General features: G+C 39.8%; 2 protein-coding genes and 1 non-coding gene across 3 annotated transcripts; 2 read left to right on the top strand and 1 right to left on the bottom strand.

Moving 5' to 3' along the window:
- The first annotated feature begins 17,838 nt into the window (after window positions 1-17,838).
- Window positions 17,839-17,968, top strand: LOC149300017 (small nucleolar RNA SNORA35). Its single transcript, XR_016272342.1, has one exon. It is a non-coding gene; the product is annotated as a small nucleolar RNA SNORA35 (small nucleolar RNA).
- Window positions 17,969-25,094: 7,126 nt separating this feature from the next.
- LOC149300016 (kelch-like protein 25) lies at window positions 25,095-26,864 on the bottom strand. The gene has a single exon (XM_089485767.1). It carries the CDS (start codon window positions 26,862-26,864, stop codon window positions 25,095-25,097), a length of 1,770 nt encoding a protein of 589 aa, XP_089341893.1.
- Window positions 26,865-124,320: 97,456 nt separating this feature from the next.
- On the top strand, window positions 124,321-276,337 carry LOC149300015 (cytosolic carboxypeptidase 4-like). Its single transcript, XM_089485504.1, has 23 exons — window positions 124,321-124,378; window positions 126,129-126,275; window positions 126,768-126,899; window positions 130,213-130,306; window positions 136,020-136,057; window positions 159,095-159,303; window positions 160,803-160,974; window positions 161,497-161,651; window positions 162,724-162,840; window positions 165,672-166,243; window positions 169,624-169,711; window positions 169,983-170,053; window positions 170,630-170,778; window positions 173,834-173,921; window positions 176,713-176,851; window positions 177,661-177,814; window positions 187,905-187,915; window positions 208,739-208,908; window positions 242,208-242,337; window positions 250,461-250,592; window positions 252,020-252,196; window positions 274,289-274,449; window positions 276,175-276,337. The coding sequence occupies exons 2-23, from the start codon at window positions 126,152-126,154 to the stop codon at window positions 276,335-276,337; spliced, it is 3,246 nt and encodes a 1,081-aa protein (XP_089341630.1). The 5' UTR covers window positions 124,321-124,378; window positions 126,129-126,151.
- The last annotated feature ends 5,708 nt before the right edge of the window (window positions 276,338-282,045 follow it).

The following is a 282,045-nucleotide window of genomic DNA, read 5'->3' as shown; positions in this document are numbered from 1 at the left end:
ACTTCTCTGAACTTAAGGTTTGGCTCCTAACCGAAGGCCCTGCGATGATGACGGATCCAGCCATGCAGAAATTTTCACCCAGCTGTCGTCATTTATTAAAGAAAGCTCAAAAGCTTTTAAAAAAATATCTTTCTAATATAACTTAACTCTTTTACATATATGGGCTGTAACCACTTTAATCTGCAGCATTAACTGTGGAGTAAATGGGGGGGATAGCTTCCTTTACATCACAGACACGCGTTAACCTGTTCATGGTTTTCTGCTCATTAACACCTTGTGGTATGTACACAATGAATGTCTTTTCTCCCTGGATTGGGTAGTATCTTGAGCGCTCTGCCAACAAAGATCAGCTTCTTTAATAAACTGGCATATATAATCAGGGAAGATGGGTTTCTTTCATTGAGTGCTACATGTACGTGTGAGGATGGCCTACTATTCTGGTACATAAGTGATTTTCCATGGGCCACTTCATTTATTGACCACTTTCTTGGCTATTTCAAATGATCTGGCTTCGCATCAATGGCTGTGGCCAATATAGTTCTATGTCTGTCTTGCATACAATAAATGGTTTCAATCGCCCGGGAGGTATCGTTTAGTTGAAAATGTAAAATTCAATGGCTGCTTCAAGGAAGGAAGTTCTGTAGATTTGATTAAATCGTAATGATTAGCGGATTTTCAGGCATTTGGAGATTAGCATGAATTGTTACGAGACAATCTTACTCATGTAACTGTAACATCTTGTCCGTCACATGCTTGCTTTTTTAGAGTCTGTATCCCCTTCTTGATAGCCAGTTCAGGTTGAGATGATTTTGGGATCCCTCATTGACTGTATAAGTATCTTCAGACCTTCTGCAACAATAGCGAAAACCTTTCAGTGTAAAAGTGACATAAGTTAAGGAGGTGGGATCTTAAGGTACACCATTAGGTCGGAGTCTAGTATAAGGTTGGATAATGTGTGATCTTCCTGCCATTTGGTCAAAAACATCATCCCCATCCAATCGTCTCTGCATTGGACACGTGACAGCTGTAAGGACCACGCTGTTCCCAGCCTTGCTCTAGAATGGAACACGCAATCTGTGTTCTTATATCCATCGATCTACGATAACTATGCACTTTACAAATGGCCATTGTAATCATTTTGCTCAAGTTTACAAGAAAACAAGACAATCACCATTCTATAAATTAATTTCCCATTTCTCTACTGATACATTATCTGTGTGACTTAATCCAAATGGCAGAAGGTCATGTTACTGCTTTGTTTGTTTAAGTATATATGTTTTTTTTATTTTTTTTTTTAATTGATGGTGCTTTTTTATAGCCCAAACTGTTAAGGAGCATATATGCTGCATCCAGTGGTCTAGAAATTGAACAGAAGTAGAAACTGAAAAGCCAAATCTTACAAACCACTGACAAATGGTCACACACTCTTTTGTTGTTTTTATGATAGTTGAGCTGTTGTTAACCTATGTGTTTTATGTTTGAAATGTAGTTTGGATTTCCACAGTATTTCTGTGTTAAATGGGGCAGGGATGATGTCCTTTCTCCCATGAATGGTAAACTCTGGGGACCAGAGTGGGTAGAATCAGGGTTTAGCTCCAAACCTGATGGTAATGTAGTGTCTGGGGGATGATGTTGGGTTAAGCACCTTCCTTGAAGCTTTAAATGAATTTTTACTTAATGCTGCTTGTGACCTCACCCAACACTTTGCTTTGTAGGGAGTAAAAGCACTTACATTTGTGTTGAGTGTGGTCTAATCTTCCATTGTTCACAGTAACTGTGGTCGGTGTCCTGTGTAAAAGCAGGCAGTGCCAGCCTGTAACATTTTCCTTGACTGCCAAGGTAACTGCAATGCAAATCTAGAACATATTTAGTAAGGAAACCTGTCTTTTATTTTTTATTTGGGGGGGGGGGGGACACCTTTTTGGGTCCATGTAACAATCCTATTTGGGGTCATGAATGTCCTTCCCTTTACTGCCCTTCACCAGTATGAGAGTAAAGGGATTTAAAGAGACTTTATTATATATAAAGCCATAACATTCCGCGTACACCCAAACTCTAGAGAACATTTACCTGCTGGTCAGGTTGTACAAAAAAGTCAATGGAAGCCAACTTTCCAATATAGTGATTTCTCAAAGTAAGCTGTTATTTTTGTCTATATATATATATATATATATATATATATATATATATAATTTTGTAAGATAGACAAGTTGAAATGGTTTGTGATGTGATATAATTGGAAGAATTATATCATTAAAAAATAAGCTGACAAGATCTGGTATCTTGGGTATCTATAAATATTATGGGTTGTGTGGCCTACAACCTACGATTTCAAATTAGTTGGACACAAAATCGTAGTGTTCGCTTTCCATTATAAGGTCTTCAGGGCGACTTCCAGAAACTCTGGCACTTCAATAAACTCTGTAAGCCTTAGTTTTAAGAGTATCTATATCTGTTACTCTTAATGGTTGTGATAAGCGCAGCACATGAAGGTCAGCATAGAACCAAAAAATGGTTTGGCTGAATCCCCTTGGTTTGTTACTAAAAACAAACCCTTTTTCCGTATTAGATCTAAATCAATGTTGTGGAATTCCAATCTACAGCACGGATCGCAGGGAAGTGTCCAAGACGGAATAGTTAGAATTCCAATAAGAAATGCAGCATATTCTTTATGCACATTAAGGGTAGCAATCCTTTTTTTTTGTTAAATGATAAAGCGATTCTCATGCCATTTCATCGGGTCTGTGCTATAAAATTAGCTCGTTGGTTTCACGTATTATCTCTTACTAACATGGACTGCACTAGAATAATCTACAAAGCGCTCAGGAGGTTTATAACACAAGGTATACCTCTGCTTTATGTTTTCTAATTACCTGTACTTAAGTACATGTACGAGTCATTTAAAGATCTCAGCACGGGCCCTTTGTCAACAGAGCATATCGTAGCTGTAAAGCAGTGCCAACGCGGTTTGCACAACGGCACCTGCAGGGTTTGAATGACCCGATCCCTTCTGCTAAATGCCATTGTATTTTTTTTCTAAAGGCTGTAAAGAAATGAAAAACAAAACTTAATTATTTTATGTTGATGTGTAATTATGTAAAAAGCAAGTTGTAACTGTAAGTCTTCATTGTGTTCTGTATTATGTCAGTTTATTTTGTAACTAGCTTTAATTTATCTTTATTCTTTTTCTTAGTTATATCTACAGAATTCTTGTAAAGTAATTTTCTCTAAATAAATATCTTTCTTTCTGTATGTTGTTGGTCTGGTTTTTATTGATTTATTGTGTATGAAACCTGGAAGAGTGCAGGTTTCATAGACAAAGGAAGGGATTCTTCACAGTGAGGACAATTAAGGTATGGAATTCACTTCCAAGGGAGGTAGTGTTATCCAATACATTAGATACCTTCAAAAGGGGCCTCGATATTTTCTTAGAAAGGCACGATATACAGGGATATAAACAGAGTAACATTCATATTTTAGAGCTTCTTGATCCAAGGAGAAATCCGATTGCCTCTTGGGAGTCAAGAAGGAATGATTTTTTCCCCTGATGGCAGAATTCGAAGTAGCTTAATTAGGGTTTTTTTGCCTTCTTTTGGATCAAGAATAGGAAGGTTAGGTAGAAGAGTTGAACTTGATGGACTTAGGTCTTTTTTTAAACCTTATGAACCATGTATCAAGGGGCTTTTCTGCCCAGGGGAGTATTAAGACGTGCGTTGGGGCAACACTGTCACAAACGGCCCTTTCCTTTCTTTATAATTTAGGGCCCCCTTGTGACCATGTATCTGAAGCAGGGACGGGCCCTAAATGTTAATAAAATGGCCGGCTGTGTGGCCGATGCGGCCGCACGACCGCCATGGCCGTCTTTAATGCGGGACAAAAGCCCACATTAACCGTGATCGCAGGGCCCCGCCACTTACCTGTGCATAGCTCGCTCTGCGAGCAGCGTCTCTTGTTCCACCCAGGACAAGCAGAAGTCCAGCGGAGTCAAGTGATTTCACGTCACATGACTCCGCTCCGTTACTGCTTTCCCGGGCGGTAGAAGAGAAGAACGCAGAGGGATGCAGCGGTTCCTGCAGAAGTCTATGAGTGGCACAGAGTGATCTGCAGTTCAGGTAAGGGGGTGGGGAGGTTGTATGAATGAGTATGCATGATTGAGGGAATTAATTAGTATCTGTCAATTGAGTGAATGAATTGAGTAAATTTTTTAGTATCTGAATGGATGTTTGTGAATAATGAATGAATATGTGTGTGGTTGCATGGATATTTAAGTGAGAGGAAAACATTGCACAGGGAGGCTGTTTGAGGATACCACAGGCATGTTGTTTGGGGGCAAAGGTGGGAAGTCCTATGCTTCCATTCTGGGTGTAAGACAGAACCTGTGAGTGAAATCTGGGTGCTAAGGGGGGGGGCATTAATTCACAAGAGGGTGGTGAGGGCATCACATAAATCAATACTTAAAGGGGGGGCTACATATACAATAAATATACAATGTGGGGCTAGCTGGTGGCAATACACAAGGGTGTGGGCGCATTAGGGTAACTGTATTGGCCATGTTTTCCAGGACACATAGCTTTTACATTCTGCTGACCAGCCCAGATAAAATGCTGTCCAGCAGTATGGGGGATGTATATACTCATGGAAGGAACAAACTAGTCAGATATACACCCCCCCATGCTGCAGGGCAGCATTTTATCTATGCTGGCAGAATCAATACACAAGGGTAGCAACGGTGGCCATTACACAAAAGGGGGCAAAAACACTAAAAGAGGGGGTTAACGTCAAAGCAGTGTGGAAAATACTTTGTTGGTTTTTTTTATTATTATTGTAGCTGAGCCTGTCTGGTGGGTGTCAGAGCATGTCCCGGTGTGTGTATCTGGGTGTCTGTGTGGCAGAGCCTGTCCTGGTATGTGTGTGTTTGGGTGTCTGTGTGGCAGAGCCTGTCCTGGTGTGTGTGTTTGGGTGTCGGTGTGGCAGAGCCTGTCCCGGTGTATGTGTTTGGGTGTCGGTGTGGCAGAGCCTGTCCTGGTGTGTGTGTTTGGGCGTCTGTGTGGCAGAGCCTGTCCTGGTGTATGTGTGTGTTTGGGCGTCTGTGTGGCAGAGCCTGTCCTGGTGTGTGTGTTTGGGTGTCGGTGTGGCAGAGCCTGTCCCGGTGTATGTGTTTGGGTGTCGGTGTGGCAGAGCCTGTCCTGATGTGTGTGTGTGTTTGGGTGTCGGTGTGGCAGAGCCTGTCCTGGTGTGTGTGTGTGTGTGTGTGTTTGGGTGTCGGTGTGGCAGAGCCTTTCCTGGTGTGTGTGTGTTTGGGTACCGGTGTGGCAGAGCCTGTCCTGGTGTGTGTGTTTGGGTGTCGGTGTGGCAGAGCCTGTCCTGGTGTGTGTGTTTGGGTGTCGGTGTGGCAGAGCCTGTCCTGGTGTGTGTGTTTGGGTGTCGGTGTGGCAGAGCCTGTCCTGGTGTGTGTGTGTTTGGGTGTCTGTGTGTCTGTGTGGCAGAGCCTGTCCTGGTTTGGGTGTCTGTGTGGCAGAGCCTGTCCTAGTGTGCATTAGATTATGTTTCTTGGCACTTTAGTTCCTGTAGGAATAAATTGAACTATAGTCACTTTAGAGGACAAAACTTTCTAGGTCCAGAAAACAGTGAGCAGAAAAGTGAAGGTTTTGTGTTATTTAATCTATTGCAATCTGCATATTTTATTAAAAAAGGATTAGTCGTGTTAAATTGTGGCTTCAGGCATCCCTTGTATGACTTTTTTTTTTTTAGTGTACTGATGTACTCCCAATCCCATCACATTACATGTGTTAGAAAATCAGGAAAAGATGAGCGTGGATGGTGGGCCGATTCGGTGGTGCAATGGGCCACTTGACTAGACTTGCCCCCCACACCGTAGGCTCCCAGCCCTCCCCTGAGCTGAGGGACACTTTTCTTTTGTCTTTAGAGGTATGCCTATAGAGCCGGACGTTTTATGATACTGTGACCTATTGATATCGATACGAGCGCTTTCTGCTCATCCATGTGGACAATCTCATTAGACCTAGACCCCCCCGAAACTCTTGCAGCTCAGAAGTTGGCTGATGGTAAGACTATTAAGCAGGAGAGGTGTTCAGCTGAATGCTTGGGGGGTGAGGAAAGAATACAGTCTAATAATTTTAGTGCCTTTAAGTGTATATGATGGCTGGCACGATTTCTAGTTTTCTATACTATTCTATACTATTATTGGGACTTTTAAGGCTGGATAACACTATGGCAGCAACCAGTCATTCTGAGCTCCTAGAAAAGAGGGACAGGAGGATTTGGGTTTTAAAGGTGGACTTTTGGACACTTGGGAAGTATGCAGGAGACGGTCACAAAGCAATTATGTGAGTAGGAAGCCCCAGTCAAGTTGCATCCCAGAACTAGCGAGACCATCATGCAAAGCAAGTTCTTCTGTTAAAGCGCTAACTGAATGTGGAGACATAACTGTTTATCAGACAAGAAATCTCTATATGTTACAGTCATGGAATCAGATGTTTTTTTTCTGCAATAACTGATACACACCAATGTGCACAAACACATCCAGATATGCAGCTGCTTAAGAAGCACAACCACCAATCTTCCTCCCCAAAATGTTTGGTTCACTAAACGTCAACTTGATGCCAACCAACAGGGCCATTGGTTGCCATGGAAACACGACTACTTTATCATCTTTGCATACATATTTTTTATATTTATCCACACTGATTCGGCAACAAACTTCTGGCATCTTGTTTCTGAGTTCATCTGACATGCATGTGACGCGTCCACGTTTAAGCAATGTAACTGCGCTTTGTAAAATTAGCCCAGCATTAAAGGAATTCTAATGCTTAAAACAAAGCATAATAAGGCTAGCATTTTCCAAGGTCGCTTTCTTACCAAAGATATTGCCTTTTATTTTTTTAAGGAAAAGAAATTAAAACATTTTGATAGCACCACCATTATTTGGGTCGAATGTCATGTATCACATATTTTACATCGTGTTCATTACAGATGCATGCCCCCTTTCCTGGCTTGAGTTTGGTACGAGGCTGGGCTGACATTACCACAAATACATGGCTTGCGCGAGGATGCTTTACACCGTTTATAACATATTTATTTGAAATACAAAATAAATAATTGGCATTTAACCCACACCAGCTGCACTGACTCCCTTATCAAAGAAAAAAGTGTTTACACATTAAAGCAAAAGCTGGGTGGAAGCCCAGCAGGGGAAGAATGTAAAAAGTTTAATTTGAGCTGCAACATTTTTGCATATTTTGGATTTCTGTGTCTGGGACTTTGCTTGTGGATGCAGGATGCTGAAAACTCTAATGGAACATATTTTATGTTTAAAAAAGTTGATTATATTTGATGGTGAGAGTCACCTTTTAAGGCCCATTTAATGGCATGTAATGCCAACAATAACAGGCCTTGAAGAGACTGATTATACACACTTTTTTTGGTCTTGAAATGATGCGTTAACTCAGCTCATATTTACTGACACTATTGAGAGTAATCACCAGCTAAATATTTATACTATTAGATAATTGAAGACCATCAGATGACAAAGTTATTGTTATGATTAGAAAGATGATTTAAATACACTATCAAATATAGATGGTCTAAAATCTAAAGTGGGTACACTACAAAATTATCTGTGGACGCCAGTATTGGTATACAAAACAGATTTTTGTTTGGGGGTGGGGGAGGCATATGAGACGTTTGTCTTGGTCTGTCAATTCAAATTTTGTCATATCCCTTGAATATAAGTATTGTAAGGAGCTCTGCGTAAACTGTTTGTGCTATATAAATAAAAGATAATAATTATAATGATAATAGTGAGTGCAGAATCTGGTGGGCCAATTTCTCCACAGGCAGAACCAAGCACGATTCTGACCCAGGGCAGTGCCCCTAGCAGCCCCCTCCAAGGCCACCATCTTCAGTGAATTAAGGCGCTGTGTCCCTTTAAGACATGGAGCACCAGGATACGAAATCATGACATCACGTTCTGTTTCTCAAAGGCACAGTACTTTTCCATGCAGTCCACTGAGACTGCGGTGAGTTGGCACATCCTCCATAATGTAAATAGGCCAGTTGGGGAGAGCAGAGATCATCCATGTCACTGATCCATTGAGCATAAGCCCAACAGGTTGATCAACCCCCTTAATTTGCAACAGAGGGATTGTTGGCCCTGGAGCTCCTGCCTAGGCCAGGCTACACCACTGCTCACAGCCATCAGAACTTTTGGGTGATGTACACGATCACCAATGGCAGCAGATTGAAAAATGACCATTGGTTGCAACCCCTTCAACTTCCTGTTTGGGGAAAAAAAAAAAAAAAAAACCTAAAAAAAAGTAAAAAGTAAAAAAAAAAAACCCCAAAAACAATTGCCACTATGCAAGATCACTGTTTATGCAGTGATCACCGCAGTCTCAGTGGACTGCATGGAAAAGTACTGTGCCTTTGAGAAACAGAACGTGATTGATCACTGCATAAACAGTGATCTTGCATAGTGGCAATTGTTTTTGGGTTTTGTTTTTTTTACTTTTTACTTTTTTTTTTGTTTTTTTTTTTATTAGAGCCATTAACCCTTTCCTTCCCCACTATTTTTGCTGCAATTGTAACCATGCAGCGGTATACGGCTGAGGAGGCGTATGCCTTTTTGGCCACAGATTCTGAGGCCACTGATACAGCGTCAGATTTTGACGTTGGTCAGTTCACAGATACTTCTAGTGATGTATCTGTGGCTGTTAGGACGCCTGCCACACGTAGTCGTGGCAGTGCACCAGAGGCATGGGTAGCGCCTAATAGGTACAAGCCAGCTATCCCTCCTTTTTCTGGAATTCCTGGCATCAATATTGATGTTACAGGATTCACTCCACTGCAATTTGTGCAGGTTTTTTTGGAGATGATGTCCTGGGAGACATTGTCGCACAAACTAACCTTTAGCCCTAATTCTTTTTGGGCAAAACAGCCATGGACTCCCATTTAAGAATTTCTTAAATTCTGGGCACTCACAATGTTAATGGGCATTATAAAAAAGCCCTCCATCCGCTCCTACTGGAGCACCAGCCCCATCTGTAGTACCCCCATTTATGCCCAGACTATAATTAGGCAAAGGTATGAAATGATTCTTCATTTCATGCATTTTAATGACAACAGCCTGTGCCCCCCTAAGGAGCACCCCCAGTTTGATAGGCTCTACAAAATCCTCCCCCTGATTACCCATCTCGCTGCCAGGTTTCCAGAGGTTTATACACCTGGAAAGAATATCTGCATGGATGAATCCCTGATGAAATATAAAGGAAGGCTCAGATTCAAGCAGTATATTCGGGGCGTGTCCGGCTGCCGCCTAAGATGGCCGCATGAGCTAGTTGCTCCGCTGCCGCCCGCGCAATTCTACAGCTCCATCACAGCCTTTCCGCCATGAGACGCTCCAAGAAGACGGGTACCGACCCCTCAACTCCAAGGGATCATTCCAGGCCGTCCTCTTCATCCCTTCGGGAGTATTTTCGTACCCCGGCAGACCTGGCTTCACAGGCCTCAGACGACCACGAGGCCGCCTCTCCTGCCAGCACATCCTCTGCGGATGACCCGACAGCGCCAACACACTTACCCTCGGGGCCACATCCACCTGAGGTTCTGCAACTTTTCTCCTCGGCTCCCTGGAAGACGGATTTCTCTCTGCTCATTACTGAGCTTAAGCAGGTTGTCCGGGATGAGGTGTCAGCGCTTCGCAGTGACTTGTCCTCCTTGGAAACGAGGGTGCAGGCCCTGGAAGAGGGGAAGGCCCATCAGCACGCTACTAACGCTGCTCTTCAACATGTGAGTGACCGTCATACACACTATTTGCGGGAACTGCGTCGCCGGATTGAGGACTTAGATAACCGGGGCCGGAGACGGAACATACGAGTGAGAGGAGTGCCTGAGTCTGATGCCCCTGAGGATGTCTTTACCCTCCTTACAGGTCTGTTCAATGGCCTTCTCGGACGTGCTTCTGATGCCCCTGTGCCCATGGATCGTGCCCACCGGGCCCTTCGCCCTCGTGGTGGCCCGGGGACCCCCCCGAGAGACATCATCTGCCACCTGTCAGACTTCCGTCTGAAAGAAGCCATCATGACTCGCGCGAGGGAGGTGGGGACCTGGCCGCTGCAGGACCACCAGGTGTCGTTCTATCACGACCTGTCTGACCTGACCCTACAAGCGAGACGGGCTCTTCGCCCCCTGACGGCGGAATTGCAGAGGCTGCGCATCCCGTACCGCTGGGGTCACCCCTTCGCTTTGGTGATCAGACACGACAACCAGTCTCTTACCAGGTTTCGGACTGGGCAGATATGGATGCTGCCCCGGCTCCTCTGCCCCGCAGACGCGACCGGCCTGCGTCCTCCCGGCGCCGCACCCCCACTGATCATCCGGCACACCTGTCGAGTGTTCTGGCTTCTCGCCGCCTGGGGGACATTAAGGAATGAGTGCCTCTCTCCCTCATCACTACTGAGTGTCTGCCTGGAGTGTGGGGTTTTTTTTTTTATTTTTTTTTTATTTTTTTTTAATTTTATATATATAGGTCTACGTGGCTCTTCGCTGGTCCTGGGCTCCCAGCCCCCATGTAGTTTTGCTTTGGCTCCCTTTCTCCACTCGCCCTGCGGGAACTACTGCCGGCTTGGTGTTGCGCTGCACTGAGGTGGCGGAGGGGATCATCCTTCGGCTCGCGGCTCCCTGTGATGTCTGCGCTGAGACTCTGTGCTTCCCAACCTTTGCGGCTTCTTCGCCTGCTCCACCACACCTCGGAGGGATTTCCCGGGTCCCTTTACCTCTGCGGACTCCATCACCCTGCTCAGTCTCCTGGACTCATTGCTCCGCTCTCCGGCTCGGTATTTATCTTGTTCCCCATGCCCTGTCTATGGTTCGGCATCTCATTTTTCTGCCTGGGTTGTGTTTACCATGTTGTTGTTTTCACTGTATTACATGTTTACCCGTGCTAAGGTATATACGTTTGCACTTTTGCCTTTACTAATAGTTGGTAACACGCTCCCGGGTGCACTGCCTTACCTACATATCACATTGCTTTTGGGCCCCTTCTCCCCTTTTTTTTTTTTAATTATCTTTCGCTCCTCTGAGAGGTGTTTACTGTGCTACGGTATCCACTTTTGCACTTGTACCTTTCCTGGGGAAAACGGGTGCGCATGTTGCACACACTGCACCCACATACATATCACACTACTATTGGGCCTTTTTCTTATTTATGTTATGTTTATTTTAACTCGCCTTCCTGGGTACCGTTTACTGTGCCATGGTATCCGCTTTTGCACTTGTGCCTTTACTATAAGTTGATTATACTCTCCCAGGTGCGCATGTTGCGCGCACTGCACTTACATACATACCACACTGCTATTGGGCCCTTTTCTTATTTCTTATTTACATTGTGTACTTTTCTTTTTATATATATATATATATATATGTATATTATTTTTTTATTTTTATTTTTTATTTTTTTATTTTTTTTTAAATTTATTTATTTATTTATTTATTTATTATTTAATTTTTTCCCCCCTCTTCTTCGCTCCCTGGAGAGGTGTTTTCTGTGCTACGGTATCCACTTTTGCACCTGTGCCTTTACTAAAAATTGATAACACTCCCCGGGTGCACATGTTGCACGCACTGCACCCGCATACATATCACACTACTCTTGGGCCTTTTTCTTTTTTATGTTGTGTTTATTTTATCTCGCCTCCCTGGGTAGCGTTTCCTGTGCCATGGTATTCGCATTCGCACTTGTGCCTTTACTTAACAGAGAAAGGGATGGAAAACGGAAAGTGGATAGCACTCTCCCAGATGCGTATGTTGCATGCACTGCACTCGCATATTTATCACACTATTGTTGGGCCCTTTTTTTTTATTTTTTTATTTTTTATGTTGTGTTTATTTTATCTTGCCTCCCTGGGTAGTGTTTACTGTGCCCTGATATTCGCTTTTGCACTTGTGCCTTTAATATACGTTGCCCACACTCTCCCAGGTGCGCATGTTGCACGCACTGCACTTACATACTTTTCACACTACTATTGCCCCCCCCCCCTTTTTTTTTTCTTTTTTTTCTCTCGCTCCCCTGGGTGGTGTTTACTGTGTTATGGTACCCACATACACTTGTGCCTTTCCTAAAGCTGATAACACGCTCTCAGGTGCGCCTGTTGCGCGCGTTACACCCGCATACCAATCCCGCTACTATTGGACCTTTCTTTTACTTATGTTGTGTTTTTATTTACTTATGTTGTGCTGTGTTTTTTAGTTTTATATATTATTTGTTGCGCATGTTACGCACGCTAGGACCCACACTGCTGTCTTTGCAGTGCATGTCGCATCTCCTCCTTCCATTGTGATGTGCACACACCATCAGATCTCTTATATGTGCCTTTATTCCGAATACATGTTTATCTTCTGTCCCCCTCATATTCTCTCTCTCTCTGGCGTTTTGACGCATGCTATTTAATGTTGCGGGCGGCGGTCCGCTTCTGGTTCCCGAGTTCATTGATTTAGTTTCTTCCTGTGTTCTGCCCTTCTTACTATGGTAGACTCACCCCCTACACTGTGACGCCCTGGTGTTGACGGGTTGATAGAATCCGCTTGGCGTAGTTAGTGTCTTTTTTTTTTTTTTTTTTTTGTCCCCCCCCCTCTGTTCCTCTCCCCGCCCTACTTCCTTATCCGACCCCCCCTTTTTTTTTTTTTTTTTTCTTTCTCTCCCCTCTTGCTGTTCTTTTCTCTCTGTCCCTCCTTTACCTTCTCCTGCCCGATGCCCTCTCCTGCCCGGGCCGAGATGAACCTGCTGTCTATCAATGCCCGCGGTTTGAACACCCCAGAAAAACGCTCCACCCTTTTCCGAGAATTACGGAGGGGCCATGTTGATGTTGCTTTCATTCAGGAGACTCATTTCCATGGAGACAGGGCTCCTAGGTTGTCATGTCGCTCATACCCCACTGGTTTCTTTAGCAACAACCCGATGGCTAAGACCAAGGGGGTAGCACTGCTCTTTTCCACCAGGCTGTCTTTCCGGGTTATGGATACGCGGGTGGACCCAGAGGGGCGGTTTCTGTTTGTTAAGGGGAAACTTTTGGAACAGGTGTATACGTTTGCGAATGTTTATTTGCCCAACCGGGGCCAGCATGTTGTCCTCCGTGCCATTCTATGTGCTCTCGCTGACTTCCAAGAGGGTGTTTTGGTGTTGGGCGGCGATTTTAACGTGGCCATGTACCCTGAGCTTGACACCTCGACTGGGACTACGCGGACTCCCCGCCACGTCCTGCGGAAGATCACCTCCCTTCTTGCGTCTCACAGGCTGGTTGACTGTTGGAGGGCCATGCACCCCACTGGTAGGGACTATACATTTTATTCCACAGCGCACGGTTCCTATTCCCGCATAGATTATTTCTTTCTCCCTTGCCGTTTTGCCACGCTCCTGCGTGGTTCTGCCATTGGGTCGGCCACATGGTCAGACCACGCTCCTGTCTCTGTCTCCATGGCCTCCCCAGTGCCTCGCTCCTCGGGGGGATCCTGGCGACTCAATGAATCTTTGTTGTCTGACGAGCCGTCCTGTGCGGAGGCGTCTCAGGTTCTTCGATGTTATTTTGAGGACAATCTCAACTCTGAGACACCGCTGTTGACAGTTTGGGAGGCCCACAAGTGTGTAGTTAGGGGCCACTTCATTAGCGTTTGTTCTCAACGTAAGCGGCTCGAGGCCGAACGGGTCGATCGGCTTTATTCTCAGATAGCATTGGCGGAACAGGCGCACAAGACTTCTTTATCGGGGGGTGGCCTGCAGCTCCTCCTAGCTCTCCGTGGTGAATTGGCCTCAATTCTTAACAACAAACTACAACGCTCCTTTTTGAAAACCAAGGCCCTGTTTTATGAGCACGGTGACAAGCCCGGCAGGTACTTGGCCAGGGCTCTTCGCGCGGTAAGGAAGCCTACGTATGTCTCCAGGGTGCGCTCCTCCAGGGGCCGCATTCATTCTCACCCCCTTGATGTTTCCCGTTGCTTTCAGGACTATTACGAAGCACTGTACAATCTCCATCCGAACCCACACGGCAGCTCCCCCTCCGGTAGGGCAGCTGCTGTCGAGGCATATCTGTCTAAGACAATTCGCCGGTCGCTCAAAGCGGATGAGGCGGCTCTCATTGATTCTCCGATCACTTTACCAGAATTCTTACTGGCCCTGAAGTCCTCCCCTTCTGGAAAATGTCCCGGCCCTGACGGGTTGCCGCTACGTTACTACTCTGCGTTCCGGGATATCTTGGCCCCTCGCTTCGTGGATGCCTTCAATTCTATCTTAGAGGGCGGTCGTATCCGTTCCCATACCTTATCGGCCTCCATCACTCTGATCCCTAAGGAGGGCAAGGATCCCGAGCAATGCGGTATATCCTTACTGAACTCTGATTTAAAACGATTTGCCAAGATACTTGCTTATAGAATAAAACCTTTCCTGCCCTTTTTGGTACACCCTGACCAGACGGGCTTCGTCCCGGGTCGTGAGGCCAGGGACAGCACTATTAGGGCTCTTTCCCTTATGCACTTTGCAAAACACACAGTACTCCTCTCTACTGATGCCGAAAAGGCTTTTGACAGGGTGGATTGGTCTTTTATGCTTTCCACCCTGAATCACATGGGATTTGGTCCGGGTTTACTCACCTGGAGTTCGGATCAATGGCTCCTTTTCTGACCCTTTCCCTATACGGAATGGGACTAGGCAGGGCTGTCCCTTATCTCCACTGCTCTTTGTGCTCTCCCTAGAGCCCCTCCTTCATGAACCCTGATATCTGTGGACTCCAAGTCGGTTCCACGCACCATAAAATCCTGGGCTACGCCGACGACCTCTTATTCGCTGTCACCCGCCCGGGGATTTCCCTCCCTAATATTCTTAAAGAGCTTTCCCTGTACGGTGCCCTTACCAATTTTAAAATTAATTCATCTAAGTCGGGTTGATACTCCCCAAGTCTAAAGGTGGTCTTGCTTTGCCCTGCCCCCGCTCTTATTATAGGGCGTGCCACCTGCTCCGTGTTCTGGAGTGGGCACATAGTCCGCTCCATAAGCAATGGGTGGGCGTCGAGGCGGCCTTGCTGGATCTACCCATGAAGGTCTTACCTTGGTTGTCGATTCCGACGGCTCGCGTGATCACTTCGCCTCACCCTTTTATCCAGGCCACTTATATGACTTGGCTTCAGATCCTTCGGAAGACGCAACTTTCTTCTATCCCCTCCCCATTGACCTCGGTCAGGGATAATCCTGACTTTCCTGCCGGGATGGGCCGCGACCTTTTCCCGGCTTCTCCTGCTGTGGTGGGACAGGGGATTGGTTCCTTTCTGACCTCTGAAGGCCTTAAGCCCTTGGCCGTACTGTCCTCCCGCTCACCCCCCTCTTTCTTCGATTCCTTCCGTTACGCACAATTGTGCAGTTTCTTCCGGTCCTTGCCTCGGAAACATGCTGTGTTGCGAGATCGCACACAGTTTGAGGAGCTCTGTGTGGCCTCCACGCTCCCGCCCCATGGCATCTCTAGGCTATACGGCCTTTTACTTGTGTCCTTTTACCCGATATCACCGCCGTTCATGGGGGGCTGGGAATCTGAGCTGCAGGTCATCTTCTCCGAGGCACAATGGGAGAAGATATGTGTCATCACCCACAGCTGCTCTAGGAGTAACAGAGACCGGGAAATGGCATACAAATTGTTGTCCCGCTGGTATCGACCCCCGGCCTTGACTTCCACTTACCGCCCAGATGTGCCTAACAGATGTTGGAGATGTGACGCCTCTCCTGGCTCTCTTCTCCACCTCTGGTGGCACTGCCCACGGCTCGCTCCTTTTTGGACCTCGGTCCATCAGCACTTGCAGCGCTTCACGGACAGGACCATCCCTTTTACGCCAGAATTCCTCCTCCTTCATCATCTGCCCTACCCTGTGCGCTGGTTCCGGAGATCGGTGATCCGTCACCTCTTGACGGCAGCTAAGGCGCTAATTCCTCAACGCTGGGGCAGCCCTGCCCCACCCACCCTTAAAGACTGGGTTCTACGGGTGGAACAGATACGCGTCTTTGATGAGTTGCAACTCCTGTCCGATGAGTCCATTGAGCGTTATAGGTCCACTTGGTTCCACTGGCTGGAATTTGTGTCGGGGCCTGATATTCGTCCTTTATTGGACTAGCGGCATAGACATGTTCCCCCTGGGTTGGGCAGCTGGGTCGCTGGGCTTTCTTCCCTTCTTTCATTCTTCCTCTCTTTCATTCTCTCAGTTTTCTATTTCTTTCATTCTTCATTTTTTTTTTTTTTTCTCTTTGTTTTCTCCCATTAGTTTTCTTTCCCTCCTCCTCCTCCCACTGGGCTCGCAGCTCGTTTCCTTGAGACGGTTCTGTACTATGCCACGTCTCACTGTGCTGCCCGCGTGTGCCTGCTCCAGTTCATCTGTGGTCATGATGTTTCTCATTTCGTTATCACACTACTGTCTGGGGCTTTTCGACTAGCGCCCGAGGCTACTGTCATGACTTCCCCCCCCACTAATTTGGTTGCTTTGTTGTTCCCTGTTTGTTTACCTCCCTCGTCTCTCCGAGTGGGCTCACAGCAAATTTTTCTGAGAGTGATGTGTACTTTACCATGTCTCACTGTGTACCTTGCTCATGATTGCTCATGCTCTCCTGCTCAACTGTCATGATGTTTCTCATTATGTTACCACAATGCTGTCTGGTGCCTCTTCGCTGGCACCTTGTGTTGCTGTTCTGACTCCCCCTCCCCCCCTAATTTTTCCTTCTGTACCCTCCATCCACAAAAACCGATTTAAAATAAAGAAAAACTGATTTACCCTCAAGCAGTATATTCCTTCCAAGCGCTCTAGGTACGGAGTGAAGGTGTATAAGCTCTGCGAGAGCGAGACAGGGTATACTCATGCCTTCCGGGTATACGAGGGTAAGGATAGCTACCTTGACCCTCCAGGTTGCCCAGAACATCTGTGCACCAGTGCCAAGATTGTTTGGGACCTAATATTCCCCCTTATGAACAAAGGCTACCACTTGTATGTAGATAACTTCTATACAAGCGTCCCTTTGTTCAAGCTGCTGTATTGTTTCGATACGGTAGCTTGCGGTACTATAAAAAAGAACCGCTTGGGTTTCCCACAACACCTGGCACAAACCCGGCTAGGAAAGGGGGAGACCTCAGCTCTACGTCAAGAGGAGCTTTTGGCATTGAAGTTCAGGGACAGAAAAGAGGTGTGCATGCTGAGCACCATCCACGATGAGAGAACCGTGGAGGTTTCTGTCCGTGGCAGAGCTAGAAAGCCAGTGTGCATCAGGGCCTATAATAAGAACATGGGTGGAGTTGATCTGTCAGATCATCTCCTACAGCCCTACCTCATTATGAGGAAGACAAAGGCCTGGTACAAGAAGGTTGCAATTTATCTAATGCAAATTGCAACCTACAACGCTTTTTTGTTGCACAAAAAAGCAGACACTGGGCTGAAACTGTCTTTTTTGCAGTTTCAGCTCCAAGTAATTTAAAGTATCTTGTAATGCACCTGGTCCCCAAGTGGTGATGGGAGCCAGCAGAATTGGGGCTACCCATTTTATTTTTAAAATCCCCCCTACAGCAAAGAAGCAGAATCCCCAAAAGAGATACAGGGTGCAAAGAAGGACACCACATTTTATGTCCAGATTGCCCTGGAAAACCTGCACTCTGTGTCGGTAACTGCTTCAAGTTGTATCACACAGTTTCCCATTTTTAATTATTTTTTTTTGTTGTTCCTGCTCCATTTTGGTATTTTTTTATTTTTTGTTACATTTACTGTTTTTTAGATTTTATTTGCTCCACCATTTTTTAAGCGTTTTTATTTGCACTGACAAGTGAACCCTGTGTCTATTCCGTGGCATGAGGGACCGCTTAAGGTGCTAGATCAAATCCCTTCTTGGAGATAGGCCAAGCTTTCTTGTAACCTGTCCCTACTGATAGTTGGGTACAAGCATTTTTCTTTACCCAGATGTAAAACTTCCTAGTTGAAAAACTGAATTGCTCATGGTCCAAATGTGGCCCTTTTGCCCCCAACCTGACAAACCCATGCATGTGGGGTATCAATGTTGCTGAACACATATCGGGGTGTTGTGTGACAGCAACATATACCAGGAGCTGTAATTTCACACCTGAAGTACAAAGTGTGTGAAAAAAACACCAAAAACAATTACTATCAGAAACTTTGACAAGGGTTGGTGGTAGGATTACTGCATGGAAAGGGTTAAACTATCAGCATCTAAAATACCCTGGGGTGTCTAGTTTTCAAAAATATATGGTTTGGTGGAGTAAATTTAATTTGCTGGCTTCAAAGATGCCCCAAATACCACCTGGAGACAGAATTACCAGATTCAGAGAAAAATGGTTTTGAATTAGCAAAACACTACTTGTACTTATTTCCACCTAACGTGTAGAAGAAAGCAAAAAAACATTGGGTATTTCTAAACTCGGGACAAATGGTAGAATCTATTTAGCAGGTTTTTTCAGTAGTTTTTTATGATGAATAAAAGATTTTTCAAACAAAAGTGAGAAAGTGGGTTTTTCTATTATAGGAAATTACATCATATGAAAAAAATTATGGTGTCCTGAAAAAAACAATATATAACTTGTGTGGGTTTAGTAAATGGGTTAAGAGAAAATTACAGCTAAACACAAACACCGCAGAAACGATAAAACAGCCATTGTCACGAAGGGTACAAAAAATAGAATCAGCCTTTGTCACGAAGGGGTTAATAAGTTATTATTCTTTAACCATACAAAGCATTTTTTGTTTAATCATGGTTTACCAGTTTCGCATGGAGTTCTGATGGAGAAAACAGTTCGGATGCAGAAAGAATTGAGAGCTTTTGCTAATAAAACATCTGATATTTTTAGGGCTGTTTTAAGACACTGGTGTTCTATGGCCAGAGCTTTTTATAACATCTGCCAGCTATGTACTGTTGCAAAATTAACCGACAAAAGAAGGATGACAAAGTCCACATACTGTCTGGCCCATCATTACTAGCTGGCGTCTGTTTGTTCTTTGATAGTGGTCTCTGGGCAAAAGCCCAGATTCTCCATTAGATAGAGCAGCGCTGGATCTGGATCTACTTCCTATCAGCAAAGCAGGAGCGCTGGAGCCCATATTGAGCATGAATGTAGCAGACTGAAGCATTTGAATTCACTTGTATATTATTTTAATAGCCCAACAAGCAGCAGATAATCTTTTAGGAAGCCTCCTGCACGGTGTGTGTACTCAGATCAAGGATTTCTCAATCCATTGAAGCAATTGCAAGGCAGGCAACAATCTAGGCGCATAATAATTAAACACAAGCTCAGCAGATCTAACATTTTTCTGAGCTATGCAAAGGCTCCCCCACCAAGTTCTAAGCTGAATGTGGAAAATGTTTCTTTGACTTAATAGATTTCTAAGGACAGCTGTGAATTAAATAGATGAAGGTTTATAACAAAAACTACCACCTTAGTTAGATTTGATCCATTGATTTATTATTTATTGTATTATGTCAAATGTGACATTTTCCTAATGTTGCACACAAAGGAATACCTGGTGCTCAAGGCTTCCATTACGCACAGCTCACTTACCCACGATATCATATATGGTTATTGCTATTGAACAAAAAAAAAATAAAATAAAAAAAAAACCTCCCATTTAACCTGTAAGGGCCCTCTCCTCCCTAAAAGTAAAACCCCCCCCCAAAAAAACATCCCGTTTCCTCTGCAGACAGACTATATTACATCACGTCCAGCACATCACAATTAACGTTCATTATATCCTCAGAAAGACATATTTACCTAAAAATGTAAAGGTTCTGGTTAGCCACTTAATTTTTCTCAGTGGCTGGAACAGTTTTATTGATGTAAATAGTGATCTATGGCTAATCTAGAATTTTCCTGTATTGAGGTTATCTGCCTCACCCGCCTTTACAAAGGAACTAGGGCTGAAACAACTAATCGATAAAATCGATAGTGAAAATCGTTGTTGTTATAAAAAGAGGTTTTGCTCTGAAAAACTCCTCTCCTTTATATAATCACTAGAATCCAGATCCCCCGCAACGCTGCAGGGGACCTGGATTCCCCTCACTGTCGGCCGGTCTCTCACTTCCGTTTTTTTTAAATATGAAAAATAGTTAACATATGAATTAATATTTACTAATAACTTTGTATTAAGACCTGGGTTCTTGTAGCTCTTATTATTATGTCAGTAAAATAAGAAGGTGAATAGAGAGAGGCCATTGCAATAAAGAGATGAAAGTGTAAATTGTACGTTTTTTATTACATTATTTTAAATTGAAACAAATTTGCATTTTTTATCCGATTAATCGAAAAAATAATCGGCCAACTAATCGATTATTAAAATAATCGTTAGTTGCAGCCCTATAATTAACAATAGGGAAGGGACATTTTGGCAATAAATACTAGTGGAGTTTGGCGCACACAGAGAGGTAGCCATATTGAAAAGTACCTCGTATCCTGGACATTTTGTTAGGATACATGGCCTTTATCAAACATCAACAGAGTATTTTCTGAAGAAAAGATCAAATGGTTTTGCAGCATTATTTGCTCATATTTACCAAGGGTGCTAATAGAAGCTGAGGGCGATGTATATGTTGCTTTTGTTGAAGACACCACTACTTCGGTTTTAGATGCCTTCGGTGAAATGGTACCCTGCTATGTGATTCCGCATCACAAACAGAATATGATCGGATCTTGGAAAATCTAAGGGCTTTACACACTTGAACAAAATGAATTGCTTCCTACCTATTCTTCCATTCTGTCAGCTGCTATTAAGGTTTAAAGTGGATCTGTCACCACTGATTTCGCCTCATGAATTTACTTGCAGACACTGGCTACAACTTCACCTTTGTTTTTAATTCCCACTCCTTCTGAAACTTAATGTGTAAGCTTGAAAGAAAAAATAGAAGGAAGGAAACGTTAAAAAAAAAAACAAAACAAAAAAATAAAGTGAGGTGACAATTATTTTAAAGGAAATGCATCATTAGCTTAATCTCTCAAAAACATTTACATGCATGAGGTCATTGTTACATTCAAACTACACTCTCAGAGGTCCTGATTCAAATAACTTTAGAGAACCTAAATAAGTGTACACACACATGTATGTATGTATGTGATATATATCTCATACATACACACAAAGTTATATTTACATAGACATATATATACACACAAACAATACTAACTGCTTATTCACACACAGTCTCACAAGGGTTCAGAGAAGGGCTACTAAGATGGTGAATAGTTTGCTGCATTAAATTATCAGGAAAGATAAGTGGAACAGCCTCCCAGCAGAGTTTTAGAGTTTTACAGTGAGGGAACTTAAACACCCATGAGATACGCAAGGCTATCCTGATAAAATGAGGCAAGGACCAAAAAGGTTTGATTTTTTTTTTCTTTTCTTAAAAAGCAGGATAAGAGACATACCAGATGGACTAAAATTTGTTTATTTCAGCTCCCACACTCCACTATTCATAATGTTGGGCCAACACCGGCAAGCTTCTCCAGCAAGATGGACTACATTAAAAAAACAAAACTGCTTCTAACAAACGCAGAAATACACAACAGTACAAATATAACGTCACACTAAGCACACCATTTGCACATTTATAACAAATAACTAAGATGAACAATTAATCACTTCCAGGAGACGTAGTTTATTATTTCTATTCATATATCAGCAGATGCAACATACATGTTTTGTAATAATCACAGTCATCGATGTCAAAGACGCAAGACACAATTTAAACCAGAACCCATAGAGGAGCCAATTCATTTTTACGCAAAATTATCTTTTATAATAAAAAAAAACAAAACAAAAAAAAAAAAACACTTGGCGAGTAGCATGTATTCTTCTCTTTACCCTTAAGAACCTGAAGAAAACAGGGGAGGATTTATTATAATGTGCACTACATTAAATTAACATACCGCCAGCAGATTCGGTAGCGCTGTTACAATCATAGGAATAAATTCAAATCACACACAATAACAAACTGATACAAAAGGAGAAGAGGGCCCTGCTCTTGTGAGCTTACAATCTAGTCTGAAGCTGGGGGGGGGGGGGGGAGTAGGAGAAGCCGGCTTGAATGGGGATGATCTGTAGAGGTTGTTGGTCATTCGAAAGGTTTGATTAGGATGATGGCTGCTGATTGTATGGGGAGATGGTGTTGCAGTCCCTGCAGTTTCCATTCCAGTCTAACTCCAATCTGTCCACTTATGACAGCGACCATTCACTTCCAGCTTTCTTCTAGTTGGCTTTAACCACTGTGACCAAATTTCAGCTTTGATTTTAAAAAAGGTTTCTTTGTAAGGCTGATAAACATTTGTTTAAATCCTCATAGCACGGCAGGCCATTTTAAGGCCACATGTAACGTATTTACCTTCAGTAGACTCTGCAGAAGTTACATTTTATGCACATGCCGCATTCATGCATTAGATCTATAATGTTTGCCTTGCGATGGCAGGCAGTAAGCGGTAAGGAGTATTTTAAATAGAAAGCGTGATAACTATCTGATCGAACCAGTCATTTAATAACAAAAAGGTTTTTTTTTTTACCAAATATATAACGCGTACACCGTAGTCCGTTTTCCAAGGACTCAAGCATTTTGCTACAAACCTACAAAATTTTTATTTTTCTTTCTGCTCTGGTTGCTTCTACTCGACATGAACTGTCGTTCAAGACACAAACCTGCCCTACCACACATGCGTAAAAGGTACTGCTCCACTCGCACTAAACATTGAGCATGTTAAGCAAAGAAACCTTAGCAGGTATGGCCACAGCCCATTATGCTTTTTGAGGTACAGGATAAGCAATGTTTCTCACCAAAGAAGAATGCTTCTTTGGTTAACATGAAGAAAAAAAAACAAAAAAAAAAAACCCTTAGGGAGAAGCTGCAGCAAAGCACCTTCTCGCTGCTCTGACAGTTCTCCCTCTGTAAGGCTGTTTGAAGCAGCCAGTCAGCAGCAGGAAAGTTTTCTTTTTAGACCCTCTCTGAGCCAACGCTGGAGCCGACTGGAAGTGAGTATCACGTCAGAAGATGCATTTGACAGAACAAAGTAACCACGTAATGGTAGCCGTCAGATATCATATTTTTAATGTGCACATGATGGCTGAAGTATTTTTTAAAAATGCATTTGACTATAGTCATACATACTAGGGGACAATGTTTTTTTGTCAAAATATGGCTGATATATTTCTTTCAAAAGCGAGAAGCAGTAAATTAATCAGTGCCAGACATCGTTCACATGATGCTGAAGTTAGAGCACCTTAGACATATTAAATTAAGTCATCTGTAAAAGGGCATCTGCTCACCTAGCCATGAGTTAAAACGAAGTATCTCATCAGTTTGAAAAGATGCTGTTCTACCTTCTCTCCTCATCGTAACACTCCTAATACAGCATGAATGCACAAACCTTTCCCAGAAATATTTACTATTTTCCCTTATTACTTTCAGGGAATGTTAAACTGTCATCCAGCATAAAAGAAGGGATTGGTTGGCTGGGCATTGTTCCTAAAAAATAATCATTACAGATCCCTAACTGTGCGCTCAGTAAAATAGTCTAACATATATGTCTAAGCTATATGTTCTTCCTGACACTATTATATTCTCCTGCATTCACAATACAGAGCACAAAACTGTTTAATCCAAAAGGCTTTGTCACAGGGTGCTGCATCATACATCTTGGGTACACCACCTCTGAACGGTACAACATTGCACACGGTTTACAAATCATGTTGGAAAAAAAGTGTTCACATTTTCCTGAAAGATGTACAAAAATCCACTTCAAAAGTTCTTATAGTTCTTGTTCTGTTTTTGTGTTCCAGAACAATCGGAATGAAACGTTTTTGGACTCTAACAGGCATCTCTAATGTGTGAGAACGATTTTCCCGCATGGCTAAAACAGATACCAGGACCGGGTGGATTTCAAAGACCCAGCAGCAACTATGGAAGAAGAAAGAAATAATGAAGCATTAAAACAATAGTACTGTTACTGGTGTTATGTGCTTGGAACACCGTAAACACCTCTATCCAAAAATACTACATTTTTGGATCTATAGAGCTTATGATACTAATGTATTTAGGCGACATATAGGATGCACATTTTACAGCTTCTTGCTGGTAGTAATTCTTTTAGATTTTATGTAAAACTGCGTCATAACATTTCACCAAATTTGCGTCTAATTTTCAATTGTTAGTGGACCGTACAGATATTAAAAATGACGTTGTCGCCTGCTGAATTCTTTTATAACTAACTGAAACATCAATCTTTATAGAAATAATTCTATCATGTTAAAGTTTGACATTAATGAAACGGTTGCTACAGTTGTCACGGGCTGTGTTCATTTTACTGGTATGAAGCTCGTTACGATGTTGGGAATACAGCAGAAGATCATGGCTTTACAGGAAGATGGTTCAATGTTAATCAGTTCCTAAGAGGAAGGGGTGAGGGAGAACTGCTGCCTCAGCTAAGATCTTCGCTTTTCCTACACATCGTACGCGAGTCTTATTTCAGATTCGATTAATTGGGATAATGAAAAGATCAGTTCTCTTCAAATAATGTCTTCTCTATAATGTTTTTGGCAGGCAATCTCATGTAGTGATGAAGTTTGCTTGGAAGTTCTGCAGGTGGCGCACAATATAATCAGACTGATGTGACCTTCTGCATCAGCTTCTCTTTATGTATTCTATCCCCAATGAAAAGCACCGTGGTGCAAGAACTAAATATCACATCTGTGTTTTTTGCTATGTCTACGTGACCCAACTTGGAACACAGAAGGAAGCTTACCTTCCGAAAGCTTAGTGACAATACTATTTGGCCAGAATGAGGGTCACGGAAAAACACGTGAGGGTTATGGCGTGTTTGTCCGTCAGGACGATGACCAAGGTATCAGTGCACGGTCATTTATCAGAACCATCCTTGTGCAAATTAGAAATAAAAAAGCTCCATGTGGAGGAAGGGTTGGGGGGGGGATAAAAAAAAAATATAAAAAATTTATATTAAAAGTTAAACCAAAAAAGTTCACTAACCTTTGTGGCTCGAGCTGTGATCATTTCTTAAGCTAGTGCCTTCATGTTGGTAAGTGTTTCCAAGTGCTTACAAAAGCAGTAGGTATTAGAGAATAAGGCACTGTTGTAATACTAGTCCAGGAATCAGATATTGGATCATAACAGTCTAGTGTTTTACACCTTTGTGTCCCAAAATAACCCCCAACAACATACAGTTTATTGCCAGATGCCAAAGCATGACATGACATACGTTTAGCAGTCATATCTCCAATTCTAGTCCATTGGTTTGTCTCACAGTCATAGCGATACGCAGAGGCAGCCGTGAATTCTGTGTCACCTCCCATAATAAAGATCTGACTGCCCAAGACTGCAGCGGCAGTGTAGCGCCATGGCTGAGGGCATTCTTCTTTTATGGTCCACCGGTTTTCAACAGGGTCATAACACTGCACTTTGGACACTCTATCGCGATGCATGCTTGTGCCCCCAAAAACAAACAGCTTCAGCTTGGCACTGACCACAGCTGCGTTGCTTACACCGTCTCTCAGTGGTGCCATCATTGTCCATTTATTTAACAACGGATCATACTTTTCCACCTGCTTCAACGAAACAGAAGGAGAAGCAGGAAATATTCCGGCAATGGCCGTGTGTCCTCCAACTACGTAGAGACAGTTTTCCAATTCTGCAGAGCCATGCCCAAACCGAGCAATGAGCATCGGAGCTGCTTTTGACCATTCTTCATACATTGTATCATAGACCCAGACATCCTTAGACACCCCGTTTTCAGAACCCCTTCCCCCAGTTACATACACCTTGCAGCCAATAGCACAAGCACTGAATTCTTTTCTTGGACTTGGAAGATCAGCTTTAGGGATGATCTCTTTTGCTTTGTGGTCAACTTGGTAAATCTTATCACACATAAATGTTTGTCCACCCAAGATCAGCAAGGTATGGCCGGCTCTCCGCGGTTTAGCACATGGGCTAGTCACTACTCCATAATTCTGAAGAATCTTTTTCTTGCAACGTACAGCCTCGTCCATAATTAACTTGCTTCTTTCGTCTGCCATTATCAAGTCCTCACAAGCCATAGCCTCTTTGAGTGATTCAGAAGTCAACAACGCCAGTCTAATATGTTTTAACAGTTCAGGAAAATGCCTTTTCCTTTTGTCCAAGTCATACTTTACCCACTGAACTACAGCATTAAAAACTATCTGTTCATCCTCAGTCTCAAGCTCATCACTCGAGATCAAGTCAAGAAGCATTTCCTTTGAGAGGCTGTAGAAGTCTTCTGTGTCATGTATGGTTTCAAAATTGACTAGGCACATCCTCAGAGAGAGTTCATACAAGCGACCACACTGATGAGCATCTGAAAGCAGCATCATTCCCAAACAGTTCGAGGGATAAAGATTTTTTTCTAAGAACTCCGCTGCAGCATCACGTATATCATGAAACTGGAGCATGTCCCCGGCTTCTAAAAGGGATTCTGCATTTTCCTCGTTAATGATGATCTTTGAAGAGTATGCAAAGTCTAGTAAAAGTTCCAGCACCTCAGGATGAATGCTGTCGTGGAAGTTCACAGCGTTATCTAAGCTCTCTTTCAAGCCATTGCTAAACATGGCCTCAAAGTACTGACTACAGGCAGCTAGGACAACACGATGACACGGGAAAGTGCGATTTCCAGCCCACAGGGTCACATCGGTGAAGAGGTGCTGTTTTCGCATAGCATTTAGATGGTTCAAAACACAATCTGGGTGGCTGAGTTTATGGTATAAAGATATATTCATAGATCCCGTGCTAGTGCGGGATTTTCGATTCTCATGGACAATGACCGACATGATGACATCTAAAGATGGCAAGAAAAAAGAAATGAAAAAAAAATTACCACTTATTTTATTAAAGACACACCAAATATATAGAAAACCAATTATTGTTACGGGTTATAATTATTACAGTGTTATATGTACATATATTAATGTTTATTTAATCTTGGTTTAGCGTAACTTATTATAACATACTCAACGTATTTTTACTGTGAAGGTTAGAACGGCCTCACATTGTAGCGTAGCGGTGTGTAATCCCTAAATATTTCAAACATGTTTAAACTAGCAGAACAACAAATCTTTCTGCATATGCATGTTAGTATTCTTCCAAAATTGCATCCATGGGATAAAGTGATTAAATCTTCTTGCTTCTATGCTCACTTGCAATACATTTTCGGTCATCTTTCCCACACAACGTTATAAAACTTGTGTGCATTATGGGTCACATCATTGGGAGATATGCATCATTGGGAGGCATTTTTATATATCAAACTCAAACGTAACTGCAACACCATTTACTGCTCCTGTTGAGTAGGCTATAATATATATATATATATATATATATATATATATATATATATATATATATATATATATATATATATTGTGATCCTGCATCCACACAGGGTACCAAACAGCACGGTCCTCTAGGGTATTAAAGCCACAGTCTCGGTGAGGTAATCAACCACAATTTATTTGTAATCCACGTATGCAGATATTAACAGAATTATACAGAACACAAATTCCCTATAAACAAAAGCCTAGCTCGTCTGAGCACTTACTAACATAGAAGTCCCTCACTACTAATTAACTATACAGACTGTAAAACCCTACTATGAAACAGACACATCAGCAGCTGCCATATGAAGTCTATAATGCTTCACAAAATATACTGCTGCTTATGGCTCAGCCTAATATGGAGTGAGACAAACAAATGTTCAAATCCAGCAGTGATATTAGCCACCGGCACCGGTGCCATTGAAGTAAAGCCGTTTGGTCTAGTCATTCGTAGGAGCAAGACAGGGCAAAGCAATGTCCTGTTTGACATGAGAAAACTTCTTGGGTACAGCCTGGCTGAACAGTTAAAGACACCTGGGCCTACAGATCAGAAGCCAGGTCACATCAGCATATCTCTTCCTGATCATTAAGTTTCCCACTAATCTTGGAGAAGTTCCTCAGCCAAGCAGGAAAGCCTGTCCCACCTTCATGCAGTCATATAAATTAAATCTGGCTATATTATATTATGAGCGCAGACATAATATATCAATACACTGATTTTTTTTTCCCCCCATTCATTATACTATATATAATTATATAGTTATAGAAAACACACGCACCATTTATAAACCAAGCATTAATATTAATATTCTGTACTATTCACTAGCTGCTGAGAACCGAGTCTTCATGTCATGTCTCTGGGGGAATACATTCATGGGTCTTTCATTACCACAATGGTGTTTGTTCAGTGAAGTCACACAGAAAATAGATATAAATTAAAGCAAACCTCAGAAATTGTGCTTACTCTGTAGAAGTCCACGCAGGGTATGAGTCACTGGAGCACGCAGATAAATCAATGTGATGAGGATGATGTATCCCCAGTGTAATGACATACTTTGGACCTTACACGAGCAGCTTGAAAAAGCTGATCACAGGCAAAATGCACAATCACTACCAATTAACTGAACAAGATTTAACATGCAGACAACAGGAAAGAAATGATACTACGCCTCACAGAAGGTGCTTGAATAAAACACATGTACCCGACAGGTATAGGAGACAAAAGCTGATGAATGTTCGTATTGAGCATAGGAACAATGGAAAAGGCATTTCACTAAATTACTATATGAAAACACTTCATTTTAGTAAAAGCAGCTTTTTTTTTTTTTTTTAACCATATTGAGTGGGTGGCAAACATAGCATGTTAATTTAAACATGTGTGGAATAGGCATGAATCTGAAACAAGACCAAGGACTGATTAAGATTTGAGTCTTTATTAGAGGGAAACACCGGCAGACTAATTGCGCCGAAAGGTTCTGATCTGCCATCAGTTCTATGCACCTGTGTAGCAGACATACGTGCTCGGATCCTCAGACACAACATTGTGTTCTGTTTTCTTGGAGAAGGATGTAACACTGGGTGTAACTTGCATTCTACATGAATCAGAGTTACAATATGACAAGCGCAGATACATTTTGTGGACATCCTTTGTTCCTTCAGGCTAAGGGGGGGGATTATTTTCTTCAAATACACGCAATGGAAAGAAATTAAAAGGCCCATTCCAGTGTCCCACAGACCCCCTGAACAATGAATACATATGAGCATATGTAAGTAACTTCATATACGTTAATTCAACCGGGAAAAAAAACACTTTAGGGAGAAACTGTGGCAGAACGCCCCCTCCTTTCTACTGAAAGTAACGGGAGCACAAAGCAGTATGCCTTTAAGAAACGTGCTCAGCACTTTTCTGGCTTATAAAATACATTGAATTCCTTCAGCTCAGAAACAGGGCTAACCATGGTGGATGTTCTTCATGAGTACGGAGGTTATTAATCTGTGCAAAGGTTATAGACGGGTACAAACAAATATTGTCCTCCAACATTCCTGAAATTACAGTCTGTTAATCGAATTAAGCCGGAGCAAAGGATCACCCTTTAGACATGGAGCCAGAATTAAGGCATAACTACCATTTACAATTCCTATATTTGCGGAGAAAAGGATGATAGTGAACACTGCATGTATACCTCTGCCACCAAATGCCAAGGTGTTCCAGCCCTGTTCCATTGGACTTGGAGATACATCTGCAGAACTCTACGTGTAGAACATATACAGTAAAAGAACCATTAATTCTTCGCAGGGAATGAAGAGAGCCAGAAAGAGCTGAAACTTAGTCAGATGATGGACAAAAACTTCCATGTGTCATTTCGATTGCAAGGAGATGTAAAATAACTGCTCAATTTAATGAAGGACATGAAGTGGGGGTAGAGGTGAACGGCCCCTGGGTTGCTCGGATTTGAATATTCTGGGCCAATATCAGAAGTCTTTCTGTGTGTTTTACATGCATTCCAACACAAGAGCGTCTAGATGTTTCTGCGCTACTATAACAGGACCTCTATTAAATGCAGCCTCCTTTTAGGGAATTTATATTGGCCAAAACCAGACAAAGTCTCTTACTTCCAGATACTTTCCGATTTGCTTTGTTAATGGGCCACTTGGAATGATATTCCCCTACCCAAATGATGGCAGGTCTCCCCTGGCTAAGGACATATCTTAAACATCAGCAGTACCTGTGCCCCTCACAATTCAGAGTAGCCTTGAATATGACTGAAGGACAAAAATATGACATTGTCCATATGACAAAGCTTCAGTAAATACCAGACCAAACCCTGCACCTGAACATGGTTGAACCAATATTGGGCATTTTTAGTTCAGTTTGAACACCTCCATGCTGTTCTGTTTCTCTTAAAAACACAAGCTGAATGTGAAAGTTGATCATGAGTTATAATGTATGAATACACCAAATACTTTCCAATATAACAGGGGGCTAATATTGGATCCATTCTAAAAGCCTGATAAGAAAAAGCCATAGATGAGGAGTATTATCCGAAACAAATCTCACAGAGAAATAATATGTGGAACATTCTCAGAGACGAAACCAGCAGCACATTCCTGGAGTTCCACGAAGCCATGTACTGTACAGAATTTGCTTGTTGCTACAGTTTATACCCTGTGTAAACAGCCTTGGGCAGAGGTGGCAAAAATGCAATGTTTGTGGCGCAAACTGTAATAAAAGCGATGCCTAATATATAGTAGAATATACTCGTAAGGGTGATTGGATTAGGTACAGATCAAACCACAGAACGGGAGAGTAGGTGGTGCTAGGAATGCATTTTTAATTTTATAGGTGCTTAAACCCCTCGGTAAGACAGCCCTGTCTTCATATTGTCCTAGCTGTGTAAAGATGGCAGGGTTCTGGAGATTTGAACCGTAAGAGCAGAAGGCTGCACACCTGGTCTTATCCTGAGCTACCTTCAGGATGGACGAGATCATAGTTACCCCTGATAAGCAATGCCCAACCCGATCTCATTATATGCAGATCTCATACAGAAACGATTCATTGCACTTACAAAGCCAAGCTTTTCGGACATTTTTTTTTTTGTTAGCATGCACCTGCCATACACAGATGCGTGGAACAGTGATTTATGAATAGAATTACATTTGATCTAGTGTTCACCAATATATAGCTCAAGATGTATTTTTATTTAAAAACATAGTAACCATCACAGAGTGACCATTAGAAATTAGAACGGCTATTAGAAAAAGAAAACAAAAAAATTATATTGTCAAACCTACGATTAAGTATTCACCCATTCCACTCTACTTTGTAGCCCAAATACTTATATTTAGAAAGTCGGTAAAATGTTTCAATGATCTGTCTAGACAGAGAACAGAACTATAAAACTGTACTTAATTATCAGGACTTTCATTGCTGAAATCACTTTCATCCAGCCGTTTACATAACAGGGGTTTATATATCAGAGAGTAGACTGGCGAGGCAGCCAGGACAGAGGGAACGAGGAGTCAATAGCATGAGGCAGCGGCCGGCGGACCTCCAAAGTATCCTGAAACAGGGTAGAGCCCATACCGGGAACTGTCAGGGTTTTATCCCCAATATCAGAGACACACAGTCTGGAACGGACTCTTTCCTTCTACGCTGCCGTCATAGATAACTCACAAAAAGCTGCTTGAACGCAGGTGACTAAATTACGTTTAAAATTTAATAATGATAAGTCACAGTTTCCATGAGTACCATGATTAGAGACATTTGGGTAACACATTTGGCAAGTCACCACATAGAAGCTTCACTATGGGCTAATGGGTTAATATTTTAAGAATCTCAGTGTCATAGGTACAGTGGGGACATAAGGAGTCACCATTTACAGCCCAAATCCGGACATTCCTCCCGGTAACCAAATAACATGTATGCTAAAAAAATGGTAATATACACGTGATTTGCTGCTGCTGCTTCTTCCATAGATTTCACCGGAAGCTCTTGGGGTTTTAAACAAATATTTCCTCGACCTGCTGTCACAATTCCTGTACTTCCAATTTTGCAGACAAAACAAAATTGTTTTTTCTTTCAATGTTTTGTTTTTTCCAGGAAACAGTGTTCAGATTCTTTGGGTTATCGGACCTGACACCTAAACATGTCTGTTTTGGTCCTTTTTGCCAGATCACTGCCTTATACTTCAAACTTGACACCGAGGCCTTATTATAAGTTACCTGATAGATGGATATTAATAATCCATTAGAATGCCTTATAATGCTTAAGTGCGAGAACCCATCCATATATACCACGGCGGTGATACTGTACGTGATTTTACTAACCCCCCAACCATAGTTCACAGAATTAAAGGGAAGATCTGCTAAACGTCGTCATCCCTGGAGCATACAAACAATTACTCTGTTCTTTTGGCCATTAGGTTCCTCAGGATGGAGCTCCTTGGTCACACGTGTTCAAACCACTCAGAGCCGCACTACGAGAAATGTTTAAAACAAAAATAACGACTTTATACATAAATACGGATTTTACTTTTTGCAAAGGTACTCAAAGATAAAAATGTCACGTACGCGTAAGTAGCATACAGAGAATTTGAAAAGAACTAGAAGATGCATGTTTAATTCCCTCATTGTATAAGCCTCTGCCACTTCTGATGGGAGGCTGTTCCGTTTATCTACCACCCTCTCAGTAAAAGACTTCCTTGCATTACATCTAAACATATGAGCATTTAGTTTTTGTTTACAGCCTCTTGTCCTAACATTTCTCCTCATTATACTTGTACTTTGTCAAGCGGCTTTAAGTATTTACCGTATATTCCGGCGTATAAGACGACTGGGCGTATAAGACGACCCCCAACTTTTCCAGTTCAAATATAGAGTTTGGACTATACTCGCCGTATAAGACTACCCCTCTACCCAGCGTACAACAACCAGCCAATCACGACAAGCGATGTACCTTACCGGTGATTGGCTGGTTGTTATACAGACATATACATACATACACTGCCCTTACACACACACACATATATATATATATATATATATATATATATATACACACACACACACACGTGTGTGCATATATACAATATATATATATATATATATATATATATACACACACACACACAGCAGCTTACAAACACACTGACCATCTCACACCAACATACATACACTGCACTCACACCCCTTTCTCATCTTCTATCTTCTTTCTTCCATCCAGTCGTGGGAGCGGGAGGTCTGTCATGTCAGACCTCTGTTTACTGCTCCCTCATCGCTACGCGCCGGCAATTGATGCCGAGCGCCGGGACATGACGTCATCACCGCGCTCGGCATCAATAGCCGGCGCGTAGTGATGAGGGAGCAGGGAAGCCGTGGTCTGAAGTGCCAGACCTCGAGCTCCCTAATGTCGGGCTAGTTAGAGGGAGGTCGTGATCTCCCAACCAGCCCTGCTGATCAGGGCTAGTTAGTTGGGGAGATCACGATCTTGCACCTACCTCGGCGTGGCCCTGAAGACCGGCCCAAAGGGAGGCGGCTTCTCCACTCACCCCTCCCCTAGAGATTCGTGGGACTCTCCGACTCGGTTAGTATCCGGCGTATAAGACGACCCCCGACTTTTAAGAAGATTTTCTGGGGTTAAAAAGTCGTCTTATACACCGGAATATACGGTAAATGTTTCTATCACATCTTCTCCCCTCTCTTCGTTCTTCCAGGCTACACGTATTGAGCCCCCCTGTCTTTCCTGATCATTTTTTTATAATTCAAACCAAGTTTGAAGTACCGACCGGGACACGAAGTTGAGTTACTTAGGACGTAGCGGAGCTTCGACAGGGCAGATAAAGCAAGGGTGCTTTTTATTTATTCCTGAAGAGTCATAGTGGGGGCCAGGATAATGAACAATAATGTCACCCACAGGATCCAATTGTACAATAAGAGTGTAATGACATACGGGTAGAGGACCCTGCTTTTGAGGGCGTAAAGTGAATGAATGGGAATTATTCTTATTTTCAGGGCATCTAACAGGACAAATAATAATCCCCTGGATTTAAGGCCACGTATGTAATTATGTGCTATACTTCAGTATGCGCGTCCGGGGGGAATCCTACAAAGCAGGCTTGTTTGCTTAATCATCAAATTGGCTGCCATTATTAGATCTGCTATCCGAACTGGCAGAGCACAAAGAGGTAATGTGTTTATTAATCATTTTGATTTTGCAGACATTAATACTCTGTTGCAATTGAAAATATGATGATAAAACAAATAAAATTATGCACTGAAAGAGTTAAATCTGGATGTCCTCCTCAGCATCAAATATCCCTGCGTACTGCATAAATCAATAAAGCATCCTCAGGCAGGGGGCAGCTTTTAGAGGATGCTGAAGTCCCATGCTAGGGCAGATTTCGGGACTGCGCTAATTCCATAGGCAGACACACAGCTATTTATATTTAACCCTTTCTATGATGAGTTTGCCTGACCTCGCCATAAAAGAAATTCCACGTCCAAATGACTACAAAGAGTCACCTACAATAAAGAGTAATATAGAAGTGAAAGAGAGTGCATAGGTTTAAAACGCGCTACTTGGAAGCGAATGTAACACCAATGCCCCACCGCTCTACAACTTCCTAATAGCCTCTACGGTTATAGTATATATCGCTTACCTAGTTACATGAGTGACCAGTGGCCCCAGGATACACTCGCCCACCATGCCAGAACAGCACCGTCCGACTCCCAGGTGAACGCGACACAATGTAACAAACCTGCAAACAAACTAGTGCCCAAGGCTGGAGGACCGGAACGACTGACATGACAGTGTAGCCAATCAGAGGCTAGCGGGAAGGTGTAGCTTTATTTCAAAGAGCCAATGAGAATCGAGGAGTGGGGCCGTCTTTGGTAGCATGAGGAGAAGCCATCCCGCCCTCTCCCAGTAGGAGAGTTAGTCCCAGGACAGAGGATTCGGGAGGGCTCACTAAACAGAGGCAGAGCCCCTAAGGATTCTGGGAAACGGTGCCAGTTTGGCTTCATGGGGCAGCACATTCGCGATAAATAATAATCAGAGATTCGGTATTTTGTAATTTCCTATGTTTTAAATAAAGTAAAAAAAAATGCTCGAAGAAGACAGGTAGATTTACCACAGGAGTGCAAAACGCACTGAGCATCCCTTTTGCTCCTTCAAATAAATACACACCTGCTTTATTAGTAACATAAAATAATAACTTGGACTTGGATAAACAATTATTATTTTGTCTCTTAACCCCTTCGTGACAAAGGCTGATTTTAGTTAACATTTCTGCGCTGCTTGTGTTTAGCTGAAATTGTCTTCTTTCCCGTTTACTGAACCCACACAAGTTATACCGTATTGGCTCGGATATAGGCCGCCCCCGTATATAGGCCGCACCCTAAAAGTTTGGTGCTTTTTTAAATAAAAAGTTTTTTTCTTTAAAAAAGCACCAAAAAAACATGCTGCCACTCTGTCTCCCCCCCCCCCGAGATATGCTGCCACTCTGTCTCTCCCCCCCCCGAGATATGCTGCCACTGTCCTCCTCCTTCCCCCCCCCGAGATATGCTGCCACTCTGCCCCCCCCCGACTTACCAGAGGAGACTCCCGGGTGTCTTGCGGGGCTGGCGAGGGACATCTACGCAATACGCGTACACAACTTCCGGTGCCGGCACTCAGCTGATGTGCCGGCACCGGAAGTTGTGTACGCGTATTGCGTAGATGTCCCCCGCCGGCCCCGCAAGACACCCGGGAGTCTCCTCTGGTAAGTCTTGGGGGCAGAGGTAAAACGCACGATGCGCTTAGACAACCTCCCGTGCCGGCACCCCCCCCCCGTGGAAAGTGCTGGCAGGGGAGGCTGTCTGAGCGTATCGGGGAGTAGGATGCAGGTCCCCTGCACCGCTGCGGGGGATCTGTATCCTAACCCTGCTCGGTGCCCGGGACTGCATGTCCTGGGCGTCGGGCGCTAGACCCCGAATATAGGCCGCACCCCCACTTTAAAGACTTAAAGTGGGGGGAAAAAGTGCGGCCTATATTCGAGCCAATACGGTATATTGTTTTTTTCAGGACAAGAAGGCCTTTCTTTTGTTTTGATTGTATCATATTATTTACTATTAAAAAACTATAAAATATGGCGAAAAATTTAGAAAAAAAATGACTTTTTCTATTTTTTAGTTGAAAAAATATTTTACTCATCGATAGAAGGTAATGAAAAAACCTGCTAAATAAATTCTACTATTCGTCCTGAGTTTAGAAACTATTGCTATTTCAAAACCATTTTTTCCAAATCTGGTAATTCTTCCCCTCGTGTGCCATTTCGGGTATCTTTGAAGCTGGCCTATGCGATATACCCCATCAAATCATAGATTTTTGAAAACTATGGTATTTCAAATGCTGATATTTTAACTTTTTCCATGCACTCATTCTACCACCAGTCTTTGTTAAACTTTGTGGTAGTCATTTTTTTTTCACAAACATTTTACTTCAGGTATGAATTAACAGATTTTGGTATATATCATAAAACACCCAATATGTGTTCAGCAACATCTCCTGAGTACAGTGATACCCCACATGAATGGGTTTGCCTGGCTGTTTGGGGGGAAAAGGGACACATTTGGGGCATGCACTTTTTTCAATGTTGAACTTTGGCATTTGGTGATCCACTGGCCATGCCCTATTTGGTACATCTTTGAGCCCGGCCATTTCAGTGTGCCCAATAAAACCATATAATTTTGAAAACTAGACACCCCAGGGTATTTTAAATGCTGGTATTTTAACTCTTTGAATGCACACATTTTACCACCAGCATTTTTTTCAAAGTTTGCAGTAGTATTTTGTGTGTGTAATTTTTTCCCCACACACCTACTTTAGGTGTGAATTTACAGCTCCTGGTATTTGTCGCTGTCACACGACACCGTATTATGTGTTCAGCAACATCTCCTGAGTACAGTAATACCTCACATGCATGGGTTTTTTTGGGAACTAAAAGGCCACATTTGGGTCATGTGCAATTTTCTAATTGGAAATTAGATGTGTGGCCATCCTTCCCCCAGTGTTAATTTGGACATTGTTGAACCCGGCCAATTCAATTTACCCAATCAAATCATATATTTTTTTAAAGTAGACCCCATGGGCATTTAATATGCCAGTATTTTAACTCTTTCCATGCGAGAATAATGTGCTATTTTTAGGACTTGCTCACAAAATATTTTTATATATATATTTTAATTATTTTTGCCTTTACATTTTTTGGAACTTGAAGCTTCGCCTGTGGGAAATTATTTTTTCATTTTACTGTTTGTTTTTTTAACAATTTTTTTTCTGGCAATTGGCGAAATCACTCGCAGTGGCGGTTGTGACCGCTCTCTGGAGCAGTCACAGTGCGTCCTGGGGTGAGTGTTTGGTGTTTAGGAGGTGAACGTTGATCGCCTCCTAAACACTTTTAAAACGGGCGTCTGTCGCCATACAATGTGTGGCCCCTAATGCCGATCTTGGTGTTGCTGAATGCCTCGACATCGAGGCATTACAGCAACACTGTTTGGGTACAGAAAGCGAATGTAGATCGCTTTCTGGACCCGTTTAAAGTCATGACGGTCCTGGTACGTCAATTGTCATTTACCCTTTGTTTTCGAGTGACGTGTCCGGGCTGTCAATTGTCATTAAGGGGTTAATCACGTATCCCGACAGTTGTTACAGATAAGGAGAAACACATTAAGGGTTTGAGGCCTGGTGAAGAGCTTTACTAAGAATGTGATCTTTGTGAGAGGTTGACAGCTATTAATATGAACGAGTAAGGCTTTTAAAGAATAATTTATTTTATAAGTACATATCCTGTTTAGGAAATGGTGTGATTTTAGGGCTGTGACACACCGTAGTACCCACAAAACATTCTGAACTTTAAAAAAAAAAATAGGACATGAGGGGAAGAAAAAGGGACAGAAGGTATGGGTACCAAAGAAAGGCTGTTCTGTGCATGGTATGCCTCAGACAAGCCCTATTTTGGATATGTTTAAAAATGGGCAATAAAAAATGAAAATATTATCAAACGTGCTCTGTGTGAAATGTGAATAAACTCATGAGCTTCATCTAAGTTTGATTTATATTTTCAATTTTTATTTCCCATTTTAAGAAAAATCCAATAAAACCTTTTTTTATTTTTTATTTTATTATTCAGCAAAAGTGAGACCTGTTCCACCGCTTAGAGGATTGTATGATTTAAATAAAATATAATTTAATGGTGGTCTGTGGATCTCATATTTAACCCCTTCAATCCCAGGGGTTTCTGGTACCTCAAGTCCCGGAGCAATTTTGCCATTTTTGCGGTATGTCGGTTCAGCGATTATTCTCTTTTCCTATGAATAGTGTACCCATGTAAACTATATATTGTATAAGGAGAGATAGAGCTTTCTTTTGATACCATAGTTAGATGATTAGCTGAAAATTTAGAATGAGAAATTTAGTAAAAAACTAGCGAAAATTTGAAAAAAACACCTACTTTTTTATAAATTTTCCCTCTGAATCCTCGCAAAATTAGGTAAAGTGATAGAAAATCCCCTCCAAGTTTATCAATTCAGGTGTCCTGATTTAAGAAATACCTAATTTATTTAGATTTTCCATACTTTCCCAGCGCTTATATGGAACATACTATAAGGCAGGGGCGTCCAACATGCGGCCCGCGGAACCTCGAGGTGCGGCCCGCGTGAGATCGGCAGCCAGGATCACAAGAGCCCTGCTGCTAACTTGTGGGAGGGTCTATTCTCTGCTCCAGTCCTGCCTCCTCTGTGGGGAGAACGAGGGAGGCTGCGCCCCCCTGCTGAAGTCTGTGAGCGGCATCGAGAGCTGTAGAGCAGGTAAGGGGGTGGGGGAGGTTGTGTGAATGAGTATGTCTGATTGAGGGAATGATTCTGTGAATGAATTCATTTGTGTGTGTGTGTGATAGCATGGATGTGTAAGTGCTGGAACCTAGGCATGATGGGACTGTGATTGCTGTTAGCAATCACACTCCTATCATGCCAAGTCAGCCAGTACATGCTGAAACCTGGCTAGCTGCCCCCCTTGTGTATTGATGCTGCCAGCAGTATGGGGTCTGCACATCACTTACAGCCACCCTGTACCAGCATGTATTGGCTGACTTGGGATGATAGGAGTGTGATAGCTAACAGCAATCACAGTCCCATCATGCCTAGGTTCCAGCATTCACTGGTTGCCTGAGTATAAAAAGAGTGTGTTTGCTGTTAGCAATCACACTCCTATCATGCCAAGTCATATTGTTGAATTTTTTTGTCCAATTGTGGTGTGTTACTTTTAATAAAAGTGTGGTTACACACTAAAATTGGACAAAAAATACAATGCCCAGCCAACCAGTACATGCTTGAATCTGGGTATGCCTGAGATTGGTGTGTAACTTACTTTTATTAAAAGTGTGTGGAGGGGTCACTTTCAGTTTCGGCTAAGTGAACTCTGAATTTTCGATTTTGGTCCAGAATTTTCATTTTAGTGCATCCCTAAAATAAATAAAACTATTTTTTTTACTTATCCAGAATCCTGAATTTGTAGGCCCAGAAATCCCAGAAATCAGTGAGAGGAAAAGTAAAGGTTTTGTGTCATTTACTTTATTTTTAATCTGCATATCTTATTAAAGGCCATATTTTCTCTCCGTGAAAAATTAGTGCGGCCCTCGCACGTATACAATTCTGATGAAGTGGCCCACTGCAGAAAAAACTTGGACGCCCCTTCTATAAGGTGTACATTATTGGTATAATTTTTATGCTGATGGCTTAATGGGTTTGGGGGTTGTGAACGGGGGCAGGGGGTTATACTGGGTAGATGTTGTGTTAGGGCAATGGGATGTAAGGGTTTATTTTCTTTTTATTATTATTATCTTTTTTATATATTTCTTTTTATTTTATTTTTGTATTTTGTATTTTTATATATATATATATATTTTATTTTTTTTTAATGGTTAGAGGTCCTCTTGGGGACCTCTTGAACATGTTATTAATGCCAGTGATGTCACAATGACATCACTTAGCTTACTTTATTGTTTTTTTTTAAAATTATTATTTATAGTATTATTTTAGTGATTTTTTTAAATGTATTTTTTTAAAATCACTAACCCTTTTTTTCCGTTGCGTTTTTCAGCATGGCAGAAGGGTGAGAAACCTGTGATTCCCCTGCACCGATCACACCTGCATAGAGATCACAGTGTCTGTGCCTCATCGGAGCGATCGGATTTTCCAGGCAGGAATGCTCGATTGCGCGATTGGCATTTAAAAATGTAACAGTTTTCCGGATTTCGTGCCGAAAGCTGTTATATCAGATCGGGCAGCAGAAAGCCAGCGATGCTGGCTTCTGCTGTCAGTGGGGAGTCCAGCCTGATCTCCCGTGCAGCGGCAGGGATGTGTCCAAGGGCAGGACGTACCGGTACGTCCATAGGGGATTCTTGGGATGCATTTTTCGGACGTACCGGTTGCTCATGATGCACATTGCATGTATATTATGTTAACATATGTGGCACTGTAGGGGATACAAAACAAAAACAAAAAACTAAAAGTAAGAGAGCAGGTAGTTATGCAAGATTTTAGATGTTAGAGTGTGAGCTTTATTGGCAAAATGAATTACATTAGAGTGTGAGGTTTATTTGAGAACTGCTATCAGATCTGTTATGGGCTCTAACCCTGGATCTTTTGGAGACCTAGCAGCCTGCATAACATTTTACTTCCCAGTTCGAAACTTTCCATTCACATCCCTCTTTAAGACTTCCAGACACTATTGGAGTGGGAGATTCTGATGTTGCCTGGTGTTTGAGTTGCCAGTAGCAACAACAGCATTCAGCTGGACTTGTTAAGAACTTTGTGACCCTTAATGACTAATGAAGCAGAGCCATACTAAAAGACGCCCTGCTGTTGGAAACAGCTTCCTAAACATGTTTGCGAAGCAACCAATGATTGATTTCTAAGCTTCTTTTAACCGCATGTGCCCGGCACGTCATTGGTCCTTAACTGTATGTTTTCTGTGGCATTCCTGCTTCTGTCTCTCTGGGAGTGTTGCTGCATCAGCAAGATCCAATTAGGAAAATCCAATGATGTTCCTTGGCACATTCATTGGCAAGGAAGGGGACTTAACCAACTAGCTTTCCAAAAGATACAACAACTCTATTGGTTTTGGATAGACCAAATTTTGCAGTGCATAAAGCAGACAATCAGTGGCAGGAAAGCGATCTCACTGAAATAAATAGCATATTGTGGATTGGGGGTGACATTAGACCCTCTAGAACTCCCACTTGAGCCAGTGCTAAATGGCTGGTGGTGTGAGCAAATGTTTTGGCAAACAGATGTGTTGGGCTGAACCCAGCTGCAAACCAATGAGTCGGGGGGGATGAGACAGAAGCAATTGCATAGAGGGGTTCTCAAAGAACACCTACATGCATTTGTAAGGGGGACCATATGACAGTTTAAAGGGGACGGACATAGCATATGCACTGGCTGGAGAATCCCTTTAACAATATAGGGACAGCTCACTGATTAGCTTTTTGTTCAAAGTGGCTATAATCTATCTGCCAGATTGAGGAAGTAGTATATTAAGATTAAACCTTTAAATATACATTTTTTACTTATAAGCAATATGTGTGATGTCATTGAAAAAAATGGGTTTTCGTGGCAGATGTTCTGATTTGAGTCACTTTACATTATTTACATTATTATCTAAGAAACCTCCAATCTCTAACTCCACAGAGATACAATATAGCAACAGCAAGATAACTTGTTGTATTGCTGCTTCTTTTAATTGACTGGCGTATGCTAGCATTTTCCTGGGTTTGACAACTCTCCTGCTAAAAAAATACTTCATTTAAGTTACGTAACATCTGCCGAGTACAGCTATGTGTCTTTGGTGTTTTGCTATTTTTGGGGTTGTAGGCAGCAAGGTTTTCATTTCATGCTTCTACTGGGGGGGTGGGGTTTGAGGGATTTTTCACTTTTCATTTTTTTATTATACTTTTTTCATTGACTCTTCAGAGCAGTCCAACAGGACTATATTCTCTTGGAGAATTTGTAGACCCCAGCGATCTCTCTTGTACCTAGGAGAGCACCGAAAGATGTTATAGTGACATTGCAGGAGTCCTATATTTTTTCATTTAATTGATTAATTATTTATTCAATTATTGTATTCTTTTAAGTGGTACCTCTGTGCTGTTACACTGTCTTTGTCAGCTCAGAGCAAGTGATGCTGGCTCAAAGATTGATGACAGCCTTATCTCCCATGGATTAGATTGATGGCATTAGAATGTAGGACTTTCCATGCCATCCTCTATCACAGTACCATAGTACAAAGGACAGCATAGAACATCCATTGTCACAAGGTGATTCATAAACTTTAGCATGCCCATCTGATTATGCTACAGGTCAAAAACTGTGTTGTGCTCAGTACTGCCTCACATTTGAGGTAGTCTGTGGAAACCATCGCTAAAGTACTTGGGTCAGAAGTCTTATGTAATTGCTAACACTACACACTATACTTTCTGTAAGCAATAAAGGCAGAGTTTGGTGTCTGAAAATCAAAGGTAATAATTAAAAAACATTGGTGCCACAATCAGTGCACGGAGCAGGCAGTTTATTATGGCTGCTTGATACCATGCCATCAATAGTGAAGAAAAAACATGCCTGCAAAGTTTTGCAAATAATAAACCGCCTTCCCCTTAAAGAAATAAAATTTAAAAAAAATCCCACAATAACACATTAATATAAATGTATTTCTTTACAAGATGGGCAGATGAATGTGGACTACAACTGCTACCTCCCTCTGCTACATTGATGGTGGAGGTTAAGGCAGTTGCAGTCCACCCTTTCAGTGAAGCATGGTAATCATATTCAGGATTGCTACCTGTTTGGAGGCCATATACCAGGGCTGGAGCTCTGTCCTTAGTAGGCGCTCAGGTTTTTAGAATGGAACATATCTTCTTAAAATGTGCATCATCATTAGCTATTGCCTGAAGCTTTATTATGGTCAATAGGGTTAAAATAATGACTAATAAAGTAAAAACTCAGAGTGCACATTGCAAAGCTCTTCTGAAATATGATGGTGCTATATCAATCAATACATATAATATTAATGCTTATGGCATTGTTTGGACAAGAAATTGTTTATAAGCTAGTTTTTTGTGGTCACATTGCCCTCTGCTGGACATTTGTATTGAATTTAAAATTTTAAAAATGTCATAATATTTGTATTTTCTTATCTTTAACTTCTTAAAGGGACAACACTATAGAAGAATGAATATTAATGTACCAGGCATATTGTTTGGCCAGCTGCCTACTGCCTCACTTCATTGATCAATCAACATTAAATGCTTAGAAGGACTGATAAAGATAAGCGCAGGCACGAGCAAAGCCCTTGGCACTCCCTCTGAATGCTAAGTAATTTTTCAGCGCTCGGGCAAAGACAGCGCATGAGGACCACAAGGGGACAGCAAAACACGTGTGACAGGCCGCTGGGCCACCGAGCATGAGCCCCAAACTGGACTAAAGATGCATTTGTGTATGCATAGATGTGTGTAGAAATATTACCGTATGTGTATATTTGTTGTAAGTGAGGCTGTAAACCCCAGGGAGATGATTAGTTTAGCATTAGGGTACAGGTACTATGTTGATCAGATCATACATATGGGTCCCTGGGGTGGAGCAATTAGAGAGCATGGTGGGCTAATGCTCCATTCCCCCATCGTGTGGAAAATCCATGCCAGCTTTTCCAAGTCTGCAGGATCTGGTCCGGGATTCCTGTAGGCCCTGTATCAGGCACAGGGGCTGGGTATTATAAAAAAGCTTGATGAGCAGAGAAACTGTTGGGGGAAGAGGAAGTTTCCCTATGCTCCCAGGCAGTGGCGTTGCTAAGGGGGGGCAATTGCCCCCCCTAGGTTAATCCTTGCCCCCCCTGTTGCCCCCCTGCCGAATTTGGAAAAAAAGTCGCAATGCGACTTTAAATCCCGTCGGCGCCCCCCATTCTCCTCCACGAGGCCTCTACCTCCGTCGCGGTGCCGGCATTTCATCCTGTACGCCGAAATATGACGTCATATTTCGGAGCTCAGCAGTGAAGCAGCGGCCACCGCAGCAGAGAACGAAGACAGAAGCCTCGTGCTCCCGTCGCTGGACCTAAAGGTGAGAGAACTACAAAGGGGGAGGGTAGATAGTGAGTAGGGAGAGGGGTTAGAAAGTGATAAGGGAGGGAGAGGGGGTTAGAAAGTGATAAGGGAGGGAGAGGGGGTTAGAAAGTGATAAGGGAGGGAGAGGGGGCTAGAAAGTGATAAAGGAGGGAGAGGGGGTTAGAAAGTAATAAGGCAGGGGCGTCCAACATGTGGCCCGCTGGCCAAATGCGGCCCGCGAGACCTCGAGGTGCGGCCCGCGTAAGATCGCCAGCCAGTGCAACCGATCTTACGCGGGCCGCACCTCGAGCATGTACTGGTTAACTTGGCATGATAGGAGTGTGATTGCTAACAGCAATCAAAGTCCCATCATGCCTAGGTTCCAGCACTTACACATCCGACCAGTAAATGCTGGAACCTAGGCATGATGGGACTGTGATTGCTGTTAGCAATCACACTCCTATCATTCCAAGTCAGCCAGTACATGCTGAAACCTAGCTGCCCCCCTTGTGTATTGATGCTGCCAGTAGTATGGGGTCTGCACATCACTTACAGCCACCCTGTACCAGCATGTACTGGCTGACTTGGCATGATAGGAGTGTGATTGCTAACCGCAATCACAGTCCCATCATGCCTAGGTTCCAGCATTTACTGGTTGGATGTGTAAGTGCTGGAACCTAGGCATGATGGGACTTTGATTGCTAACAGCAATCACACTCCTATCATGTCAAGTCAGCCAGTACATGCTGAAACCTAGCTGCCCCCCTTGTGTATTAGTAACATAGTAACATAGTAACATAGTTCATAAGGTTGAAAAAAGACCAAAGTCCATCAAGTTCAACCTATATACATATTGTGTCCCTACTGTGTTGATCCAGAGGAAGGCAAAAAAACCCTTATGAAGCAGATGCCAATTGCCCCATACCAGGGGGAAAATTCCTTCCCGACTCCAAATATGGCAATCAGAATAAATCCCTGGATCAACGTTCTGTCCCTATTAATCTAATATCCATAACTTGTAATATTATTGCTTTCAAGAAACACGTCCAGGCTCCTTTTGAACTCTTTTATTGAGATTGCCATAACCACTTCCTCTGGCAGAGAGTTCCATAATCTCACCGCTCTTACTGTAAAGAACCCCCGTCTGTGCTGGTGTAGAAACCTTCTTTCCTCCAACCGTAGAGGATGTCCCCTTGTTATAGATACAGTCCTGGGGAGGCATTTGCCCGGTGGGCCGGACCACGGCAAGGCCGCATTGACTTAGGGGCTGATGGAGCTGCAGCTCCAGGCCCCTACCCTACCTACGATGTTTTAATTTAAACCCTGTGCGGCCGCAGACCCCTAAGGCCGGCCATGGTGGGGGCTTCCCGGCCCCTTAGAGCAGGGCCGGCCTTTGGGGTGTGCGACCGCACAGGGCGCCACACTCCAGGGGGCGGCGGCGGGGGGGGTCCGCACCGGGTGCCGCTCATCAGGGGGTGGCACCCGGCACCCCTCCAGAGACGGACAGTAATGTCCGCCGCTGGAGGAGTAGGCTCGCAAGGGAGCGGTATCGGAGGTCTTTAACAGACCTCCGGTTCCCTTGAGTGATTTTAAGCCGGGTTCAACCCGGCTTAAAATCACTCAAGGGAGCCGGAGGTCTGCTAAAGACCTCCGATACCGCTCCCTTGTGATCCGCGCGGCAACAGCTGCTGTGCGCCGGGATTTGTTGTCAGATCCCGGCGCACAACACTGAAGCCGCGCCCACCGCTGTTCGTGCCCTCTGACCCGGAAGAAGACAGAGAAGACAGAAGAACTGAAGAAGAGGAGGAAAAGGAGCTGTAAGGAGAAAAAAAGGAAAGGTAGGAAAACATTCAGTGAGAGTGGATTGGTATATGTGTGGCTTAGTGTATATGTGTGGATTTGTATATATGTGTGGATTGGTGTATGTGTGTATTGGTATATATGTGTGTATTGGTATATATGTGTGTGGATTAGTATATGTGTGGATTGGTATATGTGTGGATTGGTATGTGTGTGGATTGGTGTATATGTGTGGATTGGTGTATATGTGTGGATTGGTGTATATGTGTGGATTGGTGTATATGTGTGGATTGGTATATATGTGTGTGGATTGGTGTATATGTGTGGATTGGTATATATGTGTGTGGATTGGTATATATGTGTGTGGATTGGTGTATATGTGTGGATTGGTGTATATATACGTGTGGATTGGTATATATATGTGTGGATTGGTATATATGTGTGTGGATTGGTATATGTGTGGATTGGTATGTGTGTGGATTGGTATGTGTGTGGATTGGTATGTGTGTGGATTGGTATATATGTGTGGATTAGTGTATATGTGTGGATTGGTATATATGTGTGGATTGGTGTATATATATGTGTGGATTGGTGTATATATATATGTGTGGATTGGTGTATATATATGTGTGGATTGGTATATATATATGTGTGGATTGGTGTATACGTGTGGATTGGTGTATACGTGTGGATTGGTGTATACGTGTGGATTGGTATATGTGTGGATTGGTATGTGTGTGGATTGGTATGTGTGTGGATTAGTGTATATGTGTGGATTGGTGTATATGTGTGGATTGGTGTATGTATATGTGTGGATTGGTGTATGTATATGTGTGGATTGGTGTATATATATGTGTGGATTGGTATATATATATGTGTGGATTGGTGTATACGTGTGGATTGGTGTATACGTGTGGATTGGTGTATACGTGTGGATTGGTGTATATGTGTGGATTGGTAGGTGTGTGGATTGGTAAGTGTGTGAGAGTGATGGGTGTTATGCTGTACCATTTCCAATGTCTTTTTCGTGATCTAATTATGCTCTAAAAGTACATCATAACTCCCATCACTCTATACTGTTCCATACAGTGGCAGAGCTGGGAGGCAGAGGCCTTGCACCCCCACCGCAGGACTCCTGAAAGGTAAGTGAACTTCAAAGAGGGAGAGGGTAGATAGTTAGGAGGGGGTAGTTGCGGCGGGCTTAAGGGGCTCTGCGTTAATGCGGCCATAGAGGACCAGTCAGTCCGGTCCTGACTGGGCTTATTTTAAGGTGGGGGCCTGGAGCTGCAGCTGCAGCTCCATCAGCCCCTAAGTCAATCCTCCCCTTCCACAGGTGTGGTCGCAGTTGCTGCTTGTTCCGGCAACAAGGTAAGTAGGGTGAGGTGCAGTGAGAAGAGGCAGAGGGGGGTTAGATAGTGAGAAAGGGGGAGAGGGGATAGATAGAGGCGGTACATATTGAGAAGTGGGGAAGGGGGTTACATAGTGAAAAGGGGCAGATAAGATGAAGAGAGGAGGTAGTGTGAATGCGTATGAGAATGAATGAATAAATGTGTGGATGAATTGTGTGAATGCGTATGACAATTAATGAATTCATGTGAGGATGAATTGTGTGAATGATTTGTGAGACTGCATTAATGAATGTGTTAATGATTTGTGTGAATCATTAAATGCAAAGATGGTACATGAAGGGTGGGCTTTAACAATAAATAAATAAATAAATATGGGCTGCTCAGGCTTAAATGCCCGGGCCTATTTTTTGTCCCAGTCCGGGCCTGGTCCTGGGTATAAATAGGTCCTGGGAGTGATCTCTGTACTGTCCCCTTATATATTTATACATAGTTATTAAATCCCCCCTAAACCGTCTTTTTTCCAAACTAAATAACCCTAATTCTGATAATCTTTCTGGGTACTGTAGTCCTCCCATTCCCCTTATTACTCTGGTTGCCCGTCTTTGAACCCTCTCCAGCTCCACTATATCTTTCTTGTACACTGGTGCCCAGTACTGTACACAGTATTCCATGTGTGGTCTGACTAGTGACTTGTACAGTGGTAGAATTATTTCCTTGTCGTGGGCATCTATGCCCCTTTTGATGCACCCCATGATTTTATTTGCCTTAGCAACAGCTGCCTGACACTGGTCGCTACAGGTAAATTTACTGTTAACTAAAACTCCTAAGTCCTTTTCCATGTCAGTCGTCCCCAGTGTTTTCCCATTTAATACATATTCCCAGCCTGGATTTTTCTTCCCCATGTGCATAACCTTACATTTATCTGTGTTGAACCTCATCTGCCACATCCCAGCCCAAGCCTCCAACCTATGCAGATCCATTTGTAATCGTGCACTGTCCTCTATTGTGTTAACCACGTTACAGAGCTTAGTATCGTCTGCAAAGATTGATACTTTACTATACAATCCCTCTACAAGGTCATTAATAAATATATTAAAAAGAATAGGACCCAAAACTGACCCCTGTGGTACCCCACTAGCAACAGTAACCCACTCAGAGTATGTACCATTAATAACCACCCTCTGTTTCCTATGACTGAGCCAGTTACTTACCCACATACACACATTCTCCCCCAGCCCAAGCATTCTCATTTTATGTACCAGCCTTTTATGTGGCACCGTATCAAATGCTTTGGAAAAATCAAGATATACGACATCCAGCGATTCACCCCGATCCAGTCTTGAGCTCACCTCCTCATAAAAGCTGATCAGGTTAGTTTGACAGGACCGATCCCTTGTAAACCCATGCTGATATGGAGTCATACATTTATTTTCATTGAGATACTCCAAAATAGCATCTCTTAGGAAACCCTCAAACAGTTTACACACAACAGAAGTTAAACTAACAGGCCTATAATTCCCCGGGTCACTTTTTGTCCCCTTTTTTAATATTGGCACAACATTTGCTATGCGCCAGTCCTGGGGAACAGACCCTGTCACTATAGAGTCCTTGAATATTAGAAATAGGGGTCTGTCTATTACATTACTTAACTCCCTTAGAACGCGGGGGTGAATGCCGTCTGGACCTGGTGATTTGTCTATTTTGATTTTTTTTAGGCGGCACTGCACTTCTTCCTGGGTTAGACAGGCGACATGTACTGGGGCAGTTATCTCATCCTGCTGTATATTACCTGGCATTTCATTTTCCTCTGTGAATACAGCAGAGAAGAATATATTTAATAGATTAGCTTTTTCCTGATCCCCGTCTATAACTTCTCCCTCATTACTTTTTAAGGGGCCAACGCTTTCATTTTTAACCTTTTTACTATTTATATAGTTAAACAACATTTTGGGGTTTTTCTTACTCTCTTTGGCAATGAGTCTTTCTGTCTCCACTTTTGCTGCTTTTATCTGATTTTTACATATTTTATTTTTTTCCCGATAGCTTTTTAGTGCTTCCTCACTGCCTTCCTGTTTTAGTAGCTTAAATGCCTTTTTTTTGCCATTTATTACCCCCTTTACATTTTTATTTATCCACATTGGTTTTCTCTTGTTCCTGACTCTTTTATTCCCATACGGTATGTACCTTTCACAGTGAGAATTTAAGATATCCTTAAAAATCTCCCATTGAGTGTCTGTACTCTTGTTTTTGAGGACATTTTCCCAATTTACAGTGTTAAGGGCTTCTCTTAGTTGATCAAACTTTGCCTTCCTAAAGTTCATGGTTCTTGTGGCTCCTCTAAGAGTTCCCTTATTGAAGGACAAGTTATAATGTATCATATTGTGATCACTATTTCCTAGATGCCCCCTGACCTGCACATTAGTTACTCTGTCAGGTCTGTTGGTTAATATTAAGTCCAGTAGGGCGCCCCCTCTGGTCGGGTCCTGTACCATTTGGGACAGATAATTATCCTTACTTATAGTCAGAAACCGGTTTCCTTTATGAGATTCACAGGTCTCTGTTTCCCAGTTTATGTCGGGATAGTTAAAGTCCCCCATAATAACCACCTCATTGTGATTTGCTGCCTTGTTTATTTGCTTTAATAATTGATCTTCTGCTGCTTCCATTATATTTGGTGGCTTATAGCAAACCCCGATCAGTATTTTATTATTTTTTTTTCCATATATTTCTACCCATAATGACTCCACATTATCATTTCCCTCACATATATTCTCCCGCAGTGTGGCCTTTAGGCTGGACTTTACATAAAGGCAAACTCCTCCCCCTTTTCATTTTTTTCGATCCTTCCTGAATAGACTATAACCCTGTATGTTAACCGCCCAGTCATAGCTATCATCCAACCATGTCTCTGTTATACCCACTATGTCATAGTTTTCTTCAGACATTATTAACTCCAGTTCGTCAGTTTTATTGGTCAGACTTCTGGCATTAGTAAGCATACAATTTAGAGGTGTATGGTTTTTTTCCCTATGAAGCCTATCCCTATTGACTATTCTAACCCCTCCCTCCGCTCCACCCCCAGGTACATTTATAAGCCCCAGCTTTCTATCTACACTATCTTCCCCTTCTATATTGTAGTTTCCCTCCCCCCCTTTACCTAGTTTAAACACTCCTCCACCCTTCTGGCCATCTTCTCCCCGAGCACAGCTGCACCCTCCCCATTGAGGTGCAGCCCGTCCCTACCGTAGAGCCTGTATCCGACAGAGAAGTCGGCCCAGTTCTCCATGAACCCAAACCCCTCCTCCTATTGATGCTGCCAGCAGTATGGGGTGTACACATCACTTACAGCCACCCTGTACCAGCATGTACTGGCTGACTTGGCATGATAGGAGTGTGATTGCTAACAGCAACCACAGCAAGCACAGTCCCATCATGCCTAGGTACCAGCATTTACTGGTTGCCTGGGTATGATAGGAGTGTGATTGCAGTGTGGACGCCAGGGCTGGCTTTGGGGTATGCAACCTGTGATCTATGAGTGTAATTTAGGGGGTTTTAAATATACCTTTTAATGACGTGTTTTTTTGTGAATTCCAATTGATCTATACCTGCAAAGCTGGGGTTGTTTGTTATTCTGTAGATCCATATCTGCTATGCTATGTTTCCATACATTATTTATGTATACCTGCAAATACAGGGTTAATATGTTTATATGTCTTATTCAGTTGATTAATACCTGCAATGCTGTTTCCATGTATTTATTTGATCTATACCTGCAATGCTACGTTTCATATACTATTGTATACCTGCAAATACAGGATTTGTATGTCTGATTCTGTTTATTTGAGATCAATTGATCTATGAATTTCAGTTGATCTATACATGCAAAGCTTGGTTTGTGTGTTAATGTATTGATCAATACCTGCTATCGGCAACTGGGGCTAATGTTAATATAAATGGGCAGCAGGGGCATCAATACACAAGGGGCAAAACCACTAAGGGGGGTATAAACGACAATGCAGTGTGAAAAATCCATCCTGATGTAGACGTCTGTGACGTAGATTGTGTCCTGCTGTTTGTGTGTTTTTGGTTATCAGTGTAGCAGAGCCTGTCCTCGGTGTGTGTATAGGTGTTGGTGTGGCAGAGCCTGTCCTGGTGTGTGTTTGGGTGTTGGTGTGGCAGAGCCTGTCCTGCTGTGTGTGTTCGGTTGTCAGTGTGGCAGAGCCTGTCCTGGTATGTGTGTGTTTGGATGTGGAGGAACCAAGGAACCAAGATCTTGGTTCCTCTCTCCTCTCCCCATGTCCCAGTTAAGATATCCTATCCTTGCTTAAAGGAAAAGCGTCCGAGGATCCCGGCTCCTCACTCCATCCCCTGTGTTCCTTGTTCCCTGTCTTATGTTGTGCCCTGTATCATGTATGTCTTGTCTGGTTATGTTTCTTGCTCTGTCTCTCTGTCCCTGGCTCGCTCTGTCCCCCTTGCTTGCTATGTTTCTGCTGTTACTCTGCTTAGCTTCTATACTCCCAGCCTGCAGCATCCTGCACAGGATTCTAGTGCTATGTCTCATGCCTGCTCCAGGGTGCCTGCAGGATATCTCAGAGTTCTGCTTTGTTCTGGACTACATCCGCTGCTATGTCAGGGTGCTGATATGTGGCTGCACAACCCTAGATGCCCACCTGGGAGAGTGCAGTCGCCCTGCACCAGGCCCTTTCCATCTCCTCTACTGCACAATAACTCCTGAACGCCATCTTTGGGCGCTCTGGGTCATTTCAGTGGTCTGTATAGACCCAGTTCCTGACAAGGACAATTTACTAAGAGGTTAAGTCCAGTCATTTAAAATCTGTTACCAAAAGGCTATCAAACTAATTTTCATGTTTTAAATCGAAAATAATGCATAATGACCAGTTTTGAAATGGCAATATGCTACTTGTACTTATTGCCCTATAACTAAAAAGCAAAAAACATACGAAAGTTTTATATTTCTAAACTCAGGACAAATATTAGAATCTATTTAACAGGTTTTGTAGATGAGTATAGGATTTTTTCAAATGAAAGTCAGAAAAGGTGCTTTCTTCATTTTTTCACCACATTTTATATATATATATATATATATATATATATATATATATATCTTTTATAGCAAATTAGATGATATGATAATATGATATCTAAAGAAAGCCCTTGTCCTGAAAAATAAATATATACTTTGTGTGGGTACAGTAAATGAGAGAGAAGAAAATTACAGCTAAACATGATCACTGCAAAAACAGCCATTGTCACAAAGGGTACAAAAAAACCCAGTACTGTCCTTAAGGGATTAAAACCCCTGGTGTGCTCTTTTCCTTAATTGTATGTTACTATAATATGCTATGCCATTAACCCTGGTATTTGGGGAACCAAGTGGAAATTCGTGACCAAATTCTCTACTTGGCTTGGCTAAACCCAAAACACATAAATGGATTACATATGTTATCCCCATATGATTTCCACATATGCTGTGCAGGAGCAAAAACCTTACATTTTTTTGCAAAGCAACATCTCATTTATTGGGAGAGTTTTTATGTCTTAAAAGTAAATAGGGTTAAACGTTTTATATTGTTTTATTTGATGTAAACCATGATTGTTTTCCAACGATGCATGAAGTAATCCAAGCCAGTTCTCCATAAAATACTAATCATAATAGTAATGGTTGCTTCTCTTTGGCAGTTAAATATTGACATATAGACATCCAAATAAAGCTTTTATGTATGCTATAACATATGTTGTCTTGTCATTTTTGTCATGTCCGCAGAAGAGAAGTATAATTTTATTTGCTTTGCTGAGCTGACAATATCAAACTGTAATACTGTTTATGAATGTTACTCATATACAATTTTGTCTTATCCTGTATTTTTTCTAGTTAAGCCATTTCCTTTAGCTTTTTTATTGATATAGATTTGTTTTAAATTATTTAATGGCTCATTCTATTTGCTGAATAATGTCTACTTTGCTTTTTCCTGTTTGTCAATGTTTTTACAGGAAAAGAAAATCTCTTTATATCTGGGAAATACAATCACATTATATTACTAGGTTAGTGGATTTGACAGTGTTTTCATAGGATTTAATTAGTTTAAATTATATTATCAGATGACATTTCTTGCAGCATAAATTGCACAAACCAAGTAGAATGAACCTGTCAGTGAAATGAACATAGAAATGGTTTTATATGGTCTGTTAAATAAGTTTTTTTGAGTGACAGGTTTCAGCTGCCCTTCAAATTCAAGGTAATTTGTGCTATAAGCATTCAAGGTAACTTGTGCTATAACATTTAACAAAGTAAAAGAAACGTGGAAAGCCAATTCAAATTAATATACAAAGTAAGTCTACTGCGTCCTGGCATATCAACTTCCTGACGAACAGAGGGCAAGACTACAAATATATCATGTTGTATTCGACATGGTAGAGGATGAAGTGGTAGACTGCTATAGGCTTTGAACTCCCCAACCAACCTATTTACTATGGATTTTCCTGGCCTAACAAAGACTTCATAGACTGCCTTAAAGGGCATATCCAGACTCTTCATTTCTTAAAGGTGCTGCGTGTCTTCTAATGGATTTACGATGTCAACCACGGAGGGGGGTGACCCTATACTGAAAGTTTTAATTTTGGATGAAGGTAGAAAACAAGTCAGGTGTCTTTATTTAAAAATCCTTTAAATTTTCCTTTAAATATTGTTAAGAAAACAAGTCAGGATGAAGAGTTGGATATAAGGAGGTCAGTGTGTTATCAGGTGTTCAGTGAACTAGGTAAGGATCTGTAGCAGGTTGCATCCACAGTATCTTTTTTGAAAGATTTACTTGTGTATGAGGGACAGGATGGTAATATGCTGCAAATTAGAGATTTTAATCTATGACTCTGGAAATTATGCCATGGTATTACAAACAAAAGTAAAAAAAAGTAAATTATAAAAATGGCAAGAATGTGGCAGCTACAGTTTAATGTTGATAAATATAAAATAATGCACTTGGGACATAAAAATCCAAAGTCAAAATATAACATTTGGAGCACTGTTCTGTCTGATCCCAGACATATCGTAGGGAGTTCTAGAGAGTTCAGAGGAGGGTTACCAAAATGGAAAGACTAACGCATATCTCAGTATGTACAGATGTTATTGTTTTTTGCCCTCTCCTGCTATTATACCAGAGGTACAAAATCTACTGGTGCTCTATTAACTAAATGTAATGTAAAGAAACTTTACTTGGACCAATCTTGTCAGTAGTACACCAGCCTGCTAGTTGCTTACATCTGAACAGATTGCAAGAGGCAGAGCCAAAGGCTTTGCAGAGTGTTTCGCACAACACAATGTCTGCAGAATGCAAAGAGCACAATGAACTTGTTTCATTTATGCATTTTTGATGGGCACAAGCAGAACATACAGATGGTGAAACCTATGCCAATATTCTACTATACAAGAAAACAAGTCTTCAGGTTCATTGGCTTGATGTTTTCAAAGTGTCACATTTCATACTGCATGTTTCCGGTGATTCCTAAGAGTTTCTGACAACCATCTGATGTTTGATTGTTAAAAAGGGCAATGAGATTTTCTTCTGTCTCCAGGCAGCATGACTAATACATTTATCGAACAAATCATTTCTCTGGTTTCTTTTTATTTCACTTTCAAAGTCATTCATGTCTCTGGTGGTAGATGCAGAGGCAGCTACACAAAGACAGTAATTTGACAATATTTTCAAATCTATGACATCTGGGAGTTCCACATTAACTTACACTGCATGTTGGGAAAAAAGGTAAGCCTTTGTTGTCAGGGATTAGTGTGGCATTTGGAATGAGTAATAGTATTCCTTTACTGAATACAGCAAAGCATGAAAACACTAGATGTCACTGCTGTCACAAATATTCAAAGATATGACACACATTTACTGATCTTGTAACATCGCTGCGCACGGTATCGCGCTCACCTGCTGCTGGATCTCTTGTTCTTTCTGCCCCAGTGTAGCTTTTCCGATAATGCAAAGGATATTACAAAGGTCAGTGCACACACGGTGTTCACAGTTTTATACATATTCAATATTATATTCTTGGAGGGAATGACACAGACAAGGTGAGTACATGGTCTGGAAGTCAGGAACAGCTGAGGAGCTTTGCAGTCAGGGCAGCATGCAAACCATTTAAGACCGAAAGATAATCAGCAGTCATAACTAGAAAATAACAATAAAACAAGATGGCATCGGAAGATCTGAGAACTAAACTACACATAATACATGCCGGGATTTGTTTTTAACCCCTTAAGAACAATGGGTTGTCCTTAAACCCATTAAAAACAATGCATTGTGAGCCCATACATGAACGGGCTTTGTCATGAAGGTGTTAAAAAAAATCCCCAACCCAGTATGACTAGTAAAATATCTTTCCAGGTTGGTACTCGTAACACCAGTTCTTTACTACCAGGTACTACGCATTTACAAATCCACTAAATTGCCCCATTCTCTGACAGAATATGAAAATGTACAACAAGCAGAGATGCTCTGATGCTTGTATTGTACATATTACACATCTTGGTGATGTATTATTACTCTGTGTGGCTCTGTATGCACTTGCACATACCTTCTTGTGCTTCCAAAGGGCCCAAAAACAAAACAGATGCACGTGATCTCGACAATAGTGTAGTAGTGTAGTGATTTGCTTGCATTGTTAACCGTGTTGCCAGCCTGACTCTTTAGCTTGGATTGGAGTATATCAGCTGTTGTTTCTACTCATCTTTGATCCAGAATTGAGTTTTAGTACACAGTTCAGACTGTAAGGACCTTGCAGATTTTTAGTTTAAAACCAAAAGATTGAATAGAAACACAATATGGATATAAAGGAGATCGTGGATGTATGCCTCATTTATAAAGAGATAAATACAAAATGTCTTAACCAATCTAAAAATACTACAGAAGTATCAAATATTAAGTAGCAAGTATGTTAATTCTAAACCAGTCTTCTAGATACAATACATTTAAATGTATAATACACATCAATTTGTGTATCCTCACTATTAATATATAGCTATATCCAGATGTAATAAAATTATCATGAGCTCATGGTCTATATAATGTAAAAAAAATTAAAAACTTGCATCCTGAATTATGATGAAGTACGTGTCCTTAACACAGAAATAGTTAATGCACATATGGACTGAAATGACATATTGGCCAGTGTACAGAACACTCTAACACTTTCTGTTACAATTTCTGCATATCTTTATATATTTAATATAGTTATCTTTTTTTCTCAATGATTTTAGCACAGTTATGAAGTTGTATCTTAGGACTATTTTTGATCAGATAAAAAGTCGCTATTAACCACCACATAGATCAAAACAACCAACATTTGATTCAAACATTTTGGCATGAACCAAAAAACATAAAAGGACAATGTGTCATCAAGATAAGGGAACAAGATTCTTACACACAGAACTCCTACATGCAAATAGCTGAGTGCAGGCAAAGGGGTAAATGCATATGGAGCAGAATCCCACCCCCTATGCATTTGCAAGGGGGACAACACATTTGCTTAACACCTTCAGTTTAAGGGGTTTTTGGTACCTCAAGTCCCGGGGCAATTAGTTAGTTGATTAGCTGAAAATGTAGGATGAGAATTTTTTTGTATATTTTCCCTCTGAATCGTCACAAAATTAGGCAAAGTGATGGAAAATTCCCAGCACTTATAGGGAACATAATATAAGGTGTTATATTATGCTTATAATTTTTATGCTTATGGCTTAACGGGTTTGGGGGTTGTGAACGGGGGCAGGAGGGTTATACTGGGTAGATGTTGTGTTAGGGCAATGGGATGTAAGGTTTTTTTTTATAACCTTTTTTATATATAAATATATATTTTTTTATTTTATTTTTAAAAATGGTTAGAGGTCTTGCATATAGATCACAGTGTCTGTGCCTCATCGGAGCGATCAGATATCTGCAGGGGATATCCTGTCCTCCGATGAGCATCCGGGTGTACCAGTTTTCCTGCGTTCGTGCCGGAAGCTCTTACATGGGATCGGGCAGCAAAAAGCTGGCTGGCTTCTGCTGTCAGGGGGGAGACAGCCTGATCTCCTGTGTAGGGACAGGGATGTGTCCCTGACGCTGCAAGAAGGGCAGGACGTACCTGTATGTGTATAGGGGACTGAAAGGGTTAAAGGGGCAAGCAATCACACCCTTAACTCATCCTGTATAACATTTGGGATTCAGTTTTCTTTCAAGTAGGTTAAAAACAAAGACCAAGTTTAAATAGGGACACATTAAATCCCCCTGTACAGGCCAGCATTAATAATAATGCATCCCAGTGGTACATGTTTCTGAACAAGCCATAGTGCTTGAGTGCAGAACCATTTTTTCTTTTTTTCTGAACAAGCCATAGTCAGAGACGATCTGACACAGACCAGCCCATTCACAGATGCAGAACATGGTGGGTCTCCTAACATAATGTTAGGTGACTGCGGTAAAAATGCTTCTACTTGCACAGTGTGCGAACAGCTATTATTTAAAGGCCCTGAGCAAGGTAATGGGGTAAGGAAAGATAGGTGGCTATATTATGTATTATTAGCACTGCACATTCCCTGTTTGAGCTATAGCTTATGGTTCAGTTCTTCAAAACATACTGAAGGGCAGAGACCTCTATACTTTCCTTATCTATGAAGAGACCCCTCGATGCTTTTTCTATGTGCTACAGCTCCTTTATCGGCTGCTTACTGGCATAGACAGCCAATTATAGAGCGGATACAGTACTTTCCCTGAAAGCTTGCAATGATTTTGACGCTACAGTTAACCTTGGGATTAAGGTTCAAGTCAAATGTACCCCTATCTCTCGAAGCCCTTCAACTGACTCACCCTTCTTAAATGAGGAACAGGTGATTGATTACCGTATTTGCTCGATTATAAGACGAGGTTTTTTTCAGAGCAAATGCTCTGAAAAATACCCCTCGTCTTCTAATCGGGGTCGTCTTCTAATCAGACCTCAAATAGAGTCTGATTAGGAGACTAAGATCCAGATCCCCCGCACCGCTGCAGGGGACCTGGATCCTCCTGTCTCACCCCCCCCCCCCATCATACACACACTTACCGGTGCTTCCTGCTGTATTGCCGGGGCAGCGGGTTGACGTCTACGCGATCCGCGTAGACAACGTCCGCTGCAGCCGGAAGGAGGTGTGGCTAGCAGCGGGGGTTGTCTGCGTCCGTCGCGCAAACCTTCCCCGACTGTCAGAGATCAGAGTTCCCCGCACCGGTGCGGGGAACTCTGATCTCTGACAGCCGGGGAAAGTATACGCGACGGACGCAGACAAACCCCCGCTGCCAACTCCACCTCCTTCCGGCTGCAGCAGAAGGCGACGTCAACCCGCTGCCCCGGCTGGAAGCACCGGTAAGAGAGGGCTGAGAGGGGAGGGGAGGGGAGAGTGTGTGTGTGTGTGTGTGTTAGTTAAATGGGGGTATAGGGTGTGTGTGTGTGTGTGTGTGTGTTAAATGGGGGCATAGGGCATTTCTGGAGTGGCGTTAAGGGGGCATTTAATAGAGCACTCTGCCTCCTGAAATGCCTTATACACCTATATGCCACTCTGCCCCATAATATGCATTTTAACCCCCTAAATGCCAGAGTGGCATATAGGGGTATAAGGCATTTCTGGAGGCAGAGTGCTCTATACAATGCCTTTTAACTCCCTTAATGCCACTCTGCCTCCTGAAATGCCTTATACCTCCCTATATGCCACTCTGCCCCATAATATGCATTTTAACCCCCTAAATGCCAGAATGGGATATAGGGGTATAAGGCATTTCTGGAGGCAGAGTGGCATATAGGGGTATAAGGCATTTCTGGAGGCAGAGTGGCACATAGGGGGTCAAAAGGCATACCATGGGGCACAGTGGCATATAGAGGGTTAAAAGGCATATCATGGGCCACAGTGCCATATTGGAGTGGCAAGCCTGGGGGCAGATGTGCGTAACTGGGGGACAGGTTGGAAAATACAAGAAATAAAAACAAAAAAAATATTTTTCTCAATCATAGCTTTTATTAAAAAAAATAGTTTACATGAATTAACATTTACTGGTAAAACTTTTTTCCTTTAGGGTCGTCTTATATTCAGGCTTTTTCTTTTTTTCCTAAGTTAATATTCAGATTTTGGGGGGTCGTCTTATAATCAGGGTCGTCTTATAATCGAGCAAATACGGTATTTTTAAACTCATTCTTAATGCAATTCCCCGCTATTATTATTTGAATGAAAACAACCTTTCCACCACCATATTAAAAACAAGATTTGAAAAGAATAAATAATAGGTTTTAATGAACATAAGATAAGAGATGCAATGAATGCCTGGTGCCTGGTGACTAACAGAATATAAATAAGCAGTAAACCATGCTTAGTTTAAATTCTGTCCTTGTAGTCGTCTTGTCTCCTATGCATAATGCAACATGATTTTTAATCTTTTTGTTTTACAAATTAATTCTGTTAATATCATGTACTCAGGCACCCTGACATGTTCTATGTATGTTAATTACACAGCCAACAGAGTCGATCTGTAACTTAGAAACGTGTTTAACAGAGTGGTACTCTTTGATACACAATATTGCTGTTTGAAATGACGCATTATTTCTGTCACTATTTGGGATTGGGTTTGAAGGCTTTTCGTTTATCACATAGCTATTTGCAGAGGTATAATTATGTTTTTAGCACATCAGGCCAGAGGTCTAATAGAAACTCAGTCCTGATGTAAACCAGTAATGGACCATCTAAAATGTTTTCTCAATAATATAGGTTCCTTAAGTTGGTTGATCAATGAAGCTCATGTTTGTATAACAACTGCATCAGCCTGCTCTTTCAGCATGGAGGCTTTTAGTATATTGTTCTTTTCCTCTACCCAGTTCTGTCCAACCCGATTGTGACACCTTCAGTCTGTGCTACCACGTAGTTACAGCTTGGCTTGTTCCTTCATCTTAGCTCTCAAACTCTACTGTTTGAACTTTGACCTTGGACTGTTGACCTCTACTACAAACCTTTGCCTTTTAGATTAGTCTTTTTTGCCAGGTACTGACTACTATTTACTTGTGTGTCTGCAGTGGCGTCGCTACGGGGGGGCAAGGGGGGGCAATTGCCCCCCCTAGGTTATTCCTTGCCCCCCCTGTTGCCCCCCCGCCGAATTTGTAACCACCCAGGACAGTCCTTGACTGCTAACGACGGCATGGTGCCGTTGCTAGCAGTCCCAGTCAGGTGCTAACGACGGCACCATGCCATCACTAGCACTATCTTACCTTGATGGAGGTCTGTGGACCTCCATCACCACCTACCCCGGCGATCTGCCCCTCACACTGAAGGGCATCACCGGGGCCACCCGATCTGCCCGGTGACGTGTCGCGCAATAACGCGATGACGTCACCGTGCAACTTTATTAACAACTGACAATTGTCAGTTAAAGAGGTATGTGGGAATGCTGCTTAGATGCCTGTATCTCAGGCATCTAAGCAGCTACATACCCCGAACATATACCATTGGAAAGGTAATCGCCTCACCTTTCCAATGGTATATAGATTGTAAAAAAAAGAATACAAAATATTAAGTTAAAAAAAATTAAAAATGTAAAAAAAATGATTTGGGGGTCTCTAAAGGCAGATAAAAAAAGATCAAAATTGCCTAGAGACCCCCAAATTAAATTATTTAAACATAAAGTAGTTTAAAAAAAAAAAAAAAGTTTAAGTATTCTAGCTAAATGATCACTGTGGTAGCCAATGTTACCACAGCGATCATATAGCTATAAAAAGTCACATTCCCTTTTTAAAAATGGCCGATACTAATTTTTAATCCTATGACCCCTTTGATCATGGGGTTAAATTTAGCCAACGGTAGAGGGAGGCAATTTTTTAAATCCTGATGAACTGCAAATATTATTAAAATCAGCCATTTAGCCTGTGCGGTACGTGAGTAACCATATCATCCCTGGAGCGCCTTGCATTTTTACTGCAAAACTTATTTTTGCTGTAAAAGTGATTTTTTTCTTCTCCCTTTACCATCATTTCTTTGGGATTGTAAGGGGAAAGAATGGTGTGTGCTACTGTGAGTAAATGTATGGAAAGAATGGCGTGTGCTTCTGTGAGTGAATGGAGATATGAAAGGCGTGTGAATGGTCAGTAATTAGGGTTGAAGCCTTGACGTGGCATTACTGCTCACGTAGGAAGTTAAATTATGGCACAAAAAGTACACATTTGCAAAAACGACATCCCTTGGCGCATCAAATGAGGGGCTGCATGTGTTTCTAGTACAAACCTGGAGTGCGCAAGACACAAATGAACATGTCGTTATGGTTAGAAAAAACATATTTTCAAGCCAAAGCGACATATTCCATCATTATTTGTGCACTCAACTTTTGTCCTGGAAATACATGTAGCCCCTCATTTGAAGCTCCAAGGGGTGTAGTTTCTTAAAATGGATGAATTGTCTGAATGAGGGAGAGCATGAGTTAATATGTGGATGATTTGTCTGAATGAGGGAGAGCATGAGTTAATGTGATTGTGTGTATCATAGATGTATAATTGTGGAAGGGCAAAGATGGCACTAGCAGGATGTTTGAGCCTTGGGGAACATGATGGCACAGGCAGGGTGTATATGGGACAAAGATGGCAAATCTTATGTGTGTTATCTGGGTGCTGGCCAGGTTCTATGTGGGCAGCGTGGTTGGGGTGTGCAACCTGTGATCTATCCCTGTAATTTAGGGGGTTTTAAATATACCTTTAATGCCGTGTTTTTATGTGAATTCCAATTGATCTGTACCTGCAAAGCTTGGTTTGTGTGTTCTTCTGTAGATCCATATCTGCTATGCTATGTTTCCATACATTATTTATGTATACCTGCAAATACAGGGTTTGTATGTCTTGTTCAGTTGATTAATACCTGCAATGCTGTTTCCATGTATTGATTTGATCTATACCTGCAATGCTACATTTCATATATTATTATTGTATACTTGCAAATACAGGATTTGTATGTCTGATTCTGTTTATTTGATATATACCTTCAGTGCTGATATCACAAGTGAATTTCAATTGATCTATACATGCAAAGCTGGGTTTGTGTGTTAATGTGTTGATCTATACCTGCTATCGGCAGCAGGGTCTAATATTTATATATATATTTATATATATATATCGGCAGCAGGGACTAATATTAGGCCCTGAAATCATTTAGTGGAAAAGTTAAGGAATTGTGTTTAAAGGATTTCAAGGATTAGTCGTACTAAATTGTGGCTTCAGGCTTCCCATGTTGAATGATCAAGTATTGATACAAAAGTATCATTCCATAGCACATTACTTTTGGCAATATATATATATATATATATATATATATATATATATATATATATATGTGTGTGTGTTTTTTCAGTGGTATGATTTAATGGTGGAAATTATTAATGCCCCCCCAGTTTGACTGTGGTATCTTGTGTGCCCCCCTATATATTGTTTCTAGAGTCACCACTGTGTGTCTGGAACTGGACAATAGCTATATATTGGCGGTTTCGAAAACATAGCTATTCACAGCTTAGGACTCAACCTCAGAGGAACATTGGCTATCCTGCACAGACTACTCACCACAGAGACTATTCAGGAATGTTGTTCTTTCTATACACCTAGCAGTATTACAGCCAAAAGACAAGGTCACAGGCATATTATATTATACCAGCTAGGATAAGAAAGTGTTGGAAAGGATTGTACTCACACCACATAAAGTTAGTGTCATAATGTCTCCACAAGATTACAGGTAATTATGGATAACCCGAGGGGTAATGAAGGCTAGGGACACCAAATTGTATGCACTATTGATCTTCTACCTGGATTTAGAGAAGTATACTAATGCAAACTTCATTCAAAGGAATCTGCATAAAATGCATTGAATAGGTCTGTGTGAGATATACCAGTTTCCCCTACACCATACTACCCCCTTTTATCATGCCCTCAGAGGGCATAGAAACACTCTACAAGGTGCTGGAAGGCTGAGGGACAATAAATTCACACGGAAAGAGACAACTAGTTGAACTGACATGTTTAAAATTCTATAATACAGTTTCTCAATGCCAAACCTTAAAGACCCCCAACAGTGCAGGTTTTATAAATTCTATTCCAGATAACACATGTGTAGAAATGGTACAGAAAGAGAGAGAGGATTGACAATAAAGAAAAGAGACCATTGGCATAGCAAGGCCAGGGCAGAGTTTCTCATTCTCTTCCAGGGAACACAATTGTCTGTTGGAATGGTACAGATTTTAAGAAAATGCATTGATTAATACATCTGAGGACATTATTAAAACATACAATTTTGAGGGGTTTTGTGATGTTAGAAAAGTTGGAGTCAATGTCAAAAAACACCTTTATATGCTTTATATGTCTAGTAGCCATTACCATCAGATCTCAGTAGTATTATTGTACTAACAAATCTCTTTTAAAATACGTTTTAACAATTCTATCCATTAGGGGGCAATGGCTACAAAGATCATGGAAATACCTAGATAATATGACAATATGAAATATAACAATAGTTAAATAAAACATAAGAAAAGGTAGCTTAATTTTGAATGGAGCACATTTTGTATGGAGCTTGCATTTGCAGACTAACAAGACACCCTTTGTAGTAGTTTATTCAGTAGTGTTTTAAGTAATGAAATGTTTTATTAAGGTCTAGAAATTTTGAATTTCTGATTCTAAAGAACATTATTTCTTGTGAGAAGAAGGTTATGTAGTCCCAGCTATTATTTGGAAATTGTATTTTTCTGTATGGTTTCACAAAATATGAGAACAGTATTATGGGCTTTAAATGGGTTGTTATATGTATAACAGTACATAGGAACCTATGTAAAATTAAATATACATTTTATGAGTACCCACATAATTTATATCTGAGTTATCTCTGTATTGCAACAAGCAGGGCCGTCCCAAGGCAAAATGCCGCCTGGGGCAAATTTTAAAATGCCGCCCCCCCTTATCTACCCTTTCTCTTCCTCCGTCCCTGCTGCCCCCCCTTATCTACCCTTCCTCTCCCTCCGTCCCTGCTGCCCCCCCCTCCTCCCTTGTACTTACCTTTCAGCAGTCCTGCAGCGAGTCTCCCTGTTCGGTCTCGGTGCCGGCTTGTAATGCTGAGTGCCGGAAATCTTCCAAACAGGAAGATTGGCCGCAGAGGAGAGAGAGAGGGACGCCGAGCGGGTACTGACAGCTTGGTAAGTGAAAACCACTCGGCGCCCCTTTCTCTCTCTTTCGCTTTAAAAAAAAAAAAGGGCTTTGGGCGGCAAAGTGCCGCCCCTTCAAAAGTGCCGCCTGGAGCGGTTGCCCCACTCGGCTCCATTGTCGGGCCGGCCCTGGCAACAAGAGTGACAATTGGGTATGAGGGGTAGGTGAAAAGCGGAGAAGGGGAAATGGATTAGGACAAAAGACCAAGTATTATTCTTCCAGTACAAACAGCAATACAAAACTGTTTTATTTAAAAAAAAATCACAGATCTGGTTATTATACATCCTTAAGTATGCAAAGTAAACACGTTAGAGTTCATGTAAAGGGGACTGATGTGGGCTAAAGTAGCTGTTTAGCTTAACTATTTCATCCCTGCTATTAAAAATACTGCTAATGAGCATTCTTACATAGGCTTTGCATCATTTTTTCCCCAGGAACTCACATGAAGGGTGCCATTGAAGCAGGGGCAGGCTTGGCCGGAGGGGGGCAATTGCCCCCCAGGCCGCCCTAAATCTAAACTCACGAGTATGTGTGATTCAGGGAATGAATGAGTATCTGTGAATGAGGGAATGAGTATCCGTAAATGAATGACTGAATGAATGAGTATCTATGAATACGGGAATGAGTATCTGTAAATGAGTGAATCAATGAGTATATGTGAATGAGTATATGAATGAGTAAATGCATGTTTCTGAATGAGTAAATTAATGAATATGTGTGTGTGATAGCATGGATGTGTAAGTGGGGGAAAGCATGGCACAGGGAGGCTGTTTCAGGCTAGGATTCCACAGGCAGGTTGTTTTGGGGCAAAGGTGGCAAATCCTATGCTTCCAATCTGGGTGTTGGGCAGATCCTGTGGGTGCAAGAACTGACATGATACTAAGGGGGGGCATTAATTCACAAGGGGGTGCTGGCTGTGGGCATCACATAAATCAATACTAAAGGGGGGCTGGGTGGTGGGATAAATATACACTGTGGGACTAGCTGGGGCAATACACAAGGGTGTGGGGGCATTAGGGTGACCGCATTGGCCATTTTTTCAAGGACACTGCCCTGCAGTATGGGGAATGTATAACTCACGGAAGGAACCAACTAGTCAGATATACATCCCTCATACTGCATGACAACAATTTATCTGTGCTGGTGGCATCAATACACTAGAGGGGCTGCTGGGGCCATTACATAGAAACATAGAAAGTGATGGCAGATAAGAACCATTCGGCCCATCCAGTCTGCCCAACCTCTGAGTGTGTTTGCATGTCGGTGTGGCAGAGCCAGTCCTGGTGTGTGTGTGTGTGTGTGTGTGTGTGTGTGTGTTTGGGTGTCGGTGTGGCAGAGCCTGTCCTGGTGTGTGTATGTGTTTGGCCATCTGTTTCCTGGCACTTTACTTACTGTAGCAATAAATTGAACAAATTTAATTTTTAGTTATCCAGAGATAAAATGCCCTCCTAAATTTGTAGTCACTTTAGAGGACTACAAAAAGTAAAGGTTTTGTGTTATTTCAATCTGCATATTTTATTATAAAGGATTAGTGGCAGTAGATTGTGGCTTCAGGCGTCGTGTGTATGATGACTTTTTTTAGTGTGATGCACGCCCAATCCTATCATATTATATCAATATGTGTTAGAAAATTAGAAAAATATGGGCATGAATTGTGGGCTGATTTGGTGGCGCAATGGGCCACTTGACTAGACTTGTCACCCAGGCCTTAGGCTGCCAGCCCTCCCCTGCATTGAAAAAGCGTGGAACTAAGGACACTTGAGGTCTCCTATGACCCACCTTATCCCTAGAAAGGAATAGGTCACTGTAGGAGACTTAAAGACTGATCCCTAGCTTGCTTAAAGCTTGCTTTTATCATTGACAGTCTGACGGAAGAGAACTCACGGAAACGAAGTAAGATAAAGAAGTAACTTCAAGCAGGACATAGGAGCAGAGGTTGTAGGACAAAGTGAGAGAATAAGGCTTAAAGGAATGACCTACAGGCTAACAGAGCTCTGAACTCCAAAAAAACAAGCCTTAATTATGTTTGAGTGATCTCCCTGAAGCTGAGGGGAGCCAGGGAAAACATTGCAGCTTTACAGTCTGTCTACGGAAGCCCCATGCACCGGGCTTCTGGAGGGGCCAGCTTCTTCCCCACAAACTATGGGACCTGTTTTTGGGGACGTGGGTGCAAAAGGACAATTGGGAAGACTTCTTCCCTCTGGTACAGAGTGCCATGTTTTCCCAATTATCAGGGACTCTGAAGTCTGTGGAGCTTGGATGCAGACTTGGGGTACCTGTATTTGGAAGGGGTTTTATGTGTGGTGTTTAATTATCCATTAGGTCATGACTTACAGGACAGAGGGCTCTATGGCTAAGAACTGAAATCCAGCCAGGTTTCAGCCAGAAGTCAGGGAACTACCTGTGTTTACCATCTTCCCCACACACTATATTAACAACCTTTACTGGGTTGAGGTGGGCTGAGTGCAAATGCTGAGGAAGCAGTGTCTGACAGAGATACCCCCACTCGGGTACCAGCGAGTCAGTCATCCAGTCCTATACACCCCTACTTACCAGCAAAGTGAGTACTGTGTTTAGTGAATGCTAACCACTGCTGAAGAGCAGATAATGCCTCTGATGTTGAGTCAGAAGGAAGCTGCTGATGAGCTGTCCGACAGAGAAGAGTCCCTGAGTGGAAAACATGGAACTCTTAGATCAGCCATTGCACTTATACATTCCTTGTCCCAAGCACTAAAAAGTAAATGTATATGTTGCTATACTTACATTTGAAGGGGTAGTGTACCCCCACCAAATGCACCACCATTTCCTAGAATTGCTGGAGGAAGGGTGGGGATTGATTTGTAGAGGTATTCAAGGGCCAGGTAATCAGAGAGCGTATAGCCATCTATTGCGGCTTTTATTGGTGTTCACCTTATAGCTCTGGCAATACTGCTGATATGAACATTTGCTGTGTATCTAAACTATTTTCACTTGCATTGCATTTTAGTTTCAACTCTAGGTGCCTAAAATAACTCAGAACTAAGAAGTTAATAAGACGAATGAAGACTGGAGGTGTAGATAAGTCTCTTCCAAAAGTAGCTTTTGTTTATGGGTCCACTTCACAAAACAGAAAATGTGACACTAGTTTAGTGAAATGTTTTTATGCATTTGTGTAACTAAACTAATTTATATTAATTTTCATTGATTGTGAATACTACAATCACTCAGATTAAAGATGACTAAGGATTAAGATCAATGATGGTGTATCTTTAAATCTCTCACTTTAGATCTTGTCATATACTTAATGGTCATTAAAAAGAGGTGTTATAAATTGTATGTTGCTGTGCATTCCACAATGAAAACCAAAACCCATTTTATTCATGATGACAAGATAAGGTTAACATTAAAGGCACACAAAAAAAGTAACTTCACCTTTTGCTAACTTGACATATCTCAGGAAGAGATCTGCAAAATGTGATCATTTAATGTGCGGAAAAAGGCTACTCACTGTTGAAGCCTGGACTTATGTTCATTTTTTTGTACTCAAAAGAAAGCTCTTTCATGTCCTTTTCATATAGGACCTGGCTTTCACAACCATATTAAAAAAATGAAATGTAATTTTTAAAAGTGAGGGGAATGGAATATCTGTTGTACAGTAGAATGGGTCACTTAAGATGTGTTTTTAGATAGATTCTTGAAGACTAAGGGAGAAGAGTAAGCCCTCTGTAAAAGTGGCAAAGATGAACTGACTGTAAAATTTCCACTCACCTTTTCTTTGCTTAAGATATGTTACTAAAGCTAGATTTGAGGCCACCTTTTGCCGATCTGTTTCCTGGACACATTTTCAGGGGTTGTGGCTGGGGCATGGTTAAGGGTTTTGCCATATGTGAAGTTTTACCAATGTCAGACCCGGCGGGGACCACCTACCTCGCTGCGGGGTCCTTCCGCCCGGCCGCACACGCGCCGCGCTCTCGGAGAGGAGGGGGCGGGGCTTTGCCCCGTGATGCAACCTCCCTCTCCACAGCCACCAGAGGGAGGGGGAGGAGATAGACACGGCTCTGTCTACCTCCCCTCAGGTGTAGCACTTAGGGTGGGAGGGGATCAGGTGACAGGGGTGGATAACTCATTACCTGCCCCTATATAATCCCCACAAGCCTCTGCACCAATGCTTCTTTGTTAAGCTTCCTCATAGCGTATGACCTCCCTGTATTCTTTGAATCCCTGGTATCTTGACTATTTGGCTTTCGTCCCACGTTTATGCCGTCTGCTGCCTGCCTTGACCTTTGGACCGTGACCCCGACTCTTCTATTGGATTTGCCCCTCTTTGTACTGCGTACTGGACTTTGTGTAGTGGTGCCTGCGCCACGCTCCGCACCCCCCCACCTGACAACCAACGGCAGTTAAAATGTTGGATTTAACAGGCATGAGAGAGAGGAGTAGATAAAAATTATAATTTTAATTTATAAAAGAAAGGCAAACTTGTTGTCCTCTGTTGTTGATGTTACAGAGTCCAGGCTTCAAACTTTGTAGCAGCATTACTACAAAGAGAATCCGTCTTAGTCTGATCCACTTCTGTAATTCTACGCGTTTCGCTTATCGCTTCATCTGGTGCATGCTCTTCACGCTCTGCCTACTGGTTTATAAAGCAGCCGGTCTGTCCTAACTGGTGTAAGGCCGCTGAAGAAATCAAACAGCTGATGTCAATAATTCGTTTCAGGTGAGTATTCACTATGATTTCTTTCATTTAACCCCTATGTATGTGTCCTGTATACATTTACAAATTATCTTAATGAAAACATATATATAAAAATTACATACAAAGAATGCATATAAAGCCCCCCACATAGGTAAATCCGTATATCTATATATACAGGGTACTCAGGAATCATAAAATAAATGTAACTATAAAATAGATATAAGTATACTATTTTAAGTATTTAAGAATACATATGAAAATGCGACTCTCCATATTAAAAAATTCCTCCTCTCATCTCCACAATGTTCTGAATAAATATATTCACTGGGAGAAAAGCAGTATATAAATGCCTCAAATTTCTAGTCTCGTGGTGTCCCTGCCATTTGAAAGATCAAAATGATATCAATCAAGGATATCACTTGACCTTAGTATCGTCAACTTCGGCCCCATTCCCCAAATAAGACACATAGACAATGTATGTAATTAAAATTGCTTTATTGTTCGATTTTGGATAAATTTGGCCACGGTCAAAATCCCGGTATTATCCCCAACCGTGACACTCATTATCATATTTCTTAAACGTTATAAACCACAAATTCTTGGCTACAAGCCAACCATATAACACCGTATATCTATAGGGCTGGTAAGGGCGTAACAAACCACGTCACCTGTAGAGGCTTCCGGCGTCCAAAGCCCAGCAACCACACGTCACCCAACGTATCACCTGAGCAAGGCGCCCAGGGAGTGTTCTGCACTTCCGCCCTGAGGCATGTGCACCACGAGTACAACCATACCTTAGATAGTTGTCTCAAGCACCGAACCAGCCAACCACATATTAACAATGACCAAAATGTAAACACCAACCGCCACACAAGACGATATAACAAAAGAAAAAGAGGGAAGGGAGGGTGGGAATTTCGCCTACTTAAAAAACCTACAAGCTCATCTGTGAGCAGGTTCCCAAATTTATTTAGTTGATGACACCCAGTGCCCTCCCCTTCTTCCTGTTCCTGAACATTCAGAGTGTGGGGGCAAAAGTTCACACAGGGGCCAAGCAGTCACAGAGGATGTATGTATCTAACCAATATTTTAACCCCTTGTTAGGTCATGGGGTGCTCCTCGTTCCTTCCCCGGTCATGGTGCCCCTACACCTATTTCTTGCTCCGGGGCTGGTCTTGACCTTAGTATCGTCAACTTCGGCCCCATTCCCCAAATAAGACACATAGACAATGTATGTAATTAAAATTGCTTTATTGTTCGATTTTGGATAAATTTGGCCACGGTCAAAATCCCGGTATTATCCCCAACCGTGACACTCATTATCATATTTCTTAAACGTTATAAACCACAAATTCTTGGCTACAAGCCAACCATATAACACCGTATATCTATAGGGCTGGTAAGGGCGTAACAAACCACGTCACCTGTAGAGGCTGCCGGCGTCCAAAGCCCAGCAACCACACGTCACCCAACGTATCACCTGAGCAAGGCGCCCAGGGAGTGTTCTGCACTTCCGCCCTGAGGCATGTGCACCACGAGTACAACCATACCTTAGATAGTTGTCTCAAGCACCGAACCAGCCAACCACATATTAACAATGACCAAAATGTAAACACCAACCGCCACAGCCTGTAACGTGCGACCCCTTGCACCGTTACTGGCCCCCCAAAACCTCCAAGGCCCGCTCTATCCCTGACTGAACAGCCAGATTCCATAAATCTAAACCCACCTCCGATAAGTGGACGCCATCACAACGAAAGAGACCCGACAAATCGCCCTCCAAATCAACATGCCTCACCACGAGACCCCCTTGAAAAACAACAAAACGTGAGATAGTCTTATTAACTTGCCGCCTGGCCCTCTCGATTCCCTCCCGGGAATTGGCACCCCTCCAAACCTTCCTCGTGACAATATGAGACCACACAAAAATCGTATGCGGGTAGGCGGCCCAAAATTGCCGAAGAGCGGCCTTAATATTACACACCAATTCACGCAGCGGCACATAACACAGATCATTTCCCCCAACATGCAAAACTACGATATGGGGCACACCATGCACTTGAACGTGCCGAGACAATTCCCGGGAAACCCTATCCCAGCGCATACCTCTGAATCCGAGCCATCTGATAGCAACCGTATCTCTATCGAAACCCAGCTGCCGCCCAGAAGGCCGAACCGACGCCCGTCTGGCCGCCCAATACACATACGAGTGCCCCAAAATCCACACTTCCCGGCGGATGGAGTCTGTAAAAGAGAAAAACAAACAACATAGCACAGCACAAACAAACCGCCGCAAAACCGACAGAAACAATTATAAAAGCAAATGAGGGCGAATGTAGGACCTAAACCTAGTGGATTCCCACCGGCCTATTCTCTTAATTAAGTCCCTACTCAACCCCCACCTCGAAGCCTCGGTGGCCGCACCTATGCGAAAGGAGTGCGTGCCAAATTCAGCCTCAGCCAGACCCAACGTACGCAAAACATGCTTAAAAACCGAATGAAATTGGAAACGGGACAGCGCGGAACCGTCCGCATGTACCAAAAAAGAAGACGGGCCATCCGGCCTCACAGCCCCATAGGCACGCAAACCGGCAACCGGACAAACCGGGCTGCCTGGACACTCCACGAGCTCCACATACAGCCCCTTACCACCCTGATCAGTCTTGGAACGCCTAATCAGAATACTAACCGTATTGCCACGGCAAACCACATCCGCAGCCTGAATCCCACCCTGAACGGACTTTGAGGGGCTCACTAATTCCCCAATCCGAAATGCACCGAAAAAGGCCAATGAAAATGCACAACGAAAGAGCAAAACTTCAAACGACGATGAACAAACACCTTGCAGCTTGCCCACGAGACCCACCAACATCCCATACGACACGGGACGCCTGGAATCCGCCACCTTGGGGCCCTTTTTAAACCCTTTAACCGCCAGTCGCACCGAAAAAACTTTAGTCACATCAGGAACACCTTTCTCCTTAAAGACAAAAGCCAGGGCCGCCATACGGCGATCCAAACCTGACACGGATACTTTTTTGCTAAACAAGTACCCAATAAACCACGATAATACCTCAGCCCTGTCCACCTCCCCGTCAGCTTCCTTTGCGATCCGCTCAAAGCACTCCCACTCCTGCCATGTTCTGTCATAAAAGGCCCGCGTGGAAGGAACCAGCGACCGCGATCGAAGCTGTTCAGCCATCACTCTGCCAGCGTCCACATCCAATCTGGAAACCGACAGCCTTCGCGGGCAGCCTGAGGCGCCAGCCGGAAAAACCTGTCCCACTGTGAACGAGACAAGGAATCAGCTACACCGTTATCAACCCCCGGCACGTGAATAGCCCGAAAACATATATTCAGCTGAAGGCAACGTAACACTAACCAACGCAATAGCTTCAAAACCGGCAAAGAAGAAGAGGAGATATTATTCACAGCATGAACAACGGATAAATTATCGCACCAAAACCTAACATGTTTGTTGGCCAAGTGGTCCCCCCACAGCTCCAAGGACACCAAGATCGGAAAGAGTTCTAAAAACGTCAGGTTCCTAGTCAAACCTCTAGATTCCCAACCCGTAGGCCAATGTCGAGCACACCAAGAACCCTTAAAATAAGCGCCAAAACCCAAGGAACCCGAGGCATCGGTCCACAGTTCCAATTCCGAACTGGAAACCGGAGGCGCAAGCCACAATGAACAACCGTTATATTCGCAAAGAAAAGTATCCCAAACTTTCAGATCCTCCTTCAAAGCCACGGTAAGCCTAATAAAATGATGGGGGGCCTTAACCCCGGCTGTAGCCAAGGACAGCCGTCGTAAGAAAACCCTCCCCATGGGCATGATCCGGCACGCGAAATTAAGTGTGCCAATCAATGACTGTAATTGCTTCAAGGTAACCTTAGAAACCTGCAGAAAACTTGCAACCATGAAACGCATATCATGCACCTTATCCAACGGCAACCGACAAACCATCTCCTCTGAATCCAACTCGATACCCAGAAAACTCAAACATGTACAAGGGGACACCGTCTTGTCCGGTGCCAAAGGTATTCCGAAATCCCGAGAAACCTGAATCACCGTAGCCAATAAAACACTACAATGAGACGCAGAAGGAGGGCCAATACATAGAAAATCGTCGAGATAATGAATGACGGACGGTAAACCCGACACCTCCCGCACAACCCATTCGACAAATGAACTAAAAACCTCGAAATATTTACAAGAGATCGAGCAACCCATCGGGAGGCATTTATCCACAAAATATTGCCCGTCCCATTTGCACCCCAGCAAATGGAAACACTCCGGATGTACCGGCAACAACCGGAAAGCCGCCTCCACATCAGTCTTGGCCATCAATGCCCCTCGTCCAAAAGAACGCACCCACTCTACAGCCCGGTCAAAGGAAGTATACGACACCGTACTCAAATCTGGGTCAATTCCATCATTGACCGATTGCCCTTTCGGGTAAGACAGATGGTGGATGAGCCGGAATTTACCCGGCTCCTTCTTGGGAACAACCCCCAAAGGGGATAAACGTAAATTAGGCAAAGGACAAGACAGGAAAGGGCCTTCCATCCTCCCCAAAGCCACTTCCTTACTCAATTTATCGGACACAACATTAGGAAAGGACAAGGCGGAGCGTAAATTCCGAACAACAGTAGTAACCGCGCATTCCTTAAAAGGAATCCGAAAACCGTCCCTGAACCCACAAAGTAACAAAGCAGCCGCCTCTTGATCAGGATAGTTAGTCAGCCACGGTACCATCCTCTCTACCAGTACCGGAGTCACCCCCTTTTGCTCCAGCCGCCCCTTTAACCTTCTTTTGCTTCTTAAAGCACTTGGAGAAGGGGTGGGACCCATTGCATCCTGAGCACTCGTGCTTGAATCTGCACAAGGACCCCCATTTACACAACCCCTCATTATATTTCCAGCAATAGCCCTTTTGCATGCCGGCCGATGAGCCAGAACTGGAATTGTCACCGGCCGCTGGTAATCGCGGCTCCCTGGAACGTCCGGTCCTCGCTGATGCCCTGCTCCGTTTAGCGGACGAACGGCCAGCACGCCTGGCCTCAACCGAAGCGGGTCGTGAGCGCCCAGACGCCTCGGGACTAAGGCGCGACGGGGGGCGAGTCACCCGGGTCCTCGTGGAGCGTAGGGCCCTAGCCGGTTCGGGTGACACCGGCACATCAGGTTGTTGAGACTCGGACAACAGCTCAGCCACTCGATCACGCAGCAAACCCGTCCCTTCGGATGTAAGCCTGGAACGAAGCTCCCGCAACAATTCTTCCATGATCACAGCAGAAATATTTACGTGGACCAACAAGAATTTCGCCTACTTAAAAAACCTACAAGCTCATCTGTGAGCAGGTTCCCAAAATTATTTAGTTGATGACACCCAGTGCCCTCCCCTTCTTCCTGTTCCTGAACATTCAGAGTGTGGGGGCAAAAGTTCACACAGGGGCCAAGCAGTCACAGAGGATGTATGTATCTAACCAATATTTTAACCCCTTGTTAGGTCATGGGGTGCTCCTCGTTCCTTCCCCGGTCATGGTGCCCCTACACCTATTTCTTGCTCCGGGGCTGGTCTACAAATGTGCTAGAGATGTGGCTAGGTTATATACATTTATTCTACCTAAAGATGGTCTGGCTGCTGTTAGGGAAGCCTTAGGTAAGGAGCCATTGGGTGATTTTTTTTATTGACTTCACTATGAAGCTACCAGAGATAGGACTGACCAAAAATTATTTTCAATGAGATATTTTTTTCCAACAAATTCAAGGAATGGCAATGGGGGCTAATATAACCCCATCATATGTTACCTTCTTCATGGATTAATTTGAGAAAAAAATATTCTTAATTCCAATCACTTTAAGCGCTGTGTAGATTGTTGGCGCTAAATAAATAAAATATAATAATAATAATAATGAAATTCTCACCATAAACAGATCACTACTAAATGCAATGAGAAAAATGTTGATTTCCTTCATATTTGGGTTTACACAGTAGGGACAAAATTGGGGACTGATCTTTGTCATCAAACCTATGGATGCTTATAGCTTACTTAATGCCCATATATACAAAACAAAAACCAAAATACCACGTGCAAATTAAATGCAAAAATATAAATATAAATACTTCCCACAATGAGAGCAGCTACCAACAAACACTCTTCCTCAAAGTGTATATAACAGCAAACCAGGAATAATGGAGCGATTTTTGATTTTATGCTGCTGTTTGATCCTGATTGCAGTTTTATTGTTATTATTTTATTTTCCTCCTGATGAAGCCGACGACCCATCGGCGAAACGCGTAGAGAGAATAAATTTGATATTTTTCACCATACACCGGATGTTTGATTTCCATTCGCTTTTGCACAATACTCGCTGAGTTGTGCTTCTTCTGAATCGTAAGTGCATTTTGATCTTTTAAGATCAGTTGACAGAAGATATTGCACCATCCCGGTTTATGTTTGTTTTTATAGAACACTGCACCCAACTTTTGGAAGCCTGACATTTTGATGAGCCTGCTTTATTCAGTCCTTTTGTAAGTGCAACTTACACACTAAAATTTACTATTTTCATTTATAATACTACACCATTAGATTTGTCTTTTCTCCCCACATGTGTATGCGCTCCATTATTCCTGGTTTTAATGCCCATATAGCCAGATGTTGAGAGTTAGGCGGATAGTCAGTAATGAGGAGGTTGTATCTGATCAAACGGACACCATGTCTTAGAAATGAAAGGAAAAACATTTCAAGGACTCCACACTATGATGGTCTAGAATAGGGCTGCAACTAACGATTATTTTAATAATCGATTAGTTGGCCGATTATTTTGTCGATTAATCGATTAATCGGATAAAAAAATACATTATTTTAAATTGAAGAAAAATTGCAATAAAAAAAACGTACAATTTACACTTTCATCTCTTTATTGCAATGGCCTCTCTCTCTCTCTATTCATCTTCTTATTTTACTGACATAATAATAAAAGCTACAAGAACCCAAACACAGTGCGTCTCAAGCTAGGTTTTAATACAAAGTTATTAGTAAATATTAATTCATATGTTAACTATTTTTCATATTTAATAAAAACTGAGAAAAAAGCCTTGTTTACATTTTTTTATTTACCAAACTGCCCCCAGTTATGCACATCTGACCCCCAGCTTGCCACTCTGCCCCCATATATGCCTTATACCTCTTATATGCCAGATTCCACTGTGCCCCTGATATGCCTTATACTCCTTATATGCCAGTGATATGCAACTGAGCCCCCTGATATACCTTTTAGCCCCAGATTTGTTTTATGCCCCCCTGATATGCCTAATATCCATATGCCTTATACCCCCTATATGCCCTAAAAATTCATAATACCCCCCATACACCACTATAACTCACCCATACACCACTCTGGCTCCTCCCCCTCCCATACACCACTCTGGCTCCTCCCCCTCCCATACACCACTCTGGCTCCTCCCCTCTCTCATACTCCACTCTGCCTCCTCCCCCCTCCCATACACCACTCTGCCTCCTCCCCCGCCCATACATCACTTTGGCTCCTCCCCTCCCACACATCACTTTGCCTCCTCCCCCTCCCATATACCACTCTGCCTCCTCCCCTCCCATACATCACTTTGGCTCCTCCCCCCTCCCATACTCCACTCTGCTTCCTCCCATACACCACTCTGGCTCCTCCCCCTCCCATACTCCACTCTGGCTCCTCCCATACTCCACTCTGCCTCCTCCCATACATCACGTTGGCTCCTCCCCCTCCCATACATCACTTTGCCTCCTCCCCCCTCCCATACTCCACTCTGCCTCCTGTGAACCTCCGTTTCTGACAAGACACCAGGGAGCCGGGTAGAGAGGCAGTGGCGTATGAGAGGGGGAGGAGCCAGTGTGGTGTATTGGAGGGGGGCTCCCATACACCCCTCTGACTCCTCCCCCCTCCCATACACCGCTCTGCCTCTCTACCCGGCTCCGTTACTGAAGGCACTTTCACTGCAGCTTCATAGAAGCCACAGTGTAAGTGAAGGGCAGTAACGGAGGCTGTCTGTGCGATGCAGACCCTCACCGGCTATCAGAGAGGATGATCCTCTGTCAGCCGGTGGGGGTCTGCATCGCACAGACAGACTCCGTTACTGCCCTTCACTTACACTGTGGCTTCTATGAAGCTGCAGGGAAAGTGCCTGTCAGTAACGGTGCCGGGTAGAGAGGCAGAGTGATGTATGGGAGGGGGGAGGAGGCAGATGGGAGGGGGAGAGAGACGGAAGTGAGAGACCGGCCGACAGTGAGGGGAATCCAGGTCCCCTGCAGCGTTGCGGGGGATCTGGATTCCGGTGTTATAATCCGATCTCTGTTTGAGGTCGGATTATATAAGGAGAGGAGTTTTTCAGAGCATTTGCTCTGAAAAAAACCTCTTTTTATAATCGATAAAAATCGATCCGATTAATCGATGATGAAATTCGTTGACAACGATTTTCATTATCGATTATTATCGATTTTATCGATTAGTTGTTTCAGCCCTAGTCTAGAATGACGTCTCTGACTGAGAAAATAAATTAGTTATGGATGGATATCCCTCCTTAACAGACAGATAGAATAACCTTCGTAAATACCTTCTCTATCTTTTCTAATAAGATTTGGGACGTTATCTTTAGGAACTGGAAGATACTATAATGTGATAGGGAGGTAGGCTATCTGTTTTGGTCAAAACCAATATTAGTGTATGAACACGCATGGAGTATCGGGGACACTCTGGTTCTGGCAGAACCAAAACCTATGACCCTTGCCAGAAATCCCTTTTCAAAGCAGAATTTGGCACTTATCCCTGTCTAGTTTTCAATCACTGTAAAGGGGTCATTAAAGAGGAATACTGCTACCATCCAAAAACAGGCAAAGTGATTAAAAAAATGACTTTGGGGTTTGGGGTATGTGGGGAAAAAATAATAAAATGTCTCAAAGACTGTGTAACTCAAAACAAGACTGATTTTACAAATCTAAAACGGACACCTCTGTAGCAGGGCATCTTATGGAATATAGTCACAACTCCGGTACCATTATGTTCTACCACTATCTAGGAGGGGGGCAGAGAACACATGCTATTGCAAATGGAAGTACGATGGATGTATCTGCTTGATAGGATATAACATAGTGGCCTTAATGAGAATCTTTATTGGCACTGGTTTCTTTAATACAGGGTCCCCAACAGTGGATGAGTATGTTTCCATTGAGTTTTTATTACTGCTGGATTCATTTTCATTAAAATATGCTCTGTAATTTTACATGATGATACATTATTGTGATATATGTATGAGGTGAATAGTTTATATTGTGTATTCAAAGTTACCTCCAGTTAATACTACCCATAATTAGGCTCCCCTCGCTTATCTTTGCCATATACTCCCATGTACTGTAGCTTCAAGTGTCTCTAATAGAACAGAGAATCTCCTCCACTGACATTACTGAACTTGCCACTGTGCTTTTTCATATGTTTGTTTTACTCAAGCCTGTTCAATAGAACGTTACAACGTACCGGTATCTGCTCTGGTTCAGACTGCATGGAGATTAAAGCGTTGCTGAAGATACACGGAAGAAGTCGTTGTTACAATATTTTAATGCACTGATCATGCACTGTTATTCATTACAGGAGTCTATGGAAGGTACCCGTGTGTTTTGGAGGAGTGTTTTCAGAGGTCAGAGTTTAACGTTAAGGTTAATCTGAGCACTGTTTAAATGTTTGTGCTGTGTTTGGGTTGTCGGAGGGGCTGCACAGATTGAGAAACCCTTAACCCCTAAAGGTTGAGTGTCTCACCACCGCATATCCTGTTTGCGCTTGGATTCTTTTGTTTTCTCTTTACGGCATAACAAATAGCATTTCTTTGTCTCAGATTGTGTACTGCTTGAAACTCTATTATACTCCTCCAAAAAATTCTCCAATCGTTTTCCATAGTGAATGTTCGCCAAAGGCAACCATTCAGTTTGTCATTAGCTGACTTGTAGGGCATTTGCCGTAAGTGATGTGGCCAGGTCCAGGTACTAACATTTTACCTCCTTTAAAATTAAGTTCCTATCACATCTCATCTCTTTCTTCTTTCTTTCAAGTTTTACATACTGTGACAAAAGTATTCCTTTCTTTTGGTACCTTGTCCTGGCACCGGGGTTTTACACATAGTCTTTCAAGTTTCAGAAACACACAGAAGTACACATCCATGCTCAAACACAAACACGTACACACACACATAAATATATAACGGTATATATATATATACAAACACATATGGATACATCCCACTAGAGCCCTGGGCAGGATGGCTTTTTTAATCCTTCCCGCTCCCGCAGATTTTTTGCCCGCTCCCGCCATTTGTGGCCAATCACGCCCACCTCCTTACCTGAACTGCAGATTTCCTGCGCAGTCCCGCAAGGCTGCCTTCTCACTGCTCCCTCACAGCGTCTCTTCTCTTGCTCCGCCCAGGAACAAGGCAGAGTCATGGGAAGTGACATCACGTGACTCCGTTTTGTTCCTGGGCGGAGCAAGAGAGGAGACATCGTAAGGGAGCAGCGAGAAGGCAGCCTTGCGGGACTGCGCGGGATTACCGGGACCCGCAGGTACAGTGCCTAACCGCCCGCAGCACCAGCAGGCCACCCCCGCCCGCAAGTTTTCCCGCGGGACCCGCCTCCCAATGCAGTCCTCTACATCCCACCTCCGGTCCCCGCTTACCTCTCACCACTCCTGTAGCTTTCCCTCTGGCTCAGATGACCCCGATACGTTCCTGCCTCCCCGTGCTGGTTCAAAATAGTTAAGAAAGGACCCTTTCAACCTGGAACGGTGCGGTCCAGGTCGGAAGGGCCCTTTCTAAGCTATTTTGAGCCGGCACAGGAGACAGGAAGAAGGGGTTGCAGGCTGTAGTTACGTCAATACATAATTTCCCCAATTACCAGAGACTCAGCCAGGTTTCAGCCAAGATCAGGGAGCTGCCTGTGTTTACCATCCTCCTCACATCATCAGAAAAACAACTTACCTTACCTCTGTTCTGGTGTAGTGACTGCTACTTACCAGAACCTCCCTCCGTCTTGGCACATTTTCTGTCCAGAAAAAAAAACATCGACGCAGTAAGGCTTTACATTCCTTCACTGCAGAAAACATTGTAAATAATCAACACTGACATTTTCCTTAAGCGTGAATTCATTAGAATTGTTAATCTTGAGTGGGTTAAATACTTACACTAATTACATTGTAAGGTTAGCAGTTGGAAAAGCCTGACTTCTACTCAAATTTATGATTTTTCTTAGTACGATATTTTATTGTGCCCGCGCTAATGGCATTGTATTGGTAATAATTTTTACATTATAACAAAATACTACTGCAAACATTTTTTTCATGCTGGGTAATAAATTGTAGCAGGCATAACTCTAATATAAATTCAGTAAGACAGGTACAATGAGGTAAAATTGTGTTGCTGCAACATTTTTATGTGTTTTATACACATTATAGAAGTGTATTACAGAGCAAGTACAAATCTGGGGAGGGCTGTCCATTTAACCAGACAGGCCAAGTGAGTTATAAATTCCATAATATACACAACATGAAGAGCCCAAACAATCTGATAAATCTGCTAGGCAGCCTGAATGTTACTTGATGGCTGTTGTAAAGAAGACTCAAGATAAAAAATATGGTGTATCTTTATCTTAGCAAAATGTAAACATCCTGGTTGGCAGTATGGCAACAGGTTTGTGGTGCTGTGCTTACTGGATCCTCGAGAAGGAAATAATAAGATTAGATATTGATATTGAAATATTCTGGTATCCAAAGCCAGGCATGGAAATAATTAAACAGTTCATAGTGTGGGGAACTATATTTTGTTAATTTTAGGCCACCATTATTAAAAACCCACCACAATCATACCCTACCTTAATTATACAAACACTCGTAGTAACTAAGAGATTTTATATACTCATTCTATGTTGTATAAAGGTTCCATAGATTTATTTATGGGCAGTGAAAGGTTTGTATTTCAACATTGAAGGGGATAAATAATTACACTCACACAACATTTTGCATTCCAGCATTAAAGTATGTGGTATGTCTCAAAGTAACATCCATATGACTGGCAGGATCCAAGGTTTGCCAGCAGAACATTGCCGAAAGCATCACACTGCCTCCACCGAGTTGCCTTTTTTCCCATAGTGCATCCAGGTGCAATGTGTTCTCCAGGTAAGCGATGCACAGGCACCCGGCCATCCACGTGATGTAAAAGACAATGTGATTCATCAGACCAGGTGTCGCCCCCATTATGGATACATAAACACACAGACTATCTATAAAGAAATGTGTCTGTGTTCCAAAGCATCAAAAATGTAATGTGAATCTAATGTGGTTTACAATAAAAACTAAGGTTAAATCTGATTTTTCTTGAAATCATTGTATAATGGCTCAGTGACCCATACAGATAGTCTAAAACCTGAGACACAAGTAATTCTCTGCCTGTTTAGACTTCTCATAGTCTAGGGACTTGCCTAATGCGCCACTTTTTGGAAAGCGGCACAGGTAAAAACAATAAAATGGTTAAATTATATACCTGGATCTGCTTTTTCCCAGTCCTTATAGTGTGACCATATTGGAACCTGACAACAATGATCATAAAACCTCTTTCAGCTTTCATACATTGCTATACTTTGAACAGCTGCTTTATCCATCGGATGTAGTAATGTGCTTACAGCCCGCTCTGGGTGAATAATATCTGTAAACCTGCTCATATCACATTTATTTTTGTTTTCAGTTTTAAGTTTAATGCAAAGGCTGAAATATAAAATTATTTTGCAAAGTACTTATACTATATAGCAAAAATAATATCTTTTGTTTTTGGAATTCTAGTATAAAATGTATAGTACATATGTATAGTGAAAAGTTTTCTAAAAAAAAACCCATGAAAATATGACATAGTAATATAAAATGTTGCAAGGTGTTTTAGTACTAATAGTACTAATGTCTATTCAGTATTGCTCTTATCTTATTTTTATTGGCAATATCTGTCAAGATAATTACTGTTCGAAAATGCAGGTTGTTCATGTTGAATATGCATGCATTTAATTCTGAGATGCACACATTTTATCTTTAAATGATAAAACTGCAAGTAAAAAATGTGAAATCATATGCAGGATATATAATATCATGTCCAATTACCGGTAAGTACTTTTTAAGCATTCTTCAGTTAATTTATTGTTAAGTAGTGCATCTGATTTAATCTGAAATGTAATCTGAAATCTGAAAGGGAAAAAAATTAAACATTTTACAGAAGGTTTTAAAAAAATGAGAATACCATAGGTTTGATGATTAATGTAACATTTTTAATAATTTGCATTGAGTTACTGTTATATACCATGGCTTAACATGGCTTTTTTTTTTGGGGGGGGGAGTTATGCTTTTTAATTAAAAGAATGCTGTATGTCTATTATAAAGAAATTCACAATATTCCACTGACGCTTGAATCTTCTATAAAATAACCTATGACACTATGTACTAGTAAAAAAACAAAACAAAATACTTGCAGCACTTAATGAAGTGTAAAAAAACTGTCACTCTAGACCGTAGTGGAAATTCAACATAAAAGACAAAATCCAGCTACAATTGTCGTAGAAACAGTAAAAAATAGACAGAGGAAATTGCGATCTCTTTCTTATATTTCCTTTTTACTGTTGAAATTGTGTTAATAAAGAGTTTTGCTTAATTTATATAAATATGACAACGATTTACAGTAGAACCAATTTTCACGATAATGGCATAAAAATATATAATTTTTTCTTATACAAAACAAAGTGTTGTGTTTTCATGCCACCAGATGAACATAACCATTCATCCATATGTTTGGTTATTATGTTCTAAGCAAAACTAGTCTCAAAGAACTTGACAGATGCTTTTGAATTATTCAAACATTATGTTCTAAAAATTATAAACAAAAGAGCTAAAACACATAAAACACTAGTTAAATGGTCATACTCTGAAATATTATTTTATATGATATCATATTTTTAATAAGACAAACTTGGGTAAGGCAATATGTTAACGCATTGTTTTCAAATGGAAGAGCTCAGTAATGGCTTAAGCGGCTTTTTAAAGGTAAGTTAAAGGCAAAATGCCCACTTACCTTTAAAGTAATATAATTATATGCATAATTCAACTTCAAATCAACAGCTACATTAACTCATAATTATTTTGATAGTAATTCTCAGGGGCACTGAGATATACTGTACTGTATAAATACATGCAACAGATGTCATATAGGACAGAGAAAACAACAGGTTTGGTAACACTGTTGATATATTATGATTAAGAAACAGAAGAAATGGCTTCTAGCACATATTGTGTCTGGTGATGTACATTAATATTAATATTTATTTTGCTGCCATATTAGTGAGTGAGACAATGCTCTCTGTGTTCAGAGATTTGGTTTCACTGAGCCATTTCTTTGTTCAGGATTCTCCTCTTATATCTTTTACAACTGGTTTGCTGGCTCAGAAAAATGAAGAATAGAATGCTTTAAAACAATTAAATAAAATATTAAATGCTTTTACTCTGACAAAAAGAGTTTGTTGATTTCATTAGATGTAGTTTTAAAAATGTTACTGTTTTGTATAAGAATGGGCAAATTATATGAATTATAATAATTTACCTAAACTTAATTCAATCTATCTCAACTTTTAAAATCCAATGGCGTATTTTAGCCTAAGCTGGCTAGGCCAATCACAGCTTGCCCAGGGGGACGGTAACCCCCTGTTGAAAAAAACGGTGGTGATCATTACAAGATACGCTGCTGTTTGATAAGTTGGTTACAAGGGAGATTTATAATATTCCCAACCAGCCCATTTACACCAAAGAGCGCAGTACCTAGGTGCTACAGCCCCCATTGCACATAGTTGCTGGTGCAGAGTATAGGTATATCTGGGAACTCTCAGGATTTCACCAGGAGACTCTGGGCGAAGCGATGTTTCTCCAGGTGTCTAGGCCCTACAGGGAATTCCCTGGTCACTGGAGCTGCGTTGTGGCGCAACACCAGCGGGACTGCTCACTGAAATCAACTGGACTGAGTGCAATGGGCAGGCTCGTTGATGTCACACATTATTGCTAGAGGGGAAGTGGGCAGGGAGTGGGGTAACCAGGTGGATTTCCGAACCCTTCTGGGCTGTCATCAATATCTTTCCCTCTTTAATACCAGGTTAGGCTCCACTAATTAATGGTCCTAAGTAGATATTTTAGTGAAAAATTAGACAATACCTTTTTGGATTTATTTCATGTTTTGTGTATTTCTGTAAATGCTATTTTTTCAGAGAAGATTTTCTTCCTCTAGCTTGTTTTCATAAGAATCATTGATACCCGGAGATTATAAAAGATGTGAAATAGAATTCTTTTCTGTGTAACTAAGGAAACAGCAGCCCTTACAGCTTTATGGGCAATCATCATCTTCTATAAAAAAGAGAGTGCTGAGATGCCCTGAATACCAAAAAAATGCTTTTAGCTTGTCTCCTGGAAGAGAATGAGAAAAATGTTACACATCATCAAAGAATATTGATAAGTGTGACCTGGTCAACAGTATACACTTTCCCTACTGGTCTCATATTACGTGCTATTGTTTTTTTAACTAAAATTATGTGGAATTTCATATATAATGCAGTCTTAGTGTTGGTTCTAGCTGTGTAAAGAGGGCTGTGTCAGGCTAACAGGTGGCCGTATCTGGGTCACTCAGGTTAAAAAGCGTAGTAGGTGGAACAATAAACTGCAGTCATTATTTGCTTTGTTGTTCTGTGTGTTTAATTATTGCATTTTTACACCTACCTACACTTATATATACTACCGTAATATCAACTTTATTATTGTCATTCATTTTATTATTTTGCCTTCATACTGCTGTAGTTTGGGGTAGCTGTATTAGTCCAGTGTATAAGAATGCAAAACAACAGAATGTTGCAGAATCTTGTAATACCTTTTTTATTGGACTAACAGTATTTAAAATAATAGACGAGCTTTCGGGAGTCCTCCCTTTATCAAGTCAAAAGCATTTCTGACCAAGCAAGTGAAAAACACAGTTTAAAACTAACCAGTACATGTTCTGATACAGGGTTAAAACAGGGGTTAAAACAAGGTAGAGAATTTGCAGACAAAAAACTAAGAGTGTCGTAAATAGTGGCATATACTGCACAGATAAGGCTAGCCCCCCCTGTTTTTTTGCCTTCATACTGGTAATATGCATACCTGGGAACTCTCCGGGTTTGACCCAGAGATTGCCAGGTGAGCTCTGCTCCTCTGGTTCTCCGGGTCAAGACGCAAATCTTCCAGGTCGCGGGAGCGGGGTCTTGAACACCCCGTTCCCCACCCATTTTTCCTTGTGCAGTCTTGGCTGCATCCCGCAAGGGAAGGCTCTGGGTAGCCGGAGCCCAGAAGTTCCCAGTTATGGTAATATGTGATGTTAAAATAAAAAAAATAAGAGAAGGGATTATAAGTCCTTGAGGTTCTCCCGTATTATTCTCCTTTGTCACTGCTTATTCTATTTTAATTGTTGTTTTTCATGTAAAGCTATTTATAAAATGGAGTTTTGTTGGGGGGTTTTGTTAAATAATCTACGAGGCTATTTCTCATTACCGGAGACTGTGTTCAAAATAAAATAACTAATAAAACTGTCCAAGTTCATTGGCATTTCTGTGGTCTCTAACACTTCAAGGGTGATCACATTGTCCATTTTCTCCAGGGCAAATATACATTTCACATGTTGTTGACCACCAGAATGCGGGATGTACAAAATTGCAGAAGGAAATCAATTGTTCAATTAAACATCCCACACACTGCATGGCAATACTTTATATGTGCCGGGTAAATGTAAATATAGTTTAGAAATTGTGGTCTTCCTGTGCTCACACTAGAACTTGATATGCTCTGTTATATTTTACTATTGTGCAGTCTGCAGGAAAGCTGAACGTTTCAGCTCCCTGATATCAGTATGCATTATCTAAGGCAAACCCGGAGAAGCTTATCCTGGAAGAAGGTGTGAGTTGTATCCACAAGTGCTTCTCGTAGGAATAACTTACTGAAGTTTTCGCTTGAAAATGCATAATGATAACAGGGAGTTGAATACTGATCTGCCCTGTGTTGGCTGCCTATACAGTGCTGTTTCATTCATTTCTTGCTGACCCTAGTAACAAATCCTCGGGTTCCCAAACAGTGGAGAGTAAGGATGACAAAGGGCTGCGTGGAATGTCAGAAAGACGGCAAACTGCCTTTTATTACTTATCAACATTGAAGGTAGCTGAATGTGGTTGGGACATTGGGAAACATGGCTAAGAATCATGGTAGTTGGATTTCAGCAACAGGTCTTCACTATTTTTCATCTAGACATTAAAAAGCAAGGAGGAATAAAAATAAAAATTAAGTTAACCTATATGTAAAAATAGATAAATATAGACATTTTTTGGAAGGCTATGTTCAGTTAGTACAACAAAAGTTAAGGTTGGCTTTATTTATCTCTCCATAAAGAGGAATAAAGAGGTGAAAGGTAGTTATTCAAGTAAAATCATATGTCTGTAGCACAACTGAGTGGTGCAGGTTATCTTTTTGCATATGACAGTAGATCCCAAACAGCCTACTAATCAGAAATACGTGCTTGTTTCAGCAGCAAGTAAAATCATTTGGAGACATACAACAGTTCTTCACTTTCTCCTGTTTCTGGTATCTTGCTTGAGAAGGTGCCACTGAAAATCAAGACGATGAGAGCTATAAAGTTCATCTGGGGAACTGTTCTAGGAGAACATGTCCTCATTGAGAATTTTCATAGAAGCCAATGATCTGGAAAGATTATATGATCCAGCAATGTGAAATCTAAACAAGACTGGAAGATTAATGAGCCCACGTAAAATACAGCTGTATCGTATGCCAATATATTTGGCAAATTTATAGGCTTATCTAAAGCCTGTCACATAATACCTTTGCACAGGGTGTATATTGATAGAAGCAGTATAGCCTCAGACGGGTAATGGAGCCATTAATTAACTTCACGGACCAATATTATGTAATAGGAAACAGTTATGCAGAACAGCAATTTGCCTGTAAAAATACTGCTGGAGGTCAAGCTGTAGACCTTTGCTGGCAGAAGATATACCGATGAGGCTTATGTTTGGAACGTTGTGACTCCAGATATAATGTCATCTTTCGTTTCACCTACCAATGATCAGGCAGAGTGTTTCTATGTCATTGGTTCAAATCTCCTTTGAAAATAGAAGATGCACAATTTCCATTAGCATTGAGTTACTTACCGTTGTCACGTTTCACCATGCGCTAGCTGGACTTGTTCAAACTTTGTTTTTCCATTTTCATTTGCCGACCACTAGTGGCCGCCCTGGCCATTCAGGACCTCTCAGACCAATTATCAGGCCCAGCTGCAGTGGCTTACCTGATCAAGTCAGCCTTGATAAACCTGCCCAGCCCTGCAGTCTGGGCCTTGACATTGAAGTTGGAGGACTACCTGTTTGGTTCCTGCCTTGTTCCTGTACCTGCCTTGTTCCTGTACCTGCCTTGTTCCTGTACCTGCCTTGTTCCTGTACCTGCCTTGTTCCTGTACCTGCCTTGTTCCTGTACCTGCCTTGTTCCTGTACCTGCCTTGTTCCTGTACCTGCCTTGTTCCAGTACCTGCCTTGTTCCTGTACCTGCCTTGTTCCTGTACCTGCCTTGTTCCTGTACCTGCCTTGTTCCTGTACCTGCCTTGTTCCAGTACCTGCCTTGTTCCTGTACCTGCCTTGTTTCAGAACCTGTCAGTACCTGCCTTGTTCCAGTACCTGCCGTGTTCCAGTACCTGCCGTGTTCCTGAGTTGCGGCCTGCGCCCCACTAAGTGGACTCCCAATAGGAGTGCCCTGCATCGCGACTCCCAGGATGACTGCCCACTAGCGGACTACCCTGGTTGAGTGCCCTGCAAGTGGGCAACCTGCCGTGTGCCCTGCAAGTGGGCAACCTGCCGTGTGCCCTGCAAGTGGGCAACCTGCCGTGTGCCCTGCAAGTGGGCAACCTGCCGTGTGCCCTGGAAGAGGGCTACAAGCCGTGTGCCCCGCAAGTGGGCTTATCTGCCATGTGCCTTGTTCCAGTACCTGCCTTGTTCCATTACCTGCCGTGTTCCTGAGTTGCGGCCTGCGCCCCACTAAGTGGACTCCCAAGAGGAGTGCTCTGCATCGCGACTCCCAGGATGACTGCCCACTAGCGGACTACCCTGGTTGAGTGCCCTGCAAGTGGGCAACCTGCCGTGTGCCCTGCAAGTGGACAACCTGCCGTGTGCCCTGCAAGTGGGCAACCTGCCGTGTGCCCTGCAAGTGGGCAACCTGCCGTGTGCCCCGCAAGTGGGCTTATCTGCCGTGTGCCCCGCAAGTGGGCTTATCTGCCGTGTGCCCCGCAAGTGGGCTTATCTGCCGTGTGCCCCGCAAGTGGGCTTATCTGCCGTGTGCCCCGCAAGTGGGCTTATCTGCCGTGTGCCCCGCAAGCGGGCTTATCTGCCGTGTGCCCCGCAAGTGGGCTTCCTGCCAAGTCGCGTGACTCTTTATATATATTGTTGTACCACCTCATTCAATACAACTCTTGATCCAGATCTGTTGTCTGTGGTTTATTCCTGCGCCTGTCTGTAACAACCCCAGACCATAAATCATCGTGGGGTACAGACAGAGCCCCTCGTATCCCCTGCACCTGGGCTCCTTATCAACCTGTGTCCTCGGTTCGTGACAACCGTCTAGTGGAGATAGAAGGAGGATTACTGGGATGTAATACAATATAACTATGGAGGTTCCAAGCCCTAGTATAAATGCTCCTTTTGAATGTAGTTAGACTAGGGTTATCAGTCTTTGATGCTTTCAGTACCTGAGAGGATATCCTGTTAAATGTGTTCAGCGTTTGTTTGTCAGAGGGGGAGAATCCCTTAGGTAGGGCACACCAAGAACCTGTGCTTCTAGGAGAACTTCACCACAATTTAAGATTTTTCTTAAAAATGAACATTAAAAACCTACAGCTTTGTCCAAACAGTTCTGCCTAAACATGGAAATTTCCTCCTGTCCTTGAACAAACTAAATGGTAAAGCATAATATTGAGTCATCTGTATGTAAAAAGTCTGCTTTGTGCTCCTTGCTCCTGATTTCCACTTATTGGAAAATATGCGGTAATGGTGTCTGAATTTGAACTAACATTTGTTATTTGTACAATGCTTTTTCTGAATAGTATAAATCACATCCCTGACTCTTCTTCTCTAGAGCAGAAATAATGCGTATATTTAAACGTCGCACGTACAGACAGAAAATATGGGTCTTTTCTGGGTCATGTTTTTTTGACCATGCAATCAGGCTTCAGACAATATGTAGAAATGGGTCTCTGTTTATTCAATGTACATCATTTAAAAAGTTAGCCAGAAAATGCTTAGAACACAGAAATCAAATGCAGAAGCAACTTCCTATATTACACAGCATAATTTACAATCTAGGCCAGCAAACAGAATTTCATTATATTAGAGAAAAGAGAAAAAAAATATATTCTACATCTCATAAACCTGTCCTCAAGAATGCATATCAGGACAAATACACACAGGGAGGGTAATCTTGGAAATTACATGTCACTATGCATAAGGGAATGGACCATTAAAAAAAACAAAACAAGAGCACGTATGGGAGAGCGAGGCCATAGACGTGGTCACGGAATAACCATGTATTACTATCCCTGTTGTCATTTGTCTACCTCTCTCTCTGAGTAGCGATTCATTGGAAGGATTGCTATTATTCTTGGTGGTCTAAAGGTTGTCAGAGTTATCTGTACATCTATATACAATGACCTTGAGTGACCACTGACACTCAAGGTGCTTCATTCATTTTTCAGAGACCAACATGTACATTTGTCCAGGAAAACACATGATTAGACACATCATATATATGTGTAATATTCACTGTTAGTGGAGATGTCTTGTGTGTTTGATTTCAAGAGAGATCCATGAGGCCTACAAGGGGATCTCTAGTCATGTTGCACTGCTCTGTTGTAAAGAACCATGGAAAAAAAGAGGTTAAAATGTAAACAAAAATATAAAAAATGCACACAAGTTTTCAAAAAGTTCATAAAATAAAACCAATAGTTCAGTCTGTAAGGGAGTGTTTTGGCCCTCCAAACAAAAAAATACATGCATAAATTTGTAATTTTGTGGGTATATTGAATGGCAAAGAAGGAAAAAAGGATTGAGTAATGACATAGCAAAACATTAATGTTGTCTATAAAACCAGGTTTGCCCTTTGGGCGTGATGTTAAATGTGTGATCTAATGGGATACATAGATTAAAACCTCCTTTCATTGGCTGCCCCAGTTTGACCTTCTCTATGCAAACGATTTTCACGACATGTATGTGTGTTTCCGGGAAAACAACGGTTCCTTCTCTGAGTTGTTACTATTTTAAAATCCTAAACTGTTCAGGTTCTCCTAACAAGTCAAGCCTTCTATTGCCTTTCTTACAGATGTTCCTTTCAAATGCAAAAAGTGCCCCATTTGGTCCATGCTCCTACAAAGCAGGTGTGAACTCTGAAGACCTATCTTAATACAAATGGAAAGCAGCTGTCTCTGAGCGCTTCCAAGGTCACTAAACCATACCATCTCCTTAAACACCGCTGAGTTTGGGTCTGGCTGTTGCAGCAAAAGAACAGAGCCATTCCTTGCAATACAATGAATACTCTACTGGCAGAGGGAAATTAAAAAAGCAGTATGGCCCACTGTACATTATATTCTTAAACAGGTGCCTAGAGGATGCAAAACTAGTTGACCTGTTATGTGATTATTTGTTTCACTAGCTATGGCAAACGTATCACAAACATTAAAATTATATAAACAGGGAAAAGAAAAATGACGGTACTCTAAGCTAGTTCCAGGCTCAAATAATACGAATGTGTAAAATGAAGCCTACCAAACAGGTGTGAGCGTGCTGCAAATACTGTATGTGAGAACCCTATTGAGAGTGTGCCTTGAAAGGGCGGTTGAGCTTAATTACCGGCAGGGCCGGCCCAAGGCAAAATGCCGCCTGGGGCGAATTTTAAAATGCCGCCCCCCCCTTATCTACCCTTCCTCTCCCTCCGTCCCTGCCACCCCCCCCCCATTATCTACCCTTCCCCCCCCCCCCTTGTACTTACCTTTCAGCAGTCCTGCGGCGAGTCTCCCTGTTTGGTCTCGGTGCCGGCTTGTAATGCTGAGCTCCGGAAATCTTCCTGCACTCACCATTACAAGCCGGCACCGAGACCGAACAGGAAGACTCGCCGCAGAGGAGAGAGAGAGGGGCGCTGAGCGGGTACTGACAGCTTGGTAAGCGAAAACCACTCGGCCCCCCTTTCTCTCTCTTTCGCTTTTTAAAAAAAAAAAAAAAAAAAAAAAAAAGGGCTTGGGGCGGCCCCACCCGGCCCTGATTACCGGCATGCTTTGGTCCATTCATTGAACCAAAACCTGTCATTTAGATTATGTTTATTTTTTTGTTGCCACCTTTATTAGGATAAGAAACACAGACAGTTGTTTTTTTTTGTATTAAAATTATATAGTTTATATAGTATATTTCAAACCAAAACAACAATTTTCTCTGTACTGGTACTACAGTACAATATGGGAAAAGGGTAATGGGCTCGAGAGGATTCCCCACAAGAATATCTGAATTTCACTGCAAAACCAGTTATTGGGCAGTTGCAATAATCCAGATGGGATATCACAAGTGAATGAATTAATATTTTAGTTGTGTGAGGCTAATTAGAGAGATACTTTTCAGGTGAAGTTAGCAGAATGTGGGGTGAGTGACATATATCCTTAAATATTAACAATATGGTAGGCTAATATTTAATTCATTTATTTACCAAAAGGGACATTTTTAAAAGGGTAAATATTGATCACATAATTACAATAATAAAAAAAAAAAAAAAAAGAATGTATCATACTATATATTTTGAATGCCCTTGTTAATGTGTAAACCTGAAATGTGGGAAACCAAGCTTACCATGACTTCTGGTATTAGCACTCACGTATCGGGAAGAACTTCATTATAATTGAAAGATGGCCTCCCCTACAGACGAATTCAATAGATGGTATCTAGTTTGTTTGACGTAAAGGACTATCTGAGGTGTACACGAAAATGAAATACAAAGATAAGATCCACATTTGTTGTTTACAAAAGTGAAGAAATTCATTGACCTTTTAAATTAATATGAGAACACAGATCACAAAAAACGTAATAATAATTTTGTTCAATTTCATACAATTCATCACCCACTTTTTGACTGATGAAAGGCAAATATACAGTCCAAGAGAATACAAGGAAAAAGGGGAAATATGTATTTTGAAGTCATGACAAAATCTTCATATTATGTAATAGATTGCTTGTAGTCATCATGCAGCCTCACAAACTAGAGGTACAATTGATGTATGTAGGTTTCTTCTATAAGAAACAAAAAAATCAGCTTCTTGTATACTTTCATGATGTTCTGGTAACTGGCAAGTTAAATTTACATCTGGTGGGACTCTCAACAGTAATGATGGGCTTGTCCTGCTACATATTGGAATTGTCTGGATTTACTGGTGTTAATAATCTCTTTGTCTCCAACCAGTGAACTTTTTAAAACATTTTAGGTACTGTGGTTAGCTTGTTGCTCTTGTAGAATAAACTTGAATTTTACCCTAGTCTTATTGTTTTGTAACATTTTTCAAGATATAATTTATTTTATTTATTCTCTATATCGACAACCATTTCAACCTTCCTTTACATAGTACATATGGTTTGACAAATTTAACCAACAGAGAAAACATCTACATGGACACTTTTCACAAGATTGCAATCTAGAGGAACAAGTTTTATTTTTGTATATTGTTTTGACCTGCATGGTCTACTGACAAATTTAGAGACACGAGTAGTAATAAACACCTTCTAAACACCAATTATTCATTTTGTCCCATAAAGGAAGTAGGCAAGTAAAAAAGAATATTCTGAAAAGTTCCTCCATGAATGCTTTGTTTTGTTTCATCTGGACATGCCAGCTAATCGACCTTCATGGGTAACCCACAAGGTGTGAGGTCACATTCTGCAAGATATTAGAGAAGCAGTTGGTAATTATCTAGAATGTCCTTGAAGGGCTGAGCTTTTCGATAATGAGACAGCCTGGAATTTTTATTGAAGATATGTCTTCCTCGTGAAAGATATACACTTTCTCTGAGACATCTGAAAACAGATAACCTTAACCTTAATTTACAATGCCGACTGCAAAGCAGTGAATAAAATTTACATGTGTTTTATAACTTTAAGGAAACGTCTTTTTGTGAGATTGTTATATATGAAAAGGAACACTGATTAAGGCCCCTGTATTTGAGCAAAAGAAAACAACAGGGTGTCTCAATGAGTGAGGGGGTTTAGACACATAAGAATAATTGGTTAGGCACCGAGGTGTGGACAAAATGGTGCTGGATTGGAGGGCATCACATAACTGAAATCTATTATTGCCATAAAATGCCATAAACTGGGAAACTAATGGCCTACTCAGAATTTTATCACATAAGGGGTGCATGTAACCAGTCTGGGCATGTTTACAACCGCTGTGAGTTTCTAAGGGAAAGTGTCCTGTGTGCCGATAAACATACCTGGGATCTTACTGGCATAGGCTACCTATAGCTGTCCTTTTACTGGGGGACTAGCTTCCTTTAGGGACACAGCTTCCAATATTAGGCAGCTTTTAGTTGGTGGGGAGTAAGCGGGAAATCGGCTAAGAGTGGGCATTGTCAAACCCTGCTTCCCTGCCTGCAGAAAAGAGAAACTGACTCAGAGATCCAGAAAAGTGTGGCTTCATCCAGAGACTCAATGTCAAACCCAGAGTGTTCCCAGGCATTCCGATAAACATGAGACAGGTGTCCTGTTGTGCTACATATAGCTGTATTTTGTCTGCAGAAGAGGAAGTCAGGTTCCCTAGGTGAATTAGTACCAGAATCCTATTAGCAGTTGATAGTATTAGTGTACTGTGTAATGTTTGGCAGAAACATCTGCTTATATTCTAAATAGTGGAAAATGACACAATCTGCCCCAAAGAAATTTTTCAAGTAAAAAAAAAGTGTCTTCATCCAGGTTTTACATGATCAGTGATGTCACCTGAAAATATATATTTTGGCCAAGGCATACAATCTCATCTGCCACGTTAGGCAACCCGGATGAGAAAAAAAACTGCTAACATAAAATGCCTGGAATTCCAGACCAAATGAATTATAACCAGGGGTAGCCTTTATATGTCTTACCCAATTAACCCTCAATATATCCCTTACGAAAAATTACTGCAGTTTTTTGGACATGAAAAAACTGCAATACTGCACTTTTACTGCAGTATTCCTGCACATTTACTGCAGTTTTACTGCATTTGTACTTCACTGTACTGCAGTTTTACTGCAGTTATTTTTGTAAGGAAGTACAAATGCAATAAAGCTGCAGTACATTGAAGTCGGTAGGTGAAGTAGGAACTGAAGGTTTGCAATATAAAAAAAAAAAGTGCAGTAAATGTGCAGTACAGTGAAGTACAAATGCAGTAAAACTGCAGTAAATGTGCAGTAATACTGCAGTAAAGGTGCAGTATTGCAGTTTTTTCATGTCCAAAAAATTATAAATAATCATCAGGCCTCTACAATATATTCCTAAACCATATGTTAGACTCCTATATATACATTTTACATTAATGTGTGTACTGCTACCGCTTAAGCAGTGAGCACCTGATTTAGTTTTCCACTTGTTCGACTATATTACCACAAACAAAATGCTTGCCAGACAAATCAAATGAAGTTAGGAATCTCCAAGATGCTTTGCCGGAAATAGAATTGTTGCAGCTGTTTTAACATATAGCTTGTTAGAGAAAATGGGCCTTAAAATAGCATCGGCCTTAGGACTTCCACCCACATAATACGTAAACACGTAAATGCCGTTCATTATCTAGTTATTTTTATGCAAATAAAATATTATATTACGCCTCTTCTACCCTTCACCATCATTTATGCTTTTTTACTGACGCATACTTGCCAGCATATATGTTTGTGTATTTAGATATACGTAATGCTTCAGCTACTTTATTATTTTTGTTATGTTGCCAACAGAGATATTCATTTGGCAAGAAATTCCACTGGTATCTTGTTTTATAATAAGTAATAACCTCCTATGTTTCAAGATGTGTTGTTACTAATAAATCATTCCCTCTATTAACTGTTTGGTTATCTTTTTACACTGTCTGGAATAAAGTCTGGCCTTAAATTCCTTGGGAGGTACAACATGGACCTATAGATGTCTAAGAACAAATTAAATAGAATGAAGTAACCAGAAGTGCAAAATAAATGTGAATGTATACAGTAAATAGTATCTATGGTGATTTACATACTATTCCAGGGGAGATCTCAAGGTTTATGAAGCCTGTCCCATCTTTACTATCTCTCTTAAAGTTTATATCTTGATATGGTCTGTTTATGACTTAGCAGAACAGGGTAGATCAATATTTCAGCCTGAGTGAGGAGTTCAAAACATGTTCATAAAAACTGAATTAGGACCGTAAAAAAAAATATTGTTTGAACTTTTTTTTTGCTGTGGAATTTTATTTTAATATCAAGCAAAATGTGCTGCTTATTCTTCTTAAATGATACACTGGGAAATTGGTCAGTTTCTCTTGGCTAAGATTTTAACAATTTTTTGACAGACATGCTCTGTTTATTCAAAAGTACGTTTATATATATATATATATATATATATATGTATATATATATACTAGTGTGTAGTAGTTTTAGGCAGATGCCTGAGATTGCTTTTAGGCTAAGTGAACCCTGAATTTTCGGTTTCTGTCCCGAATTTTCATTTAGAATAAATAGAACTATTTCATTTTTACTCCTGAATTTGTAGTCACAAAACTTTCTAGGCCCAAAAATCAGTGAGAGAAAAAGTAAAGGTTTTGTGTAATTTACTTTATTTTAATCTGCATATTTTATTAAAGGTATAGTTTCTCACAAGGAAAAATTAGTGCGGCCCTCACACGTATACAATTCTGATGAACTGCCCCACTGCATTTAGTAATCCATATGGGTTTTGTTCCAATTATTATTATTATTAATATTATTATTATTATTATCATCGTTTATTTATTAAGCGCCAACAAATATGCAGCCCTGTGCAATTTAAATGGGGCAGTTAACACATACATACCAAATATACATTAACCCCATACAGATACATTGGGTGTTAAGAACCCATCATATATCGTTTCTCTTCTATAAAGAGGCATGTGACTTTTGAAAATATAGAGAGATGTAACCTTTATGTCAGGGATAAGTCATTACTTAGAACCCTAAATTGTAACTGAAACGATCTGAAAGGCTATGTAATAATTTGGTATTTGAGTAAAAAATGTTACCACTCTCAAATCAAAACTATATGAAAATGGCTGCGGATTTTAAAATGTATCTAATCTCTCAATCCCCAGTAATATAATCATCCATCAGTGATGCCACTTAGCCAGTGAAAATGGAGCTTGAGTTAATAGTTTTCATTACAATTACATTTATTTCTATGGATATATAGATTCCCCAGCACTGTTAAAATAGGATAGCGTGAAAATATTTTATAAAAACCGACGTTAACACACGTTAAGAAAAGTTGGTAAAGAAAGAGAGGAGGACACTGCTCTTGCAAGCTTACAATTTATTGGGTAGTTGAGGGAGAAATTAGATGGTAGGACTGCTTGTAGCGAAGGCATTTCTGAAATGGTATTGACTTGTTTAGGATTCAGGTAGAGGGTATGGGGGGGTAAAATAAATTGCACTTTGAAATGTTTAAAGTTAGAGAAAGTAGGAGAGAGTCCGAAAGAACTTGGTAGTTCTGCAAATTGGTGTCTTCTGTCACTATGTTCTAGTGATTGTAAAACCAACAGGTTTACGCTCAAAGCAATTAGGCGATGATAGTTTTCTATTTCATGTCCTTGTAATACTGACTAAAACTCATATATATACTGGTGTTTAATGCCCACCTGGCAAAATTCAATAACATCACTAAAAAGGAATAGAAGACCTTTAAAGAAGATTCTCTGAAGTACTTCCAGCTTACTGAGCTACCTCATAACTGATGGTCTGCATCAAATGTTTCACTAAAAAAAATAAGAAAATAGATAAGAAAACACTGGCTTATATTAAGGAGCATGTGGCATAGTCTATGAACTATCCTACCCCATATCTGCTTAGGGTAGAAGTAGGACCATGAAAAATAATTGGTGTGGGTAAAATGTTACTTGGCATGGTATGCTGGTATCAGGGGTTAAATTCTAGATTTGTTGTTCAGCACTACAGACATTCAAATCTAAAATGATTCATGTTGAGTTAAAAATGCTTTTTTTTCTTCTTCCCCTCTCTCCACTGGATTTTGTTTATATCTGTTTCTGTTTGCATTTATTTATATATATTTTTTTGGGGTTTTTTTAACTTTTATTCCATATTTTTGTTGTTTGATTTGTGCTACACGTATAGCGGTTTATTTATACTATGTGATGGTTCATTGGTTCCTGTAGTGATATAACATAATCAGTTTACTGGGTTCTTTTTCCACTTTAACTGAATGATCTGAGTCTGATTTATATTGTAGTAAAAGCACTGCCTAGCTCCCGACAACTGTTTTTTACCCGCATGTCACTACATAGTTGTTCTAATATTGTGGGTAAATTGTATCTTTTTTCAGCCACTTTGATTTTATTACATTTTTTCTTATGCATTTTTTTCCTATGCCATAGTGTGCCTATTGATACATTTTTATTCAGCCGTTGTTCACAGCCTTGCTGCCTAATTTAGGATGTCAGGTGTAAATTGTTTGCTCACTGGTACACTATTTAAATGGATGCAACGTCATTAATATGCAGGACAGTCTAAGATTAAGTACCACCATGTTGGGTGCGAAACTGGCTACCTAGCGTTCACTTTTCATTATTTTGTTACTGTCAAGAAATGTTTTTATATTTAGCGGAAAAGCTAAATTATAAGGCCATATTAGTTTATTTAAAGAACAATGGTTATACATGTTTAAACATAGACACATCTTTCACAGGCTCACGCTTTACAATGATGGCTATCCACCTATGTAAAATTGCATGGAAAGTTTTCAAAATCACAAACGGTAGTTTTCCTCATATTTTTGAATATGCCTTCTGGAAAGCAGCGGAAAATTAATTCTCTGCCGTTTCACATTGTTTCATAATATATTGGACTTGGAAATAAATCCATAACATTTCCGCGGTTCTTCCATTTTTTTCTTTGCGAGCATTAAATTTGTAGTTTAGGACAGCCGCCTTTTCCTTTTTGTATTAACATCAGAATAGTGAAATAATCTTCAGGAATGATTAAAAAGGAGGTCCATAAAGTAAGTCTGTAGTTAGGAGGTGCCCACTTTGGGAGCATATGCATTTATCATAATGATAGGTTGCCCATAATATTATCCATTTAGGATTATATTTTCACCATTATAAACTCTGATTACTTTGTTCAGAGTAAATGGAAGTCTATTACAAGAAATAAATAGCAACCCATCTACTTTTATTACCCCAAGTAGTATAATAAAATATTTTGTATGTTTTGTAAAAATATGAAGGCTAGTTTACAGAATGAAAAATGATACCTGCCTGCATTCTTCCATGTTTTATGGAAGAGACAAGTCCCTGGGCAAAAAGTGAAGATAAAATAAAAATAATAATAAATAAATAATAATAAAACAAAGTTTGCTACGTGAACAGGCAAAATTAGTTAAAAAATAATGAGGATACTACCACCAAAAAATAGGTGGGTTAAGGTGACATTTTCTATATGTGACAAGTTGATAATGGTTCTTTTCTTGACATTGATTTAGACAGTGGCTTTTTTTGCTTTTTACACATGACTTGGCTAGTTAAGAGATGCCGTGTCTAGTGGATATGGATGCCATCACCAACAAAATATGGTGGCCTGACACTAGAACACAGATGGTGTCTTGATAACACTGCAATATATAAACGTCTTGCAAGTCATAGCCTTCCGTGACTTCCTTAAAGTTTACTCCCTCTAGTCCTGTATACCAGCTGCACAAATTGCATTTATGTAGCTATTTTATTAACCTTAATTTATTATTTATTAAGCGCTAACATAATACACAGCACTGTAAAATGTAAATATGGAAACCTAGTGAAAACAAATACATTCCTATACATTTATTACATTTTAATAGACCCAAATCTCCAAAGCAGTCGCAAGGAACAGCCAGTGGGCAACCAGAATATATGGTGATCCCGCTGTCAAGAACATGTATGCTTAAATTCCTTCACTATATCAACCTCTACAACCTCTGCTGAAAGGCTGTTCCACACATCTACCACCTTCTCTAACGTGTAATCTGTTGGCCAGAAGGAGAACTAAAAATCCTAATATGGTCCCCAGTGGAAACAACATAATTTCCCCTTGGTAGGTCAGTGACCGATTTCTTGGACAGCTTGTGACCACAGCACTGATGTAATTGACCTTGTGATATTATCATATACGCAGTGATTAAGGTAAGCCAAATATGCATTTACACTTAATCCATGATGTAGGAAGGAGGGCCAGCAGTTGTTCAGTCTGGCATTCTTGTCTGATACCGATAGCTAAGGGATTAATAAATATTGTCCTCTAAATTGTCTGTGTAGCCTGTAGCCACTCTTGACAGTGCACTTTGACAAGAGATTAAATATGAAAGACATAGCTATTTGCTGATCAGTTAATTGAAACATCTATTAAACCGTGTGCAGGTTGAAATACCCATAATATGATGCCATATATAAAAAAGAGAGACAGAGGATTGAAATAATCCTATTGTTAAAATTTAAATTTACAGATTAGAACCGTTTTTACATTCTGAATATTAAGACAAACTGTAAGGGACTATATGTCAGCTCACTGAAATATTCATGTCAATGAATATTTAACAAAAATACGATTTTCAAGTATATTAATTATTTCCAAATAACTATATTAAGTGGAGCAAATTAGTTACCAGTGTAGAACATCATGGTTCTGCTTTTCTGAGAACATATTTTTGTTATTACATTTTATTTATAGAGTACCAGCAGATTTGGTAGCATTATTATAATGATGGAAGAATGCAAAATTAACAACATTATAATGAGCAATAGAAAAAAATCACAATGAAATTTAAGGGAAAAAATGAATATTGCAGTGTGAAAAAATACCTTTTTGTTGAACTAACATTCCATTTTAAGGACAAACTTTAGAGAGGATCAACCTACCTTTATCAAGTCAAAAGCTATACTTAAAGTCGATACTCTTGAAAGCTCGTCCTTAAAATGGAATGTTAATCCAATAAGGAGGTATTATTTCTTACTGCAACACTCATTTCTTTTACATTTACACTTAAACAGCTATTGCAAGCTACAATAATATTAACATGAGACGAGAGTCCTGAAGTTGATATCTATGTAACCATTGCTTGATCTACACCATCTAAATTACCTGCTAAGACTTCTTCAAGCAGAACCATACATTATGCATTACAAACTTGACCCTCCTTTTTCTTCTCACTTCAAATGATCAAAAACTCATAGTTTCATCAATCAAAACCAATGTGGTACCTGGACACCAGGTGTTATCATTTACACTATGTCTGCACTTGTTCTGCACTTCTCACGGAGTGTAAGAAACAATCAGCTACAGAAGAGCCATGCAGCTACTGCTAATGAGGATCTAATTTAGTTGTTCGCTTATGATATTCCCAGCTTATCTGGATCCACATTTCCATTTCAGAAACATATGTATTAAGAACTTTCAGGGGATATCAGAAAATCCCACTCTTTGTTTTGCAGTATCTATAAAAATATATATGTCACATTCAATAGATTTTTTTTCAATTTTCCAATCAAACTGGACCCAAGGTTATTTAGTGCTAGTTATTTATAAATTAATGCAAATCACCATCTGTAATAAAAATAGTAATAAAAAATAGTTTATTACCTAGATTCATGTCAAACTACTGATGTATCAAATGTTGAGTCATTGTGCTAATTACTTTCTTTTTTTTTTTTCTTTATACATTTTCTTTATGTTGCCTTTATGGTTGATGATTATGGCAGCTGTTCCACCAGTGAACATCTGACATTCTGCAACCTTAAGGTTTTGATATCATGCTCTTTGCCAAACTTGACAGCTGAAGCTCATGGGACTGAGGTTAAAGATCATGGAGGAGGGGTTGCCTAACTTACTGAATGAGTGATATACAGAGCAGTGTGGTATTACACATCTTTCAAGATACACTAATAAATAAGCAATGCGCCATGGTGTGTTATACATAGATTGCTTTGATGCGTTTCTCTTTAAATATTTTTTTCTCTACAAGATTCAATAACAACCCCATGAATGTACAAGGACAGTATATTTTCTTTTCAGAAATCCTGTAATTCTAACGAGGGAGTTTTGGTTATTCTGTAATTCTAACAAGAGGGAGTCATGGTGACAATTTACATGGTGACAAGTAAATCATTTCTATAGTTTTGTCTAGTTAAGTAAGCAAAAAATGCACTTTAATTCAATGAAATAACTTATTTTTTTGGTGGAAGGGATCAAAATATATTAATTCATGTTCCACTACCTCTAGAGGTAATAGGGCTCTGGGAAAACATCTCCTAGTAGCTCCCACTAGATCCCACCTCTGATGTTCAACTGGCTGCTGCATACAATGTTACCTGCTGACACATCAAGTGAATATTTACAGCTCGGCTATTGAGGGAGTCCAAGGGGTAGCAGATACTTTCCCGTAAGGTAAGGCTTGACCCAGGGCAATTGTACCTTTTGCCTTGTGTAAAAGTGAGCCATAAGCCTACTACTAGATTTGAGGTCACTGCTACACTGAGTTGATTTGCATGTAACAGGTGACTGTAGCTCCAGTTGAGGGGAGGTTCACACATATGAGGAAAACTAGGCTATCAATCATGCTTAGGTCAAGCAAGCCTCATGGAAGGTGATCTCAGTGACAAGTTTATATGAGAGAGGAATTCACTGTATCAGGTGTGATCTAGAACATGGAATATGCCAGATGAATATGCCTCTGGCATAACTTGCAGGATCAACTTAGTAATATAGATATTAAGGGGTACAGATAACTACACAAAACTGTATAAATCTCTGATTTTGGGCTAATGAGATAAAAAAGATGGGGTGGATGGTGTGGCCTATATGCAATAATACATAATACATTCTATATTCATGAAATTGAAATTCATTTCATCTTATATTTTAGAATATATGTTATTCAAAGACTCCAATTAAATTTATGTTGATTTGTCGAAGGGCAGTTTTCCTAATCAGAATATAGCAAGCAGGGATGTATTTATGGAAATTATACCCCATTCCTGGACAATGGCAGACCCTTGTCACCACTAATTAAAAGACACATGGATAAATAAATAAACTGTACTTCTTAAACTCAATTTACCAAGCACCAATATAGTAATCTAGTGGAAAGAGATCTGCGATCCAAACACACAGTGCTCTGTGAACTGCTGTCTTACACAGGTGATATGACATCATATCTCAGTTTTGTCCAGACCAGGGTCAATTGCCAGTTAATAATAAGATCAGAGAAAGCAACCAATAGGTAAAAGAAAAGCAAAGTCAGAGTTTAAACATGTAACTGCAAATTTAAAAGACTGAAACAAGAATACAAGATGCTAAACCAACAGGGGTCAAACGATGCCAGGATACAATGCTCCAGCAAAGAAGAATGGGAGCAACCCTGCAGGGCCGGCCCTATAATGGGGCAGACTGGGGCAATTGCCCCAGGCGGCACTTTAGAAGGGGCGGCACTTTGCCGCCCCAAGCGCTTTTTTTTTTTTGAAGCGGAGGAGAGAGAGAGGGGCACCGAGTGGTTTTAGCTTACCCGCTCGGCGCCCCTCTCTCTCTCTCCTCTGCGGCGAGTCTCCCTGTTCGGTCCCGGTGCCGGCTTGTAATGCAGAGCGCCGGAAGTGACGTCAATTTCCGGCGCTCAGCATTACAAGCCGGCACCGTGGCAGAGCAGGGAGACTCGCCGCAGGACTGTTTAAAGGTAAGTACCGGGGGGGGGTCGTAGATTATGCCGTCGGCGAAGTTTAAAATGCCGCCCCCCCCCCCCCCCCCCCCGGCGTCGGCGGGGGGGGGGGGGCGGCGTTTTAAACTTCGCCCCAGGCGGCGTTAAGTCTTCGGCCGGCCCTGCAACCCTGTTATCTACAGGTCACTGATAGCTATAGGCCATAGGTGAGTCAGGAGCTTTGTGGTGGTAACATAGGCAGATACACAACTCCCCATGCTCAGGTTCACTGGCTCAAATTCTGTGGTTTCACTAATCACTAAACCACAACACCCTTGCTAATAGAGCTAACTTGTATGTGTCACACAACCTTCCACGACCAGAGAGGTCTCTTGAAGGTCTTGAAGAAGAGTTATCTGAGGTGCCCAATCTACTCTTCTAATCTCCAGATGAGAGTGGAATTTAGCCTACTACTTGACCTATATCTGACTGGTAGACATGTGGGGACACCCCCATAGGGAAAGACAGGAACAGACCTCCAGGACAGCTTACCTAAGAAACTTGGTTGTGTTTCTTATTTGTGCTAGGCATAACCACACAAATATTTGTTTAAGTGAAAACTCAATGGATTTTTATATAAATATCAAGATGAATGATCAGATCCTTAGAACCTGGGCTTCTTCATTTTCAGTTCTGATTTAATGATATCTGAGCATTCTCAGTTGGTGTGGTTATATATCACAGTTGACTATTTCATATGGACTGTTATTACAACTATGTGGTTGTTGTCGTTAGTATGTTTCTACAATGGAATCTAAGTGCTGGGCTATTTCAGGGTTAATATTCGTAAAAGCCTCTGGTTGAAAACATTTGGAAAGTTCCCAGGTATACTTAGTTGCCATGATTTTTTGCTGTCTGGCAGTTCTGTTAAATTTGTTTTCTGGGTTTCAAGCAATTACTGTTTAAGCTAACAGGTTTGCCAGCTGTGTAATTGTGTATGTGTAACTATATGCCACCATATACATATGGATCATTAGTAAATATGATATATTGTGATGACATAGAAAGATTTAATAATTTATCTGTGAATCCTTGCACTCTCCCCGTACTTCATTCTTATTGAAACGTATCATTGTAAAAGTACATAAATATGATACTGTTACATAAAAGAGTTTTTGGATGCTCAATCTAAACACCAAAATGCTGTTTGTCTAATGAAAGGTCAGGTAGTTTATTACTCAGCAATGTTCTGCAGGGAAACTTGTCAACAGCCATGAGATTAAAGTAGCAGTAGATGTTCTACTGAGCAAATTCCACTCCCATGTGAGAATGAAATATGTGCAATGAAAAATGACAAGTATCTATCTCCATCTGGACTCCTAAAGACCCTTCCACTTGGAGAAATGTAACTGTACACTGGTAACCATTCACACAACCATGTCAGAACTGATGTGAATTTCTAGCGCTGTTCTAAATGACCTCCAACCGATGCCAATAACCATTAGAAGAATCCAAACCCCACTGATGCCTCTGAAATCATAGTAACCATTATTATTATTGATTTATATAGCGCCATCAGCAGCTGGTTTAAACAGGAAATAACAAGTAATGCATCACATAACATTTTGGATTCACAGAGACAAAAGAAGAGGAGACCTCTGCTCTGGCAAGCTTAAGATCTGGAGGACTATACATCCATAGCTAGAACGTATGGCCTGTAGCATACATTTTCCAAAGGTGTCCCTTACAACCTATAATGTACAAGTAAGAATAAAGCTTTGTTTTTTGCACATCTAAGCTCAAGTTTTAACAATAAACACATTTTTTTTACTTATTGGCTCATCTAGATTCTAAACATGTGAGCCAGACCCTCTTTACTTAACATACTGGGTTGCCTTAGTCAATTCTAGTTTTTGTCATTCCTTTTGAATGTTTGTACTGTGAGAAGCGCTACATAAGTTGTTGCAGCTAAAGAACTAAAAAAAGTTATAAGCTGCAACCATAATTGAATCCAGCGCCTTAAACCGTCTAAAACTTATTTAATTTTAATGTTCTTTTTTTAGGTTGAGTTAATATATTTTCAGCTCTGATATCTATCATGCATATATTATTTAGTGTCACATGATTTATCAGAGAAACAGACGCACAAACTTTTGGATTAACCAGAGATTACAGAAATGTTTATTTTACTAGACTCCTTGCTGATCTAAACCACACCTCGACATTTCTGGAGTCTGAAGCGGAGACCTGTGTTGCCAGCCCTGGAAGCTGGTGGGGTGGGAGGCATTATCACGGGCCCACCTTACCCAAATAGCCACCTCGGAACTACAATGTTACAGCACAGATCTCTATTGATTTTAAAGCTCCCTTTTATGATCCCCACTGCCCGAAAATGCAGGACATTGGGGCTGCTACATGGGACAGCAGGACAGTGCCTAAAAATCAGGACTTCCCCACTAAAAGAGGGACTGTTGAGAGGTATGCTATACAGACTGAAATATGCTGAATCAATCGCTAAAAAAATAAATGAGAAAAACAACAAAATAATATTGATTTAGTGAGCATTTTTCGGGGTCTTTTTGTGCAGTTTGATGAAATGAAATCTATTTTTAAAACATACAGAAAATAGACTGGTATAACATAAATGAAATTCAAAATCAAGAAAAACATAAATGTAAATTGATTTATGTGAAAATTTGTTGATACCCGGCAAGCTGAAAAGTAACAAACACAGAATGACACAAAAATGGTACAATTTTATAGTGATTAATTGTCCATGCTGATGAATTGTCCATGAAGACCCCCCCCCCCAGATGCAATAATGAAATGGTCCAGGCATGCAGCAATGATTAAAGAAATAAACTTTAAATGGGTGAAAACTAAATATTCACTCTTTTCAGAAAACTCAAATATAAAGGCATATTGCTAATATGCCCGCTGTTATTTTTTGACTTTATTAAAATCAATTGGAAACCCAATTAAAGAATTTTGTTTTCAGTTTTGTTCCTATTATTGCTCCACGCAGGCTTGCATTCACAGAAAGTGTTTGTTAAGTCTTATAAGGGTGTAAGCTTGTGAGCAACGTCCTCTTTACCTAATGTATGAGTTAGCCTTAGTCTGTCTATTCTAGTTTATGTCATACCCTTTGAATGTATGTATTGTAAGAAGCGCTGCGTAAACTGTAGGCGCAATATATACGCCAAATATAATAGTAATAATAATAATACAATTCTGCAGAGGATTTTTTTGCCCTTTAAATGCACTTTAATTGTCTGGGCTACAGGGACTAACGAACTAAAGCTGGTGTCTGGTGTCATGTGTGCAGGAATCGTGGAAAGCCTGGCCAGTGGCCACCTCTCTGGGTCTCTTACAGTACACACAGGCTGCCAGCGTCTGTCACCTTCTTTCCGTGTCTGTTCCTTCAGTCCACTGTTTGTTTCTCCACTTGAGGAATACCTCCCTCCTCTTCCTAACATGGAGCTGTCCCACAAGCCTCAACATAACCGAAAACTCTAAACCTCTGCTTAATCCCTCAGACTCTTTATATAGGAAATTACTGTAATGGTCACAGAGACTGGCTGGCATTAATTCCACAGCTGTGCTCTAAAGTTGCATGGCTGTGAGTGGAAGTAGTAACATGCATGTGTGTGTATGTGTGACTTGATCTGTCTGCGGGAGATAGATAGAGAAAGAGAGAGAGAGAGAGAGAGAGAGAGAGAGAGAGAGAGAGAGGAGCAGGGACTTGGCAGATCAGTGTTAGACAGCATTGTCCCTGCAGGCTTGTCTGTTTGAACATAGTGTAAGTGAGAGACAGCTGGTATTGGCACAGAGATGGCAACTGAAGGGGCTAGTGGCTTGCAAGTTCTGCTGTCTACGCTACAGGTAAGAATGTAACACCAAATTCATTCAAATTATTGCTTTCTTGTTGTCCTGTATAAAGAAGTTGAAAGTTGTACAGAATTCTGTTTGTATACTGATAATTTTTTAATACGTTACTATTCATTTGTTTGTTTGTTTTAAAATGTTATAAGCGCTGAATGAAATTCAGTATACTATAACATCACTTTATGTATGTATAGAGTTTATGCAGGGAACATTCACGCTTCAGTGTGATGCTTGGTATTTGTTGACAGTGGCCAGTCAGGTGAGCACCCTTTGCCATTAATTCAGGATGCTTATAAGAAACTTTTTGTCAAGGATTTTTAAGGACCAGGCCATTGAGGGGAATGAAAATAGTCAAAGATTTTCAGCAGACTTGGCTTTATGTGTCAGGGGGTGGGGGGTTCAGTTTATTCTGGTACTTCTATTTTGGACTCTTAGTACCTACTGTAGTGTGATGGTGGATAGGGTGCTTGGGGATGCCTGGAGTACATCTCTGTCGGTGGCCACCACATTTACGTTAGAAGAGGTTACACTCACTTGGGCAATTGACTCCTTACATACTATAGTATGCAGAGTACCTCAACCCAGTTTTATTTGTTTTATGTAGACAGAGATACTATTCCAGCCTCCTAGGTATCATGTTTTAAAAAGGATGACTGCCAAGCTTTACTTTGCAATTGACTTGGAACTGGAAATGGTAATGGTCACCCGTAATAATGTAAGAAGGGTGGTATGGAAGGCTTGTAATGATTTATGTGTAAAAGATGATGGCTCTTGGACCTAATGCAAAGGTGATCAAGGGTGTTTTCATTTCATAAGGTAAGGGATAGCACGCAGTCAATTGACCAGCTGTTATAGAACAACTCACGTGTTGGAAAGCCACCTGTTGGCTTCTTCTTTTTTAAAACTGGATGACTAAATTAATTTTGAAATACAGTCTTTATAGCCGCAAAGGGAATGCACATCCATGTTGGAACCAGAAATACACTCTGAATCTCATACGTAGGAAATCAAGCCTTCTTCTTGATTAGAATTGCCGCATAGCCCCTATTTTGATGGTTAGTAATAACATATTGAAATAATAACCCCGTGGAAGCACTAAAATGGCCAACAAACACCTACAAATACATACAAAATTTATGTTTTTTTTGAGTACAAGAATGCAAAAACAACTTTCACAAAATTTTAATAATCTTGAATCTAGAATCTAGACTGGTAAAAAAAAGCCTCTCAATGCCAAATACATGCTATTTTCCCTCGTTCTGCATTACCTGCAATTCTAATTATCACAATGGTGTATATGAGCTTTTACTAGAAAAAACATTTAATCTGTTCAGTTGTGGTTATCGTGGTTTCCAGTGGATGCTGTGCTGTAAATGTCTTCACCTGATAACATGCAATTTAGTGACTTAATGCCAGGATTATGGTCGATGAAGGAAATGTTTGCGTACCTTCACCTTGCTTAATAATACATCATCAGTATTATGTCAATCATCATGATGAGGGACTTATCCCGAGGGCCATCTTTCATGCGGGGCAAAAGGGGCAGCTGACCTGAGCCCAGGATTACCTTAGGGGCCCATGGCAGATGTCCCTTAGACCCATACCTGGAACCTATCCAGGTTTCATCCATAGACTCAGCGTGAAGCACCGTTTCTCCGGGTCACTGTGTTGCAACACACCCCACTGCCTGCTCACTTCTCCTCCAAAAAGCGCTTTTATGCCACAACATCAGCGGGACCACCCACCGACATTGCGGGATCGCCTACTGCGCAACCTGAAAGAGGGGGGCTCAGGGTAGCCAGAGCCGGTGAGTTCCCAGGTATGTTTAGGCCTCTTCAACAGCTGCCTGAATGGAGGTCTGTGGAATTCTCACCACAAAACTTTCTTAATGCTTTCAGCCTTAGAATACTCTAAAATTAGGTTTGTTAGTTAAAAGGTATCAGTAATAAGGGCTTTTGGAATTTTACAATTTTTATAACAGAATGCACCATTACAAACATAATTCCTAGGACTGCTTAAACTCTTCCTAGAAACAATTCTTTAATCAAGTGAAAATCTGACTTCATGATTTTTCAGGGAATTCTTAATTATCACTCGCAACAAAAGCAAGCACTGATAGGCTGTTGCCATAGAAACTGAAGGGCTAAGTGTTTAACATGCAGAAGAGCTCAGTTGATAGAACAGCTTTGTCACGTTATCCTTGGCCTCATCCAGGTTGGTTGTCAGGAGCACTCCGTGTACCCGACATGCAATCTGTTGTGCGCTACAACATCTGGCCAGCATCTAAACGGAACTGCTTAACCGCTGTGCTGGTAGCTTTACAGGCTGAGATGTTGGAGTGAGTACTACAGGACGCTTCCTTTAAAGTTTGATTGGAAACACCTAGTACACTTGATTGCTACTAAATAGACATTTAGAGAGTTTACTGCTGGACATGCATGCTGAAAAGAGAAAGTGAGTCTCCAAAATATTTGTGTTACTTCTTCTTGTGTTGTGATGGCGGTCCATGAAAAATGCTGCCTATGTGAGTCCATTTGATTAAATGAGCTTTATAATTAGTGCAATCATTTCGCTTACAAAAAAACACAATTGATAATGATTGTCAGGTCGCCCCAAGGTCAGCCAGCTGCCGCTATGTAATCATATGGACACACAGTCCCCACGTACATACATATCTACAGTGAAAGCTAGCCCGTTGCAGCTGAATGTCTAACTTTGTGTGTATGGGTTACAATTCATTAACAAAGGTAGGGATATCAGCATACCTGGGAACTCTCCGGGTTTGACCGGGTGAGTACTGCTTCTCCGGTTCTCCAGGTCAAGACCCGAATCCTCTGGGTTGCGGGAGCGGGGTCTTGACACGTCCACTCCCCGCCCATTTTCCTTTCAAATGGGGGTTTTTCCTGCTGCCGTCGGCAGGAAGTCCCCCGACGTCAGTGGGGACTCCCACCGACGTCACAGCACCGTCTGCTGAAGTCAGTGGGCAGTCTTGGCTGCGACCCGCAAGGGAAGGCTCCGGGTAGCCGGAGCCCAGAAGTTCCCAGGTATGGATATTGGACAATAACAAACGTGATTTCTTTTACAAAAGAGCTAAAGCATTTTATGACACCCTAAAATAGGTGAGATTCAAAATAGAACAAAAATATTATCGCTAAACTAACATAGAAACTTAGAAGGCGTTTTCTACAAAAAAGTATGAGGCCTGCAAGTACCCTAACTTTGGTAATTTTTAATACACGTCATGCAACGTCAACTCTGTATTCAGGGTAGCAGTCCAGAGGATGACCTGGGGTATTAACACTACAATCTCGTTTTACCATTTACCATTCACCTATAAAGCCTACCAGCTGCAACATAGTCTTTGGGGTGTATTCACTAAGTGAAGAGTTAGCTGAAAGTTTTCATTTTTAGCTGCTTGACTTTACTATACATAATGAAGAGCCAAGCTAAGTGAGCTTCTGCTGCAGGAAGAGCTTGACTAACCCTGGGCAATGAATAATTAAATCAAAGAGATTTCAAAGTCTCTTCAACCATTGATTTATACATTATACAGGGCCAATGCAGACCTTCTTACTGGAGAAACCTGTCAGTGAATAGTGAAGTGAGAGAGTTAAAATGTCAAGTCACCCTTTAGTGAATAAACCCCTTTGACAAACACTTCCTGGCACTGATTCCTTTACCAGATGAATTTAATGAAACCAATATATTTGGTGGTCTTATAATAATCTGCATACATAATGTGTTTTAAAGGTGCTGTTCCACTTAACATATTAGCATGTTAAGCGAATTGACCTTAGCAGATCTGTATTTATAGCCTTTTGAAGCTTTCATCACGTGCAAACAACATAGAAGCTCCGTTTCTGTGGCAACAACCTATGAATGCCTGCCTTTGTGTCACGTGACAATTAAGTGTTCCCGAATGAGAGTAATGATCAAATAATCATGCCTGGAAAAGGGTCGTGAATTCAACAGTACGAGGACTGTTGTTTCTAATGCTGACTACAGTTGGAAAACTGTTATAGTCCACAGAGTAGGCAGCAGCACCTTTAATGTGTTTTGTGTTTATAGCAATTACAAGGTTATGCGTCACTGCTTTGTATTGTTTGGTTTGTTCTTCTCTGATCGTTTGTGCTTGGCTCTGACAGATATGTATAGACACAAGCGGTCATGTTACGATAAATGGTCAGGACTAAATTATCATGCCGAGCAAGACAACTTCAAATAGATCAACTGCTTTGATTGAATCAGCCTGACTTCAAAAGGGCTTCTTGGAAATGTTTGCATCCTTGGTGATTTCTTTTTCTTTTAAGGGGCACTGTGATTTAAAATAGAACAGTACGGCACTGGTAGGGTTGCATGGGATCAGTAGCTCCTTCTAAATGTGCTCTTCATTTAGTGCTGACTTGAGGGAAGCGGACACAACGTTGCTGAATGTGCATTAACTTATTTACTGCCAGGGTCCACAATGCGTATCACGATTGGCCCTTATTGCCCGCTGTACTCGGACAGTGGCTCTCAAACTCTGGTCAGCTGACCATTAGTAGTCCACTGGAACTTTCATGGTGGTTAGGATGAAGATTATACAAGTGATATAAAGGACCAGATAAGGGCTTTCAAAAAAGATGCGCTAACTAGACCTTTTTTTAAAATGTATATTAGTTTTAAGAATTTGGTATATATATATTTTATTATAGGAAAGAGAGATATTCACCATGTTTCCCTAAATTAGTTGGAACACATGGGCATTTTTTTCCAAGACAAAAAGTATTGAGGAGCTCATTCCATTCTTTGAGTTGATATATTCTTCATACTACATGGCCCCACTTTTTATGTGCTGGTCAGCAGCATGCAAATGTTTGTCCTAACAATGGCTGATGTGGTCACCCTATACTTAATGGCACTTACTTCTATGGATTGGCAAGGTGTCCGTACACGGACACACGTATCCATGATATAGCATGGAGACGTTCATTGTGTCTATGGAGCATTTAATCAAATCTCCTTCATAAAGTCCAATAACTTTGGTAAATGTCCATCATATGACATGTTAGCACCTACCCCTGCTTACTACACGGCAGAGTGCTTTCTAGTTGATTTATAAACATCTACTTTAATGTACACTGGGTTATTTTAGGGTCTGTAATTCTGTTTGATATTTACTACATATTTGACACTGAATAAGCTGTATGCCCTTCTTCTTCACAGAGCAAAAGTCTATGTACTCATGGCTAGAAAGGCGATAACATTTCTGTCAGTTGATTTAACTTTTGCACTGGCCCTAAAATGTCCCTGTGGTCTCGTAAAATACTTGGAATGTTTTAGATGCAATGAAATTTGATTTGTGTTCATGCTGTTAACAGCTTTAACATTTTACCTCCTACTTCAGCTCTGAAAGCCAGAATGCTACCTGCATTTTGTGTTAATATTCTGCTTGTGTCATTAGCATTTTATCGCCTTACTGTAACAAGTCCATTTATGTAATATAAAGCAGACGCTATTTCTTCTGTATCTTCATAACAGTAGTTGCCCAGCTGTTATGCTTTCTTGTCACGTATGTCATATGTCAATTTATGATGCAGTTTAAGCTACGAGTTAAATTAAATGGTGCATAGTTAATATATTTTTAGTCAAAAACATTTTTTTATGAAAAATGTCCAATTAAAGATTATCACTGATCGTTAAATATTTCACCTATATAGAACTTTTTTTTAATGTTCACTTATTTAATAAAATATAATTCTTAGTAATTTACTTGAAACCTGCCATTTGTTGCTTAATCACATTGCTATTTCACTCTAAGAAGCACAGACCTGATTTTCCTAGAGCTGGTTCCTGGTTCCCTGTCCTGTTTTAGTTGCAAACGCTGTTTAGTTTTAAATTGTTATTGACCCAACCTTGGCAAGTGAAGATGCTTGACCTCAGCCACCTGAAATGATGTGATAATTCAATCTGCCCTGAGGAATAATTTATTAGAAATTCCCTGGCTAAGCTTTTGGTGTGGGTAGATGGGATGGACAACATAAATCTTAGTAACCCAAAACCTGCTTCTGGGCACTTATGGACACTGCCCCTCTATCCTGGGTAGCTCCCCAATTGTCCACAGCTGCCAACACAGGTGTCCCGGTTTGGCCACATGCCCCTGTGGCACGTCACTTAGGTACATACCTGGGAACTTGTGGGCTCCGGCTACCCAAAGCCTACCCATGTGGGACGCAGCCAGGACTACCCACTGACGTCAGTGGGTAGTCCTGTTGACATCCTGGCATGCCCGCTAGCGCCGGGGCGCGTTCCCGCTGATGTCAGTGGGCGTCCCCCCACCCTTTGAAAGGGGAGATGGGCGAGGAGTGGGGCATGTCAAGATGGGTTATTTCATTTAGGACTTAGTTGTCCAATACATCAGCTGTATTGTTTGAAGCAGTGATGATTATTTTAAAATTTACATTATTGGTAGATTAAATTAAAAATTTAAATTTTAATCCCATTTCACCATTTTCTGAACAGTGTAGGGTAGATTACTGCATATATTATTATTATTAATATTATTATTATTATTACATTGAATTGAGGAGTGCCAACAGATTCCATATTCCTCTTACAGAGCAAAATTAACAATAACATTAGCATTAATAATAGCATGAACAAATATAAGGCCCAATGGTAAAAAGAGAAGAGAGCCCTGCTCTTTCGAGTTTATAATCTATTAGTAGATAGAAGTGGAATGAGACAGAAGATCTAGCGGGGTTAGGTAATCCAGTAATAACATGCAAAAACATTGCCTAACAACTTTATTATATTGTCCATAAATATGTTAATATGATATATTTGATCTGCCATAGTCTCAATTCCCAGCTCTAATTCTTAAGAGTAAAAAAAAAATATGCGTACACCAATATATAGAACTCTGTAGGAAGAATATATTGGTCCCTATAAAACCTTCACAATGTAGCTGGAGCACGGGGGATTTTCTAATCTGAAATTTCATCAGTTTCCATCCCTGCACCTGTTTCTTAGGTGCTTTATATGTCCCAGGTGTAAAATACCTTCTTCTCATAAAGAACTTTCATGAAAGGGTAATACTGATGCTTCCAAGCATGGAAACCAACATACTGCTTCTCTGAAACTTATTTAGAGCCCACCACTCTTATTCTCATCGTCATCAGTGTTCTTGTTTATATTATGTAGTACAAATAATTCATAATATATCATAGCAGCAGATTCGGATTCTGTTGCCAATCCGACAAACTAAATGAAACTTCATTTGAGGGCACGTTCAACCTTCACTATTCAATAATTAATTATGCACGGAAATGCCTGAATATATACATTTTATTCTATTTTATTTTTGAGAACCCGCCTAGTTATTCAGCTTAAGGTTATGAAGCAAACAGCTTGATGTATTCATTTACCTAACATTTTTTGTAGTAATAGATACATTAATGCTGTGTATATTGTTGGTGCTATATAAATAAAAGATAACAAAAATAATAATAATAAAATAAAAATTCCAACACAATTCCAACTCAATAGTTTTTATTTAAAATATGAATTTTGTAAAATAAAATATAAAATATGAATTTGGTTACGCATGAATGAATTAGCGTGAAAACATACTGGTTTTATGTGTAGCGCTAAGCTAATGATTTTTCCCTTAATTGCTCTAATTAGAATAATGTTTGCTTTGCACCATTCTGTCACACTGCAGGGAGGTCGCAAAAACACTTGACAGCTTTTACAAATAGTGACCTCTGTCATAGATATATGATTTCTTTGTCGCAGAAGAACAATGTTTTCTTTATGTTCAATTAGTGCAAGTATTTTTATAAATGTTATCTCAAATATAGCGATAATAACTAGGTTTGTTATGATATGTTATATAGGGTGATAATTAGGATCAAAATGTTAAGTAGTTGTAAAATAAGTGTACAGTTATCATTTAATATTACTAGTGTATATGTTCACAGGTAAGTTCTAAGGTAAGGTATGATACCCATAGGCTAAGCATTGCAGTATTTCCGCTGTGGAGCAGGTAAAAGTAAATTTGGTCCTGTATAGAATTTGATCAATAACTTACGTAAAAGATGGTGCCTGTAAACACACTAGTGATATTGACTGATAGCATAAAAAATGTATGCATAAAAGTATGTAGAGGGTATGGTCACTTTTCAGGACTATAGACTCCGTGCAGAGGAATCCGACCTGTTTTTTTAAATAAAATTGAGACTCTAATTTTTTTTTTAAAACTTTGATATGACTCCATAAAGTTACATTCACAGAAGCAGGAATAGTATGCCAATTTGCTCATTGTTAATAAATTAGCCAGACACTCTGACTAATGACTAGAGGAAATAATTAAGCAGGACATCATTAGCATTACCATAAAGCATCATCTCAATATTGCCTGATATTGCAGGATAAGTCACTCAAGACATCACATGACTGACAACAATGGCAGCCTCCAGGTCTGCAGATAATGAACTTGTTATGGAACCAGAATAAATATATATATATCAGCAAGAAACGCTTATGGCTTAGAATGAATATAAGCTGGCTCTGACCAGTATAAAGGGTCAAACCTCACGCAAGTATGCGAGAGACGCAAGTAGCAGTACGTAAGGACATTCAGTGTCAGTTAAACAAATAAGTACTCTATGTTTTACTAACCACAAAGATATCCGGCTAGCCTTATGTTCTAGTTACAGGGAAATTGCCTAACATTGTGTAAGACGTCCTTCTTTTGGTCACTATATAACCTATGGTATCGACGTAATAAAGCAGAGTGATTTCGGACCTGACCCAGAGTGTGTTGTGTGTCTTATTTCTCTCTCCGTGCACGTACATCTATATTCATATAATTTGGAGCAGTTCAACAATTGAAGAAAGGCTTTATTGGAAAGCATCCAAAACAAACTTTATTGGAAGTAAATTAAATAAAACCAAATTGTATTCAATGCTGAACTATATTACTATATGCAGTGCTCTCTTTAAGGCTCAATGGAAAAATAATTCCTCCCTTTAAACTCCCAGTATTCCATGGAGTGACACTGTTGTTCATAATACTCCATGAAGTATAAGGGAGTGATGCAAAATTCTGGCGCATGGTGCCATTCTCTGAAATCAGCACTGGCTGAAACTCTTAAAAGAGAGGGTAATCCCGTGGAACTCTATAAATATTCCCCTTGAAACAGTAGAAGGACGGCTATATTTCTTCTTATTTTTCCTTTGGTTGGTGTTGATTTTTTATGCAGGGCCAATGACTCAGACAGCCATCACGCAGTCTAAGGATCTTTCTTTCCATAGACACACATTGCTTGACTCATGGATTCTCAATGTGCACCTGTTTACATGAAGCCTTTCTGAATCCCAAACAGCAGAATCAGTTTTGCTTTGATTGGCTTGTGCCCAAAAGACATTTGTTCTGAGACATTGATTTTACGTCTAAATTGTCTTATGGAAGATTTTGTAACATGTTTTTGAAGTGTACTTGTGGTTTAGTTTTAACATTAAAATATAATATCTGGTAACCACTTACAACACTGGCTATGATACCTATAGCCATCCCACATTCTGTACAAAACATTACATTTCTGTTTTTCTGGGAAAACCCAATGGAGACCATCCAGAAAACACTTGCTCCTATTATTGACAGTGGCGTTAAAAGCCACTCTCAACAAGAAAAACAATATTTGTGGATTATTAATGATATGTATTTGTGTTATTTTTTCTTTTTTTCCTTGAGATCCAGACATAGCACTACTAGCAGAGAATAAACGACTTATTGGTTTATGTAATGGGAAATGTCTACTGTTTATGGAACCTATGGTTAGATTCAAATTACCTGACACAATAAATCTTCCATTGCACCCCATAGGAGAATTGTTACCTAATTACCAGATAAAGTACCTCAGGTAATTGAATGTCTTAGTTTGAAGAAAGTAGGAAAAGGGGTCTTGGTTTTCAGTGCACATTTTATTAAAGAGCGCACAGAAATGTTTTGCATGTGTCCATACACATTCCCATAGAACAAATCGACGTGTTTAGATTTAAATATTTGCCACCGTGGATCCCCAAAGAGCTCAAATTTCTTCTTTACAACAACAGTTGGTATTTTTATATACTTGCGCTATTCATATCCACTTAGAGCAAAAACTAAAAATGACAACAAAGAAGCTGATACATTTCAACTATAAGATTGGATAGAGTACAGAGAAAGTTATGAGGCCTAGAACTTCTTTGCAGGGGTACCAATGTGTCTTATACATTTTCTTTAGGACTGTGCTAAATACGTACTAACATTTTGTCGGAAATACTCTTCTAGGCCACAGAGTTACTCTGTAGAGAGTCAGGTTTAAGCTTTGGTGAAACAAAGGCCTTCTAATTGTTGGACAATTCTCATTATCCCAAAGACGACACTATAATACAAAAAAGAAAGGAGCAATTCACAAAGTCATAATATCGGTATTAATTATAAAAATCAATTACATGTTGATAGTGATTAGGAACAGTATCTTGTACTGTAGAAAGTTGTGCACTCACAAGCATAGAGAGCATTGCTGGTCCGCACTGTAGACCATAGACACAGTATACATTTGATGAACAGACAACCTGAGGTGATGATGGTGCTTTAAAACTCTGTAAGATGTATAGCAATTTTAAAAAAATCTCATCATTTGATGCACAAAATGGTGTTACTGGTTTTCTGGGCAGTATATATCTAGGTTGGATTAATGTAGTCAAAGACACTTTGTGGGGTCATACACACCGCATAAGTTGGTTAGGCAGAGCTCCACTTCTAAAGATGGCAGTGATGCCACTGGTAACACAATTCAGCAGTTAGAATACCTTTTCATGAAACATTCAGTATACTGCCCTAAATGCAGCACCGACTGTTCATCATTGTATAATTTTATACAAGTTGTCCTTTGAGTACTTTGGATAATGTGTCTTTTCTCAACGGCTTCATTCCAGGACAGATCTCTTTTTTGACCAAGGTGACGGTAGCTGTTGCCAGCAGGCTGCAGTTAGCCAGCTCATGAGTGGAGGTTACCATGATTTTGCTTTGGAGCCACAAATAGCTTTTTATTTCTCTACAATCTGACCTCACCATGGAATGTAACATGAAACACATTGTTAGACTGTATAAACATCTCTCAAACTGCCCTGTCTAATTATACTTCTTTACATCACCCTGCTCTTATCTGCATGACAATAAAATATTAACAGTGGCCAAAATTACAAAAAAACTCCAAATTCAAATTTTCTGTAATCTGAGTTTACCTTGGAACCTCATTTAACATTTGGCATAACACGCAGTATCGTGTAGTAATACTACCCAAACTTACTATATCTTTCATATCACATGCAGGAGTATAACATAGGCCCCTGAAGCCCTTGCACTATAGGGCACCCTCAGACCTTAAGGTCTGCAATATGTATTCCAAAACAAAGGAGAGGGATTTGTACAATGCACTTAAAGGGAGGCAGGCGATGTAAGTTGTGCAAAATGCAAGTAGGGTGCTGAGTTGTTTAGCAGGGGGCATTAGTAGTAGAAAGGGGTGGTTATGCCGCTTTACATATTGCAATTACAGTACTGTGCAAATTTGTGTAGCATTCCATATTTTCTCCAGGTCTGCTACCCCAGCCTCAGCAAGTTGGGGGAAATACCCTTGGCGTTTTTCTAAAGCATTCAGGGGAAGGGGCTGTGTTCTTTTGTGTTCCATAGGGTGTACTTCCTTGCCGTTGTGTCCCGTTCAAACACTACCTGGAGACAAGTGCTTGACGGTAGATGTGTTCAACCAAACGCATTACCGCGCAGTAGATGTGTTCAACCAAACGCATCTCCTGGCATGTAATATACTTACTGCCAGTCAGCTCCAGCTGTGGCTCAGCAAATGTTGTGGGGTGGTTGTATAATAAGACTCTCCCATTGATTTCTGTAATGTCTGACCACGGATGGGGCGGGGGAGCAACTGTGGAGCTGCAGCTTCTTCCTTAGGTAAGTAAGGGTGAATGAAAGGGGGCCCCCTGGACCTATAGGAAAGGGGGATCATGACTGCTGGCCCATGCATGGTGGTTAGTAAGCTTCTTTTCATTGGTGGGTAGCTGCAACAATGTTGCAGCTATTAGGGTTTATAGGAAGGTGAAGAGGTGACTCTTACCTCTTTTTCCTGTACCAACAGCAGCTTCCAGACGTTCCCCTCCCGCCCGCCCCCTTTTTTGGTCGTGTATAATTTTGTTGTATTATGTATATTGCTTTGTTTTTCTTTCCTGTTTGTTTTCTTCATTGTCACAGCAGCGGTCTGGGTCCCCTGGCCAGCGCGGTAATTTCAGGCAACCTGGATCATTTGCCCATAGCGGGCTTGGGGAGGCGTGTCCTGCGGGCGGCTCATGGCACCCGCAGGGCTGGGACTCTTGGTACAATCGGTGGTAATTTAACTGCCTGTTGGGCCTAGCGCTCAGCAGCTGGCAGGTTGTTTTCAGATGTGTAATGTTTGGTTTCCGCTGGCCTGGGGAATGGTTTAATAAAAGCTGTGGCCAAATGCCCTATCCCACTCAATGGTGTCTAATGTCTTTATTTCTGGGGTTTGGGTGGGGTATTTGGTTCTTCTTGTTTGTTCACCTTGCTATGGGTTTAAGCAGTCATGCATATTTTGCATTCATCATTTATGGGGAAACAAAAAAAAGAATTGTATGTAAGTGCGCTTCGGTGCAAAATCTTAATACCAAAAATTTGATTTACCCTTACTTTTTCTTGGAATGCAACATGCCTCTTAAGAATAATATCCAGCAATGTGGAATAAAAAGAAAAGAGAATACAATAGTATAATATCACAGCTCAGAAATTGTTACTAGTGCACTTATTATGTATTAGCATATTCACCAAGGGTTGCAGTCGTGTCACAAGGATGAGAATATTTAAATATCATTCATCAGTAGTGGATATCTTTTTTTTATGGAGGTTTCTTCAAAACCAACCCAAAATCTGCCTGCGGCCTGTGACACCACCTGGTCGAAGTGAAAATACTATATCTATTTATTCTCTACATCCTTTCGATTTAACCTGAAGCGATTTATTTTAGGTTGAGTTGGTTTTAAAGAAACTTCCCTTCTTATTCCTGTGATACGACTGCAACCATGGATTCTATTTTATTTTTATTCCATACTGCTGAATATTAATTTTTCCAATTTTCGTACTGAAGCACACTTTCTTTCTAGGACATAATCACCTGTTTTCAGGCCCGGACTGGGACTGAGCAGCCCATATTTATTTATTGTTAAAGCCCACCTTCATGTAGCATCTTTGCATTTACTCATTCACACAAATCATTAACACATTCATTAATGCAGTCTCACAAATCATTCAAGCAATTCATCCACACATGAATTCATTAATTGTCATACGCATTCACACAATTCATCCACACATTTATTCATTCATTCTCATACGCATTCACACTACCCCCTCTCTCATCTTATCTGCCCCTTCTCACTATGTTCCCCCTTTTCACTATGTACCCCTTTTCACTATGTACCCCCTCTCACTATCTATCCCCTCTCCCCATTTCTCACTATCTAACCCCCCTCTGCCCCTTCTCACTGCACCCCCCTCCCTCACCCTACTTACCTTGTTGCCGGAGCAAGCAGCAACTGCGGCCGGGCCCACGGCAGGACCGGACTGACTGGGCCTATGCGGCCTCTACGGCCGCATTAATGCAGGGCATAAGGGGCACCTGCCCCTTAAGCCCGCCGCAACTGCGACCGGGTCCGCCACTCTAAGGGGCCGGGAAACCCCCACCAGGGCCGGCCTTAGTGGTCTCCGGCCGCACAGGGCTTACATTAAAATCCGCCACTCTAAGGGGTCGGGAAGGCCCCACCAGGGCCGGCCTTACGGGTGTGCGGCTGCACAGGGTTTAAATTAAAACATCGGGGTTTTTTTTTTTTTACTTAACATCCTCCATGTTAAATAAAGTAAAAAAAAAAAAACCCCGATGTTTTAATTTAAACCCTGTGCGGCCGCACACCCGTAAGGCCGGCCCTGGTGGGGGCTTCCCGACCCCTTAGAGTGGCGGACCCGGTCGCAGTTGCAGCGGGCTTAAGGGGCAGGAGCCCCTTATGCCCTGCGTTAATGCGGCCGTAGAGGCCGCATAGGCCCAGTCAGTTCGGTCCTGACTGGGCCTATTTTAAGGTAGGGGCCTGGAGCCGCAGCTCCATCAGCCCCTAAGTCAATCCGGCCTGGCCTTCTCTTTAAGGGGAAAGCCGCTTTTGTGAAAGGGTCGAAGGAGTTCATTGTTACCACTTTAATTCATCTGGATTAAAGAATCACATAGCGATAAATAGACTAAAATTTGCAAATGGAAGATAGATGTGAAAGGTACTCAAACAAGAGGCAGAGAAGAAAAAAAAACTCCCATAAAGCCATGGAAAGGGAAATAGATGAAAAACATAATAAAGACATGTCAAATTTCATAATAAAAGTAATAAAATGATAATGAAAAACAATAAAAACAATAAAGAATGTCAGTGAAAGTCAACTGATTGATGATGAAATATAGAAGAAGTTATACTGTTGGTTGCAGAAAAATCCACTGCAGTAGTTAAAAGGGTGATGGATGAACAAGTACTAACTTGAAGCTTTTAAGATAAAGGGGCACTCAGGAGGAATATAACACACTGCCGATGAATAGAAGAGCATTAAAAGCAAACTACTATAACTATTATACTGCTTAATATTAAATCTACCACAAGCTATAGGTATGACACATTCACAACCTGACACCGAGTGCATTGCTTTCAGAAACAGAACTTGACAGCAGAACCATTTAGAGTCCCTCTACTCTGCCCATTGTTTTTATCCGTTGTAGGACCTTAGTCTCTGTCCTATATTCGGAAAAAGCTTTATGCCAAAAAGCTTTATGCCAAAGTGCATTTAGTAGGCAACACGTGCAATGTGCGTTAACAACTACTCCAGGAGTTCAAAAATGATCCAGTTGTTGTGTTGCCTATATGTGGAATTGTGTCCAAAATGTATGAAAATGTTTCAGACAATGACCCAACATCTTTGCATTAGGGTAGAACAAGGGATATTTGACAACTAGTGCCTCCTGGCTAGTCATCCCCTGAATCTAGCAACCTTAGTAGTTTGTAGTTTCTGGATTAAAAAAAAGAAATTAAAAAGGCAACAAGCCTTGGTGGTTTTTGTAACAAGTTAAATGTGTTGTTCAGCTGTCGGATTCATTGGAAAAGATCAAAAATGAACACAAAATGAATATGACTCTGTTAAAGTTTACCTTGAGAGATTTTTAGACAATACTGCAAATCACTTTCTAGCTGTTTCTCCTTTTCCAAGTAAATTAACTGACAAAATAGAGGTAAATATTGTATTATTATTATTATTGTTTATTATTATTATTATTGTATTATTATTATTTACAAAGTGACATTATATTCTGAAGGGCTGTACAATGGGTAAACAGAACATAACAAAATGTACATAACAATTTTCTCTTACAGAAACAATAGGTAGGGAGGGCCGTGCTTAAACAAGTTTACAATCTAGAAGGAGTTAGGGAATTTTATACTTAAGGTAAAAGCGCCCTTCATTGTGATAGACCAGCCACGTTAGTGTAAACACTGTGTACACACTGGATAAATAGGTAATAATTTAGCTGGACATAAGTACAGTCTTATTGCAGGACAGGGGTTAGGAAAGGTGAGCTAGAGGTGGTGGGAGGAAAGGACTCATCCTATCCGTTGATATTCTTCGTAAGTCATCATCGAACATTTAATGTTTACATTTAACTGTACTATTCAGAAGATTTGTGTACATTTTTGTTCCTATATTTGCCTATATTTGATTCCTATATTCTTGGAATCAAGTTCTCTGTATGGAGTATAGATAAACCCATTAATTCTCCTAATCATAGGGGATTCATGGGGATTCTGTACTATAGACCTAGGAGCCTAGGATATTTCAATGGGCTCACAGGTGAAAAACATGTGACAAAAAAACCATGGCCCCTGCCGAGTGGGCTGAAGAAAAGCAAAGTGTTTTGTACTGCAAGTACTGTCTCGTTAAAACCAGAAAAGCTTAGTTTGGAAAACAAGCAACTGCAGGGAAGAAACCGTGACCTTTATCATGCAAAGGCGATTATTAGGAGATTTCTTGGAAAACTGTACGCAAACTATATTGGATATAGGGAATTTGTCCAATTTTCTTCTTCGGGTGGCAATTGTTCTTGAGTTGAAAGATGATGACATACTCGTGTGTCATGGATCATTTGAAGCAGCTGTATAATGATATGGAAGTTTGTTTCCGTGACCTGATGGATATGGATATTCCAGCCCCTATAGTGGATAGATTTGTTGTGAATGCTGCTGAACAATGCATTGCAAGAACTACAGAGAGATACAGATGCCCGAGCAAGTTTTAAAACGAGAGAAACATTATTTTTGGGTAAACGCCGAAATTCCCAAAAGATTTTACAGCTTTTGAAGAAGGGAAAACTGTTTTTTATGGCATTTTCCCACATCATACTTGGTAAAATCAGGTTTCAGTCGGGTGAGTTATTTGGACAAAGTGAACAGTGGTGATCTTCGCTTATCACTTATCTTATCTTATTTTATGATTGTCATCATGTGTCCAGGAAGTTCTTCAAAGTTAGCAGATACCTTTTGGCTTTGCATGATGCGAAAAGTTTTTTGAAGGCTTTCCCCATATTGGCCCTTTTAAAATGTATGGCTAATGTAAGGACTAAATGTTTTAGCTCATTGCAATCCACCTACAAACCCATACTTTAGTTCATATATTGACTCCTACGGATTTTGGGATACAAAATAAATGATCTTTGATCAGGAGGTTTCTTTACTTTTTCATCAAAACAATAGCTGAGCATAAAGACTTTACCGAGAGGGTGAAGAGGGCCCTGCTTGCAAGTTTATAATCTCGAGGGAATGTGGTTTGGGCCAAATCGTTCTTATTTGATGTTAAATTCTGTATTTGGTTGTTTCTATTCATCGAAATCTCACAGGTGCCAGGGGTTAAAACTTAATTTAAAGCTTTGTGATGGAAATAATGTTAAAATATGTACTGCGTATTTCCCAATTGGCAATATTATTATTATTATTTATTGTTTTGGGATTACCGTATATTGGAAGATGAATTGCTGGCGATAGCAGTGATTTAATAGTATTTAAAGTATTGCAGACTGTATGTGCCATGTGTTCCCAGACAGTAAATGTAATGTTTCTATTTTCTACTTATGACAGAGTTCATATGACAAAGACGTTATCCTGAATATCATCAGTGTGTTAAGTGAATTGCTGTCTGCTGGTAAGTGACCATATTGCATTAGTCTTATTGCAGCTGTTAGTTTTGCGATCATATGAAACCACTGGTGACATGAGAAACCCAAACTAACTGTACTGTATATAATAAGACCAGATGATGTTTTTTTTTCTGCTTTCCAAATGCTTTCAAAGGGACAAAAATGTAATATAGGTCAAGCTGCTAAACTAGAGGGTGGAAAAATAAGAAAAAAGTGAAATATAGAAGAGCGGATAATGGCTTGGTATTTCTTTGATCTATGTACAGCCAATAAACTACTTTAAGGGCAACACAAGAAGCTTGATTCACTGTTTTAGTAAGACTAATCGTAAAATGCGATCAGAGTTAAGTTGGACAGTTCCATTTAACAGAACAGAGTAGCTCGATACTTATTTAAGCAGTTAAAAGCAAAAAATAGACATGTTGCTGATCCATGGTAAATATTGTGCTTAAAGACAAAACATTAAGTACACCCTCTGCTATGTTAAGCATATGAATCTTTAGAGATGTGTCGTTTTATCCTTTTCTATGAGGGTTTAATAACATAAAAAGAACAAAGAACATTTTCAGAAGATTTTTCTGTTTCTAAGGCAACAGTGAATGATTTTGTGCCACATGATAATTAAGCATTCCCTGAAAAATTAGGAACAAGGAACACATTTATGTGATCAAAGAACTATTTCCAGCAAGAGTTTGATTATTGGAACTATTTTTGTAATGCTGTATTAAATATTTAAAGATGGAACGGTACCTTTACAACATTGTAATTAAATAGGATACTGTATTAGTGGTACTGGTATATCCCACACTAAAATATCCTTAGTGTTCCCTTTTGCTTTATGTATACCTTCTAATCAAAACCAAAATAGGGCCTGGCACTTAAAGCACAGCAGTCTGAAAAAGGCTCAATGGCCCACTGGCCATTTGCTCTATATGCTTTGGGTGCCTATGGCTTGCTCAGCTCTGTCAGATTCCCAAAATCGAGGTATTCTTAATAAAAGCGTATGTCGTTGAGGTAGAAAAAGCTAAATTTAATTCCCAGGTCCCGATTATCATGAACCACAATGTCACAATATAATTATTATTTTTATTATTACTATTACTATTATCCTTTATTTATGAAATGCCAACAGATTATGCAGCATGGGTACAAATGGGCTGGTTAAAAACATACATAACAAATATACATTAACACACACAGACAGGAAATAAATTGATATATATATATATATGTATATATACACACAACTATGACTGCTCTGGGACATATAGTCATGTATATATCATGTATATATCAGGGCTGAATCATAAATTCCTGTTTATACTGTAAGGTCTCGCATGTAGAGCTTTCTTCGTTCTTAGTTGTTTTCTCTTACCTCTTGCATTTTCACTTGATGCAACACATTTTTCTCAAATAAACTAGAGAATGAAACTTCTGCCAGCAAACTGTATAATGTGCATATGCTGAAGTGTTACTGCATGTTTGATCTTGGGCCAGGATGTCGTTTGCAAACACTAGTCTTGACAAGTGTTAAAAATGCAAAGCTGAATCTTTCTTTACATTGGTATTCTACAAAGCATTGTTCTTGTTACCTTTAAACTGTTACAGAACCAGGTATCACATGTTTCTCTATAAATGGACTTTATAATGTTATTTTCAATCTCCTAAATCATGTCTTTTGACATATTTTATTATTATTATTATTTTATTTGATAATAACAGTCACTAAGTAATGATAATGTATTATTTCATCAGGAACACACCGGAGGATTCATTACATGATCTCTAAGGGTGGAACTGAAGCACTGCTCCAAACCTTCGTGAATATGGCAAGATCGGACCCTGTTGACTACAAAGTTATAGTTCCCCTTCTCCAACTGTTGGTCAAGGTGGGACAGAGAGGTACTTCTACAAAGATCTATAAATTGAAAATATTTCAATGTATGTATTACAAACAGTTCTCATGCCAGCAGCAGCTGTGAACATATATAGGGTAAGGTCTCAGACTTTTGAAGTCTGCTCATTCTTGCTGGTAATCTTTTCATGTGATGCCGAAAATAAAAATGGATGCTATGGTTAGAAAGCCTAGGTCGCTGCAAACCAGAGGTGCGCTCTCAACACAGGTTCCACAGTGATAGAGCTGAATACCTGCAACTAAAAAGAGGGCATCACAGGACGCTATTGTATAAATTTACTACTAGATCTATGTTAAAAAAAAAAAAAAGTTAGACTCCTTAATTGCTAACGAACCTCGGCATCAAGAAAGTTGACATACCACTATTTTGGAATATGATATAATGTTGTAGAGGTTTGATGTGTCCGTGCTACTATGATGGTAGTTTTACGGCATAAATTACACCCATTTCTAATATATTTTTTTTATTTTCTTTACAGATGAAAAAGTTGGAGAGAAGGCACAGAAATTGGAAGCTACAGATGTTATTCTAAGTCTGACAAGGAAGAACATTTCCAAATATGAGAATCTCACTCCTTGTCTTAGTGCTCTTCAGGTTTTTGCATCTAATGGTATGTGTCTGGGATGGGCAAAGTTTAAGCGTTATGTGAAAAAAACTGAATAGTTTCAGGGACTCTGGGGTTTATTCTATAAATTGCGAGCTTGCAGGACAGCTTCAGTTACATCTTACACCTCACAAATTAAACCATGCACTATGCACGATCAAGGTACGCCTTGCAGGAGAAAGTTGCTAAAGCTGAGCTATCATAGCGCATAATGAAACTGGTGAATTAAAACGTGTTAAGGCTCAATGGACTTGTTATAAGGGAGAGCTTTGATCTCCCCAGGTGGCACAGCTGCACTCCTTTAGGACGCAGAGCGCCAGGATATTACATCATATCCCGGGGTCCTGTAGTGAAGATAGCGGCCGTGCATGGAGCCTGTTTACCTTTGGCCTGATGTACGTGCAGACACACACTCTTACGCTTTTGCTCCGCGTGCATGAATCTATCCAGGTTGTGTACATTAAATATTTATTCCGATGGACGTACATTTATGTCCACCAAAATAGGTGCCAGGTTGCCCTTTAAGACATACCTGTACGTCCTGACTGATTGTGTAATGGGGGATTCCCTTCCGGGACATACCTTCCAGACCGACTGGAAGGTTACTGGAGGACAGGAGAGACACAGCAGATTCTGTCTAGACCCTGATGGAATCTCCAATTGCTTTTCCTGCTGGCTGAGCACAGTGTGAATGGCACAGGGATATTTCCCCCCCAGAAATAAATATATAAAATTAAAATTAAATGAAAAACATAAATAACAATTTATTAGGTGGCCAGTGATGTCCCAGTTACATGACTCATATACAAAATGTATAAGAGACATCACCAAAGGGATATTAATCCATAATGCACTAGGAGCATTACAAAAAAATAAAAAAATAATAATATTTGAAAAGTGCCGCTAAACTAGAGCACTGCTTTAGGGCAACTGATACATCTACCCAATGTTTCTGTTAACCCTTGCATGCTCAGAGGGACATTACATCTCTGTCACACAAGCGTAGCAAAAGCATACAAAAAAATCTCACAACCCTCACATTAGCTAGTCATATATTACTCAAACAGAATTCATTGCCTACAGCTTTGACACAGACATGTTTAAATGTAGATGTAATGTTCATATCCACAGGAATTAAAATTATTATTATTAATTATTATTAAGTATAGACATCTTTGGATATGCCATTCACCACAAAGGGTTAACGTTCAATACTACTAAACAATTAATAAATTGCAAAACACCTTGGTTTGCCTACCATAAAAGAAGACAAATAAATTAATGATTTTTGCTGCTGGCCTTCATCGGTTCTCCTATCCAAAGAGCACTCTGTTCAGACTTGGGCCGTTTCCAGGGTCTGTTTCAGATTCTTTCTAGGCGAATTAATGTGGTGTTGCCAGCATCTCATTATCTCCCTTAGTTCCTGCCAAATAATTTTGCTGATGGTAACATTTGGAAATCTAGTATGAGCTTACTTTAACACAAGCAAATGGTATCAAAACAATCATTGATGGGAGCTGGGATAACAGTTGTTTAAACTGAGCTTCTTTTAAGTGAGGTGCATATGCCATGAGGCATCATGGACAAGGCAGTGTGACACCGCCAGCTGACAAACATTATTATTTCTGGGACATCATTCTTTAAATAACCAGTCTAACCCCTCTTTTTATCAACTGCACCGGTCAACAGTTGATCGTTAATATTTTTTATAGACATTAAAAGTTACACAATGTTTACGCTTGGAGCTCTGTGATTTCTATGCATTTATCAGACACAGCTAATTAAGTATAGGTTATGTCACAGATTGCCATGCACATGTGTAGGCAGAAGCACAGATATGACTACTTCACTCTGGACCTCCAGTCCAGGGGTCTAAGTCTTTGCAGTACTGCTGGGCCTTGGGGCAGTGCCCTAGATGCAACCCCTGCAACCACACTAGAGTCACATTAACAAATGGGTGACTTAGAAATGGATCGTATATCTGAAAATAAAACTATTGACCAGATCTACCAGCCCTAAAAATGTTTTCCTTTTGGTCCCTGTGGTATGTAAACCTACTCACGTTACATAGCAGCCTGTTACCTTTACTGCTGCTTGTGTGGCAGATCTGGTCCCCAAGTGTGTGGCCACCAGCTAGGCACACACAGCCGCATGAGTGTAAGAGCCCAGTGGGAGGCATCATTTGTCCATTAGCCGGTCATGTAATTTATCGGCTACTGGCTATAAGTTGCCAGGGCCCATTTCCCTGGGCGTGGTCCTGGTACTTAGCATGGTTTGAAAGAGACAATAGTCCATTGTGTTAAACATATCCAAAGGTATATTAATTGCATGCATTTGATACAGACATAACAATGATACTGTTTATTTTCTGTGGTTAAACCATCAAATTTTACTACTACACTTAGCTTGCACTATAGGGCGGGCTGTACGTGTAGATACACCACAAGTTTGTGCTTATACCTCTGGTTCTCTGAAAAGCGGAACTGTTGACTTCAAACATCAAACATTTAAGCCTTAGGAAAAAAAATGTATCCTTTTAACTATTTGCCTATCTAATTATATTGCTAAAAATAAAAATGTAAGCATATTTCATAAATTGAAAATGTATACGTATATACATGTAGATTGCCTTTATATACTTAAGCTGGGAAGGTCCCCAATATAATGTGATTCCTTACCGCTAAAAATATAAAAAAATATATATAAATATAAAGTGAAATGTAAAATAATCTAATAATGCTAATAAATTAAGACACAAAATATCACTGGTGATAACTGGTATATATAGAAATGTGTCAGTATATTTTTATCAATTTCTTCCTGACTCCAACGGCAGTCAGAATAAACCCTGGACCAATGATTTTTACATTAAAATATATACCCTTGAATATCCTTTCTTACCACAAGGTAATCCATTCTGTTCTTAAAAGCCTCCACATTGCAGGCATCCTTGGGTAGTGCATTGTATAATTTTACAACCCTTACTGTGAAGAACATCATTCCTTACCTCTTGTAAGGTGATATATAAGGATGATCTATACGGATAAGCATATTTCAGATGTTTGTGATGAATTACTTTTTAAAACAAGTCTTCTGTACATATTATACATTCTAACTTCTGAGTGATAGATGTTACTCTATAAAAAAACAAAAGAAGAAAAAAGATTTATTGTTGTTTCAAATTCATTGATATACGATGTTTCAAGAAACACGATGTATTTTTTTGCAATGTGTTGGTATTTCATAAACATCGACAAAGGTCAGAATTTCCTAATCTAAGCAGATTTTGATATATTGAATCTTATTATTTCTTGTTTAGTTCCCACCGGATACATGCTGGGTATCAATGGAGCCTTGGAGTTGCTTTTTAAGGTCATTACCCCTTACACCAAGAGGCATACACAAACAATCAAGTAGGTGTCTGATTTTGTATGATTTGTGTGCCCTAAGTTTCACTCTTTTTTCCCTTACAAGATAAATTGCACTGTAACTTGCTTAAAGTGACTATACATCTTCATGAAATAGGTTTTATTAAAGTTGCAGCAACTTTTTATGCAAGCAGAATGTCTTAGCAGAATTATGTCAGTACATAATATTCTGTTAGAATCAGCACATCAACACTTTTCCCTGAGTAAACAGTTAACCTGTCTAACTGAGAAGTCTTTCTCCAGGGAACAGAGAAGCAAAATCATTTGTACTGTTAACAATTTCATGGACTTCTTTTTCTGTTATTATTTATTTATGTATTTTATTTTTATATTGTAAATCTTAAATTTATTTTCCGGTGTCTTGGTGTATTAGACTAGATACTTAAGTATTGCATCAAAAATACATGCTTACAAGATATCTCAGCTAACAAGGACACAACTTTTGAGAGTTTCATTTCGGGGTGATATGTACTCTATTGTGTTGTTCTGGTATAGACTTACTAAGGCTAGCCCTAGAGAGCCAGGTCCAAGGGGCAGCATTGCCTCTGCTGCAAAGCGAAGGACAGATCATCTTGCTGGCAGTAAGGCTCTTTGGTGCACTGCTGGTCAATTGGCATCATATGACATCAATAGAGTGAAAGGGGTGAGCCTAAGGTTAGTGGAGCCTGGGTATAGTAAGTCTTTGGAACTCCACATAACTAAAACAAATTATAGCATGCAAACTCACTCTAACACCATATGCTGACACACACTCATGCTAACACTATAAACTGACATACTGTACGCAACCTCTATCACCATACTGTAATATGCACACATGCATTAACAGCATACTTTTACATACCATAAAGTAACTCACCTTCTTCCATCATCACTGCAGTTTCCTAGCCCACCTCTCCCCTCTTTCTTACCTCTTGGCTGCAGCTGCGGTACTGATTCCATCCTACTACTGTGGGATCATGTAAAACATGTTAAATGGCCTTGCTAGTTGCCTTGGTCCTGAGTAGGTGGGTGCTTTGTACTCGTGGTACCCATCTTAGCACGTCCCTGGCATGTTTTATCCATGTGGGGTGAAATTTAGTGTTTCACTGTAGGAGTGGTGAGTGAACTTTGGTGATCAGATCACTGTCTGAATGCGCACAGTGCTGGTTAGCATGGAGAAACAGCCTATAACTCTAAAAGTGAATACTTCTTTCAGTATATTGTGCAAAAGTATTTTGTTTCTTCAATCAAAGTCAATGTTATTTCTAAAGTTAACTAGAATACTTCATTTCTATGGATAACATTCCTCTTGTCTTGACTATAAAAAGCCCCCCAAAAACAGCTTTCCAGACTGTATTCGGATATAAAACCATATTAGAACATTGTAATTACACACATCAAGGGGTTGGTGTCAGGAAACATGCTTTAAGAGGGGAATGTATGTAATTAAGTTTTTAGTGTAGTTCAGTTGTAAAAACACATGGCTGTAATGATTCTAATATGAATGCATTGTTGATATTCCTATTGTCATCAGCTTAATATATTTGTGCAGAGCGATACCAACCCATAATAGCACACGTGGTATTTGTTTGGTAGCCTTGTCTCCACAGAGATGACAACTGGTATTTCTGTGTTCATTTTCTTGGCCAGATGATATGGGCAGCTGCTGAAAACAGAAGACAGTGCTGACTTGTCTACTGACATATTGCTTGATAAGAGGAAATGAGCCGATATAATAAGCACCTTTACACAAGTGTCAAATAACAAAGTTTCTTCCAAAATTACCCAATGCATGAATTTAATGTACTCAGAATAGGACCATTTATCAATTCTGGGTATGCATTCTTAGATTCCTATAAATAATGCAGGAATAATTGCGTGCAGACACAAACAGTGTTGGGAAAAGCCCCATAGAGAGCGCACAGAAAAATTCCAGTCAGGTTAAACATGCTCCCACTTACCTAGGTGGTCAAATTTGTAATGATTCTTCAAATCACTCAACCCTGTTGCCCATGTGCGCTTTCCACGGTGGTCAAAACAGTTTTCTTAACATGATGTATTATAATACATATACCTTTCTGAAGACATGTTAAATGTTAGCGGGGGTAAGCTGCAGCCCTTCCCAGGTTGTACCTAAGAAGAAATGGACTGTTCACCATATGTGATATTGATGAAAGCCATTTCTGTCTTGCTCTGTTACTGTATTTGTATGCGTGCCTCTTTTTTTGACATTCCTTGTTACTAAAAAGAGATAACACTGAGTTTTCAAATGAAAAAAAACCAACATTTTATATCGATAATACTGATAAAAAATATCTAAAAAAAAAAACATTTAAAAAGACAAAGTGTAAATCTGTACAAATCAAATTAAAAAGATAAATAATGTAATTTAAATTAGAAATAATTTATCATTGGTTGCTTCTACACACCGGTACAGATTTTACAGGGTTTGTTGTGTTATCTGGCGCAGGGTTTTTAATTTGGTTATTATTAGCAGTAGATGTTGTGCGCTATTGTTACCTTAGCAGCAGAATTTCACAACTCTCTTTTTTGGCAACTCCTTATTTTTTTATTTTATTACTATAAAGAGACACTAAAGTTTTTTTTATTATTATTAAATAATGTCAGACCTTAGTGCCTTTATAATATGTGCTCCCAATATAGGTAACACAATTATGGCAGTATATTATCCATTTGGCTTTATTCTATGGCTATCTGTTTTTTTCCTATATATAGAACCTCTTTGGCAAGAATTATTATTTATTTATGTAGCGTCTTCATATTCCACGGTGATGTACAATGGACAACAGGACATAACAAATAGTACATCACATAAAAAGTTGGACTCACAAATAGTAAAAATAGTAATAGATTATTCCATGACACAGGACAAAAAACAAAAGAAAAAAACCTCAATAGTGTAGTGGTCGCTGACGAATTTCGTCCACAAAAAAGGCTAGGATGGCTCTGCTCCAACAACCTTACAATGTAGATACCATATTGTTATTTGTGAGCCAAATGGTTTACAGCCTACTACCTTACAAAGGCTCAAGGTTTCAAAGATACCAGCCTGCATCTATTTTCTACGTGTCTCCCACAAGAAGTTATAGATCTGTTTGAACGACTCTGGAAGCTTTCTGACATGGACCAGGAAAATAACCTGATAAGGTTGCCATTTCCTCTTAGTAACATTTCAACATTGTTGTTTGGAATGACAGCTAAATGTGCAAGATCACAGTAAACAAACTTGTCTACTGTGACTTTGCCAATGATTAAAATAAAATACACGCTGCTATCTGGTTGCTTTGTATGCCATGCCTTGTTTTCAAATGTCACACTTACAAGAGCCATTAGCTGATATAGGAGTATCAAGGGCATTGTCTTCTTAAGTAATGGAAGTCCATTCTTTTAAGAAAAATGTATAAAACAATGACCCATCTTAACCTTAATTGGTTTCTAAAATCAATTCTCATGCATAGAAACTAGACAATGACCACTAAAAATTATAGCCACCTGCACTTAAGCTGTCCAATTAGGTTTACAAAACAATAATGCACTTCAGATGTAAAAATCATGAGGTATGAGGAAAGCTTTCCTAGAAGAGTGGAGGTCAACTCCACATTAATGCCCATGATTTTGAAATGAGATGTCCAACAAGCTTATAAATATATAGGTGTGATGGTTGGGTGTCCACGTATATTTGATCATATAGTATATGTATATACTATATACATAAAATACAGCCAAGGGGCAGCGATGTGTGAATTTCATATGTGCATTACCCTTGTGAATACAAAAGTTAAGGAATATCAACCACTGTTTGTAGATCTTCTGTTAGAGTAACACCTTAATTGTTGCTAGTCATCATCAATGCAAAATGTGCAATATAGGTTTACAGCTGGATCTATAGCCCCCCAAAAATGCATTTTTCACTTTTCAAAATCGATCTAAAATATTATTTTAAAATGCGTGAATTCTGCTCGAATAGACCCTTAAGTGTTGGGCTGATGGATCTATTCCATTGGCCAGTGATGCTTAAAAATAACCAAGCTGATTTCGGGGGATTGCATTTGAATTAAGTAAGCTTAGTAACAAGTAGTGTAGAAAAAGCAATTGGACCTCATATATTATTGTACAGAATAATCTTCATTCATACACATACACAGTTCATAAAAGACACAGAGCTATAATGGTAACCATGCAGGCTTGACACTAATTTCTGCTGCTGACACAGAAGTTGCTTTCCAGAGCTTTTTTGGTGCCACAATATTGAAAAGGTTAACTAGTTCCCAATTCATTTCAGAACAAAAGGCTTGCATTTATGTGGAAAGCATGGTAACAAAGCTGCCAGTGCAAATATGCAGAACCGAAGAAGTAAATGAGATTTGATCTAACTTCTGTATCCATTTTTATTATATCATTCTTATATTACAGTGCTTATCACTCTTCTGCTTTGATTTGGTTTTCACAGACATTTTATTTTATCTTGCTTAACGGTTATTGAATTACCTATAAAAACTGATATGGCTGCACATCTATCCCTGACATAAATTTCAGAATATTACAGAAATGCAGTCTGTTTCTGGTATAGTTTGCTGATCACCTTGGGTGTTATGTAAAAAAATGCAATTCCATTGCATATCAGTCACCCTGGAAACCAATAATTTGCTGGTAACCAATAATGCTTAATTGTTTTACCAGTTTTGTACAAGGATTTCCATATATATATATATATATATATATATATATATATGTATGTATTCCCTATTGCTATACATGCACACTCTTGAATTTACAACATATTCAACATACTCAACCTTCTCCCCATGCAGTCACAGCACAAGGTAAGATTTAGTGTGTACTTTTCCAATGGTCTACAGCAGAAATTGCAGACAGATACCTATCCCCATGTTGCCCCATGTTGACTTAAACATTCTATAAATTGCAGTCACACGGTGGCTGTCCATATGCTACTTGACCAACTATGGTCTAGAGGATGTCTCCATCCTTCCTCCCAACATTACACTGTCAGGGTCGGTAAATAAGTTGTTGGGTAATAGAGGTTATTCTCCTTGATTTGAATTTTAGGTTTCCATGTTTATTCAGCAGATTCTAGAATGCAATATATTCCCATAAGCATATATGGTGAAGAACCATTTAGTAAATAGGGTAATAGCCAGCGTGCTAAACTGACTTAAAACGTGTTACCTGCAGTGTCATCCTATAAGCTTGAAGGTAATATAATTGAACATGTAATTTATTTGGGAGGCTGTTCTAAATAAAGTTGTGACCCTATTAATTCCAGTTTTAAAGGAACACTAGGGGAAGAATGTATGTACTCAAATTGAATGGTAAATATTACCAAATATAAAATATTATGTAAATTGTTTAGTGTCAGAAAACCAATACACAATTCAAGCCTTATGTAGATCACAGACCCTTTTAGATGTGGATGCAGAGTGCCAAAATATCCTATTCTTCAAAGATTCCTGATCAATAAATTGCATTACGGTTATTTTCAGATGAGTTTGTTGTTGCCAGGATTGTGCTAAAGACCAGTGTCTTCATCGAATGTCCTGTTTAGAAAAGGAAATGTTCCAGACTGTGCAAATTACAAACCTGCTGTTTAGAGAAATATGAACAGGTGAAGAAGCTTCAAAGGCTAATGGGAAATATTGACAAAACTGACTTTTTCCTCTCCTTTTATTTTCTTTAGGGCAGCTATAGAAGCACTCACGGCCCTGCTAAAATCAAGTGAGTTTATTTTTAATGTGTTTTTTTGAAAATTCTTTCCACCACGTCAATACAAAAACATTAAGGCCAATATTTTATGTGTCCACAAAAACCTATGGAAACTGGATACATGCAGAAAGCAAGCTTAATTTATGTGTCAAGGGGCCACTAGCCTGGTTTAAGCTAAATGTAGGTTATGGAGTAATATAGGAGGTTGCATTTAAAAGAACTATTGATTTTCTTGTGTTTAGTATGGTTATTATACTCTGTGAGTCTTTCTCTATGGCTTTAATGGTCATTTTGTTTCATTGTTTTGCCTATTCTATTTCAATACCAAAATTAATATTACTATTTATCCTGTAGAACATTACACATCAGGCATAGGATTTCTATCAATATAATGAGCGAGAATAAACTACAAGTATAAAGGTTTGTAGGAGGGATAGCGTGTGACCTGGGAACATTTGGCCTCAGGCTATCGGGAGCTTACCCTTGCGGGACGCGGACAGGACTGCCCACAGACATCGATTGGCGGTCCCGCAGACGTCTGTGGGCGGTCCCGCTGACGTCTGCTGGAAACATCCCTAATTCAAGGGAAAATGGGTGGGGAGTGGGGCGTGTCAACTTGTAAACCTCTGCCCGTTGTTGGGTCACATTGTGAACCTGCCTGTTACTGCGGCTAAAAACAGCTAGAGGGCAGTATTGCCTGGCACTACCATAAAGTTTAATGTAATAAGTATAGAACGCATCCAACATGTTATGTTCTAGTTAGCATGCCCAGGCTAACTTTATGAGTGGGAAGTGAGAACACATCCAAAAAGAAAAAAAACTCACCATAATATACAAAAGTTCAGTTCTTCTGGTCTTCTCTTTTCTAAAAGATTAAACACTTTCACATTCCAGGAGTGACCTTTTTCATTTATTCTATTTATTTTACTGCCTGTAAATGTGGAGTCTGTCTATTCCCAGCAGCTCAATCTTTCCTCTTATGTCTCAGTTTATTCTTCCTTTTCATCTAAGGTTTATTGATTTTTTTTATTATTTACATTTCAGTATATGATTGACAAATCAATAGTGAAAATGTACTTTCCTGCTTATTAAACAGTGAAACATACAGTAACAACCACCCTCTTCTATTTTGGTCAAGGTTGTCTTTAGCTGTCCCTTTAGTATCCACAAAACATCATAATACATACATTACCTCCACACCAACTTAAATGTCTATAAAGACCTTTCCCGCTAACATTTGACCAGCTGTTTAAAGGTCTGTGTTAAATAATATTGTTGTAAAGTCAAATTACTTCTGCTACTGTAGAACACTTGTAATGGGGTAGACCACATATTGTAGGAAGCACAGTCTGGAGTGGGGACACCAAAATATTGTACTGAAACCCAATTGTCACTTTGCAGGAACCAAAATGTATATTTGGTCAAATTATATAAGACCTTTAACATTCTTTAACATGTGCCAAGTTAGTACTACTCATATTCATTGATGGAGTCTTCTTTTGGTTACATTTAGATCAATTTCCTGCTGCCAGGAAGTTGATCTTTAAACATATAGTACCCAGACTGACACATTTATATAACACTAATAAAAAAAGTGTTTTAGATTCTTGAATATGATTTTAGGGTAAATTGATCTCTGTCGGCTTAAGTGATGGGTGTGAGCACGATGAAGTCACTGATACTAGCCCGAAGGAGAAGCAGAAACTGCATCCGGTGCAAATGAATCATCTTCTTGCTGATCCTTTAAATGATGGAAGGTCCCTAAGTTAAATGCATTTCGATCTGCCGGCGAAACCAAATTCCTCTTCATCCATCTTACATCATTATTATTTGTATTATTTAGTTACATAGCGGCACCAATTTACGCTGCTCTTGATACAATACATATATTCAAGGGGATTGACGAGAGCAGAATAGACAAAGACAAACCGATGCATTAGGTACAGAGTGCTCTCTAAGCTTACAATAATGGCCACAAGATGGGGCAGAGCAGGTGTACAGCTGCTGGCCTTTGACTCAGAACCAGGGTGCTTCTACATTTCCTGGAGCTCCTAATGAAGCTTCCACGAAGATCCTATGATCTCATTTGAAACGGGATTGACCTTTAGCTGATGTAGAACAAATAATACACTAAAGGGAATATAGAGACAATGCAACCCTTCCTAAGAGGTTATTCGCACAAATTACTATTGGCAGAATAAAAAAACCAAAATACTAAAAAGTTATTATTTTTACATACTTAGCTCCATCAGACTACAGTGGACCACAGCCCTTTTAGCACTTATGATTTTTGCACCCAAGCATTATTTTTACCTTATATGTTACCTTGTTCACCCTGCATCTACTGTAAACACACAGCATAGCTCTTTCATATTGTGTGCATGTTGCGTTATCTGAATCTATGTGAATTGGTTTCCCGCAATGCCTTGCTCTACCATTGAACTAGCTTCTATTAAAGTGTGACATGTGTTATTCAGTTACAATTAACAACAGAAGAGGGGAGCTTAACAGAAACATCGGCAGTGTTTATTGTAAGCACACTATTTCTCAAAGTGCTTTGTAATGAAACAATAGACACACCTTGACTCAGGGGCGTACCTAGAGTATTTGGCACCTGGGGCGGATCATGCATGTGGCACCCCCCCCCACACACACTTTAAAACTGCATAGCTTCTACCGTTATATACCAGCGCAGACACTGAAGGTGGTACAGCATTACTGTTATCATTATATACTGAGGCAGACATTGACGGTGGTACAGCATAACACCTATCACTATATACTGAGGCAGCATTTACTTGGCCTAAACCGAATATGACCCCCCCCACACCAAAAAAAAAATCTAACACTTTTATTTAAAGTAAGTAACACACCAAAATAGGAAAAAACAATTAAATAACAATATATATATATATATATATATATGATTGTTAACAGCAATCACATTCCTATCATACCCAGGCATACCCAGATTCCAGGATGTACTCGCAGACTTGGCATGATAGGAGTATGATTGCCCTAACTCTCTTCTCCCTATCTACCCCCTCCCTCTTTGAAGTTCACTTACCTTTCAGGAGTCCTGCGGTGGGGCCTTGCACTCTGTCTCCCAGCTCTGCCACTGTATGGAACAGTATAGAGTGATGGGAGTTATGATGTACTTTAGAGCATAATTATATAATGAAAAAGACATTGGAAATGGTACAGCATAACACCCATCACTCTCACACACTTCCCAATCCACACATACCAATCCACACTTCCCAATCCACATTTACCAATCCACACATATACCAATCCACACACATACCAATCCACACATATATACTAATCCACACATACCAATCCACACATATACCAATCCACACATATACCAATCCACAAATATACCAATCCACACACATACCAGTCCACACATATACCAATCCACACATACCAATCCACAAATATACTAATCCACACATATACCAATCCACACTTACCAATCCACTCTCACTGTCACTGTCACTCTCACTGAATGCTTTCCTACCTTTCCTCTTTTCTCCTTACAGCTCCTTACAGCTCCTTTTCCTCCTCTTCTTCAGTTCTTCTGTCTTCTTCCGGTTCAGAGGGCACGGACAGCGGTGGGCGCGGCTTCAGTGTTGTGCTGGCTTTAGGGATCTGACAACAAACCCCGGCGCACAGCAGCTGTTGCCGCGCGGATCGCAAGGGAGTGGTATCGGAGGTCTTTAACAGACCTCCGGCTCCCTTGAGTGATGTTAAGCCGGGTTCAAGGGAGACCCTTGAACCGGCTTAAAATCACTCAAGGGAGCCGGAGGTCTGTTAAAGACCTCCGATACCGCTCCCTTGCGAGCCTGCTCCTCCAGCGGCGGACATTACTGTCCGTCTCTGGAGGGGTGCCGGGTGCCGGCAAGTTGGCACCCCCCTGATGAGCGGCACCCGGTGCGGACCACCGCCCCCCGTTAGGTACGCTACTGCCTTGACTCCTAGGAATTAATAAAAAAAAGTGCCGTATATATTTTATTATTAGGCCTGCACAGTTAAATTTACTGGAAATGTCATTGTCTATCCATCCTATATGCTTTCCCCAGGAGCACCAGTGTTATGGTGTGGCACAAGAAGAGCAATGGATCCTGTAGCGTCTATCTAGCACTTTTTTTTAAGCAGTGTGGTAACCCTAGAATTAGACTACAAGAACATATATAGAGTATAGTGACCCTTTTAATATGCTAGATCGAGAGGTTTTTTGGCGGATACAGTATGTAAAATCTATGATATAGAGTTAAACATATAATATCATGTTTTATTAAGTTCTTCAAACTTTGCAATAGACAAAGGCCCGATCATAGAATGACTCTGAGTGATAGGAGTTGTAATCTACAGCAGATGTCATGCCAATGTTCATCTACATGTACCTCTCCTAGGAAAATGTATTAAGGTTGTTTTTCCATTTTCAACCACATGGTGGTGCTGTTATTTAATATATAAACAATGTTTTTTTGCGGATGTCTTATTTTAGTAGAATTATTTGTTTATCAGTGTGTTATTTTAATCTAATTTCATTCAGTTTTGTTATCCCATATTTTCTGCGCTTTTCAGCACTAACAGCTTGCGCAGCTTTAAGGAAATTAGCTTTAATTGTTCTCTGAAGCTTTTTTCCATGGTCAGATTTTTTTTTGTTATTTCAAAAGAAAAGCAAAGTAAAACAAGCGGATATTTCATGTGCATAGAATAAAAAGCACAGGGTACAAATGGTTTGAGGAGAAAAACTCTCAGTAATCTGCACATTTATTGTACTGTCCCGGCAAAATCATTTAATTAGTGAATTTACAGAGTTGAGCCCCTTATCCTTCAGTTGTCTGAGGGAAATTTTAACTAAAAGTGCTGTATTAGGATAATACATCAATGTAATTAGTGTCTGCAGGAGAGGGCAGGCACATTTTGGCCCGGAGGTGGTGGGGAGTCAAATGCCCTTCCCCATCTCATTTTTAATATTACACACACTTCGCACTAGTCCTAGTTCTCTGGCACTGCTGCTCCGCATAGCTGCCACGCAAGACAGTAGGGATCAAGGGCCATTTGGTGAGATCCTCTGATCTCCTATGACTGCCCAGGAAGCTGTAAAATTAATGAAGCTCTGTACTGCTGCAGACATGGATATGGCTTTTATATCTCTCATGTGTCCCAATATAGAAGTGACACAATCTCTTTGGAATCCAAATTCCTCTGTCCCTCTTTCCTTCCATGATGTCCTTCTTTTGTATGAGCTCAGCATGTTTGCAGGGTATGAGTATTTCAGTGTTCTACAGCCCATGTTGTAAGAGTGTATAGAAACAGCAAGACGTGTTTAGAAATTAAATTGTCTAAATAAAATACATTATTCTTCTAAATACTTTACTCACTTAAATAAATAGCCATCAATAAACTAACTTGAAAACTCATCCCCCTATCCACACCTCTATCCACAACCCTTAAAACATAACATTGGGTGCCGGTGAAGCCTTCGTGTTTGTCTTCGTGAAAAAAAACTCTTCGTATTCCACGAATATTGGCCTGTTCCTGTGTTTGTTTTGGGCGAATATTCGGATACGTTCTTCATATTCGTTTTTTCTTTGTTTTCTGCTGGTTTGCTAGCAGGGGTTAATACGGGGTTGGCACCGTAACAGTTAGCAGCAGCTTTGGCGCGAGGATTTTAATGGTCCGTAAGAGCAACTCTATTGGTGGCTGGCAAGGGCTCTTCTGGCATCAACCAATGAAAGGCAGCTGCTCTTCATTAATTGATTCCAGACGAGCCCCCTGCCGACGATCAGTAGAGTCACTGTTACGGACCTTTAAAATTCTGGCGCCAAAGCCATTAGTCTCCCCAAGTTGCTCCGAGGTGTACCTTGCCCTGTCTTTTTGCCAGGAGGACAAAAATACCCGTTCCTCCCAGGCCAAGTTGCTCAGAGAGGTTGTCTCAGACCCAGATAGTAAATGTTTGGTATGTCTAGAAGGAAAATAACAGAATTTTACTTCTATGGATTTTACTCTATAGATGATTTTGGGCTTGTTCAATGCATTATTTAAAAAAGTGCAAGCACAATGCAGAACATGCAAGAAGGGTTTTAGTATGGCATGCACAGTAGCCATTGACTCTAATGGATTGCATTGTTCTTTAATGGTGTTTTTCTTGCCCCATTGACTCCATGCAAATGTTGCATGGTTGCAAATTTCCCAGTTGTTAAACATTTCCATTAAACTTGTAAATGTGCAAAGAAACACATACCACTACATTATTAACTTCTAACTCTATGACACTGGCTCAACACAAAGTCAATATTCAATCATATTTACCAGACTGTTTTATCAAACAAAAGACAGAAATATATGCTTTTTAAGAACCATTTCTCTCTCACTTGCGAAGTGTAAATGTAATAATAGTAATGGAAGTGTTCCATTCGATCCGTTACAAAAAGAAAGCACAAAGAGTGATGTCTATAAAGCAGAGATGGAATGTAACAAAATACAATAGATCAAGAGGGTGATAGACATCTTGCTGGCTAGAGAGGGTAGCAGGTGTGCCCTGCATAATGCATTCTGTTATCAGCGTCTGCTCTAGATTAACTGCTTCTGATACCATCATATGTCATGACAGATATTAAAGAGTGGATCTAGATGGGGGATTCAGAGAGAAAATGGAAAGAAATAATGGACAAACTTGGAACAAAGGGATAACCTGGATTACACAAACATTCTATTTTTGGAATAATGTGTTCTTGTATCATCTAGAAATGTTATTATTATGTATTGTTTTATATAGCGCCATCATATTCAGTAATGCTGTACAATGGGTAGAAAGGACATAACAAGAAGTACATACCAAACTGACTTACAGAAACAACAGGTGAGGAGGGCCCTGCTCAAACGATCTTACGATCTAGAGGTTTGATGTCCATCTGTGGTTCTATCATATGTCGGGTGTTTCTCATCTCAGTTGTCTTGATTTATACTTTATTTATTGACTCTGGTAGAGAGGCTAGTATACATTCTAGGGAAGGAAAATTAATATCTATATTATAGGCCATGGGAAAGATGATATGTCACGAAGCAACAATGAATGGCTGCGCATAGACACAGGGGCAACTACTGTTTAATCTGCAGAGGGCTCAAGGGCTGTTTTACACAAAACATCTGGGAACTTTTTAAATGAGTTGGCTGAGTATTCCTGAGGCTCCTCAGAATATTAGTCCTTTAATAGGTGTGAGGTATTTTCTTAATCCTGCAAGGAGAGCATCAACCACCATCAGCCAGTGACATATCTACAACCCACCAACATTACAAGTGTCTTGACCAGCCCTGTGTTAAATCTTAATAGTTGTCAGAACAAAAACCATTTGGTTATTTGCAGATTCTTATATTTTTTAAATACATCCAATTCAAGATTCAAGAGTTATTATAATAAATTCCCTAACCAGTAGTTAACAAATAACCAAGCACATTAGTCAGACGAGCAGTAGTAGTATTAGTAGCAGTAGTAGTAGTACTCTTATAAAAATTTCTTGATAAGTTATAAAAGTTCTTCAAACAGGATGCAAGTTCTGGGTGGACTTTAAGGCACAGAGTGAGCTCTGATTGGCTGTTCAGTCTCACAGGCTGTGCAGGGTCTTGTCCCCTGTGAGGGGACTGCAGCCCCCGACCGCAATTAAGTGTCTTAAAAAGCAACAGTTGATAGCGATTCTAGGTCAGTTTAGAGGAGCTTAGGTGCCTTGTTATTTTAATCCCTATGTTGAGCGGTATATGTGATATTATGTTGTACCTTATATTACTTTTAATGTCAATTGTCCTGATACGAATGGGACAGTCTTGACAAGAAGTTATGTGCCACTTGCCAACAGTCCTGTCCAATGTCAAATCATAATTGTTGTCAGGGTTTATTAAATAAACCGCAGCATACCGCACCTAGAACTGAATTTTGTACATTTGCAATCGTTATTTCATAGCACATGCATTATACAGTGACTTTTACATCTGCTGGCATATATATATATATATATAAACAGCACAAACTGCAAGAAAAACAATCACAAAGATGAGGCAGTGAGTTTGACTGCCTATTTTCCTGTCCAGACCTCAATTCTGAGCTTCCCTTAACCCCGATAGTACACATTTAACATGCTGATGTACATACACCTCCAGAGAGGTCTTTCTGCAGGCTGATCTCAGGTCCATCTGGCCTCTGCACTTGACAGAGCTGCCTTTTACATCCTCTGGCAGCACCTCTTCTAATTTAGGGCATTAGTTCCAAGTGCATCTCAGTGCCTGCTTCAGTCTGTGGCCAACATAGACTTAATTAACGCTTTCCCCTCTGGGTCTGTACAGCTTGGCACACAAGGGTTCTACTTACCAAAGATGGTTCTTCTTGAAAACCTGTCTTAAAAGTATATCTGACACTTTACCCAGATCAGTGATCGCGCATTCCAATTCAGGCACGCAATATACATGATGTCAGATTTTATTTTTTAGCTCTGACATACACCAAAACCTTAGAGACATAGAAAGTGATGGCAGATAAGAACCATTTAGGCCCATCCAGTCTGCCCAACCTCTGAGTACTTTCCTTACCATGCTTGCTTAAATGCACTTAGGGTCCTGATGAATTGCAAGAGAAACCACTTATCTTGAATCAAGAGATATAAAAAGGCTTTATTATTGCTAATACATAAAAACAAATAACAAGTAATAATGTATCTTGCTGCCCCTTTTAAAATTTGGAATTAATCTGGGTAACTGGAATTATTGTGGTGTTGGCTATTGTAAAATTAAACGTTTGTTGGGAATTACAGATAATTTCAAAATTTTTGGATGGACGCTGACTCTATCTACAATGTTAATTTCATTCCACATGTCATTTATGCGCACACAGTTATTGGCGCATTCTATTCCAGTATGCAGATTCATAAAATCTGGACTGTTGGGGTTCATTGAGGACAGGGTTGGGAAGCATTGGCAGGAATACAGGGCCAGTCCGAGGAAGGATCAAGAGGGGCTCCTGTGCCTCTTCTTCGTCAAATTAAAGTGCGCTAAGTGCTAAGGGATCGTGCAAATTCTTCTTGCCTTGGGCCCTGCATATCTGGTGCACAGCCATGTATACATATTTCCCAGTTGAGCTCTCTTTTAAGTCTAAGGTAGGTAACGTAATACCTGGGTCTGCTCCCCTCTCCTATTGAAGAAGTAATGGCTACAATGTTGTAGTGTATGCTTATACTTCGAGAGGCTTCTGGGGACGTGGACTCAAAGAGCAAACCCTTCTTATTACATCTATGGAGGCCAGGACATTTTGAGGCACCTCAGTTGCTTTTTGTATGAAAACTCAGTAAATCATTGCCTTATTATGAATTATGAAAATTTTTCAAACACATGGCTTTGGGTATTGTACTTAATATTTATTTGTTTTGCTTCAATTTAACAGTAAAACGTGCCCAGTGGCACCTCTCATTTTTAACGCACGCGGTCACAACCCAGCATATGCTGTCACCCTATGAATAAGTAACAACAATAAGCTGGTAAGATTGGGAGCTGCCGTAATATGTCAGAAATTGCAAATGGCTTTCATACATTTTAAATGAAATGACCTCAAATTGTCACTGTTCTATTGAGTGATTTCCATGACTTTATAGTAACACCAAAGATTATATAAAACTGTAATGTGGGGAGAAAAAAGGTTTGAGTGGGAATCGCATTAAGGGACCATCAGATATACACTGATGTTTCTACACTTTGAACAGTGGCGCTAATTGTAGAACTTTGAAATAGGTTATTAATCTAGTCTTTAGGATCTCAGCACTTTGGTGAAAACTACATTTCGTAGAATATTTAACGTGTGCTGATGCGTCACACTTTGCACTTCTTGCCAAAGCTCTACTAGTTGGCAAAACCTAAGAATGTATCCTGAAATAAAAGACTTAAAATTAATGTTGAATGACAACTCCCATTTGTCAAATATAATGAATGTATAAAATGTGAGTTAAAATTTCTGATCTACGAATAGCATAGCTTTTAAAGACTCTCTTTTTGAAGTTCTTATTGTGCATCTGGAGACCTTCCAAGAGGGGTACCGTCTCTACTTAAAAACTTAAGAGAAGTTCTGTCTATACCAAAAAAGTTTCTTTCCCTAAGGACCTTAATTAATAGTTAAGGTCCTTCCGATGTCGCTTGTACCAAATATTCAATTTTTTATTTCATTTCACTACATAAAACAATGTAATGATGTTTTCAGATTAAAAAGCAATGTGTAAGTCTTCGTAGGGGACCTTAGGTATACACTACTGAGATCTCTTACAGGTTTTTTCCTCCCCATTAAGTTATTATTCCTGATTTTGGCTTTGTAAGGGTGGGTAGGAGGAAAGAGAACCCCAGGAGAGGAAGCTCATTGATATTTTAGTTCTGCCACCTTTTGCAGAGATTTCAACATCCATAAGATAAAGTAGTTGCTTACTTTTAAACTTTTAAACAGTATGACTTGCATGCTTTGGATCATTGATATAGACTTGTACGAGTGCCAACACCTGTCCTATTTTCTTACAATTTATAAAAAAAAATCTTTCTATATATCATGCTAATTGGAGTCCTGCTTGCAAGCATGTCAAAAACATAAGGTTCTAGACAAAATGTATATGCTTAAACATAATGAGACAGATAGAAAAACAAACACTAAATTCAATTTGGTGTCAACTGGTGGTTTATTATGAACTAATTAGTATAGAGAGTCAGCCAATGCATACTAAATACTCCAATTTAATATATGATTCAGTGTTTTTAGACTATTTTCTCTGAAAGTAATATTGTGTAAACAAGGTTTTTTTTTAAGGAGTTTAAATGGGATCTAAAATCATCCTTCCTGCTAGAAGGACCAAGTTGCGTTGCAAGGAAGAATCATGTCCGAATCAGGACACCTTGACACCCATCAGGCCCATGATCCCCAGTAATTGCAGAAGTGGGATAATGGCGCAGTTACCGGGGACAGTCCCACAATAACGGTGACTGCTGGGAGGGATGGAATGTTACATGACATTCTAAAATCTCCTTGAATAAACTATGCATTACGTAGGGTTATGAAGTTATCTCTTCATAATACGGTACGTAGTTAAGTCCATACATTGAAATGTTTCATATCATTTTGCTATTTAGCAAATAAAGATACTTATGTACGTCTGGTTGTCAGGACTGTGCTGGAAAATTCAGAACTACTGGCAACAATGCACACATTTACACAACCTGTAACTGCTATGTCTGCCAAGTTCGAATAGAAAAGGTCATCCGGTGATTTAAATAACATTCACAAAGCATTCATTGTATTGTGCAAATGCTCAGTTGTGCTGGCAAATGTTATCTATGGATAATGCAAGGAGGTAAAGCATACATTGTATTATATGAAAAATAAAGTTGTGTAAAGTTGTGCCAAGTTTAAAAAGGCATAAGACTGTTTGTATCCATTTTTTCCCCCAAAACACATTTCTTTCACTACAGCAATGACATCACAACTATATGAATGTTATGACATCATTTGTCAAAAAGACTGTATTTGATATTTGATATTATTTGCATTTAACAATGTCCATATTTATATCATATTTGCTTTTTTCCTTTGGAGTGTTTAGATTTCTTATTCACTGGGCATAGTTGGGTATGGATTGAAGACTAAAGTAAACCATATGTATACTTTTTGCAAACAATTTTTTTTTAAATAATATAAATATATATATATATATAAATGTAAAAGGGTGAAGCCGTATTAGTCCAGTAGACACAATGTCAAAAAGTATTGCAGAGTATGCGGTGATACCTTTTTTATTGGACTAACATAATATTAAAAAGACAAGCTTTCGAGAGTTATCCTCCCTTCATCAGGTCTGAAGCAATACTAATCAACATGATAGAGGTTACAACTTTAAACAAGTGATGGTATAAGAGGGGGGGGGGTTGAGTGGGGTGTCGTAAATAATAGGTCTGGAGGTGAGAAATGCAGAGAGGTAGAGAGATAACCCAGGGACAGAACAAATAAACTTAGGGTACCAATAACCACAGTAAAACATCAAAGATAACAGCAATTAGACATTGGATGACTAGATGAAGTTCATATGAAGTTCTGTTGTAACCTCTATCATGTTGATTAGTATTGCTTCAGACCTGATGAAGGGAGGATAACTCTCGAAAGCTTGTCTTTTTAATATTATGTTAGTCCAATAAAAAAGGTATCACCGCATACTCTGCAATACTATATATATATATATATATATATATATATATATATATATATATATATATATATATATATATATACCGTATTTGCTCGATTATAAGACGACCCTGATTATAAGAAGACCCCCCAAAATCTGAATATTAACTTAGGAAAAAAGAAAAAGCCTGAATATAAGACGACCCTAAAGGAAAAAAGTTTTACCAGTAAATGTTAATTCATGTAAACTATTTTTTTAAATAAAAGTTTTTATTTCCTTGTATTTTCCAACCTGTCCCCCAGTTACACACATCTGCCCCCAGGCTTGCCACACCAATATGGCACTGTGGCCCATGATATGCCTTTTAACCCTCTATATGCCACTGTGCCCCATAGCCTTTTGACCCCCTATGTGCCACTCTGCCTCCAGAAATGCCTTATACCCCTATATCCCATTCTGGCATTTAGGGGGTTAAAATGCATATTATGGGGCAGAGTGGCATATAGGGAGGTATAAGGCATTCCAGGAGGCAGAGTGGCATTAAGGGAGTTAAAAGGCATTGTATAGAGCACTCTGCCTCCAGAAATGCCTTATACCCCTATATGCCACTCTGGCATTTAGGGGGTTAAAAGGCATATTATGGGGCAGAGTGGCATATAGGGAGGTATAAGGCATTTCAGGAGGCAGAGTGCTCTATTAAATGCCCCCTTAACGCCACTCTGCCTCCTGAAATGCCTTATACCTCCCTATATGCCACTCTGCCCCATAATATGCCTTTTAACCCCCTAAGTGCCAGAGTGGCATATAGGGGTATAAGGCATTCCAGAAATGCCCTATGCCCCCATTTAACCCGCACACCCACACACACGCACACACACTTACCGGTGCTTCCAATTTCCTGCTGTATTGGCAGCGGGTTGATGTCTCCTTCCGCTGCAGCCGGAAGGAGGTGGAGTTGGCAGCGGGGGTTTGTCTGCGTCCGTCGCGCATACCTTCCCCGGCTGTCAGAGATCAGAGTTGCCGCACCCCTGCTGCTAGCCACACCTCCTTCCGGCTGCAGCGGACGTTGTCTACGCGGATCGTGTAGACGTCAACCCGTGCCCCGGCAATACAGCAGGAAGCACCGGTAAGTGTGTATGGGGGGGAGACAGGAGGATCCAGGTCCCCTGCAGAGGTGCGCGGGATCTGGATCTTAGTCTCATAATCAGACCTCTATTTGAGGTCTGATTAGAAGACGACCCCGATTAGAAGACGAGGGGTATTTTTCAGAGCATTTGCTCTGAAAAAAACCTCGTCTTATAATCGAGCAAATACGGTATATATATGGTATAATTACAATTTTATAATCATCTCAAAAACTGTAGTTCATGATCCATGACAAGTCCTGGCGAATGCAATGTTGATATACTTTTATAAAATAATTACAATACTAATATTAAAACTACTACTATGACTAATAATAATAGGTATTACTATAATTATTATTATTCCACTGTGATAGAAACACGGTACATATCATTTTGTAATATTTTGTAAAATAATATAAATGTAATTTTCCTGGGAAGTAAAGGAGATAACAACAATAATAAAGCTCTGTGTTTAAAAAGTTCAGGTTGAGATGTGCCTGGAAATACTAGCAAATGCTCTATTCAAAACAAAAAAAACTAAAAAGTTAATAACCCCTAAACCATGGGGAGTGTGTGGTGCTAGCAAAATGTGCAGTTCAAGTGTGAATAAACATTTCGACATTTGTACGGCCAAACCTAGCAGGTTGCTCATGCTAAGTTGGCCCTTCGTAATGCTGAGTTAAATATTTGACTCACTATTTCATCTCCCCATTCTAACTTTACCTCCTTGCATCATCCAAGGTGGGTCTTCATAATGAATACTAAATAAGTGTACAAACAGATAAGTCATGGTTGCGGAGCTGTTGTGTAAAACAATGTATTATCCTGAAAACTAGACTTGGGCACCAGGGGGCTCTTCGTGTTCGTCTTCGTGCTCGTCTTCGGGGGGGAAAAAACCTTCGTATTCCGCGAATATTCGCCCGTTCCTGTCTTCTCTTCGGGCGAATATTCGCGGACATTCTTCGTGCTCGTTTAATCTTCGTTTCCTTCCCGGTTGCCTTGCAGGGGTTAATACGGGGTTAACAACACATCGGAGCAGCAGCAGCTGCCGTGAAGGAACGTGTGTGCAACTCTATTGGTCGTTTCGGCAGGGGGCTGGTCTGGCATCAACTAGTGAATTGCAGAACGCACTTCATTCGTTGATGGCAGGCCAGCCCCCTGCCGAAACGACCAATAGAGTTGCACACACGTACTGAGGTGTACTGTACACAAAATGACCTAGAGACAAATGCTCCAAGGAACTTGGCCTCCGTTTATCATACACAATCACACATCCATAGATGTTTAATAAAAGAATAGGGATTATTTTACATTTTTAAATTGATTTTGGACCACTTGTAATACATGCCTAACATTTGCTACCTATTTACAATGGCATACTTTGCAACAACCCAACTTTTACTGGACAGGACTGGAAAAAAGCAGGACTGTCCACCAAAATCTTGGGTGTGTTGGCAGGTATGCGGATGGAAAAATGTTGGACAAGAACTAAAAAATAGCTTAGGGTTAATGTACGGTTATGTTTAAGATTAGTAGCAGTGCACTGCTTTGGTTAAAGATGTATTATGTCTAAATAATAATTTAATTTTAATGGGTTTTAAAAAAAAATTAGGGGTTTATTTAAATGTATTTTAAAGTTAGATTTATTATTTAGTACTTTATTATATTTATTTAATGTTTATACTAGTGCTACCTACCGAGCTATAACTACCAACGTGTATTTGCATACCTAGTTTAGCTAAATTAGATGGGACAGGACTGGAAAAAAGCAGGACTGTCCCTGAAAAAGTTGGGTCTGTTGGCAGGTATGTGGATGGAAAAATGTTATAGTATGAAGTGTGAGTTATAGCGTTAATGCTAGTGAGTGTAGAAATGAAGGCCAGGACAAATAACAAGAGGAAAGGTCCTTGTGATTTTTGCATTGTACGTGTATGTGTTATGTGTGTTATGTGTGTTGTCAATTGTCACTGTGTTATATGTGTTATGTGTGTTATGTGTTATGTCACTGTGTTATTTGTGTTATTGTGTGTGTTATGTTTGGTTGGTTGTGTATCAGAAGGAAAATAATGAAATGGAAATGGAAAAGGAAATGGGAAAGGCGAATGAGTGGGCAATTGGCGACCCACTCACCTGTTTCACCCCAGAGCAAAGCATCCAAACACTGTCAGTCCTAGACGTTTGGCAGCGGACTTCCAGAGCTCAGACACAAGGCCCTAGCGTAAGCTGGCCACTCCGGCGGAGGTAGCAGGCGTTGCCACACCGCAAACAGACGCAGCCAGGGGGGAGAAACTGCCCTTACCATTAGGGACATTTGAGGCATGACACTAGCCAGGAAGCGAACTGGCATCGAAGAGACGCTGGCACCACCACCAGCAGCAGAATTGGGAAAGGCGAATGAGTGGGCAATTGGCGACCCACTCACCTGTTTCACCCCAGGGCAAAGCACCCAAACACTGTCAGTCCTAGACGTTTGGCAGCGGACTTCCAGAGCTCAGAACAAGGCCCTAGCGTAAGCTGGCCACTCCGGCGGAGGTAGCAGGCGTTGCCACACCGCAAACAGACGCAGCCAGAGGGGAGAAACTGCCCTTACCACTAGGGACATTTTGGGCATGACTCTAGCCAGGAAGCGAACTGGCAGAGAAGAGATGCTGGCACCACCACCACCAGCAGCAGCATTGAAAAATGGGAAAGGCGAATGAGTGGGCAATTGGCGACCCACTCACCTGTTTCACCCCAGGGCAAAGCACCCAAACACTGTCAGTCCTAGACGTTTGGCAGCGGACTTCCAGAGCTCAGACACAAGGCCCTAGCGTAAGCTGGCCACTCCGGCGGAGGTAGCAGGCGTTGCCACACCGCAGACAGAGGCAGCCAGGGGGGAGAAACTGCCCTTACCATTAGGGACATTTGAGGCATGACACTAGCCAGGAAGCGAACTGGCATCGAAGAGACGCTGGCACCACCACCAGCAGCAGCAGCAGCAGAATTGGGAAAGGCGAATGAGTGGGCAATTGGCGACCCGCTCACCTGTTCCACCCCAGAGCAAAGCATCCAAACACTGTCAGTCCTAGACGTTTGGCAGCAGACTTCCAGAGCTCAGACACTAGGCCCTAGCGTAAGCTGGCTACATTGGCGGAGGTAGCAGGCGTTGCCACACCGCAGCAAGTGCAACCAGGGGGGGAGAAACTACCCTCTCCATTAGGGACATTTAAGGCATGACACTAGCCAGGAAGCGAACTGGCAGAGAAGAGACGCTGGCACCACCACCAGCAGCAGCAGCAGCAGCAGCATTGGAAAAGGCGAATGAGTGGGCAATTGACGACCCGCTCACCTGTTTCACCCCAGGGCAAAGCATCCAAAAACTGTCAGTCCTTGGCGTTTGGGAGCGGACTTCCAGAACTCAGACACAACGCCCTAGCGTAAGCTGGCTACATTGGCGGAGGTAGCAGGCGTTGCCACACTGCAGCAAGTGCAACCAGGGGGGGAGAAACTACCCTTTCCATTAGGGACATTTAAGGCATGACACTAGCCAGAAAGCGAACTGGCAGAGAAGAGACGCTGGCACCACCAGCAGCAGCAGCAGCAGCATTGGAAAAGGCGAATGAGTGGGCAATTGACGACCCGCTCACCTGTTTCACCCCAGGGCAAAGCATCCAAAGACTGTCAGTCCTTGGCGTTTGGGAGCAGACTTCCAGAACTCAGACACTAGGCCCTAGCGTAAATTGGCTACACCGGCGGAGGTAGCAGGCATTGCCACACCGCAGCAAGTGCAACCAGGGGGAGAAACTACCCTCTCCATTAGGGACATTTGAGGCATGATTTCAGCCAGGAAGCGAACTGGCAAAAGATGCTGGCACCACCACCAGCAGCACCGTTGGAAAAGGAAAAAGGTGAATGAGTGGGCAATTGACGACCCGCTCACCTGTTTCACCCCAGGGCAAAGCATGAAAGTCTGTCAGTCCATGGCGTTTGGGAGCAGACTTCCAGAACTCAGACACTAGGCCCTAGCGTAAATTGGCTACACCAATTAGCAGACGTTGCCACACCGCAAACACGTGGAACCAGGGGGAGAAACTACCTTAAACATTACAGATAAAAAAAATTAACTTTCCAAGCTAAGAGCTGGGTAACCCAACTTGGGCAGATTGAATTTAAGGAAGGCAATCTGCTCCATCAGATGAGGTGCCATGCGTGAGCGCTGTGGACTCAGTATGTTTCCAGTCATAGAAAACACGCGCTCACTTTGAACAGTGGTTGGCGGACATGATAGTAGCTGCTGCGCAACCCATGAGAGTGCAGGCCACACACTCTTCTTTTCATCCCAGTAGCTAAGAGGATCAACATTAGGCGCAGAAGGAACTTCACAGAGGTAAAGTTTGACCATTTCAGCAGCACTACTCTCCTTTCTGCTGCTAGCTCTGTCAGATGGTCCAACTATACTCCCAAGTGCCTCTTCCCAAAACGCAGCTGCTCCACTCAGCTGTGTTGTGCTGCTTGTGGCACTGCTGCTGATGCTGCTGCTAGGAGTAGCAGACCACATCATCTCTTCCTCCTCCTGCACCTCTCCCTCCTCGGACAGCATTCCCATTTTACGCTGCCAGTCACGCACCTTGTTGACCAATTGCTCCCGGTAGCTACTGAGAACATTAAATTTCAAAGCTAGCTTTCCCTTAATTCTTGGATCGCAAAGGCACGCTAGCATCATTTCGGGACTCTCTTCCATTCGTTTGCGAAGGTGTACTTTTAGCAGATCCTTCAGCTTCCTGACTATGGCTGCTATGTCAGGATGTAGAGTGCCACCTTGAACAGCCTCACGGTTTCCAAGGAACACATCCATCTTGCTGCCTAGATGGGAGAACACTGGGATTACCTGGGCCAGACTGGCAGTGTTTGAGCTTAAATTTTCTGTGGCATCCCTGAATGGTTTAAGGACTGCCACTAGCTGGGCGATCACTGTCCAATCCTCCCTATTCAATGGAGAGGTAATCCCAATATTGTGCTCTGAGGCAAGATTATGGATTGCCCTCTGCTGCTCCAAAATCCTCTCGAGCATGTCTAACGTGGAGTTCCACCGTGTACTGACATCCTGACGTAGGCAGTGTACGGGAAGACCTGACCTCTCTTGCTCTTCCCTCAAAAGTTGGCTAGCCTTAACACTATGGTGAAAGTGCCCAGCGATCTTTCTGCAGCGGGACAGAACTACTGCTGCCACATTAGTTCCTTCTGACATTGCTGCCTTCACTACAAGATGGATGATGTGGGCTGCACAGCGCACACCAACAATATGACCATCTCGCAGCGCTTTCACCATATTGGCACCTCCGTCAGTTACCACAAAACCAACTTCAACATTGGTGCCCGCCTCTGCTCCCACCCAAAGGCTAAACATTTTCCTCATCGCATGCAGAATGTTTTGGGAAGTGTGCTTTTCATCCATCACTTCTGCATGGAGAAGGAAAGATCGGTAGCCTGCTGCAGCAGCTTCCTTAGACACACCGGGCTGCCACCAGTGTGCTGTCAAAGAAAGAAAGGCATGCTGGCCGCTAGGTGCACTCCACAAATCTGTAGTGAAATGAACAGACTGACCAGCAGCCTTGGAAAGCTCCTCTTTCACTGCTGCAACACAGGACCGATACAATGAGGGGACAATGTTCCTGCTGAAAGTGGAACGTGACGGAACTGTATATTGTGGAGCCACAGCCGCCATCAATTGTTTGAAAGGCTCCCCTTCGATCATAGAGAAGGATGCCCCTCCAACAGCAATGAACTGACCAATCAGTCGCGTTACTTTATTGGCCTGCTGTTTGGGCATTGACCTTTTGGATTGGAATGCCACAAATTGTTCCAGGGTGGGCTGGACATGCAGTGCTCCAACCTGCCTTGGTCTCTGGCTGCCAGCACTAGTTGCTGCTGCTGCTGCTGCTGCTATTGGCTCAGAAGAAGAAGCTGTTGGGGTTTTTCCACGGCCACCAGCTATGCTGCCTGCACTAAGTTTTCCCTCTGCATCTTTCCCCAATAGCACAGCGTTGTGTTGAGTGCTGAGGTGATGCTTCATGCTAGCACTGGTAAAATGGCCAGACACTTTCCCTCTGCTTATTAGCTTCCCACAATGTTTGCACTTTCCATAGCGCCCTTCTTCAACATTTTCAAAGTGCTCCCAAATTGGGGCGCGCATAGCCTTGGAGTGTGCCTTGGGTGCTGCTCCTACTGCTCGGGGTGGATGAACAGAGGCAGAACTAGTGGTGGTGGGACTGGTGGTAACAGTACTGGCCATAGTGGGACTGCTAATTGCTTTAGATTTGCTAGGTTTTGCTGCTGCTGCTGGTGGTGGTGGTGGTGGTGATGATCGTAGCGGAGAAGGTGGAGGCTCAGGGGAAAATTGTGCACTAGTCATTTGGACACTGCTCCCTGAGGAATCTGATTCCTGACCACTCATCTCCTCTACTCCCTCTGGCTCATAGTCTAGCTCTTCATTAGCCAGATCGAATGGAATTCCTGCTAGGCTGGAGCTAAGACTGATATCGTCGTGAGACTCGTGACTAGTAGTAGTGCGAGCAGGAAGAATAGACTCTGCACTTGGCCTCTCAGTCTCAGGCTCCTCTGCTACCTCGCTAGGTGGAGTTCCACTATGTGTAGCCCTCTCTCTAACTGTCTTTACAAAAATTTTGTAAGGACTTGGTGGCTTGCTAGAGGTACTAGGAGGACATGGCGTGGCGGTACCAGTGGGAACAGTAGGCGCAGCACTAGTGGTGGTAGAGGCGGTAGAGGTGGGGGTGGTGGTGGTGGTGGTTTTCCCTACAAAGGAATGAGATCGCTTTGGTTTGGGACCCCTCTGAGTCTTGCTGCTAATTTGGCTCTGCTTGGTACCTTGCATGCTGCTGGTGGATGGGGAAGATGCTGCTTGGGGCAAAAGGCACTTCTTTTTAGTCACTGGGCTGGTACTACTTGTGCTACCCTTTAACTTTGAACGTGCTTCTTGTGCTTTAGGCTTTCCGTAAAAAACCATAGAGCTTGTGGGCCTAGCCGCACTACTACTGCCTGCTTTTGGTGCCTTTCCTTTACTTGATGATCCTTCAAGCAATGCTTCCCCAAATGATAAGCGAGAGCTTGGCCTACTTGGCCGACTAGACTGACGCAAAGGCTGCATCTTAGAACTGGTGGTGGTGCTGGTGGTGGCGGTGGTAGATGGAGCTTGTCCCTCCTTAGTCCCAAAAGGAGGATCCATTTCAAATTTTGTGTTGTGTGTGTAGTGTAGTGTAGTGTTTAAAAAACTATAAAAAAAATAAAAAAAAATAAAAATAAAAAAAAAGGAAAAACGAATTAAAGACAAAAAATTAGAGGAAGTTCTCTTCAGTGCTACTGTTTAAAAAGTAAAACTATGCACTACTGCACTGTGCTGTGTGCAATCTGCCAAAGTGCTAAAGTTATTTAAATTATTAACTCAAGATTAACTATTTAATAACTAGCAGTATTTTATTTTTAATTTGAATTTACACGGGCCTAAGAGCTTAGCCTACTACTATGCTAGCCTAAAGCTATATTTCCTTACTATAAGTCTACCTCTAGGCAGACACTCTCAAACCCACTAAGCTAAAGTGAGGTTAAATCAGATTCAGTATATGATTTATTAATTAATATTAAGTTATATAATATTAATAGATTAGAAATAATTTACTTATATATTATGTATTATAGATAGAAGAATATAGATTATGAATTAGAATTTAGAATTAGAATTACTTATATTATAGATTATGAATTAGAATTTATATTGTTATATATTATTTATAATATATTATAGATTAAGATTAAAGAAGATTAGAATTATTTTAGTACTACAGCTAGTAGCTTGAAGCTTTGCTTAGTACAGCTCGTCACAGTCAATTTTTCTTGAAAAGAATTAGAAATAAAATAAAATGTCACAGCAAAACAGTTAGCTTCACTGCTGGCTGCACTCACTAGCCCAACAAGTTCACTTCACTGATGGACTGAGGTGAGCAAAACACTAAGGGTACTTTTAATAAAATTGAAATAAAATGTAAAATAAATGAGAAAATCTTTGCAAAACAGTTAACGTCACTGCTTGCTGATCAAAAAAAAACACAGCACTTATGCGGCTGCACTCACTAGCCCAACAAGTTCACTTCACTGATGGACTGAGGTGAGCAAAACAAATGAAATAAAATGAAAGATTAATTAAGAAAAATTGACTTGGTCTCTTGCTGTTGCTAAAACAAAGCACAAACTATAGAGCTGCAGCACCAGTACTAATAAGATTAGCTGAACTATACGCTAGTAGTAATTATTTAATATTATTACTTTTATTTATAGCTAATGTAATTAACTATTAAGACAAGAAAGAATTATAGAATTATTGATATTACTGATTTTAGATTAGACACTAGTAGATGTCTTGAATGTCTACAGTACACTCTACACTAGTATACTATTACTAACTATAACTGACAAATATATATATAATTTTATAATGAATTCAATTATTAATTATATTAATTAATATTACTGATTTTAAATTAGACACTAGTAGATGAATGTCTACAGTACACTCTACACTAGTATACTATAGAATATATATATATATATGACTGACAAATATATATATATATAATAATGAACTATTAAATTATAGATTCTATTAAATTATTATTTATAAATTCTATTTAATTTATTTAAGCAGGACAGGCAATAGGCACTAGTGCCAGCCCAGGGCAAGGGCACCCCAGTGCCACTGAGGCACTGGGTGCACTGTCAACTCAACAGCACTTACACTACAGTTGATGACAAATTAAATAAAAAAAATTAAATTAATCAAATTATTATTATTAATTATATTAAGTAGCACTGAAGTGAGGATGAAGTACACTGTGAGAAATGGCAGGCTAAGGCTTACCAGTCTCACACAGAACAGAACAATCTCTCTCTGTAACGCTCGGATGCAGCACAGCAGTGTTGCCAAAGCAGTCACAGGGAAAAATGAATGGATCTCTCAGGCAAGCTCTGGTCTTATAAAGGCGCCTTCAGAATTCAAAAAACAGCAGCACAGGCATTGGACGAGACCCTTAGCGTGACGTCACAAGAGTGAGCTGATTGGACAGACGAGATCAGCTCACTCCTGTTTGAAATTTTGGCGGCTGCGCGGCAAAAACGAAGACGATCACGAAGAATCTTCGATTCTTCGTGGTTGTGAGTCTTCGTCTTCTCCTACGTTTTGCCGGCACTGTATTCTCTTCGGCGTGTCTTCGGAACGAACAAAAAAACGGCCTCTTCGTGCTCGTTTTCATGTTCGCCCGAAGACGAATGCGCAAGTCTACTGAAAACCCATTGTATGGTCATGGAAGACCAGAGGTGCACTACCTTGTTCTAGAGGCACAACTGCAACCTCTTGACCTTGTCCAGCACCGGGACAAATGCCACCTTATTTTAACTGTGCCGGAAGCAAGTGTGTCCGAATGTTGATGCAGAAAATACTGAATGTGAGTTTCTGTAAATTGCATTCACTTGTCGTCTTTAAAAAAAATGGGTTTGTTCTGTACAACATTAACAAAAGGTGAGCTTACTGGTTGCTCTTTTTTTTATTTCTCTTACAAATAAGGGTTCATCTAAATATATGATTGTTCGTCGTATAATGTATGCAGTGCTTTTTACACTTCAAGTATAATTTATTTATTTGCATATTTATTTATTCCTTCCAGAATCAAACTGCAGAAGAGCTGTGAACAGGGGCTACGTCTCCATCCTTCTCCAGTTCTATCAAGACTGGCATAGCTGTGATTCCAATAACAGTTTTGTCACTATTCGGAGAGGGCTTTTGAGATGCTGTAAGCATATAACCAATGTCCGGTCAGGCAGGGAAGCCTTCCTACAGGCCAGGGGAATGGAAATTCTATTTGCTACAACACAGGTAACTGGAAACTCTAATGGCACATAGCTGGCTCACTAAAAAATATATTTTTTGGTTTTACATGTTTTTCCAGTCTTAACATTCTTCATGTTGAGCAAAACTTCCAAGCTTATTTTTTTTATCATTTCTTTTCACAACATTTGATGGAACCTTTGTATTGTAAAATAGTTTGCTGCATTATGTAGTGATTCCATTAGAGAGGAACCCTAGGCTCTACAATAAACTCTTGTATGTATTTCTATTAAATCTTTTTTTTCAGAACATAATATATCACATTTCACTGTCCTGTGGATTTTACAATACATTTGATTACAATGTATTATTCTGTAGCGGTCAGGTTTAAATTGGGTGCATTTGTGATAAAGTATATAAACCATTTTTTTTATTATTGCTATGTTCAAAATACATAAAACAGGCCAGTAAAAATTGGTAAATACAATACCTAAGAATCAGATTCATTATTATTTTAGAGAATGTTTTTTTCTGAAAATATAAATATTAATTATTTTTTGTAAGGATATACATAGTGTGCAAAAAAAATGTGTTAGTTGAGAGTGTTACGTAATGAGTGGTTGTGATTATTCATTGGGCAAATGTTGAACATGTTTGTCCAGTAGAAAGTCCAAAGGTTATGGGTAAGGGCAAACCTAAGTATGTTGAGAGTATATAAGGCTGCCACCAGGGGGCATGCTACATGTAGTGGTGCTTTCAAGGCTAGCCAAAAAGTCACAACTGATATGAATGGGAAAGCAGTGATAAGGGAGTAAGTCCAGCAGCAGACAAATTGGGGTTACACATTCAGCAAGAAAAAACAGAAGACAAGTAGATTACAATTAAAGAGATAACTGTGAAATATATACCACTTGGCAACATATCCCCTAATGCTGAGGTGTATATAAATCATCTGGACGTTGGTAAACCAAATCTGCAGATGATCACACAATCTCCAGATCTCTGATCAACATGTTCGTTGTTTGCACAATGTGGGGCACTGGGCAGAAAATGGCATATATGGTTCAACATTAATAAATGTTAAATTATGCATTTGGGAAGAAAAAACTCAAATGCTGTGTACATACGGGGTTGGACTAGCAGAAAGATTTTGAGCAAGATTTTGGGATACTAGTAGACTAATTATATTGAGTAACCTCAACAAAGAATGCAATGTCAAGTAGCAGCTGAAAAAGAAAACAACATATTGGTATGATGCAACATCAGGAGATGTTATTTTGCCTATCTCTGTGTCATGAACCACCCTGCCACATCTTACAATTTCGTACATTTTGTGAATATTCACCTGCATTTGTATACATATAGTTGTGAATCCTAACTTCCACAACTCTCACTATTATAGTATGGGACGGGTATATATTTCATAAATTGCTTTAGACTGTACTTTTTTTGTTTCACAGTCTGGAAACTCTCACTGGAGAAAGTACTCAGTAGTAGTAATTATGTTTTATAGACATTATTTTAAAAAAAAGTTTGTTTTGTTTTAGGAATGCACTAATTGCAGACAATTGGATTCCATAGTGAGCTCTGCGGTCCAAGTTTTGAGAAAATGCTGCCCAAAATGCACACTCCCATTGTCCACAATAACCAGCACTTATACTTTCCATATTCCCGGAATAAGCATGTCTGAACCTCCTACAAAGACATATTCCCAAGAAGGTAACTGCAGAACAAACTCACAATGATTAATGCTAGAAAAGGAAACTCCACTGTATTTTACCTCATTAAATATAATCAGGGTATAAACAAGCAATTATCATGCATGCAGAAATATATATTTATTCACTCATTAACCCGTCAATTCAGTTTGAATGAGTGTGAAATTAATTAAAAAACAGGCAGAGTCATCATTTTATCATTTATTATAGTGTCTCCATTTGTGGACATGTTAATATCAATGGCTACTTGTTTAATGGTTGTTAGTGGGTTTGTTTTATTGTACAAGTATTGTATCTAATTTTATTGCACAACTCCCACCATTCTCAAACAGTTTTCTATAACTAAAGATAATGTTGAGATTTAGCAAGAGTTACAGCCTCTTAGTTTAAGAGTTGAGAGTCCGTACAGTAGCTTAGTGAGTCTCTAATTAACAGGAAGTTAATTAGATCACTCATTTCATGTAATTTCAAGTGTTAATTGATTAATCCAATGGTAATTAATAGAATCTCAAAACTCTGTTAGGATCAGGAGCTCTTGGTGAAATGGTTGGACAGAACACACAGAAACTATTAAAACTGTATATCATGTCTAAAATCTGTTCATTCATTTTGGCTATAGATGAATCAGATGATGAAGATACAGACATGGAAATTAATCTTGGAAATGAAAGCCAAGAGGTATGTATTTACCCCCTAAATTTTAAATAAATGAGGAATAGAATATAAGCAAATTGAGCATTGATCCCTTGTAAAATGTTAAAAGAAAAAAAAAATTAAGCCTCAGTTTGTAAAAACCCATAGGCCCTATTGTATTACATAGTAAATTACATCATTTTGATGTTTGGACCTTATCTTATGCATCATCACTGCAGGCAATTACAAGCACCATCACTGCAAAATCTATCCCTTAGAGAGTCTGTTGTTCCGATAGTTCAGTTTTGATAACTTTGCCAAAAGTATGTAAGGGGTAGTTTATTTGTTGCCTAAGGTGTAAAAATATAACTACTTGTCTTGAAGTCTCAAAACGCAGAAAAACACAACTTGACCTTCTTCTGAATGTTCTTCTTACAGTGCATACATTCAAGGGGTATGGCAAAACTAGAATTGCCAGGTTAAGGCAAACTGATACATTAGGTAAAAGAGGGACCTGCTCACCAGTTTACAATCTAGAGGGAATAGGGTGCAGAAAAACTTAAGCTATAGAGAAAAAGGGGGCCATAGATGATTGTGGGAGTTGCATTAGTGGCAGACAAGATAGGTTCTAGCTGAAAAGATTGTACGTTTATCTGAAGAAGGTTTTAAAGTTTGCCTTGAATATTGAGAGAGAAGGTAAAGGGTGGAGGTTAGGTGGAAGCGAGTTGCAGATATGGAGCAGCACAAGTGAAGTCTTATAAGTATGAAAAGGAAGAGGTGATAAAGGAGGAGGAGAGCCTAACCCCCTAAAGACTGAGCATAGGAATATTTTGTTGTAAGTGCAGAAATGTACGATGGAGCAATTTTCTGGAGGGATTTGTATGTTAGTATAATTATTTCAAATCTAATAAGAAGTCATTTCTTAAAAAACACTTGTTTATTGAAGTTAAGTAAGCAGCTAATGAATTGAGACTGATGAGAGTTCATATTGATATAGAGATTGCTTCTATTCTTGCTTTCTAAAAAGATTCTGTGGATTTTTCAGGGAATGTCATGCTAGCTGAAGAGTTCCAAATCGGGCATCAATAAGTTATTATGTTCTGTTTTTACTACATAGGATGATGATTTGGAAACAGATCTGAATAAACTGAGGTCAAGACCCAAACCTGATCGAACTGATAAGGAATTAGAACAATATAAAGCACTGTTTCCAGAACTCACTCAGAATTTCCAGGTAGGCTGTAATGATTTAATGACAGTATTAAACTGCATGTAAGATAAAGTATTGTTAGTGAGTTAGGCACTGAATCAGAAGGTGTTCAGGAAAGCCCCATAGCATGGCATCTATCCAAGTGCTCATATAGATTAGAGAAGGTGGCGTATAATACAGAGTTTCTGAGAACTAGGGTTTGTAGAGGGCCGTCGTTGCTTGCTTGGTTTTAAAAGCTCTGAGAGCTACCTGGGAGCAGGTATGTGCAAGCGCATCCTCTAATAATATTTAGAACATCTAAACATGATTAATGATACATTTGGAAGTCCGAAGACTATAACCCGAGATAACAAGGTTCAGGTGTTCGATCAGAAGTGTCACAATGAATGCAGGGCTGTTAGATTGCACAGTGCCACCTGAGAAGCTCATGACCTGAGCTCCGTCTGTAATATACACAACTATATAACATTCTATTAGTAAACAAAACAAGCCCTGTATCTAAATATCTGTTTAAAAGGGCAATATTATCTATTTTGTCACATCAAACAAAATAACGAAATAAAGCAGTTCAGTTAATTGTATATCAAGGTATAATTCTAATCAAATATCAACTCTTAGAAATTCAAAGACATTTTATTAAGAATGAAAAGGTGAACCTAAAATTAAAAAAGCAAGGTCAGGGGATGCCTTGAATTGTATTATTCCTCAATAATGAGAATAGAAGTAAAATCCATATATCAAATGCCAATGAATTATATCTATGGTGCCTAGAGAGCAGGGCCGGCCCAAGACATAATGCCGCCTGGGGTGAAGTTTAAAATGCTGCCCCCCTGCCGACACCGGGGGGGCGGCATTTTAAACTTCGCCGACTTGATTATCTACCCTATCCCCCCCCTCTTTGTACTTACCTTTACTTTAAACAGTCCTGCGGCGAGTCTCCCTGCTCTGCCACGGTGCCGGCTTATAATGCTGAGCGCCGGAAATTGACGGCGCTTCCGGTGCTCAGCATTACAAGCTGGCACCGAGACCGAGCTAGAGGGCTCGCAGAGGACAGAGAGGGGCGCCGAGAGGGTAAGCGAAAACCACTCGGCGCCCCTCTCTCTCCTCCACTTAAAAAAAAAAAAAAAAAGCGCTCGGGGCGGCAAAGTGCCGCCTCTTCAAAAGTGCCGCCTGGGGCAATTGCCCCACTTGGCTCCATTGTAGGGCCGGCCCTGCTAGAGAGGCCGGACCTCTGGCCCTTTTGTATTCCACAATTACTATTATATTAGTTTATGTTGATGATGAGGAGTGTGTACTATTTATACTAAGAGTCATCTACATAATTGTATTGCCAAGTGTACCATACACTAATACTCTTCTTGCATCTGAAACCAGCAATGGAAGTAACAACCCTACTACGAATGTGTCTTCCAATCACTAAAATCACAAAATGCATGCACCAGTCAGAGCAGTCTCTTAAAAAACAACTTTATATTGGAACATGATAAGAGACAGCTATAGGGAAACAAGAATGACTTTGGCACCTTTACATTTAAGCATTGATCTATGTCTTTTTTTTAAATGGTTTAGCATGGGAGAACTTGTGATGTATGGCACAGTATCTTTAATTAAAAATGTTTTTTGGAAGTAGATTATTCTTGTAGCTTTGAAAAATGTGCTTGTTCAAAATCATTCAAATCATCTTTACTTCAACACCACTTGCTCTGAAATATTATTCATCTCCTGTAAAAAATACTACAAACCTAAATGAAAGAGCAGCACAGTCTAAAGCATCATTGTAGCCTGCAAAATATCACGTCAATGACAATTTCTCTAATCAGATGTAGGTTTAAACTCGAAAGTACATTGGATCTGTCCGATCTTGGCTGTTACTATGTAGATATGATTGTGATTAATATTTTAGTGTTTATCTTTAGTTGTGATTTATGAAATGTAAGATAGATTCTTCTGCCATCTCTTTGTTGATGTATGTTTTTTGTTTATTGATTTCCCTGCTTAGCCAGTTCATTCATTATTCTATATCCCATAACTGATCCATTTATCTGCCCACCACTCCATCAGGACATACACCATTTCTTCTTTCTTTATCTTATTTGTGTTTACTATTTTTGTTTATTTATGTTATGTTTTCTACAGTATAAAGCTCTTGTTCACAATGATGTCTTTTTTGGTAGTTTTTAACCAAATCATGTTGTACAGTTTCAAAATATATTTCAATTTGTCCATTTGTATGTAGACCTTTTTTTAAATGTTTGTGGTCCATGGTAGAATCCTTGTGGTACCAGGCGATAGGTTAAAAAAATAGTTCTACCTGCTTCCTCATCTCACAGATAAAGGGCATCTTTATACATAATGGGGCCCACGGCAAGCTTTCCCCAGCTCACACTCACAGCCTAATCATATCTTAGTGTGAGGTAGATGGGGGTCTTTTTAACTGCTGGCACAAACCACTCCACTCTTCTTTTGTACTTGCCCCACAAGAGGGGCTGTTAATGGAGAAGAATGTTTGCTGGTAGTTGCACAGATCTCCATTTTCAGACTACGGTGGCGTATGAAGGGGCCTGAGGGGTACCTCATGTGGGCCATATGGTAAGCCTGGCCCAGGGCGGCAGCTCCTTTTGCCCTGCATTTCAGATGACCCACCTAATTGCCAGTTTTACATATATCTCTTCCCTGTTGTTCCACTGGTACTAACAGAGAATGAGGTCTCTGTGGTATGACATTATATCTAACTGGCCTGTAACAGTGAGTAATCTACTGTGAAGTATCACTTAGTGTAAGTTTGTTTCAGGGTATTATTTACAAGTCTCTGAAAATCAAACTTTCTACAATTTTGCTTTCTTGACTTCTCAAAGGATCTGGTATCTGAGCCTGATGAAGGACTGACCTCAACATGCAATGTTTCAAGTCAGCCATTTCCTTGCTCGTGTAACATTATACTAAATCAGAGAATCAATGGACACAAATGTGGAAAGAGAGGCCAACATACAACTAGCGAAACATCTCCAGCATGTGCTTTGGAACCCCAAAACCTGAGAAACAACTCAAGTGGAGCATACCAGTTGGAAAGGGAATCAATCAATAATTCTGACCCATTAAGCTGCAACAGGAACCATAAGAAAAATATATCAGCTTCTGACTTTGTCAGTGTGGTTCACGGGGAACCAAGTTCACTTCCACATAATATTAAGTCATTTCAAGTACCAAAGAGCGATGGTGATGAATGTGAAAACCACAAAATTGTAAACCAACTTTTGGAACAACACAAAGGAAACATCCCATTCCATGATCCTCACATCTATATGGATAATGCAGAAAGGACTAAATCAATTCCAGATTACAGAGTACTGGCGTTTCCAGATTTTTGGGGTCACTGTTCACCGCCTAACCCACAAAAGCTAGACACAAGAAAACTTGGTTCACTAAGGTTTGATTAGTTATGCTTTCATTTTTTTCTGTTTGTCTCTTTCTGCATGTCTGTTTGTTGTGTACGTTCTTCACAAGTAAAAATACACATTCATTCTAAGCTAACCCACATATGATAAATCAGGAGCAGACTAAGGCGGTGCATGGGACCCAAGAGTCCGCACCCAGCGGGCAGTAGGGTAGGAGCAGCTCACACAAAGAGTGCAAACTGCGGTGAAGACAGGGCTCCAAGTGAGGTAAGAGGAGGGACAAGGAGGGAGAGTTGTGTGAGCAGCATTGTCTCTAATTAGATGTGGCTGGAGAGGTAAAGCAGGACAGTTTTATCAGAGACACTGATCTGCCAGACCCTCTGCTAGGATACTCGTTATATGGATGTTGTGAAGTGTTTGGGTTTCCTTGGTTGCTGATCCCAGTCCCAGCCATACCTCTTGCAGTCCTCATAGTTACACCATGGTTTGAAATTACCTCTTAATCTGAAATCTATTCTGTAATGGTTCTCACTTAATATTAATAGTTCTCACTTAATCGTGGCTGAATTCTACTAACATGCTATCACACAAATAAGATAAATATTCCCTAAGTTAGATAACAGATTTAGTCTGGTAACATTAAATGTACCCAATTTTTTTATATTTTAACTACATTCAGCAACCACAATGTCATTCTCAGCTGCTGCAGCTGGGGACCCTTCTGTTCGATTAAAACATACCTAAACAGGGCAGTGGAATTCTGATTATGATTTCCTGCTATTGAAAATGTACAAGACAATAATTTTGATACTAATCATCTTGTGCTGTTCACAAAACAGAACTTGGGGCTAATTCAGACAGTACTTTTTCCAAGTTTGTTGAGTTGACGGACACGCACCTGCACCTACACTCAGCTAACGCTATCCTTATGCATGGCTAGCCCTATTCGGTCAGAAAACCACTCCACCAGCAGAGGGAGCACTCCAGGTAGCTTCTATTTTTATTGATCCAATTTTATTGACCCATGGGGTGGTCAACCCTCCTTGGAGTGAAATATGTTTTTAAATTTAGCATAGAACATATAAGTCTGTTCCTGCAGATACAATATCAAATGAACCTTTTGTCATAAAATATGAATGCATGTTACTAGTTAATAAATTGCTTTTAGACAATTTTGAACTGAAGTCATTCTCAGAGCCTGTCTTTGTCATTATGCATAATAATGAATGTGAAGAATGCTACAATTTAATATAGCTTCAAACACAAGAAAAAAGTGAGTTAGTGCCACTCAAGTGAAATCTTCAGTTTAACTTTAAATCATATTCTCTGTCCTCTGACAGCAAAATTAGACATGTCATAAATGCATGCTTTGTTTCTACATTGTAAAAGGCGATTTAAACTATAAAAATCCCAATACACTTATTGTTTCATGTTTGTTATTTAAATGGTAAAACCCAAAGAATATGGACTGTATGAGGTCATAATGTAAAAGGGATTGTTATCAGGGAAAACGTGTTTGAATATAAACACGGGGTCTTGATTCGTACGCCAGATCTTCTAAGACATGGTTATTAAATATGTTATATTATGCATTTGATTTTACATGATGTGAAAATGATGTGGCATGACTACAACATGCCATGGCTGCCTATACAATCAAGGGGAAATCAGATTTAGGACCGTAAATTAGGCCTATGTGATCCACAGCTATGATCTTATGACCTTTTAATATGCACGAACCCTTTAATATTACAAGGTGCTGTCATTTCAGAGAATAGACCTATTTCCTATTGCCTCTGTAATAATTACATGAGAATGCACAGTAAGAGAGGCTGTAAGGGTGATGTCCAGAACTCTGAGCATAATGTAGTAATTATTAATATTTCTCATTTGTGGAGAGCAGCTTCTGTCAGTGAGTTCTAAGGACGTGCTTTTCATTATCACATCAATCACTTCATGGGGCACTGACAAGCCATGCAAATGTTAAAGTGTAATTCCAATCACGGCATCTCTGTTGAGTGGGGTTCAGTGCACTTTCTTTGGAGTTGAATTCATCATATTTGGTTTAGCAGGGGCTGTAATGAAAATCACATTTCGCTGTCACAAAGCAGATTGCTGTAGCTGTTCAACGGCTTTACAAAACAACATAAATCCAAATTGCTTATCTTTAGGAAGACCCAGTGAGCTGGCTACATAAATGTCTATAAAATTTATATTAACTGCAATTTCCTTAAAAAAAAAAATAGTCTTACCATTATGTCACAGCTGCTCTGCCAACACATATAAAATCCATAAGAAGAGAAAGAGGATTGGTGGCCAGTGGTATTGAGTTATAAATTAAAAAATAAACCTTGTGTTTTCTTGCTGGAGAAACACAATACCCCGCATTCTCATGCATTTACAAATTTGAGAATTGTCATTCATATTTAACTGCAATTACTGCCATCATCACTGTAGCATAAAATATGATAAAAGTAATTTGTACACAAGTCTAATCTTCAAACACAGAACCATCAGGATATGATTGATAAGTATATTATACCATAACACTAATATTTACAAATGTTCTAGCATCAGCATTGAGCTAGTTTTGAATAATCTATTGCCATAATTATGAAGAATCATCATGCACCTTGTCTGTCTATCATAAGATGCGTATTATTTTTAACACGCACTCATAAAAACATGACTGTTAGGTTTATGTAGGGTGGTAGATAAGTGTAAGAGCCTCCCATCAGAAGTGGTAGAAGTAAATACTGTAGGGAAATTTACAAATGAATGGAATAGGCGTAAAGCTATCTATGATAAGACCAGGACTGAGACTTTACATCAGAGAACACGGGCAGACCAAATGCGGCAAACATTTCTTACCAGCTGTCATGTTCTGTGTGTATGTGTTTCTTGGTAAATAACCTACCCATTATTAATGGCACTGAGAAAATCAGAGATGTTTTGGATTAAACACATTTGTGCGTTTGCATTACATTGTAGAATAATACACAGGCGCTAAACAAAACTATAAAGATGGAGACACTTTTTAAGCTCATATGCAACCTTATAAATCCTAAACAAAATAAGGAAGACTTGCCACACTTTAGTACATACATAGGTCCTATAGAATTACATATTGTTTGGAGAGTTTCCCTTAGTGTACATCTGACCCAGTCACATCCGTTGACAACATTATCCTATGTTGCACAGCCATGTAATCATGGCGGAATGTACATAATTGATATTTACATGCACAAAATATTAATGTTTAGGATCTAGGAGGTTTATTGTACGGATTTAAAGTAAAACAATATTTCCCCAGATTTCATAATATACAATTAGAAATAAAATGTAAATACAACTTTTTAGAACATACAATACAAATTAAATTGTTCACTTATTCATTCTGTTGCATTTTTAGGGACACAATCTTTGAGGACATTGAACGTTATTTGAAGCCTGGTGACCTTCTCAACCGAGTTGTTTTTGACCTGAATAACCCAAGGCAAGTATCTGCTTCTTTCACATTATATTATACTAGCCCGGCTCTAAGGGTATCATGTTCTTTATACAGTCAAATAAGGCTAGTCTTGTCTTTCGACTAGGTAGACATGTCAAGAGACTTAATAAAAGAGGCAAACTTTTTTCTTCATGGATAAAAATACTTCAGTTTGACATTACAGAAATAGAGTGTTATTTTGTAGCATGGAAATTACATACTGTTGATGCCGACAGGTCATTTTTTATTTTTTCCCCCCCAGTGTATCTGAAAGTTTAGAGAACATCAACTCTTTAAAGTTCTTTTCCAAATTTGAATCCGGAAACCTACGCAAGGTGATACACGTGCGTGAGTAAGTACAAATAATTGTACACCTATCCTTGAAAATGTAGCACCCTCCGTCTTATGGAAACTTGTAAAAAAACCTCTGTCCCCGTATCTGAGTTTCCATCAATAAATCACATAACCTTTCCCAATCAGGTCTATTCACTTAAGTTGAGTAGATTGTGAGCTGGCTAAAAATGTGAGTTTGAAGAAAGCCCTACTTACAGACTCACTAAAGCCAACTCGCATTTTTATAAAAATAAAGTCCTACACACTCACATACACTCTGGTAATTAAATAATGACGAGGGTATATATATCCCCAAACACTCCCCTCCGTCTCATGGGGTTAATACTTTGCTGCAGTTATATGAGTTCCTTGTGTTGTTGTTAATAGAATTATTATTGTCATTTTAGTTTTGTTTATTTGTTTTCATCCTATTGTTCATTTTATTTATCAAGGATTCTGACTTTAAAAACGTCTGAAGTGTCTACTTAATCTCAGAAAATGCAAACTGTGTGATCTATGAGGCAGATATACTATCACAAACTCATGAATGTTTCCACAAGGATCCCTTTATTAATCGGTCTTGTCTGTTTAACAGGTTCGAATATGATTTGATCATGAATGCCGACGTTAATACTAACCAGCATCATCAGTGGTTCTACTTTGAAGTCAGCTCAATGAGAGCTAATGTTCCTTATCGCTTCAACGTCATTAACTGTGAAAAGGTGAACAGCCAGTTTAATTACGGTAAGCAGCAATGGGAAAATAAAAGTGATTTTATTTAAGTACACAAATCATTTTTTACATGGTGCAGAGAGTAGTTTGAAGTCACACCATATTCACAGCGCCAAGAAAGTATAGCTTAATGCCTGCTATGCACTCATTCAACCATTACAGGGTCATATACATTTGTTATTATAATTACATTTTTTTTACAGAAAGCCAGTAGATTCCGTGGCGATGTTACAGTAAAATTGACAGTTTAGAAAATGAGGAATAAAAAAAACTTGCTTCAAAACCTACCTGCTACGGACAGACAGAGGGTCCTGCCTGCGAGCTTACATACATATACTTTACACCTAATAATTTAAAACTTTAAAATATATACCGGTAATGTTACATGGGTGACATTATTGGTGGAGACGGGCTACAGAAGGGAATGGTTAACGGTGTAACTTCTGGGAGGTCTATGAATATGTATAATATATATATATATATAAATATATATATATATATATATATATATATATGGTAACACTGAACTGCTACCCAATAGATTTATCAAACACTGGGCTTTACAGAGGCAGATCATGGGTTTCAAACTTTGTGGGTAGTCATCTTCTGTATAGTAGTCTAATGGTATAATATATATAACTGATTTGTGGGTTTTACTGGGCTTTGTACCCTGTCGTAGTCCGGGTATATCTAGCGCTCATTGCAAGGGCCAAACATCCCTCTTGTCGGGTGGAGGTCTCACCGGGGTTAAGAAATAAAAACACAGTGATTATTACACACACAGAAACACTACAGTATATGTACCCACAGCATATACATACATACATACAACACATTAGCATTGCCAGTCCTCTTTATTCTATAGAAAATGGGGTGTCAGTGCCCACTTCCTCTTTGTAGCATAATAGGGTTTAGCCCCTCCCCTTCACACAGATCTGTCCAATCCAGGCTTCCATATGGCACAGGAACGGGAGAGCTGAGAAGTTCCCATTTATGCTTCAATCATATTAATCCCCCAACAATCCACTTAATAAATTGCGCAATCATCAAGGCACATTGAATGCCTAATTAACCTTCACACTGTAACCGTCGACTGTGTTGTTTATCCTGTCTTTATTATTTAAAATAGTGTTAACTAATTTAGCAAGCTCCCAGTTTGAATAGCATTTAAAGCCAAACGCATACTGAAGACATAAATAAGAGGCGATATTGCTTGATGAAAAACACGTCACTGTCCTGCCAATTTGTAATGCAAAAACAATGTCTGTTCTTCCTCTTGTTAATTAGATTAATAGTAAAAGTACATTGTGTGTTTACTGAAAAATGTCAATTTATGATCAGTTCTAATTATTTTAATTAATAATGACTGATGACATATTCTCCAGAGAATAACTTTGCAAAACTACATGGTATAAATTAATATGTCTGAGACACTCTAGGTTCCTTGAAGAAGTTTTAATTTAGCAACTACACAGGTTTTTAGGGGGGGGGGACTTTCAATGAGTCTATCCATCTTTTACCTCTAGCATAAATCAGCGAAAACAACTCATGATTTGTCAAGTAATTGCCTATTATTGGTGCTGTATCACCTACACACCTGCTGTTAACACATATAAATTAATTCATCATTAGGAATATTACTGTTGAATGCCCAAAACTTTCCCAGAAATAATTATTTAATTTCACATTTTGGCTCATTCATATTTTTATGATCATGCTAAGGGTTATTTGCTAAGCAATCTAGTCCAGTTAAATGTTTTGTCTAAGTGGAACAGCACCTTGAAAGATTATATGAGGATTATATGCCTTTGTTGTAGGCAGAAATATTTTTTCCCTCTGTATATTGCTAATACATAGCAATATAGCATCAGTTATTTAATGTAAAGTCTCTATGGAAAAACAAAGTTTTATATGAGACAGGGAACAGAAATTCCCCTAATAGACGGACAAAAGTGGCAGGTAGTAGCCAAGCAATGAAAATAAATAAGTCAATATTCAAGCTCAGAATGCAATGACCATATCAGTTCCTTTTAACTAAAGATCCTGCATCAGCTCTTGAGAAGCATTCAGTCTTTAAATGATATAATCGTCAAGCTCAGAATGCCTAATGAAGGAGCCTGTAACAGTCAAACAAGCTTAAAGTTACACAGACAGCACACAGTGGTCGGTACAGGCTTTGCAATACATGTAAGGAGGCTTAGTGTTATATTCTCAATGTCTAAGCGTCTACATGAGGTTGAGGAGGAAATGAAAAAGGTGGCTATGTGGTTATGAGGAGGTACTGTATGATTAGTTCTGTTAACCTCCTCATGATATGAAGGAGAGGAACATAATATAGTCCTCACTTGAAATATATACCCTTGGTGTCCATTCAATGTGATTTGAGTGGATAATGACGATGAAAGGCAGAAGCAAAACAAGGATAACTAGATATATCTTCCATGTAGGAGGAAGCCTTAATTCAAACACAATCACATGCATATTTCTTATGATAAGGAAAGGACTTGAATAGGTATTTGCAAGGACAGTCAATCTTGAGATGTAGACAACCAGAAGACTTTCTGGTTGACCATTCAGAGGGCTATAATGCGCCAACTTCGTAAGACGATCTGTCACTGCAAGCATAACAGAATATTTATCTGAGTGTTATTTTACAAAATAATCCATACTGAGTAAACCACATGAGGGTCTTTTTTTCTTTCTTGTTCCTAAAATATACCCTTACATATTCCCGGACAGTACTTAAAACAAAGCCACCAGATCTTTTGTTAGACAAGGTTGTAGGTTTTCTGAAAACTCAGGTGCCCTACAAGGGGGCTGTTATGATTAAGTCATAAAAACTAAGGATGGATGTCTAGATAACCCAATGTAACTCTTAACGACCCACCTTTGATGAGTCCACTTGGGATGAGGACACTGCAGCTACTTTTCCACTGTGCAGTTTGCGACCTTAATTAGGTGCCTCAGACTTCATTCTGAATTATTCATTTAATATGTTATGATATATATGTTAGAATGTCATATTAAAAGATATTAAAAATGAATTATTCGCTCTCCTTGCCTACAGGTATGCAACCAGTCATGTATTCCGTAACTAATGCTCTTCACGGAAATTCTTACTGGGTGAGAACTGGCTACAATATTTCTTACTACAAGTAAGTGATATATAATATACATCAAAAGAGCAGTCATATACATGTTGGAAGCACCAAATATTATCATAAGAAAACTGTATGTCTATATATCCATTTCAGTGTCCCCCCTATATATATATATATATATATATATATACCGTATTTGCTCGATTATAAGACAAGGTTTTTTTCAGAGCAAATGCTCTGGAAAATACCCCTCGTCTTATAATCAAGGTTGTCTTCTAATCAGACCTCGATTAGGTTGCCAGGCTGCTTAACGGTGCTTTGGTCGCGAGCAGCGTCTTTTCTTCTAGCAGCGGAGAACAGGAAGCTAGTAGAGTGTCACATAACTCTGCCTCCCCCCTCCTTCCTCTGGGGGCGGGGCCAGAGAAGTTGCTCGCACAGCCGGGCCCCTGCAGAAGTCTTCGAGTGAGAGATCTGCAGTTCAGGTAAGGGGGTGGGGGAGGGTTTTTGAGCAATTATGTGTGATTAATGGAATGAATGAGTATTTCAATGTTTGTGAATGAGTGTGTGTGTGATAGCATGGATGTGTAAGGTGGGTGGTGGTGGTAGCATGGCATAGGGAGGCTGTACTCACACTCCTATCATCCCCAGGTTCCAGCATGTACTGGCTGCCTTGGCTTGATAGGAATGTGATTGCTGTTAGCAGTTATATATATATATATATATACCTCCAGAAATGCCTTTTAACCCCCTATATGCCACTGTGCCCCATGATATGCCTTTTAACCCCCTATATGCCACTCTGGCATATAGAGGGTTAAAAGGCACATCATGGGGCAGAGTGGCAAATAGGGGGTATAAGGCATTTCTGGGGGCAGAGTGGCAACCCTGGGGGCAGATGTGCATAACTGGGGGGGCAGGTTGGCAAATAAAAGGAAATAAAAAAAATATATATTTTTCTCAATCATAGCTTTTATTAGATATGAAAAAATAGTTTACATGCATTTATATTTACTAGTACAACTTTTTTTTCTATAGGGTAGTCTTATATTCAGGCTTTTTGGTTTTTTCCTAACTTAATATTTAGATTTTGGGGGGTCGTCTTATAATCAGGGTCGTCTTATAATCGAGCAAATACGGTATATATACACATTTAAAAATATGTATATATACGCCAATCAGCCATAACATTATGACCACTGACAGACGAGGGGAATAGCACTGTTATCATGGCACCTGTCAGTGGATGGGATATCTTAGGCAACACGTAAACATTTCGTCCTCAAAGTTGATAGAACCAGGAAAAAAGGAAAAGCGGAAGGATCTGAGCAACTTTGACAAGGGGTGTTCAGTACTTATGAAAAGTGGTACACGTAATGAAAAGCGGTGAACCTGCGACATGGTCATGGACGACCAAGGCTCATTTATGCACGTAGTGGGGGGGCTGGCCCATGTGGTCAAATCCTGCTTCATTTAGGAAGCAATTTTCTATTGTTTCTATACAAACTACTGTTTCTGTTATTAATGTAGAAAACTTTGATGCACTCATATTCACCAGACATATTGAGATCTTACAATAGAGGACATCAAGAAGGATAAAGGGGCAGGGTAATGTAGGTCCCAAATAGAGACTGCCCCTCTTAAATAGAGACACTTAGTAGGTATGATAATATCTCTATTGGGTCATATACATACGTATTTAGGTGTAGATGTCTTAACTGCCAAATGATTTGGGGTTATCATGTTTTACTGTAATACACAGTTTTATTCAGACTAAAGCAGGCATTTTTGTTGCTTCTCTTGTATTTGTGTCTAGACTTAGCGGAGTTTGTGAAATGCATGCTTTCTGGACATGTACCTCGCAGTGATGTTGTAATATTGTGTAAAATATTGATATTGAGATACCGTGACTATTAGCATTTTTGTGCAGGGTATACTTTTCCTCCATTGGTTTAACAGGTTCTCAAGAAACTTTCAAGTCTGCCAAAGAGATTATTTTTAAAGCAAATTACAGTTTTTATGTTTTCCTCCTTAGTTCATCTTGTACTCTAGTACAACAGAGATGATAGAATTTATCTAAAAAGAAAAAAACTTCAACACAATAGAGGAAGGTTAGACAACAGCATAATTGGTAGTATGTGGGAAAATTGTTTGAAATGTACTACTGGGTACAATACCATTTATTGCTTATTTGTAAAGTGCACATAATGGTTCTTCTCATATTCAAAAGAAAAGTGTGCTTTCTGACAGAAAGAACGCTGTCTAACCAGAACTGGTGTGCACTTTGTTTTTAAATCAGGGTTTTGAACAGTGTCACAGGATACCATAATTTTCACACCACACATAGAATGAGTCAATGAGGTGGGAAAGACACATACGCTTCTCTGTCAGAATAAGTAGAATATTTAACCCTGACTTTGACAAACTTTGTGGCTTATTCACTCAAGAGGGAGTCTGCAGTAGACTTGAACGACTTTATCATACAAAAGAAGCTCAGCTAACCAGTTAAACCCAGTGTAGCTCTTCTTGCAGGGGAAGATCACTGGAGTTTTTCCTTCATAACGCATAGGAAAGTCCATGAGTAAGAATAGAAAGTGCACAGTCCTCCTTTAGTGAATAAGCAAGGTTCAAGGTCTGCTGGTAAATACACCACTTCTGCTGTACTCACCTGGTCCATTTACACAAAGGAGAACTATGCCAATCCTGCACAGCCTCTGTAGTGCACCATAGCCTGCACCACACGTTGCACAAAGTAATAGTATCTTACTAAAACAAGGAGTAAATCTGGTGTAAGTCGGTCTGTACTAGCGTGTGCTAACTGGTAAATCACCATCTATTTTTTTTGTAGGAACCTATTTTGCTATCGGGCATCTGAAGCAAGGAAAAGGCAAAGATATTACACATTGACTTTCACTATAAAGTTCCCACACTGTGAAGATGTGTGTTACCTGGCTTATCATTATCCATACACTTACTCTGCACTCATGGTAAGATTCACCCTGATTAGTAGTAACCAAGTAAATGTGCCTGTGTCCTTTTTTCCAAAATTTAAAATTAAACACCCTTCCACATCTATGTCACTATATTATACATCTGTGTCTGTATTGAGAGCCCCATCTGTCTACACCTCTGAAGAAGCAATTATTATCATTTATTGTTTTATATATCGTCATTATATTCTTCAGCGCTATACAACGTGTAAACAGGACATAACGAGTAATATATAACATAACAATTTTACTTACAGAAACAACGGGTAAGGAGTGCCCTTCTCAAATGAGCTTACAATCTAAAGATTAAAATACATTATATCTTGTGTCATTTTTAAAGGTTAAACTATAGATAAAACCTGCATGAAAAGGGAGAATAAGGTATGTATTTATGTACCTTATCAAACAAAACCCTTTATATACCTTGAAACATGTAAGTTGATTTTTTTTCTGCATTTTTTTAACAGTTTTAACTGATGGCAATAAGAAAAGGAGGGTATTTCAAGAGAGGATGGTGTATAGAAGTTCTAAATGTATTTTTTGTGCACATCCACTTATTCCACAGTTACGCAACATAGACTGCCAGTGTCACAATTTTTCATTTGATGCTACAATCCAAATCAATTGGCGTTTGTAATTTCTGAGGTCCATTGGGCAACTTTCTGTTTCAGTTAAAAAGGAATTGATAATAACATCTTAATCGATGCAGCTCTAAGAATAGGTATTTTGTGGAAAAATGAATCGATAGCTTGACATGCTTACAAGTGCATAATAGGTATTGACTGTACCGTCTTTGTCTTCATCAGTCCCATTTACAGCTATTAGACCAGAAGCATGATTCTAAGAAGGTATTCTTCAATCAGCAGATAATGTGTCATACTTTGGGTGGGAATCCGTGTCCAGTAGTCACCATCACAGCAAAACCTTCCTCAAAATGTCAGAAACACATCCAGGACATGTGTAAGTACAAGACAAAAAATGATTTCACTGAAGCTTTGATTAGTTTTATAAATAAAGCTATAATTACCTTAACTTCAAAGTGGTACTTGAACAGATATGGGTATTATTCAAAATGTGTAACAAAGATTAACTTTTTATTACACAGGCTACTGCATTGGTAAATTGCATGGTTATGGTAGTAGAAATAAATATTAAAGAAGTAAAATGTGACATTTCTGTAATATTCTAACATCATTTAAACTATCCCCACTTAATGCTGAAATATTGAATGTTAGCAAACATGAATGTAGATCTACAGGACTGTACCCTTAAGAAAGACCACATAACAAACCTCATCCCCCAGCCTCCCCTTTTCCCGCAGAGTTCTTCTGTGGGAAACTCTCCGCAGAGCTGCTTGGCCCATGGCCCCTTAGCCACCTTATCCGAATAACCCATCATTGCACTTGACCAGCAATCTTTCAGACGTCTAGCCAGAAATTATTTCACTTGTTTAAGTTTTGTGGATATTAATTAAGTTTAATCTTTTGTTGGAAAAGTTTTGTTGGTATTCAAGAGTGATTTGTTATTGGTGATCGGTTTCCAACCTTAGAAAAGTTTTTCTTGCGATACATCCAGTGGCGACTCTAGAAACAATATATAGGGGGGGCACACAAGATACCACAGTCAAACTGGGGGGGCATTAATAATTTCCACCATTAAATCATACCACTGAAAAAAACATTATATATATATATATATATATATATATATGTATACACACACACCGGTATATATATATATATATATATATATTGCCAATACTTGATCATTCAACATGGGAAGCCTGAAGGCACAATTTAATACGACTAATCCTTGAAATCCTTTAAACAACACAATACCTTAACTTAACTCATCCACATATTAACTCATGCTCTCCCTCATTCAGACAATTCATCCACATATTAACTCATGCTCTCCCTCATTCAGACAATTCATCCATTTTAAGAAACTACACCCATTGGAGCTTCAAATGAGGGGCTACATGTATTTCTAGGACAAAAGTTGAGTGCGCAAATAATGATGGAATATGTCGGTTTGGCTTGAAAATATGTTTTTTCTATCCATAGCGACATGTTCATTTGTGTCTTGCGCACTCCAGGTTTGTACAAGAAACACATGCAGCCCCTCATTTGATGCTCCAAGGGGTGTAGTTCTTGCAAATGTGTACTTTTTGTACCATAATTTAACTTCCTACGTGAGCAGTAATGCCACGTCAAGGGTTCAACCCTAATTACTGACCATTCACACGCCTTTCATATCTCCATTTACTCACAGAAGCACACGCCATTCTTTCCATACATTTACTCACAGTAGCACACACCATTCTTTCCCCTTACAATCCCAAAGAAATGATGGTAAAGGGAGAAAAAAAAAAAAAAAGTTTTGCAGTAAAAATGCAAGGCGCTCCAGGGATCAGATGGTTACTCACGTACCGCACAGGCGAAATGGCTGATTTTAATAATATTTGCAGTTCATCAGGATTTCAAAAATTGCCTCCCTCTACCGTTGGCTAAATTTAACCCCATGATCAATCGCGTCATTGCGCGAAATGTCACCGGGCGGCCCCGGTGATGCCCTTCAGTCGGGGTATCGTCGGGGTAGATGGTGATGGAGGTCCACAGACCTCCATCAAAGTAGGGTAGTGCTAGTGACGGCATGGTGCCGTCGTTAGAACCTGACTGGGACTGCTAGCGACGGCACCATGCCGTCGTTAGCAGTCAAGGGGTTAAAGTCCCATTGCGGGACTGTCCTGGGTGACTCCAAATTCGGCGGGGGGGCAAGGAATATCCTAGGGGGGGCAATTGCCCCCCTGTAGCGACGCCACTGGATACATCCTAGTTATGTATTGTATGGATGGATACCTAGTATTTTTTATATGCAGCTACACGACACACTATTATACAAATTCAGAAATGCAAAATCCATATTTAGACTAAATTCTAACGTGACCAGTGCAGATTCTTAATTACAAATCTTACACAATAAGCCATACTACAGAAGAACACTTTTCCAGGCTAAAGTAAAAAATACAAAGCCTTAAAACTGTGGTTTATTCAAATCAAATGTAGAAACAAAGTTATAATGAGATCTTGGTAGACTTCATAAACAAACTTGAGTCAAACCGAAAAAATTACCTAGCGCCTGGTCAGTGTATCGTGCTACTGGCCAGCATTCTTAATATCGGTGTCCTATCACAGGTATAAGGAAGCCTTAAGCATTCAATCTGCAACTGCACAGGTCTCCTGTGTCCTCTGTGCAATGGTGACAGAAGGAGTAGAAATGTAAAGTAAAAATGTTTATTGACCATTGATAAAGTGAACCATCTGTTTCACTTTGAAATGTTTGTTGATGAAATTGACATAAGGCTGTGTTGATGTGCACGTACAGTTAGTAAATTACCGTGCTCGCATTGTAACAGAACTTCATTGTAGTTGGCTTGTGTTTGGATTATGTTCTTATGCCCCATATGTGCCGCTACGATTTGAAACACTCCATTCTGCGGCACACAAACAGGGTTCAGGTCTACATTTTCTCAAGCAAAACAGTTGTGACTGCATTGTCAATACAAATATGTCACATGCAGTCATTGAAGAGATAAATACAGTCTGAGGTGAGAATTCATGCAGTTTAAGGAGTTATGATGATTGAAGAACTCTTGCATATTCTGACAGGCTTTAGTGAGTAATGAAGCCAAAGAATGGGAGCTTGATGTTTTATCACACTGCATTATTTCACAGCGCATTGCCTTCCCCTCCAAGTTTCTTTCTTTCAGAGCAATTGCTTGAGAGAATTATATTGCAATATACTTTCTGCTGGTAGGCTAAATATAGGAGAAAAAAGCATGGAATGTTAAGACGTTACAACAAAATAAAGAGATCAATCAAATGAATGACTAACTACAACTTATGACTAACATATATTTTATTTTTAGTTTTTTGTTACTGTATATGTGCAAAAGTGGATTTAGCATAACTTTTAGAAGCAGTTGACATAAAACTTCTTCATTATTAGTATCAAAATGGCTGGATTTGAAATAAAAATGAACTAGGGCATTTCCCTTTGTTTTTCAACTGGTGCATGTATTTTCATTGCTCAATGACTGTGCCTTCTATTGTGACATCTCTAGAGCAGAACCATTCGGAGGGCACATTGACCTTTTGCCTATTGTGACTTTCACATTTTGGATCTAATCCTCAGAGGTGGTGTGGCATCAGCAACGGCGTTCATGCCGGTGGGACATTGCATGCCAGTGAAGTGCACATGCACACTGAGCTGACAGCTTGCCTCTGGGCACTATGCGACAACCACACTTGCATGAGCAGGGGACTTTCTATGATTCTCAAGGACATCAGGGTAGAATTTGGGAATGCATATATTTCAAACTAAATGTACATTAATGCTTTTGAAATCTTATTTTTAAACAATGTTCTGAATCATTGAAAAATATTTTTATTGCCTATGTTCAGTATTTACATTTAAGATACCTGTAGGGTCTAAAAGCTGACTAATTTTAACCACATTTTTGTATGTCTAACCTTCATGCCTTGGAATTTCCCAAGTGTAGGCCAGTAGCGTGCCTAAAGGAAGCAAGGGGGCGGTCCACCCCGGTGCCACTCATAAGCAGGGTGCCCAGTGGCCGGATGGCTGCCTTATGCAGGCCCGCATCTTACCGCTATGTAGCTTGCACACTGTGAGAGTAAATTATTTTCCTGTCCAGGTTCCTGCTCCCCCTGGACAGGGAAACAGTTTCATCAAACAGTGCGCGGGGGCCACAGCAGTAAGCTGCGGGCCTGTATTAGGCGGCCTTCGGGCTGCAATAGATGCTCGGAAACTCCCCAAACCAGTAAAATCTGCAAGAGTGGTAAGGGGTGCGGGAGATTGAATGGGTGAATTAATGAATGGGTGAATGAATGAGTGTTTAGGGTCAGAAATGGGACAGGCAGGCTTTTTTAGGGTGGCAGAGGTGGCACAGGCAGGTTCCTTAAGGGGCAGAGGTGACACAGACAGGTTGCTAAAGGAGCAGAAGTGACACAGGCAGACTGTTTCAGGGGCAGAGGTGGCACAGGAGGCTGCTTCAGGGGCAGAGTTTGCACATGCAGGCTGTTTCCAGGCAGAGTTGGCACAAGCAAGCTGTTTGAGGAGCAGAGTTGGCACAGGCAGGCTGTCTCAGGGGCATTGTAGGCACAGACTGCTTCAGGGGCATTGTTGGCACTGGCTGCTTCAGGGACAAAGGTGGCACAGACAGGCTGTTTCATGGACAGAGGTGGCACAGGCAGCTTGCTTAAGTGGCAGAGGCGGCACAGGTAGGCTGTTTCAGGGGCATAGGTGGCACATGTGGGCTGCTTTAGGGGCAGAGTTGGCACATGCAGCCTACTAAAGGGGCAAAGGTTGTACAGCCAGCCTGCTAAAGGGGCAGAGGTGGCATAGGCAGGCAGTTTTAAGGGCAGAGGCCTACTACGTCAATGTATAGGGGTAGGAGTTATGCTGTACCATATCTGTTCAGTAAATGTTATTTATTTAAACTTATTTAATTTATTTAAAAGTTCATTTACTTTTTCATAGTTTTTTTCAAGTTGACATACAGTTTACAAATTTGTGAAATAAACATTCTTGCCAACATTGTTTTTTTTGTGGGGCGGTGCCACATACAGGATCCGCCCTGGGTGCCAAATACTCTAAGTACACCTCTGGTGAAGGGGCAGGGCTAGCCATGCATAGGGATGGGGTTAGCCCTAGATGGCCCTTACTGGGTGAGGTGTGTAAGTGTCCAGAGAACTAGTAGGATGTGGGCAGGCATAGACATGGTCAAAGAAAGACTGTATATATCAAAGACTGTAGCAGCATACAATAGAAAAAATCCTAGTGGCAAACACTTACAAACATTGCCTTTTAATTGTATTAGGTATGATTTTTATTTAATGTGAAATTATTTTCAGCATTGGAAATCATTTTTGCTATTGAAAAAGTCTACATGATTTATGAATCTACATGATTCTAACATGAAATTGATGGTTTTGCTACTAAGCACTAAACCATTAAGATACTTCATGCACAGGTCAGTCTGTGCATGACCTGCAATGTTATTTTAGATTATTTTATGATATGGTAACATCAACAACATATTCACCCTATGTTCACATAAATGATATGTAATGTTTGATAGCAGTTACGCATGTAACCTCACTTGTGATTGTGAATATTAATATCATATTTCCACCGTTACGGTTCCTTCCATACAGTAATTTGTAAAAGGCAATCTTTCTTTATCCAGCTATTATTATAACGGGCAACTGAATAGGTCATAACGCTATTAAAAGTACTAAAAGACATAAAACTGAATTTTCTAAGCATATCTGTGCAGCTTAAAAAAGAGATCCATTGCACATCTTCCTCTTTCAAGTGTTCTTGCATTAAAGCATTGGAGTTTAGAGAGGACGTTATGAACTCATCAGCGCACATACGCTTCGTAATTCAAATACAAAATTTCTGTCACTTGTGTTTGAAAAAACCTGCAGGCATGTTGAGTATTTACGTGATCAAGGTTTATAGTAGGAGTTCATTCTATTTGACATTCTTCTTTGATAATTTGATGTGGCTCTTCCCATGTACACATTTCTTTTAAACATATTCATTTTAAATTCCAGAAATATCAATAATGAAAAATTAGAAGAAACAAAAAACGTATAGAACCTGTTATTTAGAAAGCGGTTTTTCTAATGGTATTATGTTTTCACAATTGGTTTAATGTTGTTCATAGGATCAGAGAGGCTTACAATAATAATCATAATTATTTTGTGATGAAAAGATAACTGCTTTTACAGAATTACAGAATGTTTAAATGTATTTTTGTTTTTTATTAACCAATGAAACAAGAAACATATACCAATACAAACATTTTTGGTCAATTCAATAAAATTACATATTGATCTAGAATACGCAACGGTTATACTATATATTAAACACAGCTGCCTCCCAGACGTAAGTCATTTAAACAAAATTTAACGTGGATGGCTAGAAGCTCCAGCATCATAATGGCCCCTAGTCTTGAGATCTTGAGGGCAATTATGCCAAGGCTTCTTTCTCGTATTGTTTTCATTACCTTTGTTTTCCTTTCCTCATCTATTTCCCATGATTTCTTTCTCTTTTAATTTTTCTTTATTTTCTTTTCCCTTTTCTTCCCTATCCATTCCCTCATTTTTCTTCCTATGATAAGTGTTGAGGTCTTTATGTACTGCAGTAATGTATACTAAGATTTTATATTTTGGTGGGGTGAGTTAAACCCTGGGAATTTTGCTGGATAATTTTCCTTAATTTCCAGGCAAGGTAGCAGTGTTTGGTCACCCATGTTCCCTTTTCAGGTTCTGTCCTCTAGTGCCTACTCCCCACCCACTTAAATCTAATTGGGACTAGCCATACTACTACATACATTAGATTCAATTTATTTATCACCTGTATATTCCGTAATGCTGTTACAATCAGAGGAATAAATTAAAATCACACACAATAACAAATTGGTACAAAAGGAGAAGAAGGGCCTGCTCTTGCGAGCTTACAATATTGTCAGTGGTTGAGGGGGAAGTGGAACAGTAGGAGAGGACTGCTTGGATAAGGATGAGTTATTTAAGTCATGATGAGCTGCTGAGGTTGTTGTTGTTTGTTCAGATGGCTTAGACAGGATGCTGGCTGCTCAGTGCCAGGGAAGATGGTGTTACAACTCTTGTGTCCACTTATGTAGAGTCCACTGGGGATGAGGCCACTACAGCTACATTTCCAAGTGAGGCCTAGGTATTCATATGGCTACCTCACAAGTGGTCAGATAAGGAGTTTGCATATAGGATGCAGATGTTTCACACCTTGTCTTAACCATTGCATTTAAGCTAGAGACGAGTGCACCAAAATTAACCCTGTGAAATCAGCAGGGTATGGAGACAGGCAGGAAAGAGATATATCAGGTGAAAAACAAAGGCTTAAGCAGGAGATGAGGAGTTCAGGGTAACATAGTAACATAGTTCATAAGGTTGAAAAAAGACCAAAGTCCATCAAGTTCAACCTATATACATATTGTGTCCCTACTGTGTTGATCCAGAGGAAGGCAAAAAACCCTTATGAAGCAGATGCCAATTGCCCCATACCAGGGGGAAAATTCCTTCCCGACTCCAAATATGGCAATCAGAATAAATCCCTGGATCAACGTTCTGTCCCTATTAATCTAATATCCATAACTTGTAATATTATTGCTTTCAAGAAACACGTCCAGGCTCCTTTTGAACTCTTTTATTGAGTTTACCATCACCACTTCCTCTGGCAGAGAGTTCCATAATCTCACCGCTCTTACTGTAAAGAACCCCCGTCTGTGCTGGTGTAGAAACCTTCTTTCCTCCAGCCGTAGAGGATGTCCCCTTGTTATAGATACAGTCCTGGGTATAAATAGGTCCTGGGAGTGATCTCTGTACTGTCCCCTTATATATTTATACATAGTTATTAAGTCCCCCCTAAACCGTCTTTTTTCCAAACTAAATAACCCCAATTCTGATAATCTTTCTGGGTACTGTAGTCCTCCCATTCCCCTTATTACTCTGGTTGCCCGTCTTTGAACCCTCTCCAGCTCCACTATATCTTTCTTGTACACTGGTGCCCAGTACTGTACACAGTATTCCATGTGTGGTCTGACTAGTGACTTGTACAGGGGTAGAATTATTTCCTTGTCGTGGGCATCTATGCCCCTTTTGATGCACCCCATGATTTTATTTGCCTTAGCAGCAGCTGCCTGACACTGGTCGCTACAGGTAAATTTACTGTTAACTAAAACTCCTAAGTCCTTTTCCATGTCAGTCGTCCCCAGTGTTTTCCCATTTAATACATATTCCCAGCCTGGATTTTTCTTCCCCATGTGCATAACCTTACATTTATCTGTGTTGAACCTCATCTGCCACATCCCAGCCCAAGCCTCCAACCTATGCAGATCCATTTGTAATCGTGCGCTGTCCTCTATTGTGTTAACCACGTTACAGAGCTTAGTATCGTCTGCAAAGATTGATACTTTACTATGCAATCCCTCTACAAGGTCATTAATAAATATATTAAAAAGAATAGGACCCAAAACTGACCCCTGTGGTACCCCACTAGCAACAGTCACCCACTCAGAGTATGTACCATTAATAACCACCCTCTGTTTCCTATCACTGAGCCAGTTACTTACCCACATACACACATTCTCCCCCAGCCCAAGCATTCTCATTTTATGTACGAGCCTTTTATGTGGCACCGTATCAAATGCTTTGGAAAAATCAAGATATACGACATCCAGCGATTCACCCCGATCCAGTCTTGAGCTCACCTCCTCATAAAAGCTGATCAGGTTAGTTTGACAGGACCGATCCCTTGTAAACCCATGCTGATATGGAGTCATACACTTATTTTCATTGAGATACTCCAAAATAGCATCTCTTAGGAAACCCTCAAACAGTTTACACACAACAGAAGTTAAACTAACAGGCCTATAATTCCCCGGGTCACTTTTTGTCCCCTTTTTGAATATTGGCACAACATTTGCTATGCGCCAGTCCTGGGGAACAGACCCTGTCACTATAGAGTCCTTGAATATTAGAAATAGGGGTCTGTCTATTACATTACTTAACTCCCTTAGAACGCGGGGGTGAATGCCATCTGGACCTGGTGATTTGTCTATTTTGATTTTTTTTAGGCGGCACTGCACTTCTTCCTGGGTTAGACAGGCGACATGTACTGGGGCATTTATCTCATCCTGCTGTATATTACCTGGCATTTCATTTTCCTCTGTGAATACAGCAGAGAAGAATATATTTAATAGATTAGCTTTTTCCTGATCCCCGTCTATAACTTCTCCCTCATTACTTTTTAAGGGGCCAACGCTTTCATTGTTAACCTTTTTACTATTTATATAGGGTGTACCAGATGTATAGGAATACCTGTAAGAGAGAAAGATTAATTATTGCTAGATGAGTAATTTGCGGAAACCATGAACACCACGGATCGATAGATAACTTAGTGTTACTCCTATCACCTGTCCACTTATGAAGAGCCCACTTGGGATGAGGCCACTGCAGCTACATTTCCAAGCAACATGCAGCTAGTCCCTGAATGAAATGAACAAAGCCACACTCCCAGAAGAGGGTTAAGCTCCGGGTAGCTTACCCTGGGTAGTTCCATGCTATGGTTACATCATGTTTGTGTATGATCCAATCTGATTAAATATGATTATGATGTAAGAGTATCAGATTTTCTATCGGCATGTCTTTTCATTTTGATTCACATTTACTGCTAAATATTTGACTAAAACAAGTTTAAATATTATATTAACAGAAAATATGAACTGTATTAAAGCCTGCCATCTGCGTAATTCTACATTGTACATTGTTTGCTAAAACATTTTGGTATTATAGGCTTGTGAGACTTTAATACAAATATGTCCCCAAGCTTTCCTAGACACTGAGATAGATCTGCCAATGAATGCAGAGCCCGAAGCACTGCATTAAATTGGTTATAATGCCATTTATTATATATGACTATTTGCAACTATTTTATAGTGCTTGGTTAGTTGTTAAGATTAATCATGTTAGGTCTCTGCAGACATATACTGATTTGTTGTTAGTATAACTGTCGTTGAAAAAGTAAAAAATATGTTTCTTAAACATGCAATTGTAATTATTTTAAATTAATCAATCTACAGTAACTATCTTGGTACTGACACTAAGTCAATGTACACTGGAGTCAATTTTTAATTGACCCTAGTGTATTTTACAGTATTCAAACACATGCTTAAATTTTTTTGAGTTTTAAAAAATGAGACTTCAGTCTCCCCTCCACCATTCTATGAAAGAGTGTGCTTAAAGGGGATCCATCACCATCATTGCTTTACGATAACTAAACTAATTTACTAAAGCTGTGTGTAGCTTGTGCATTTTGTTTGTCAATAAATATAGAGATATTGTGGTTGTAGGTACGTGGCTAGCATTCCTGCTAAACTGTCCTGCTGTCCCTCCGAGCAGACCTACTGTTCCACCTTTGAAAGATCATAGGCCCGTTTGGAAGATTATAGATTCCTGTCTGCCCCATGTCCCTGCCGTGTGTGTTTGATTCATGCCCTGTGTCCTGACAGGTAATTAAGGGCCTGGATACCCACGATTGCTTCCTGGCTGAAGCATTGTACTTCCTGGCCTGCATTTATTGTGATTTATTGTGTATTTTCTGGTTTTGACTCCTGGCCTTGGACTGATTTTGTCCTTTGTACTTCACCTGATTTGGGGGTTATCTGGATTTTGACTCTTGGCTTCGATGCATATATGACAGTTGTCATCTGCCAGAGTTCCCCAGACTCTGTTGTTGTTGTCTGCTGGTGCTCCGTCTACTTTCCTCTGCCAGTTGTCTGCTTCATCCCTGTTGATGGTTCCTAAGAAGGCGGTGAAAAGGCTGCAGCCCCGAACCTGTCCCTACACAGAGACTCCAACCTAACCCAGTAACAAGTGTCATTTCAAATCTCAGGGTTGTGAGCGGACTTTCCACTGAAGTGAATTCAGGACCCCAAAAGACTCTAAAACCTATTCTCGCTTTCTCGCCTATAGTTCCCTCAGTACTTTACTCACCAAAGTTAACTTTTGAGAAGTTCAGCATTAACTACGGTCATTATGGGAAGGTTCTGTTTACTAAACATTCTGTAGAAAATACTTTAGCACATATGAAGGGAAAACAACATCCATTATTATACATTTAAAGTGAGTAAAAAGTGAGTAAAAAGTGAGTAAAACACAGAAAATATCCCTTCAATAGAGAATCAATTTCTGTAACTTCATTCAAAGGAATTGTTATTGCTTGATTATAAGACAAGGTTTTTTCAGAGCAAATGCTTATACTCAGGGTTCTCTTATAACCAGACCTCAAATAGAGGTCTGACTACATGACTAAGATCTATATGCCCCACAGCGCTGCAGGGGACCTGGATCCTCCTGTATGGCAGCTGGTGGATGTCTGCACAATGTGCGCAAACAACCTCCTCTGCTGCCGGAACTTCTGCCAGGGCTTCTATGACGGAGCGCCGGCATCACATGACCTTCCGGTGCTCCACCATAGAAGCCGCAGCGGAAGTGCCGGCAGCAGCGGAGGTTGTCTGTGCGCATCGTGCAGTGAACGTTTGCGTGATGCGCACAAACAACCTCCGCTGCTGCCGGCACTTCTGCCATCGCTTCTGTGACAGAGCACTGACGTGACATGACCTCAGTGCACTGCACAGACCTCCACCAGCTGCCCCCACTAGACACCAGGGAGTCTGAAGCACGGGGGACAAGTCTAGGGATGCACTGGTAAGTTGGGGGGGCAAGAGTGGCATGGGGGATATAATGGTTTTCTGGAAGCAGAGTGGCAAATAGGGGGTTAAAAGGCATGTTAGGGAGGCATAGTGGCTGTCACGGAAGCCTCCGTGACTTGGGGGCGACTGGAGGCTGTATTTCCCATTATAGACGGTGGACCCCTCGATTGCATTACATACTTCCAGCAGATGACAGTGGACACTAATTGCAGTGCAATATCTGGTCCCCTTGCTTGGATTTATGTGTAAGTCACCCTCTACCTGATTAGGGGTGCAGGGTGGCAACAGTGAGAGAGCCAGAGCTCTCTAGATCCCAGTTTCCGCCTTCCTCCTGCCTGTCTGACCAATATTATTGGTTCTGATGGCAGGATTGTGTAAATTGGTATTGGTTGCATAATTTGCATATGATCTGCATATTGCGTTTTACATATGGTGTGATGCATGCTGGTCATAACTCACTGCTCTTGGAGGCTGGTGGTGATTGTTTCCCCAATAAAGTTAGTTCCTGTTTTACCTCAATAAGAGTCTCGTCTTGTTATTGGGGTAAGCCTCGGAGCTGCCCTTGTATAGGGGTGTATAATACATATTTGGGGGCAGAGAGGCAAATAGGGGCTTAAAAGGAATATCTGGGAGGCAGAGTGGCATATAGGGGGTATAAATCATATCTGGGGGGAGATGTGCATAACTGGGGGCAGAGTGGCAAATAAAAGGAAATAAAAACAAAAAAATATTTTTTTTCAATCATAGTTTTTATTAAATATGATAAAATAGTTTACATGTGAATTAATATTTACTAGTATTTTTTTTCCTATAGGGTAGTCTTATATTCAGACTTTTTCTTTTTTTCCTAAATTAATATTCAAATTTGAGGGGTCATCTTATATTCAGGGTCATCTTATAATCGATCAAATACGGTACATTTTGATTGATACTAAACCACGTTAAAATGTTTTTTGTTACGTTAAAAAGAAAAACATATGTGAAAATATAGGATAAATTATCAAAGTTATATGCTGACCCATAATGACTTTTTGAACTCAATTAGCAATTTATTTAATGAGGATCGTAACTGATAACTATGCTTTGGTTTAATATAAAATAGTTCTGAAGAAGATCTCAAGAAAGCACAATATCAAAGAAGCCACTTGTGGAGAATATTGAAAATAATGATCGTGAAGAAAATGTACACAGTTTAATTAAGCGCATTGATTAAATCAATATGATTCAACTACTTAGTGCTCAAATCATCTTAATCTTATTAAAAGTAATTCAGGCCTCGATAATTGATTAATAATGCATTATAGTTTATGAATTATTGACTTCCAGTTATTATAATTGTACTGCTAGTTGCATGCTAGCTACTGATGAATGTTAATTACAAAGGATGGGGATTATGTTTGAGAAACTTTTCAAAGCTAAACATGACATAGTTTTGCAGAGAAGGACAAATCCCGTTTTTTGTCATCTCTTATGTGAGCTCTTCAAAGCGTTTCATAGTTCTTGCGTTATATTTATTTATTTTTTTATGCAAAGGATAGGACGAGCGTTTAAACACTTTCAATGTACTAATTGGTTTAGAAGGAAAAGACTCTTCTGTGAACATTTATCCCAGAGATTTGCCTTCAGATAAAAAGGTCTTTGAAAGCCATCTTAATAACAAGTTAATTTGCTCTGTGGCTTCCAGTTCATGATACATTCCATTTTAAACTGAAGCTGTGATTGTGATCAAGGTATCTTGTTTTCAAATCACTACATGAATAGAGTACCCTAATTCTATACTGGATAAAGTGCTAAATGTAGAGTCTACAATTATACAGCAAATCCATATTTTAATGCCAACTCATGTTAGTGCTTTAAGGAACGAATAAAAGGTCACCTTTATAATTTATTATTTTGTCATATTAAACTCAAATATTACCGTATTTGCTCGATTATAAGACGACCCTGAATATAAGACGACCCTAAAGGAAAAAAGTTTTACCAGTAAATGTTAATTCATGTAAACTATTTTTTTTAATAAAAGCTATGATTGAGAAAAATATTTTTTTTGTTTTTATTTCTTGTATTTTCCAACCTGTCCCCCAGTTACGCACATCTGCCCCCAGGCTTGCCACTCCAATATGGCACTGTGGCCCATGATATGCCTTTTAACCCTCTATATGCCACTGTGCCCCATGGTATGCCTTTTGACCCCCTATGTGCCACTCTGCCTCCAGAAATGCCTTATACCCCTATATCCCATTCTGGCATTTAGGGGGTTAAAATGCATATTATGGGGCAGAGTGGCATATAGGGAGGTATAAGGCATTCCAGGAGGCAGAGTGGCATTAAGGGAGTTAAAAAGCATTGTATAGAGCACTCTGCCTCCAGAAAATGCCTTATACCCCTATATGCCACTCTGGCATTTAGGGGGTTAAAAGGCATATTATGGGGCAGAGTGGCATATAGGGAGGTATAAGGCATTTCAGGAGGCAGAGTGCTCTATTAAATGCCCCCTTAACGCCACTCTGCCTCCTGAAATGCCTTATACCTCCCTATATGCCACTCTGCCCCATAATATGCCTTTTAACCCCCTAAGTGCCAGAGTGGCATATAGGGGTATAAGGCATTCCAGAAATGCCCTATGCCCCCATTTAACACACACACGCACACACACACACTTACCGGTGCTTGCAATTTCCTGCTGTATTGCCGGGGCAGCGGGTTGACGTCTCCTTCCGCTGCAGCCGGAAGGAGGTGGAGTTGGCAGCGGGGGTTTGTCTGCGTCCGTCGCGCATACCTTCCCCGGCTGTCAGAGATCAGAGTTCCCTGCACCGGTGCGGGGAACTCTGATCTCTGACAGTCGGGAAAGGTATGCGCGACGGACGCAGACAACCCACGCTGCTAGCCACACCTCCTTCCGGCTGCAGCGGACGTTGTCTACGCGGATCGCGTAGACGTCAACCCGCTGCCCCGGCAATACAGCAGGAAGCACCGGTAAGTGTGTGGGGGGAGGGTGTTAAATGGGGGGGAGACAGGAGGATCCAGGTCCCCTGCAGCGGTGCGGGGGATCTGGATCTTAGTCTCATAATCAGACCTCTATTTGAGGTCTGATTAGAAGACGACCCCGATTAGAAGACGAGGGGTATTTTTCAGAGCATTTGCTCTGAAAAAACCTCGTCTTATAATCGAGCAAATACGGTAGTTTGTGTGTCATTGCCATTCTCCAAATGGTGGAAAAGACATCTCGACCCAATGAAGACAAATATGTGTTAGTTTATTTTAGTTTATCTTACAATTCCATTTATGTGATGTTTGTTGTCAGAAAGTATCCTTGTGGCTCGAGAAATCTATTATAATTGCTAAAACAATCTTTATGACCTGCTCTCTTTATAGCATAAGAATGTGATTTTTTTCATCCCAATAAAATAAAGTTCAGGCTCTATTTTTTTCAGACTAAAAAACTTTATTGTATTAATATTGAAAGTCAACCTAATATGTGTTTATCAATATGTTTTTGTGATCCTGCCACACTGATATAGACAGCCCCATATACATCAATGCATTAACGTTTAATACAGGGGCGTCCAACCTGCGGCCCTCCAGCTGCTGCAGGACTACATCTCCCATCCTCCTCAGCCAGCCCCTGAGCTGAAAGAGCATTGTGGGAGATGTAGTCCTGCAGCAGCTGGAGGACTGCAGGTTGGACGTCCCTAGTTTAATACATTTAAAAATAATTTTAAATCTAATACATTAGTAATGTACAAATTTTAAGATATTGGATATTCTATGGAACAGCTGATGTTGTTCAGGTGCATTTTAAAGACCAAAACATTCCAATGATAACTATATTATATTCAAAGCAAACAACACGTTAGAGGCTCCACTAAATGAAATACTTTGGGAAACAATACTACTTCTTAGTAAAATAGTTATCTTGTATTTTTTTGATCTTGATTAAAATGTTCTCAGAGTTAAGTGTTGGTTGTTGTTGGGAAGTGGTTTTCTATGTAAAAAGTATATTATTTAAAACTTGTACCTGAAATCAATGTATGTTTCTCCATGACATACAAACAAAATATGAATAGGCTTGGGTTATCCAGAAGACAGATGAGGAATGTGTATAACATGCTTAGTTTTAATGGCTTCTGTAGCATGGATAAAGAGTGGGTCCTAATGGTAGCTTTGGCCTACTGCATCTGCTCCTCTTGGGGTTCTGAGCCAAAGTTTTATAATCTTTACCAGGGGCGTACCTAGAGTATTTGGCACCTGGGGCGGATCCTGTATGTGGCACCCCCCCCCACACACACTTTAAAACTGCATAGCTTCTACCGTTATATACCGGCGCAGACACTGAAGGTGGTACAGCATAACACTTACTGCTATCATTATATACTGAGGCAGACATTGACGGTGGTACAGCATAACACCTATCACTATATACTGAGGCAGACATTGACGGTTGTACAGCATAACACCTACCACTATATACTGAGGCAGACAATGACGGTGGTACAGCGTAATCCCTATCACTATACATTGAGCCAGACATTGACAATAGTGCAGCATAACTCCTATCACTATATACTAAGCCAAACATTGATGTGGTGTAGGCCTACCACTTCATTAGTAGTAGGGATGCACCGAAACGAATTCTGGACTGAAACCGAAAATGCAGCATTTACCTGGCCGAAACCGAATATGACCCCCCCACACCATAAAAAAAAATCTAACACTTTTATTTCAAGTAAGTAACACACCAAAATAGGACAAAACAATTAAATAACAATATTAATATATATATATATATATATATATATATATATATGATTGTTAACAGCAATCACATTTCTATCATGCCCAGGCATACCCAGATTCCAGGATGTACTCGCAGACTTGGCATGATAGGAGTATGATTGCCCTATCTACCCCTTCTCACTCCCTTTTGTCCTACCTACCCCTTCTCACTCCCTTCTCCCTATCTACCCCTATCCCCCGTCTCACTCCCTTCTCCCTATCTACCCCCTCCTAACTATCTACCCTCTCCCACTTTGAAGTTCACTTACCTTTCAGGAGTCCTGCGGTGGGGGTGCAAGGCCTCTGTCTCCCAGCTCTGCCACTGTATGGAACAGTATAGAGTGATGGGAGTTATGATGTACTAGAGCATAATTATATAATGAAAAATACATTGGAAATGGTACAGTATAACACCCATCACTCTCACACACTTACCAATCCACACATACTAATCCACACACACACCAATCCACACACACACCAATCCACACACACACCAATCCACACATATACCAATCCACACATACCAATCCACACATACCAATCCACACATACCAATCCACACATATACCAATCCACTCTCACTCACTGAATGCTTTCCTACCTTTCCTCTTTTCTCCTTACAGCTTCTTTTCCTCCTCTTCGCTCCTCTTCTTCAGTTCTTCTGTCTTCTTCTGGGTCGGAGGGCACGGACGGCAGTGGGCGCGGCTTCAGTGTTGTGCGCCGGGATCTGACAACAAATCCCGGCGCACAGCAGCTGTTGCCGCGCGGACCGCAAGGGAGCGATATCGGAGGTCTTTAGCAGACATCCGGCTGCCTTGAGTGATTTTAAGCCGGGTTCAAGGGTTGAACCCGGCTTAAAATCACTCAAGGGAGCCGGAGGTCTGCTAAAGACCTCCGATACCGCTCCCTTGCGAGCCTTCTCCTCCAGCGGCGGACATTACTGTCCATCTCTGGAGGGGTGCCGGGTGCCGGCAAGTTGGCACCCCCCTGATGAGCGGTACCCGGTGCGGACCACCCCCCCCGCCCCCCGCTAGGTACGCTACTGATCTTTACCAATCTACCAAACACCCTCACACCTAATCATATTGCACTGTGCTAATAAATAGAATGGTCCAGTCTTAATCATCCAGACAGGTTTTCTGAGAGACTTTTAGAATTGCCATAAAGAATCCACTCAGTGTAGTTTTTAGTAGATGAAGTCACTCAAAAAAATTACATGGCTCACAAGGACAAACTGGCCCACCAGGATATTGGGAAATTTTCCGGCAGGCCTCCTCATCTGAAGTGAGCGGTGCGCTACACCCAGGCTTCATGAAGCCAGCCCTGAGTAGCAGGCACAGGGCAGTTGGGGAGATCATGGATTTCCTACTAGCTGACCCAAAATTAAGGCAGTGCAAGGTCTGTCACTTTAAATGTTTGCTTCCATGCTCCTTAGCACTATGCAGCAGGTATTGATGCTGGGCAGTGGCATATGATGTCAATCAGCATCAATCACTGTGTGCACTGCCACCGAGTGCCAAGGCAGAGGTCTAAAGTGACAGACCTTGTGCTCCCACTACAGTATGGAAAGAGAAGGAAAAGAGGAAGAGGAGGTAAGAGATGGGGAGAAAAAATGGGATAAGAGATCTGGAGAAAGGGGTATAGAGGAAAGTGAATATTGAGAAATGGGTAGATGTTGGGGAGAAAGGGGGGGTAGATGATGGGAAGAAAGGGGTGCTGTGTGACCCCCCCCAAAAAAAAAATGACTACCACAAAGACTGGTGGTAAAATTAGTGCATCACTGTCATCACTGTACTCATGAATTGTTGCCAAACGCATATTGAAATGTTGTTGGGGAGTGGCATATATCAGGAGCTATAAATTCATACCTGAAATATAACGTATGTAAGAAAAAGCACAAAAAATTACTATCATGAACTGACAAAGGTTGGTGATTGAATTACTGCATTGAAAGTGTTGAAATACCAGCATTTAAAGTACATTGGGGATGACCATATTTGAGAAAATGGTTTTGAAATGAAAATACTTTACTTGTACTTCTTGCTCTATAATTTGCAAAAAAAACAAAAAAACAAATAGGATAAAAGAATTGGGTTTTTCTAAACCCAGAGCAAATATTACAATCTAGTTAGTAGGTTTTTTTCATTAGCTTTTGTAGATGAGTGAAAGATTTTTCAAATAAAAGTCATAAAAGGTGATTTTTTTTTACCAACTTTTTACTATATTTTATTATTTCTTTTATAGTACATTAATGCTAGTTAAAGAAAACCCTTCTTGTCCTGAAAAAAATATAATTTGTGTGAGTACAGTTAAATGAGAAAGAAGAAAATTATAGCTAGACACAAACTTCGGACAAGTCTCGGTCATGAAGGGTACAAAATTTAAAAAAACTGGTCCAGAATGGGTTGAAAAAAAATATTTTTTTAATTTTTTCCCTATGATATATAAGATTGTTGAAACATTTGCAGATTTCTTATTTAGTGTTAAGTGAAAAACATCTCAAGTGTGTAATCGGGTTGTTAAAGGGTAAATGAGGAAAGAAACATCATCTCAGAGAAACAATATTGCTTGGCAAGTGCAGACAGATGGATTGTATATATCTGTGTTTTGTGTTGTGTCTCATCAGACTAATAAATCTGGATGCTCAGAGACAGGGTGACCTAGGTTTGCCTGTCTACACTGTCTTTAAATTACTCCCAACAGGCCAATGTCAATGTCTCCATTATGTGAGATGATCATAACTTCAGTCTTCTCTCCTGTTACCATATTGGAGGGGAAAATATGATTTTAAAAGTGGTCGGGATGACATCCACTCTATAGAATGTTTTATAAGAATTGAGGAAGTAATTACTGTAGTCCTCATTCTACAATCTGATTGTTGCAACATGGAAAATGTTACCTGTTAGCAATGGTGGGATCCATGGTTAGATTTATAGCGACTGCACCTCAATGAAAATAAAATTTGTCCTCCACATTTCAACAATCTCTACCCACAAATAAGAAAATTCATAATTGCGCATATATAAACATATATGTATAAAAAATATATATATTTCCCATTTTGTCATTAAATTGAAATGCTTTTGGAAAAATTTGGTACGTTACAATATTTATAAATAAATTTAGAATAGCATGATAAATCAGAGAGAAAGAGTTATCAGTTCACACAACTTTTTTTCAGATTTTTCTGTGTTTATAATATGGAAAAAATGGGGAAATTATTCTACATTAAAACCCCAAGCATTTATTTATTTACTACCCATTATGTCACCTCTACAGAACATAAACTGCAAACAGCCAGCTATTAGCACCACCAGCCAATTCCTGATGTGCTGAATGCAAGTGGAGATTAAGACAAGTGTACCATATTATCTCTTTTTTCATTTCCTGGGTAAAATCAGATACATACAGAGAAATAAAAGGAGACATGGGAATCAGATGCAGAAGCAGAATGATTATAACAAAAAAAGCAGAAAACTGAATTAAATGCCATATTTTGGTGATAACCCCATGCGAACAATAATGTGTTCTATCAATATAGGTAAAAATCAGAATAAAAAAAAACGTTATTTCATTAAGAGCAGATTCACTCAGCCATGGACTTGATGCTTTATATTAATTTTCAAAATCCAAATCGACCACAGTAAAATCTATTAACAGTCGAATATCTTTTAAAATTGAATTTGTGTATGTATACATATATGTATTAGTTCTGCCAACTATCCACATTTACATTTATAGCAATAATGCACTAAACACTTATTTACTAAAGCATGTACTTAGAAATATACATATCTGGTTTTAACACCATGTATGGCCAACCATAAATGACAACCAATACATTCTTTGCCCTTTTCCCTTATGGGTTTTGATGTTTGGACAGGCCCTGGACTACAAGTCTAACTGCCTGCCCCGTCCCGTACATGTCCGTTTATGAGTAAGAAGTCGCCTTCCCTGATTTTCAGGTCGGTCTGACCCTTCTTCTGCCTTGCCCTTTGGTACTGTGTAAAGGATTACTGCCCTCCGTGCCTCTGTTACTGCTCGAGTGGTTCTGCCACTTTATAGACCCTCCTGGTCAGTTGTGATCGCAGGAGTCCACTCTTGCATCGGTTATCCAGACCACAAACACTCACGCAATGAGCGGGTTAAGTTACAGTTGTTAATTTGTATGCGCATCCCTAATGTCATTGATCACATATAATAGGTTTCAGTATTAGAATGATCTCAATTCTATTATGTAGGATTTTCTATATCCAAAGGAACTGATTACATTTTACACTATTTAGATTTCTTAACCACAGACAGTATCCACTTTAATCTGTGCTATGTGACACCTGAAAGTAGAAACACGGGATCGTGTTTGATTAGGTGTTATGCTTTATCTGTTTGCATTTCAGTCTACTGTTTCTTTTTTCTTCTTTTACAATGTCACCCTGGAGAGTCATGGTGAAAATTTTCATAAACCTATACAATTCTATTTGTGTCTCTCCTATAATCGTCATTCTCTCTCTCTTTAAGCTTTTTTTCCCTCTTTCTTATCCGCCACTGTCACACACTAAGTGTGATGTGAATATACTATAGGCTGGCCATCCCATGAGGCCAGTGTTCTTAAATTCTACCATCAGACATAACTGTTTCCATAGCAACAGGTATCACATGATGCCTTGGAACAGTTTGTCTTTTCTTTCTCTTGTCAGACTTCGGCATCTTTTATAAGACGCTTGTACAAAGAATCAAATATTTTTTTTTTGCATTTACCTTAAGTCCCCATCACTAGAATATTCTTCAAAATACTGCCATATAAATTCCCAGGTAATGGGTAATAAATTTGTTTCATGAAAATATGTAAGGTAAGAATTTGTTATATTTTAATGCTTTCATACTTCAATGAAAAATGATTTGATATTCAAAGTTAATTACTTATGCTTGGTGTAAGAACACGGCATTTAAAGACTAACATCGACGTAATGGTAGCAAAAGCGAGGAAAATGTTGTATTCAAAATATGAAGCAGTGCTTAATTCTACAGAAATAAAAACATGTTAAAACAATGATACACTGGGTGATTCATTTAAATATATATTGGTGTTAGGATCTTACCGGACAAAATAACCTGCTCTGAGGCTACATCCAGAAGTAATACTATACTATAGCCGTATGCTCTGTGGCATGGCACATAGAGGGGATGACTCTACGCCGGCACATACTTTTACGGATGACACAACCAGATGCACAAGACTGGCACCAAAGTTTATATAAAACCCAAACAATAACATGTGCTTAGTTGTTATGCTTCTTCTCTGGCTACTTGTCATATCTTTGGATTATTCTCTAGTGTGCTTCTTTTGTGATTTCCCTTGGCTTTTGTGATCCAAAGCAGTCTTCTTGCTTATGAAACTACCGGTATGCTGCCTACCCGGACATCTGACATCAAGTTTGCTTTTCCAAGTTGCTCTTGTTTGGCTCAGCCTTCTGTCTGCTCCTGGAGTCCTTCTGTGACTGACAGATGGGATTTTGTATTGCCTCACATATGATGTAAGTTTGTCAGTGAGCATTTAACAGTATCATTCTATCACTAAGAAAATACATAGTAGATCACAGTTAAATATGTTAACTAGCCTTATGGGTATTGTCGGAAAGATAAAACATTAAAATCCAATGGAAAGGAGTTAAATCCAATACATTCTTTGTAGTAGAAAATATTTTTATTGCATTGCTCAGTAAAGGGATAACGGTGTATCTGTATAATGTCATAACAGTGACAGATCTGGTGAAAAGGTTTCACATATCATCAAGGCTTCACTGCAAAAACATATCCATGAAACACAAGGAAATATACAGTTAATCCAGAACAGACAGTAACAAAGAGTTGTTGACTACTACAATGGGGTTATCGCAGAACTCAATCTCTAGCAACACCTTTTGAAAGAATTGTCTTGCTAACACGAGAGAACTTCATATTGTTACTGTTCTAACTTCACACCTTTACTTTCTTACAGTTAAAAGTATTATGATAATCATTTATTCACACCTAGGTCAATACAGTTTCTTAAAATATAACATTCATTTAAATGCATATTTGTTAAATGCATATTCTAATTTTTTCATGAAATAATGAGCTGTAAGAAATCACAAAAAATCTTAATAGCTGAGCTTTAATTGACTCCATCATCATTCTGTACAGCATGCTGTTCTCTCTGAATGGCTTCTGCTGTATTAGTTTTAATAGATTTGATGACAGAAAATTCCAGCTGATTATACCATTCATTTCATTTTTAATATATCAATTTCACTTGGTATTGAATTCGGTGACAGATTAACAGACTGATGAAGAGTTGTATATTCATCTTATTTGTTGGCAGAAATACCTTTTATGAAGAAAAAAAAAATATTTCGTGTTTTTGGCCTGGTCACCGTGCTTATTTCTTCTTTGTAGATCAGTATGCCTATTTATAGATAACATCTGGTACAGTGGCTAGCTTCTCAGGTGTCAAGAACCTCTTCATTGCTCCTCTACGTAGGTCCTGACATGCTCTTATGTCTCCTCTGTTTACCTGGAAAATGTGGGCTCCGGCTAGTACTGCCCATTGACATTGTTGTGCGATCCCATTGATGATGGTGGGTGGTACCGCTGACACCAGTTGTGTTCCCACTGACATCACGGGAAACACCATCATTTTAAGGGGAAATGGGCGGGGAGCAGGGCATGTCAAGACTTCGCTCCTGCAACCAAGAGGATTTGGGTGTTGACCAGGAGAAGCCATTCTTCTTTTGGAGTTCTCCAGGCCAAAACCAGAGATACCCAGGTATGCTCATCTACTTATGGAAGCAGAATGGGGAGCAAGGGAATTCCCGCCAAGTGGCTCCAGTGGGCCCCCCATCTTGCTAATCCTACCACTCTTGTCCTAAGGAAGTTCTGGCCCCATGGATGTTCTAGCTTTCAATTCCAGAGGGCCCGTTCGCCTTACTAAATGTGCAATTTTTTTTTGTTTGGGGATGGTAAAAACATCATATCAAGATTGCAGAATAAAATGAAGCTGCTGTCCATACCTCACCCCAAGCAGCCCATAAAAGCATGTTTATTCTTACTCCAAAATTATGTGATCCAAAAGCTTACATAGTATTCACATTCATGTACCTTGGTTGGCAGCATGCTGCTTGCTTCTGTTAACTGTAGTTGGAAGCAAAAAATATTCAGCTTGGTACTTGATTATTGTTTATTGCTTTATCTAGGACAAACCTACTGCATAGCACTGTAGAATTTATAAATAATATTCTGCTTATGTGTATCCATTTTATACATCTTACAAGTGAAACATTTCAGGTATCACAGTAAAATACATAAAACGTTTTTTATGGGAATAGATTGTAAGCTTGAAAGATCAGGGTCCTCTTCTTCTTCTTTACCAGTATCTATTAAGGTGATGTAATCATGTTGTCAAATTCTTTATTGTAAATTTTTATGTTGTTAATGTATTTAATTCTAAATGTAAACAACAGATTATACGCTTTAATAATTACAATCCTGAAGATTACTGAAAGAGTTGCAAATAAACCTCATTTCTATTTTAGTTTTAGATTTTATTTACCAATACAATTATATCTTCATTTTATAATGTCAAATTATTATTGTAATTGTAAATTATTATTTCACCCCAGAAATGTTAATGGATATGAGATCTGAATGCCACCTTATACCCTACATATTTTTAGGATTTACCAGAATACGCTTTATACTTCATTTGAACTGCACCCCTTTGCCCATTGGTTTGCAAGAAATGCTTTTGACCAGGGGCTCTGCTAGGTCTGCAAAAGATCCAGAGCTAGAGCCCACAGCAGATTTGAGTGCAGGGAAGTAGAGGACTGCATTGGGAGGCGGGTCCTGCAGGACCCGCCAAAAAACTTGCGGGCGGTCTTGCTGGTGCTGCGGGCGGGAGCGGGCGGTCAGGCAGTGTACCTGCGGGTCCCGGTAATCCCGCGCAGTCCCGCAAGGCTGCCTTCTCGCTGCTCCCTTACGGTGTCTCCTCTCTTGCTCCGCCCAGGAACAAAACGGAGTCACGTGATGTGACGTCACTTCCTGTGACTCCGCCTTGTTCCTGGGCGGAGCAAGAGAAGAGACGCTGTGAGGGAGCAGCGAGAAGGCAGCCTTGCGGGACTGCGCGGGAACTCTGCAGTTCAGGTAAGGAGCTGGGCGTGATTGGCCACAAATGTGGCGGGAGCGGGCGGGATTGGCCACAAATGTGGCAGGAGCGGGCAGGAGTAGAACACCCACATTGCGGGAGCGGGCAAAAAATCAGCGGGAGCGGGATTAAAAAAGCTGTCCTGCGCAGGGCTCTACAGGGAAGTCCATTATGGGAGTGGTCGCTGTGCACACATTATATATATATATATATAATTTTATTTTTTGGATACTGGATGAATGGGCAAACATTCCCTCAGAAGCACTCCAAATCTTGTGGAAAGCCTTCCCAGGAGAGTGGAAGCTGTTATAGCTGCAAAGGGGGCCAACTACATATTAATGTCTATATATTTAGAATGTAATGTCAAATATATATATATATATATAAGAATATTTGCATAACATTTCTAAATGAACAAAATTTTTATTTTTTTCTTCCCAGCAACTTCTGTGAAATATGCAACCAAGTCTATCTGCTTTAAATATCCCATTTTAACTCTATAATATGTACATAAGGATGTATCCCTCTCCCAGATTGCACCCACAGTGGTCTCCTCTCAGAGTCTCAGGTCTCCTCTTCATCTTTTATCTCCTCCCCTTTTCTTTGATCCAATTTTCTCATTATATCTCCTATTTTCATTTACCTCATCTCTTTCATTTCTGTTTATCTTTCCTCCGATTTCACTTTCTCTCCCTTTTCTCCCTATCTTCCTCACTTCTCATTATCAATCCCCATTCTCATTATCCCTCCTGCTTCTTATCTTTCCCTCTTCTCCCCACTTCTCCTCTATCCCATTATATCTCTCCTTCCTCCCTTTCTCTCCTTTTATGCATTAATATATTTGTCACCCCCATCTTTCTATTGCCTCTACCCCAGTAACTTAAATATGCAGTTTCACCCATTTTACACACACTCTCGCATTTGCACAGACTTACACACTCACGCCAACACACATGCACACATCCATGCTCACACACTTTTACGCATCCATACTCGCATGCATGCTCATACCCTGTCCTTCCTCCCCTCACTCATCCTCTCTAGATCAGCTGTACATTTTCTCTGCAGCTTGCACAGTGTTTTATATTGTAAAATATTTTTCTAGCCTTAATAATTTATATGTTGGTTACAATATGTATATAATTACTTCTGTCAATGTTCTAATAATAAGCCATATAACGTTCAGTACTGTTTTTAGAACTTTACCACATGTATTTTTTTAAGTGATCATTACCAGGTTTGGACACTAGGGTGTGCTCCAACTTTTATTATCCTGCTCTGAGTATATCGATATTCAATTCATGCCAAAACTGTTCTAGATTATTGCAGATCTGTAGCATTGTTACAAATGAATCTATATGTGTTTAGCTCGGTTTAAGCAACTTAAAGCCAAGAAGCACTAGAGCAGCTGAGGATTTGCATGAAAATGTCTGATAGATGAAAGTGATCAAAATTTAGTGATTGAAAATTTGTAAGCAACTTTTTCTTTAGATGACTTTTCAGCTATGGGCTTGTCTATTTTTCTTTTACCGGTGTTAGACCCAAAAACTTTAGATAAGTTCCAAGTTTTTACATGAGGCATACACCATATACTTCATAACAGCAAAGCTCTTTTCACGGTGTAGACAGTTCGGCTCAGTATGTATAACACTTATTTATTATTGAACACTCCACAGTAGCAGAATATTGTTCTCTGAGATGTAAAACAACACATACGATTACAGGATAGTCCTGGACAATCTAGAACATGTTCAACCCAGTTATTGTGTTTAAAACTAGGTGATGTCATATTTTTTATCCTAATTTTTGTAGTGACATATACTGGCTGTTGAGACCCCAAATATGTGCTGCATACCTTTCTTGAGTACTTTATCTCTTGGGCAGGTGCACACTGTATTTCCCTGACACGTTATTTGCTATTAATGAGGCAAAAAGCACAACACCCAAACCAGCCTCCTTATTTAACCTTTCCTTCAAGCTGATAACTGTATCTGCTTCATCAGTCACAAAAATGAATCAAATTAAATCAAAGGCAACAGGGAAATTGAAAAAAAGAAATGTCAGTCAGTCCTTTGAAATTAATCTAAATATATTTTTATAGACTGAGAAAAGTGACTGTTTCAAATATACTCATGGAAACTCCTGGCATGATAGAAGCAATCAAGCTATATTATTCAATACAATAGCACTGGGGCATTTTTAATTTGGGAATTACATTTGTTGCCCCGTGCCCATATTCACTCTCAATCACACTCTCCCTACCTTCTCTGCCAGCCTCTTTTGCCGACCACTTCCGCTTCTTCCTCTATCTTCTCCCTTCTCTTCTCTCTTCAATCTTCAATACTTAATCTTCTTTCTTTGTTTGTATCTCCGTGGACATAATCTGGCAACTTCTGCCAAAATGGCGGTGCTGCAGAGACGTCCTCTCCGATCATCCAAACAGAGGAGAGGATGTCACTGCAAGCACCGCCATTTTGCACTCAGGTGAATCAAGGGCAATATGGCGGCGCTGCAGTGATGCAATCTCCCCGATCATCCAATTGGAGGAGAGGACGTCACTGCAAGCGCCACCATTTTGCCCTCAGGTGAACTAAGGGCAATATCATGGCACTTGCAGTGACGTCCTCTGCCCCGATTGGAGTGCCGCCATCTTGGCAGAAGTTGCTGGGTTATGTCCGTGGAGATGCGGATGAAGAAAGAAGAATAAGAATTGAAGATTGAGGATAGAAGTGAGAAGAAAAAGGAGAAGATAGAAGATGAGGAAGAAGATGCAGAAGCGGAAGTGGTTGGCAGAACCGGACGGCAGAGAAGGTAGGGAAACATTTAGAGAATATGACAGAGAGAGTGAACTAGAATGAGATTGTGAGAGAGTGTGAGTAAATGCGGACCCATGAATGTCGGACAAAATTCTGAGTTTTTTGCTTTGTTTTTGTCCGATTCAACAATTTGGTAAATTTGCAATTTTGCAAAGTCTAATATCTAATGGATTTAATACTATCTATTAATACAAACTAAAAATAGGGAAGCATACAAAAAAATCAAAAACAATGAATTCAGCTCTATGGTGCTTCAGATAGGTGTTTTTAAATAGTTCTTTCTGGATCTGTGCTTATTCCTTGTTTGTTGTATGTACCTTTCACCTGTACAGCAGCTCCACAAAATTGGATTGTATATGTTATTTAAGGTGTGCCTCCCTGAGGTTAATTTGAGGACTGTACCCCCCAAAGCTTCTTGTATTACCCCTTTGCTCAGTGGCACCTGTGATGGTCCCCCTCCCTCCACGGTTAATTGGGCTTTCAATGGATACCCATTTCATTTATTTTATTAATTGTATTATTATTTTGTATATTTTTGTTATAAAGTTTGTTCAGGGGAGGGGAATGGACCTGCAAGTTACCTCTCAACCACGAAAGCGAAAGTTACGAGTAGGAACTATTGTAAATTTCAATTTGCAGGTTAGAGAGTCTTTGTGCTGCCTGCTTTTTTAAAACATTAACTGGCATCACCTATCTTGCAGTACAGTGTATGTGAGTTGTGTATGATATTTGAAAAGTGCAAATGTCATTTTGCTTTAGTGAATTTGTCCAATTTGTGCGAGTTCAAGGCTGCAGACTAACAGCTTTAGCAAACTGTTTACTGAATAGACCCCAAAGACAAGCGCAAGTACATATTGGCAGTCCATCCATCTTTATTAATCCAAGATATAGACATGTATGTTGAGTCTTCCGAAGCTTAGGTCTGCTATAATTTCCAGTACCCAGTACCTGCTTTGAAGAACTTTAGTTATTGTTGTGGGGGAATGTGTGAATTTTGGATTTCTTCTATGTAATGTATGTTTGTTAATACCCAAGATAAAAACACTGCATCACATCTATTTAACAGGATTTGAATTTTTTTAATAAAGTTTTCTGCTTTTCTATTTTTATCTTGTTTTGTACTAAAATGTGCAGTTCTGTCTAGAATTAGCTCACACAAAAGGATTTCAAACCAGTATTCAGTTGCAAATCCTTAATTTAGATATTTTAGATAAGTGAAAATCATCAAGGTGGTTCTTAAAAATGTAAGGATGGAGGATATTTATGTCTTCTATGTGGTTAAATATTGTATAAAATAGTCATTTTATGGACTCTTTCACAGTGAGCGAGTTCTTGTCACCGTCAGTTGAAATAAAGTAGGTATGGACATATTTTATTTTGAAAAGGTTTCATAAAGCTGTGCATTCACAAATGAAAAGACTTTGTATTTCATTATAGAACCATAACATTGCAAAAATAATGGAATCCCAATGGGATGGCTTCCTAAAAGAACATAGTGAGAAACCGCAAACAATGCAAGCTCAATATAATCACTATATCACCATCACTAGGCTGTTTCATACTGCTCAATTGTCTGTGAATGACATTTGAAAAAAAAGGAATGAATTTGAGTTATACACTCAAAATGTTGTTCCTGAGTAACAATAGGTTGTAAAAACAAGCAATAGGACAAGTGAGGTTATTGTGTGTTCTCCTCTCTGTAGGTTCTAAACAAGAACAGATGAGTTGAGGTTGTTGACTTGATGTTTGGACAACTCAAAGAGATTAGAGCTTTAAATGCTTCTCAATTAACAACACTCCTGTTCAAATTGTTTGTTTTATTTTCTGGTGGTCTATTTATTAAGGAATGACTCAATCAGAAAACCCAACCAAGGAAAACAAAGTTAAAAACATGGAAATGTGATAAAAAAACTACAGAACCCAAACTTGCCAACTCTATAGGAACTCTAGCTACCCAAGTCTTGAGCAAAAAGCATTAAATGCTTCATCCTAACTTGGTGAACATTTGCCCTGATTCAGCTGTGTCACAATTACCCTAGACTGAGCGCATAAAGGCTCACCTACTATTCCAACATACCCCATAAGAGTTACGAAAAAACATTTTTAAGTCACATAACATGACTGATTATTCATCACAAGGAGAAGAATGTATACTTTATATACCTTACCAAATATAATGACAGCAAATGATTCCTAAGCTCAAACATTGAGATAAGATATCAATCAGTGTCCTTTGTTGTCAATGCACAAACCAACACAGCTGTAGATTCGATTCCCAGGCTGGTGTTATAGTATATATATATATATATATATATATTCAGACTAAAATAACATTTCTTTACAATACCTTTTGTCAACCTTACAGAGCTTAAAAAAATGCACAGAGATTGTGACTTGGGCTTTTGCCCACAAAGCTCTTGAGTTCTCAGTTTACCTGAAGGAATCATATACTGTGTGACTGCAATGTGACCTCATGATCAATATGCCCAGCTTTATTTCTAAGTAGACTCAAGATGCAGTCAGTTAAACATGTGAAAATCGATTCCCAAACATAAAACATCTACTTTCCTTTATCCTACGAGCAGCTGTTGTCAATTAGGGGTTCTCATGTGTCCTATACAATGCTACAGCTGTACAGTCTCATACATTTAACTCTGCATGTGGCTGCTAAACCCTGTTAAATCATAGTTATGGTAGAAACCAACAAAGAACAAACACACATTAAGTTAGATTTAGCAAATAACCAATACAAATTCTAATTTAGCAGTGACACAAGTTACAAACCCCCCAATTTTCTTCTATAAGATGCTGTCAGCCAGTCTATTAAGGAGACTGGGAAAAAAATTCTGAACGTATATAGAAGAACACTTTTACTTACCAAAAAAAAATGCTTTGCTCAATGAAAATGTTTCAAATATAACTATTAGATTAGATTTCTTTTTACATAGCTTTTTTACTGGGTTTCTTGGTGCTTTGTTCTGAGCTCTACATACTATGTGTTTCTCTTCATCACATAATAGACTCCTAAAGATATCATGACATGGCTTGGAGGGATATATTGATAGAGGGAACTGGCTCCTAGTTCATTAACAAATTGGTGTATTGTGTTAAGATAAATTATCAGGTTGGCCCGAAACATATATACATGAGAAATGTGAATATGTGAGAGCATTGTCTTATAAGATCATTACCCAGATTTCCCATGGCGTCATGGGAGTAAATTAAGAATCTGTTATGGTCATCTTCGCACTCAGAATTATGGCTTCCCCATTTTTTTTATTAAATATGTGCACCACACACTTGCTACAAACTATGCTACAGCCACAAAGCATTAAAAAAATGAAATCAGAGATTTTTGGGTTTTTATTTCAGCCTATCAGGCCTTTTACTATTTTGGTTATGTATCTGACTAATTTTGAGAAGAATAAAAAGGGTCAACATGCCTTTGAAATCTTGGAAGGCAAGCATTACAGCTGCCACTTCTCAAAGGTTATCCCCTAACAGCTATTGTTATGTCCTTTCCACTATGGCAAAGTTTTTAAGATTTTATTATTTTTTATTGATTTATATAAGACCAGTGTATTTGGTTTTATATAACGATTTGGACTTACAGAAACAAAATGTAAGAAGGACCTTGTTCAAACAATCTTACATGCATCCAGTAAAAATGCACAGTACAAATACATATTCTAGCTTTAGATGAATTGTAACATTTGTGTGCCATGTTAATACAATTTTTGTATTTCTTTATAATTCCAGGTAATCGCCAGTATATTGTCCTCACTGCACGCGTTCATCCCGGAGAAAGTAATGCCAGTTGGGTGATGAAAGGAACCTTGGAATTTTTAACAAGCTCAGACCCCATAGCAGAGATCTTACGGGAACTGTTTATCTTCAAGATCATCCCAATGCTCAACCCAGAGGGTGTGATCAATGGAAAGTAAGAGAACTTCTTTCATTTTGCATGTATTCGTGTAAAAAAAGCACAACAGACTGGATTGACAAACTATTTATAGCTTAGGTAATTACTGAGAAAAAGGTTAAAAGCTGTCCCATACGGCTATTTTCTTCTTCAGTCACAATATTACCCCAGCAGTGTACCCTTACACCTTTCTGTCAGCATGGAGCAAGGGTATGCTTTTGAAGCTGATTTCTTGGTGGCCTAGTAGGAAGGACAAATATGTGACGGACCCTAGGTTCAGCGTTATGATGCCATAACTTGGACATGAGTGCAATTCAGTGGAAACATCATGCATGGAACTGGGAAAGATGAACCAATTCCGCTACACACAAACTGCTATACACTCATTGAAGATAAAACAAACTTCTTCATTGAGTACAGCTCTGATACACAACCACCAAGCTCACCATATCATGTTCAAGTCTCCAACTGTTTAAAGCTGACTTTGGCTGACCATGCAGGTTGATTGCGACCATAAACAACAGGGCTTCAGTTGGTGCAGCACTCACAGAGAAGACCCAGACTATCCCTTCATAATCTCATCTATATCTCACCCTTTATGAAAATACACTATACAGTCAGTAATGTTGTTCTTCATAAGCTTTGCTAGAAAACCTGACTGCTCTCGTCTGAATAAATCATTTCAACATAAAAATAAGAATGTATTTCATCGTGACTGTGATTTTGTTTTAAGGTGGTACTTCATTAGAAATAATATATGTTTTACTTTCTTTCAGCAAAATTTAGCTTTTCTCTATTATTAAAAACAGGAATGTAGCGTTATTACAAGGATATTTTTTTGTTGTTGACACCAGTTGAACAATGATAGTTTCTCCTGAGGAGAACTGATTAGGAATGCAGCTCCTCTCTTTAATTGATTTCTGTGTAGGAGAAAGTTTGATCTTTTAGTATTACCTACTGGAAACACAAGCAGCCTCGCAATAGTTTATATGTCTTGAGTTTAAACTATTAATTAAACAAGTATAAGACAGCATTTCTATCTCCATAAACATTAATAATAGATGTTGTATAATTATAGGAATCTTCTGCCAAAGGGAGGAATGTGTTGCCTCCCTAGATGCATGTCATTAAAACCAAAAATTGCAAAATAAATACTTCTGATTATACCCTGGATTGCACTACGCATATCCGCAGCTTTAACAAGGATCTTTTCTAAATCTATTATTTCATCTGAAGAAGACCTTTGCTTTCGTTTTAAGTGTGGTTATAATTATATGACAAATTAAGGCAGATGAGGAGTTGGCCAACTGAGTAATGAGACGCTTCAGATGACATATAAAAGAAGCTTTTGTTATAAAGACCCCAACGATTAAACTATGTTTCAATTGTTGTAAAATTACAAGCAAAGGGACCTTACAGGTTTGCATGTCAATTACAATGTACAGGGAAATGGAAAGAAAGAACTACTAAAATATGTTTCTAATATTGGCAGGAGTATGAAATATCAATTAAGCTTTTTCATTCTGACAAACAATCAGTATATGAACTAATTAATGAATTACAGTAGTATAGTACAGCTATAGCATACAAATTGTCTATTCTTTACCACTTACATACACAGACAGAATTTGACGTAAGGCCATAAACATAGCTACTCTTGCTAACCCTGCAAGGTGCTGTAAACTCAGCAAGTCCAATTTGATAGTGAGATGTCTTGGAGCATCTGGGTGTCCCCCTACATTGTAAATCCTGTCCTGAAGGAGGAAGCAAGCCTGGAGTTGAGTCAGATCTCAGCCTCCAGTAACAATAAAGTTACACTGAGAGTAGTTGCTCACTCCAGGCAGTCGCTTTGACTTATATACAAAGAGGTGGCAATAGGATTTAGTACCAGACAGGTGATTTAGGCTCCAAGGAGGATAAATATTGTTAAGGTTCTTGCCACTAGTCAGTAAGATCCATTACTAGACAACTTAGCCTCATCCTTAGATTTGGAAATGACCCATCCTATATGAAGCACAGAGGCAGCTACGTTTACGTCATCAAGTTCTCTTGAAATTTAACATGGATTCAGTGGTGTGATTTTCATGCCTTGGAATTTGGCAGGACTGGCCTCTCAAGAGCTCTCCTTTGGCTCCATGTGGGAGTTCGAAAGCATTGTTGGCACATCAGGGAGGTAGGCTAACCATGCCTTGGCTAGTCCTCAATAAACTTAAAAAAGAGGAATCTTGACAGGAGTGGGTGGGGATTGGGCATGGTACAACGCAACTTCTCCTCAATTTTTTAACATTGAACATTGAAGATGCTCAATAATTTCTGTAGCCTCTAAGCAAAGTTTGAAGTGTTCCCAGGTATATTTATTTGATCACTATAAGCCTCTCAGAGCTTTAAGTTCCAGGGAAGGGATGCTACTAGGACATGAGATAGAGAGTATACCCCATAAGAACAAAGGTTATACATGCTGCTACTAAGCAAAAAAAAGTGAGGGCTGCCCTCTAGTACATTTATTTATTTACTTACTTACGTTATTGTTTATCAACAGATCTGAAGCAAACCAAGTATCCTGAAAATTGCACATAATTATACATGTTATATTTGAACAACATGGGTGACCTGTAAGTGTGTAACTAAATAACAGGTAGAACAAACATTGTCAAGGAGCTGGATAGTCCAACCGACTACCTCCGCTGACTTGTGCTCCCTTAGCCTGGGACAACACACTCTTTCCCTGGTTTCCCAGTCACTAGCCAAGACTCAGTGTAGGGTATAACCAAAATGAAGACCACTTTATTTTTCACACACATGGATGTAGCAAGCAAAGCACACATTAAATAAAACTTGATATTGAGATACAAACCGCCCCCTTAATCTGCCTCCCAGAGACAACAGGGTCAGTAAAGGGATTAACATTACAATGGTGTCCCAACCTCCACTATCTATTACTGGCCGAAATCAGTTCAAAGATTTGTCTGTAGTGGTGGAACTGAGAGACTGACTATACAACATATAACTGATTCTTCATATTGTTTTGTAATGGGTATGTTCACTCCTCTACTTATAGAATGTTACAGAAGAATAATATATTTACTGTTCCTACAGTAAATCATAATGACAGATTCTTGGAAAAAGAACATGTTGGAATAAAATTACCTAACTGGTTTCTCCTGGATTCTGCTCATAACTAGTTGTTACTGACACTAACCAAATAAAATGACTCATAATTCTGCACCTACATATTTCCTTTTTTTAACTTTTACTATTAGAACTTTCTGTCTTTATATTTTTGTAATCTGTTTAAACCTTACATACAACCTCAAATGGCATTTGTACATAAAACCAACATAATACATAAAGTCAAGATTTTGTCATTCGTTAGACTTCAGAAGTATTTTTAAATGTGATATTAGTTACAGTTTTTACTAGTGTATACATCATGTTGGTTTAAAAAACACTTCCATTTTTTTTTTTTTTAGCCCATCATTTTAAAAATTTCCACATTTCTCAACTTATGCCAAGACAATAAACAATGAACATTAATTCAATCAGCTTTTATTTTTGATGATTTGTATGCACAGTTTATCCTGCGATACCACCTTTGTTGTTCAATTAATTGCAATAATGAACATTAACTGAAATGGCCATGCTATGAATAGTAAACAATTTAAATAAGTTTGCTATATAGTCCAAAAGGGAACAAAGTGACATAAAAATTCCCATTAAGCGCTGCCTCCTGGCCATGCTACTATACACACTATCTACAACAAAAGTGTCCCTCATGGCCATTTTAAACATTGGGAGGTATATGATATGACATTATTTGCCATTGCAGTCACTGGCAACAGATCATGGACCTTCTGTTCTCCTGCTTGAAAACAGAAGAGAAGAGGAGAAAATACTATACCGGCCAACACCTGAGCCAAGTATTTCTATTGCTGTCAGGGTTGTACAAAATACTCAGTAGATTAACTGTAAATGTGTTACATAGAAATATAGAAACATAAAATTTGATATGGACAATTAATTCGTCTTGGTTCTTTTTTGTATTCAGGATAGCCAATCCTGTCACTGTAACAACCTTTGCCTCTTTTGCTGGAAAGTGGTTCTACTTTCCAACCATACTCTCAAAAAGTAAAATGTATACTATCCTCTGACTTTACATTTTATGTCAGTAATATAATTTAAAATCACACACTATAACTGGTACAATAGAATGGGCCCAGCTCTTGTGAGCTTATAATCTAGATGGTGGTTGAGGGGGAATGAAACAGTAGGATGGGGATGACTTGATAGGGTCCGGATTATCTGTAGAGGTTGGTGGACATTCAGGTGGCTTGATTAGGATGCTGGCTGAGTGTTATGAGGAAAAGTTGTAGGCTTCTTGAAAAAGTGGGTTTTCAGAGAGCTTTTAACATTTATGTATAAGGAAGTAAGTCTGACAGGACGGGGAAGGGAATTCCAGAGAAGGGGTAGGGAAGAGGTTATGACGGTAGAAGGGAAGACTCAGTTCATGACAGTAACGGAGAGGGTGGTGAGGAGTAGTATTTGCATAAGAGGGTAGAGATGTAGAGGGTTTCAGAATATGTTCTCACATTTCCCATCCTGTGAAAAACACTTTCTTCATGTATATTGTTAAATACTCTTTATGTATTAAAATCTCTTCTCTCTCCTCCAAGCTTTACATATTGAGATTTTTATCTAACCATTACTGCTGCCAGTGGAACTTAGTTAGTTGTTAAACTGATAGCTAATTAGTAAACTCAAGAAATGAAGCTTCTTAAGTGACTATATTGGAATCAATCAGTGACATAAGGTACATGAGGGCAGATGTTAACTTCTGTGTACCTAATTCCAATTATAAATATATAAAGATATTTATTTACCATGTGCGGGGGAAGTTTGCCACTCTTGCTGCATCCTTTCCAGCACATCTGTCTGCAACCCACACATCCTTTGGAATGCTAGTGTTACTTGCTAGATGATGTGACACCTTGCTCACGGCCAAATCCTGTAAAAATGTTCCTGCTTCTTTGTTCCAAGGACATGTTCATTGTACGCAGAACTTTAAACTTGTAAAGCTGACACGAAATGATCCTTTTTAGTATTGTATGACAGAGTTTTAAAGGATATACCCAGATCTGTAATTGCAAAGGTAACAAGGGATGCAGTTGGTTCGAAGTAGTCAGACGTCTGAAAGAGCCCCAAGACTACGCTGGTGCTGTAACAGAAAAAAGTGACTGAGGCTTCTTCAATTATACACTGGTATCCTAAGATTTTCTTATGCCACAGGTTCCATGTAATAATACTATAACACATTATGCCCCTTTACCACTTAATATGTATGGAAATCATGAAACGCACCAATACTACAGTCTTTCAATATACAGTATTCTTGGATCAGCAAGTCCTCTTCTGCTGTTGGCTGCATACAATGCGTGGTGTAAAATTAGGATCAAGAATAAGCATCTGCTGACTTTTTTCAAACAAAAAGTTTCAGTGGAATGGAAATATGGGATACTCATTTTGCACAGTGGGCTTCCATATATCATGCTGCATCCTGCTAGACCAAAGTGTACAGAAGCACTATGCTGACTGGTCATGTGTGACTTGACTGCTACTCATTGACAGTGTAAAGGGAAAGTCCTATAGTAGACAGTTGTGTATTCTGCCATACGCTGACTAGGAGTTGGCCTAAGGTGGCAGGTCAGGACCTTCTGCCTCATGGGTTCATTAATGCACCACTTACTCCATAAACCATTTCGAAAAATCAACCTTGTAACTGGTTCAGAAGGTTTGTGGCTTGGTGCAGACTCCATAGTATAAACTATAATGTATCCTTTGCTGTGCATCCTTAATAGACAAAGCACTGGGATATAATGCCATGTCCTGGCAGTCAACAGGGTACAGGAGTGTGGAGATAAGTGGTGACTGAGGTGCTGTCCTGGGTAAGGACTGGGGTAGCACCCAACTAAAAATACCACTGTAAAAAAAGTACTTTTCTTAATTGGTTGTTTTTGCATGTTTAAATTGTTGCCATCCATAATCAGAATAAAGCAGGATAAAACAAGGACACCCCATACAGTTCACAAGCGGATGCGTCAACGTTAATGTACTATTGATTAATCTAATTATTGTTGAAGGAGAGCAATATTAAACTATTACTGCTACTGCCAGATGGAAAATAATAAATGTTAATCCCCTGAAGAGATTTAGGGGTTTATCTTTATATACAGCAGTGATGTCACATTTTAACGCGCATATTTTCGGTATGACATAGCTGAGTAGGTGTAACTTTTAAATGTTTTAAAGAATATTTAATATGCACTGCTTCCTTCCCCATAAAAAAATATCTCTATAATTGGTCACTTGAGATTTAAGACACTCACTACAAATCTTTTTCTGTCTTTATATTTCAGAAATGCACTTATAAATATAACATGCTCTACTGGCAGCAGTCATGGTTAAAACAAAATGTAGCGGTGTAAGCAATAGTGATGGGAAGTTCGGATCATTAAAGTGAATCGGATCATTTCGATTCGTTCACTGAAATGATCCGATTCATGATCCGGATCTTCGGATCACTCAGTGTGCCTGCACGGAGTTACTGTTTTCCAGTAACTCCGTGCAGGCACACTAACGATTGGCCCCGCCCCTTTCATTATGAATCCTCCCCCTGCCTCCAGTGATGTCAATGAAGGCAGAGAGTCGTTCAAAGATTCGGATCTTACAGGGATCCGAATCTTACAGTGATCCGGATCACTGTAAGATCCGGATCATTGTAAGATCCGGATCATTGTAAGATCCGGATCTTTGAACGACTCTCTGCCTTCATTGGCATTCTAATCATTCAGAGAATGTCACCATACTGTTATAAATAATACATTAATAATCACTGCCCCCAGGATTTACATTCCCCTTTACCGGCAACTGCACCTTAAGCTAACTTTATTAAATTAATTAAATTAACCCTCACCATTAAATTAACCCTAAACACCCCATGAACCATGACTGCCCCTAAAATTAACCCTTAACACCCCATCAACCATGACTGCCCCCAAATTAACCCTAAACACCCCCATTAAGCATAACTGCCCCTAAATTAACCCTAAACACCCTGTTAAGCATAACTGCCCCCAAATTAACCCTAAACACCCCATTAAGCATAACTGCCCCTAAATTAACCCTAAACACCCCATTAAGCATAACTGCCCCAAATTAACCCTAAACACCTCATTAAGCATAACTGCCCCTAAATTAACACTAAAGACCCCATTAAGCATAACTGCCCCCAAATTAACCCTAAACACCTCATTAAGCATAACAGCCCCTAAATTAACACTAAAGACCCCATTAAACATAACTACCCCCAAATTAACCCTAAACACCTCATTAAGCATAACTGCCCCTAAATTAACACTAAAGACCCCATTAAGCATAGCTGCCCCTAAATTATCCCTAAACACCCCATTAAGCATAACTGCCCCCAAATTAACACTAAAGACCCCATCAACCATACCAATTTATTAGGTAATTTATCTGGAGTACATGCAATTAATTTAGGGGCAGTTATGGTTAATGGAGTATTTAGGGTTAATTTCAGGGGCCGTTATGGTTAATGGGGTCTTTAGGGTTAATTTCAGGGGCCGTTATGGTTAATGGGATCTTTACGGTTAATTTCAGGGGCAGTTATGGTTGATGGGGTATAAGGGTTAATTTTATGCTGATGACTGAGGGTTAATTTAATTAATTTAATAAAGTTAACTGTAGGTGCAGTTATAGGTAAAGGGGGGCAAACTCAGGGGAATCTAAATCCTGGGGGCAGTGTGAACATTATTAATGTATTTATTTATAAAAGTATGGTATCAGTAATATTCTCGAAATGATTCGAATCTCGGTAAGATTCGGATCCTTGTAAGATCCGGATCCCTGTAAGATTCGAATCATTTGAATCTTCGGATCATTCGACTCTTCGGATCATTCGACTCTTCGGATCATTCGACTCTTTGAACGACTCTCTGACTCTATGAGTCATCGTTCCTGTGTGAATTAATGAGCTGTAACCTGACCCCAGAGTCTGTGTCTGAGTGCTCTGCAGATGACTCACAGCTCTAGGATCAGGTTACAGCTGCATAATTCACAGACTGAACCGCTACAAATGAATCGTTCAGTCTAGTGAACCGATTCATCCGGATCACTAAAAAGAACCGGATCAAATGAACGATTCGTTCATGATCCGGACATCACTAGTAAGCAATATAATCATCTATACATGTACTAGCACTTTATATGCATATATTTTGCTTAAAGGGGACAGTCTAGTTTCCAATATAGCCCTAGCAATGATAAATACATATTGAAGTATTTTAATATGTATTCTTTAACTTTTATGGAAAAAAATATTTACTTTTAGGAGAAGCTGCACCTCCAGAGGCCTCTCTGTCATCCAGTTTTTGAAGCAACCACTTACTGTCAGGAAAGCGCTTTCAGTGAAATCTCTCATTGACGTTTTCATCCCTGGAAGTCTTGTTCAAGTCAGAGCTGGAGCTGGCTGGCAGGGGTATAGCATTGGCATTGTGTATGTAGTGGGTAAGCAATGGATGTGTTTGGTTGAACGCATCTTCTGCAAGTATAGGAAATGAGGATGGGGGATGAGGCAAATCCACAGGGGAGATCCTGCAGACTTCCTCCATTCATTTGCAAGGGGGAGAAAATGATAATTCGGGGGGACAGTTCACTATCGTATGCATTAAAGTAGATGCACTGGTTGGAATGTCTCTTTAAGGAGATGTAAAGATTTGACTTAACTGTTTTAGCTCTAGTCAGGAGTTATTATAGTGTTATGTGCATGCTACCCAGATTAATAGTCCATATTAACTACAAATATAGTGCCTATGCAGTTAAGTGGTAGTTCTGTGGATGCAATCTAGGTGCTGGGCAAATACTATGTTTGCAATCCAGGTGCCAGGGCTGGCTTTTGCAGTGTGTAACCTGTGATCTATGCTTGTAATGTTTCCATGCATCAAAGTGTGCTTGGACACCTAAGGCTGGCCCTGTCAGTGGTTGTTTTGTCCCTAGACAGGGAAGAGAGGCAGTGCTCTAAATGAGTAAACATGCAGAAAGCCACCTTGCGCCCCCAACAAGCAATGCAGCACTTGGCTAGTGCCCCAGGTGGCTGCATTTTGTAACAGAGGAGGACTGGAGATTACATGGGAAATGTAGTCTCAACAGCTGGCATATTAACTAACCCTAGCTGTACTCCATGTTTCAAATAAACTACCTTGTGTCTAATTAACCCGTCTCTAAACAGCCAACTGTGTCTCCATCCCCTGCTGCTGCTCCTTGAATTTTCAAGGGGGGAAAGCCCCCCTACCCCAATGCCCACGGATACTGTATTGCATTCAGGCCCGGACTGGCCATCGGGCACACCGGGCGTTTGCCCGGTGGGCCGGGCCACGGCAGGGCCGCATTGACTTAGGGGCTGATGGAGCTGCAGCTCCAGGCCCCTACCCTACCTACGGCCGCATTAACGCAGGGCATAAGGGGCACCTGCCCCTTAAGCCCGCCGCAACTGCGACCGGGTCCGCCACTCTAAGGGGCCGGGAAGTCCCCACCAAGGCCGGCCTTACGGGTCTGCGGCCACACAGGGTTTAAATTAAAACATCGGGGTTTTTTTAACTTTATTTAACATCCTCCATGTTAAATAAAGTTTTTTTTAACTTTATTTAACATGGAGGATGTTAAATAAAGTTGAAAAACCCCCCCGATGTTTTAATTTAAACCCTGTGCGGCCGCAAACCCCTAAGGCCGGCCCTGGTGGGGGCTTCCCGGCCCCTTAGAGCAGGACCGGCCTTTGGGGTGTGCGACCGCACAGGGCGTCACACTCTAGGGGGCGGTCCGCACCGGGTGCCGCTCATCAGGGGGTGCCAACTTGCGGCACCCGGCACCCCTCCAGAGACGGACAGTAATGTCCGCCGCTGGAGAAGCAGGCTCGCAAGGGAGCGGTATCGGAGGTCTTTAACAGACCTCCGGTTCCCTTGAGTGATTTTAAGCCGGGTTCAACCCGGCTTAAAATCACTCAAGGGAGCCGGAGGTCTGCTAAAGACCTCCGATACCGCTCCCTTGTGATCCGCGCGGCAACAGCTGCTGTGCGCCGGGGTTTGTTGTTAGATCCCGGCGCACAACACTGAAGCCGCGCCCACCGCTGTCCGTGCCCTCTGAACCGGAAGAAGACAGAGAAGACAGAAGAACTGAAGAATGGGAGCGAAGAGGAGGAAAAGGAGCTGTAAGGAGAAAAGAGGAAAGGTAGGAAAATATTCAGTGAGAGTGGATTAGTATATATGTGTGGATTGGTATATATGTGTGGATTGGTATATATGTGTGGATTGGTATATATGTGTGGATTGGTATATACGTGTGGATTGGTATACGTGTGGATTGGTATACGTGTGGATTGGTATATACGTGTGGATTGGTATATACGTGTGGATTGGTATATACGTGTGGATTGGTATATACGTGTGGATTGGTATAGGTGTGGATTGGTATAGGTGTGGATTGGTATATATGTGTGGATTGGTGTATATGTGTGGATTGGTGTATATGTGTGGATTGGTAAGTGTGTGAGAGTGATGGGTGTTATGCTGTACCATTTCCAATGTCTTTTTCATGATCTAATTATGCTCTAAAAGTACATCATAACTCCCATCACTCTATACTGTTCCATACAGTGGCAGAGCTGGGAGGCAGAGGCCTTGCACCCTCACCGCAGGACTCCTGAAAGGTAAGTGAACTTCAAAGAGGGAGAGGGTAGATAGTTAGGAGGGGGTAGATAGGGAGAAGGGCGTGAGACGGGGGAAAGGGGGTAGATAGGGGGAAAGGGGGTAGATAGGGGAGAAGGGAGTGAGAAGGGGTAGATGGGGCAGAAGGGAGTGAGAAGGGGTAGATAGGGCAATCATACTCCTATCATGCCAAGTCTGCGAGTACATCCTGGAATCTGGGTATGCCTGGGCATGATAGGAATGTGATTGCTGTTAACAATCATATATATATATATATATACATATAATATTGTTTTTTAATTGTTTTGTCCTATTTTGGTGTGTTACTTACTTTAAATAAAAGGGTTTTTTTTATGGTGTGGGGAGGTCATATTCGGTTTCGGACAGGTAAATGCTGCATTTTCGGTTTCAGTCCAGAATTCGTTTCGGTGCATCCCTACTACTAAGCCAGACAATGAAGTGGTAGGCCTACACCACAACAATGTTTGGCGTAGTATATAGTGATTGGGGTTATGCTGCACTATTGTCAATGTCTGGCTCAATGTATAGTGATAGGGATTACGCTGTACCACTGTCAATGTGTGCCTCAGTATATAGTGATAGGTGTTATGCTGTACCACCGTCATTGTCTGCCTCAGTATATAGTGGTAGGTGTTATGCAGTACCACCGTCAATTTCTGCCTCAGTATATAGTGATAAGTATTATGCTGTACCACCGTCAATGTCTGCCTCAGTATATAATGATAACAGTGAGAAGAGGCAGAGGTGGTAGATAGTGATACAGGGGGATAGATAGTGAGAAAGGGGAGTTTTGTTACAAGTTTTTATTCCTTTCTTTTTTTGGGATGGGGGGGCACCAGAGGAGTAGTCCGCACAGGGCGCCAGAACACCTAAGGCCGGCTCTGCCTTAGAGTGGCGGACCCGGTTGCAGTTGCGGCGGGCTTAAGGGGCTCTGCCTTAATGCGGCCATATAGGCCCAGTCAGTCCGGTCCTGACTGGGCCTATTTTAAGGTAGGAGCCTGGAGCTGCAGCTCCATCAGCCCCTAAGTCAATCCTGCCCTGCCACAGGCGCGGTCGCAGTTGCTGCTTGCTCTGGCAACAAGGTAAATAGGGTGAGGGAAGGGGCTGCAGTGAGAAGGGGCAGAGGGGGGTTAGGTAGTGAGAAAGGGGGAGAGGGGATAGATAGAGGCGGTACATATTGAGAAGTGGGGAAGGGGGTTACATAGTGAAAAGGGGGAACATAGTGAGAAGGGGCAGATAAGATGATGAGAGGGGGTAGTGTGAATGCGTATGAGAATGAATGAATAAATGTGTGGATGAATTGTGTGAATGCGTATGACAATTAATGAATTCATGTGTGGATGAATTGCTTGAATGATTTGTGAGACTGCATTAATGAATGTGTTAATGATTTGTGTGAATGATTAAATGCAAAGATGGTACATGAAGGGTGGGCTTTAACAATAAATAAATAAATAAATATGGGCTGCTCAGGCTTAAATGCCCGGGCCTATTTTTTGTCCCAGTCCGGGCCTGATTGCATTCAATCATTTAATTATTCTACAAAAAATGTTATCATATTTTATATATAAATGAGTACAGACTCAAAGAAGAAAATTAACCTTCTAATAACGGCATCCCCAATGTGGCCTAATTGCTAGCCAATATTGTTTTGAAATGTCTTTTTTCTAGGCTATATTACAACTAACATGATTTATATTAACAATATATTACAATTAACATAAAATATCCCCATATTTAACAAAGAAAAACAATAAATTAGCTAAATAACACTGTTTTAGTAGGTTTTTTTTTAGAGTTTGGTTTTAATTTAAGCATTTTCTTCTTCTTCCTTGCAAGCTATCAGTAGTTTAAATAAATTAAGTAACCTATGCGTAAGCTGTAATGTGGACAGTAGGTGATTCCAAAATATATTTTATTGATGTGTGTATCAGAACACTGTATATATCCCTCTGGATGAAGACTCATGAAATAAGTCATTCACCTGGACTGCACTGGTATCCGTGTTACAGGTGACTGCAGCTCCCCATAAAACTTGATATTGTCGTATTGTTCAGTGATCCATTCTGGAGATACTTGCACAAAAAAGGGATAAATTCAACAGGGTCCCACTACAATGTTTTTTTCCATTGATAATTGACTGTAAACCACTCAAATTTTATACAGTAATGTAAAATTCCATTACTCCCTTCTGGCCAACCTCTCTCAATCAAGGAAGCTGCAATCCATTTGGAAAGGGAAAGAAAAAGTCATGACGGGGAGCCTATTGAACTAAAAGCGTTTTATACATAAATAAAATTATATAAAAGGCCAACTGTTCCATTTGCTCACAATGCACTTTGAAAGTAGTTTTGAACAATATTCACCATTCAGAAACCTAAAATGGCATTAGAACAAAGGCTATTGTCTTGGGTTATAATTCAGTATGCTACAGTGTATCATAAAGCAGACAACTTTTCTATTGGTTTTAAAGATGGGAATCCCTGGAGTTCTAAGTGACATTTCAAGTTTTATGTTACCGTTCAGCCTCTAGAAAGAATTAAAATGTTCTTTTTCCTGGGAATAGAGACAAAGGTTCATGGATGTAGCCTGGAAATAAAGAAACCAGCATACATGCATTTATTTGTTAAAATTCAAAATTTTGTAACACGCATAAATATTTGGTCTTAAAGTGTGATTTTGTGAAATAAAGTAAGAACTTTATGAAGACAGGAGGTGAGTATTATTACTTATTTCTTCTTTACTGAATCCCAGCAAAAAGGAGCTCACAAAAATGTATGGAACATAAAGAGCTAATAACAGGTGTAAAAATTATACTCCCTTATTCCACCAATCACACTGCATCCCAAGTATGAAATCCCATGGTGTACAGCAACGGTCCTCTTTCATTATCTGAAATGGAGAAACCAGTTAGAGCCAGATGATCCATGTTGATCGAAGAACACACGGAACCAGTTCCAGTTAAATAGGGGTTCACTCAATAAATCAGTAGCTCTCAGAATATTATCCAGTCTACATCATAAAGTGAAAGCTATTGAAGCCAAAGCCCCTGTTATCAAGTGAGTTATATATGCCTAGCTGTAGTAGTAGTGGATACAGGAATATGTGAAGTGTCTATACAAGGACACCAGTGTCCATAGCAAGATGTGTGAAGGTCTATAGACCATCATAACATTTTCAACCACAGACCTCAGTAAATGTCCACCATATGCAATGTTGGTGCCGAACCCTGACTGTATTGAAAGGTTTAAGGAAGTACATTAACAATAAAGAGCTGGAAGGACATTTAAGGAAATCTGGTTTCAATCAAGTCTTAACAAGGTCTGAATCGGACGTCAACTATATCGGGCAACTGCCTGCTGAGTCAGTACCTTCAATGTATTTGTAGCATGAGGTTGTACAAGTAGTGTGTAGCTGCACACCTGTAAATTATCGTCCCCCGGTTTTAAAGTGCCCATTATTTTATTTTATCACATTGGGCATTAAGGAGGAAGCATTTCCACTGTAGATGGACTATCATGCTGTTTTCCTGAACATGTTACATATATACATTGCTGTTTATTTCTTTGCTCTAAACATTTTTTTTCTGAAGCTATATATTTTATCCATTTTTTAAAATAGCTGGACAGATTACTCTTAACATATCATATTTCTGCTATCTTCATGATTGTTGATAGCGGGATATTGGTACCATATTTATAATATGTTTTCTTGATATTTCCAACAGGATAAAATGTAGTCAAATAACATTTTTTTTCTCTTCTTTTCGATGCTATTGTCCAGATATTATGAATTATATAGATGCCATTATAGTTGAAATCTTAATGAGCGTCTAATTGATTACATGCTAAATGTTCCTGCTAACGGCCTTGAAATTAGCACATGCTCATGTATTCAATTAAGTGCACAATGCTTGGGGTCGCAACAGGATATCTTAACTTTATCTAAAGGTCTAGAAAAATTGTGGGATTTAACAGGCAAAAGTCATTTAAAAAAATACAAGTAATAATTCCTTGCTGTTTAAAATATTAAATCTTTTTAAACTTCTTACCCAGTTTCTTGTGTCCCTGGCAATTAGTATAATCTGTATTGTTTAAAAAAAAATAGCAGTTTTGTATTTTGACAGGAAACGACTATTTCCAACTTGCATTTCTACTTTGTCTTGGATACTGAACATTCAGCTGCAGGAGGGCTGAGTTGATGTGAGCTGAAAAAAAAGAAAGTAACTCGATGATTCATTAACTCACAAGTTGAAAATACGTGGTTCCAACTTACAATTTTTACCTTCCATTCTCAGTAGTGGGTGAATCATCTCCATACCTGGGAACTCCATGGCTCCAGCTACCAGGATCTCTCCCTTACATCATGCTGGCAGGAAGTCTCTCTTCTGTTTGCCGGCGTTGCCGCTGATGTCGCGGGACACACAGCTGTTTAAATGTGAAATGGGCAGGGAGTGGGGCAAACCCGGAAAGTTCTCAGTCATGGTCATCCCCCGAAAAATGACACAAAAAAAATGCCGATGGGATGCATTGGTTAAGCAATTGACTTCCTAGTGAATAGACCCCATCCATTAACAGCTCTTCTGATTACGTCTCATAAGGTTTAAGTAGACTGCAAGCTCTTTGGCTAGTGTGCAGGAAATACATGATGGAACATGATGGAACAAATTATGCTTTTATGCTAACCCTGCATTTTACTCTAACCCTGTATTTCTATGTTTTTTTTTTATAACTAACCCTTTTTTAGAATATGAATTGCATTTCCATTGACACAGTTATTGCAACCCTCATTTTACAATGACTCGACTTACAGCAATTTAATTTGCAGAGTGCCTCAGTTTGCCTCAAGTGATATCATGGCAGAATCAGTTACCTCATTAATAGAATTAATGGTCGTTAAAAGTAATGCTGCACTATGTTTTTTTCTTTAAATAACCTCACTGCACTTTTATAATGGGCATGCATAAAATCTACTGTTATTCCATATTTATATATTTGATGTACACTATAGGTAACTGTATACCGTAGTGTCCCATATACTGCATATAATTAAGAATTTGTCTTTTTTAAGAAAGAAAAAAGCTTACATGGCAGTTATTAAAGTAAATGATACGATGCCAGCAGCTTAGATCTTATTTAATGTATTTATGTTGTTTTGATAAATAAGCAGGTCAAGCAAACCGATGTAATGTAAACTGGAGAGGCGAAATAATAGTTGTCATATATGAAGTTCATGCAGAACCCCTTTAAGATGTCTTTAGAAAAAATGTAAAGAATCACCTTGTTGGTCTAAAATTTCCTTCTGAAGTCTGAGATCCTCCGTAGGATTAGAGCCCTTGGAATGTAATAATGTAAAAACAATTACAAGTGTCATAATTTTAAATAATGGCGCTCCCATTGCAGAACAACAACAGATAAAAAGGATGTCACGTTAAAATCAATGCAAAGAATATTTGTGGAGTTTATCTATCTCTGGACTTCATTTTTGTAGACATATAACTCTTGCAATTTGTCAGGAAATCATTACTTAGTAAAAAAAAAAAAGTGGTTCAAGCTGCTCATTGTTAATAATAGTGTTAAGACCTAGTATCGTAAAAGTTTATTGACTAATCTGCTGGCTGTAATTTCTCAGGTTCCATTGGCGTATTACATTTTAAGGAAACGGGATGTCGCACATCTTTTAGAACCGACCTTGTTATGCGTAATGTTGTTATTTAAAGTGGTATATCCGCCACTATTGTGTGTGTATGTATATATGATTTTATATATATATACACACCGATCAACCATAACGTTATGACCAGAGACAGGTGAAGTGAATAACACTGATAATCTTGTTATCATGGCATCTGTCAGAGGGTGGTTCAAGGAAGGAAAAGTGGTGAACCGGCCACAGGGTCATGGGCAGCCAAGTGGAGTCCATGCCTTGACGGATCAGGGCTGTTTCGGCGGCAAAAGGGGGACCTACGCAATATTAGGCAGGTGGTCATAATGTTATGTCTGATCAGTGTATATTGAAAAATATATAGATTATATTTTGCCAGGCGGGTCGTCAGGTGGAGCACTGGCTAAGTGGAGCAACAAGATGGAGGCAAACCCCCTCTAACACATTAATGTGCACTTGTAAGCAATAAAGATAATAGTGCTGTGTGTAAACCACAGTTTAAACCTTTTTTATTTATGCATGGTTGACCTGTAGCAGTCCTAGAATTCAACAATTTTAAAAAGTGTTCTGCCCCCTGATTTTGCGGTGGAGGACTGACACCCCTAGGCCTAGTAGACCTCATTAAGAATACGTTGGTGAACGAGTGCTATGCTGGGGAATGATTATTATTGATTTATATAGCACCATCATATCCTGCAGCATTGTACAATAAGTAACACAACGTAACAGGCAGTGCATCAACAATCTCGAGCTATAGATACAAAAGGTGAGGAGAGCCTTGCTCAAATAAGGTTGCAGTCTAGAAGGAATCCTAAGAACAGACTGTTAGAACACTCTATGTACACTTTGTATTTCTCGTTTACAATGTAGGGTAGATAGAAGCAATCGCACAAAGAGGATAACAGTTTATTGTTTCACACCATTGCTGACAAGTGCTGCAAATAAATCAGTGATGGACAGAGATGCGAGACAGCCTTCTCTGTAATTAAAATGTTCTTTTCACTGCTGTCTACAAAACAGAAACCATACAATGCTGTGTATATGGGATTAGCCATCAATACTGTAATGAAACCTTTTTTGACATAAATCAGCCCTGTGGATTTCAGAGGCCAAGACCCCCATGGTTCATGCTATCTTCCTTGCAGATATCACTTTTTACTATGATTGAGCAAAATGATGTGTCCAGCATGTCACTTTCCATCCATAAATCTATTCTTTTTTTTTCCCACACGTGGCTGAACTCAAGTAAATTGTAAATGATCTCCCTCCCACTACGTCACAGCTGGCTTAATTTTATGGAGTAGATGCTTAAGAAAAAGGAAACTCAGCATTTAAGAAACTCAAACGAGCTATAACTTACAAATTATAGTCTGCTGTATTTAAAAAAAAACAAAAAAAACCCTGATGCATTGGGGCGGTCCAAAAACTGACAATGACATATGGCGAGGGCCCTGTTAGTAGGATTGAGGCTGTTCTGTGATAAATGACACAATCTGTCAAAGAACATCTGTTATCTATCATCGTGGCTGGCTTTTAAAACATGGAAAGAACAGAACTAAAATTCAACTGCACACACAGCCAAAAGAAAAATGCAAAAGGTGCCCTGATGCCCTTCTGAATGGTAGAGTAATTTGCAGTGTAAACCGCTGCTTACTTGGACCTAGATCACACACACGTCTGAGGCTTAGAACTGTAATGATTGAAGGTGGCTTCTCTGATGACAATAGAACATAATAAGTTATGAGTAATAGACCAAGTCTACCAAATTGTCTTTCGTGGCATGACTTTTAGCATAGAACCCTACAAACTCAGCAAGAGATTAATTTTGTACTATGGTTGCATAATATGACCTTTTTTAAAGCTAAAAGAAAAAAATCAGAGTCTTCTGTGATATTTTAGATTCTGCCATTTAACACATACATTAGAAAATAAGAGTAAGCAAAGTCATGCTTAGAGGGACTATTACCACTATATTGTTCTTCCTTTTATTGCACTTTTGTTGGAGAAAATTAAAGTAAACATGCCCTTAATGAGGGCACAGATAGATTGCATAGGTTTTATTACCTGATCGGGCTGTTCCACCTTCTGGACAAATGTAAATGTAAATTGCCTATGGGCAGATATAGTGGTGCAATTTGTTGAAGAATACACATTTGAGGTCAGACGTTTTTGAATAAGACAGTGACTTTATCGATAGGTGTGTCTGCCACAGCATTGAAGCCTTGGACCAGGCCACCAAAGATATGTCAGATTGCTCAAAGAGATCCTTATAGGCCTTCTTTAACCCCTTGATGACAATTGCCGGTCCAGGCACATCACGGAAAAACATGTCGTTTACGACAACTGACGTGCCAGGACCGGCACGCCTTTAAACGGGTGCAGAAAGCGATCTACTTTCGCTTTCTGCACCCAAACGGCGTTGCTGTAATGCCTCGACCTCGAGGCATTCAGCAACGCCACGATCGGCACTAAGGGGCCATCTCTGGCCCCTCCCCGGGGCGTCAACATCCGCCATACATTGTATGGCGGCGGACACCCGTTTTAAAAGCGTTTAGGAGGCGATCAACTTAAATGGTGTCGCTGGAATGCCTCGATCAGGAGGCATCCAGCGACACCAAACACTTACCTCAGGATGGACTGTAAATTCATAGATAACATAGGTGTGTGGGGGAAAAATACACACAAAAGAATACTACTGCAGACTTTGAAAAAATTCTGGTGGTAAAATGTGTGCATGCAAAGAGTTAAAATACCAGCATTTAAAATACCCTGGGGTGTCTATTTTTTTAAAAATATATGGTTTTGTTGGGCACACTGAAATGGCCCGGCTCAAAGATGTACCAAATAGGGCATGGGCAGTGGATCCCCAAATGCCAAGTTCAACATTGAAAAATGCGCATGTCCCAAATGTTGCTGAACACATATTGGTGTGTTTTGTGATAGTGACATATACCAGAACCTGTTTATTTATACCTGAAGTAAAATGTGTGTGACAAAACAAATGCAAAAAAATGACTACCACAAAGTTTGACAAAGACTAGTGGTAGATATGGTGCATGGAAAGAGTTAAAATACTAGCATTTGAAATACCCTGGGGTGTCTAGTTTTCAAAAATATATGGCTTTATTGTGCACAGTGAAATGGCCCGGCTCAAAGATGTACCAAATAGGGCATGGGCAGTGGATCCCCAAATGCCAAGTTCAACATTGAAAAATGCGCATGTCCCAAATGTGGCCCTTTTGCCCCCAAACAGCCAGGCAAAATCATTTATGTGAGGTATCGCTGTACTCAGGAGATGTTGCTGAACACATATTGGTGTGTTTTGTGATAGTGACATATACCAGAACCTGTTTATTTATACCTGAAGTAAAATGTGTGTGACAAAACAAATGCAAAAAAAATGACTACCACAAAGTTTGACAAAGACTAGTGGTAGATATGGTGCATGGAAAGAGTTAAAATACTAGCATTTGAAATACCCTGGGGTGTCTAGTTTTCAAAAATATATGGCTTTATTGTGCACAGTGAAATGGCCCGGCTCAAAGATGTACCAAATAGGGCATGGGCAGTGGATCCCCAAATGCCAAAGTTCAACATTGAAAAATGCGCATGCCCCAAATATGGCCCTTTTGCCCCCAAACAGCCAGGCAAAATCATTTATGTGAGGTATTGCTGTACTCAGGAGATGTTGCTAAACACATATTGGGGTGTTTTATGATAGTGACATATACCAGAACCTGTTTATTTATACCTGAAGTAAAATGTGTGTGAAAAAACAAATGCAAAAAAAATTACTACCATAAAGTTTGCTAAAGGCTGATGGTAGAATTAGTGCTTGGAAAGGGTTAAAATACTAGCATTTGGAATACCCTGGGCTGTCTAGTTTTCAAAAATATATGACTTGATGGGGTAAATTGCATTGCCCGGCTTCAAAGATACCCCGAAATGCACATGGGGGGAAGAATTACCAGATTTGGAAAAAATGGGTTTGAAATAGCAAAACGCTACCTGTACATATTGCCCCATAACGTGTAGAAAAAAGCAAAAAAACATAAAAACATTGGGTATTTCTAAACTCAGGACAAATAGTAGAATCTATTTAGCAGGTTTTTTCATTACCTTTTATAGATGAGTAAAAGATTTTTCAACTAAAAGTTAGAAACTAAATTTTTCGCCATATTTTATACGGTTTTTAATAGTAAATAATATGATACAATCAAAACAATGTCATCTAAAGAAAGCCCTTCTTGTCCTGAAAAAAAACAATATCTAATGTGTGTGGGTTCAGTAAACGGGAAAGAAGAAAATTACAGCTAAACACGAGTAGTGCAGAAATGTTAAAACGGCCATTGTCACGAAGGGTACAAAAAGTTAAATCAGCCTTTGTCACGAAGGGGTTAAGAGCACTCTAGAATCTTCATGGCTGCTCCATAAGTTTTTGGCTATAAAAATGGTAAATATTTTGCCTGATAAAAAGTCTAATGGAACTCAATATATATAGCTTGGAGGAAAGAAGAGAGTAGATATGTGATACAAACGTTTAAATACTTTAAGTGATTTAACAAAGTAAAGGAGGGAAGTTAAGAGGAAAGATGTTAGAAGAAGAGGTCATAGTCTAAAACTAGATGGTCAAGGATTTAGAGGTAATGTCAGCTTAACTTTACTGAGAGGGCGGTGGGTAAATTAAACAGCTTCCCTTCAGAAGTGGTGAAGGCTAATACAGTAAGGGAAATTAAACATGCATGGGATAGACATAAAACTACCCTGAACCTAAGACAAGATCAAGGACTGATTAAGATCTGAGTCTTACATCAGGAGAAATGGGCAGACTAGATGGGCTGAATTGTTCTCATCTGCCATCTAATTAACTTTTTTTTTAAATATGGTTTGATGTGTTTTTTGTACCACATATTAAATCAGAGGGGTGTATACTGTATCATATGACTCCATTGCACTGCTGTCACAAATTAATATTACCGTATTTGCTCGATTATAAGACGACCCTGATTATAAGACGACCCCCCAAAATCTGAATATTAACTTAGGAAAAAAAGAAAAAGCCTGAATATAAGACGACCCCAAAGGAAAAAAGTTTTACCAGTAAATGTTAATTCATGTAAACTATTTTTTTTAATAAAAGCTATGATTGAGAAAAAGATTTTTTTTGTTTTTATTTCTTGTATTTTCCAACCTGTCCCCCAGTTACGCACATCTGCCCCCAGGCTTGCCACTCCAATATGGCACTGTGGCCCATGATATGCCTTTTAACCCTCTATATGCCACTGTGCCCCATGGTATGCCTTTTGACCCCCTATGTGCCACTCTGCCTCCAGAAATGCCTTATACCCCTATATCCCATTCTGGCATTTAGGGGGTTAAAATGCATATTATGGGGCAGAGTGGCATATAGGGAGGTATAAGGCATTTCAGGAGGCAGAGTGGCATTAAGGGAGTTAAAAGGCATTGTATAGAGCACTCTGCCTCCAGAAATGCCTTATACCACTATATGCCACTCTGCCATTTAGGGGGTTAAAAGGCATATTATGGGGCAGAGTGGCATATAGGGAGGTATAAGGCATTTCAGGAGGCAGAGTGCTCTATTAAATGCCCCCTTAACGCCACTCCAGAAATGCCCTATGCCCCCATTTAACACACACACCCTATACCCCCATTTAACTAACTAACTAACACACACACACACACACACACACACTCTCCCCCCCCTTCCCCCGCTCTCCCCCCTCTCTTACCGGTGCTTCCAGCCGGGGCAGCGGGTTGACGTCGCCTTCTGCTGCAGCCGGAAGGAGGTGGAGTTGGCAGCGGGGGTTTGTATGCGTCCGTCGCGTATACTTTCCCCGGCTGTCAGAGATCAGAGTTCCCCGCACCGGTGCGGGGAACTCTGATCTCTGACAGTCGGGGAAGGTCTATGCGACGGACGCAGACAACCCCCGCTGCTAGCCACACCTCCTTCCGGCTGCAGCGGACGTTGTCTACGCGGATCGCGTAGACGTCAACCCGCTGCCCCGGCAACACAGCAGGAAGCACCGGTAAGTGTGTGTATGATGGGGGGGGGGGAGTCGGGTGAGACAGGAGGATCCAGGTCCCCTGCAGCGGTGCGGGGGATCTGGATCTTAGTCTCCTAATCAGACCTCTGTTTGAGGTCTGATTAGAAGACGACCCCGATTAGAAGACGAGGGGTATTTTTCAGAGCATTTGCTCTGAAAAAAACCTCGTCTTATAATCGAGCAAATACGGTATTTATGATTCTTAAGAAGAAAAAAAAAGGATCTTTTTGTTCATTTGTAACTTTTAACCAGATCCACTTGGCTAGCTTTTTAACCGAATCTCAGGTAAACTTCTAACCAAACCTTTCATCTATTCCCATTGGCTTTATTTAGCTTCCTTCCCAAACACTGACTATTGCATTAGCTGCATTTGTTGGATGAACTCTAGGCTGAAGATGTGTGGCTATAAAAAAATATTAATGATAAAGTATGCGAAAGTTGCCAGATACTAATTCAGCAGAACTGAGGAGGATAAAAACCCTCTCTTGCCCATTTATTATCTCCTTTATGTGTATAAATAAAATGTTTTAAATGTATTTGACTTATGAGTAATAATATCAAACCTGGGATGCATTGCTCATTAAACATCCCCAAGGACATAAAACGTAAAACGCAAACCATTACGGGAGACAAGAGACAAATTTAAGTTGCTTTGACTTCTTTCAACGTAAATTTTTAAACTCTGACTTCAATTTTCAAGAGTGAACGGAGAAAGCAACAGATGCTGTTTGTAGTTTGTTGCTGTTTTGCTGTTCACATTAACTGATTTAATGACATAGGACATTGTGGCATTATATGATGCACCGGGAGAATTTTTATAATTCGGAGATTGCTTTAGGAAATGCATCACAATCAGGCTTCAGGGGAACTCAGATCTCAGTATAACTAAATACTTAATTTATGGCAGTTCAGGCTCCCTTAGCTGTCAATGACCAAATTGATCACAGAGATTTGTTAAGAAAGCCGTTTTGTTTTGTAAAATTAAAAGCTTGTGTGCAGTTATCAGTATAGAGTATAATGTTTTGTCTTTGGAATTGACTTTGACACTACTCGCTTGCCATTGCGTGATGTTGTTGGACTCTGGAACATAATTTCATATCTTGCAAAAGGAACTTCATGGTCATGGATAATTTTCCTCAAGATATTCTTTTGGAAAATAAGTTATTTTTATACATGTATTACACAAACCAGATACCAGATGGTATATATACAAAAATCACAAACGTATTTTGTGGATGATCTCAGATCCCCACAATCAGATTACATTATGATGAGATTTCTTATATCTGTGGTGTTTCAAAGATTATAGATTCAAAGCCAGTTTAACTAAATGTTGTTATAATTGATGTAGCCCATTTCTTCCAATACATTCAAATTCAAATCCTCCACATATATAGTCAGCCTGGCGATGGATGTTTTAACATGTTTACTAATCTAGCCTTTCCTTAACCCCTTCGTGACAATGGCTGATTTTATTTTTTCTACCGGTCATCATGCCCCCTGTGTTCATTGAGACATTGTTAAACCTGGCCAATTCAATTTACCCCATTAAATCATACTTTTTTTTTTAAAAGTAGACACCTCATGGGCATTTAACATGTCAGTATTTTAACTGTTTCATTGAGAGAATTGTTTGAAGATATAGTGCTAATTTTAGGACTTGCTCCTAAATATTTTTTTTAAATGTATTTTACTAATCACATTGTGATTAGGAAGCTGGGCTCCATTGATTTGCATGGTAGAATGCAGTACCTGTATTCAACCTACAAGGGGAGACCCTCTTGGAAACGTTGGAAACTTCTTCCGGAGCGGTCACAGTGGGTCCTAGGGTGGGTTTTCAGTGTCGCTGAATGCCTCGACATCAAGGTATTACAGCAACACCATTTGGGTGAAGAAAGCGATCGTAGACCGTTTGAAGTCAAGACCGTCAATTGTCATCAAGGGGTTACATAAGGACCTTCTATATTCAGTTGCTGATGTATACCTCATAGGACCTATTGTATAGGTCCAGCTAAACAACAGTCAAGAAGACCATTGCTCGAAGGCATGTGTTTAATGATTTCACAAAAATCCTAATCTTTGGAATTGGTACACTGACGGCTAAATCAAATGTACTTAAGTAAGCAGAGAAAGGGAAAAATAAACATACACAGAAACTTGCGGTGCCTTCAAAGGTAGCTTTGAGTGTTAATGGGACATCGTTGAGTTTTCTTTACTTTATATTTTAATATGTTCAAAAGGACTTCATTATCATGTTTGGGTTCCTGAAAAGTTGTTATTTTTCCTGATATGCACTAAAATAGCCCTTGGAATGTCTCATGCTTGATTGAGGATATGTGTTGTTTTGAAAAACTGGATGCATTTTTTATTGTATACACTTCATGTGAATAACTGTTTGACTACAGAATGTTATACTATCAGTTAACTATCAATAAGAAAATAAGAATAGATTTAATGTCTGTTAAACCATCCATGGGGTATATTAGATGAGCATCAACGTCTAAGACAAAGCATAAACCAATATTTCCATTTCCAAAATCAGTCAAATGCGGAAGGTTAGTGCTCAAGGCTCATTAAGTTAATTAGCAACACTAATCACTCTTATGGATGCCTGTTTAGGCTGGTATAGGGCTTTCGATTAACAATAGCCCAAAAGGAAAAATAATATATCATGACTTTCTTACTCTGTGCTAAACAGCAGGGCAGTATTATTGCCAAAGAAGGCAAATGAGTCTTCATTGGCATGTGAAGCCTATATGCTAGTGTATTCCCTTGTTTACCTATGATATTGTTTGACATAGAAAAAGAAATATGATATGTAGGAAAGTCCGTGTTCCTTTTTCGTGTTCATTTTCAGGGGGACAATTTTCTTCATATTCGACGAAATGCGTCCGTCTACGTATTTGACGAAATTCCTCCAACATTTTCGGTTCTTTGGCCCAATGTTGCATTCGTTCGTTCGTTTGTTATTCGGACAAATGGATGAAATTGTAACATCCTCCACGAAAACACATTTGGCCAAAAATTAATGTGCTGTATTAAAACACTTTTCTCTCCATGTAAAAAGAGCAGACAACGCTATGAACTGAAAACACATTTACTGTTTTGTGTTTGTGGCATGTTTCTTTTTTACACTTTACTTTCAAAGAAATGTATACATACAGTTTTGGAAATGTGGAAATAAAAAACAACAACAATGTGACCTTATCTGTGCAGTATGTGGCAAACAGGCCCCCAGCTGCTCTCATTCTTGTTTCAATTTAGTGTTATCTTAATGACTACCTAAACCCCACACTCAGGAGCTGCTCCCTACGGTCTCAAATATGAACAGATAGACCTCTTGTGGCGTTCTTGTTTTACTTTACAATTACAGCTGATATATACATAACTAGGCATACTGCAGAGCACTGTGTGTACATTGAATCAGGACCAGTCAAGCCAAACAAAGGTAAAATACAAAAATACAGAAATTATATATATATATATATATATATATATATATATACACATTCTCACTCATATTTGCACTCACACAACTATTTTATAGTTTCAATAACAAAATACAGTCAAAGCTACAGAAAATATGAAGATCATGAATTATGGATTCATAATGTAGAATCAATGAGGTGAACAGAGGAGGAAGTCACCAGTTGTCCATGTTTACTGAGGTCTTCATTGAGAACTCTTACACTAGTTATTATTTTTCCCTGGAAATGTCCCCTGAAGCCTAAAAGTAAATAATATTTCAAAATAACGAAATGTTTTGCTTCAAACGGTTCAGATGCCATAATATATATCAAGCATAATATATCATATCCCTCAAACGTAAGGTGACACTCCAGCCATCATATGCACTTTAATGCAGTGAAATTTTCATGATGTTGATTTTGCAAATGCATGATGGATTATGTAGAATCCCTCATATGTATTTGCCCTTTTCTTCACCCCCCTTAGCTATTTTGCATGCAGGAGATGTGTTCAGTTAACCACAATTCTCTGCAAGTGATATACTTGCCACCAGTCAGTTCCAGCACTGGCATGGCGAACACCGTAGATGGGGGTCTACTCAAATAAGTACGTCAAGTGCTCTCATTGCTTTTATTGAAAGAGCATTTCTGCCACTGATTGGGCCAAGGAAAGAAAGCCTTCTGCAACAACAGTGTAGCGACCATGCCTTGATATATAACACAATATTGAGGCATTCAGCAATATACAGGGGTGCCGCGTGATTGCTCTCTGGAGCATTCTCTTTGCTGAAAGCCGGCATGCCCTTCAAACATGGCGGCACATTGCTGCTGCAAAGAGCTTAGGAAGCAGTGAGCCTGTGTTGCTAAAATGCTTCCTAATGGTTTTATTCAGCAACATAACCCCCCCCCCCAAAAAAACAGGGCTCTGTGTGATCAATCACAAGCGCAATATTGGAAGGCAACATGTCTTTCCTCAGATGTTGGCGTCCCTCTGCTGGCTGGAAACAGGCACAGTAAAAAGGTCCCAATAGGGGCTCCCCAGCCCCTACAGGCTAATCACATGCACTACGATGCAAGGCAATGGAGCTCTTTGATCAGAAAGATATAAAAAAAAATAAGACAATTAAAAACTATTAAAAATGTCAAAATTTTAATAAAAAAGTTAATAACTTTGAAAAAAAAAAGATTCCAGAAATGTCACCATAAACATACAAAAATAAAAATAAAAAAAATGTTAAAATAGGTGCTCAAACACCTCGTGCCCCTTCCACTGGAAATATACATTAAAAGGAAGTCATGGACTGATGAAACGCGTCCCAGTGACCCTATTTGAGCACTTAATACATTTTATTAATGATAAAGTGTTTTGTTTTAAAAAAACTCATTTGAAGTATTTAATAAATTGTTTAAAACTTTTAATTATATACGCTATCTTGAGTGATTATTCTCCCAAAAGGGGCTTTGGACGCGGCCTTAAGAGTATCCAACATATGCTTTAGAAGCCTACATTTTTAATTTGGCTTTGAATATGGTGAGCAGGCTGTGTATAGGTTTTACTATTTTATTGGATGCAGTGATGTTTTTTGCACTATGATGTCTCTCTTTGCTATTTATATTCTGTGTGGTATTTGCATTTGAGAGACGTCAATTGGGACCGCTGAACAACCTGAACACGCTGAAAATTAAGTAATTTATTTTATTTTGTTAGAGGAACTCGTTCCTTTCTATTGCTTGACATTAACATACATTAGCCTCTGATTTTGGAAGGTTCACATTCTCTAAGGTTTACACCCTTTTGAATAGTATCTGTGATCTGTCATAAATGTAGTGCAAGTACCTTGGGATATTTGTTGATCTTGCAAGATTGCAAACATTTATTTTACAGCATACATTCTACTTGACTACTAGTAAAAGAAAGCGGAAACATCGTGACAATAACATTACCAAAAATTGTTTATTGTGGCAGCATTTCTCTATATTCCTTTAAAAATAAATTGAAATATATTAAAAATATATGTAAAATGTAACTCACCCTCACTGCAGTACTTCTCTGTACAGAAGGGATTTATTTGGTTGTTGTTTGAACACCTTAATAAAGAGGATACATCTGGATTTTAAATTCCATTAGCCTAGAGGGTTATCACCCGCTTTCCTTGTTGGTTATATAATATGTAAGCATTACAACGCAACAGTGCACTAGTAGAAAGAAGGACAGAAATCCCCTGAAAAGTATATTACTAACAAGACATAGATAGATAGATAGATAGATAGATAGATAGATAGCCAGATCGAAGGATGCCCAGGGTGAACTTTTACATGCTTTGGAAAGTGAAAAAGAAGGCTCAAGTACTCAAAAAAAAAACAAACAGAAACCATGAAAGTTTACCAGTTGACAAACTTCTTTTTTTAATTATATTTTAATAAACTAGGAAATATGTTCAGGGCTAGTATTTTCTAAATAGTAGGGTATATGAGGGTCTTGACTGAGGCAGTATTTTTCTAGTTGAATCCCCTGCAAGACACAAGCATGGAATTATTTCCCTATGTATCCCAAAATGCACACAGTACAGTAATATCTCACTGATTTTATTGTGTTTTACTCATTCCAAGTGCTTCCTTAAAAAAGGAAGAATGGGGATGGTTCACTACTTAAAATTTCAAAACAAGATATTTCTAATGTTTTTTGGTGGTTTTTTTAAAAAAATTTTAAGTGTAGTGCACAGTGAACATCAATGCTCCATAAACATCACATTTTCTGCATCCCTTAGATTTTACTGTGCCCAAGGCACTATTATCATGCCAAACATCACTCACAGGTTATGATGGGCCCTGTCTGAATATTTAACAGTAATGGACAAGAGATTACACAATAAGGTTATTTTCCCAGCTGCAGAATTAAATTTTCTTTATAACTATTTACAGTATGTGTCGCAATAACTTCAGTTATTTATTCCCTGGTGGTTGTGAATTTAGCTGTGCAACAACAACATGGGAAGCTGGCCTTTTTTTTATTATATAGAGCAAAAATAGAAGTGCATTTATTTGGTAATGTGCATGATGGATTTTGTAACATTATTAGAACATTATTATGATATAGGGTGAGAAGGGGGCCAATAAACTCCTTATACTGTGCGTTTCATGCTAACAGAACTTTGTCATAAACACGTATCTATATATATATATATATATATATATATATATATATATATACAGTATCTCACAAAAGTAAGTACACTACTCACATTTTTGTAAATATTTTACAGTGTAAAGTAGTGAGCGTACAGCCTGTATAACAGTGTAAATTTGCTGTTCCCTTAAAAATAACTCAACACACAGCCATTAATGTCTAAACCTTGGCAACAAAGGTTCCAAACAAAACACATTATGGTGAGCTTATTATTAGATCTATAAAACCATATATGATATATATTGCATGGGAAGCAACAGGGGGAAAATCATTATCTAGATAGATAATACACCAAGTGTGTTTAAATGCTACAAATTAGAAATTTAATTTCTAATGAACGATAGGTGTATTGCAATACCCTTTTTTTGGAAAACAAGCCGCATTGTAGCTATAGCTGTCCTTTAGGAAACTAATTTCTTCCAGTGTCATTAGACCTCAATTTCATTCTGAGATTCTGTTGGACAGTGAGATCAAGAAGGAAAATCCTACATAAACCACATGTATTTTCCATACTAAAAAGAAATTACCAATCATCCCATGTAGCATGCCCTTCTGAGAAAAGGATGCAAACCTATCAACAGATGCTTAAAACACTGATATTTCCACAATCCCTTAAAGCTCAATGTTTTACCTGATGTTAAATTGGAAGCATCATTCACGTTCTTCCAAGCCACAAATTATTCTTCAAAAATCCATATATCACAAAATAAATAGCATATTTTATTTCTAAATATCATAACCCTTATTATTTTGATAATATAAAATTACAAATAAATATTAAGGTTTATTAAAAAAGACAAGAGAAAATAAAGTGAGATGACTAATTAGTTTTCACTTTATATAAGTACACAGCTGTAATTGTTACCTTAGACGTGTTAATAAGAATTCCTACTCATTTCAATATGTATTGTAAGTAATGGATAGTCTACTGGTGAGCAAGGGCTGTGTGACTTGTTGTGCAGGACTAACAGAAAGAAAGTACAAGCCTAAAAGACCAATATCCCAAATGAGTGGGGATTTGAGTTAGCTTGGCTTCGGCACATACTCCGGTCCCTGTATATAACATTAAATGGGTGAAAATGATGAGGATGTGATTAAGTGATTAATTGTGCACAAATATAAACGACAGAAATATAGGTAGCAGTAGGTAGAGCATTTACTAAACCCCTCTTTTTTCCTCCAACTGGTTTGCCAAAAAACATGGCACAATCATAATCTGCTTTATGAAGAATCGAGCTCTGCTAGAAGCTATAAACTACAAAGTTAGACAAGTTGTTAAAATAGGCAGACCACATCTATAGAGGCAATTAAACTACACAATGGTGTAATTATATAGTTAGTATGAATTTTGGAACTGAATATAGGATAATAGTTTACCACATGTATGGATACACTTAGTACGTTTCAGTAAAGTACTGTTTGGTCGAGACCATAAAAATTCTCAAAATGAACAGCATAAGTCTGGCTTGTCACTGAACCCTACAAAAAGTGCAAGTGCATCCATTCTGAACACTAATATCTAATGGAATACATACAAAGGATCCTTGATCTGTATCATGAAGGAAATTATCCACAATGTGAGTCCAACTCCACCAAGGAAATCCTTGTACATTTATTATATATTTAGTTGGTACCAAAGTAGGCCACAGGCTACTACAGGATTCCTAAGATGCATTGCTGATCATAAGACTTCAAGTCTACAACGTACTGGATGGTGTAAAGACATTGGAGAACAGCAACACATTATGTAGATGAAGGTAACATTAATACTAAAATTCAGAAGGTTGTCATTTGATATTTGAATGCCAGATAATTAAAATCGAAATGGTAGACGAAAAAATAAAGAAGAGTAATGGACATATTGTATAATGTATTTCTATAATGTACATAAAAAAAATCAGGTTTATATAACCATTAGAAACAGGCTCAGAAAATCCCTAATAAGCGCTTCGGGACACTAAAAAATATGTTTAGTTCTTCATCATAATAACAGCAGGAATGTTACACTATTTTCTGAATTTATGTCTTTAAACAAAGGTTCGAGTGTTCCACACACACTGGAAAATCTATTGCATTTCATATATAATAACAACTTATCCTTAATTAAAAGAAAGCTAGTGACTCTTAGTGGAGTGTCATAAAAAAGTTTTATTAAATTCTGGCAAACAGACAAAACCCATTTTCCAGCTTTAGGGTTCATATTTAATATCAGCATTAAATCGGTACAATATATATTCTTATACCCTTGGCTGCAGAATACAATAGAATGAACTGAGTCTTTCAATAAGAACTGCTTCTATGTAGGAAAGTATGTGAATTCAATCTTATGCATGGTGTCTTCTGTTTGTTCTTCTTAGTTGCCTAGAATATACCATTATTTTTCTAATTCCCACAAATTATCTTGTTCCAGTTTAAGAAACATTAAACATAGAAACATATATAGTAATGGCAAAAAGAAACCAACTGACCCATCTAGTCTGCTTTTATAGAAACACTTTTCACTTATTTATTCTTTGGGATAGTTTTTAAAACCCAAACTTTCTTTACTGTGTTTGCCTATACAACTGGAAGGCAACTCCACATATATATCACATTCTCTAAAGCAGAATGTTCACACATTACAAACAGAAAACAGGCCAGGGCCATTGGTGATCTCATAATGGTTTTTGAACAGAGAATGGATCTAGATCTAAAAATAGACTTTTTTACTGACTTTTTGTAAACAATAATTACTCTGTCATCCTGAGGGGCAAATGCTTCTCTTATATTTCATTGTTTGCATGACTTATATAATGGAACTGATTCAAATAGTCATCTAAACCCAAATTGTTTTTTACAGAGGTGAATATGTGAGTGTATATAAGTGATTTAATATTGTCCTTAGACAAACAGCACTTGATAAATTCATACACGTTAGTTAGATTTTCTAGCTGATTAAAAACCATGTCTAGGATGTCCTACTTAATTGAATTCATTGTTAAAGGTAAAACAAACACTACATTCATAACATAGTCTGAATACACTTGTATGTTAAAAAAAACCCATGAAAATAAGTTAATTGTCCAACTTGTTACAATGTTGCAAAATTAAGTAGATGATAGTTTCACCAATACACACTAACAGAATTATGCTGGTTATGAAGTCTAGAAGAGACCCTTGCTGGCACAGAACTAAAAATCAGTTTATTACTGCTACCTATTTCATTTTCCAAATAAATAAAATTCTGACTAAACCAGTACTACATAAACCACTAAATATGAAACCAAACTATTGTCTGTGCATTGTTGTTTGCAGTTATTATGTTAAATATTATATATCATTTACTCGTATTTAATTACCACTCATACACATGTATGCTAAACAGTTGCAACATAAATGTTCATGATGTGTAAGTTTTTAAATGTACATGTAAAGGTTTTATTGGTTTCAATTTGTATCAAGGGGATCTGGACACAGTTCATGCATATTAAAAGCAGCATACCTATATCAGTTCATAGTCTTTCAAAATAATGGTATGCAACAAGGTGTGTATTCATGACAGATTTTTCAATTAATTTTTGAAGACCTACAAACAGGGGTCTACCACAAAATGTGTTTATTTGCATTGATGATGATGCTTAGATCCAAGACCAGATTAGTCAGGCTATTTCTTTCTAGTCTTGACCTACAGTATTATAGTTCTTACTAATAAAAATATCAATTAAATGATATCATGTTTTAAAGTACTAATATATTGAATATTGCTGTGCGTACAATAAAACTACACCTAAAGTGTATTGAGTGAAGAATACTCTGCTTCAATAAGATTATAATCTAAACTATTCCCCACAGCCAACATTATTGAATGATGGAGTGAAGTGATATTTTCCACTGTCTATTGCATGATTTTCTTTTTGCTAAATAAGAATGGAATTTGGACACAAATATGAGCAAGAAAGATGTTCAAGCCTCAGTGGTCCTTTTAGTCCTCTGAGAACTGTATTCAACAAAAAGAAAGGGTATTTTGTTAACTCTTTTAAAAAGTGCACTGAAAACAAAATACTTGATCTGTGAATAATGATACTGAAGATGCAGACACACAGTGTCTGTACGGCATTGTTTATTATCACAATGTATACATTGCTTTGATTTCTTCTTTCAGTCATCGGTGTTCTCTTAATGGTGAGGATTTGAATAGACAATGGATCTCTCCAAACTGCAATCTGCAACCAACAATCTACCACCTTAAAGGGCTATTGTACTATCTAAACAGCATTAATAAAACACCTCTGGTGAGTTTTATTCCTATTTCATTTCACTTACTTTTGTATTTGGATTTCCTTTTTGTTAAAGCTATCCTTCTGTTTGAAGGGCATTAGTATATAAAAAGAAAATTCTATATTCAAATATATGTTGAATAAAAGCTTCAAATTTTGATTTGTAAAATTCTGTAAACCTCACATAGAACTGATAGCTTCTTTGCATATACTACGATATGCCCTAGCAAAACGTGCTTTGTACCAGCAGACACAGTGATTTATATTCTTTGGATATGATTACAAAAAGTACAACAGTAATTTGCAGTCAGGTGAAAATCATCTCCATTTTTAGCATTACTTCCGAAGACAAGAAAGAGATCCGCTGTAAAAACTTAAGCTTGCCATGCTTGTATAATTATACACTTATACTTTATATAATTTAATATGTTGGAGTTGGTAAAACAGCTGAGTTACAAGAGGTTAGAAATAAAGTTCCTAATAGGGGAAAAAATCAGACTTTCAAGCAAGATTGAAATGTATGAAATACAATTCATCCCTTTGGGATTTGTTAATTTTCAGAACAATTTGTAAAGCATTATCCTTTATACCCTTACTAATGTTTTCTATATTTTTAAAAGGAGCTAGAATTGCTGTTTAATTGCCGAGTCCTTAGTGTTGTGTCTGGGTTGACTTTATTATAAAAGTTAGTAATGGTAGGGCTTCTAACCAGAACAACTCATGGGTCGAAACATAAACTACCACTATCAGAAGGATCAAGTTGAAAAAAGCAATCAACTCATGAATGAATGAACCCGGGAGTCACTTGCAAGTTGCAAATGTGTAGCAATGTAGACAGGATTATTAGTTTTTTACCGTTTTATAGTTTGTATGGCTTTTCTTGAGCTCAAAATTAAGATTGATGACTGTGATAATGACATGAAAGCTATATTAGTGAATATAAGTGTAGCTTTGTGAGTGATAACATGCAAGGGCAGACAACTTAGTCAGGTTAAGTCAAATGAATCCATAACATGACTTGACCACTCAACAGATTAGTGTATAGTCTGAAATGTGAATTTAATATGTATTCTTTAAAAGAGAATAGGTTTTTAAAAAGAGAATGATACTTCGGTATTCTCCAGTAATTAATCTAGAGATATACATAAATTTAGGGTTCCGAGAGGATTCACAGCACTAACGATGAAATAATTCACATTTGTTTCCTTCCTTGTTTATGATTTATGCATTTGTATAACAAATAACATAAAAAACATATTTCAAAATAGGTTTGTGAGTTAGTGTTTTGTTCCTCTTAAAACTCACTTAATTGGTTTGAGAACACTGTTACCTTGATTGCCTCTGTAAATGCGTTTAAAGTGATCATTCGTGCAGCTTTTTTGTTATTTGTCATGCAGCGCAGCCTGGCCTCCCTAATACATTCATTGAATTAGGCTTAGTTCAATTTTAGTGAACATCTGAAAACAATGCCAGTGCCTGGTAGGAATTAACAGCTAGGAGACTTGCAATCCCCTCTGAGCAACATAAACTCAGTGCCACTTAACTCAGGTATTAACTTTCTTTTAAACTACTGTAAATTGGCAGTACTCCATAGTAAATTATCAATATTTTTTAAGTTAGTATGAAAAGAATTGATCTCTTTCCCACATGCAGTCTCCAATACATGACAAGATGCTATAACACTGATTTCTCTCTGTCTTTGAAAAGCACATTGATTTTAGGTCAAACAAACAATACTGCGTATGTTTTCCAGACTCTAAACTGAAGATCTTTTTCAGATTGTACCAAGATTACCGTAATTCATAATCTTTTGATTTGTGTCGTGCATCCTAACCTTAATGTGATATAGATACAACATCTGAAAGACATGAATTCGAATGTAATGCAGACTCAGGCAGCCATTGTCATGGAGTGCTTATGTCAACTAAGCTTCTAAAGTCATTTTATACACCGAACTCCTGGTGAGCTATTGGGCTCAGTTACATAGCTACAAATGACTGGAAAAATGTATGCAGAATTTATACACCAGCATGATTTTAGGTACCATATGCAATGCTAAAAGTTATCCGTTTTAAAACTTTAGGATCAATGGTTTCCTGGCTCCTGGATTTTACCCAGAGTTTCTGGGTGAAGCACTGCTTCCCTTGGTCTCCAGGTCAGTTTCTTCTTTCTCTGGGCAAGGTGTGGAGATGTGGAGATGTCAGCTTTCCCCTCCACCCCATTGAGTTACCTGTCCAAGAAAAACGAGGAATTCCTAGTGGCCTTCTCTGGAAAATAACCATGTATCTGGATGGAATTTGAACTATATCATGCCTAAATGGAACATACATACTGTGGCAAGGTTATGGAGTCTGTCTACATAAGTGGCAGATTGGAACGCTCATTATTCCCAGCATGAGGGGGTTAATTGCTGGAGGTCAGCAAGGTGGAGCCAATTAACCTGCACTCAGGTGCTTAAAGGGCGGCCGTTAGAGGCATTAGGGGTCTGGAAACAGGGAGAGAGGCAGTCAAGCCAGAGGCCCTCAGACTTTATCAAAAGGATTTGTTTTTGTTTTGGTTTATTTACACTATGAAGTGCAATACTGTGGACTATACAAAGCTGCAATAAACCACATCTTGCTTTTATTCTGCTGGTGTTCGGAGTTTCTTGTTTTGATCGGGCCGTGCTGCCACAAGTGGTGGCAGAGGTGGGATATTGCTGTTTGAACCCTGTATCAACATGGAGGATGTTTTAAAGGCCCTCCTGCATGCTACTACAGTGCAACAGGAAACCAACCGGCTGATAACTGCTCAGATGGGAGCTATGATGGAAGCACAGCAAGAGGACAGGATTGTCCTAAAAGAGATTGTACAGCAACTCTCAAAAACTACCACAGATGAACAGAGCAGCAGTCCAAAACCAATCCATGCAAATCAGTATCTGCAAAAGATGACGCCGCAAGATGATGTGGAGGCCTATCTAACAGCTTTTGAGCGAACTGCCATCAGAGAGCAATGGCCTCGCACTCAATGGGCTTGTATAGTTGCACCTTTTTTGCTTGGTGAAGCTCAAAAAGCCTATTTTGACCTAGAGGAAGAGGCGGCTGCTAGTTATGATATTCTTAAAGTAGAGATTCTTGCAAGGACTGGCGTGACTCCAGTGATCCATGCCCAACGGTTCTATAATTGGAAATACCAGGAACAGAAGGCACCAAGATCACAAATGTTTGATTTGATTCATCTGGCCAGGAGATGGTTAAAACCAGAGAGTTCAACGCCTGCTCAAATAATCGAGACCTTGGTTTTGGATCGTTTTTTGCGAGGATTACCCCAAGGCCTACGAGAGTGGGCAGGGCAGGGAAGCCCTACCACTTATGAGGCAATGATGGCACTGGTTGAACAATATATAGCAGTGAGAGAGTTAAAATCTACATCACAGACTAAAATGCAACAGAACCAAAGACTGCTCACAAGCTCAAGGCCCTGGAACTATGGGAAAAATCAAGTTGTGATCCGAACTGGAGGCCCTGAAGTTTCTCCGGATGGAAGCCAGGACTATAAACCCTCAAAAGGATGGCAACCCAGGAAACCTCCAGTTACTTGCTTTGAGTGTGGGGAGCTAGGTCACATAAAAGCTGTATGTCCTCATTTGCAGGAACCTATGGAATGTGGGTATAATTCCATAAATGACTTTTGTGGACTAATCTGTTTGGTTGGGAAACAGACCGAAAAATGTGTATTTGATAAATCTGTTTTGTAAAATGGGAAGGAAACCGTAGCTCTTGTGGACTCTGGGAGCGATATTTCCTTAGTGACAAGCAGTCTCATTCAGCCGGCTCAGTTGCTCCCAGGTAAGAAGGTTGGGATACTCTGTGTACATGGCTGTACTGTATCATACCCTACTACCTCTGTAAACATAGGCTATGGGGGCCAAACATTTCCAGTAGTGGCTGCAGTGGTACCTAAATTACCCCATCCCCTTATTCTTGGACGTAATTTCCCAGCGTTTCAAAGCCTGATTCAAACCCCGTGGGAGTCTGTAGAGGAGAACCCGTTTTGTGTTTTCCCATTGGTACACCCAGATTTGTTTTGTAAAAGGCGCAAGACAAGACATGAGAGAAGGGAAGATAAGCATAGGGGTACTAGGAACTTACAAATGGCTTTGGTAAATGAAGGTGTGACCTTACAAGATCCGAGCACTAGTTCCAACCCTTCAACCGAAATACTGGTTGAACCCCAGGGCCAAACCCAAGAACAGGCTAAAATTGTGGATTTGGACATTGGTTTAAATCAGTTTGGAAAGGAACAAGTCAATGATTTAACATTGCAAAATGCCCGTAACCAAATTGTAGAAGTTAATGGGACCATGGTTGATGGGCAATCCAGAGACAGGTATCCTCATTTCATTCTTAGAAATGACCTACTTTATAGAGTGATCAGAGAGGAGGGGCAAGAACTTGAACAGCTCTTAGTACCAAGGTCCTTCAGGAGGAAGGTTTTGGAAATGGCCCATTCTCATTTGTTTGGGGGACACTTGGGGGTAGAAAAAACTCAGCAAAGGGTTTTAAGGTGATTCTTTTGGCCTGGGGTATATGAAGAGGTAAAGCGGTACTGTGCCTCATGCCCAGACTGCCAGCTAGCGACCCCAAAACCTCGTCTAAGAGCACCCCTAATCCCATTGCCAATTATTGAAACCCCTTTTGAGCGAATTGCTATGGATTTGGTGGGACCAATAGAAAAATCGGCTAAGGGTAATCAATATATTTTGGTCATATTGGATTATGCTACACGCTACCCAGAAGCTATTCCCCTCCGCAATACTGCCTCCAAAACCATAGCGAAAGAATTGCTTCAAGTAGGGTTACCAAAAGAAATTTTAACTGACCAAGGTACCCCTTTTATGTCCAGACTAATGAAAGAGTTGTGTCATTTGTTACAAATAAAAGCTTTGAGGACATCTGTGTACCATCCTCAAACAGATGGGTTAGTTGAAAGATTCAATAGGACCCTGAAACACATGTTACGTAAAGTTGTTGATAGAGATCTATCTGTTTGCTATTCGGGAGGTTCCCCAGTCTTCTGTAGGGTTTTCACCTTTTGAGCTCCTTTATGGTAGGCATCCAAGAGGTTTATTAGATATAGCGAAGGAGGAGTGGGAAGAACAAACGGTACCAGGACAGAATGTCATTCAATATGTGGAGCAACTCAAGGGGCGCATTACACAAATTTCTCCCATAGTCAGACAATATCTGGAGGAAGCTCAAAGAAGCCAACAGGTTATTTACAACCGTCAGGCAGCAGTACGTTCTTTCCAACCTGGGGACCGAGTGATGGTCCTTGTTCCCACTGCCGAAAGCAAACTCTTGTCTCATTGGCAGGGCCCATATGAGATTATTGAACAAGTAGGCTCTGTAAACTATAAAGTTCGACAGCCTGATCGTAGGAAAGTTGAACAAATTTACCATATAAACCTGCTAAAACCCTGGAAGGATAGAGAAAGTAGAATGGTTGCTATAGATAAATCCCCAGACCCAGATGTTAAAATATCTGCTGATCTCACCCCTGAACAGCAAAAGGAAGTTAAAGAAATTATATCAAGACATAAAGATGTCTTTTCTAGTATTTCTAGAACTAGTGAAATCTGCCATGATATTATCACAGAACCAGGAGTTACAGTAAAAGTAAAGCCCTATAGAATTCCTGAGGCAAAAAGGAGTGCAATACAAACAGAAGTAGCAAAAATGTTAGAACTGGGAGTCATTGAGGAATCACATAGCCAATGGTCTAGCCCCATAGTTCTAGCAATGATTTTAGAAAGCTTAATGAATGAATTGAGAAACTGGCACAGGCCAGATTCCTAAGTGTGTTAGACCTTACAAAGGGTTATTGGCAGATCCCGTTGACAGAAACCGCTAAAGAAAAAACTACATTTGTGACCCCTGAAGGTCTGTACCAATATACAGTTTTGCCATTTGGGCTTCATGGAGCCCCAGCAACCTTTCAGAGGTTACTGAGACCTCACTCCAATTATGCTTCTGCATACTTAGATGATGTAGTCGTCTATAGCCGAGACTGGGACTCCCATTTGGGAAAGGTAGAAGCGGTTTTAAATAGTATTCGGAAAGCTGGTCTTACTGCTAATCCTGCCAAATGTTCTATTGGATGTATGGAAGCCAAATATCTTGGTTATACTGTAGGGAGAGGTCTGGTAAAACCTCAACTCACTAAGGGTGAGGCTATTGAACATTGGCCACACCCTCTAAGAAAGAAACAGGTCAAAGCTTTTCTAGGAGTAGTTGGCTATTATAGACGCTTCATACCCCACTTTGCCACTCGAGCTGCACCTCTCACTGATTTGATTAAAGCAAAGGCACCAGATACAGTGAGATGGAATGATGATGCAGAAAAAGCTTTTGCAGACTTGCGCACAGCTTTATGCAGGCACTCTGTTTTAGTAGCCCCGGATTTTAAGGAACATTTCGTTTTGCAAACTGATGCTTCTGATGTGGGCCTGGGGGCAGTATTATCTCAGATGATAGGAGAGGAAGAACATCCTGTGTTGTTTTTAAGTCGTAAGTTGTTGCCAAGGGAGCAGAAGTATGCTACTGTAGAGAAGGAATGTTTGGCCATTAAGTGGGCAACTGAAACATTGAAATATTATTTGTTGGGAAGATCTTTCACCCTCATCATCGACCATGCTCCACTACAGTGGATGCAGAACAACAAAGACAAGAATACTAAAGTCACACGTTGGTTCCTCTCTTTGCAACAGTTTAAATTTGTTGTGAAGCATAGGGCTGGGCTATTGCATGCCAATGCAGATGCATTGTCTAGGGTGCACAGTTTCTTGTCGAAGGCCGCTTCACACACCTGTGTTAAGCTGAGGGGGAGGGTATGTGGCAAGGTTATGGAGTCTGTCTACATAAGTGGCAGATTGGAACGCTCATTATTCCCAGCATGAGGGGGTTAATTGCTGGAGGTCAGCAAGGTGGAGCCAATTAACCTGCACTCAGGTGCTTAAAGGGCGGCCGTTAGAGGCGTTAGGGGTCTGGAAACAGGGAGAGAGGCAGTCAAGCCAGAGGCCCTCAGACTTTATCTAAAGGATTTGTTTTTGTTTTTGTTTATTTACACTATGAAGTGCAATACTGTGCACTATACAAAGCTGCAATAAACCACATCTTGCTTTTATTCTGCTGGTGTTCGGAGTTTCTTGTTTTGATCGGGCCGTCCTGCCACAATACATAGGTAAACGCTTTCACATATCAATGATAGAGTTGGCAATAAGACATGGCTAAAGCCTAGCTCCCCTTGGATGTGTACTCTGTTCATATTCAGTTTATGCTTCCCCCTTTGCCAGCCCTTCCCTGATGACATTATTGTGTTTACTCAATGCATTACTCCAAATCACCAGGAGAATCCATGATTTCTTCTTACCCTTGACTAGTGCCGGCTAAACGTTAAGTGGTGGGAGTATATGCGACAGTAGATGTTGAAATATTCCAAAAACTTTAAATATTAAAATAATAAAACATGTAGGATTTACTTTTGAGATGGATGCAATTGTCTCCACATTGCTGCAATAATGTCTGGTTAATTTATCATATTTAATTTATCAAATTTGTTCACATACATAGCTGATTGTTTCTAAAAAGGGAGAGCACCTCACATTTTGTTCTGTCTGTCAAGAGAACCCTGCAGCTCTTGCCTGCAGCTAGAAACCTCTGTCCTTAAACGCTAACATATTAAACAATTTCTGGAGGACGTAGAGACAGGGGGTCTGTTATCATATAATGAAACATAAAAGAAACGTTATCAAAGCTGGTGAGGCATTCCTTACCATGTAACTAAGTGTAAAGCTGGATATACCCATCTCAAACCTAAGTGGTTAACTGTACTTCACGTTGAATTTTATTTATAGCACTCCATGAGACTCTACACCGTTATTACAATAGGGAGAGGGTGAATACTAACAATTACATTAAAATTGCTAATATAAAAAATTGACAATACATTAACACATGCATAGACACACTGATACGGAAAGAGAAGCTAAACAATAGGCTTAATTCTCAAAATGCTAAATTGTATGGAACAAGGCACACAAATAATTATCTTCTGAAAATAAATTAACAAGTCATATCATTTAACTTCTTTTGCAGGTTTTCTGTGATTACCATGGCCATTCACAGAGGAAAAATGTATTTTTTTATGGCTGTAGCATTAAGGAGACTCTCTGGCAGGCTGGCTGTGTTGTGGATTCGTCTGTGCTCCTCGAGGATGTTGGATACAGAGTATGTAAGCTTGGGCTGCCAAAGCTATGTCTGTGCCTTTATTATATTTAGTTAAATTAATTAATGTATAATCTTACTGGAATGTATGCTTGATGGACAGGGAGACTGCCGAGTAGTAGTATGTAAACTAAAAAATACGGGATTTGATTGATTTTTAGCTCAACACCACCTGACTTAACAATAGATGAATATTTACGCTAAAACCCTGTTTCAGATATAGGTGCATGACTGCATCCAAGTGGATGGATGTTATACCTTAGCCCTTAATATGAAATATGCAGCTCCAAACGGGTTGCCAGACTAGATGGGCCGAATGGTTTCTATCTACCGTGAAATTCTATGTTGCTCTGTTTATAACTGCTGTGCCGCAGTAAGCATCTTCTTTATCAGTGACATCATGTCCCAAAACCCTCAGTATCTGCTACAGGGAGTGGAGAAAGATAAGAGAAAGTCACAGGTCTCCTCTCTTCTCTTGTTAGACATCAGCAGCAGACATTTAGGAAGACATATAGTGAACAGAAATAAGAATAACACGGGGCAGCTAGGAATGGAATAAGACCTTGATAACAGATTGACAACTGTGTGAGAGTGCTCAGGATAAGGTAACAGGAGCCAGCAGCAAGCTATGGGAGTTTAATCACACCTGTAGATGACATCACGATCTGGTGAAAGAAAATGTTCATTAGTTCTGAATGGCATTCACTGGTCCTCCTGCAGCAGATATATCCACTCTTTCTATACAAATTTATCAACATGATAAATAATGCACTGCCTCGGAGGAAACAAAGCTTTTGCAGGTATGTCATCCTGATTTATAAAATGACAGAAGATGAAGTTTATGTCTTAACTATTGAAATTCTCTGACATTCTGCTTCCCCATAACAAGTATATTTTCTCAACCCTAGAACATGAGATAGCAAAGGCTTACATTATTTTGATGATCCTTTAATAAAAGGGTACTTCTGTTTCAAAATGAAGAAATATAATTACCCTTTTCAGAAACCAACAGCTAGCAGTGAACTTATTCCAACCTCACATCTCTGAACTCTTAAAACAAGCAAATCTGACAACATTGTAAATCTGGTATTTTAATATAACTAAACATAAGTGTATTGAATAAAATATAGTCCCATAGTCTTTCAAATGTTTGTGAATCTAATTTACAGGTAGACTGTCTTAATAATCATATTTATTAAATCATATTAAAATAGAAACATAGAATTTGACAGCAGATAAGAACTATTCGGCCCATCTCGTCTGCCCATTTTTCCTGATGTAAAGATTCAAACTTTGTCTTAGATTGGTCTTGTCTTAGACTCAGGATGGCCTTATGCCTATCCCATGCATGTTTACATTTCCTCACTGTATTAGCCTCTAATAACTATTATTGACTACTAATGAATGTCCATTGCCTTCCTTTAATAAAGACTTTACCAAAAATCCTGGATAAAATTGCTCCTGTGTTCTCGATGGCCAACAGCAGCTTTTTAGTGGAAAAGTCTCGTGAATCGACAGCTCGAGTTGTGGTGTGGAAAGAGATTGGGGTTTTGAGAAGTTATACCATGGAGAGCACGTACTGTGGATTCAACCAGGGATCATATAAGGTATGGAATCTTTTCTTTGACACAAAAGAGGGTCATGCTTAAAAAGTGCAATTTGAAAAGTCATATTATCACCATAGCATCCTAATTGTCTAATCAGAAGATTAATTACATTGGCTGCTAGGGTGATGAGACAATGTGATATTAAAGATGTTGAGAGAGTGATGTGTAGTGGCAGTGACTATGCTATTGTAGTAAAACGTTAAACCTTTCAGGAAGGGAAGAAAAGCACGTGGGGTTCCTTATTGCGCATTGTTGTAGCACTGTCGATATGTCACTTATTATTAGTTTTGTACAGCAACTATACTGCTGGTACTGCCCAATCTAGAAAAGTACTATCACCATAGCAGCCATGGACCACTCCATCGGTTCCTCAGGTCTTAAGTGGCTTTTCAAACTTGGCTTCGAGATGCAGGAGACTGCATTTTAATGTCTGCTGGTTGCCTCCCTGCCAGAGTTTCATCTATGCTAAGTGTTCCTTTACGGATATACTGGGCAGCCCTACAGTGGATACGGATAAAAATATGTCCGTTTCCCATCAAGACAGTTTGTTAAATCCTTTCCTCAAGTCGTCATAACAGTCATTTTTTTCCCCTGCTCACAGGAACGCAGGTGGCTCATTAATTTCCACAGGTCTGAAAGGCAGATTTTGAACGAACCACCTGTGTTCATCGGAAGAAGATTAAAAAACATATCCTGCAGTGGATACTTGAAGACTGACATTAAGAAACTTAAACAGATCTATGTACTAATTTGCATCTTATGCAGAAATGAATGCATATGTTATAGGAAAAAAAACATAACAACCAACTCCCCGGCACATATCAGCAATTAATACATGGCAATATTTGATAATATAGGATACATTTTGTCTTGCTATCCAGAGAAGAGAAATTTTAAATAAGCCCTACTACTCCATAAAAGCTATTGTTAAAGATCTGATGCAGGATAATGCATTATTTATCGTGTGAGAGCTGCATATACAGAGTAAAACTACTTTCTTTAATGTCGCATTTGTGGCTAATGCAGAGTGGATTTATTCAGTGCTAACAAATCCATGAAATGTATTGAGTAATAAAGCACAACTAAGATCTCCCTTTGGACCATACACACCGGATTTATATTATGTTAATAGAAGCTCACATCAATGCTGAGCATCATCCTCTGGCAAGCTTCCCCCCCACCTAACTTTTTTTTTAAAAAAAAACTTATTAAATCTGATTTTTCACCTAATCAGCAAATATGCTTTGACATAAAAAACATAATCATATGAGAATATTAAAGATTTCTTAAATATGACATATAAATTGGATTATTCATATGCTCAATGCTGCCAAAGCTGTCATACCTGGACACTGGAAGCAGATGTCGGCCCCCACAGTCGGGGAATGGGTGGCAGAGGTGGATAGGATAAGGGTGATAGAAAATTTGGTCCACACATCGAGAGGCACAAGGGCTGAGAGTGAGTTGAGGTGGCTTGTTTGGTGTCATTTTGTGGTATAGGAGGTATATAGATTGGGGGGACCGTTTGGAGTGCACAGCATGATGTTATATCCCTTAGGGGCAACGTGAACCTGTTTGGTTCAGTTTTTCTGTTTTAATGTACCAAATTTGTATATTCTATAACCGATAAGCTCATGTGTGAGTGAACATAATAAAAATATATTTAAATAATATTACATTGGATTATTACTAGACTAAACAGAGGGAAGCCATTTATGCAAAGATTGTGGCTAAAACATCAATTAAAAAAAAAACAAAGTGGTAGATATTCAGAAACTTTTCATAGCAGGCACATGAAGGACAATTACCCAGGATAGGAATAAAACATCCTGGAAAAGAAACTCAATTCAGAACTATTCAATAATTGATTAAAAATTGAAGACGCTTAGATATTTTAAAATTATTTTAATATCTAAATAAAAGTTGGTTCTTCTCTGCCATAATTCTACATGCCAAAAGCAAGGACCACCGTTACAGTCTAAAAAGTGGATATAGTTTATTTCAGACTTTATTTCAGTCTTTTACAAGACTGCTTTGGTTTTAACCATTAAATTTACTTACCTGAATCTTTAGGCTGATAAACATGCTTGGGAACGCTCCTGCTTTTCCCTGGAGTTGTTGAAAATCAGCACTGATTACTTTCACTTGGGTCATTGTGTTTTAATCTCTGCCAGTAGGGCTTGGGGGATGTTTGGTCATTTCCAATCCCAACAAGGTTCTTTTCATTCCCAGGTTCTGCTCAGGAACAGTGAACTGTGTTCTTATTTACAAAATGAACATCCCAAAACTATACCCAGAAACTCTCAGGGTTGATCCCGAGTCAGGGTAACACAGACTGAAGCTGACTCATTTATACTCTACATTGATCTGATGGTATCCAAGGCTGCTAATTAGTGCTTTTGATACCGCTATGCCATGGTTGATAAATACATGTTACTCAATTAAGTTCAATTAAGACTCCGGAAAACCTCCCTCTGATTTTCATTGATCCACTTAACTTTTGCCTGTCTTGGCTCTTAAAGGGCCATTTCTTACCCAGATAACAGGGTAAATTAATTTATCTCCCTTTCTGCGCCTTCAGGGAGTCTAAATGCACATGGCTTACACCTACTGTTGGCTGCATGAAGATCCTGGACTAGACTTAGAGTTGATTGAAACATATACCGTGCAGCACCTATGCAAAAATTTACAGAAGACATAGTAAACACTGAGCGGCTTTGTATCGCTCGAAACCAGTGGCGGAACTACCGGGGTCGCGACTGCGACCGGGCCCCGGCGGCAGGGGGGCCCAAGCCAAGGGGCCGCCCGAAATCTTTTTACCGTTTTTTGTTTTTTTTTAAATAAGGCAGGGGCGTCCAACATGCGGCCCGCGGGCCAAATGCGGCCCGCGAGACCTCGAGGTGCGGCCCGCGTAAGATCGGCAGCCAGGGCAACCGATCTTACGCGAGCCGCACCTCAAGCCCTACTACTTGCTTGTGGGAGGGTCTTCTGGACTGCACAGAGGAAGCGGAGTTCACGTGACATCCTACTTCCTCTGTGCTTTAGCAGAGAAGGCAGAGGGAGGCTGCGCCCCCTGCTGAAGTCTGTGAGCGGCATCGAGGAGCTGCAGTGCAGGTAAGGGGGTGGGGAGGGTGTTTGAATGAGTGTGTGTGATTGAGGGAATGAATCTGTGAATGAATGATTATGAGTGTGTGATGTGTGTGTGATAGCATGGATGTGTAAGTGCTGGAACCTAGGCATGATGGGACTGTGATTGCTGTTAGCAATCACACTCCTATCATGCCAAGTCAGCCAGTACATGCTGAAACCTGGCCAGCTGCCCCCCTTGTGTAGTGATGCTGCCAGCAGTATGGGGTCTGCACTTACAGCCACCCTGTACCAGCATGTACTGGCTGACTTGGCATGATAGGAGTGTGATTGCTAACAGCAATCACAGTCCCATAATGCCTAGGTTCCAGCATTTACTGGATGGATGTGTAAGTGCTGGAACCTAGGTATGATGGGACTGTGATTGCTGTTAGCAATCACACTACTATCATGCCAAGTCAGCCAGTACATGCTGAAACCTGGCTAGCTGCCCCCCTTGTGTATTGATGCTGCCAGCAGTATGGGGTCTGCACATCACTTACAGCCACCCTATACCAGCGTGTATTGGCTGACTTGGCATGAAAGAAGTGTGTTTGCTAACAGCAATCACAGTCCCATCATGCCTAGGTTCCAGCATTTACTGGATGGATGTGTAAGTGCTGGAACCTAGGCATGATGGGACTGTGATTGCTGTTAGCAATCACAGCGAGCACAGTCCCATCATGCCTAGGTACCAGCATTTACAGCATTGTTTATCTTATTTTGTGATTGTGTATGAACAGTATTCTGTATCTTGGTACAGGCTCCATTATCAATAATTTATTCCACCCAGATCCATTTATATAAAAAACAGCAATTTTATTATATCATATGTCGTACTTCTTGTAGCAGTTTAATGGAAACAAACACTTTTTCTATACAATCATCTTGCTAAAGTTCTGTTGGTGGTTTAATGCTTGATTCAAAGTAAGCTGTTGTGTTTTATAGTGTCTGTTTTACAATATGAATAGATATAACTGGCTAAAAAGCATTGCTGAAATATTAAATAACCAGCGGTTCATGGCCAGAAATTGTGTTATCTATGCTGCTATGCAAGGTAAGCATTTTAGACAAGCTTCAATGTGATGATTTGTACTGAACAGTGACATGCAGCATACCTTAAAATAAAACTCTTATATTTGCCCTCATTTAAAACTATACAGTATTATACCACTACATTTATCCAGGCTCTAAAATTAATCCGCATGTTATATCGCCTTAGTTTAAGTAAATTTTGAAGAGATGAAAACCTCATACCAAAATCAAGAGAAAGAAAACCCAGAATGGTAAATCCTACCTGTCAAAACAAAGCATGGATCAGATTTACTTAGTCAGACTTTGCTTTCACTGAAATTGCTGTGTTTGAAGTGAGCCCTTGGGATGTTTCTATCTTTTTAAACTACTCGGGATTGAGCGAAAGTCAGGAACACTAAAAGAATCAGGGTATCCAAAAGCTTGCCATAGCCAAACCTCTTAATCACAGTCTTAGAGAAGAGATCATTAGAGACGGCCTTCCATTAACGTATAATGCCGTTTACTGCTTTGTGTTATAAAAATAGAAAATGACAACCAACATGTAAATATATGTAAATGTAGCGACAGTGTCTACTTTACACATGACACTTATCAAAACTGTATCCTGAAGTACAGTGGTTTACCTATCATAACCCCCCAACAAGTATGTTTGATATATTCATAGTCTGTGCTACTTTTTTTTACTAAACTCGGTGAACCAAACATTAGCCTAGTGTTGCCTGCCACATAAAAAAGGAGAGATGGAGTAGAAATGGGCTTGGCTCAGCCTCATACTCTTCCACTCCTGAAAAGTGAGACCAAGACAGGTGCTGGGCTTAAGTCCATTATGGCCAAGCCATTTCGGTGCTTTCACCTAGCATTGAATTCTGACCTAGGCTAACTAAGCCTAGAAGTGCAGGTCAAATGAGCAACCAGGGAGGTGCACTTCATACTTAATGGGCTAGTTGGGGAAATCAGAGATCACCCTTGTCAATGGCCCATTTACACTATAAAAGCTGTGCCTAGCAGACACAGCCTTCATAACTTGCGATATACGAGCCATGTGTCTGTAAGAGGTGAAGTGCCGGGAAATGATTTCTTACTCTGGCATTTAGCAAAGAGGATAACGGTGCAGTAGTGAGTGCTTGGGGCAGCTGTGGCACTGCTGTGGGTCAGACCTATGATGCCCCTTAGTCTAAATACACAGCTCTTTCCACCCAACGGTATCACTGAAAATTTAATCTCTACAGAATCTTTTTTTTCTTTCTTAGCATGCATTTCTGTACCAAATCAGCTTACACCAACAGTGCTACATCTACTCTACATTACCCAATAGTGTAGCTATGTGTTATATACACCACCGACAACTCAATGTCATCTTACACATGCAACCCTGATAACTTTAAAATAACGCCTCTGCATTACCTTTGTCCTGATAATTAGTGAATTGTAGAGATGACTGTAACTCAGTTTACTTTTTTTAACATTTCTTATAATAATGGACATTAAATAAAAAAGAAATTATTGTATTCCAAGAACCTGACAACACTTCAGCCTGATTTTGTACATATTTTTTGAAACCATGAATTTTGCCTCACAGCAGCATAGCAGTCAAAACCAATTGTTTGCTGCCTTATTATTTCAAATTATGCACATTTACAAGCCTTCTGAGACATTAATGGCTAAGACGTTTACATAAAGAACAGAGCTTACATTTTCCATCAAAGGCAACAATCTCCTCTATGGTGGATCGCCTGTCCCCTAGTGGATTTTTACTGATACTGCATATGTCCGTACTACCTAGTAGGTTGCGAGCAGGTCCTTGGATGATTGGTAGCCTCTTAAAAATGATAAATTACTAAAAGTTTACCTGGATAGTGTGGTTTCCATGTTTAAAACATTTAAAACAATGGCAGAATTGTATTAGTTTTTATTAAAAAAAAATACTGTAATAAGATGTTGCTGTACAGTAGCTTCATCTGCACTATGCGGCACCTTATGTGACACACAAATGCCATGTAATTCTATGTAAATTAACCCAAAAGTAAATTTCACCACAATTTAATTCAAAGAAAATATGGCATAATCAGGGCATTGGAAAAAATTGTTCTTGGCATCCACCTAATGTAAATGCAAAAAAATAGTAACGAGATCCCTGAAACTCTGGAGTTATCATCATACTAAAACTGTACATCATTCTCCATTTGTTCCTCTGCATTATCCCAAAGCACACGCTTTCTTTTTTTGGTGTGGTTAGTTAGCGTTCGAACACCAAGGTTTATACAATCCAGCGCACCCGTCTCTCTGAGACGTATTATTGCTTTTGGTTTGATGGATACCACTAGCTTGAGTATAATCACTGCTATAACAAAACTGCAATCAAATTTTACTACTGTGATATATCAAAACATAATTAATATTTAGAAATGAATACTTCCAATGGCTATACTTCCTAAACTGGATTATATATTTTGCAAATGCAAAGCTTTACAATCCATAAATGTGTTGTGAAAATAAGACACATGATTTATCTACTAAGTAATTATTAGTTTAAATATCAGCATTTTTCACGGTAAGTGTGGAATTTGTTAATGCGCAGGCTTCAAATAGCTCTGTTCCCTCCTGGTCCTGCATAGGTTTATTGTACAAATCTACTTGACAGCTGAAAAATTGTCCTTGGATGCGGCACTTGGTGCAATCAGCAGGAAATATGTATGATAATAAATAATTATTGTGCTGTGGATGTTTCTGCTTTTATACAGGGATGTTGAAGGTTATTTCCATCTCTGTCTCTGTGTATCAGCCCTTTCAGGCACAATATCGCTACATAATATGTATTATGTAAAACACTATATAATGATAAATTATAGCACAGAGGGAATAAAGAATTGCAAGATTCCATATAACTAGAATCAGAGTTTTGCCAAATCAATGCTTTTGTTCTAGCTGAACAGGGTATGGACTTGAGACTGTTTGTAGATTTCAACTCCCATCATCCTCATACAGCCAATGTCAGTTGATTGGCCATCCCTGGCTTATACCTCCCCATCAGAAGGTGACATGACTGTTTTGTCATGCTTCTCGTCTAAAGCTCTTGAATGTGGAGGGGATTAATTCTGCATCCTTTGAAAATGAAAATGCTGAAATAGAATTTCATGCTGTGTTTTCTTGCAAAACCATCTTAATCCTGTCATGCTTAGAGGATAGAGGCACATGCATTACACGTGTCTTCTCATTTGCTTCTGATTTCAAAGTGGAGTGGCAGGAATATCCAATATTCTCCCTCTGTTACCAGCATGTTTGAGCGAACAGAATACAATTTTAATGGGGCCGGCAGAGGTCTATATATACACAATATATATATATCTATATATATATATATATGTACGCAGATCAGCCATAACATTATGACCACCTGCCTGATCAAGGGGTCAGAAGCAGTTCCTGTAAGTTGCGAGGTGGGGCCTCCATGGATCGAACCTGTTTGTCCAGCACATCCAACAGATGCTCGATTGGATTAGAGATCTGAGGAAATTGGAGGCCAAGTCAACACCTTGAACTCGTTGTTGTGTTCCACATACCACTCCTGAACAGGGACTACTGTGTCCATGAAAGGGTGTACATGGTCTCCAACAATACTTGTGGTACATGTCAAAGTAACATACACATGAATGGCAGGACCCAAGTTTTCCCAACAGAACATTGCCCAAAGCATCACACTGTCTCCCCCAGCTTGCCTTCTACCCATAGTGCATCCTGGTGCCATTTCTCCAGGCAAGCGACGCACACGCACCCGACAGTCCATGTGATGTAAAAGAAAATGTGATTCATCAGACCAGTCTACCTTATTCCATTGCTCTGTGGACCAGTTCTTATGCTCACATGCCCATTGTAGGCGATTTCGGCAGTGGACAGGGGTCAGTATGGGCCCCCTGACTGGTCTGCAGCTACACAGCCCCATACGCAACAAACTGCGATGCACTGTGTGTTCTGACACCTTTCTATCAAAACCAGCATTACCTTTTTCTGCAACTTGAGTTACAGTAGCTTGTCTGTTGGATTTGACCACACAGGCCAGCCTTGGCCCCCCCATGACCTACTGACTACTGCAGACCGGGAGCACCCCACAAGAGCTGCAGTTTTGGAGATACCCTGACCCAGTCACTCAGATCCTTACCATTGCCCATTTTTCCTGCTTCTAACACTTCAATTTTGAGAATGGAATTTTTACTTGCCTTCTAATATATCCCACTCACTCACAGGTGTTCACTTCACCTGTCAGTGGTCATAAAGTTATGGCTATACCTGGGAACTTCTTCACTCGCCTTCCTTTGCGAGACGCGGCCAAGACTGCTTCACCCGGAGAGTTCCCAGGTATGGTTATGGCTGATCGGGGTGTGTGTGTATATATATATATATATATATATATATATATATATATATATACACACACACACACACACACACTCACTAGTAATGGGTTACAGTGGAATTTTGATACTTACAATACTTCCACTTACAATTAAGGGTGTAGCAGAGGCATAATAAGACACTAATCTGCAGCAACCAGACTTGCCCAGAGACTTGCTGTTCCCATATAAATCTTGTAGTGCTGTCCCCACTGGGATTCTGGGTGGGCGTATGCAACTTAAGTTAACAATAATCACCTTTTTGCCTCTATATCCACTTTATACATTGAGCCCTTGGAGCAAATATCCGCTGTACCAGATTGCCTTGAAACTGAGCACAGGACAGAAGTGCAAAAGCCAGATCACCACTCATGGACAGCTGTTGCATCCTTAATGGAACTCGTCAGCTTCTTTGTGCTTCTTAAAAAGAGCTTGGACAGATACTATGAAATCCTCTGTCTGCCTTGAAATGTCTGACGTGTTTTGTTGCTGTGCTTAGTCTTGCCACGATGTGTGATTTTTTTGCAACCTCACCTTGTTAGTGAGTTTGGCTGTTCCTCCCCAGTTTTACTCCTCCTACACAACTGTTCCTGTTTCAGTTAATTATTATGTTTCAACCTACATATTAAATTGATTTTGTATAATTGTTTAATTGGGTGAGCTGATCTAACCATATGCCTACAAATTCTAGGAATTTGTGAAAGTGGGCCTAGAATTGATGCTCTTTTGAAGGCAAAGGGTGCTCACACCAAATACTGATTTGATTTAGATTTGTTCTTCTGTTTATCCAATTTGCATTTTATTAGACAATACAAATAAAATTATTAACATGTCTATTTTTTTTTGATACCTTTTCAGGCATAATTCGCACCTGCCTAAAACATTTGCATAGTACTGTATATATTTTACAGAATTTGCTCTTGTTTGATTCAGGAATCCAGCTTTGATTTTTCAATAGCACAGCATGGTTTAAGCTCCCCCGTCTACCCCTGTATTTAGTTCCTGGACTTTACTCACAGCAGAACACTTCATGTAACTAAATGCCGCAGGCATCCTGTGGTTTTTAACCGGTTGTGTTGCTGTAGTCTGAGACATATAGGAACTCCAACTACTCAAAACACCATTAACTGCCTGGATGAGTAATTAGTAAGAAGTACCATCACCTACACAATTTAATCACTGTTTTCACACTTCCTGCTGACTTTGTCTTACCCAGCTATGTCACTGTGACTTGCTTTCCTCATTTATTCCATTCAGTTACCAGATGTTGTACTCTACCTTGACAAAACAGAGTCAAATATAGTTTATTGTCAGTACATGTTAGCCAAAAAAATGAAAGTGGTAATTAAAAATAACTTCTTCTTTCCAAACAGACTGGTATCTGCTACCAAGATCCACAGCAGAAGGATAAAGCAAATTTATTCGGTGACACATTCTCATTTAGACTTGGCTCACTCTAAGGCATTTTAGGTTTATTTGGGCTGAACACAGCTTTAGTCTGTAATCCATAGTGTCTAAAATTGGCATTAATCATTGGATTGAATAATTAGTAAGCAAGGAGATTCCATGCTTCCAAATGCTGTAGGTAAACTTTCCATGGAATGGTCTGATTTTCGTCTTGAGCAATGGTTCTCAACCTTCCTAATGCCGCGACTCTTTAATACAGTTCCTCATGTTGTGGTGACCCCCAACCATAAAATTATGTAATTATATATTGTGAAATATGTGTTTTCTGATGGTCTCAGGCGACCCCTGTGAAAGGGTCGTTCGACCCCCAAAGGGGTCGCGACCCACAGGTTGAGAACCTCTGGTCTAGAGCATGTGTGCAAGAAGAAAGAAGTGAGGTTGATATTGGTGGATTGTAGCACTGTACCTGTTTATCGATCTAAGCCTCTGTGCTCTGGGAGTAACCGAGGCTGTGGACTGCATCTGTGTATTCATCATGTGAGTGTTCAATCTTATGAGGACAGAACGCATTTTCTAAAAGAAAAAAACAGTTTACAGGAAAACGCAACGACTGATTCATTTCTGGTATCGCTATATTACAGGCAAAATCACTTCCTAGTGATGGCACAAAAACAAAATGCATTGGCGACGTTTTGTGTTTTAATGGAATTTACAACCAAACTCTATGAAAAAATTATGCTGTATTTCATTATTTATGAAATACATAAATACTTATTGGCAAAAATGCATCTTTTCTCCAACCCGGCAAAACACATACTGACGTAACATTAGATTGTAAGAAGCAAACATTGGATATGCTTGTAACTGTGTGTACACAAGACTGAGACCATCTGACCACAAACCTAGCACATGACTGTGCATAAGGCGCGCATGGCAGATAACGATTTTACCCTTTTTAGAGGTACTCCACGAGTCTGTGGGGGGAAAGGGTAATGTCAACCCTGTCCACCCCTCCTATACTACACCTTCTTGCAATGGTTAACTATCCTTTTGGTCATGCCCTGCCAGCTATTCTTTTTATTTTTTATTTTTTTAAACAATGCGTGTTGGTTGCCTTAAAACGCATGAAATATGTAAATATGTATAAATCATATAAAGATTAATACATTTGAAGTAACTAATTCTCCTAATAGTTACAGTTGGCACATAATAAAATGCAGTGTCAAAAATTGATTCATAGGAAAGCATGCAGAAAATTAAAAATACGATTGGCATCAGGTTGTTTCCAGCTTTATTTGACATATTTTATAAGGGGACTTACCGTATTTGCTCGATTATAAGACGAGGTTTTTTTCAGAGCAAATGCTCTGAAAAATACCCCTCGTCTTCTAATCGGGGTCGTCTTCTAATCAGACCTCAAATAGAGTCTGATTAGGAGACTAAGATCCAGATCCCCCGCACCGCTGCAGGGGACCTGGATCCTCCTGTCTCACCCCCCCCCCCATCATACACACACTTACCGGTGCTTCCTGCTGTATTGCCGGGGCAGCGGGTTGACGTCTACGCGATCCGCGTAGACAACGTCCGCTGCAGCCGGAAGGAGGTGTGGCTAGCAGCGGGGGTTGTCTGCGTCCGTCGCGCAAACCTTCCCCGACTGTCAGAGATCAGAGTTCCCCGCACCGGTGCGGGGAACTCTGATCTCTGACAGCCGGGGAAAGTATACGCGACGGACGCAGACAAACCCCCGCTGCCAACTCCACCTCCTTCCGGCTGCAGCAGAAGGCGACGTCAACCCGCTGCCCCGGCTGGAAGCACCGGTAAGAGAGGGCTGAGAGGGGAGGGGAGGGGAGAGTGTGTGTGTGTGTGTTAGTTAAATGGGGGTATAGGGTGTGTGTGTTAAATGGGGGCATAGGGCATTTCTGGAGTGGCGTTAAGGGGGCATTTAATAGAGCACTCTGCCTCCTGAAATGCCTTATACACCTATATGCCACTCTGCCCCATAATATGCATTTTAACCCCCTAAATGCCAGAGTGGCATATAGGGGTATAAGGCATTTCTGGAGGCAGAGTGCTCTATACAATGCCTTTTAACTCCCTTAATGCCACTCTGCCTCCTGAAATGCCTTATACCTCCCTATATGCCACTCTGCCCCATAATATGCATTTTAACCCCCTAAATGCCAGAATGGGATATAGGGGTATAAGGCATTTCTGGAGGCAGAGTGGCATATAGGGGTATAAGGCATTTCTGGAGGCAGAGTGGCACATAGGGGGTCAAAAGGCATACCATGGGGCACAGTGGCATATAGAGGGTTAAAAGGCATATCATGGGCCACAGTGCCATATTGGAGTGGCAAGCCTGGGGGCAGATGTGCGTAACTGGGGGACAGGTTGGAAAATACAAGAAATAAAAACAAAAAAAATATTTTTCTCAATCATAGCTTTTATTAAAAAAAATAGTTTACATGAATTAACATTTACTGGTAAAACTTTTTTCCTTTAGGGTCGTCTTATATTCAGGCTTTTTCTTTTTTTCCTAAGTTAATATTCAGATTTTGGGGGGTCGTCTTATAATCAGGGTCGTCTTATAATCGAGCAAATACGGTATTTGTATTTACACTGTGTGCTTTTTATTGTCCTTTCTTATGTGTAGCAGCTTTTGTTGAATAAAGTCATTCAACAGGTATATTGGAAACAGGTTCTATTTGAAAATCCTACTGAATTATCTTAGCGTTCATTTTGATAGTAGGCAGGTAAATCGAGTATTGAATTACATATTGAATACATAAATGAAGCATTAATATTGCATCCCAGGATTTTATTTTTAACTAAGTACATACTACGTCCTCTCTTAATATGTAAATAATTATCTGGCCCTTATTCTCAATCATAGGTGGTACAGAAAATATTGTAGAGGCATATAGGCTTTCTGGACCTTAGAGGTCTTTCCTTTTGATTTGAAGAAAGGTTCTGGAACCTTACGTGACTGTCACGTACAAGTAGTTTGGAGACACCGTGGTCAGGTAGGACTCCAGGACAGAACAGGGTTAAACAAGCCGAGGTCAGGATTCCGGAGAGCAGGATAGTCGTATAACGTAGCCGAGGTCAGGATTCAGGAAAACAGGATAAACGTAACGTAGCCGAGGTCAGGTATCAGGAAATCAACAAGGTCAGACAATCCGGGGTCATACACGAGAAAACAGAATCAAACGCTATCTGGGTACTAGCACTAGGCATAGACAACCAACAGAAGGCAATGTCAGGCAGAACTGAGGAGGTTTAAATAGGAACTGCAGGGGAAGTTTGAATCTCCCGCCAAACCTCATGACGTCACTTACAGTGTCCGGGAATCGCCGCCATCATGATTGTGATGTAATCTCCCCTCATATATGCCTGCAGTTTGGGAGTTCGCCACCAGAGGGCGCGCGGGCGCCGAAGCCAGACGCCGTGTTCCAGGAGGTCTGCCTCTCCTGCGCGGCAGCTCAGAGAATGACGCCGGAAGTGGCACTGCGTTGGAGGGCGGTCTCCCTCTCCTGCGAGGCGGCTGCTGCGGTGGTGGCCGTGCGTTGGAGGGGGGTCTCCCTCTCCTGCGTCGCGGCTCCGGTGGCCGTGCGTTGGAGGGGGGTCTCCCTCTCCTGCGTGGCGGCTCCGGTGGCCGTGCGTTGGAGGGGGTCTCCCTCTCCTGCGTGGCGGCTCCGGTGACCGTGCGTTGGAGGGGGGGTCTCCCTCTCCTGCGTGGCGGCTCCGGTGGCCGTGCGTTGGAGGGGGGTCTCCCTCTCCTGCGTGGCGGCTGCGGTGGCAACGTGGGAGCCAAGGGCAGGTAAGTAACAGTGACTATGTCTTTTTTATGATGGCTCAATAAAAGGCATCACCCATGACCAAAGAGTTCATCTTGAACCAATATAACTATAGCCGCTTTCCATCTGAGTATAATAAACATATTATTCTTACACCTGAGAAACTACTTGCATTTGCTCCAAAGACACTGGGTATCACAGCTGATTACCAGGTCTCCGGAGCCGTCCTGTGACGTTTGGCTGGGGGCAAAGTCTCTTACTCGCCACACACTTTTTCCATTATCTAGTGTGGAACCTCTTAAAGAACAGGGCTGCAAATTGATATGTGTAGAAAACGTGAGAAAAACCAGTATAGGGAATAGGATAGTGAATGGTAGGAATAATCAACCTTATTGACTTTCCTTGTGTATCTGGAACCACAGCTGCAACCCTTAAGCAACACTCTCCGGGTGTTGAAGTAATACAGCAAAAAGTCCACTAGGGGGCGCTCGTGTGTTCCATTCAATGAAAAATAAAACAGAGAAAAAAAAAAATAAAAAAAAAAATATATAGTGTAGGAGTAAAACAGTGTGTAATGCCCTGCGTATCGCAGATTTCCCACTCACAGTGTGTTGATGGGGTTCAGTGCGTCGTAGAGATGACCTTGAGGTCCATATACAGGGATATATACCGAGGAAACAAACCAGAAAAGAATCCAATAGTGTATTATGTATATAGCGCTAAATACGCAACAAGTGGAGATATACTTACACTTAAATAAGTGTCAAGATGCCCGTAATTTCTGGCGATGATCTGGTCACATCCGTGTATTCTTCTGGTTTGAGGGGTCCAATAGTTGGATACCAATGTGTGTGTGGTGTATAGAAACCGCCACTATCCACATAGAAGGTATGTAAAGAGAAATATTTATTCTTAATTAGCAGCCAGCTGGATCCATCTCAGCTGCAGCTTTAAAAAGTTTTTTTAAAATAACATAAAAAGTACTGGTACAAATAAAAATACTGATACAAATAAAGAATATATCATAAAAGTCCTTAAAAAAGTCACTCTACGCGTTTCGCCGTGTGCGGCTTCATCAGGAGTCATTTTTATTTTTCATTGAATGGAACACACGAGCGCCCCCTAGTGGACTTTTTGCTGCAAATTGACCCAGATTTTAGTAGTTTTACTTACTTGTGTGTGACTTAATCATTTAAAACCATTCTGGTTAAACTGAAAGGCTCAAGCCTGGATAGTCTAAAATACTGTCAGCCTGGAGTTTGCACTACTATTTAGAGCTTATCAGTAGCATACTCGACGCCAACCACATATAAAGTGGCCTAATCCCCATTTCTAACTGACTTTTAAGCCAACAATGCTCAGTCATAAGGTACATCCGAAATGCAGCCATGTTTCTTCTGTTTCTTTACTTGTTCCTTGTTTCACACATATCAAGGACAGAGACAATTTGAGTGATTTAGAAAATGATGTTAAGGTTTGACTCCCAGCACTTTAAATATGACCAGGACACATGTACATCTCACATGTTGCTGATCATCATCATCATCATATCTAAAATGCTGCCCTATGCAGTATGTGAGATCTATAACTGAGTAACTGATTCCGTTCTATAAATGATTACATACTATTTACTGTGGGAAAGCTCTCTATACTCTTAGGTTGAATGTAGGCCTTGGCTGGATAAAGATCATGGACGATTTTGCTTAACATGTGTTACATGCTGCTTAGTCCTTATCTCAAGAGTTTTATTTTCAATCTAGAACTTTGTAAGAGCTGAGTTATGTGTAAAGAGAAAATTGACAAAAGCAGTAATGGATTTTGTGATAATAGAGAAGAACAAGCAGGTTTAATAATGCTGTCTGTTGGAGAGGCAGCAGAAACAGTTATATTGTTACAACTAAGACAATACTTTGGATTCCACAACTGGATAAATTAGTGTAGTTGTAATACTTCTAGTATCATACATATCTCTTGATCAGGGTCAGGGAAAACAAACTGGTAGCTTTTTAGCTCTCATAATGTTAATCTGACATATGTACTTTGCTTTAATTACTTTGAGGATACAAACTCATCTTACTTAGAATTCCCTACTAGTAGTTTACCTCTTCAAAACATGTTTTTAGATTAAAAGTTTGGAAAATTGTATGATGTAGAATCTGAGTAAGCTCTACTACAATAGTGTAGCAGCTGTGTTTTTTGTTTTTAAAAAAGGAGATGTTTTTAGATATATCAGTTTACTAAAATGAAAGTTGTGTGGAAGAAAAAAAGCAATAGTAGTAGTAGTGCAATAGATATAAAAATGAGATGCTTCTAAAGATGTGAGGATTTTTGAGTGAAGGATTGATTTGTAGACCTTACAGAAATATATTTTGCTGATACTATTACAGATACAGTAAAACCACCCTGTAAGGTTGAAAGTTTGAAAGGAACTATCAACCTAGCATAAAGGTTAGTATGACAAAGATGATTCCGCATTAGATTTAGGTGTTCTAGCACTAATCTTTCCTATATTTCAGAAACATCAGGATATTATCTACAATAATGTTGACCTACAAGGTGCTATTGATGAACTTGATGGAAGAAGGGCTGCTAATTTTTTTTGATAATTTGGATAATAGCCACTCTATTTCATGACTCTTTATGGCCTCTGCCATTGTAGTGGTAGTTTGGGCCGTCTTAAGAAGACATTTTTAATATTTAATAATATTATACCAAAATTAGGCTTCTAATATCATATGAAATGTTTTACAAAATAAAGACAGGGTACATATGAGGCACAAATATGTAAGGTAGTTAGGATTCTGTAAATGGGTGATTTTCCAAGGAATGTTTGAAGAGGGAGCACATTTGAACAGAAGGCAGAGAGAGAGTTTAGCATGTCTCTATTTAGGTATTTTGATTCATAGGGGTTAAAATACCTGTTTATTTGGTCAAAAAGAGATAAAATAAAGACATTATCCGAATCAACTTTAAAGCCTAGGTTATTCTTATGATGTCTTTGCCTCTTATGAAAGTGTGTTATCCTCATGATATATTTGACGTGTATTGGTGACTTCATGGGGTCCACACCTCATTATGCTGGTTATACATTTTTAAAAACAAACAACGTAATTCAGTTTGTTTTCCTTCCAATTCTGACCTTAAACAGCCGTTATCAGGTGCTGTTTCAGAAGAACTGCCAGACATTTCTTACAGCTGTTACCGAATTGAGTTAGGATGGAAGAACAGCTGTTCTATTGAAAGATACGGCGCCATTTACAAACACAATGTGCGCACTAAACCTGATTTGGGTTACCATGGAGACTATTTTACAATTAAAATGGATAAATAATTTCCTGCACTCTCACCATGTGCTGCCATTTTTGCTTACTTTCTCTTTTTTTTTAATTTAAGCCAGCAGATAAATAATAATGAAATCTACCTGCAAAATGCAATGGTTATTTACATAACTGCGATACTGTTTGAATCAGAAAACCATATCCCCTATCGCCTCGTGGTCTCAGATTATTTTCAACGTAGGCCATATTTTCTCCAAACAATTACTTACATTTACAATTCACATATAATATATAACATAATATACAGTTAATGGCACCAGATGCGATATAAGCACTCTTGAATTTTCTGAACTTTATCCTATTACTTTCTGAATTCTAGGTTAAGTCCATATTTTAAACTGTAAAATTTCCCTTAAATATTTAACCCAGAATGCTTTACATCTGCCAAGAGACCAATAGAATTTAAAATGATCTTGACTTAAGTTTCTTTTTTCTGGAGGCTACTAATGGAAGTCAATGATACACACACTTTGTATGATGTATATTTCACATAGGAGATGAAGATGCATATTACAATAGTAAAAAATAAATTCATAAGTAATCAGATGCAAATGGCTTATTAATTCATATTATATGATCATTTGCCTTAACTGTTATGTAGCAAGCTGCCCTGTGTTTTATTTATTTAAATAAGGCAGGAAAATGATGATCTTAACAGCATATTATGTGCTACAGTCTACCTTTGAAGTTTCAAAGAGATCAACAAATGACTTATTTATGACTATTCCCTGGGACTTCATATAATAGGGCCACTTATGGTTATTATAGAATCTTTATAAACAAAATTCAGTGGGAGTTTATAGAAAGCTTTTTTTTTGCTCAACAGAATATATTATTTATGTGGAAATCAAAACTAAATAAAAGGGGGAAAAAATCATACCTGAAAAATCAAGCTTTACCCTACAAATCACCCCTTTGTATAATATCAGCCTAGGATACATCTTTCCCACGTGTCCATATTTAAAAGGGACAGCCCATCTTTGGCACCCAAATACATCTGTTCTTCTTTCTCCCCTTGATGTCATTTGAGAAAATGTATAAATAAAATACATGGGTTATTGTGCTTAAAATGTGACTCTTGTGCAAACTTTAAAAAGTGGTCATATCATGGTAGGAACAGAGTGGTACAATGAGTAGGAACATTGCACTGGGTTCTGTGGTAGTATTACCAACAATTAGGAAACAAAGCGCAAATGCTTGTCAACATTTAGGGTATTTATTCAAAGCTAATATGGATATATATATAATGAGAAAGGGGGCAAGAGACACATACAGCCCAAATGACGGAGCAGTGGTTTCTTCTAAATATCCTGTATTGATCTCAACGAAAGGTTAGCTGTATAGTGCCCTGGCCTCAACCCTCGATCCTATTCCAAGGATCAGTGCAGAAAGGACTGAAAAGAAGAAAGGAGAGATTCTTGTTCCCTTGTACATTTTTATTGATTCTGTTAGTGATGATGCCTTTTAAATCATAACTTACTTTCAACATGAGGCAACTCGTATCTTGCTAATTCATATCCCGTTTCTCCATCATTTGCATGCCTTTTTTGGATTTTTCTTAGGAAAGGGGGATCAAGTTCCTTTTTTTGTAATAAAACCATTTTTTCAGACTTATCAGCATGATCATTGAATAACTCTTCTTCTTAATCCCTTAGCAAATTCAATTAAACAGCTATGGTAAAGCCCGACTCCTATTCATTCAATTGACTTGTGTATAAAAAAAACCTTTCCTATAACGGGGCACTAAGGGGTTAAAGCTGCCAAACAAGGCAATGGTGTCAGGGCTTTAAAATTCGGACTGCATTGCACAGGAGGATCATGGAGACAATCACTTGGGTTTAAAAAGTGCTGCAGATTTGAACCTGAAGAAGAGGCCGGTATGAGAAGACTGGATGCTACCTAATGGATTCCCAATAGAACACTTATGGAAGTGGCTTTTTACAGCCTGTATGAAGAGAGGAGTGTTTTTCTTTTATTTGCCGATTATTGACAAGCTGCGAGTCTCTGCTGTTAAGAGATTGTGTTGATTCGGCTGCAGAGGGAAATAAAACTGACTTTATTTTTGAACCTTCTGTGTCCTGTCTTGCTGTGAGATATACCCTGCAGAGGCACACACTAGCACAGGCGGTATGAGGGCATCCTACTCTGTTAAAAGAAATATCCAGGTACCAGAATGTAGGTAATATTAAATATTATTTCTTACATAAAGTGCCATAAGCAAGCTTTTTATTTACTATTTTCTGTTCTGGGGAAAAAGAAGCAATATTTAACAATAAAGGGCAATATATCGCAATTTAAAAACATGTGAGAGGTTTGATTTTACATAATATACTGGATGTGTATGCTTTTCATCAAGGATAGTGGTAGGAATCCTATTATGAATTATATCAGGTAAGTATTTTATGTATAAAACGTGACCCACCCGTGTTTTCAAAAATTAGGTTGTCTGAAATGAATTACTGTAGAAACTAGATTCATTAATACAATGGGGTAATGTATAAAGAGAAATTCAATTGTAAAAGTGGTGCAATTACCATAAAAATCACCACTGCTATTAGATAACATAATGCACTCTGCAATAGAGCCAAATTAGCCTCGGGTCAAATGACCAATGAATGTCCAACTAATATGGATAACAGTAACATGACCTTCTATATAAGAGAAGATCAACCGCCATCACCCTGAGAGGGAGCGTACAATAACAACCTATGTAAATGCAAAGGACACAGTGTAATATATACATAGAAGGATGGACACAGTGACATACACAGAACGCTACAAAACACTCAAGATGAAATTTAACACACACAGGACACAACATAAAGCTTAAACATGCCCCACACAGATGTAATGATCCTGTACACAGAACACAAAAATAATCTAGATGAATAGCCGATATAGAGGAGGGGCACTCCCCCCCCCTTCAGGATATCTAGATAACCGTTTAACATTACAACATGAACAAATACAGTGCTTGTGATTGCTTCAGCCAGCGAGGCTGCCCAATGCTGAATTGCCCCACTTCAGGGTCAGCTGTGGCATCCCTTCCTGGTTCACCATGATAGCGCTTCTGGATCAGCATCTAAAACAAGAGGACACTGCAGCGCTGTTGTGGGAGAGAGAGGCGTTGGATATGAAGTGCTCCTTCCATAACTACAGGCCAGTTCATTAGCCTTAAAATGTATAGCCCACAAACAGCTAACAAATCAAGTAACCGTTCACTCTTATTAACAATATTACATAAAAAAAGAAGAGTTTGAACGGTGAAAAAAACCCATAGAAATTGCTGTGAAATACTAAATTAATGAGCATTGTTTGGAAAGCCGTGGGTACCTGCCTCATATTAGTTAGTGGCTTTTATTAAGTCTCCAGTCTGAGTTGTTAAATTAAAGGATTGAGTTCCAGCAGATTTCCGATCCACACTCTTCTCATGGGAGTAACAGGTGCAGAACACAGCTTTGATATATGAGCTTTGAGAAAACCAAGGAGTTGTTAATGCTTTCTGCAGGCGATCATATATAATTCAGGCAGTCGAAACCAGGCATCATGAGTGTTGTTATTTTTTGCAATCTAACATTTGAGATTGAAGTGATAAATATACACTGTGTGAACAATGGCTTAAAATCAGTTGGCCCAATTGCAAGAGAGACAGTTTATTAATGCATGAATACCAACATGGGGTTTTATCTCTGGAGGGTCAAGGGATTCATTTAGTATACTGTATGCCTGTAAATACTGCTAACATTTACATTTCTACTGTTTATCTCTCCCGTAGTGCTGTGTTTTGGCCATTTGATATCTAACTATTTTGATTTATACAGTGCATCACTCCCCGATTTGCTTCCATCCATTATGTTCAGAATCCCATTGTCTAGAATGGAAGAAACACACCAAAGGTTAGATATGATCCCTTAAACAACCTCAATAGATTCACAATCTGGTTCCTTTTTGAGACAACCTACCAACTCAACAATACATGTCTACTGACTTGAACAATCAGCTTCTAACTCATTCTTTTTTTGACAGACCAATGCATTCCATGGGATTTAAAAAAACAAACTATGTTTTACCCCTGTATCAACATTATATGATCATGAACAGTGCAAAATTGTCTGTAAACTTCTTACAATAGTCTTATATCAATGACCAGTTCAGTCATCTCTAATTTATTTTGAAAAGAATGCCTGATCCGCTTGACTTAATGTATGTACATCTTGGACTATACTGATTTTTGCAGGTATGATCATTCTAGTACAGAGGCTGTTTCATGAACTGAAATATGTTAAATAATCTAAAATCCTAGGTTTAATATACACCCATGTATATTAAAATCATAAAGTTGAATAGGAACTTTTACGCAGACTTTTTTTGCACATGTGTAATGCACCAGCTATCTAAGTGACCAAAATTAAGAAAATGTAACGGATTTGCTGGATTTCAAAATGCAGATGTCAACATAGTCATAGTTTGAACGGCCAGATGCTCATACCTGCCAAGTCTTTTGTATCCTCCGTGGCTTTTCTTCTAGGAGTTCAGAATACTTGTGTGAGTATTACAAAACAAAAATACACAATAGTTAATTAAGCAGAAAAACTAAAATACATTATTGACCTTATTCAGACAAATGCGTCTTAGGGGGGCCGTCTGCTAAGAAAACACATATGTACGTCATTCCTACATTAAACAGAAGAGCAGTTTTCGAAAAGTCATAAGCAAGATAATTTAAACTATGTTCTATTTGAGGTTCAGTTGCTTAAAATATATAGTGTGTTTTTTTCTATTTTGATAAATAGTGCTAAAAGTCTTGTTTGCTCTTTTTGGATTAATAGTGCTGCCTCATAAATCTGCAAATATCTGCAAAACAAGTTATCTAAATGCAGGAGAGCATGTAGTGGTTGTTAATGCTTTCATTCAACATGATTCATCAGACGTGCATGTTTCCTACAGCCTGCTGTTTATCTTGGGGTCTGTTCATTTACATTTTATCTGCATCAATCACAGGGGATGCAGGTTGGAACAAAGGAGCTGGAGGAAATGGGAGCCAAATTCTGCCTGGGACTTCTCATCCTGCAAACCAAGTCGGTCTTCCATACCACCCTCCCTCCACAGGTGGTGGCTTTGCTGGAAGCAGAGAAACACAGGGCAGAGTATCAGAGGACAAGGTAAGATGTGTGAGTTAAAAAAGGAACATGGCTTTGCATCTCAAAGGTTTATTATAAAGTCAAGTTTATCTAAATAATCTATGGATATCTAAATAATCTATGGAAATCTAAATAATCTATGGATATCAAAATAAGGGTATTTAATAGTTTAGTCCCTCAGCTGTCATTTTTTTATCTTTTTGGTTAAATTTGTACGGTTTATATCATTCCAGACTGTACGTTTTATGGGGCAGGTTCATACCTTTTGTACCCTAATCATACTGTCTGTAGACTACTGTACTTCTTATACAGCAGCACTTACTTCTTACTTACTGTAATGTAAACTGTAAAGCCCAAAGTTAGTGTTAAATAAATATATATACATACATTGGCATTGAGAGTGGTTTGCTTTTCAGATTCTGTTTCATGTTTACTTCAGTAGTGATGGCGAGGTTTCGCTAAATATCTCAGAATTTAGACAAACACATTTTAGATGAAACTATTCTGTATGTAACAAAAGACCAAAGATTGATTAAGGGTTGAGTCTTTACATCGGGGGAAAAATGGTAAGACTAGACAGGCCAAATGGTTCTTACCTGCTGTTAATATGTTATTAGTCCAGTTTGTAAAAATGTTTTTTCCCCCCCAAAGAGATCAATGCCATATATATATATGTTTTTTTGTAAACCCCCCAACTGCAACTTACATTATCTTCAACTAACCAGTTATCATACACATTTAGTGTGTGTTCACCCTAGACACGACATATGCTTTAAAAATAGACCTAGTATATCCAGCTAGTATATATTCATGTAAAAATACAAGGGATGGACTTAGAATCTGTTATTTATCACTAGTTCCTCTGGGGAACATGGGCTTTTATACAAATGGCATGACAGTTGCTAAGCATTTGGAATTCAGAAGGGGTAAATAAAATAATATAAAAAAATCAAGAAAACTGATTTGTGTACCACAAAGCATGAAGTTAAAAATAATGACCTTGCTGTGTTGTAATACAATGCCGCCAGGCTTCGAGGATTTCGATACGCATAAAACAGCTTATTATTGTAAGGCTTCAATATCTGTGGCTGTTTGGTCGTATACTCACATATATTTTGAGGTTTAGCGTGGAACTTTGAGTTGCAATTCTTTTGAGGACTTTTTACTTCCTGAACGTTTTAGATTTTTTAAATATATATTTTTTCCCATTTATTTATTTATTTTGCATTGGTTTTGTTCCTTCTTACCTGGATCTTGTTTTTGGAGAAACTGTAGATACTGGAAGCTGCACATTTTAAATGTAAGCTACTACTTAAAAATCTTATCTTGGAAGATAAGAATACTACTACTGCTACTATATGAAGAGCCCGTGGATCACTTTTCTTGTTGTTTTTTCTTATATTGTTATTTTGTGAAGGTGGAGTCACATAAAGTCACATTATCACTCAGGCATGACTCAGGTGGTAATTGTGTGTAGGGTATAATATGTGTGACAAGATATCTATTTTGCCACCTATTGCGACAGATCTTGCTTTCCTTAATTTTAAATAGCCCTTTACTTTAAGGTAAGTATATTAAAAAAACAAAAAAACCCAAGAATTTACAGATTACAGGTAAAAAGATGTAGGTATGGTAAAAGATAATGGTGACAGTTACCCTTTAAATACATCCTTTAGCTCATCGACCACTTTTGTGCACATTGTTTTCATATTACTGTGTTCTTTTGTTTGGCATGTTGCGTTAAAGATATACACTTTATCTGTCACACAGTTCTACCAAAGACAAGATTTCTCGTGCTGCCATTGAAGTGTTCTTTCAGCCTATCGTTTTGACATCAGACATTTCCGCTTGTCAGAACTTATATCTGTTCTTGTCTTTTACTCTCCTGGTTCTTGATGGTTCTCCTTAACATATTCTTGTCTTTCTTTTCTAAACTCTTTGCTTCTGGGAAGAAATGTTCAGCACTGGCTGGCCAGTTTTTCTAGAATTCCTTATTTTTTATTGTAAGATCCAACAGAATCAAAATTCTGCATGCTTTAGCCAGATACGATCTGTGAAAAATGGCACCATCCAAATAATAGAGTATGTCTATCATTTAATAAGGGTTCCTAAAAAGTATATACTCAACCATTTAAAATTCAATATAATTCAAATTAGACATTATTAATGAGACATAATTTTGGTCATATAAATACAGATTAGCCCAACATATTATACTTTATATCAATATTAGATGCTTGGAAGCACATGAAAGTTTTATAATTAGCTTACATTACACACACTGTGCTATTTATGTATACATTATTTTAAGGAAAGGTCCCAAATTTGACAGGATTTTTAAAGGATTTTCTCCAGTCCTATATGTGCTAAATTTGCCTCTATAGTGGGCCAAATCTCTGTCCCTTTTCATCCTCTTATTTGCAAGATCAAAGAATAAAATGGTGAGTCTCAGTGTAATCATTGTACAGCTCTACGGAATTGATGGCGCATATAAAACAATAAATAATAATAATCATTGTTTCACAACATTGAAAGTTATAACGGATCCACATCTAACAAATAAAGGCCAGTTTTATTGGATATAACCACACCATAAAAATATTTCTCAGATTCAATAAAAGATTTCTCTTACAAATATTATTAAAATGGCATTTGATTTTCGGTTAGGGATACCATTGAAATTCCACGAGCGTTGGGTTGCTACATGTTATGTATATTTGATATTGACCACCTCATAATGATGTAGATCAGCATTATACCAGTTATTGCTGTGATAAATGTAAACTACTACATTTTTTAACACTTGTAATATGAAATATTCTAGAAGGTCCATGCCTTCATGCAATTATCTGGATTACCCACACTGTTGACAAAACAGATTCAGTAAAAATGTGATAAGCACAAAGTACTTTGGACATCATCAGTTTTACATTATGTTTGCGTCATTAGACACAAAAGCTATTACAGTTTAGATACAGTAAAACCCAATGATTGATTTAAGCTGCCATGACAATGGTAGTGAAAGACGTGCATTTAGTTATTGATACATATTTTTTAACAGTAACTAAGCCCACATCTTTAAAACAGGGAAAACATAAGGTAATTAGATTTTAAATGGATTGAATAATTTCAATATAGTGTTACACTGAAAATTATAGCAAACATAGTTGACCTAAGCTTCCATGTCAAATCATGTTTTTAAATGTTGATGTGTAATGTATAGATAATGATTACAGTAGATTAAAGATTCTATTGATCAATTGTCTACTTTTAAGAATGAACACCTATTACATCCCCATAAGAGCACTTTATTATTTTACTTTACTTTACTCTTCTTGTTTAAAAAGGACGTATGAGGCAATGTCTGGTGTAAATTAGGAGAATAAAACATAGTTCTGCTAACTTAGTTCTGTCTTTGATACACTCTATGTTTGACCTTGCAGATCAATATTATCAACCTGTGGCTCAGGAGATATATGTGCCTCTATATTGCTCTCAGAAAAGCTTTCAACCAAATGAATTGTTATACCATCTTTGTGCTTGAGGGCTCAGAAACCTGCTGTGTTTCTATACTCTGAAAGTCCCTTATGTTAGAAAAGAAAACAACTAATACATAGGAGTACATAAAAAAGAAGAAAGTAGATCTGTGACATTAGACTTGTTGTTCGAATGATGCTTTAAATGGCTGAACGCTATTTTGGTGGCTTCTACTGAGCTAGTGACTGTCTGAACCAAACACGATAATCAGGCAAACAAATGCATCTTCTATACTCTAACTTGGCAATCAAGAAGGACAAACTCATTCGTTAAAGACTTCTCAGTTGTGACCATCTTTTTTACATTAACTTTCCATCCACATATTGATGAATCTAAGTATTTTTAATGTTTCTATCATATCCCCTTTTCACATATGCCTTCCACTTCAGTCTTTATGAGATGTTGCCCTGCAAAAATGCCATTCCATTAATCTTTGGTTAACTTCTGTTCAGATTCCTAATATAGTTCAAATTGAAACTGATGGCAAAGAACCACCATGTACCCACCTATACACCCCATTCTACTGTAAACCCTAAAATATCATTTGGTCCTTGTCTCCTGTCCGAGGCATAGTTAGACATTGGATTTACCAAATCCTGCATTGGATTTACCAAATCCCCCAGTAAAATTATAGCTAAGGCTATAGGACTTTTCTCAAAATTTAGAGGAAAAGCTGGTGGAAAGATTCCACAACATCCAAGGACGGAGACTGAAAGCATCATGTTTCTTATTGTCAGACCTGTTTTTATAGTTTGTTAAATTTTATGTACACATATTCAAACCAAAGTGTAGGTGCTTTGCTTAAACATGATGAATTGCTGAAGTCATTAATCTACATTTCAAAAACAACATCCCATTGTCGAGATTCATAGAATAATGTTCGTACATCACGACGCATGAAGAAAATGTGCTCAGAATTCTGCAAGACGTTAAATATTTAATGCAGCATTTTCACAAAGCCAAATGTAAAACCTGCCTTGAGCGCATAAACTAGGTGTAAAGACAATAAAGAAAATGGTATGACATCTCTCATGGAATGCAAAATCCATACCATGATTCCATAAAACATTAAATTGAATTGGGTGTGTTTTGTCTAGGATGGATCTCCCACTAAGTAGACTAGGAACGTTCATAGGGCTCCATGTCTATAAAGACACTGTTGGACGCAAACCAGGGGGCTTTACTATAGCCTACATATTTTGACCAAACCTCCAATAAACAGGTATAGCATGTTGTGCTATAGCTTGAGCTGTTTTTGGAGATATATATTAATCCGAAATTCAATTGTATATATTTTCCTCAGAAAAAAATGTCCTAATGCTTTAGATAGCACGATGCATTGTTTATTCTGAGAGCATTGTTTAATGTATGTTGTTTTTTATGGTTGCGTCAGCCAACTGAGCAAGCACAGAGTTCCTTGCCTTATTACTGTTAATCTATCTCATAGCTTATCAAATGTGAAGCACTTTAGCATTTAAAGGCTATGCATTGTGTAACCAGTATAAATTGTTAATTATAATTATTTATAATTATTTTATAGATATTTATTATTATTAAAATGTACATGTGGTGAAATTACTATATAATAATAAATAAAAAATTTTAACCAGTTAAAAATGAAATTAGAGTAAGGTATGTTCATAGAAAGGTGTAGGGAAATAGAGGCCCTGGTATTTTGTCGCTGGAAAGGCAAACTTCATGACCATAGAGGTAAAAAAAAAAATGTCACTGAATTCTGAAAGGCTAGATTAAGCTGATGGGAAAGGCATGCCATAGTTTAGCTGCACAATTTCGCTCTATATTTATTGCTTCATATATTTATGAAAACATGAGCATGGAAATGGGAAACAATCTCAGTAGTAAACAAGAGCTATCTCTGATATGTTAATTAGACATGCTCTGACGTTACACGTATGACCTATCACATGCCCGATTACTATCTTGTTACAGAGACATTGAAGGAACAGTAGCCTTCTTGACTCATGCATTTGACGTGGATACAAATAAAGATAAATTACATTATCTTATGCCAACAATAATCTAGCGTATTTATTAAATCACAGACACTGAAAGGATGTTAGCCTCATCCCTATGATCTGGGGCTGGAATTGAATCCCAAACAAAGATACTTAGCAAAACATATATATATATATATATATATATATATATATATATATATATATATATATCTATATATATATAAGCACTAGTAAGAATTTGGAGGTATCATGAGGGTGAAAAAAAAATATACTCAAAATAAAAATTGTGGTATGTGGAGCTAGTGTGGGAATACAATGATGATTGCATTTAACCCCATATTAGCCCTACCTAGCCTGCCTGAAAAGCGATAGTCGTAACTGTGATTACACTAATGTAGAGCATTTTAAACTTCTCGCAAACAGCAGCGAGGCATCATCTCCTAAACAGAGTAAACTGCCTCATTCTAAAATATGTACGAAAATCGGGCACCCGACGTGTGTTTTGCTAGCTAGACGCCAGCTTTGTTGAGGGGGGGGCCCTCATTTTATTGCCACACTAGCTCCTCATACCCAAAGTTTTAATGTCTTACTAGTGAGCGGTGCTAGGATTTTTTGGGCAAACCACTTCCCGTTTCAGTTTTCTCCCAGGTATTACAATAGCTTAGGGAAAAAGCTTTCAGGGGAAAAAAAGGTCACTTTGCAAATAAATGTATTAGCAAAGTGATTTTAATTCTAACAATTCCGTGTTATAATTTTGTGGTTATCTTGCGATTAGAACAGCTCACCTAAACACTCACACTTTTCATTTTTTGGGGTTCTATGTCCATTTAGAAGGGTATTAAAGATACAGAATTCCCTTCTTCTCCAATTAATAAAATAAATAAATAAACAAACAAACTTTGGGCTTTCACTAACTAAATATTATGCTTTCATTAGAATAATTATTTTACTAAAATACAGTATAGATAGATTGCAGATTTTGCTATGTTGATGTAAATAAAGCAGATTAAGTCCAATATTAAAATAGCTGAAACAATACAGGCTATAATTCAACCAAGCTTTAACAGGGAAAAAAACCAAACATTTAAAATGGTGTTAACAAGACAGTGGTTAGCAAAAAGATGAGCTCCGAGGAAGAAGTCAGCGCATGAGTATTATAAAATATTCAGAACCAACCTCTGCTGACATCTTGTCTGTATTTTATTCTGTCAGAAGCTCTGGCAAAGAAGTGACTCATAACTCATCATCGTTCTTTGCCACTTCAGATTATGCTAAGGATATTCACAAGATGGGAACGATGACATTTTACAGTAAATAAACATTACAAACTAGCTTTCTTATTTCAAAATTAATCCCCTATAACATCAATTTAAAGACAGATGCCAATATTAAGGTTTTGTAAAAGGGCCAGAACTTTATTAGTGGACAAAGATGTAGTCTGGTTTCAGGAGATCTGTGGTATATTCAAGTAAACATACAGTCCAAAAAACAATGGTATCAGACAGTTACTAATATTACTAATTAACATTAATAATTATTTCTATTACTAGATTATCTGTGTTCCAATTCACACACAAATACCTGTATGGAAGGAGGACACAGAGAAGGTTGCTGTTCGCTAAGCCTGGTGCTGATATGCAGGGCCGGACTGGCCCACCGGGATACCGGGAAATTTCCCGGTGGGCCGGAAGGTCCGTGGGCTGGGCGGCCGGCAGACTAACCATGAAGACAGCCGCTGAGCGGCTGCAAATGGCATTGAACGCCTCCCTCGGTGCCAGGGGCGGGCTGGGCAGGGGGGCAATTGCCCCCCAGGCTGCCCGAAATCTAATCAAAGCGGCCACTGGGTGCTGACGCGGCCGGCCGGCATCAGCACCCAGCAGCCGTGTGCGATGGCCGTCTAGTGATGGGAGCAGTGTGAGGGGTGAAAGCTCCGCCCCCTCGCACTGACCTTTCACCCCTCACGCTGCTCCCATCACTATGCGGCCATCAGATTGCTGGGAATGTAATCTGAACGGCCGATGCGTGCTGATGCCGCCGGCCGCCTCTGCTTCAATACTTTTTTTTTACTTTATATGGCAAGCCGATCCAGCTTACCATATAA

The sequence above is a fragment of the Sceloporus occidentalis genome, unplaced genomic scaffold, assembly GCF_023333645.1.
Source record: "Sceloporus occidentalis isolate IW3139 unplaced genomic scaffold, rSceOcc1.0.p SCAF_26, whole genome shotgun sequence".
NCBI classification, from domain to species: Eukaryota; Metazoa; Chordata; class Lepidosauria; order Squamata; family Phrynosomatidae; genus Sceloporus; species Sceloporus occidentalis.
Note: the sequence above shows the minus strand (reverse complement) of the source record. Positions and strands in the feature narration are given on the sequence as shown.

Bases quoted from the DNA above. Each gene is read 5' to 3' on its own strand.
- LOC149300016 (XM_089485767.1), bottom strand. From the start codon at position 26,864: ATGTCGGTCATTGTCCATGAGAATCGAAAATCCCGCACTAGCACGGGA.
- LOC149300015 (XM_089485504.1), top strand. From the start codon at position 126,152: ATGATCTCTAAGGGTGGAACTGAAGCACTGCTCCAAACCTTCGTGAAT. The intron at 136,058-159,094 runs GTGAGTTTATTT...TATTCCTTCCAG, and splicing joins CACGGCCCTGCTAAAATCAA to AATCAAACTGCAGAAGAGCT. The intron at 166,244-169,623 runs GTTTGATTAGTT...TTGCATTTTTAG, and splicing joins AGAAAACTTGGTTCACTAAG to GGACACAATCTTTGAGGACA.